Below are 288358 nucleotides of genomic sequence, written 5' to 3'. Positions count from 1 at the left end.
CCAACCACAAGGTTCCCTTTGTTGCCTCGGTCTTTAATTCTTACCCATAAGCTTTCAACCTGATTGTGGCTATTCTTCAGAGACAGCTCTTCACAATCTATCCATTTCTTGACGTAGAGGGCAACCCCTCCGCCCCTCCTTCCTCGCCTGTCCCTTCTGAACAGCCTGTAGTTATCGATAGCAGCGCTCCAGTCATGGGATTCGTCCCACCAAGTTTCAGTAATGGCAACTAGGTCGTAGCTTTCTAGCAGCACGGTGGCTTCCAACTCCTCCTGTTTGTTGCCCATGCTGCGTGCATTGGTGTAGAGGCACTTCAGCTGGGCTGTCAGTCATGTCATCAACGTTTCCCTGTTGGCTCCTATTACCTCAGGAGCCCCTGGCTCATGTCTGTAAGACTTCAAGTGTGCTCCAGTATACCCAGCATGTCTCAGAGCGACAGGCTGAGGGCCCTCGCTAGCACCCCATCCCTCTAACCTTGGCGTGTCATCCCACAGTTTGTCACAGGCAAGCCTGATATTATCCCCCTCCCCCTTCAAGTCTAGTTTAAAGCTCTGCCAATGAGTCCCGCTAGTTGCCCTTGGACTACGCGTTGCGCCTTCATCGCCACCCACATGGAAGAGCAGTAATGGGTAATAGTCCGAGGGCCGTACCAGGCTAGGAAGTTTCCTAGTGATGTCCTTAACCCGGGCCCCAGGGAGGCAGCAGACTTCCCTAAGAGGAGGGTCTGTCCGGCATACTGGACCCTCTGTTCCCCTCAGAAAGGAGTCGTCTACAACTATAACCCATCTTTTCTTCCTTGTCGAAGTGGTCAAGATACAGGGGGTAGGCCTTTCTGACCTTGGCGACACCTCTGGTGTAGATGGACCATCATCCACATCATCCATTGACTGGCCTTCCACATCCAGAGCCTCATACCTGTTGTACAGAGGCACGTGGGAAGGCAAGGTGGGCAAGGAGGGGGTTCGCCTGCCACCCCGAGCATGGACTTGCCTCCATTCACTCCTTTCCTTTAAGCTACTGCCTTCTGCCTGGCAGGGGGAGGATACAGGATCCCCTTGATCTTGGGTTTTTTCTGGTGGCTGTTCCTGTTTCTGTCTCAGGGAGGGCAGAGCATGGTTCCACCAGTCTATCTCTTTCTCAGACTCCCAGCTTAGTTCAAGTGAATTGCTGTTTATATGTAATGTGCTAGGAAAGGAGTATTACAACTGTCTATTACACTATATCAAATCAAAACATGTTGGAGTTCAGTAGCATAGAGTACTTGCCAGATTAAGATGCCAGTTAATTATGTCAAAGAATATTGATAGAGAAGATAATGAAGAAGAGACCAAATCTTGGCAGTCCCACTGGGGAGTGCTGCTCACAAATGGAGTTTTATTTAGGTGACTCTCAGATACAGAATCCAGCGTTTCTATGTGAGAAAAATGCATCTTAAATTAAGGTTTGGCTGAGGAGACCACATTAAAATTAAATGATGGCAAATGCCAGCTGTCTTTGTTTCATACAAAGAAATCCTAGTAGCATAATCTTCCTGTAGGAAGAACATATAATGTACCACAAAGGATTAAGTAAGAAAAACCCAAAATGAAAGCAGAATTCCATTAATAGCCCCTTCAGTCAGAGATTACAATAAAATGTCAACTGGCTTAATGGGGCAGGTCATCTACCTCTTCCAGTAAACCTTCTAATTCAATTTGTTGTCTACAGACAAGCATTCTTGTTCAGGGGTCACTACAGGAAACTGAAAACTCTACCTGAATTGAATTTCTATTACTTAATTACGTTATTCTGGAAGGTGCATAGTTCTAAGTAAATATGTGGACTTCAGCGCACAGAATTCATATAAATCACCTCAAGCATATATGAGGAATCACTTAAAAGCGTCATCTTCTGCAGGTGCAAATGTGGGTATTAGAATATTATTGCCAACTGACCAGCTTGCTCAAAATGAGCAAGATTACAATGGAAATGTTTGTTTTAAGTGTTTTGTTCACTAAGTTGTATGGTTCTTTTTCTGAAGGTGATGCAATTCTTTCTGCTGCTTCCATGTAGGGATTTGCATATCATACCTCTAAGGCTGCAATGTGGGAAGATGTTTCTTCTCTCTTCTGTAAAGTTCAAACAATACAGACACATAATATAATCTCCTTCCTTCTTTTGTGTGGGTTGGGTCCCCTGTGACATTTTAAGTCAGACATTTTACACTTAAGTTTAAATTTAAACCAGTTTTAAATTAACTCAAAGCCTAAAGGTAAACATAAAATTATAATATGTTTACAAACTTTTAAGAACCTTCATAGCTAGGGCTGTGTCTGAATGGTTGCAGAACACATGCCTGACTTCAGCTGAGACCAGGCAGACACAGAACTGAGCCCAGGCTGTCTACTGGTTATCAGCAATATCAACCTCAAATGTGATTACACCATGACTGTGTATTTTTCTAAAACCTGCAGATAGTTCTGATGCATAGTTCTAACTGCCCTCCTTTTCCTAGCTTTAATAATTGGCTACTTTTAAACAAAATTAAATGATTACTTCATGGTTTAAAGAAGCGAGCTTTGGAGTCCTGGTATGCTTCTGCTTAGCTTGGTGAATGCACATGTGTCTTTTCCCTCTCGTAATTCAAGAACAGTGAGGAAAAAAAGTATTTTGAATGCTTGGATGCCAAAAGGGAAACTTTTATTTTGCTGGCTTTCGATTAGGTTGAATTTGGATGGCTGAATAGCTAAGTCCCCACTGGGAAACCCACAGGTATTATCAGAGATCAAAAACAATGTTAATCACAGCAGCATCCATCAGCAATTCTGTAGCTGCTGTATAAAGGACCTTATGAGGCCAACTGGCACATGGCATAGGGTCTCTTCCTGGTGCCTTGTCCTCTGCTGCCCTTTTGCTGTATTCCTCCTGAGCAAGCAGGGTGGTTGCTCCTGGGCTCCCCTGTGCAGCGTGTTTCCCCACTGACATGGGAGAGGGACACATTCTCCAGCTTTTTCACCTCCTCCCTCCCACTGGAACCAATGAGAGAATTATGATATGGAAAGCCCTGGTGAGTGGGTTGTGTTAGCACTTCTGGGCTGCTTTTCCCATCCTCTCCCCCTCCCAGTCAGGCTGGCTCCCAAGCTGCGGTGCCCAAGGTTTTCTTCTCATGCCTGGGGTCGCAGGCAGCAGTTGCTCACCTGGAGCCTCTCAGGGCAGGCCCCTCTTGCGCTCCCCTGCTCGGATCACATATGTAGTGTTTTTTTATAATTTAGGATTTAGCAGCATATGTGGCTCTTCATCAGGCATCTAACAAGGAGATAGAATGCAGGAATCTCTGTTGTTAATTCTTTTCTTGCTGCTTTTTATATGACACTTTAAAGTGCACTTGTGTTCATTTGAGCTTTCTAGGTGTTACTTTCATTGCTGCCAAGAGGTTTACAGCTTTGATGCTGACTAGCTGAATGTTTGACATATTGCTTTAAGTTGGAAAATGCCTGATAAACATTTTCTGAGATGCAGGAAAACACTGATCTTATAATGTATAATTCTATGCATTCATGACACACACAGTTATTTAAGAGCTTTTCTCAGAGTTATAGCAATACGGCCTGTTAACAGGCAGACTGAGCTGTGGTAGGATTCATTTACAGCAGTGAACGAACTTGAATGTCTTTCTAGCATGGTAGTAAAGTTTAACCCTTGACTTAGTTAAACAATTTTTTCTTTACTTGCTTTGGTATAAGCATTATTTAGAAATGGAGCAATGCCCATTTTTGCTAGCTAAGACTCTTCCCTGCTGCTTTAAATGAGTATATGTAAATAAACTCTAATGCAATTAACTAAACATAACTTCTGTAGACTTTGGTGTAGTGGTTGTGTGTCACGTGCTTTGAATTTAGGGGTGGGGGTGATAAGACTTGGGCTCATGTGTTTGGTTTTGGAGACTCAGTCCAGACACGAAGTTTCACCAATTTGTCTGGTTCATGCTAGCATTCCTTGTCACTTCAGGGAGCAAAGCCTTTACTGTAAAACTTACATAAAATAAATCATTTCCAGCTCCCTCCTTATTTGTGAAAGGAACAAATCTTGTGTGACTGTTTCCCATTTTACAGTTCAGTGACAAAAAGAGGAACACAACTGCCAAAAGTGTAGGGCCAGATGGCCAAGAGGCTTCTTCCTCCCTCCTTCCTCATCCCAACCCTGGTGCTGATTAGCCAGGGAGAAGGGGGAGCCACCTTTCTCCAGGCAACCCACTGCAGATTTTGTTCTTTGCTTTACATAACACAGGTAAAGGCAAGCCATACTTAGTGAATAGGTTTTGGTTTTCCTTCCACCTATTATGAAATAAATAGGAGAGAGAAATAGTTATGGCACAGCAAAAAACACTGGGCAGGCTTGTGGGGGGGAGTGTGCTACATTCCCTCCTTGGCTGTGGGGAGAGTCTCAGGGCTGGAGAATATAGCCAGGCAGAAGCTATGAGGTCATCCTATGGGATGACTCTTCTGTCAAGATGTTTGGGGCAGTCCCCAATGCCAGCTGAGGGTTTGTGTGTTACCACTGACACACAGGCTCTCACACAGGTAGCCCCAGTCAAGAGCGAATCCCAGTTTTGGACCTGCCCCACAGCTCTTTCAAGGGTTACAAAAGGCACAAACACAAGTTTGACTGGAATGGGATTACTCATGACAGACGTCATCATAATTTTACAAGAAGTCCTAACTGAAAGTTGAAAATTGTTTTTAAAAAGTTGAATTTCGCATTGGAGAAATAATAAAAAAACGGCTCCCCATCTGCCTGCTTGGAGACCTGGGCTCAGTTCACTTGCTGTTTACAGCAGGAAATGGAGCTGGCAGGTGCATTCCTGCCAGCCAGCACAGAAACAAACACACATTCATTTTTTTCCTCAAAATTTTTCCACAATAAGTATTTTTGGTATTTTACTTTTTTTCTATGATACAGGATATTTTTTATTGTAGTAGGGGTTTTCCAGTTCTTCGGCAATGCTAATGACAAAGTCCAGCCCCTAAAAGAAGAGTTATAGAGAAACTCTGTAGAAGATACCATAAAAATATCTTTCTCTGAAAACTCAATCCTTACTTGATCCAGATTCTCATAATTTTCTCATTGCTGCAGCTTGCTGGCTTTGTGATAGCACCTGTCTCCTGCTGAGGCTTCTTTAGGTTCATTCTGAGTTTTTTTTTAATGCACGTGTTGGAATTTTCTATCTAGTAAAAACACCTGCTTAGCAAACTATATAAAAAGATACAGTCGACTCAGCTGTGCAGCAAACTATCAGGTTGTAGTAGTTACCTTTGGTTGGTTAAAAATTCATGTTTACAATGGAAAATATATTGCATACCATTACACTTTTCTAATGGAAACAAAGAATACCTGAGTGACATTACTAGTCCTTGTATTTACTTTTTCTTTTTCTGTTTGGGAAAAGAGTTGAGTATCCTTTGAACTCTCATCTGAAAACAGAAGGTGAGAATGAAGGATTTCTTGAACGCTTTTCTGCAATTTACAGGAAAAGGCAGTTCAACTGAATTTAAGTATTCAGTTGAAATCTCTCAATGAAAGTCACTGCGAGTATGCAGTCATCAGTTCTGCTCTAGGGAATAAAACTCTTAGCTGTCTTCTTGTTAACAAGATCAATTGTGAGCATAAGCAGGTTTAATTAATTCCTTAATTTTCAAATGAAAATAGGTAAGAATATTGAAATGCTCTGCTTATAAATCCAGCTACCTAGCTCCCTCTTGAGTCAAAATCCCTGTGCTCAGGATAAAATGAAATTATATCATCTCTGTTTTGGAGAATATTTTTTAATTTTGCTGGATTTATTTTGCATCTACTCATGCATAAATTACATCAAAATCTCTTTCTTCTTACTTTATAGAACTCAAAGTGATGCTTCTCTGCAGAGAAGCATATCCTGGGCTGAAATGTGGACATATTGTCCATTCTTATAATCCTTATTCATTCAAATGCTAGTTAATATAAAAGGAATACTCTGAAACACAAAATCAGGGGGACAAATTTTCAAAATCACAACAAATAGTATGAAATATGGCAAAAATATCCTTTGCAGAGTTCTCCCTATTTTTGTAACAAAATGCTCATTTTTTAGATCATGAGTTACATGCTGATTATCTGTTAGTGAGATATGCCTGGGCTTGTAGGAACTCCAGTGTTACAGTGCCCTGCTGGGTGTGGGAGTGAAAGGAGGTAGTTTCTGCCACATGCCTGTTGTTTCTCTATTTAGGGTACAGAACTGTACAGAAATAAAAATCATACCTTGGTTGTCTAATAGGGGCTAATGCATGCAAGTGAAAAGAAGAGCGCTGTCTTTCTTCCCTGCTTGTAAGAGGAAAGGATTAGTTAGTGAAAAGCATCTCCCAGGGTGCAATACAGACTGAGGGGGGCTAGGGAATAGTCTTCTCCCTCGAACAAGTGAATGAGGCTCAGACTTCCCAGCTGCATCACCTCACAGGTGCTGTCACAGCACAGAAGGGGCATTTTCCCCCCTGCTAAACGTTACCACCAGCTACTAGTCTGCCCTATAAATGTAATTTGTATATACAATAAAACCAGGACCAGATGGGGCAGACACATCAATGTTTTAGTCCCTATTTCTCTCTTGTGACAGCTTCTGCCTAGTAAAGATAATGACCTAATGTCTTCTGGGGAGGTTATACTGTAGTGGTATTGTACCTGCATAAATCTTTTCCCCATTCATTTTACAGTACAGAAGTAATGAGGACTGTTAACAGGAGATATGGTGCTGGCAGGATTTTTATTCAGCTTTAATTGTTCTGAAATTTGAGATCTAAAATGGCCTTGATTCCTTATTAGTATGATGATGCTCCTACAACTGGCAGGAGTAAAGCTGGCTGGTTCTGCAGAGTCCTGATGGTTTCCACGCAAATTACCTTCTCTGTTACTGTCCTGTCAAGTGATTGTTATGAATTACTTTTGACTGCATTTAAGGAAATGTTAACTGCATGCATTTAAAGACACAGAAGTCTGGATAGTAAAAAGTTGTATACCTTTGCACTTCCTGTGTGTATTATGGTATATATGTAATATAAGCAGAAATGTATTAACAAACACAGTTAAAAAGGAAAAGTGGATATAAAGAACGCTATGTTGTACAGTTGAAAAAAAGTGAATCTGAGAAGCTTCTTTTCTTTTGAATATTTATCATTGTATGTTCATTCCTGTGCATCGAATTCTGGAAGTTACTTTTCTGGCACAAAAGTGCTCCTGTATGTGAAAATACATATATCTCAGGGTACCCACATAACCGTTATATCCAGCAAAAGGGGAGCAAAAAGGGGAGCCTGTTCTTATACACAGCTTCCAAACCCTACTGTAATAATATAAAAAAAAATCATAGATACCAATGAGTGTGTATGAGTACACTTATGAAGTCAACACAGACTCAAATGGGTGTGATTAATTCTGAAAATTATAATTGTTTTCAGAAGAGGCTTTTGAGTATTCTGCTAAGTGAAAATAGTCTGGGGGTGGTCACTTGTGTTTTGCAGTGCCGTAATTTTTTAGTTGTCAGGGATTAGTTTCTAGCTTTTATTGTTTCTTATCCGTGGCAGTCATGCCTGCTGTTCTGAATTTATTTTGATTTCCTTCCTATACTATATTTTGTTGCCAATTTGTTAGATTTTTCATTTCTAAGTAAAGCTTTCAGTCCCATGCTTTCAGCAAATAAATTTAAAAAGTATATTGGCTTTAATGATCCCATTCACTTGGGGAGTTGTTATTTGTGTTCTAGAAATTATTTGTGTGGTCTAACTGAACTGGTGTAACTATATTTAATACTAACTTGATTACCTCTTCTGTGCTGTTTTCCAGCTAGAGTATCACTTGAATATACCCACATGCTTCCAGTGACTCCACATGCTCCCATTTACTGTGGTAGGATTTGCAAGCAATATATCTAATTGCACTTTTCATTATGTAATCAATAGGCATATAAGTTAATTGCACAGTTTTGCTTTCATTTTAGAGTTATGATAAAAATTGATTTTCCATCCTTCTGACATTCACTAACTGGGCAGCACAAAACTGCTTCAACACAGATGAATGTCCAATGTTTTCAGTAACCAACATTCCCACTGCTTTAATGGTGGAACAAGATTTTGGCATGATGTGTAGTTAGGTGATGAACTTGCAGATACAGAGTCGTATTCTTCCCTCTTCTTTGAAATTGCACTCTTAGTAAAGCTGTGGATTTGTTCAATACATGGTTTGCAAGTTGCTGTTCTTGTTCTCCTCTTTTCCCTCCTCATCTTGAAAGGACCAGAGTGGGTGGCAATGTTAGCAGCAACAGAAAGGAAGTGCATTTGGTCCTGTGGGCACCTCTCCATCTGATTGATATAAACATACATTAGAACGGTTCTCAGAAACTGCTTTGGGGCTCCCTGAAAACAATCAGGTTAAAAGCAGATTGCTCATAAAAAATCTCACATACCCCATTAAACAATCAGTATACCATGTCTTTCTGGCTCTTCCTTCCTGTCAGGATGCCTCGACCTGTTCACTGGCTTAAGCCATATAAGCTCTTCCTCTGTTAGCCCACCTTTCTCGGCACTTCAGTGTACTGCCATTCTCTGAGTTTGGCCAGTCAGACATCCCGCACACAATAACCCAGCTACAGCTCCCCTGTGCCAAGCAGTCTCCACTTGCCATAACCACAGCTGACACTCTATGTGACACTGTATCCATGTGCAGGAGGTCTAAATTGTCAATATTTTTATTGCTCTTTGCAGATTACATATAGATATGGAAATTAGATCATTTGATAATTCGTAGCAAATGACGTGCATATTGGCTAATTGTGACTCGATGCCCTTTCAAATTTCTTCTGCATTGTCCGATCGAACACAATAAGAGGTAATGCAACCTAACCCTTCAAGCTGAGAGTTGTGATGAAAACTATGTGCATGTATAGATCTTCAAGATTTCTGTCAAATTTAGGTGTGGCAAATGACAAAGTTACTTCCCCCAGCTGTCTGTCCCATTAACTTGTTGGAGATATTTGCCCACTGTAGTAAGGCCAGCAGAAAGGCAATCAAGTATCCATAGCTGTGGGGACATCTGAGATTGGGACACCTTGTAAGAGATTCCTACAAAACTGAACATTTGCAGCAGGGAAAGTACCACAGATCCTTGGGAAAGGAAAGAGCAGGGAGTGGGCAGTGGGTGAAAGTTAAATATTCTGCTGATTTGCAACTGGCTTGCAGGTTGTTTGCCAAATGACTATTACAGGGCAAACATACATGGCTCCAGTCTTCTAGTTAATGTGGAAGATCTGGGAGATGTTTTTACTATCTATCTCTGTTTAAGCACAGAAAATTTTAAAAGGAGGTCTGAATGGTATTGATAAAGTTCATCATAGGGCAGCTTAAGAAAAAGCGACAAGAATCAAATCCAGGCTTTCTTGTGCCTGTGTTGATCTCGCAAAGCCAGCAGAGAAGATCACGTGGAAACTTTTAACAGACTGCCCATCCGAGATGTGTTATTTTGGTCACTAAAGTCTTGTGAATTGGTTGCATGGGCTGTGTGGCTGAATGTGGTAAAGCATATCCAGAGACATTACTGAAGAAAGTCCTGATTGGCATATCCAAAAGAAAGTTTGGGTGGAGTGAGCTGGGTTTAAAAAGCTGTCTCAGAATTACTTTATTCACAAAGACAAATAGACTTGCATAATCTAGCAGTTAGGTGTTTGCTGATTTTTCTCTCAAAATAACCAGTGTTTGGGAATAAATTGTGGTAGACATACTGACATTTTCATACTAACTAATGTGCTTTAGTGGGAGAACTTAGGGAAAAAGGATAAACAGTGTTATAAACAGAATCTGTGATGGGCTGGTAGGCTACAAATTCTTACTGGCATCCATTGGAGTGATGCATTAATCATAAACAGTAGACTTATGTGTGAGTTGTGTTGATGGCCAAATGAGTGGCAAAAACATTTTTGCCACATGCTATCACATTTTAGGAAGGCTGAGTAAGTCATACCTATGAGCTGGAGAGCCCTGTGGTAAATTGCACTTTTGAAGCAGCTTGCTGTGTGCTAATATGTCAGTTGTCTAAATTGCTTTTAAAAGGTGTCATCTTAAAACAGAAAACCACAAACCCAAACCAATAATCTGTTTTTCCTCAAAATGTGACCTACTAAGCCAAAATCATACCCATGTATGGCAAACAATAATGGGTTAGGAGAGGGGGCTTTGACACTCATTACAACTAGAGATGGAAACAATATGCAGTCACTATGTTTCTGATGGTATTAAAGTACTTGTTCCTAGACACAGTAGATCATGAGATATTGGATCTTAATCTCCTAGCATTCCTATATGCAAGAACACTATTTCAAGACATATTAGAAAGCTTTGAGAATATTTTAATGATTGTTCTCCTTTCACTGACGTTAGTTCTGGCTTATTTCATAAAAGCACTTTCAGGCAGTTGTTTAAATAGTTGTCCTTCAGCATGAGTGCATACAGTAAATACAGGCAGTTTTTTTGAGGAAGCCTTAACCCGTCAGTACAGATACCATGACTAAAAGGTACTCTCTTCCCTACTTCTGCCAGTTAAAATCCCTTCTTTCATGCCCACCTACCATCAGTGTCTCCATTGCTGTCTAAAACATGTCTTCTGCAGCTAGCATGCTCTCTTGAGTGTAAAACAGTGGCATCTGGCTAATGTATCACAGCTACCAAGCATGCCCAGGTTGTAGAGATGCTTTGGGCCTTGTACTTCCCCAGCAGGTGGCCGAGAAGGCAAGAGCACCACTAAAAAGCCTCTCCTAAGTATAAAACTTGGACTTGGCATTATTGTCCATATATACTGTGCATCAAGAGTAATCTTATGCTTGTATTCACTTGGGCTGTGAGTACAGCTGTTTTCCAACCAAAGCAGAATTTGCAAGACTTGTGTATGTTGCCTCCGGAAGTCTGTTGGCTTGCATAGCTGTTCCTGAGCTATCAGCAAAAGGCATGTGTAGATATACTGTAGGTTTTGGACAGTCCTCACTGAGACCTGTCCTGCTACAGCTTAACTGCTGTAAGTGTCCAGACTAGCCTGTGTATGTCTCTCCCTTGCAACCAAGCTGAGGTCACTGCTCCAGACTGCAACAGAGATAGATACACTAGTGTAAATACTGCAAGCGCAGAGTAGCGTAACAGTCCTCGGCTCCAGCTTTCACAGGGCTGCTCACTGCTCAGGACTTTTGGAGCTTGTTTTCTCAGCCAGTGTAGATGATTTAAACAGGTCTGGCAGCAGGCAACCTTGAAATCCCTGAAGTCAAATTTTATTTTCCCTTGAGAGAGATTTTAAGATTAAAGCACAACTGATGGAGCAATGGAAATCTTTCAGAGGAAGATGCATGTTCCTCTTCAAGAGATGCATCCTATCAACAAATTCTTTCCTATTTCTAGGCCAGGATACTTCAGAGGTGCAGGCTGTTTTCATATTTTACAATATAGTTCATAACTTACACTGTCTTAGTTCTAGGAGTTATTTTCAAGCTCATTTGGGTGAATAAAAGCTTAAGCATGTGAAGAAATTACCCCAGGTTGTCAAGTTTAGCTAATCCATGGTTATCTACTGATGTCAAAATAGTAGTGTTAGCTTCGTTTACAAAGATGTCTGAGTACCTGCATTGGCTAAAGGAGCTCGCAGAGACAGTGAACATGGCTGTCTGTGCAGTGCAGTCGTAATTTTGAAAATGGCAGTGTATGCCTGAAGGCTAGTAAGTGATATTTATAGTTTCATAAATGTCTAGACATCTAGGCACACCTGTGAATGAACTAAGCTATTGGAGAAAATGAGTATAAAAATCAGACCAAGCTGGCTCGCAGCCCTACCTTGCCTGTCAGTTGTTCTGAAAACTGAAATGCAACACCTGTGAGGCCAAACCATGGTGGGCCAGGGTAGTTTTGACTGTGCCAAGGCTCCTGTACAGGTCTCATGCCCAGGGAATAGCAGCTGCCATTTGAAGATGACCTGTTGTTGCCTGAGCTCAGTTTCTAAACAAATGGCAGTCCGGGAGGGAGGGCACCAGTCCTTTTAATTCATGCACAGGGTGCCACTGCCTGACCCAAGCTTACTGCAGTGCGGTGTCTGTGGTTTCTGTGAAATGGAAAACCTACCTACCACTTCCTCCCCTCCAGTAGTACTGGTGCCCTAAAACACTGAGGAATTTAAATCAGTATTTTTTTTGGTGGAATGACCCCAAGAGATGTTACAGGCACAGCAGAGAGTTGCTTTGGTGCAGGAGTTCTCAAATACGAGGTAGCAAATCCTGCTCTTGCAGCCCTTCCATGAGCCGGCAGGTTGTACCTGCTTCTGGAGGACACAGAGCAAAAAGTGAATATATCCAGCTGCTTTTGTATTTCCCAGGGATGATACAAGCAGTAAATTTTACAATACCCTAAATTAATCAAAGAAAAGTTCACTTGATTAAATTTTAGAGACCGTGAAATTGCTAGGCATTATTTAAACGTATGTGATACTTCAGAAGTGTGCACTGACAGAAGCTGACCCATCTAGGAACTGCTATTCTAATGGCAACTTCCAAAGAAAGGTGCAGATCTGGTGTGAGAAAGTGCAGGACCATTGCATGTTAGGTAAGCTCTGATTTTTATACACCCAATTCTTTTTTCTTTTTTTTTTTTCTGAAAAGAAAATACTCTGACACCCACACAATTCCTTTACAAGTAGCGCTGGAAATGTTCTGTTCTATTTTGCATTTCTGGCTGCCATGCTGAGTATTTCCTGTAGGTTTTTGTATGCTAACTATATTTTAATGAAATTAACAATTTAACCACATTTCAGTTTGAATCAACTGACTGGAAAGAATTTAGTTTCCATGTCTGCTTTCCTTAATACTCATGCATAAATGGGTATTTGTATTTCTGCAGTTCAGTGGCAGAAACCTTATATTCAACCATCTTTGATCTCCATTTGAATGTGTGTAAATTCTGATAGTACATCATGGTCCTGACTGAGACCTGGGCTCTGAGTGCCAAATGCTGTACAAATCAAGAGACAGTCTCTGCTCTAAATAATGTATAATTTAAAGAATCCTGTCAAACTGGATTTAATTCTCATTTTTCATTGCCTTTGTTTCAGAGTCTATTGTGCTATTAAAAACCGTTTTTGTTTGTAGAGAGTTACTGTCTATCAGCCCGTTCACCTCAGATTTAGTTCTGGGCATTGTCTGTTTTTCATAAAAAAAGTTTCTGGAGTCAGGCTTGCAGAAGAATTGAAACATGCCTGTTTTAAAAGCAAGTTTCTGTTGCATGTGATTAGGGAGACTATCTTGGAAATGGCATTCTCAGGCTCAAAACTGAGGTGAACCGAAAGTTCATTGACACCAACTGTGACATTAGGACCTAACTTGTGATTTTTGAATGTTTCAGGTTTGTGGTGCTGAAGAAAACATGCAGCAAAAGTTTATATGTCTACCTTGAATATAAGCTATGCTAGAAATCTAGAGAGTGAAATGCCATCAAAAAGAAATCCCTGAGTAGTCATTTCATTTCATTTGTTACCAATACATGTCATCACTGTCATTTAACTGAATTGTTAAAGCTGACAGTCCCTTGGGAATTAGGGGGCTGTGGAAATCCCCCTGTTCTGTGCATGCAGCCTTTGTGGATCTAGTAACCTTACACTTCATTTTGGGAGAGAGCAGAAAGGCGACAAAACAGTAGGGTCACCTAATTTGTAGGAATGGCTTCTCAAGCAGAATGGATATTTTGTGGTTCCAATTTTACACCTGCAAAGTTCAGATTTGTTGGGACTCATATCTAGCAGCATGATTACATGTCCTGCATCTGCCCTGTCTGTTGTGAGTGCAGCTTCAGGGAGCTACTTAGCAGTGTCCCCTCGGAATCTGCTTTTGAGGGCTTAGGGGTCCATGAGTGCTGGTCAGTTTTTAAGAACCACCTTTTAAAAAAGCACAGGAGCAGGCAATCCCATTGTGTCGAAAGTCAAGCAAGCAGGGCAGAAGACCGGCTTGGCTGAACAGGGAACTCCTCGTGGAGCTCAAGAGGAAAAAGAAACGGTATGATCTCTGGAAGCAAGGTCAGACTTTGCAGGAAGATTACAGAGCTGTGGATCGTATATGCGGGGAGAAGACACGAAAGGCCAAAGCTCAACTAGAGTTGAAACTGGCCAGTGTTGTGTCAGACAACAAGAAAGGCTGTTTTGAGTACGTTAATAGCAAGAGGAGGTCTAAGGAAAACATTGGACCGATACTTGTTGAAGATGGTCACCTGACTAATAGGGACGAAGAAAAAGCGGAGGCATTCAATGCTTTTTTTGCCTCAGTCTTTAATAATATTGATAGACCTTGGGCTGCCTGGTCCTCTGAGTCAGAGGACCACGATTGCAGGAACAGTGACTTTCCATTTGTGGACACTGAAATTGTAAGGGACCAGCTGTATCAGCTGAACGTTCACAAGTCCATGGGGCCTGATGGGATGCATCCCAGAGTACTGAAGGAGCTAGTGGATGTTATGGCAGGACCCCTCTCGGTCATCTGCCAAAGGTCTTGGGAGTCTGGGGAGGTCCCCGGTGACTGGAACCTAGCCAACATTATTCCAATTTACAAGAAGGGTGTGAGGGAAGACCCAGGAAACTACAGACCTGTTAGTTTAACCTCAGTACCTGGAAAAATTATGGAGAAGATCATACTGGGTGCTATTGAAAGGCATTTAAAGGACAATGCAATCATCAGGCACAGTCAACATGGGTTCACAAAGGGAAAGTCCTGTTTAACTAATTTGATATCCTTCTATGATAAGGTCACCTGCCTAGTGGATGAAGGGAAGGCGGTGGATGTAGTTTTTTCTGGATTTTAGTAAGGCTTTTGATACTGTCCCTCACAGCATCCTTCTGGACAAGTTGTCCAACTGTGAGATGAGCAGGTACACGGTGCACTGGGTGAAGAACTGGGTGAACGGCAGGGCTCAAAAGGTTGTAGTGAATGGGCTACATCTGGCTGGCGACCAGTCACCAGCAGCGTTCCTCAGGGTTCAATCCTAGGGCCAGTTCTGTTCAATATTTTTATCAACGATCTGGATGCAGGAGTTGAATGCACCATTAGCAAGTTTGCTGATGATACTAAACTGGGAGGTGCTGTTGACTCTCTTGAGGGACAAGAGGCCTTGCAGAGGGATCTAGACAGATTGGAGCATTGGGCAATCTATTAATGGCATGAAATTCAACAAGTCCAAATGCCGGATTCTGCACCTGGGACGGAGTAACGCCAGGCACAAGTATAAATTGGGAGAGGAATGGCTGGAGAGCAGCCCTGCAGAAAGGGATCTGGGGGTGCTGGTTGACAGCAGGCTCAATATGACTCAGCAGTGTGCCCTGGCAGCCAAGAGGGCAAACCGCATCCTGGATTGCATCAAACACAGCACAACCAGCTGGTCAAAAGAGGCGATTATCCTGCTGTATTTAGTGTTGGCGCAGCCTCACCTTGAGTACTGTGTGCAGTTCTGGGCCCCACAATTTAGGAAGGATGTGAAGGTCCTTGAATGCGTCCAGAGGAGGGCAACAAAGCTGGTGAAAGGGCTGGAAGGCATGTCTTACGAGGGGCGGCTAAGGACTCTGGGCTTGTCTAGTTTTGAGAAAAGGAGACTGAGGGGCGACCTCATTGCTCTCTACAGCTTCCTGAGGAGGGGAAGTGGAGAGGGAGGTGCTGATCTCTTCTCCCTGGTATCCAGTGACAGGATGCATGGGAATGGCTCAAAGCTGTGTCAGGGGAAGTTTAGACTTGACATTAGGAAGCATTTCTTTACAGAGTGAGTGGTCAAACACTGGAACAGTCTTCCTAGAGAGGTGGTCGATACCCCATGCCTGTCAGTGTTTAAGAGGCATTTGGACAATGCCCTTAATGACATGCTTTAACTTTTGGTCAGCCCTGAACTGGTCAGGCAGTTGGACTAGATGATCGTTGTAGGTCCCTTCCAACTGAAATATCCTATCCTATCCTATCCTATTAATAGCTTTGAAGGGAGGAGGAGTAGGGAGAATTTTAAGCATGCTTTGTGCCTCTTGATGCCATCTGAAGAAAAAGTATTGCTCTACATGAGACTATGTTCCAGAAAAAAGATCATACCTATTTATAGGAACAAATAATGAAAATGAATATCAACTCTAGTTGGCAATCTGTTATCTCCTCTGTTATTCCAAGAGTTATTTAACTTCCAGGATTTGTGAAAATACAGCTCCAATATGAAAATGTAGTTTCAAACTATCAAGCTCCAAGGGGTGTTGCAGCAAATAAAGAATATACAATAGCAACATCTTTGCTCAATTGAATTCAGGCTATAGACTGGCATTCTGCCCTTGGAGATACAATGAAGATAAGAACAAAAAATTGACTTAATTAATTACTCAGCATATAAGATTACTGACCTTGACTTTTTACCAAACTTTCAGACTTTTTTTTATTTCTAGGGTCTACATAAACTGCATCTAAAATACTGTAATTCTTGTCTCCTCTCCAAGCAAAGCCTTTACTAGGCACAGAGGGTTGTTCCAAAGTACAGGAGCTGCTCCCTGTGTATCACCTATTCAGCAGAGAGTGCTCTGACTGCTTGGTTCAGCTCTGCAAGGATGGGAAGGCAGTCACATACAATTGTGCCAACAAGTCTTTGCAGAGCACATTTTTCCATGCAGATTTTTTTAATCCCACTGAGTAAGTAATTCAAGGCTCCAGGGGAGTCTGAGACACACTGCTTATTATTAATGTGCTCTAGCCACCCCTTTCTAGACCTTCTGAACTAGAAGTCGGAGATGATATCAGTGTTGTGGCAAGGCAAGAGACCACACACAAAGTAAAGAAGGCAGGTGCAGCTGGGGAAGGAAATTCAACCTTGTGCACCAGGTCAGAGTAAAAACCTGTGTGTGCCAATGGGAAGCAAGGGGATGCATTGATACTGAGCTGTACTGATGCAAAGGGGTTATTTTCACCTGTCTAGGAGCTGGTTTTCTCCCTTTTCACATCCAAACACTTGCTGGGAAAATACAAACAATTCATACATGGAGAAGAGACTTGATTTGGAATATTTGCAAATTCAGCTCTTGCAAAGCTTTCTCCCCTTTGTATCTTTGTTGTGCCATTTTCTCTGCCCTGCTTCTTCTGTTTTCTGTGTCCGCAGGGTCAGGTAGAGATACCTGAGCTAACTTTAATGAGCTGGGAATGCCACTGAAAGCAGCTCAGTGTCAGCAGCCAAGCACACCAGACTGGCTCCCTCGTTTTGCTAAGAGAAAAAAGCCTGTCCTTTACCTCCAAATAAGTCTTGATAAAATAAAGCCTGAGGGACATGATCCGTCTCTGCAGGTTTCCCAGATCAGGCTCTGCTTGGTCTCTCACTTCCTCAACCACGTCCACTCTCAGTCTCACATGCTTGCACCTTCTTTTTTGTCTCTTTGGGGACATGCATGACAGTAGGGCTAAGAATACTTTTGTCTGAGAGCTTCAAAGCTACCGCAGGAGACAGATGCATCACTCTAATTGAAGTTCATGGGAGCTCTGTGTCTAAATTCTCCATGCTGCTTGGAGAGTTTCTTTGTAGTGGCTGATCTATCAATACCACTGGAGTACTGTGATCCAAATAGCATGTGCGATCAACGATATCAAACTGATGAGCTGCTGATATTATCCTGGATGCTTGTTTGACTCCTACTTTGGGCTGCCCTGTGTAGCCTGGCATGGCCCGGCTTTGTGCTGTCCTCTGCCCTTCCCGTCCCCTGCCTCACCTGAGCTGCCCTCCCCGACTGCCTGCTTGCCAGCTTCCGCTCTGGAGGAAGATACTCCCTTTGCCCAGCAAAGCCCTAGTGCAAAACTGCTATGCAAGGGGAGAACTGTAGGGTCAGAGTATCCTGGGAATGGAAAAGTTTTTTTGAGGTGATCCCACATCCTTGAGATCAAGGGAGAATATCACAGCTCCTTGTGCTGCAGTCCCTGTTGCTGTGTAGAGTCCCTAAATGATCTTGGTCTCATGGGGGAAAAGGGGCATGGACAGACTCCTGCCTCGCTTGCAGGAGACTGTGCAGACAGCCTCGCTCCTCCCAGACGTTCAGTGGTGTTGTAATGCCTTTTTTGGTATAAGTAAGAGCTTGGCATGGTATTGTCCATCAGTAGTCCGTATATAATTAAACGGCTTTCAGTTTTCTAACTGCTTTACCTGTGCATTAGTCATACAGTCATTATGTCTAAAACAGCTGTAAGATGTGTTTGTTAGCATCACTGATCCTTTATGGTTTTCAAAGACTCCATTTTACTGAGAATAATAAAAGTGGAATTAGGACGCAAGTGTCTCTGGTCTTGGTTTTATGCATGGATTTAGTGAACACCGTGTGCTGCTTTGTATAAAACCCCTTGTACTGCGATACTAACAAGAGTAATACTAGTAGGAGAATTTAAAGGGAACAAATCCTAATTTTTCCATTAATAATATAAGTGGTACCTGGTCTGGCATTTCTCTTCTTTCAAGTCATCATCCTGACTTAAGTTTCTTCCAGGTTTATTTTCACACACACACAAATATCTTCTAAGCTTTTTATGAAGACTGGAGAGAGAAATATCTACATTTCTTTCAATGTTTTTTTTTTCCAGTGAAATCTGCTGTTTGGGATTAAAGGACAAGCCTTTATAATCTGCAGTGCTGGAAACCTGAAAATCAAACCAACTTTGATTTTGCATTTTCCCTCCTGTTTGGACAATGCAAAATCTCCTCCTCTCCTGTCCAACAACAACAATAAAAAACCCAAAACAATCCCTGAACAGAGAGTATGACTTTATGAGAAAAAGATTTTCCTTTGAACCTCTTTTCTAAATACATCACTCTCTCCTACCATTGTGATGATTTTATTAATGTTTTTTTTCCTGCATTTTTCCTCTTTGTTTTTCACTTAATCTCAAAGCTGCTTAGATTGGCAGCTGTTTGAATTGTCTTATATGGTAGAGATGTGGGAAAGAGTTCTGTAAGAAGGCAACTGGAAATGCTGCATGGTTGTGGAAGCCTTCTAGGTTTTGTTGAAGATGTGCTACTGCCAGCCTCCAGAATGACTCGCCCCAAGGGAATCACAGCTGTATCAAAAAGGCACTTATCTGTGCCTGAGGCCTCAAATACTGCAGACATTGTCAAATATATTTGCTTTCTAATAGGCTTTTGCTTTGGTTTTATATATGCAAAAAAGCTGCAACAGAAAATGTCATGGGTTGATTTAGTTAATGCTGTATTATACATTGATACAAATGGTTATTTGGCTGCAGAAAGGAAAGGTTAGTTGGATGTCCCAGGGATGGGACAGACTGAAAGTGACTTGGGCATGTTGCAGATGGGATAGTAATGTGTGACTATTCTGTACCTTTAAGGCACCAAACTTTTTAGCCTTTGAGTGTCTATAACTACTATCCAATTGAGCTGGTTGCCCCTCTTCTGTAGGCATGAAGGGAAGATGCATGTTTAGCAAAGTTTAAAGTATCCTCTGTCATGGAAGTGAAAGTGTAGTGGCTGGAATTAAACCTATTTATTTGTTCTGTAGCTGATTTACTGGAAAGTTGCTATATATGGTTATTGTTCTGGGAAATGTCACTATTGCGTACTGTCAGAGACCAGTCCATTTTGAGATTGGAACGCCCTGAGAAATCTGATCTACATTTGAAGTTGGCCCTGCTTAGAGCAGAGGGATGGACTAGGTGACCTCCAGAGGTCCCTTCCAGACTGAATTATTCTATGATTCTGTGGAAGGTTCCCTGATCTATTCAGGGATGTTATCCTGTAAAGCCTTCATCTGGCCATGTGTTAATCTTGGACTCTATTGGCCACACAGAGAACATCAGCCTCTCCCATGCTAAATCTGGCAGGTGAAGAGAGAAAAGTTACAATATGCGTGCATACCATGTGGCCATACCGCATCTTCTAGGTAAATCTAGAAGGGTTAAAAATGGTAAAAAGGAATTTCTCTGCTCTGAGAACAAAGCCATCAAGAAATGTGGTGAGCTGGCTTTGCTGGGGAAAGCAGCGTATGGTGGGGCTTCATTATTTTGCACGTGACCAAAGATCATGTGATAAGTCAACAAGTGATATTCACTCGGCATCACTCTAACTCTATAAGTGGTAGTGGATTAAAAGCATTCTGTTTTTTCAGCTGCAGCGATAGAAAAAGTGTACACGATGGTGGCTTGGAATAGGAATGGAGCATCCGGCTTTTATATTTGGCACATAAAATGACAGAAAAATAATGACTTTGGAGCAAAACCTCTCCTCCCCAAAGCTGAAAAGCTGTAAACTCACAGCTCAAAGTAAAAGCAATGGCTATAAAAATCTCTTTCCCATTGCATGGTATTTACTGATTTATGGTGAGGTATAGGGATCTTAGCTGCTGTTTAATAGATTTAACACAGCTACATAACCCTGGAAAATGTCATGTCCTGAATCTTCTTTTTTGCTCATCAGATTTTGCGGAGAGAAAATAAAAAGTCCTGCAATAGTAGACAGGAAGGGAGCATCTGCCTAAATTAGGCAGGTTCACAGTCCCATTAATTACTTTTCTGTTCAGTTGAATGCTTGGTATGTTGTAGCAGACTTTTATCAACAAAATGGGCCAGACTTTGAAGAGCACTCCCCAAGGAACTAGTTAAATATGACACTCAAAGGGAAGCTTTAAAAAACTAATGGGAATTGTCTGTTTGGTTTTTTTTAAACTGTTAATCAACATCATCTGTTGTTACTAATGGGCAATTAATAAAGACAGTCTAAATTCCCAAGAGAATAATAAATGTGGCATCCAATAAAGCTAGTGCAATAGATGTGCAAGTGCAAAAGCAAATCAAAAGCTTTTCAGACTGTGTGACCATTGCTATGGAGCAGAAGGGACAGGGAAGGCGCAGGTGACAGTAAGAAAAGGAGGAATTCCTTTCACGACTATGGCAATTGTCTTCATTTTTATGATAACATGATAATTATTTTTCTTTGGTTAACAGGACTTGCAAAGCTAAGAGGGTTAGATCTCTCTGGAATTCCCTGTTCCACAGTATGTGTCCACACTAAATATTTTGTGTGTGTGTGTGTTACTGAGGTGGTTACTTCAAATTTAAATTGCCATTTATTCATATTGTAGAATAGGTCACACTCCAAGCTCTGAGAAAACTTTATCCAAGACAAGATAAAGGTGGACATGTGATGAAGAGGGGAAATGTTATTCAAGTGATGGAAATGAGACCAAGATGATTTATGTGAGAAAGGAGGTTGGGAGGAGGATTGGAGGGAGATTGATAATCAGGGTATGGGTGATATTGTCAAGTGTTGGAAGGTGGTGTAAGAATGTGTGAAGCCAGTGATGGGAGGAAGTGAAGGACATTCTCTTTGGTTCGTTTTAATTTTCCCAGTACTTTAAAGTTTAAAAAAACCCAAAGCTTTCTAATTAAAAGAAAAAAAAAACCAAAACACCACCAGCTTTCAGTGATGATCATGGAGTTGATGCTGAATTTGATTGGGTCCATTATTAGCAGTCTTTACATGATGGTATTTCCTCAGCCCTGGCTTAGGACCAGCGATCTATTGACTTGGGTTAGTGCAAGCTCTCGGAGATCCACTCTTTGGCTCAGTAGTGCAAGGAATTGTTTCCTTTTTGTGCAGTAAGAAAGTCTCCTGGGACAAGATGGCTTTTTTCAGAGCCTATTAGCAGAGTTGCAGGAAGGACAAAAATTACTCAATGAAGGGGCAAGTGAGGTGTTCTCATGTGCAAAACAGGCTGGAGATCATCCAGCACAAAGCCAGCGGGGAGAGAAACTGGAGACAGCAGTTACGTGAGACACAAAAAAGAGAAGAAAATCAGAATCCCAGGTGAGATCTGGATGTTGTGAGAGTATCTGTGGAAACTCAGTAAAACACCCTGGTTTATAGTTTCTTTTCAGTGGCCCTGTTTCATTCTCACTCTACTGGCTTTGCCCAGGTAGTGTCATACAGGCAAAGTAACTGGGTAATGGAGTACGGTTGTTCAAAGCAGAGTATTCAAGAGCTACATGCAGATACAGACAGTTTTGTGATAACATAGCTAATAAATCATGTTGAATGTACTGCTTTCTAGCACTCCCCTATGCAGGTGTATAGGTTATAAGCTGGCAGACAGCACATGCTGAAAATATACTGTACCTAATGTATATGTTTCTATGATTTATCTGTGTGCTTTTCTGTACTGTACAACACTTTGAGACATTTTTATAAATTATGGCACTCAAACCCATACGTAATAGTACTTCAGTATTTGCTCTCCTGTAGCATCACCTTGGGAATCTAGGGGATATAATACTTCCTTTGGAGGAGAAATATCTATCTATAGCTGCATCTGCAGCAGAATTTGTAGCAGATGGGGAATGTGTTAAAAAAAAATCTGTCTGTTCAGACTTACACTTAAATATTTGGTTTTACACTATATTTAGGACCGACTGGCTGTCAGCCAAGACAGAGCCTATCACAAATCTAAAACACTAGGTGGAAAGACCATGTGACTGGGAGTTTAGAAAAAAAAATCCTTTTTTTTGCAAAATGCTTCTTTTGTCAGTACATCAATTGATGTTGTGCTATTAAAGTGCATGGGAAATGGTGTTACTGCAATTTCTTCAGAAAATGTCTACCAGGCTTTTTTAGTCATGTTAAGGGGCAGTTTTGTTAATGGAATATTTGGTATTTCCACCAAGACAAAACACATTGTTTGTTACTGTGAAATGTCCTAGTGCTCATCAGTATTTTGCAAGCAGAGCCTGATACAACAATGAAGGCAAGATGATGGAGTGCTTCCCCAAGCTGTGACGAACCTACAATAGTTACTCCTGAGCAGATTTTCAGTGCAACTCTGGGTGACTTGCTTTGCTGCTTTGTCTCATTGACATGGGGGTAGAAGTAATTCACAGGTACATCACCGTGCCATTAATATTACAGACAGCAAGGTCTAGGCACTAGGAACTAAGGAGATAAATATCAGCAATATTTAAAAGCCCCCCCACAAATGTGTAGTCAGTTAGTCTTAGATGAAATGAGTGGTTTAACTTTCCTGACTAGATGGTGTGAATCTACTGTTTTTTACAAGAGATGGTGCCTCTCTGAGCAAGAATTACTATCCCCAAAATGCTCCTGACTTTTTACAGCACCATCATGGCCTCTTACTTGGGAGCCTGGTACCCAGCTTCTCCGTGTGTTTACTCTGTCTTTCAAGGTACTTTGCCTCTCTCTGTGCTACTCTGTGCTGTGCTCATATTAATGTATGCGCACCTTCTTCACAGAGGGGGAGAGCTTAAGTAATCGATGCCTCTGAAGAACTCTGAGGTGGAAAAAGCTACAGAAATACAAAGTCTTATGACAACTTCAGATCCATGCTACTCACGTAGCAAAGTGTCGTGGTTTAACCCTAGCCAGCAACTAAACACCGCACAGCCATTCGCTCACTCCCCCCACCTCCAGTGGGATGGGGGAGAGAATCGGGAGAGTAAAAGTAAGAAAACTCGTGTGTTGAGATAAGAACAGTTTAATAATTGAAATAAAGTAAAATAGTAGTAATAATAATATTAAAAGAATATACAAATCAAGTGATGCACGATGCAATTGCTCACAACCCACCAACCAATTCCCAGCCAGTCCCTGAGCAGCGATTGCTGCCCCCCGGCCAACTCCCCCCAGCTTATATATTGAGCATGACATCATATGGTACGGAATACCCCTTTGGCCAGTTTGGGTCAGCTGTCCTGGCTATGCTCCCTCCCAGCTTCTTGTGTTACCTGGCAGAGCATGGGAAGCTGAAAAGTCCTTGACTTGGGTAAGCACTACTTAGCAACAACTCAAACATCAGTGTGTTATCAACATTCTTCTCATACTAAATCCAAAACACAGCACTATACCAGTTAATAGGAAGAAAATTAACTCTATCCCAGCCAAAAGCAGCACACAAAGTCAGAAGGGAACAATATGCCTTGAGCTGCACTTGGGCAGATGATGGTTCTTCTCTAGCATATATGTATCTGCTCTTTTTCTCACGTACGCACAATGTAGAAGCTAGAGATCATAGAATGGTTTGGGTTGGAAGGGACCTTAAAGATCATCTAGTCCCAACCCCCCTGCCATGGGCAGGGATACCTTCCACTAGATCAGGTTGCTCAAAGCCCCATCCAACCTGGCCTTGAACACTTCCAGGGAGGGGGCATCCACAACTTCTCTGGGCAACCTGTTCCAGTGCCTCACCACCCTCACAGTAAAGAATTTCTTCCTAATATCTAATCTAAATCTACCCTCTTTCAGTTCAAAACTGTTACCCCTCCGTCCTATCACTACACTCCCTGAGAAAGAGCCCCTCCCCATCTTTCCTGTAGGCCCCCTTTAAGTACTGGAAGGCTGCTATAAGGTCTCCCCAGAGCCTTCTCTTCTCTAGGCTAAACAACCCCAACTCTCTCAGCCTTTCCTCATAGGGGAGGTGCTCCAGCCCCCCTGATCATCTTCGTGGCCCTCCTCTGGACCCGCTCCAACAGGTCCATGTCTTTCTTACGCTGGGGGCCCCAGAGCTGAACACAGTACTCCAGGTGGGGTCTCATGAGAGCAGAGTAGAGGGGGAGAATCACCTCCCTCGACCTGCTGGCCACGCTTCTTTTGATGCAGCCCAGGATGTGATTGGCTTTCTGGGCTGCGAGCGCACATTGCTGGCTCATATTCAGTTTTTCGTCCACCAGTACCCCCAAGTCCTTCTCGGCAGGGCTGCTCTCAATCCACTCATTGCCCAGCCTGTATCCATGTTTGGGATTGCCCTGACCCAGGTGCAGGACCTTGTACTTGGCCTTGCTGAACCTCATGAGGTTTGCACAGGCCCACCTCTCTAGCCTGTCCAGGTCCCTCTGGATGGCATCCCTGTCCCTCAGGCGTGTCAACCACACCACTCAGCTTGGTGTCATCCACAAACTTGCTGAGGGTGCACTCAATCCCACTGTCCATGTCCCCAACAAAGATGTTAAATAATACTGGTCCCAATACGGACCCCTGAGTGACACCACTTGTCACTGGTCTCCACCCGGACATCGAGCCGTTGACCGCAACTCTTTGAGTGCGACCATCCAACCAATTCCTTATCCACCGAGTGGTCCACCCATCAAATCCATGTCTCTCCATTTTAGAGACAAGGATGTTGTGTGGGACAGTGTCAAATGCTTTGTACAAGTCCAGGTAGATGACGTCAGTTGCTCTTCCCTTATCCACCAATGCTGTAACCCTGTCGTAGAAGGCCACCAAATTTGTCAGGCATGATTTGCCCTTAGTGAAGTCATGCTGGCTGTCTCGAATCACCTCTCTGTTTTCCATGTGCCTTAGCATAGTTTCCAGGAGGATCTGCTCCGTGATCTTGCTAGGCACAGAGGTGAGACTGACCATCCTGTAGTTCCCCAGGTCTTCCTTTTTTCCCTTTTTAAAAATGGGGGTTATGTTTCCCCTTTTCCAGTCACTGGGAACTTCACCAGTCTACCATGACTTTTCAAATATGATGGATTAAGGGGAACATTTTTAGAAGAGTAACTGCAGGAAACTACATGTTAGTTTGGGACCAGTAATCCCACTTAATCATCTGGATGCCTTCAGCACCTTTTTTGTTTTACAAAAGTCTTTTCCAGGTGTTATGGGCTAGGCTCTGGTTTTAAATGCTTGGCAAAGGCAAGGGAGTTCTTGCATCAGCTCTTGGAGATGCTTTTTTTTATGAAGTTTAGGCATAGAGGAAGATTTCCCCTGGAAGATTTGGGCCAAGAAAAAGCACTCTCCTGCTGCAGTGTTTAGCCCAGATTATGCTATTCTTCATCACCCTTACAGCGCTGGAGCGCTGAACACTATCTGCAGGCACACAGGGCTGGCGGGAAGCACTCCCTCACCTTCCTAAACTGCAGGTGAACCTACACAGGAATGATCTTAACTTGATACACCACCACCTTTCCTCCAGGGCCCCATCCTGTGCCTGCAGCCATCTCTGTGTAGAAGGCAGCAGCTGGTTAATAGTGCGGAGGAACAGTACGCGATTGTTTAGGACAGGAAGTTGCAATATCCACTTGCAAGAATGTAATTGCTTTTGAGCTGGAACAGGGCCAGGATGGTTGATTCCAGCTGGTAGGAACAGCTGCAGCTGTGAAGACAGCCAAAACCGGGCCTGTTGCATGGAGGGGAAGGAGAGAGACGGAGATTGCCAGCAACCTTCTGAACCCAGAAGTGTGCAGGGGAGGACCCTGCCCAGATGCCTCATCCTCCCTGCTCCCCTGCGTGGCCCTCAGGGAAACCTGCAGAGGAGCTGGCCAGAGATTGCAGCCAGCCCCAGCCCAGGACTTCTGGCATTCAGAGGACTCTTCGGAGTTTTGCCTGGACTCCAGCTACCCCATGCTGATCACCTGCTTGCATCCACCCTCCCATTCCCTTTTGTTCAGCTTCTTCAGCCCAGTGTCACTCCACTCTTATCCCTTTGCCTACCTCTTTTTATAGCAGCTTTCTCCCTTTCATCAGCTAAACCTTCTGGCCAATCCCCCTCTCCTATGCCAAGGAACTACTGTTTTGTTTATCTTGTGCTGTCCAAGGGCTTGTGTGTTTCCCACCACTAGGTCTCTGTTTGGACCATAAACTCCTTCTTTGGGGCCAGTCTGCTGTCCTCTTGGTGCAGCACGTAGCACAAAGCCTCATTCTCCGTTGGTTCTTAAGGCAAAATGAAGGTTATAAGGAACAACAAACTTTGCATTGTGATAGTGTCTTGGGAATCCAACTGTAGATGGAGCATGCTGGCTTAAACACACACCAAAACCTAACTCTGTGGTCACCTTTGACTTTTGCTGCCTTTGATACTAAAAGTCCCCTAGGATAATAACTGACCACATGAATCCAACATAGAGACTAAACACAACTGTTTAAACAGCTATTTTTTTGAACTTGAAATCCCTATATGAAAACCTTAACAGAAAAAACATGGGACTGAAACAGGTATCATGCTGCTCTGACACAACAGTGGCTTGATTTTTGTCTGGGCTGTATGTAAAACCACAGGTTTTGCACACTCAAAACTTTCCCAGGTTTTCTCCAGCTGCACTTAGATTTTCCAGGGTTGGTTTTGCAAGTAAAGAGGTGTGTGTGACTTCTGAAAGAGTTAGAAAGCTTGGCAGGTCTGCCAAGCTGTCTAATGCTGTCTGCCATGTGCAAGCATGGAAAATAAAAATGCTTTTCCCTTAGAAAAATCTCCTGTATTGCCTAGAGGCTCCTGGTGCTCAAGACTGCTTCGCACCACCTTGCTGTATGCCAGAGAAGGCTATGGTCACAGGATTGCTTCTCCTTCCCCGTAGTGCCAAGTCTTGAATTAGCTCATGTAGCTTGTGTAAGGACAGGCCCTTTACCCTTTGGCTTTCTTGGAGTATCATATTGGGGAGTTGGATACTTGATACGGTTTCCTAGTACTCATTTTTTTTTAATTCACCATAGTCTTGATGAAAAACACTTTGATCTTACCCAGCTACCTTAGCCTGGTTTAAATTAAAGGAGAGTTTTGTGAAGAGTGCCAGAAGAAGTATTTACAGCATCCACTGTAGGCAACACAGTTACAAATGTTTATAAAAGAGGTAGGCAAAGAAATGAAAGAAAGAGAACACTTAATCTAATCACAGCAAGCTCATATCTAACAGGATCTTTTGGGTTTCAGCTGACTTGTCATTGCCCCAAAACCCTTGTCAGGGTTTTTGCTGCCTTTTGTATCTGCAGCTCAGGGAGAGCTCTTCAGGGCCAGTCCTGTCCTGAGTGAAAGGATCAGCTCTGTAGCAGCTCTCTCTTGAAGACTTCCTTTCACTGTCACTCTTCCCCTCACCCTCAGTCGGAGCCAGCTTTATGCTATGTCCTCCATGGGTTTGACACTGCTCAGACGGGAGCTGTGGCCTTAGTGCTTTCTTTTGGTGGTAGAGCTGGCAGCGTGTATATTTCTGTGGCTCACAGTTTCCACCCACCATGCCTTTGCATTTCCTGCCAACTTGTATAGTAATAAATGTACTTGCTCTAAACCCGTAAACAGGATTGGTGATGATGATGTCTAGCTCATGACTGAGACTTGACACAGGGATAATCAACCACATGGGAGAAACAAAGGTTGTGAGATGCTTAGCCATGCCAAATCTAACCCTCAAAAGATGCTCTAACATTCACTTTTATTCAGATTAGAAATCAATCTTTTGTTTGTCAAACAAGGTCTTTCAAGAATGATAGGCTCCATTTGAAGATAATTAATTTTCAATTCATTTATGTACGGACATCTGAAAGTACAAGGCTGAGTAAGATACAGAGACAATGCTATAGAAAAGGTTGTGTTGTATGGGGTTGAGAGCTGATATAATTAGAAAGCTTTCCTATTGTACTTGGGTGTCGCCAAGGGATTCTGTGACAATCTTGCACACAGAGGAACAGAGCACTTCATGCTCTTGGAGAATGCTCATGCAGGCATGCTGGCAATAGTCACTGCAACCTCCTTGGGGTAAGGCATTGGATCATCCTGTCTGGCAGCATCAGACAACTGCAGTGAATATTATGAAAATCATCAAAAAGAGTATTTATGACATTTCTTGATCCACTGTCCTGATCCACGGTCAAATTTAATAGTTTTCCTGTTAGTTGAATATGCCCAATAAATATGAAAAAATGTAAGAAATCAAGATAAAGAAACAGCTTGGTTAGCTCATTGCTTTAATTTATATTCTGGGACATACTGTAGTTTTTCCAGTTTTTGAGTATGTAGTTGGTGAAAATGTCCATTGATACCTCTTTGCCCAGATCTCATTCCCATATTCTTTGCTACATGTCCTGATGCCTCACTCAGGAGCTGGGACTGCCCTTACACGGTGGAAAGATACGACTCCTTTTCCAAATGCAAGGCTGTAACCCTCTTGTCCTCTACAGTGAGCTATGAACATAAAATCTCTCTCAGTTGAAGTAAGAGTTTGTTCTACAGCTGCTGGCATTGACCAACTTCAGTTACTCATTTATAGAGGTTTGTAGAAATTACCTGATAACACACTGTGGCCCATTAGGTATCTATGGCAGCACAATTTTTGGGAGAATCCAGAGCAACCACTTCCGTGAATGGAGCCTAATTTTTAGACTAAGAATAGAGATCTTTTTTAAAATGCAGACATTCTGCTGTTCAGAGGAACATGCAACTACAGACACTCCAGAGGAAATTCACTATAGTGTTGAATTTACAAACATGAAGTCCAACTAGTGCTTCTCCAAAGGTTTGGTTACCACCCTTTCTGTAGCTCCACACACTGCTGAGAGCGCAGCAGGGAGCTTGCAGTCCATGGCCTCCTTCTGTCCCTCACTGATTGCATGGCACAGGCAAAAGGCATTGGTGGGAGCATGGAGGTAATTCAGACCACTTCTTTCCTTAGCTTTGAACAGTCGGTAATTATGAGATTGAATCACAACCATTTATATGCAAATAAAAATGTAGTAGTAGAAATTAATAACAGTAAACCATTTTGTTTAAGTTCATTCAACATCAAAGCTGAAATTCAGTTCAGCCTGCTTTGTGTATTTAGTTTCAGGGATCAATGGAAGACTGCTATTTGTGAAAACTCATGTGAATGAATGATACGTTGGCTTGCCTTTTTAAAATGACTGCAAAAACACATATTAAATTGCAGTCAATGCTAATGTTTTGGAATTAATCCTAGAATGGATACATACAAAGTTGTCTAAGTGGGTAAGAGAAACCCTTCACAATCCATATTCTAGCACTACAATGTGAGCTTTTAAATTATGTATTTACAAATGTAATTCCAATTACTTTACAAACTATTTGCAGCTCAAACGTTATTTGCTGAAGAAATTTTGCCCAAAACATGAGCCAGCTTGATCTGGTGGGTACACAAATGAGCAGGGAGGAGCAGCAGAGGGTGTGGGGAATAAGCTGCTGGGGCATTGTGGGCTGTTGTATTGTGAAACCACAGCCCGCAGGGCACAGAGCATATATGGGTAGAGGAAGAAACAATAGATAACTGACTGAATTGTTGTGAAATGTGGACTATTTAGATATTACCTTATGAATTGCTTTCTTGTGTGTACCATGGAATAACCTGATAGTGAAATATTGGCTTTAAATTAGATCTATTTTGATCCAGTCTTCCAGCAACATAGCATAAAACAATATGGGGTGGAAACAGCTTCAGAACATAGTGTAATAATAAACACCTAAAACACATGTATTTACCTGAGAAACACTTTCACTTCAAAAGACTCATAAACATCTCACTGTAACATTTCTGGGTGTTACTGAACATGTGTGCAGAAAATATAATAAAACAGTATTCTAAGTGGGTTCTTTGTGTTTAGGGAGAATGTAATAAAATGTTATTTTGGGTCTCATTGTTCGAGCAGAGTGATGCCATTGTTCATTACCTATCTGTGAACTTCTCTGAAATGCCTCTCTGTGAATGTAATTAACCAAGGACTGACTTTCCGCAGCTTGCTAAGAACAAAAAAAGCCAGTATTAATTATTTGTTGTTTGCTGTTCACCAGTCAGTTTTCTTCTGGTTTAAAATATATTCATTTTTCAGCAAGGGAGGTAGTCTGTTGACAGTTTGGTTCTGTGAAGGGCTCTCGCAACACTTGAGAAGAAATCTGTCCACTGACACCTCTTCCTCGCAATGCTTGCTACCCGTCCACAGCTAGCAGCAAAACAGTCAAAGGAATAAATCTGTAAAAAGCAGAGAGTGCCTGTAAACAGCTCACATCATAGAACAATAGGGTCCAAATCCACCAAGGGCTGTATTCAGATGGCTAAGTGGCTTGACTAGCTCCATAACTGTGTGCAAGCCAGAAAGAAAAATAGATGTTACCACCAGAAAAAGCAAAGTCTGATCAAACATGGTGGCTGGGAAGGAGAGAGGGGAGCTGGAAGTACTCTTTCCTGGTGGTATGCCTGCCAAGGCCTGTGTGCACTCATGTTTCACTCTTACAGCTCCCACTCCATGCTCCTTTTGTAGGGAGTTGGCTATGGCACAGCCCCACAGCCCCTCTGCTCTTCTGGGGTCCATGTGAGAGTCACTGACTGGCAGGAGCTGGCCTGGTGTTTCCGGGTGGGAGCAGAGCCAGGTAGTGGACCCTTAGACATAGTAGCCTAATGACACTCTGTCAGTATGTGACCTAGCGTGCTTGAGGACATGCATGTCCTCTGTCCAAATAAAAGGCTTTGCCTGACCCTCTCATCTGTTCCAATGGGTGAATCTCATGTGGCAGGTTTCTGATAACTCACTTTGATGACGCTCACCAGGAACAAGTCACAAGAGGGGCTGCTGCTGAGGGATGGGGTAGCTAGAGGCCTGTAATGTGCTTGAGATCTGAGCTGTCAAGGACTCGAGGGAATTTACTTAATCGCAGACCTGCACCAAAATCTGCTGCAGTCAATGGAAGACTTGCATTGACTCCAGAGCTTTTTGGATCAGGCTCCAAATGATTAATTCCTCATAAACAAAGGAAAAAAAAAGAGATTCCAAAGAGTCAGGCCTGGAAGAATGACAAAATTTGGTCCTATAACTGTCATACTCATTATAAACTGAGTTACATGATTATATAGCCCCTAATTATCTTGTAATCTTCAGTGCTGTGTGAATATTAATATTTACATACCATCTGGACATGTAGTATGATTGCTGTGTGCTATAGTTCTGTGAGTACTTGCCCTTCCAAGAAATGCCTGTTCAAGAGTGGAACAAAAAAACTCATATGGGAGAATAAAGTTTAGCCTCTAGGAGCAACTTCCAAGTGCATTGCTGAAATGCCAGAGTTGAGTATGATATAAACTGCAAAAATGCTGACTGGGAAGGGAGGGGGGAAGGGAGAAGAGAAGAGAAGAGAAGAGAAGAGAAGAGAAGAGAAGAGAAGAGAAGAGAAGAGAAGAGAAGAGAAGAGAAGAGAAGAGAAGAGAAGAGAGAAGAGAGAAGAGAAGAGAAGAGAGAAGAGAAGAGAAGAGAAGAGAAGAGAAGAGAAGAGAAGAGAAGAGAAGAGAAGAGAAGAGAAGAGAAGAGAAGAGAAGAGATAGAAGAAGATGATGAGAGTGGAGAAGAGAAGGACAAAGATCTTGAGTTCAGATATGGGCATTTGCAGCTTTCAACTGAACATTTTTAATATAGCCAGGTTTAATTCTGTGCTGTTAAAACGGTGAGGGCATGGCCAGACAGAGGAAAGCCTAATAGGTAGGACATTCAGCAAGAAGAGGGTATATGCATTGTCTGGTCCCAGCTTTATGTCTGTATTTTACATTATGCAATTGACATGGCCTTAATCCAGCTTCTTTGTGCATTTCCCTGTGATCTAGGAAAGGAAGGAAAGGTGCTTGCTTTTGCTGACCGTTGGTGAACGAGAGGTTGTATCAGGAGGTAGCGAGCTGTGGTCTGCTTGGGTGACACCAGCGTTCTGCCAGCAATGGCTCTGCTCCCCCAGTGTGCAAAGCCAGTGCGCCAAATGCATCTTGTGTATATGTGTGAGGGACAGTTGTTACTGTGTGCAGCAAAGCAGCAGGACTGAACATAGCCTGAAGGACACGTTCATTATAATCTGAGTTCTTGTGTATAACTAAGCAGTGCAGCTCAAAGATGGGCAAGAGAAACTCCCTTCTCCTCTCTTAGCCTTTCATGGAGCACGGGTAATATCAGAGGAAAAATGTGAGGTAGGGCCCTTCATAAGTGAATGAGTAGAGATCCAGCTGCCAACATCTACCTGAAACTCATACAGATGCAATCACTGTTTTTACATTAGGGAACTGAGGTCCTCGAGTTGTGTTATGAGGAGGAAACGTGGCATGGCACCTTGTATTGGCATTGCATCCAGAGGAAGTAGCAAGGGAAGGGAGATCTGTGCAGAGATGACATTGCAGCTAATGCAGTGCTACAGGAACCAGGTAACACGGAAAGCCTCTTGTCAGCAGAGGTAGCATTCAGGCAGTATTTCCTTCCAGAACAGGAGCTCCCAATGTGCAATTTTTTTGGCCACTGGAGGCCCACACAGCCTTTTATGAGTAGCCTGCAAAGGGCTTTCAGCTGTGGATGTTTGTGATGGAACCAGCAGATCATTAGTTTCACAGTCTCTTCCACCCTCCCTGGGACTGGAGCCAATTACAGCTTGAACTGACCAGCCAGCTTGGAGCTGTCAGTCAGCAGATGATGTCAATCAGCAATGTCCTATATTTTATATAACACACCCTGGATACAATTTAACACATTTCCAGGAAATAAAAAATTTCTTGTTCCAGAAGTCCAAGGCTGACCTATCTGCCTGAGCATCCTTTAAAAGGAATATTCAGAAATCCTGGTATAGAGGGTTGGGCAGAGCAAATGCATGCTAAGATGGAAAGGAAAGCTCAGACTAAATGTTGCCATGTTACAAAACATTTATTTAGGGTTACCAGGATAAAAAAGTTCTGACTAACCAATCTTAAAAAGATAAAGACAGCAGTAATTTTACATGGTGGGCCTGTTGTGTAGAATTTGCACTGTCAATCAGAAAAAGCCTTTTCACTCTGTGCGCATTGCCCAGGACAGAGGGCAAATGAACTAGAGATACCATGGCAGTTTTACGTGTTGTGCCAGAGGAAGCCAGTTAGTGACATTTGTCCACAGTATTTCCTATCAGCTTAATGATGTCCTAACTACTGCACACTTGTTTATGTGTTTGTTTAAGGCTTCTCTGCATAGTTATCTCTGTGCCTGACCGATGGATTGGGACCATGTGTCTCATCATCAGGTGTTGCCGCTCTGGAGTTAGCACATAAAATAAGCTGCGAGTGAGTCCACCCAGGTCAGGGAGTAGCCTGAGCACAGGCCATTTTTCCATAGTAGCAGAAACAGGAAAGGTTTGATTCCTACACCTCCATCGCAAGGCAGGGAACACTGCGGTGACTAAAACTAACAGCTGGGATCTTCCAGCTTTTCGGTTAGCCCTTCTCAGCTGAGACACAGTGGCTCATGTGAGCACTTTGTTTCATGGCTAAGCAGAACAGGGTCACTTCAGTTGCCTGTTGATTTGAAACTGTTCCCCTTTCTTCTGAAGTGGGCTGAGTGCTCACATGGCAGTTATTTCGTCTTAGCTGGGAATTGGCAATGGACAGCTGGAACATAACTTAGACAGCTGAGCTTTTCATGCTAGAGTCTCTGGTTTGCCACTGTGTGTGAGCACCTTACAATTAACATAGCAGTTGAACAAAGAGCTTAGATACTCTTTATGGGCCTGGCAGGCCTTTAGTTCCCTGGGAAGTTAGAACTTTCTGAGGTGCCTGAAAACATGACCTGGCTCAAGCCAAGAGGTTTGAGTGGTGAATAGTCATTAGGTCTGATGTCTGGCCTCCTCCCAGGCCAATGTGAACGTGCCCTTATTAGTGGTGTTTGACAGGAATCCAGCTCAGTCTCTGCTCTCTGGTCTGACTCCACAGACTCTCTAGCATGAAAAGCTCAGCTGCAGAAGAGCAGACTGGGTAAAAGTGGTGGACAAGTGTTGACCTATCAGTATATAATGCTCTTGCTGTGTTCCCAGGCTACTTTCTCTGTTCTGCCAGGTGCACGTGTCCATAACGAGCAAAATAAACTATATGGATAGGCAGAATATGAGTGGCTAATTCACACCTAATTGCTATGTTTAAAGCTACAACATTGCTCAGGACATGCAGACTCTGGTTGACTGGAGACATGGTCGTGTTTCCCTTTGTTTCAGTTACAGCACATGGTATCCTTATTCTACAGTTAGAGAGGAGGCAAGAGATCAAGCTATGTTGGCCAACGTACATGAAGTTTTATGCCGTAAATGTTTCCAGTTGCAACACTGAATGTCTCCCATCCCCTGTCCTCCTAGGTCTTGCAAGCAATCTGGAAATATCTGCAGTAAAACTGTCCGTGCTCAGTGCTGTCCTAAGTCACCTACAGTCTTACTGTTGTGAACAAAACTCCAAGACGCAAGGGGATGGGCACAACGGGGAGAGAAATCTTTGTGGGCAAGGGAACCCATCTTGAAGGTGGTCTGGGGGTGCCTTTCAAAATGCGGTGGAGGAACATCAGTTTTCTGGTTCCAAATGCTGCACTGCTGTTTTCTATCATTGGTAAAGGCAGATTAATTTTTACCCTAGAGGGTGGGCTTCCATTATTTTAATTGTAACAGTTCATATGCTGCATAGAGTTTTATTTCTAACATATGTTCCCTGGTACATCAGTCAGAATGAATTACACTCCTTTAAAAAGTCATTTGACCCAGTACAGTATATTTCTTTTTATACTAGTTGTTTGGAAATGTTAACACTCAAATGATCACGAGTATCCTTTGAAGTGAACACTGGCCTAGAGATCAATTGCTGAAATTAGCACCTTGGTTGTTTTTGCTTTAGTCTGTCTGCTTGAGGTCTCTACAACACACGAGTTGATTGTTTTACAGCTTGGAGATTATCTTTGACATCTAAAGGGGCAAAGCACTTCATTTTCTCCTCTTCCCAGTTGGGATTTGGAAGTAGAGAAGCCCTCAGTCTTGAAAGTCTCCAAAATTTCCCTATCTGACAATTTGGATTACAGCAGTTTTGATGCAAACAGCTAGGAGAGATGTTTTGGTCTTAGGAAGGCAATGAAAAATGGAGGAGTCTCCGAAGCACCAAGGTTGTAGGTTGCACTGGAAGTTGATGTAAGGGAAATATCTAGTGAGTTTGAGTGCCTCTGTATTAGATTGGCTAACATGAGGCACCAGCAAGGCTGCTATTTTCAGGCAACACCTCAAGCCCTGGAAATCAGACCTCTTTATGGAGTCTCAAGGCACCTACAGTCATTAGTCACTTTAAAAAAAATCCTGACTCTTGTTTAGATAAGGCTTAAAGGATACTGCAAGGTTATTTTCTTTCTTGCTCCCTGCTCTCAGAATAGAATATCCTCCTTAGGAGTTTAATCTTATGGAAAAGCAAGGTGTTTGCTGGATTGCAGATTGTTGCTCAGAGAATTCATACAAACCTTTTCAGGAAGCCAAGAAGGAATTTTACCTCCCCCAAACATTTTTCCCCTTTTGCTAAGAAGATTTGCAGATCTTGCCTGTGTATGTACAAAGAGAGATAAGACACCCATACCTCACTGTGAAATATACATTAAGGAACTTGGGGTGTGATTTATTTCCTGAATATATAATACAATATTCCACAAACTACATCCATTATCTCACACTTCAAGATGATGGCAACCTGTGCGCGTCAAAAAGATTCATCAATAAACCTTTATTTGGAATGCAGCAGAGGAGCCATGTAAAACAGTTTTGTGAATGTATCAGAAAAGCCAACTTTGTAGGAAATACAAGATATCTCCCCAAAATAGCAGCAATGGAACCTTTCCAGTACACAAATAGATATGTTCCTTAGGATATGCCTGAACTCCTTGAAATAACATGAGGATGTGTCTAAATTTCTGGCAAGTTAGCAGTGTTAGAAAACCACCACAAATCCTTCTCCACCAGGTTCAAAGCCCAAAATAAAACCTGAAGAGGCCATCAAAGAAAGGGGTGACTCCACCTGGTCTGAGATAGCAGGAGAGAATGCAGATTATTCATCTGCAGTAGTATGAGAGGTTTTAACTTTCTGCTAAAGCTTCTGGAGTTTATTGGTATTGCCAACAACCACTTTAGTTTTTCTGTGACTGTGATGTATTGTGTCCTTGGCAACAGTTAAGGAAGAAGGACTCATGACTCACTTGAAAGCTCTTGTGAAGGGCTCTGTTAGAGGAAGAGACTTTCTACTATGCACTAATGCTGGGATATTTGGAGGGGGGTTTTGCGGACCTGCTTGCCTTCTCCACTTCCTGGACTTAGCGCATCTCTGGAGGGAGAAGATCATTGCACTGATGTGAAAAAAGGGTCCTGAACTGATGCTGATGTGGCCAGCTTGGCAAAGCCAGAAGTTTAAGATCCTGGTCCAGGATGTGTAATTAATCGCTGGAACTCACTTCCTCAAGTTGTCATAGAAGCAAAGTAAACTTTATGATCTGAAACAACTGTACTAGTTGAGATTATATAGAAATTTAAAAAGGAAAATAAGGTCTCAGATGTCAATGAAGTGCCAGTCCTTAAATGGATAAGGAAGAAGCTTTTCCTGTGATTGAGTCTCTCTAGAACGGATTTCTTGCACTCAAGCAGTGGCTCTGGTCACCATTGGAAACAAGATGTGAGCAGGATGATTCACAGAGGCAAAACCTTTCCCCATGTGTTGCACTGCTGTGTTTATACGTAGGCTATACAAGATGTAGTGGTGGTTTGGTTTTGTTGTACAAAACCTTTGCACAGGGCCCAGCTAGGTAAGACCAGGCCAAAACCCCAGAAATCTTTAATTTAGCAGTCTCCAAAAAATAGGGGAAATGATTCTCAGGTTTCAAACTTTCTGAACTGCTCTTTGATTGTTAATTTACTTTGGTGGGACTAAAACCAGGCAAACACTCAAAAATTTTGCTGAATAAAGGTCTGAGGAATGTTAAACTACCAGCTGGTTCTAATTTGAATTACTGTCTTAATTAGTCACTCAATTAATTTTGGCACATCTAAAAGGTGTCCTTCACTCGGAGTAAGCTTTCTCTTCCTTCTGACTGGCCTCTGTTTCTCAGTCTGCCTCAACAATTTAATCTGTTCTTCAAACACCAGTATTAGCGCAAGAATGAAGAACACTCTGCCCTTGTCAAGACTGAACCCTGTATAATTTTTCTCCCTTCCTGAATCATCCGTTGGAAGGATGAGAATCTAGGAAGTTATTTTTAAAATATTATCTCTCTGATGGAATATGGCATCTTTGATGTGGGTGACCCATTCAAAAAATACATTCTGCTGGTAAATTTTAAGCCTCTCATTAAAGTTTAATTGTGACTTCGTGATATAGATGTCAATACACTTTATTTTAACTTAAATGTCATAGATGGTTTAGAGTTAGAAAAGTAGCTGACTTTTCAATGGTCACATGTAACTGTTCTGGAAGAATAAAACTCCAATATTTTATTCTGCCACTGTGCAAAATTGTTGTATAACTTCTGAGTCCTCTTCCCCAAAACTCTGCATGTACCCATTGTTCATGGGGCTGGCATAGGAAGGACATGTTCCCTCATGATGGGAGAGTCTGTGCCTTGTTCCCTTGATACCCTGGTGAAAATCCTACGTGATTCTTTCTGAGTTTGGTTTAATTTTTGTGTCTTGTGAGCTCTCGTATGTCCCTGAAAGATTCAGAAGGCAATGAAATAGATATAGGATTTTTTCTGGAGTTAGATGAAGCTATTCAGAGGACAAGGTATAGGAGAGATGAAGCCAGCCCCTAGTGGTTTTCCTGAACTGTTTGTGTCTTAAAAACTCATAGCACATTATGGATCCATGATCTTTAATAAATTCATGACAACCATATGTGAACTCCTGCTTAGCACGAGTCACAGAGTTTAACCAATCCCTTTTTGTCTTAAACATGCAACTTCTGTTTCAACTCAGGTGTACCTGTCTGAAGGACCCTGGTGAAAAACTTCAAGTAGCATAGAATTCACTATTCTTACACAAATTGTTCAGGTGGTTAATTACAACTGTTGTTTTGGCTAAACTCCCATAGTTAATTTTGAGGAGATATTTTTCTGTTATTAGGTATGTGTGAACAGTAGGCTGAGGAGACCATGGCTGAATTTCCAATATTGTGTAGTCTTTCCTGTGTTGCCTGACCTGATAGACTGTTTTGAAGCCCCCTTTTCAGTTTCACTCAGTAAATCCTCTAGGTGAAATATATGGTTACAATTCATTACTAGGCTAACTTCAGACAAGTAAATGGAACTGCACTATGAATAAATTTCACCTATTGTTTAGTTTTTAAAAACTTACTCCTCTTTTGATTGAGCACAAAGTTCGCAAGGTTGCGGCAGCTCCAGAAAGAGCAGAGCCCAAGATTCCTTACATTGTCAAGTGCCAAGGATCCTGCAGTTGGGAGACAATAATATATATGTTTTCCAAAAATCCATTTGTTAACTAATTTATCATCAGTTGATCTCTACTCCAATTTGACTGAGTCTTAACTGAAACTCTTTCCTAATGTTCCCTTATCTCCATCAGCTTTGGACTTTTAGCCTATGTGGCCAAATTTAAACAGAGAGGCTCGAAAGGAAAATAGTTTCGTTAGTAGATTAAGTTAACATGCAGGAGTAGGAGGAAGCTGTCATTTTATTTTATATTTTTAATTTATAGCCATATCCTCAATAATAAAACCTAGGTTTCACCAATGAACTCACCTGGGGTACATGTGTAAGCAGTTAAAAATGAATGCTGGACTTTGGCAGCATATCTGTCCTAAATAGTCAAGCAACAGACTGGAAGTTGCTTTTTATTCCTTTCACTACAAAACTTTTAATATGAGAGTCTAAAAAAAAAAAGTTCAAAGTTTTTACCCTTATAAATGAGTAAAACTTCTATTGTGACTTGTGGTCCCAAAAGCCAGAGGAACAGTCAGAATATAAATCATTTTAAACCTCCTTTTCTCTCTAGTCACACTGACAGCATGATTTCCACAGTCACCTCCACATGCACCATTTGAAGTAAAACTGTGTTCATCAGATACTTGGGTATTGGGAGTTGCCCTACAGAATTTCAAGCAAATGATGGTCCCTTTTTTTGCTGACGTTTATTATTGTTATATACTTAAAAGAATAAAATGTGCTTGATTCTGAGATAAGAATGAATCTAATAGTGTAGACTAGGCATCCACACTGAAAGACAAAAGTTTAGTGAATTCAGATCGCATTTCTTTTGTCCTTTCTTACTCCACTGGACTGTAATTGACCTAAATCTGTGCAAGCTACAATGAGTTCTGATGGATTTTTAATGAAAAAATAGGTTTTTATGAAGACATATGATATTTCTCTTTGGATTACTGTTAATGCTTGATAGTTAATGCTTTCTATTTTTATTCATCTTTCTAGTGGTTTTATAGTATGTGTTTTCTAATGCTGGCTTTGATTGTGCACCCCAGTAAGGAGGAGATACAACAGGAAATTTCTCTAGTTTGGGGCAGGGGAGATTGTGCTTTTCATATGATTTTAGAAACTTTTATCCAGAAAAATAAAAGAAAATTCCATTGACAATTTTGAATTAAAAAACCAACTCTAGTTAAAAAATGAACATGCAAATCATATGGAAATAATTCACTAAAATATGTATTAAAATATTGATAAACTTGAGCCAGATCCATATAAAAGCTGTTTTAGGGCCTGACAAACCTCCCTGTGGTTCACTGAACCACCAATTTTCTTTTGTGTCTGCTTAGTCCCAGGTATGCCACCACATTTTGGAAACAGGAGAGATGTTTGGGAGACACTTCCATACTACTTGTTGAAGTTGGTTTTTAGTACAGGTATCTAAATATTGCGAGTGCTTGCATCAAAGCATCCTGTCGGGTCCCTGGGTTGGAAGAATAATTAGAAGGAAATAACAGTGCCTTTACCTCGCCCTTTTTGACAACACAGAAGGTTGCCACTGCGTTTCCCACAAGATGGGTGAGGCCAGGTATTGTTTGGAATGGAGCAAAGGTGTTTAGACAGCCAAAACCTTTAGAGCATGAATGCTGAAGGCACATGTGAGACAACAGCAGTTACCTCTGTGCTTTTAGCTCCGCTAAGTAGAATTTTAAAGATACTGGTTTTCATAGAATCATAGAATAGTTTGGGTTGGAAGGGACCTTTAAAGGTCATCTAGTCCAACCCTCCTGCCGTGGGCAGGGACATCTTCAACTAGATCAGGTTGCTCAGAGCCCCGTCCAACCTCACCTTGAATGTTTCCAGGGATGGGGCATCTACCACCTCTCTGGGCAACCTGTTCCAGTGTTTCACCACCCTCATTGTTAAAAATTTCTTCCTTATATCTAGTCTGAATCTGCCCTCTTTTAGTTTAAAACCATTATCCCTTGTCCTATCGCAACAGGCCCTGCTAAAAAGTCTGTCCCCATCTTTCTTATAAGCCCCCTTTAAGTACTGAAAGGCTGCAATAAGGTCTCCCCAAAGCCTTCTCTTCTCCAGGCTGAACAACCCCAACTCTCTCAGCCTTTCCTCATAGGAGAGGTGTTCCAGCCCCTTGATCATTTTCGTGGCCCTCCTCTGGACCCGCTCCAACAGGTCCATGTCTTTCTTGTGCTGAGGACTCCAGAGCTGGACGCAGTACTCCAGGTGGGGTCTCACCAGAGCAGAGCAGAGGGGCAGAATCACCTCCCTTGACCTGCTGGCCATGCTTCTTTTGATGCAGCCCAGGATACGGTTGGCCTTCTGGGCTGCCAGCGCACATTGCTGGCTCATGTCCAGCTTTTCCTCCACCAGTACCCCCAAGTCCTTCTCAGCAGGGCTGCTCTCAATCCCTTCATCCCCCAGCCTGTATTGATACCGGGGGTTGCCCCAACCCAGGTGCAGGACCCTGCACTTGGCCTTGTTGAACCTCATGAGGTTCACACGGGCCCACTTCTCGAGCTTGTCCAGGTCCCTCTGGATGGCATCCCTGTCCCTCAGGTGTGTCAACCGCACCACTCAGCTTGGTGTCATCTGCAAACTTGCTGAGGGTGCACTCGATCCCACTGTCTATGTCATTGATGAAGATATTAAACAGCACTGGTCCCAATACAGACCCCTGAGGGACACCACTCGTCACCGATCTCCATCCGGACATTGAGCCGTTGACCACTACCCTCTGGATGCGACCATCCAACCAATTCCTCATCCACCGGACAGTCCACCCATCAAATCCATACCTCTCCAGTTTAGAGAGAAGGATGTTGTGGGGGACTGTGTCAAAGGCCTTACAGAGGTCCAGATAGATGACATCTGTAGCCCTTCCCATGTCCATTGATGTAGTCACTCCATCATAGAAGGCCACTAGGTTGGTCAGGCAGGACTTGCCCTTGGTGAAGCCATGCCGGCTGTCTCAAATCACCTCCCTGTCCTCCATGTGCCTTAGCATAGCTTCCAGGAGGATCTGTTCCATGATCTTCCCAGGCACAGAGGTGAGACTGACTGGCCTGTAGTTCCCCAGGTCTTCCTTTTTTCCCTTTTTAAAAATGGGGGTTATATTTCCCCTTTTCCAGTCAGCGGGAACTTCACCGGTGTCCTGGTTCCGGCTGGGACAGTGTTAACTTTCTTTCCAGTAGCTTGGGGTGTGTGCTGTGTTTTGGGTTTGGTATGAGAGGAGCATTGATGGCCCATTGATGCTTTGGTTGTTGCTGGGTGGTGCTTGCACCGGGTATTTTTTTTTTTTGGCCTCCCATGCCCTGCCAAGTGCAGGGGAAGCTGTGGGAGGGGGAGCCTAGCCGGGGTGGTTGACCCAGCTGGCCAATGGGGTACTCCATACCATGTGACATCATGCTCAGTATAAAAACCAGGTGTGTGGGGGGGCTCACCCCCCTGTTCGTGACACGCGGTCAGCGGGTCGGTGAGCAGTTGCATTGTGCATTGCCTGCTTTGTATATTCTGCTATTGTTGTTGTTCTCATTGTTGTTATTACTGTTCTACTTAGTTTTATTTCAATTATTAAACTGTTTTTATCTCAACCCGCGAGTTTTCCTACTTGTGCCCTCCCGATTCTCTCCCCCATCCTACCGGAGGTGGGGGGGTGAGCGAGCGGCTGCGTGGTGTTTAGGTGCTGGCTGGGGTTAAACCACGACAACCGGACTGCCACAGCTTCTCAAATACGATGGATAGTGGCTTAGCAACTTCATCCGCCAGTTCCCTCAGGACCCGCAGATGGTTCTCATCGGGTCCCATGGACTTGTGCACCTTCAGGTTCCTTAGATGGTCTCGAACCTGATCTTCTCCTACAGTGGGCGGTTCTTCATTCTCCCAGTCCCTGCCTTTGCCTTCTGCGGCTTGGGCGGTGAGGCTCAAGCACTTGCTGGTGAAGACCAAGGCAAAAAAGTCATTGAGTACCTCAGCCTTCTCCATGTCCCGGGTAAACAGGTCTCCCGTTTTGTTCCAGAGAGGGCCCACATTTTCCCTAGTCTTCCTTGTATCCCCAACATACCTATAGAAGCTTTTCTTGTTGCCCTTGATGTCCCTGGCCAGATTTAATTCTATCAGGGCTTTAGCTATCCTAACCTGATCCCTGGCTGTTCGGAAAATTTCTCTGTATTCCTCCCAGGCTACCTGTCCTTGCTTCCATCCTCTGTAGGCTTCCTTTTTGTGTTTGAGCGTGTGCAGGAGCTCCTTGTTCATCCATGCAGGCCTCCTGGCGTTTTTGCCTGACTTCCTCTTTGTTGGGATGCATCGCTCCTGAGCTTGGAGGAGGTGATCCTTGAATATTAACATTAACCAGCTTTCTTGGGGGCCTCTTCCCTCCAGGGCTTTATCCCATGGCACTCTGCCAAGCAGATCCCTGAAGAGGCCCAAGTCTGCTCTCCTGAAGGCCAGGGTAGTGAGCTTGCTGTGTGCCCTCCTCGGTGCCCTAAGGAGGGATTTTGATGGATACTAACTTTAATGAAGGTTTCCCTCTAACAGGTGCTCTGTGTTAGGAATGTCTTGGGAAAAACTCTCATTAAAATCTTGGTACCATGCTGAAAAGACCTGGGAATAATTTCCTAACATCTGATAGCAGCCACCTGATCTCTAGCTACTGCTGATCAGTTGTCCCCACCGAGACAACTTTTATCATTGACATCTATAACATTTCTTCTCAAGACTGAGTACTATGCAGGCTGCATCAAATAGCAAGTAGTTTAAAAGCAGATACCTGCCATTACATAGCAGGTACAATGTCTTTCAAGCCTCTACAGGCTCTACTTGTGCTCAACATGAAACAAATCAGACTCTGTTATGCATATTGCTACAAGTACCTGAACATTTCTGGACAGGATGTTTAAAAGGAATGTATTTGTCAATGGGTTCTGTCTCTTCTTTTGCTTTAGTTACAAGAAAGCTTTTTTTTTTTTTTTGAACTGGACAAAACAACATGAGAAGTCACCCTTAGAAACATCTGCTTGTCTAGATGTCGTGGTTTAACCCCAGCCAGCAAAAATAAACTCCACGCAGCCGCTCGATCACCCCCTGCGGTGGGATGGGGGAGAGAATCGGGAGGGCACAAGTAGGAAAGCTCCCGGGTTGAGATAAAAACAGTTTAATAATTGAAATAAAACTAAGTAGAACAGTAATAATAACAATGAGAACAACAACAATAACAGAATACACAAAGCAGGCAATGCACAACGCAACCGCTCACCGACCGCCGACCGCGTGTCACGAACGGGGGGGCGAGTCCCCCCACACACATGGTTTTTATACTGAGCATGATGTCACATGGTATAGAATACCCCATTGGCCAGCTGGGTCCACCACCCCGGCTGTGCTCCCCCCTCCCGGTGCAAGCATCACCCAGAAACAGCCAAAGCATTAATGGGCCATCAACGCTCCTTTCACACCAAATCCAAAACACAGCACACCCCCAAGCTACTGGGAAGAAAGTTAACCCTGTCCCAGCCGGAACCAGGAAAATATCCACCCCTTATTCTATACCATCTACATCATGCCCAGGTATCACATTTTCCCATACATTCCAATTAGTCACCACTACTTTTCCTGCCTTTTGATCTATACACACACAGAGATATCATTCCCTTAGCCTATGGGCTATCCCTCTAAAACATCTGTTGAGTTCATTTAGTCCATGACTTCGGGTTCCACCTGTCATAACAGTCTTTCAGGGCAGGAGAGATGGTGTGTGGTTGTCGTGGTTTAACCTGGCAGGCAGCCAAATACCACGCAGCCGCTCACTCACTCCCCCCGCCCCCCTCAGCAGACGGGGAGAGAATCGGAAGGGTAAGAGTGAGAAAAACTCGTGGGTTGAGATAAAGACAGTTTAATAGAACAGAAAAAGGGAAAATAATAATGATAATGATAAAATATACAAAATGAGTGATGCACAATGCAATTGCTCACCACTCGCGCTGACCGATAACCAAGTAGCGATCGGTACTTCCTGGATCACGCCTACCCTTCATATACTGAGCCTGATGTCACATGGTATGGAATACCCCATTGGCCAGCTGGGCTGGCTGTCCTGATTATGTTCCCTCCCATCTTGTGTACCTAGCTCAGTCAGTAGGCACGGGAGCTGTCCTTGGACTAGGAGGGCACTTAGCAACAACTGAAAACATCAGTGTGTTATCAACATTCTCCTCCTACTAAATCCAAAACACAGCACTAGGAAGAAATTTAACCCTATCCCAGCCGAAACCAGGACAGTGGTGTTGAGCTCTTGCATGCGGAGGCCAGTTCTGGGCGCTCGTCCGGTTCTATCATCATTGCACCATGCTCAGTTTCATCGGAGTTCATCCTACATTAATCTGGGTGATTCTTACTGTAATACTGTTAATATGGCATATGGTAACCATAGAAGTGATGACATACAGTACTGTGTAATAACTAACATCGTACAATACAGTTCATTGGCTATTTTCACCCAAAATCAAATCCCCTTGAGGTACACACCGGACTTCCCCATCCTTTCGCATCACCCACCAAGTGCACCCAGGTCCCTGAGCAAAAGCAATCCCACGGATGGGTTTTCCCTTGCCAGAGGCAGGAGCAACCCAGACCGTCTTCCCCAGCATATTTCTCATATGCACGACAGGGACTTTATCCCCCTCTACAGTACGTAAGGGTTTGGATTGGGCAGGGCCAGCTCGAGTGACAGATCCCCTGGTGTTGACTAACCAGGTGGCCTTTGCTAAATGTGTCTCCCAATGCTTGAATGTCCCACCACTCATTGCCCTCAGTGTTGTCTTTAGCAGTCCGTTGTATCGTTCAATTTTTCCGGAGGCTGGTGCATGGTAGGGGATGTGATAGACCCACTCAATGCCATGCTCTTTGGCCCAGGTGACTATGAGGGTGTTTCGGAAATGAGTCCCGTTGTCTGACTCAATTCTTTCTGGGGTGCCATGTCGCCATAGGACTTGCTTTTCAAGGCCCAGGATGGTGTTCCTGGCGGTGGCATGGGGCACAGGATATGTTTCCAGCCATCCGGTGGTTGCTTCCACCATGGTGAGCACATAGCGCTTGCCCTGTCGGGTTTGTGGGAGTGTGATATAATCAATCTGCCAAGCCTCCCCATATTTATATTTCAGCCATCGTCCTCCATACCAAAGAGGCTTTACTCGCTTGGCTTGCTTGATGGCAGCGCATGTTTCACATTCGTGGATAACTTGTGCAATAGCATCCATGGTCAAGTCCACTCCTCGATCACGAGCCCATCTGTATGTTGCATCTCTTCCTTGGTGGCCTGAGGCGTCATGGGCCCACTGAGCTATAAATAATTCACCTTTATGTTGCCAGTCCAGATCTACCTGAGCTACTTCGATATTGGCAGCCTGGTCCACGTGCTGGTTGTTTTGGTGCTCTTCAGGGGCCCGACTCGTACATGAGCATCTATGTGAAGTACTTTTACAGTCAGGTTCTCTACCTGGGCAGCAATATCTTGCCACAGTGCGGCAGCCCAGATGGGTTTACCTCTGCGCTGCCAGTTGTTCTGCTTCCACTGCTGCAACCACCCCCACAGGGCATTTGCCACCATCCATGAGTCAGTATAGAGATAAAGTACTGGCCATTTTTCTCGTTCGGCAATGTCCAAGGCCAGCTGGATGGCTTTCACCTCTGCAAACTGACTCGATTCACCTTCTCCTTCAGCAGTTTCTGCAACTTGGCATATAGGACTCCATACAGCAGCCTTCCACCTCCGATGTTTTCCCACAAGACGACAGGAGCCATCAGTGAACAGGGCATATTGCTTCTTGTTTTCTGGTAGTTTGTTGTATGGTGGGGCCTCTTCAGCACGTGTCATCTCCTCCTCTGGGGATATTCCAAAATCTTTGCCTTCTGGCCAGTCCGTGATCACTTCCAAGATTCCTGGGCGACTGGGGTTTCCTATTCGGGCCCGTTGTGTGATCAGTGCGACCCACTTACTCCACGTAGCATCGGTTGCATGATGTGTAGAGGGGACCCTCCCTTTGAACATCCAGCCCAGCACGGGTAGTCGGGGTGCCAGGAGGAGCTGTGCTTCAGTACCAACCACTTCCGAAGCAGCTCGAACCCCTTCATATGCTGCCAATATCTCCTTCTCAGTTGGAGTGTAGCGGGCCTCGGATCCTCTGTATCCCCGACTCCAGAACCCGAAGGGTCAACCTCAAGTCTCCCCTGGTGCTTTCTGCCAGAGGCTCCAGGTAGGGCCATTCTCCCTGGCTGTGGTGTAGAGCACATTCTTTACATCTTGTCCTGCCCGGACTGGCCCAAGGGCTACTGCCTGAACTATCTCCCCTTTAATTTGTTCAAAGGCTTGTTGTTGCTCAGGGCCCCATCTGAAGTCGTTCTTCTTCCTGGTCACGTGATAGAGAGGGCTTACGATCTGACTGTAATTTGGAATATGCATTCTCCAAAAACCGACAACGCCTAAGAAAGCTTGCGTTTCCTTTTTGCTAGTTGGTGGGGACATGGCTGTTATTTTGTTGATCACATCCATTGGGATCTGACGACATCCATCTTGCCATTTTATTCCTAAAAACTGGATCTGCTGCGCAGGTCCCTTGACCTTACTGTGTTTTATTGCAAAGCCGGCCTTCAGAAGGATTTGGACTATTCTCTCCTCTTTCTCGAAAACTTCTTCTGCTGTGCTGCCCCATACAATGATGTCATCAATGTATTGCAGGTGTTCTGGAGCCTCACCCTGTTCCAGTGGTGTGTGGATAAGTACATGGCAAATGGTAGGGCTGTGTTTCCACCCCTGGGGCAGTCGGTTCCAGGTGTACTGGACGCCCCTCCAAGTGAAAGCAAACTGTGGCCTGCACTCTGCCGCCAAAGGGATGGAGAAGAACGCATTAGCGATATCCATTGTGGCGTACCACTTGGCTGCCTTTGACTCCAGTTCGTATTGAAGTTCCAGCATGTCCGGCACGGCAGCACTCAGTGGCGGCGTGACTTCGTTCAGGCCACAATAGTCTACTGTTAGTCTCCACTCTCCATTGGACTTTTGCACTGGCCATATGGGACTGTTAAAGGGTGAGCGAGTCTTGCTGATCACTCCTTGGCTCTCCAGTCGACGAATCAGCTCATGGATGGGAATCAGGGAGCCTCGGTTGGTGCGATATTGCTGCCGGTGCACTGTTGTGGTAGTGATTGGTACCTGCTGTTCTTCGACCCTCAGCAACCCCACAACAGAAGGGTCCTCCGAGAGACCTGGCAAGGTGGACAGCTGTTTAATTTCCTCCGTCTCCAGGGCAGCTATACCAAAAGCCCACCGGTACCCTTTTGGGTCCTTGAAATACCCTCTCCTGAGGTAGTCTATGCCAAGGATGCACGGAGCCTCTGGGCCAGTCACAATGGGGTGCTTCTGCCACTCGTTCCCGGTTAGGCTCACTTCGGCCTCCAATACAGTTAACTCTTGGGATCCCCCTGTCACTCCAGAAATACAAATGGGTTCTGCCCCTTTATAGTTTGATGGCATCAGGGTACACTGTGCACCGGTGTCTACGAGAGCCTTATACTCCTGTGGGTCTGATGTGCCAGGCCATCGAATCCACACAGTCCAGTAAACCCGGTTGTCCCTTTCCTCCACCTGGCTGGAGGCAGGGTCCCTCTAGTCCTGGTCATCATATTCGCTATCCACTTCTTGTAAGTATGAATCAGAAGTCCCTTTATTAAGGTCGGAAGTGGAATCAGCCCTTCTACTCTGTCTGGGGAACTGCTCACTGGAGACAGGAGCAGCAGTTTTCCTGGAAGGACCCCCTTTTGTGGTAGTTTTCCTTGCAGCTCATGTACCCGTGCCTGTAGGACTGAGGTAGGTTTTCCATCCCACTTCCTCATGTCCTCTCCGTGGTCACGCAGGTAAAACCACAGGGTGCCCCGGGGTGTGTACCCACGATATCTCCTCTCTTGAGCAGAGGGGCGCTTGCTCCTAATGGCTGAGACGCTGGCCCGTGCAGGTGGGGATTAGGACATATCCTCTTTGAGTTGCTGGACCTCCTGAGACAGTTTCTCCACAGCAGAGACACAGGCCTGTAGGGAGGAAGAGAGACTTTCTTCGTATTGCCGGAGTTGGCCAGCCAGTTCATCTACTTTTTGTTCCTCTCCATCTCTCCAGGTCATTATTGCCAATGAGTTTGCATGTGATGCTGGTGTGCACCGTACAAACTTCCACCACGTGGGTCGGGTGCATTTGACTTCATCTGGATCTTTGGGTAACTGCTCATTGTTCAGGTCATCATAAATCACCTCCATCACGGCTAATTCCCTCAGGTACTGGATACCTCTCTCCATGGTGGTCCACTTGCCTGGGTGGCATATAACATCTTCCTTGAAGGGATACCTTTCCTTCACGCCTGACAGCAGTCGCCTCCAGAGGCTGAGGACTTGTGCCCCTTGTCCAATTGCTTTGTCAATGCCCCCTTCCCTAGAAAGGGATCCCAGCTGCTTGGCTTCCCTACCCTCTAATTCCAGGGTACTGGCCCCGTTATCCCAGCATCGGAGCAACCAGGTGACAATGTGCTCGCCTGGACGACGGCTGAAGTCTTTTTGCATATCTCGCAGCTCACTCAGGGATAGGGATTGGGTGGTTACCGTCTCATTTACGGGTTCTGCCTCCTCCTCCTCCTGTTCTCGTGATGGCCCTGGTTCATCTTCATTCCTTACTAAACGAGCTGATTTTCTTGTGCATTTTCTTTTTTGTATAGGGGCGACTGATACCGGCAGGGGTTGGTTCTCTGTCGCAGGGGGAGGAGTAGCTGCCCTGCCTGTCTTGGGGGGTGAGGGAGCTGCTGTGCTTGTCGTGGCGGGTGGGGTAGACACAGGGCCTGTTGCTTTGTCATCAGCTGCAGAGACCTTTCCTTCCCCTTGGGGGTTTTGAGTGGTGTTAAACAGGGCTCGGTAGGCGTGGTCCAGGCCCCAGCACATTGTAGTGGTTTGCGTCTCCCTAGAATGGCCAGGGTGATGGCATACTTTTTCCAAATATTCTACTAATTTTTCAGGGTTCTGCACTTGTTCAGGGGTTATGTTCCAGAACACTGGGGGTGCCCACCATCCTAGGCATTTGCCCATGCTATCCCACTCGCCCTGACACTCATAACTATCCAGCCTTGGGGCAGATCTCTGGATGACATTCTTGAATTGCTTACTAACCTTGGAGAAAACCGCAACAATATTCCCAAGGAGTACCAATAGATGTATCTTATCTACCCAGGGATGTTCAAGGTACTGGCAAGTTATTTTAACAAAGGAGATGACATCATAGAGAAAGGTAGCGAGGGTGCCATTCTCTATTTCCTCCATAAAAAATCTCTCAAAGGAAAAGGTATAATTGCTAATGGTCTCCATGAGGTGGTCCCCGAAATGGAGAAACGGCTTCATTACAAATCCCAAATACCAAATAACCCCCAATGCCAGCATTTTAGTATCAAATCTCCCAGGCAAAACATCATTAATCACGGCAGAGCACAACAGACTACAAAGCCCAACTCCAATCTTTAACAGGTACAGTAAAAACAAGAACATGGTGCAGAACAAATTAATATGTTACCAGATACAAATTCCTTAATATGCTCTAAATAATCTGTCGTTATCTCAACCCTTCGCTGCCCCACGTTGGGCGCCAAAAAGGACTGTCGTGGTTTAACCCCAGCCAGCAAATAAACCCCACGCAACCGCTCGATCACCCCCCCCTCGGTGGGATGGGGGAGAGAATCGGGAGGGCACAAGTAGGAAAGCTCCCGGGTTGAGATAAAAACAGTTTAATAATTGAAATAAAACAAAGTAGAACAGTAATAATAACAATGAGAACAACAACAATAACAGAATACACAAAGCAGGCAATGCACAACACAACCGCTCACCAACCACGTGTCACGAACGGGGGGCGAGGCCCCCCCCACACACACACACCTGGTTTTTATACTGAACATTATGTCACATGGTATAGAATACCCCATTGGCTAGCTGGGTCCACCACCCCGGCTGCGCTCCCCCCTCCCGGTGCAAGCATCACCCAGCAACAGCCAAAGCATCAATGGGCCATCAACGCTCCTTTCACACCGAACCCAAAACACAGCACACCCCCAAGCTACTGGGAAGAAAGTTAACCCTGTCCCAGCCGGAACCAGGACACTAGATAAACATCTCTGTGACTCAGGCTGCTTCTGCCCCGTCTGCCGGGCCTCTGCTGCCACCCACTGTGGGTTGCGGAGAAGCTTCAGGCATGTGATCAGCTGTAAGTCTTTTGTATCCATTATCCTGACAAATTGCAAAATGAATCACCAAACGATGTGATTTACTCAGTATGCAGAATTTTGCAATGGAAGAATTGTTTTTCTGTAAACAAGTAAATCTTCAAATCTTTTAAAGGGCTATTTGCATTCAGAGGGGCTGCTGGATGATACTGCTTAAATCCTGTAGAAACAGAATTGAAACCTGCTAAACTGATCTTGAATGATGATCTCTGGAAATACAGACTAACTGGGGCCAGGTTTTTCTTACATTAGTCTCTGAAATAGCGTAGACACATTTGAAAATGTCATCCTGTGGTAAACTCCCATCAGTTGTCCCTGCTCCGTGGAGAGCTGATGTGAGTCACCGCTCTTTGCTGTGATGGGACCCAGGACTTTTTCAACTGGAACCATCACAATTTGGGTAACGACTGAAAATCATTCATGTCCGATAGTACTTGGACAATTACATTAGTTACTAAATTATTAACCCAGCGGTTGATCCCAGCCTGTTCCTCAAAAGCAGCACCTCGTTTGTTACTCGCGGGACACTGCCTGCGCCCGGTAGAGGCAGGAGGCAGCCATCACCCTGATGTAGTAGGTACAGTATCTACTGTTCCATACTGCTTGCTTCTGTAATTTTACTGTTCGCTTCTGTAATTCTAAACAATGAAGACTTGTTGCTTAGAAGTTAGGTAACTAGCAGGTGTTGTGTTTGCAGGTGTGTAGAATTGTAACTAGTCTAAATTGTGTATCCTGGAAGCATTGTTAGGCTCTAGTGAAGAATAACCTTGGAAACTATAAACAAACGTGGTCCAAGCATGGCTCAGGGACAAATTGCGACCCTATAAGGTAAAGAGGAAATAAGTTCATGAAGAGTTCACTACCTTAACGACCACCAGAGACCACCCGAGACCCTCAAGAAGACCCTAAAGGCTTTAGTGCGCATGTGTTTAAAATGATGTAATATTATAATTAGTTCTCGGAAATGTAATGAATATGTAAAAGAGAAACTTAAAATATGTATGAGAAGCATGGATATAAACAGAAAGGTGATTAGACCAGGTGTGCTTGATTTGTGGCAAGTCCACCGAGCACCCAGGCCTGAATAAAACAATATCTCTCCTGAGCGTGTGGAATTGGTTACTTGCACGCCAGGCACGAATCCGCTTTTCGGACAACAGTTTTTGGCGACCCAGATGGGACTGCTGTGAAGCCTTGCCCGGATTGACTCGCCGGCTCTCGGTGGGGAGACTCTGCTCTCCGGACTCCAGCGCGCACCGACCTTTTGATCAGGGACTCCATGAGTATCCTCCCCAACCAGAGCAGATGAGCGACTCAACGGTGCAACGCTAAGGTAAATGAGATATTGTTCTGGGGTATAAAATTGTGCATGTATTTGGTAAGGAATTGTGGCCACAGGTAAAGAGGTATATTCATATGCGTTTGACAGTGACGACTGGAGTATATGAAGTTGTAGGCGCCAGGGGTAAACCGGTATATTCATATGCGTTTGACAGTGACGACTGGAGTATATGAAGTTGTAGGCGCCAGGGGTAAACCGGTATATTCATATGCGTTTGACAGTGACGACTGGAGTATATGAAGTTGTAGGCGCCAGGGGTAAACCGGTATATTCATATGCGTTTGACAGTGACGACTGGAGTATATGAAGTTGTGGTTAAGAACGTTCTTTTTTGGTAAAGATATGGGAGCTCAACCATCAAAAGTAACACCTTGTTCCCCCTTAGGATGCATCATTAAACATTGGGGAAAATTTGGGGGTAATCCTTTGAGAAAGGATAAATTAATTGAATATTGTACTAAATGGTGGCCAATGTATAAATTAGAAGATGAGGAAAAATGGCCAGAATTGGGAACCTTGCAATATAATACTATTTTACAAATAATGTTATGAGGTACCTTATGTAATTTGTTTTTTTTTTCTTTGAGCAATGATCATGAAATTTGGAAAAAATGTAAACTTTTAGATTCAGATTCTAATGTAATGATGATGATGATGATGGAAAATAAGGAACCAAAAGTGCATTGTTGTTCTGCTTGTAGCATAAGAAAATGGTGTTTAAAACTAGGAGAAGAAGAGGAGGATACACAAATGTTAGTACCACCAAGTAAAAATGAAACTTCTGAAACCGAAGCAAGAAGAAGCAATACTTTTAGTCCGATAGCTGGCAGGACTAGAACCCAGCAAGGGTCTGTATTGTTAGCACCCCTTCGCCAGGCAGTGGGCCCAAGGGGGGAGCCAGTATTTGTGAAAGTACCATTTACAACTTCTGATTTAATGAATTGGAAAGAATTAGCAGGATCATATAGAAAGAATTCTGAAAAGGAGTATAGACCTTTTCAAACAATTATTGAAAATCATAATCCAAATTGGCAAGATATTAAAATTCTTTTGAATAATTTGTTTACTCCTGAAGAAAAGAGGGTAATATTAGAAAAAGCAAATATGGAAAATGAGAGAATAAATGCAAGAGAAGGTCCTGCTCATTTTATGCCAACTCAAGACCCAAATTGGAATCCTAATAGTAATGATGGGAAATTGATGATTAAACAGTATCAACAATTAATTTTGTATGGAGTAAAGAATGGAATATCCCACCCAAAGAATTTGGCGAAATTGACTCAAATAATTCAAGGAAAAACAGAGGACCCATCCACCTTTTATGGACGATTATGTGAGGCAGCTAGGAAATGGACAGACTTAGATCCTGAGAGTGATGAGAATAGAGCAATATTTACTACTTTGTTTGTAGGGCAAGCTGCTCCAGATATTCAAAAGAAATTGCAGAAAGTGGATGGGATTACAGGAATGACTATACCACAGTTAATTGAAATTGCTTATAAGGTGTATAACAATAGGGAAGAGGAGGAAAAGAAAAATCAGGAAAAAGAAAAAATAAAAGACAGGAAACAAAAAGCTGCTATTCTAGCAGCTGCTTTTATAAATGCCCAAGGATTAGCTGGAGGAAAAGGTAGAAGATATTTGAGAGGTAGAGGTAGAGGGTATTTGAGAGGAAAAGGTAGAGGAGGTAGAGATATGTTTAAACAATATACCCCATTAGGATTTAATCAATGTGCTGTATGCAAGAAACAGGGACACTGGAAGAGTGAGTGTCCAGAGAACAAAGGAGCAGTCGTGACTCAGTCACAGCAGATACCACCTGAAGCTGATTTACTTATGATGGGAGGAGATTCTGAATGATGGGGACTGGGGGTAGAAAACGATATTTTCCCAGCTGAGCCCCTGGTTCCAGTAAAGCTGGGAGATGAAGTAGTTGATTTTTTAGTAGATACTGGAGCAAAATATTCTGTTATAAATACATGTAAAGGACCAATGAGTAAATTTAATGTATCTATTGTTGGGGTCATGGGAAAGAAGGAGGTAAGGCCTTTTTTGAAATCTTTAAAATGTAAAATTGGAGGAAAAACATTGATGCATGAATTTTTATATATACCGGAATGCACCATGCATCTCTTAGGACGGGATTTATTGAATAAATTGGGAGCACAAATCAACTTTAAAAAAGGAAGAATCCAAGTTCATTTTCCTGAAGCTAATGCCTGGCAAGCCCGAGTTTATTTATTACAGACAAACACAGATGAATCTGAAGAAATTCCAGAAGAGATTAAAGATGCAGTTTACCCTTTTGCTTGGGCAACAGAGAAACCAGGAAGAGCGAAAAATGTGGAACTGGTAAAAGTTGAATTGAAAACAGGAGTTCGACCGGTAAGAAAGAAACAATATCCTATTAGTATAGAAGCCAGAAAAGGTTTGGAACCAATAATAAATAATTTTCTTAAATACGGACTTTTAAGAGAATGTCAATCTGATTATAATACTCCTGTCCTTCCAGTGAAAAAGCCACATAACCAAGGATATAGGCTGGTTCAAGATTTAAGAGCGATAAACCAGTTAGTGGTGGACATTCATCCAATAGTCCCTAATCCATATACGCTGTTAACAACTATCAATGAATCAAATGCATATTTCTCTGTTATAGATCTGAAAGATGCTTTCTTTTGTATACCTCTGGAAGAAAACAGCCAAAAGATTTTTGCTTTTGAATGGGAAGATCCATCGACTGGGAGGAGGACTCAGCTCTGCTGGACCGTGCTGCCACAAGGGTTTAAAAATAGCCCAACCATCTTTGAGGCAGCTCTGAGGAACTGGAACAGTGGTCTGGTAAGGAAGATCAAATCACCCTCCTTCAGTATGTTGATGACATCCTATTGGGAGCAGATACTATTGAGATCTGCAAAGAAAAGACTGTTAGCCTCCTAAACTTTTTGGGAATGGCCGGGTATAGGGTGTCAGAGAAGAAAGCACAAATTGCAAAACAAACTGTAATTTATTTGGGGTTTGAGATTTCCCAAGGACAGCGAAGATTGGGAAATGGTAGAAAAGAAGCCATTTGCAGGATGGCACCCCCTCAATCCAAAAGAGAGTTCAGAGGATTTCTAGGAATGGGTGGATGGTGTCGCCTTTAGATTCCAAATTATAGTTTGATGGCAAAACCATTGTATGAGGCAACCAAAGGCCCTGAAGAAAATCCTGCCTCTTTAATGCCAAGTGAAAAAGAGAGTGATCTTAACCATGATTGTTTACAAGTCATTGAACAGGTATATGCCAGCAGGCCAGATCTGAAAGATGTCCCTCTCCAAACTGCGGATGAAGAATTATTTACTGATGGAAGCAGCTTTGTTGTAAAAAGAGAAAGAAGGGCTGGCTATGCCGTGGTAACTTTAACTGAGGATTGAGAAATAAAAGCATTACCTCCAAATACATCCGCCCAGAAGGCAAAAATTATAACCCTGACAAAAACCTTAAATTTGGCTAAAGGTAAAAGAGTCAACATCTATACAGATTCTAAATATGCTTTTGGAGTTGTGCATGCTCATGGAGCAATATGGAAGGAACGAGGACTTTTGTCTGCTAGCAGTACCCCTATAAAATATGGAACAGAGATTTTGAATTTGTTGGAAGCAGTACAGAAACCTAAAGAAGTTGCGGTGATTCATTGTAAAGCTCATCAAAAAGGGGACTCAAAAGTAATACAAGGAAATCGAAAAGCAGATGAGGCTGCTAAATGTGTAGCATTAAATACTATGATTTATGTTTTAATTCCATCAAAAGAAATTCAGGTGGAATCCCCAAATTATAGTGAGAAAGAAAATAAATTAGCTATGCTATTACATTGTAAGAAGAATGATCAAGGATGGTGGATAACTTCACATGGACAATGTATAGTAACCCCTGAAATTATGAAGAAATTAATGGTCAAAACCCATGCTGAAACACATATGGGAGCAAAGACAATAGTGGAATCTTAGGAACAATACAAATCCGACCCCCTCCTGGAGAGGTAAAGAAAAGCATAACTCCCGGTGAATATTGGCAAATAGATTTTTCAGAGTTACCGCGATGTAACCAATACCGATATCTATTGGTATTGGTAGATACCTTCTCTGGATGGCCGGAAGCTTTCCCGTGTCGAACCAACAAGGCAAAAGAGGTTGTGAAACATTTGTTGAAAGAAATAATTTCAAGGTTTGGAGTCCCTTTAGGAATGTCCTCTGATAGAGGCCCACATTTTGTAGCGGAGGTTATTAAAAATGTGAGGAACCAAATATTAAAGAAACAAATTCCTAAAATATATCCAGAAGCTCAGTGGAAATAGATTGAAGCTTTACCATTTGCCTTGTTAAGAATTAGGGTGACCCCGAGAGTTAGAGAAAAAGTAAGTTTATTTGAAATTTTGTATGGTAAACCTTATGATCCTTAATCTAACAGGAAGATCTAAACAAATGCATGTAATAGGAGAAAAATGTTACACCAGAATAAAAAAAAAACCATATCCTAAACTGTGGACATCTATACCTAAGGGACCATTGAAATTAACTTTAAGGCGTACTTGATGAGTTATCAGAGATGTTGTTAAATTATTTGTGATATTTAAAATATTTATTGTTAGAAAAAAAAAACAAATTAATTAAGAAATTGTAGTTTTAGGAGTAGAAGATATAAAGCCTGTTGATATTAATTATGACGATCAGTAAAGCTGAATCCTAATTTCTATTGCCAAAATAAGATAGAAATTCTAAATTTAAATTAGCATAGACAATTGTTCTTATTTGCAATACTGATCATTACCTTAGTTATAATTATTTGTTGTATGATTTAATGTATGTCTTTTTGTAGACCAAATGCTTATAAGTAAATGATGTGAGACTCATGATGCTCAACATCATAAGTCTCAAAGGGGGGAATTGATGTAGTAGGTACAGTATCTACTATTCCATACTGCTTGGTTCTGTAATTTTACTGTTTGCTTCTGTAATTCTAAACAGTGAAGACTTGTTGCTTAGAAGTTAGGTAACTAGCAGATGTTGTGTTTGCAGGTGTGTAGAATTGTAACTAGTCTAAATTGTGTATCCTGGAAGCATCGTTAGGCTCTAGTGAAGAATAACCTTGGAAACTATAAACAAACGTGGTCCAAGCATGGCTCAGGGACAAATTGCGACCCTATAAGGTAAAGAGGAAATAAGTTCATGAAGAGTTCACTACCTTAACGACCACCAGAGACCACCCGAGACCCTCAAGAAGACCCTAAAGGCTTTAGTGCGCATGTGTTTAAAATGATGTAATATTATAATTAGTTCTCGGAAATGTAATGAATATGTAAAAGAGAAACTTAAAATATGTATGAGAAGCATGGATATAAACAGAAAGGTGACTAGACCAGGTGTGCTTGATTTGTGGCAAGTCCACCGAGCACCCAGGCCTGAATAAAACAATATCTCTCCTGAGCGTGTGGAATTGGTTACTTGCACGCCGGGCACGAATCCGCTTTTCGGACAACAACCCTGCCTATGGTGAGCCTGGGCGAGCTGCCGGGCTGGGGCTGGGGCCGGGCTCCTGCACCGCACCTGTGGGCACCACTCTCATGAGCAGGACTCTTCAGAGCTGTTCTCATGGCAGCTTTCCCAAACAGTAAATTCTTCTGATATAAAACAGTGCTGTGCAAATTTTATTATCTTGTGTCACTAATACATGCCAAAATGGTGTTAGTGATGAATCAGTTAACAAAATCCTTCACCCCGTCCTTTTAGTGTCCCATCTTCCATGTCATGTTTGGGTATATGGGCTTTTTAAAGGCTCCAGCGATAACTCTCATGAGCGTGCTTAGATATGTGTGGGCAAGAGAAGGTCACTGATGTGCTGGGAAAATCTGCTGTCTCTTCACAGAGGGCAGTCCAAAAATAGTATCCTAACTGGTCTGTATTAACTCTTTAATGTCCTCATCCCTTCTCTTGTGCATGTGCTTAGACTGCCTAGTTCAAGTGAGTGGACATCACGTTTTCCCTTTGAACATCTCAGAAATGTGTGATCTGTTGCCTCATCGTGTCGTGGCCGGCAACTAAGCACCACACAGCCGCTCGCTCACTCGCCCGCAGTGGGATGGGGGGGAGAATCAGAAGAGTAAAAGTGAGAAAAACTCGTGGGTTGAGATAAAGACATTTTAATAACTAAAAAGAAATTTAAAAAAAAAAATTGTAAGGAAAAAAAACAACAAAGAGAGAGGAAAATAAAACCCAAGAAAAACAAGCGATGCAAAAGAAAACAATTGCTCACCACCAACTGACTGATGCCCAGCCAGTCCCCGAGCAGTGGCCCCCCCACCAACTTCCACACCCGTTTTATTGCTGAGCACAACATCATATGGTATGGAATATCCCTTTGGTCAGTTGGGGTCAGCTGTCCTGGCTGTGTTCCCTCCCAACTTCTTGTGCACCCCCAACCTACTCACTGTCAGGGCAATGTGAGGAGCAGAAAAGGCCTTGACACTGTGTAAGCACTGCTCAGCAGTAACTGAAACATCAGTGTGTTCTCAATACTATTTTCATCATAAATCCAAAACATAGCCCCATACAAGCTACTATGAAGAAATTTAACTCTGTCCTAGCTAAAACCAGTACACATGGATTTTAGCATGTTTAGTTATGCGTTGAAGTGCAACACTTGATAAAGAGCCATCACAGATGTTACTGGGGGAAGACAGGCTCTGAAATATTCATACTTTGAATTCAAACACCTCCATCACAATAAGCTGTGGTCAGAGTCCTCCAGTACCCAGAAACAGGACAAGGAGAGTAGAGCAGAGAGTTGTGTCTCCTTCTCTCTCCCAGAGGACTGCTGGGTAAACGCTGGGCCTTTGGACAATGTCTTTTGTCCTCCTAATGGCTTGCACACCCATAGCTAGGAGAGAGGAACAGCAGTACAGCTGCACACCACTAAGGTCCTGCTGGGAGGTGACAGTACACAGCAAACATCCTGTTGAGGTTGGCACGGCTCCGCTGTTTGACTGGGGTTCACCTTAGGCAAATGTGACCCTGGCGTCAGGGAAAGTTGCTCCTCCAGGCCATGCAGGGCAGGAGCGTCACATTGCAGGCTTTTCTCAGGATTACCAGCAGGCACTTGATTCTGCCCCACGGTGCCTTGCTGGGCTGCTCTGCAAATGCTAAATGGCTTCTCTGAGTGCTAGTCCTAGGGGAAGCTGTCCAAATAAAGTGGACCCAATCTACACCCCAGGGCTACGTGTAGCTGATAGTTCATGCTTCTGGCACTGCTGATGACCCATACCTGTGGCCAGCCTGTCTTTCATTCTCAGTGTGACACCCATCAAAGACACCTTCAGCAGCACCTGCTTTTCAGCTGATACAGTTTGTAGAAAGTAAAACCTTTTTCCCCTGACTGCTTTGAAGGTGCAAGAGGAATGCCCAGCTCCACTATGAGTTACATCATTTTAGATGTGATGCACAGATTTCTGGCTGCTTCCTCTTGTGAAACTCTTCCATTTGGGATTAGAATGACATAGGACTGGAAGGGCCAAATTTCATGTTGGTGGGAGCAGGTACTTTGATTTGTAGCTGAAGGGAGTAGTAAAACCAAAGTATTATAAGGTAAAATTAAGATCACAGATTAAACTTTTCTGACATAAGTTGTGGGGAAAGTTTACCAATCATCCTAGATGTATCCCCTTTAGCCTCTACAGAACAAAGCAGCCACAAGGAAAGGACATGATCACACATTTCTCAGATTGCTGCTAACAACAGTTTTATTAAACAACAGATACATCTTGCAGCACAAGGCACTACTGTGCATGCTGAACTGAGAGTATGAAGGTCACTTATGTGAAAAATGCATGGTAAATACTTATTGGTAAGTTGCAGGCGACCACACAGAAGAGTGAAAAGCTCTATGTGCTACTAGCATAAAACAGAGTTTTCAGTCTGGTGACAACATTAACTCTTTTGAAACCCCTCAGGGTCAATCCTGTAAGTGTGTCCTCATATGCCCAGGATTCATGTGTCTCTCTCCATCTGGCTCTTCTCTCAAAACAGTTTTATATTGTTCTACCGACTGCAGTGCATATATCTCCCTGCTCAGATCTCCATGGGAGTAGAACTGAGTCAAGGGACTTCAAGATGAACTTAGTAAAGTTTTGAGTGAGACCAGATGACAGGAAAGCATCTGAAAATGAGCATTTTAAAGGTAGTTAGGGAAGAAAGTTGGACAAAGAGGAAAACACTAGTGGAGCAGAGAAAAATGAATAGTAGTTTTGAGGAGCCAGAATTAAATCAGTATGGAGAAAGCTAAAGTTACATCCTTAAAAATGATGCAGAGCATAAAAGCAAGTGCTTGTGGTTTACAAGTTCTAGGTAGGGAAAGGGGAGAAGGGAAGTGATTTATTTAGGATTGCTGGTGGACTACTAGCTGTGATCATTGAAAATGGGCTACTATTGATCATTTAAAAAGCTGGATGGGCTTTTTGGATATGTGTTAACCCAGAGATTGACTCCATATGAGTGGTATGTGAGTGACAATTTGTTGATTCCTGTCCTAGCTCTGTGTGTGACATAGTCTCTCACTGCCTTTTTACCTTTGGTACACTGGAGCTGTTTGCTCTGGATTAAAATGTGGCTTAGAGTTTATGGAGAGTTTAAGACCTGTCATATAAAGAGACAGCAGGAAATGGAAAGGGTCCATGAAAGCCAGTGGGATCTGTGTTATATTGGTCTAATATACCTGGGAAGCATTTGGATACATCTCTGCTGTACAGTGTCTGCATACATAGATACAGGATGCTGAGCTCCTATGTTTAAAAAAAAAAGGCTTTTTGTCCCAATGAGGAACCACCCAAATTCTGCCCAGGAGCCCTGTTCTATCCTGGCTGAAACTCAATTTTGGGGTTTTAAGGGATGAGCCCACAGGGTCAGATCACAGATCACATTGCTATTTTGCCTGTGGATGGGCAGAGCTGACCTCGCCAGGCAGGGGTGAGCAAACCCTGAGGAGCAGAGGATGTGGGCTTTGATGTGGTGGAGAAGGGCACCAGAGCTGTCCTTCTCTTGCCACAAGTCTGAGCAAGAGATATTTTTCAGCCAGCTGGATTATTAATAATTGGTGATAGGTAGTTGAGTGTGCTGTTTGGGTTTTTCCTCCCTTTCTTTAGCTATCTGGTTTTAATGAAGGGAAAACCAGAAGGTGCTTATCCTCTATCAGCCCTTTGGTGCCTGTCTGCCCATTCCTATCTTCCAGATGGTAATGACCCCCTCACAAGTGTTATATTTCACCCTCTTTGGGGAATTCTCCTTTTCCTCAAGAGAGGGCACATCCCTGTCTACAAAGAAACAGTGGTACATGCGCACAGGGCCATCACAGTGCCACAGAAATGGACCCTCGTGTTTGTTCATCTTGGGGGTAATAAAGCAAATCCTGTTTGACTTTTGTAGCAGTGGTGCTTGTGCTCTCATTGCCTCCCACTTGAGCATAGCAATTCTTGGTTGGGTACAGCATCAGATTGCAGCGGGGTTAGCATGTGGTAGCAAGAATGATGCTGGGGGGCCTGAAGGAGGGAGAGCATTGCTCTAATTTTAAATCACTGAACTGGCAGCTTCATCTTAGATCAGTTTACCCAGTCTCAAAGGATATCGCTATGATCTATTTAACTGAAATTAACCTCTACTGATACGAGGCAATTACATTCCAAAATCAGCGAAGTTCTGCTAATCAGTCCCCATTTGACACTGTCCCTAGGTTTAAGAGCATCACTTTCAAGCTGTGAGAACAGGTTTTTAAACCCAGCTTCGGGGCTTCCTGAGTCCCAGCCAACTTGTGGGCACCTAAGTGTGTGTTGCACAGTTTTTAATTGAATATATTCTGCCACTAGATGGTTTTGCAGAGCAGGCTGAGCCTGGCTTGTGACTAAGCTCACCTGGCTCCTGGGCACTCTTGTCCTCAGGAGGGAGGAGTAAGGTAAGAAACCTCCTTATGTGTCCTCTTCCCGTGTGCAGTGAGATCACCCGCTTCCCACAACCTCTTCCCCGTGTAGTGCCAGCACTAGCATGGCCTTCACAGTCCTGCTCTAAAAGAAGGCAGGAAGAGACTGGGAGAGGCCAGCACTGGGGACACCTATTTCTGGAAAGGGGCTGAATCAGCCATCAAAGCAATTCATGTTCATGGGTCATGAAGGAGGACAGAAATAGGAAGCCACCTTGTTCACGTCCTCATTTAACAATGACTTATGGACACAGGAGAGGAAACAGTTATTGAATGGCAACAGCAGATGCCAAGTCAGGGTACTCTGCTGTCTGAATAGGTGAAACCCAGTGGTTGTCTTCAGAGGGTGGTAGAGTGTCCTAGAGAAAGGATATGTGCAGGAGAAGAGTAATCAGTTCTGCTTCTCACCCCACACCCTTTCCCACAAGCCTCTGCAAAGAGACCTTCCTAAAGAGTGGCATTTGGACATGAGGATGTCTGGTCACCTAGAATCTTGTGGGTTTGAGGAATAAGCAAAACTTCTTGATATTTAACTAGATCTAAATGTCTGGAAGCTCCAAATTTAGGCATTCATCTGGGGAAACAGGTGAGTCAGGACCCACATGTTAGTGTCCACATGGCCTCCTGTTTTATAGTAATGATTTTCCAGACCAGCAGCTCTTCTGAGGATACTTTTGAATTGAAGCTATGTTTACCTTGACTAATGCTCATATTGCTGTGATACTTTTTCTTCTTTTAATATTCTGTGACAATATACAAACTTGTACATTTTCTTTACATGGTTTACAGTCTGTGTGGAAGATTTCTTGTTGCATCTTGTTTTCTGATTCCCATCAGTGGTATTTCTTAAACTGTATTTGTTGAGAGCTTAGTGCAACAAACTCTACTGTACCTTCAAGTAAAGACCCTGCATGACTATTAAGGAAGGTAAGTGAGGGGAGAAGATAAGTATTGGCTACTTAAACTTGCTAAGTGCAGCTGAGTTGCTAAGCCATCTCCATCTCACTTCCATGCCCATCATCTTCACTCTCACGATCAGACCTCATGGGTGCTGGTGGTGGTCAGTGCTTTACAGGGTTCTCTCTGGGCTGCTTCAAAACACTTGCTCTTCTCTTTGAAGTTTCCTTGGAAGTCCCCCTACAAAGCGTGTCTGAGCAAACCTGCTTCTGCTTGTGTCATCTTGAGTCCAGGGCTCAGACTGTGTCCAGAAGCAGCTCAGCATTTTGTGTATATAGAGGAAAGCAGCTTACTGAAGTCAAGACCAATAACCAGACCTCCGTATTTCTACTGAAATAGAAATTATATGGGAAAAGATCAGTCTTTGTTTATTCAGGGCAGAGAAAAGATCCTGTTATGGCTGAGACATAAGGCAGCAGAATATATACATCTATATGTAATGCTAAGGTGCTTGTAGAAGCCCAGAGCTGCCAAGCATCCTGACTGCATTCTAGTGCCTAAATCAGAGTGGAAAAGTGCCTCTGTGCTTAATGACCATTCTTGGGGTCACATTCTAGTCCCATTCATTTGGGGATTGAATCCTCTTTTTTTCTTTCTCCCTTCAGCAAATGTTTAAATGTTAAAGTTCATCGTGAGTTTTGGATGAATTTCTGTGCCCTTCCCAAAGCCCTTTGCAGCACTCCAAACTCTCTGCTCCCTGTCTGCTGATGCTGACCAGCTACATACCTTATTTTGTAAGAACTCGCAAATAATGCCTGTTTTGGGCTGTGATGTGGTTTAACACAGCAGGCAGCCAAACACCACACAGCCGCTCGCTCACTCCCCCCCCCCCCACATACAGTGGGATGGGGGAGAGAATCGAAAAAAAAAAAAGTAAAATTTGTGGATTGAGATAAAGACAGCTTAATAGAACACAAAAGGAAGGGAAAATAATAATAATAATAATAATAATGATAGAATATACAAAATGAGTGATGCACAATGCAATTGCTCACCACCCGCCGACCCATGCCCAGCCAGTCCCCGAGCAGCGATCACTGCTCCCTGGGCAACTCCCGCTAGTTTATATACTGAGCATGACGTCATATGGTATGGAATACCCTGTTGGCCAGTTGGGCTAGCTGTCTTGGCTGTGCCCCCTCCCAGCTTCTTGTACACATGGCAGAGCATGGAAAGCTAAAAAGTCCTTGACTAGCTAAGCACTGCTCAGCAACAACTAAAACATCAGTGTGTTATCAACATTCTTCTCATACTAAATCCAAAACACAGCACTATACCAGCTATTAGGAAGAAAATGAACGCTATCCCAGCCGAAACCAGGACAGTATCCACCCCTTATTCTATATCATCTACATCATGCTTAGGTCTCACATTTTCCAATACATTCCAATTAATCACCACCACCTTTCTTGTCTTTTCTTATATATACACACAGATATCATTCCCTTACTCTATGGGCCATCCCTCTAAAATGTTCATTGAGTTCATTTAGTCCATGACTTTGGGCTCCATCTGTCATAACATTCTTTCAGGGCAGGAGAGGTGGTGTGTGGTGTTGGATTGTTGCATCCTGAAGCCAGTTCTGGTTCCACAATCGCTGCGCTCATCCAGTTCTATCATCGTTGCGCTTTGCTTGGTTTCATCAAAGTTCATTCTTCATTAACCTGGGTGATTCTTACTGTGATACTTCTGATTTGGTATATAGCGACCATAGTAGTGATGACATACAGTATTATATAGCAATTAACATCATACAATTCAGTTCATTGGCTATTTTCACCCAAAATCAAATCCCCTTGAGGTACACACCGGACTTACCCATCCTTTCGCATCACCCACCAAGTGCACCCAGGTCCCTGAGCAAAAGCAATCCCATGGATGGGTTTTCCCTTGCCAGAGGCAGGAGTAACCCAGACTGTCTTCCCCAGCATATTTCTTATGTGCACGACAGGGACTTTATCTCCATCTACAGTACGTAAGGGTTTTGATTAGGCAGGGCCAGCTCGACTGAAAGATCCCCTGGTATTGACTAACCAGGTGGCTTTTGCTAAATGTGTATCCCAATGCTTGAATGTCCCACCACCCACTGCCCTCAGTGTAGTCTTTAGCAGTCCATTGTATCGTTCAATTTTCCCGGAGGCTGGTGCATGATACGGGATGTGATAGACCCACTCAATGCCATGCTCTTTGGCCCAGGTGTCTATGAGGGGGTTTCGGAAATGAGTCCCATTGTCTGATTCAATTCTTTCTGGGGTGTCATGTCGCCATAGGACTTGCTTTTCAAAGCCCAGGATGGTGTTCCGGGCAGTGGCATGGGGCAAGGGATATGTTTCCAGCCATCCGGTAGTTGCTTCCACCATGGTGAGCACATAGCGCTTGCCGTGGTGGGTTTCTGGGAGTGTGATATAATCAATCTGCCAGGCCTCCCCATATTTATATTTCAGCCATCGTCCTCCATACCAGAGAGGCTTTACTCGCTTGGCTTGCTTGATGGCAGCGCATGTTTCACATATATGGATAACCTGTGCAATAGCGTCCATGGTCAAGTCCACCCCTCGATCACGAGCCCATCTACATGTTGCATCTCTTCCTTGATGGCCTGAGGCGTCATGGGCCCACCAGGCTATAAATAATTCACCCTTATGTTGCCAGTCCAGATCCACCTGAGCCACTTGGATCTTAGCAGCCTGGTCCACCTGCTGGTTGTTTTGATGTTCTTCAGGGGCCCGACTCTTGGGTACGTGAGCATCTACGTGACGTACTTTTACAGTCAGGTTCTCTACCTGGGCAGCAATATCTTGCCACATTGCGGCAGCCCAGATGGCTTTACCTCTGTGCTGCCAGTTGTTCTGCTTCCATTGCTGCAGTGACCCCCACAGGGCATTTGCCACCATCCATGAGTCAGTATAGAGATAGAGTACTGGCCATTTTTCTTGTTCAGCAATATCCAAGGCCAGCTGGATGGCTTTCACCTCTGCAAACTGGCTCGATTCACCTTCTCCTTCAGCAGTTTCTGCAACTTGGCATATAGGACTCCATACAGCAGCCTTCCACCTCCGATGCTTTCCCACAAGGCGACAGGACCCATCAGTGAACAGGGCATATTGCTTCTTGTTTTCTGGTAGTTTGTTATACAGTGGGGTCTCTTCAGCACGTGTCACCTCCTCCTCTGGGGATATTCCAAAATCTTTGCCTTCTGGCCAGTTCGTGATCACCTCCAAGATTCCTGGGCGACTGGGGTTTCCTATTCGGGCCCATTGTGTGATCAGTGCGACCCACTTACTCCACGTAGCATCGGTTGCATGATGTATAGAGGGGACCCTCCCTTTGAACATCCAGCCCAGCACGGGTAGTCGGGGTGCCAGGAGGAGCTGTGCTTCAGTACCAACCACTTCCGAAGCAGCTTGAACCCCTTCATATGCTGCCAATATCTCCTCAGTTGGAGTGTAGTGGGCCTCGGATCCTCTGTATCCCCGACTCCAAAACCCTAAGGGTCGACCTCGAGTCTCCCCTGGTGCTTTCTGCCAGAGGCTCCAGGTAGGGCCATTCTCCGCAGCTGCGGTGTAGAGCACATTCCTTACATCTTGTCCTGCCTGGACTGGCCCAAGGGCTACTGCCTGAACTATCTACCGTTTAATTTGTTCAAAGGCTTATTGTTGCTCAGGGCCCCATTTGAAATCATTCTTTTTCTGAGTCACTTGATAGAGAGGGCTTACGATCTGACTGTAATTTGGAATATGCATTCTCCAAAAGCCCACAACGCCTAAGAAAGCTCGTGTTTCCTTTTTGCTCGTTGGTGGAGACATAGCTGTTATTTTGTTGATCACATCCATTGTGATCTGACGACGACCATCTTGCCATTTTATTCCTAAAAACTGGATCTCCTGTGCAGGTCCCTTGACCTTACTTTGTTTTATGGCAAAACCAGCCTTCAGAAGGATTTCGACTATTTTCTTCCCTTTCTCAAAAACCTCTTCTGCTGTGTTGCCCCATACGATGATGTCATCAATGTATTGCAGGTGTTCTGGAGCCTCACCCTGTTCCAGTGCAGTGTGGATCAGTCCATGGCAAATGGTAGGGCTGTGTTTCCACCCCTGGGGCAGTCGGTTCCAGGTGTACTGGACGCCCCTCCAAGTGAAAGCAAACTGTGGCCTGCACTCTGCCGCCAAAGGGATGGAGAAGAACGCATTAGCGATATCCATTGTGGCGTACCACTTGGCTGCCTTTGACTCCAGTTCGTATTGAAGTTCTAGCATGTCCGGCACGGCAGCACTCAGTGGCGGCGTGACTTCGTTCAGGCCACGATAGTCTACTGTTAGTCTCCACTCTCCATTGGACTTTTGCACTGGCCATATGGGATTGTTAAAGGGTGAGCGAGTCTTGCTGATCACTCCTTGGCTCTCCAGTCGACGAATCAGCTTATGGATGACAATCAGGGAGTCTCGTTTGGTGCGATATTGCCGCCGGTGCACTGTTGTTCTTTAACCCTCAGCAACCCCACAACAGAAGGATCCTTCGAGAGACCGGGCAAGGTGGACAGCTGTTTAATTTCCTCCGTCTCCAGGGCAGCTATACCAAAAGCCCACCGGTACCCTTCTGGGTCCTTGAAATACCCTCTCCTGAGGTAGTCTATGCCAAGGATGCACGGAGCCTCTGGGCCAGTCACAATGGGGTGCTTCTGCCACTCATTCCTTGTTAGGCTCACTTCGGCCTCCAATACAGTTAACTCTTGGGATCCCCCTGTCACTCCAGAAATACAGATGGGTTCTGCCCCTTTATAGCTTGATGGCATCAGGGTACACTGTGCACTGGTGTCTATGAGAGCCTTATACTCCTGTGGGTCTGATGTGCCAGGCCATCGAATCCACACAGTCCAATAAACCCAGTTGTCCCTTTCTTCCACCTGGCTGGAGGCAGGGCCCCTCTAGTCCTGGTCATAGTACTCGTTACTCACTTCTTGTAGATGCAAATCAGAAGTCCCTTTATTAAGGTCGGAAGTGGAATCAGCCCTTCTACTCTGTCTGGGGAACTGCTCGCTGGAGACTGGAGCAGCTTTTTTCCTTGGAGAACCCCCTTTTGTGGTTGTTTTTCCTTGCAACTCACGTACCCGTGCCTCTAGGGTCGAGGTAGATTTTCCATCCCACTCCCTCATGTCCTCTCCGTGGTCACGCAGGTGGGGAGCAGGACATATCCTCTTTGAGTTGCTGGATCTCCCGAGACAGTTTCTCCACAGCAGAGACACAGGCCCATAGGGAGGAAGAGAGACTTTCTTCATATTGCCAGAGTTGGCCAGCCAATTCATCCACCGTTTGTTCCTCTCCATCTTTCCAGGTCATTACTGCCAATGAGTTTGCATACGATGCTGGTGCGCTCCGTACAAACTTCCGCCACATGGGTCGGGTGCATTTGACTTCATCTGGGTCTTTGGATAACTGCTTGTTGTCCAGGTCATCATAAATCACCTCCAGCATGGCTAATTCCCTCAGGTACTGGATATCTCTCTCCGTAGTGGTCCACTTGCCTGGGTGGCATATAACATCTTCCTTGAAGGGATACCTTTCCTTCACACCTGACAGGAGTTGCCTCCAGAGGCTGAGGACTTGTGCCCCTTGTCCAATTGCTTTGTCAATGCCCCCTTCCCTAGCAAGGGATCCCAGCTGCTTGGCTTCCCTACCCTCTAATTCCAGGCTACTGGCCCCGTTATCCCAGCATCGGAGCAGCCAGGTGATAATGTGCTCGCCTGGACGACGACTTAAATCTTTTCGCATATCTCGCAGCTCACCCAGGGATAGGGATTGGGTGGTTACCATCTCATTTACAGGTTCTGCCTCTTCCTCCTCCCCTTCTCATGATGGCCCTGGTTCATTTTCATCCCTTACTAAACGAGCTGATTTTCTTGTGTATTTCTTCTTCTGTACAGGGGCAACTGATACTGGCACAGGTTGGTTGTCTGGTTCAGCCGCAGTGCCTGTCGAGAGGTTTGGAGTAACTGCAGTGCCTGTTGCCGGGGTTTGAGTGGCCGCAGTGCCTGTCGTGGGGGTTTGAGAAGCAACAGTGCCTGTCACTGGGGTTGATCTCTGGACGGTACTCCTAAATAGTTTTGTAACCCTAAACAAGACCTGAACCACATTCAGAAGACATAGCAATAGGAACATGCTTGTTTGAACATCCCAAGGATATTCAAAATTCTCAAGAACTGTTGTGGAGGGCTTCATGAAGAGGATAGAAGAAAAAGGATTTTCTGGAGATATGAAAGGGAAGGTGAAGGAGTGGGGGAAAGTGTCCCCCCCATCTCCCTAATAAATTGGTTCTCCAAGGAGAAATGGTAAAGCGTGTAATTATTAATAGTTTCTGAGAGGTGGTTCCCGAGGTACGGAGATGACAGCAATGCTGAGTACAGATACAAGATTAGAGTCACAACCAATGATTTTATCACCTCATAAACAGTGTTACACAGTGCGGCAAAATTATAACCTTGACCCAGCTCCGAGCAGTGATAAACAGCACAACAGGGAACATATACTGCAAGTAAGATATTACATAACCCAAGATTGAGAGCCAGCCCATCAACTTTGAGAGCCAATAAATCAACATTGTGACCAGTGACTATTAAACCAATATAATGAATGCTTGTAACAAATTTATTTTAACACGCTTTGGTCAGATCTGTCGTTATCTCAACCCTTCATACCCCACGTTGGGCGCCAAAAAGGACTGTTGTGGTTTAACCTGGCAGGCAGCCAAACACCACACAGCTGCTCGCTCACTCCCCCCCCCCCCCCCACATACACAGTGGGATGGGGGAGAGAATAAAAAAAAAAAAGTAAAATCTGTGGATTGAGATGAAGACAGTTTAATAGAACAGAAAAGGAAGGGAAAATAATAATAATAATGATGATAGAATATACAACATGAGCGATGCACAATGCAATTGCTCACCACCTGCCGACCAATGCCCAGCCAGTCCCCAAGCAGCGATCGATGCTCCCTGGGCAACTCCCGCTAGTTTATATACTGAGCATGACGTCATATGGTATGGAATACCCCGTTGGCCAGTTGGGTTAGCTGTCCTGGCTACGCTCCCTCCCAGCTTCTTGTGTACCTGGCAGAGCATGGAAAGCTGAAAAGTCCTTGATTTAGTGTAAACGCTACTTAGCAACAACTAAAACATCAGCGTGTTATCAACATTCTTCTCATACTAAATCCAAAACACAGCACTATACCAGCTACTAGGAAGAAAATTAACTCTATCCCAGCCGAAACCAGGATAGGCTGCCTGCTGATGTTCACCATAAAAAAAAGCTTTAAGAATCACAAGAGCCTGGGTGAATATAGTAGAACTATTGCTCTTGCAGGACGGGACTCCTGTATTCTCAGCCCAGTTTGCTCATTGACTCATTGGATGACCTTGGAGAACGTGTACTGGAACAGGGATTGACTTCTTCAGGCTGGTGACTAACTTATCTCAGCCTTGTACTGGTAAAAGAAGGGCTTCTATGTCAAAGAGAGACCCCCACCCAGGCCTTATTCAGCTCTTTTCAGTGCTCGTTGGACTTTACTCCGAGTTCTCTTTGAAAAAAACAATGCCATCTTTTATGGATGAGAGGAGCAGAGTTTGTCAGAACAGAGTGATATAACAGAGAGGCTTCCATCTGCTAAAGATTCAGTCCAACATTGATGGAAAAATCTAAAAGAAGCTCCTCCAAATGTTATTGATTCATGTTGTAATATTATTTGAAACCAGAAATATCTGCATGTTCTTCTCCCTGCATGTTCATAAAGGACTAACCTGAAAGCTCACATCTCTTACCCTTGATTATGAAAGAAATATCTAGTAGCTCTTTTCTATGCCATATTTTGATAGTGAGCTTGGAGAGTGCTTGCATTGGAAAACTGCCCAGAGAGCATTTTAGTGGTCACATTCAATTTTAAAATGTTTTATATCTCCCAAAACCCCAGGTTTACAGTATTTAATATTGCTAATGGGATGGTAAGATTGCCAAGCATTTATCAGCTTAGAGATATCAGAATGTAAATAGTAAAATGACACATTAATCTTTGAGCTCTCAATATGTCACCACAGAAACACCCGCTGCCCATAATCCAGCTGTTATGAAAATACCAAGTTCTTAATAACAGACACTTTGAAAGAGAGGTAGAAGTGCTGGGGAATGAACATTGCAGTTGGCTCAAACCTCCCTTTCCTTGTTCAGCTTCAGTCACAACCAGTTTGGTCTTGCAGGCAATGCTGCCTGCCTCCCATGGAGACAGGTCATTGCCTGGCTGTATTTAAAAGAGGAAGATAAGAGACAGTTTGAGAGACAGTTTGTAATTTTTTTTCTTTTTTTTTCAAAATAAAGCCACACTAAGTACTCTTATGCAGGACACTTGGTCTGTAAAGACAGCAGAGCTCCCACTGACTTCACTGGCACTAGATGAAACTCTCAGGGACCTGACATTTATTACACACACTGGTTATAGTTTTAAGGGTGAGCAGAGGACCAAGTTGTAGGCTGCCCAGTGGAAGGGCTGTGATTTTGCAGCTAACACCACTTCTAGGCTTGCCCCCTCCGTCGCTCCAGGTCCTGACAATACCCATAGCCTATTCTCCAGGATATGAATTTGAAAATGGAGAAACTGCGCATTTGAAATTCCTGGCTGACATCTTTATCTGATGAGAGGGGAGTTAGCATCATCAGCATTTGCACCTGAGCCTGTATGAGCCTAAATCCTCCTGCCTGCTCAAGCTGCTTCCCACAGACTTCATTGGGTAAACAAAGTTTAGTTAACTGTCACCTCATTAAACAGCCTGCTTCTCTCTGGATGGTAAAGGAAGCAGAACGGAATAATACATGTGTGAAGGTGCTTCTGCCTTTTACTACAAGCAAAAATAATTGGTCTCTTTGTAATAAGGAAATCCAAAGGGAATTTTTTCCTTTATGACTGGGGGGGGGGAAGTTTGTCCTTAGAAAGAAGGCCCCTCTGGTACATTCTCTGGCATACTAAGGAACAGGCAATCCAACATGAGTAGTTCAGCTGTTTTTGGCTCCGTTTACTCCTTCAAACTAACCTCTAGTGAAGGAGAAGAAACAACTGTTCCTCAGCTGAGGTCAACCCACTGCCCTTGCTTGACCAGGAAAGAGTAGTGCACCATGCAGGCTGATGGCTCTGGGTAAAAGCAGCATCTTATCCATAGGTTATGGTACCAGTATTTTCCAGAGGCTCTTAATGAGCAATGAAACTGCTGCTTTATAACTTGTCTTCATGCAAGTGGTGATGATTTTATTTGTGGAATAGGCAATGGGGTAAAACAGAGATTCTCTCTTTTAATCCAAATATTTTCAGAAATAGAGAGCAAAGGAAGCCATATGTGGGTTTTGTCTGCTTTAAGATGCAGCCCTGTTTTTTTATGAGGAATGTGCACATGCACTTTCCCTGATGAACAAGGGATTTTATGTTAACTAGTACATATACAAGCTTACAGTTCTTTGGCATGTCTCTCTAATAGCACTGTTGGCCCATCTCTTCCAAAATCAGATCCGACATGCAGAAGTGTGTTTAAGTCAAACTTTCTCTGCAAGACGCTTATTTTAAGCTCCACAGAGGCTTTGCAGGTGTGTCAGAAATAACCAGAGCTCACATAGCTGCAGGGAAAATAAAAAGCTGTTTATTCACTTAGTGATCTGGCTGTTTGTGTCATTCACAATGTCAGACAAAAAGTCAGCACCTCTGTTTAACTCATGTTTCCACTTTTCACAGCCCTGATATCCCTAAGTACAACTGATACCTGCTGTATATCTTACAGAGTCAGGAGGCATGTCTGAAAATCACAGCAGCAATTCTATAAGAGAGCTAAGCATTCATTCATTGGGAGTTGGACTCGATGATCCTTATGGGTCCCTTCCAACTTGAGATATTCTATGATTCTATGATTCAGTGCCTGTGCATCAACTTTACCACTCGGGGGCTATCCCACACAAGTATGTGTGCAGATAGTAATGATCCTTTGGGTGCATTTTAGAATGGAAAAAAGCCCCAACTACCAGCCTTGTAGATTCTTTGATATTACTTGCCCAGAGCATTTTATTCAACCGGGATAAACATGGTGCTGGGATGATGACCTAATGGAGCACACTGCAGGGGAAATCATTAATGCCCACACATTTGTTCTGTTGGGCACCATGGCCTAAGAATAAAAAGTCATCCATGGTGATGCATGTGCACTTTTCAGGGATTAGCCCATCTGTATCTTTCAATTTTTTTATAAAATGCCAGCTTCATGAGTGTTTCAGCACTCGTGATGATTACTGTATTGTGCATCTGCTAAAACTAATGATGCAAGGAATTTCCAAAGTTCAAACACTTTTTTCATTTCCTAAAGCTCAAAGCTAGAACACTTCTGGGAACTGAATGCAAATTTCTGAACTGAATTAGGAGGAGAATTGGATTAGGAGGGTTTTTTTAATCTTCTAAGAAATGAGAATTAAATGTTGTAACACAGTAAGACTATACGCAGTAGACAACACATAGTAATAATTCAGAACTAGATAACCAAAAGGCTTGATTTATATTTATTTTTGGATGCACAAAATGAGTCAGAGCCTCATCTTCTCACTGAAATGAATAGAGTTTCAGGGTTTTTTTTTATACTGTGGATATGGTACCTGTTTTTCTCTCAAATAATGCAGTCCATAGTTGTATATATATATATTTTTATTTAATAAGGATTAAACTTGCATTCTAAGCATACATCCCTGTCTAGACCTGTCTTTAACCGAGGACCAGGCTGCTCTCACCAGCTTTGTAGTTGGCCCAGGTTTTTTTCCTGACCTGATCACCTTTTCTAACATAAGCTAACTGCTGAGGTTCACTGCAGCAAGGCATCCATGTCAGCAGAGGGCTGGTCTAGGCAGGGAAGATACTGCGTATTGAGGTAGTGTGTGATTTTTGTTGCATTCCTGCTCTGTATTAGCTGTCCATGGAAATGTGCTCAGTGAGCAGATGGTGTGGAGAACAACTCCACTCTGAAAGTGCCAAACATCATCTGGCTTTGAAAGCAAAGGAATTTCCTTGTGATGGCAACTGCAGGGTTGCACTAGGGCTGATTTTTTTTCTTGGTAAGAAAAAAGTAACTGTTCCCTGTCACAGTACCCTAAAGCAAATTCTTACCCATCCATCAGCTGACCATTCCTCTGTAGTGTCCAGTAATAGCTGGTATGGCCCGAAGATCCCAGACTATATAGCTGCTTGGCTGTTTTCAGAATCAAATTCCTAGTCCAGAAAATCTCCTAGTCCTAACCCACTCTTAGGAAAGGTTAAATTTCAGGGTTGCTCCAGCTCTTAAGGGAAGGCAGTGTCCCAGAGAGCTGAGGTTCAGACCAAGCTGGGTTGGACAGGTTCAAAGGAGCACCTTGCACACCTGCACAGAGGAAGTAACATCAGCCACTGTAATTCCAGTAATGTGATCCTCCCTGGTTAATACCATCTTACAGAGGTTCAGCCACAGCTGGATGAAAGGTTTTGGCTAGGGATAGCATTTGAAACTTTAGGAACAATTGCTGAATAAAAGACATTCCAAAATACTTTGCTTCCCTCCAGTGAGTGCAGTGCAGTTTCAGTAATCATCAGCCTGAAGTATCTGAAGGTAAAACCTGCTCATTTTGGAAGCTAATACAGTTTCATACTCCTTTCCATTCCAATATAGTGGCACAAAGTATGATATAGGATGAATGAAGCTGGACAAAAAAATTAATCACTATCTTGCAGTATTCGCTTTTCTGAAATATAAGTCCTAAATAAAGAGAAACCTGCAAACTTCTTTTATGGGAATATATTCTTAATAATGTGAATTTTCCACTTAGGTTCAGAAGTGCATCCAATGGTAGCAGGCACAAAGCCGAGTAATGACACATTTCTGGGTCATGCCCTAATGTTGGGAACAAGTTTGCCCTACGTTTGGGAACATCTGGAATGATGTGGTGAGACTCTCGCAGTACTCGCACGTCTCTAAGGAAATAGCTTTTCCAGTTCTCTTGGCAGAAGCATATCTGAAAGATCTTAAGGCAGGGAACTGCAGTGCCTGTGGTACAGCTTCACCTTGCTCAGTGGTGTCTCTCCACCACAGCTTTACTCTGCCCTGGCAGGCAGGAGCATAGCAATTCTAAACAATGTTTTATAAAACAGCCTCTGAAGCCCTGGGACAGCTCGAGAAGAAAACCAGGAGTTACAAGACCTAAGTAGGACCCTGAATGGAGATTAGCCATGGCTCCTCCAGCATTGCAGGCATTGCTGCAGAGAATTTGTTCATCTGCATTTCTGTGCTTGTGGTGCACACGTTTTTAGTGGTCTGGGTTGCATTATAGACTGGATGTCTGAACTGAGACCCAAACTGGAATGTCTGACTTCATAACAACAGACAGACATGCCCCAGTTCCAGAGGGCACGTTGTCCTGTGTTTGGAGGTGGCTGCCATCTCTCTACAGACCACCTCGGTAGCAGGCTGCCACGTGGGCAGAACAGGTGGTTGTGGGTGGCAGTATCATTTACCCACTGCCATTGGGATGGAGTCACCACATCATACAGTGAACAGTGTCAGTAGCAGTTGTCTGCCCAAGATTATGATCCACACAGGCATGGGATTAGAGCAGATCGCTGGTGACAGCTACCTGAGTCTGTAAACTGCTCAAACGTGAGTGATACTGTGCTAGGAAATGGGCTGCTGGTTTTGCCTTCCCTCTCTAAAAATATTTGTATTCAGTATCCTTCACTTAGCACAACACAGCAGAAAACAAGCTGGTAGTGATCAAGAAACCTAAGGAAATGCTTTTAACATGCTAATAAATACATATAGCCTGAAGAGGAAATAAAAGGAATTTCAGGGCCAGCACAGATTGCTCTGCAAACATCTTTAAGAAAACCAAACCTGAAAATATTTTCCATATAAAATTCTTTAAAGATGGAAGGGAATAAATTAATACATCTTTCCTGCAGGAAGGAGCTCTGTTCCATATATTTCAGCACAGTGCAATCTTCTATTGACTGCAGATGTAAAAGCAAAGCTGGCAGCTGGGATGTACCCAAGCTCCAGAGCTGCACTGGGCAGGCATAGAGGTAGCCCAAGAGCAAGTGACAGTAGGAAGAGACAGTGCTGCCTGGTAGCGTGGCAGCTCCTCAGTGTGGGCATCGTCACTGTAACTCCAGGACCATGTGGCCAGGGATTTTTGTGAGGCCAAATCTTCTGTTCACTCAACTTCACAGAAGATCTGGGTTTAGCTAAAGCTGTCAACTTGTAAACTCATCCTTCCATCTCTCAGAGTGCTGGGGACACTCTTTCAATTTGAATCCTATAAATGTAACCCATCGAGTGATGGTCACTGGGAAAAGCCAATGTTTAGCAATCAGCCTACATGTGTTTACTATGAACATCAATTGAAATGTTACAAATACAGGATGTTGTAGTACCAACCTGCTTTTCCTTTGCAGGGAACCTCTAACTATGTTTCTCTCCATCTTGGGTCTGACAGTATGTGACTGTTTCATTAGGAACTGTGTGATAAGACACAAACTGGTCCTTTTAAAGTTTTAAATGGAGTTTAAGAGGTGCCTGTACACAACCCTGGTATAACTTTCATTATCCTTGAGCAGTACAATACAGATTTCAGTTCATAGGTTTAACTTAACTGAATCATTTTCCATGATGCTTTATGGAGGAACCACTTTGATAGGTGAATTCAACTTTGCTTTATTCCATTTTTATAGAGATCAGCACTTAAAGTGCTTTTCATAGGAGCTGAATTTTACAAGGGACCAAGAATCTCTGGCAGGCTACTGAATACCATCAACTCTGTATTTTAATTACAGGTTTCCAGTAAATAGACAATACCTTGCAGAATTGAGCTCAAAACAAATCTTACCAGGGAACGCAGCATGTTGGCTCTGAACCTGTAATTTATGTGAATTTTTGCTACTTTCAGGGAACAGAAGGATGCTCAGCACCTTCCAGTATTGAACATTAAAGAAGAGTCTGGACAATCCTGTCAAAAATGTTTCATTATCACAGTCTTTCTCTATCAGAGGTTAAGGATATTGAGTAAATTGCAGAACTGACCCTGAACATGGATTTATTTCATAGCCTTAAAAAAGATTGGTGACACTTAACAGCCTTGTTTACTGCAAAAACTGTTTCAAATGAACACTTATCTAAATGCATTTGTTTCTGAAGGTCAGCACAGGGAAAGGAACAATATGTCCATTAATGATATCTCTCAGATAAGGTTTCTGCTGTTGACTTTTGCCTCATGTGGATACTGTGCCTTGTATTAGTGGTGAACCACAAGAGAAAAGCTTTTCAGAAGCACTGAGTGGTCTAGCAGCCTCCCTCGCCATTCTAGGACTGCATGGCCGGTTGCTGGTGCTGATACAGGCATCTGCAAAGATCGTCACAGGGTTAAATGCTACCCTTGGATAAATAGTCTAAAAACCAAGACAGTGACATGCAAGTGGCAGAACCACTTGACATTCAGCAGAGCTTCCATGGCTAAGCTAAAAGATTTTAGCTCATTTATTTGTGGTAGGTAGTAGAGCTTAAGGATAACTACAAAATCATCCCCAGCTGTCAGCAGAATGAACAATGGCATTTAAATGCTCTGTTTGGGCCTCTAAATTCTGTCCCAGGTGAAAAGCAGGCATGCTGCTATCTCAGTATTCATGGCTTAACAGCAGCAGAAATGCAGGTAATGCACAGAAACCTGTCAGTGATGCCATGTATTGCAAGAGTTGTGTCAATTTTGAAGGCTTTGGGGATTCCTGAGAACTACCAAAAGCAAAGTGCTTCAGACTTCAAACTTCTGCTCTTCCTTTCCATTTATTGTATATGCAGAGGGCCAAATTCAGAACTGATGCAACTCTCCTGATTTTTTGGGATGTGGCTGAGATAAACTTTGCCCTTTTAACTCTTGTTTTTCTTTCCAAGCTGTGTTGAAATACTTTGGTCCTGTGTAGTTTTTTTATTACAAGGAAAACATACTTGCTCTGCGCCTTTTCATGTCACTGTTTTGACATACCAACCCCTTCTTTTCTCTCCAGGCAGTCTCTGGAGTGCCTGGAAGAGTGTAACAGCTCATTGACTTGCAATGTGATTAATCCTTGGATTAGTCAAAATATGATGCAAACAGATCCTGACCCAATGCTGAATGCTGTTCTTGCCTGTGCACGCAGTGTTAGGTACCTTACAACTGTCTCGAATTGATCAGGACATCCGGATTTTGTAACCTCATTTTATAACCGTTCCCCTCTCTCTAATTCCATCCTGTGAAGTTCTGAGGATATGTAACAAGAAGCCACCCAGTTATATTCCTTGCAGCTATCTGCCAGAGTCACCTGCTTCTCTGGCATCATCATGCAAGCATGCACTGTCACACTCCCCACTGGAATCTCAGCTCGCAGGTTGAGATTCACACCATCACTCAGCCTGACAAGAGTGTTGACTCCCAGAGCCAGAGCTGTATTTGGGAGCACATAAAGGCACCGGAGTCCCCTATGTCTTGGCAGGACTTCAAGGACTATCCCAACAAAGAGATCTTGATAGCATAGTTGTAAACTCCACAGGTCCCAAGGGCTCAAACACCATGATATTTATGCTGCAGACTGGATTGCCAAAATAGTATTGCTGTTATGCAGACAACAATCTCTGGGTAAGAAGCAGCATTTCTCACACCTTTTAACTGGTATTTGAAAAAATTGACACTGACTGGAGTGGGCAGTGTGGCTGAGAAAGACAATGCATGCAAAGGCTGTATCCGGTGTTTCTTCTGTTCTCTGTTCAAAGAGACTTCAGCTGCATGGGTACTGCAAATATTTGTGAAAGCCAGTATTAACTGAAGGAATTACATACTGCATTATTGACATTCCTGATATATTTAGGACTGTGCTTTTACAGTCCTTTCAGTCTTTATTACAACTTCAATCTATGCAAAAAGGTAAGAAGTCCAGAGCTTTTAAATTAGAAACAGGTTTAGGAAGCACCTAATTCATAGAATCATAGAATTAATTAATAATTGTATGATAAACTACTGTGAGATTACATGCAGGCTTTCAAATTAAGCATAATCCTTCATACTTTGCTCAGCTCTATCCCTGGTGGAAATACTATGTCTAAGGTAGGTTCTCCACAGTGTTTCACCAGACTGGTCTGATTGTAGTAGTAAACCCAGGTATCTTTGTATTAGAAGCAAGTAACTAGAGCATTAAAGCCGGAGAAGTGAAGCTGGAGATGTTTTGGCAGGTAGTGCTTTTGGCGCTTCAGGCAGTGTGAGGTAAGTGCAGTTGCTGACTATTTCTTCCAAAACAGCCAGCACTGAAATTAGTTCATTAAGTCAAGTGTTGACAGCAGATTTCAGACTCAGCCTGTTGAAGTAAATAGGGCAATTAACACCTTTGATAACTAATTTTTAAGTTCACTTGTGGGGAAAAACCCTTAAGAACTTCAGAAGACATCATTGCATTCCTCAACTCTGATCATCCGTATCTTTTCCTGAGAATTGCAAGGGTTATATATTAACATAACATTTAAAAAACATTGGACCATGGAGGGCATAATTCTACGACCCAGATAGACCACTCCATAAGCAGAACAACAGAACAGAATATGCAAAATCCTGCTAATAACTTTTAACTCTATTTTTCTAGTCTAAAGACCTGATTTTCTTTCTGAACAAACTCATTTTAATTTGGAACAATTCCATTCATTTCAAACAAGTTATAATGAAAATAAAGCCTGTGTCGGTAATATGAGAATCTCAACCATGGGAAGTCAAACCCCAAACCATCTTGAAATTATTCATTCTCATGTAAAATATCTGGAAAGCGCTCCCATCTAATAGTCAGCAGCAATTCATCATTCTTAGAAAAAATCTCTCCTAACAAATATAAGAAAAATAAGAACAAAGGGTAATATTTTTACAAGTAGCTGAAAACAGACATCCTAAAAGTTAACATCTGCAAGAATTCTGTAATAATACTCCTGCTCAGATTTTCTCCTAGTTTTTGTCTCTATTTCTAATGAGACTCGAGAAAACAGCACTGTAGGCTAAACTGTTGTCGTGCTTGTTCACCCCTCCACCCCCTTTCTGGATGTGCCCTCGGATTTGTTGCTCTTTTTGACTGTGTTATTTCAGGGTCTACCTTTCTACCTTTCTCATATTGCCTTTTTTATATGGCTTCTCCCACCTCTTATAGCCTTCTGTCTTTCGAGGGAACGTCTCTAGCATTTGAAACCAGCACAAATAGATCCTCCCTGTTAAGGAAAAATGCTCGGGAAAGGGGGTTTGGGGAAAAAAAAAGCGGGAACACTGAGATTAGACGGGACCAGGAAAGGACCGAGCAAGCCCAGGAGGGGACCGCGGGCCAGCGGCACCCTCTGGCGGCCACCGCAGCACCCGACCCCCCCGCCCCTGCCCCGGCGCCCGGGGCTCGCAGCTCACTCACTGCAGGTTCCTGCAAATACGGCATGCAAACGGGAAGCCCAACCTCGAACCGCTTCTGCTCGCTTAGCTGAGTGCTGCGGACCTTGCGATGGTTTTGGTCACTCAGTGTTATAAACCCGCGTAGGTGCAAAGCTGCTTACACGTCTCATTTTGCTTCTTCGGCGTAACAATTTTCGGTTGTCAAACTAATTTTCCATTTCTTTGTTAAGTCCAATATTTATCCTGTGTTATATAAATGGCTTGAAAAAATGTTGGCTGTATTAGCGGCCAAATGCCTGACATCAGAATTTAAAGTGCAAAAATGTTTACATGATGCTAGCCTACTATGTCAGCTGATGCTATTTTAAACTTACAAATCCCCATTTATTGACTGAATATTCTTGCCATAGCACACTTGCGTAGATTTTTACAGAGAGGGGAAGCGCTGAGAGAGCCTCTGGGTCAAAGCTATACTCAGTGCAACCCAAATTCTGAATGCTGACTTGAATTTCTTAGGCAGCTCATATCTTTAGAAATTGCTGCAAGTTTGTGTTGAGCCAAAACTTGGGATACTGAACACTGGAAATGTTGACCTCGATCTGAATTTTTGCTCCTGGGCTGCTTTGTCTGGTAATATGTTAACATGGGGGTTTTCAGCCTTTTCTGATACATGGAACCTTGCACTTGCAACTTAAACCCACTGGCAACAGGCCTGCTTTCCTTAGCAGTCTTTCAATGAACTGCAAGTCTGAACTCCTGCACTTACTGTGATTAAAGTGATCATATTGTACAGACAGGCCTTGTTACTTCTCCAAATCATAAACTTTGGGAGTTTACAAGTTTTCATGTCTTAGTAGTGCATAAAACCATTTCTGTTTCTTCCAAAGCATTATAAGAGAGCTCGTATTTTCCATTCTTGCTGAACCTTTATTATCTAGAGGTGCCCTCTGCACAGGACTCTAAGCAAGGACCTCACCGTAGTTATCTGAATTCATGTCAGGGTTGAACATAAAATAATAGAGGGATTCCTTTATCAGTGTTGAAATAGCATAAGTGGGCATATCTGACGCTGACCATGTATTTGATATTCCCAGCAACTGACATGCCTTCAAAAGATCAAATTCAGCCTTCCTTGCATGGTATAAGATAAAAATCTGGCCTAGGATTTAACTGTACCTGGTAATTAGGTTTAAAGAACAATAATGCCTCACGAACCTCTCCAGGCCTACAGTAAGCATGCTGGAATCTTGGTTGACATTTCTGCAAACTGTTTACAATTCACATACCTCTGCAAATCCAATCTTGATCTAAAATTGCTGCTCATAAACAACATAGCAAAGATTTGATGTATGAGGGCGTGTTCTGAATTCCCCTTCGCTAGCAGTAGCGTGGCTAACTTCCAGCATTAAAAAACCCTCTTATGTCTGTTCTCATAGAATCATAGAATCATTAAGGTTGGAAAAGACCTCTAAGATCATCGAGTCCAACCGTCAACCCAACACCACCATAGCCACTACACCATGTCCCTAAGCGCCTCATCTACACGTCTTTTAAATACTTCCAGGGATGGTGACTCTACCACTTCCCTGGGCAGCCTGTTCCAAGGCTTGACTGTGGGTAGTTAGGATCAGGCGGCCGGAAGATATCGCGCTGTACGGAAAGATAGGACCCCCTCCCCTAATAGCCAGTAGCATTTAGGTGTGAAGTAAGCAGGCGGAAATGACGTCGTAAACCCAAGGTATATAACACCGTGTTATCTACCAATAAACGCCATTTGCCGTCCACCACATTGGTGTCTGCGAGTCGATGGCCCGAGCGCCCCGGGGAGGGGGGTCGCCGTGCCGTTCCTGAACCAGGTCGCCACGCCGCACTAAGGCGACAAGTGGTGCCGAAACCCGGGAAAGCCCACCTGGAATCGGGTGAACGGTGGCCGGAGCGGCAGGACCAGCCCGGCGGGGAGGACGCTCCCGGACCAACAAGGAGGATGGAAGCTCTTGTTAAGGTCGTATCGCAATTACATAAGCAGTGGGGTATTGATTGTAGGCCCAAAGATTTTACCCTCGCCGTTGCGAGGCTTTTACACATTGGGACCATTGACCAGCCGGTCGATATCCTTCACCCTGAAGTGTGGGATAAATGTACTAAAGCGTTAGCCGAGGAGACGATGTCCTCGGGTTGTGGGAAAACCCTTAAGTCGTGGGGGAAAGTCGTACAGGCTCTGCAGAAGGCAATACAAGAACAGGAGACTTGGAGGGCGGCAAAGAACTGTTTGCTGGCCGTCCCGAAATTGGGAGTCGGGGCAGCCACGCAGACTTTGCACCCCTTAGATGGTGATGATTCTGCCGAGCCTAAAGATCTGAAAGAGGGCGCCATGTCCCCTCAATCCCCGAACCCTGACCCGCTTACGGAGGCGCAAGAGAGAGCTAAATCCTTCTGGGGAGGGCTGGCTGAGGAAGCCAGGGGCGTTACGAAAAGGATGGAGTCTGAGGAAGCCCGGGCTAAACCACCGCCCTATACGCCCCAAGATGGCGCCGAGCACAAAGGGGATGGGCGGGCCGAAGGTGCCCGCGGCGGGAACTGGGAGGAGGCGCTAGCATTAACAAGCGCACATGAACAAAAAGGGGAGGAGAACGAGAAGAAGAAAGGCGGCGGGAGTGGCCAGGAGGAGGAGGGGAGCGTGAGCGAAGGGCGGAAAGCCAATCAGAGCGACCATCTGAAAAAATGCCCTCAGAGGGCAGACACCCCCCCCCGAGCAAAGGGCGGGGCGAACCAGAAAGGAGGGGCGGGCCAAGAGGGAGGGAATGGCTCGCCCGCAGGAGAAACGGGCGGGGCTGGAGCCCGACAAAAAGGTATCAGAAACCGGAAGCAGCCGGTCAGTCGAGTTCCGGCTCCGGATCAGACACTAGCTGGGACGAGTGGCTCGTGACTGATCCAAGCTCAGAGGAGGAGGAAATGGGAGTACACACAGTCAAAAGCCAAAACACTTTCATCCAAAATAAAAACAAAAACCTCCCCCTCACCGACTGGAGGAAAATAAAGACTGCGTGTGCCGAGTGGGTTCCATCAGCCAGGCTAGCGTTCCCGGTCCGAGTGACGGACGGGGGACAGAGGGTTTACTCGCCAGTAAACCCTAAAGATATACAAGCGATCGTTAAGTCGATTGCAGATAAAGGCCTTAATTCTGCCATGGTCTCCACCCTTATAGATGGTGTCTTTGGGGGAGACGATATGCTCCCGTTCGATATAAAACAAACTTGTAGATTGATTTTTGATGGGGCAGGGATGATCGTTTTTAAACAAGAATGGGAGGACAACTGTGCGAGACAATTAGCCCAAGTGGCCGGGGCGGATCACCCGCTACACGGTTCCAGCCTGCAGCGGCTGATGGGTACAGACCCCACCATGATTACCCCCCAGGCGCAGGCCCAGGGCCTGCGGGCCCATGAAATTATGACAACTACCCGCGCGGCTAGAGAAGCTATTCGCACCGCTTCTAGAGTTATTGCCAAGCCGTCGCCGTGGTCCACAATTAAGCAAAATGAAAGCGAGAGCTTTACACAGTTTGTGGATCGCCTTCAGGCAGCGGTCGACTCCTCGACCCTGCCCGCGGAGGCGAAAGGCCCGGTTGTTGCAGATTGCTTACGTCAGCAGTGTAATTCGGCAACCAAAGAGATCCTACGATCACTGCCAGTGGGGTCAAGTATCGCAGACATGATCAAGCATGTCGCAAAGGAAGAGCATCTAGCCCCAATTCAGGTAGCTGTTCGCACTGCGATAGCTAATGTGATGGCATGTTTTAATTGTGGTCAGGTGGGCCACGTGGCGGCAAACTGCCCTCGGTTGGGGAACCCGCCCACAGCGCTCCCCCCGCTCCAAAATCGACCGAGAGGACCGTGTTGGGCCTGTGGAAAGAAAGGGCATTTCGCCAAAGACTGCAGATCTAAACACCAGGGAAATGGGAAGGGGAGAGGGCACTCGGGCCGCGCACAGCCCTCTCCCACTTGGGACATAATGCGGCCCAGTTATGCCAACCCCGGATGGGGCACAACACTCCCGAACCCGCTGCCCCCTCGAGAAACGACCAACTTTATGGCTCAACCGACGATCCATCCGAACCAGTCCCTACCTCAAGGGCAGCAACAACCATCTCCTGGGGGCGAGACCCCAGGGTGGCCCTGGCAGTAAAATGCGATAGCCCGCCAGTAGTGTGGGGCATCTGTTCCCTCTATAATACCCTAGATGACACCACCATTAGTGTCCCCTTTTTGATTGACACTGGAGCAGATGTTACAGTTATTCCCGAGACAAACTGGCCCCCGCATTGGAAATTAGAAAATGCCCCCATGGTGGGTGGAGTCGGGGGGTTAACCCGGGCTCGGAAAAGTGCTCAACTAACAGCAATCACGCTTCACACTGAAAAAGGGCCGGAGAAAACCATTACCCTCTTCCCATATGTTATGTCAGGAGTCCCACCCCTGCTGGGAAGGGACGCTCTAGCCCTTTTGAAAGCCAGGGTGACAAATTTATTGTGAGGGCCACTGCCGCACACCCACTTCCACCTATTAAACTGATGTGGAAATCGTCCAACCCAGTGTGGGTCGAGCAGTGGCCCCTGTCAAAGCCTCGAATGGACGCTCTTCTTAAGCTAGTCGACCGCGAGTTACAGCGAGGTCATATAGAGCCTTCCACTAGCCCATGGAACACCCCAGTTTTTGTAATACCCAAACGAACCGGCGAGGGGTTTCGTCTCCTCCATGACCTGCACGAAGTAAACAAGAAAATTCAACCAATGGGTCCCGTCCAAACGCTGCTGCCCATGAACTCTATGATACCAGAAGGACAACCATGTGCCGTCCTTGATATTAAAGACTGTTTCTTTTCAATACCACTGCATGAGGAGGACAAAGAGCGGTTTGCTTTTTCTGTAGTGTTCCCAAACAGCTCACGCCCCAACCTACGTTTCCAGTGGAAAGTGCTGCCTCAAGGAATGATCAACTCGCCTACTATCTGCCAAATTATAGTGGACCGCGCAGTAGCACCGGTTCGGCACAATGATCCAACTGCGACTATCATTCAATACATGGATGATATTCTAATCGCCGCGCCGACAGAAAATCAGGTGAACCAGCTAGTAACAGCGGTTTCGGAAACTTTAAAAACGAACGGCTTCGAAATCGCAGGCGCGAAAGTTAAAAGGGGACCATGTGTAACTTTCCTGGGGGTGGGGATCACCAGTTCTTACGTAACCCCCCCCCAAATAAAAATCCGTCGGAACATCAAAACACTCCATGATATGCAGCAATTGGTGGGATCCTTGCAGTGGCTCCGTAACATTGTCCTGATCCCTCCTGAAATCATGGCCCCCCTATACGATCTTCTGAAAGGAAAAAAACCCTGGGAACAAAAAACTCTGACGACGGACGCAATGAACTCTCTCGACTTTATCGACCAACAGGTATCGTCGAGCACGCTCGCCAGGTGGAACCCAGGTGTACCGCTTGATCTGTATGTACATTTCACGGAGGGCGGGGGAGTAGGGGCACTAGCCCAGGGGCCCCCTGAAAAGGCTCGACCAATACAATGGATAGTCCTGGGAAAACCATCACGTGCATTCTCTCCAGGAGTCGAGTGCCTTGGTAATCTCATCATGAAAGGCAGAAAACTCGCCCTAAGACACCTAGGCATCGAACCCGCCAAGATATACCTACCCTTCCGCAAACAGCTCCCAAAGCAATCAGTAGCGATGTCAGAGTATCTAGCTATAGCTCTTGTTGGGTTTGGCGGAGAAGTCCGGTATGCTACAAAGCCCCCCTGGACTCAAATGCTAGCCATTGTCGACATCGACCTCCCACAGAAGATCATGGACTGACCCCAACAGGGACCAACGGTCTTTACAGACGCATCCTCAACAACCTCAACCGCGGCGGCAGTATGGCAATCTGGAGAAAAATGGCACTGCATTAAAATGACCGACTGTGCGCTTTCAGTCCAGCAGCTAGAAGCGATGGCCGTAGTGCTGGCGTGTGGACTATTCCCAGAGGAACATCTCAATATCGTGACCGATTCGATGTTCGTGGCCAAACTTTGCTTGGCCATGGCGGGGCCCGGCGTGTCAACATCCACAACAGCCCTGATGCTGGAAGAAGCACTTTTTTCTCGAAAGGGCACCATATCGGTCATCCACGTTAACAGCCACGACCCAATCAAAGGGTTTTTCCAAACCGGTAACGACAAAGCAGATGCCGCAGCGAAAGGGTTGTGGACGCTAAGGAACGCCCGTCAGCTACACGAGTCCCTCCACATCGGAGCTAAAGCGCTAGCGAAGAGATGCGGGATCTCGGTCACTGACGCAAAACACATAGTAGCCACATGTCCCCACTGTCAGAAAACACCACTGTGGTCCAGTGGAGTCAACCCCAGAGGTCTCAAAGCCTCCGAATTGTGGCAAACAGATTTCACGCTCTGTCAGTTGCTAAAACCCCGAGCGTGGCTAGCAATAACTGTAGATACATATAGCGGAATGATCGTAGCCACACAACACCTTAGAACCAACTCCAAAGCAACCATCCAACATTGGTTAACAGTTATGGCGTGGCTTGGCATTCCTAATCAGATCAAAACAGACAACGGTCCGAATTTTGTCTCCAAATCAGTTCAGGCATTTGCTTTGAAATGGGGTATTACCCTGACACACGGCATTCCGTATAATAGCACGGGACAAGCCATAGTCGAATGAGCGAATCACACTCTAAAGTCTAAATTAGAGGTGCTGGCAAAAACAGAAGGTTTCACCAGCGCCATTCCCCCGGGAGACCAAGCACGCCTGTTAGCAACTGCTCTTTTAGCACTAAATCAATTTCCTAGGGGGGAAGAGAAAAATAGCCCCACCCAAAAACATTGGGCCACTCGGGCGCTAGAAGAAGGCCCGTTGGTCATAGTCAGAAATGAGCTAGGAGAATGGGAACAAGGGTGGAGGCTAGTCCTTACAGGGCGAGGGTATGCCGCGGTCAAAAGAGATGGAACAGTTAAGTGGTGTCCGCTTAAGTCCATCAAACCAGACCTCCAGAATAAAACTAATAAAAATTGTGAGTTTTTCTCCACAGAACCGGATTATCGGACGCCCTCGTAATCCGTATGCTCCGGTAGCAGGAGAAGACGACAAATCAGCAAACGTCCTGCTCACACCTGAGAGTTCCGCACCAGCAGAATCCGGACAACGGCGACACAACCCCCATAAGCAGAGGCTACAATGTTTACACCCACAATGTATAATCTTCATTGTAGGGCTCGTCACTATAGGACAAGCAGCATCAGAACACCATCCTCATCGTCCATTTAAATGGTCCCTCATTCGAGTTGAAGATCAGCACGTTATCGCTACTCAGATTACATCAAGTGCACCGAGCTTCACTACCATTCTGTGTCAGCTTGTCCCGATAAACCCATGCTGGGAATACTCAGAATTTTATATGTGCCCCAGCTCTAATCCTGGGAAAGGTTATTGTAACTACCCTGATCAATATTTTTGCGGTCATTGGGGATGTGAGACCATAGCCCCTACTTGGATACCGGGTGACGGTAAGGATAAATACCTAAAAGTCCAGTGGGGTCCGCATAAGTGTTCTCCACCGCGAGCAGCGTCAGGACGTGCAAAATGGGGGCGTGCCCCATCACAAGGGCCAGGACGAGCGACATCACAAAAAAAGGGAGCTTGCTCATTCCTCTTTCTAAATGTTACCAACCCCCGAGAAGACGCTTGGCTTCTTGGGAAAATGTGGGGAGTAAGGTATCTAGAATCAGGGTCAGACAGAGGTGGTTTTATCCTCATAAAAAAGGAGATTGTTCCGAAAGATCCACTGCCAGCAGGCCCCAACCGAGTAATTAAGCCTAACCCGGTTCCTCACCCAAAAATACCTGACCCGACAATACCTGCACCATTGCCACATAGTACTGTAAGTAGTACCGAACTTATTGTACACACCACCAGACTTACTGCACAGACCGCCATAATTTCTGACCGACATTCTCTCTGGAAAATGATGCAAGCTAGCTATCAGCTGCTGAACAAAACTAACCCCAATCTTACGGAGCATTGTTGGTTGTGTTACGGAATATGGCCACCCTTTTACGAGGCTGTAGGAGTAAATAACAAGCCCATGCGAGTAAATGGTTCAAATCCAGCCCAGTGCACATGGGACATAGAAAAACAAGGGATTACATTAGCAGAAGTAGTAGGAAGCGGTGTGTGCGTGGGTAAAGTCCCAAACCATAAAAAACAACTATGTGTTAATGAGACACAGGATAAAACTCCTGCAAGGTGGTTAATACCGGCCGACAATACCAAGTGGGTTTGTTCTATTATGGGAGTTACACCCTGTTTGTCGTTGGACAAATTTGATGAATCCTCGGAATATTGTGTCCAGGTAGCTATAATCCCTAAAATCTTTTACCATTCCGAAGACTTTGTCTATGACTCACAGATTACCCCAGCACACCATCTGTCAAAACGGGAACTCTTTACAGCACTAACAGTAGCCACTCTAATGATCATAGCAGGCACGGGAGTGGGTACAGGAGTAGCATCCTTAGTGCAACAAAATAAAGAATTCAGTGCCTTGAGAATGGCAGTAGATGAGGACTTAGCTAGAATCGAACAATCAATAAGTGCGTTAGAAAGTTCAATTAGATCACTATCTGAAGTAGTGCTACAAAATCGGAGAGGGTTAGACCTAGTGTTCTTACAACAAGGAGGAGTATGCGCTGCGCTGAGAGAAGAATGCTGTGTATATGCCGACCACACTGGAATAGTGAGAGACACCATGGCCAAATTGCGAGAAGGACTGGAAAAACGAAAAAGGGAACGAGAGGCGCAGCAAAATTGGTTCGCATCATGGTTTAACCATTCACCGTGGCTTGCCACCCTGATATCTACCCTGGTAGGGCCAGTAGTAACAATCATAATAGCATTGATCTTCGGACCCTGTATATTGAATAAGCTCGTGTCGTTTGCCAAGAGCCGGCTAGAACAAGTTAACATCATGATGATAGAAAGCCGGCAATTGCTCTAAGAATATTCTTGCTTAGAATTTTTTACCTACCTCTAGTTCTACCTCTAATTGCCCTGTTATTCCCTGTTACACCCTAGTTATCCCTTGCATTAGAGTGCCTTATATTTTCTATTCAAGTTTATAGTATATATTTCAACGTTTTTTACCCAAGATTATGATATATATCTTTTTAAGATTTTTACATTTAGCTAGTTTCATTATGCATAGGGAGGGGGGAAATGTGGGTAGTTAGGATCAGGCGGCCGGAAGATATCGCGCTGTACGGAAAGATAGGACCCCCTCCCCTAATAGCCAGTAGCATTTAGGTGTGAAGTAAGCAGGCGGAAATGACGTCGTAAACCCAAGGTATATAACACCGTGTTATCTACCAATAAACGCCATTTGCCGTCCACCACATTGGTGTCTGCGAGTCGATGGCCCGAGCGCCCCGGGGAGGGGGGTCGCCGTGCCGTTCCTGAACCAGGTCGCCACGCCGCACGAAGGCGACACTTGACCACTCTTTCAGTAAAGAAATTTTTCCTAATGTCCAATCTAAACCTCCCTTGGCGCAACTTGAGGCCATTTCCTCTCGTCCTATCGCTAGTTACTTGGCAGAAGAGACCAACACCCACCTCGCTACAACCTCCTTTCGGGTAGTTGTAGAGCGCGATGAGGTCTCCCCTCAGCCTCCTCTTCTCCAGACTAAACAACCCCAGTTCCCTCAGCCGCTCCTCATAAGGCTTGTGCTCCAGGCCCTTCACCAGCTTCGTTGCCCTTCTCTGGAAATGCTTCAGCACCTCCATGTCCTTCTTGTAGTGAGGGGCCCAAAACTGAACACAGTATTCGAGGTGCGGCCTCACCAGTGCCGAGTACAGGGGCACAATCACCTCCCTGCTCCTGCTGGCCACACTATTCCTAATACAGGCCAGGATGCCATTGGCCTTCTTGGCCACCTGGGCACACTGCCGGCTCATGTTCAGCGGGCTGTCAACCAGCACCCCCAGGTCCTTTTCCTCTGGGCAGCTTTCCAGCCACTCTTCCCCAAGCTTGTAGCGTTGCCTGGGGTTGTTGTGGCCCAAGTGCAGGACCCGGCACTTGGCCTTGTTGAACCTCATACAGTTGGCCTCGGCCCATCAATCCAGCCTGTCCAGGTCCCTCTGCAGAGCCTTCCTACCCTCCAGCAGATCAACACTCCCACCCAACTTGGTGTCGTCTGCAAACTTACTGAGGGAGCACTCAATCCCCTCATCCAGATCATTGATAAAGATATTGAACAGGACCGGCCCCAAAACTGAGCCCTGGGGAACACTGCTCGTGACCGGCCGCCAACTGGATTTAACTCCGTTCACCACAACTCTCTGGGCTCGGCCGTCCAGCCAGTTTTTTACCCAGTGAAGAGTGTACCAGTCTAAGCCATGAGCCACCAGCTTCTCTAGGAGAATGCTGTGGGAGACAGTGTCAAAGGTTTTACTGAAGTCCAGGTAGACCACATCCACAGCCTTTCCCTCATCCACTAGGCGGGTCACCTGGTCATAGAAGGAGATCAGGTTGGTCAAGCAGGACCTGCCTTCCATGAACCCGTGCTGGCTGGGCCTGATCCCCTGGTTGTCCCGCACATGGCTCGTGAGCGCCCTCAAGACAAACCGCTCCATACTCTTCCCCGGCACCGAGGTCAGGCTGACAGGCCTGTAGTTCCCTGGATCCTCCTTCCAGCCCTTCTTGTAGATGGGCGTCACATTGGCAAGCCTCCAGTCGTCCGGGACCTCCCCTGTTAACCAGGACTGCTGGTAAATGATGGAGAGTGGCTTGGCAAGCTCCTCCGCCAGCTCCCTCAGCACCCTCGGGTGGATCCCATCCGGTCCCACAGACTTGTGAGCGTCCAGGGGTCGTAGCAGGTCGTTAACTGCTTCCTTTTGGATTATGGGGGGTTTATTCTGCTCTCCGTCCCTGTCTTCCAGCTCAGGGGGCTGAATACCCTGAGGATAACTGGTCTGACTATTAAAGACTGAGGCAAAGAAGGCATTAAGTACCTCAGCCTTTTCCTTGTCCTCGGTGGCAATGTTCCCCCCCGCATCCAATAGAGGATGGAGATTCTCCTTGGCTCTCCTTTTGTCATTAATATATTTGTAAAAACATTTTTTGTTGTCTCTTATGACAGTGGGCAGATTGCATTCTAGCTGGGCTTTTGCCTTTCTAATTTTCTCTCTGCATGACCTAACGAGATCCCTGTACTCTTCTTGTGTTGCCTGCCCCTTCTTCCACAAGTGATAAACTCTCCTTTTTTTCCTGAGTCCCAGCCAGAGCTCCCCATTCAGCCAGGCCGGTCGTCTTCCCTGCCAGTTCTTCTTACGGCACATGGGGACAGCCTGCTCCTGCGTCTTTAAGACTTCCTTCTTGAAGAACATCCAGCCTTCCTGGACCCCTTTGCCCTTCAGGACTGTCTCCCAAGGGACCCTCTCGACCAGTGTCCTGAGCAGGCCAAAGTCTGCCCTCCGGAAGTCCATGGTAGTGGTTTTGCTGGCCCCCCTCCTTACTTCACCAAGTATCAAGAATTCTATCATTTCATGGTCGCTAAGCCCAAGTCGGCCTCCGACCACCACATCTCCCACCAGTCCTTCTCTGTTTGTGAACAGCAGGTCAAGCGAGGCACCTCCCCTGGAAGGCTCGCTTACCAGCTGCGTCAGGAAGTTATCTTCCACACACTCCAGGAACCTCTTCGACTGTTTCCTCTCTGCCATGTTGTATTTCCAGTAGACGTCCGGTAAGTTGAAGTCCTCCACGAGAACAAGGGCTAGCGACTGTGAGACTTCTCATTACAAGCAGTGCTCCGTTAACTACTTGAATACATCACTCGGCCAATTTTTTTTGTGACTGGTGGCAAGAAAGCAGATGTAATATGCTTTATTCTCTTCTGCTGCTGCTAGCTGTCTGTAAATGAATATTTTTCACAACTGGGGGCGGGGCAGCCTCTGTTAACTGTCCCAGAATTTCTCTGGCAGTCCATCAAAGCCAGATGTTGTTAACCTTCAAAGCATGATACAAAGCTGATCTTTCAGGCTGTGCTCTTGCTTAATCTTAATGCATCAGTGTTTATTAGTGAACCTCAGTAGTGCAGTGATAATTAAAAATGAGGTAAACACTCCTGTTTCGTGTTTTTAAGCGGGGGGAGGTCTTTGTAGGACATATTGTTCAAATAAGGAAGAAATAAATTACTTGCCTGCATTCACTTGACTTAATATACACAAAGTTAAGGGCGCTATCCCCAATTATTAGTTGTTTCATGAAGACAGGTGAGCATCCCAACACATATGTTACCCTGGGGAACTAGAGTGAAGTTTGAGCCAGTTCTAAGAGAATTGTGTTTGAAGAGAGATTTAGGGGCAGGAGAACTGGGAGAGGAAACCTGGTATGTACAAGACTGAAAGGAGAATTGTGCAGGGTCAGGAATGGAAACAGGTCTCCCTCATTTTACCTTGCTTTCATTTACCTGTGTTTAACCTGACGTATGTTTTATGAGCTCACTGAAATCAGGGGAAAGGCTCCTGTTCTGAGCTGGGATTGTTCCCAGTGGTCACTGATTTAATGGCAAGTTATTTCTAAGAGATGAGGGATGTGGGGCCTTAAAGGGACCAGAGATTACTTTGATCAAATATGTTTTCAGACAGGAATATCCATCTTAAATGTAGTCTAGTCTCAGGGCTGTAGAAGCCAGTTGTCTTGGATTGTTATGTCCCCCAAGGGTGGGTTTGCTCTTGCCTGGGGCAACCACCAGGGATTAGGGAACGATATGAAAGAGCATGACAGAACAGAGAGCGCAGGGGAGCTCAGTCCGGGCTCTGTGGCACCACTGCAAAATGGCCTTCATGTTATTTCTGTTTCACAAGAATGATGCTGTAAAGGCAGGACTTTTTCATCTTCATTATGTTTCTCATGTTCATGTCAAACTCGTTTTAGCATAATGAAGATGAAGCTTATGCTTGCATGTGCTTGAGAGATGGGTAATTAACAACACTTCATGGGATATGTGCATCTGGCATTTGGGAAGCATGTTGGCAGCACGGCACAGGAACCAAGCAACAACAGACTAGTGAGTCTTAATAAGTCTTACTGGAAAAATTGGTAGAAGCTGTGTTAAAAAAATTAGGTCTGGTAGAGACATGGATTTGCATGCCATAGTGGAGAAGGACAGGTATGACTTTACAAGAAGAAAATAGCACCTCACGAATGTGTTGGAACTCTGAAGAAATTCTCGGTTATGTGAGCACATGCTCATCTCCAGAAGGCTTTTGACAAGGTTTCTCACAGAAGTGCCCAAAAAACCCCTAATCTATGGCAGAATGAGATTAAAGGTCCTTCATGGATTAATAACTGCTTACAGGTAGAAATAAAGGGTAGGAATAAAAGTCATTTTTTTCAGTCCTCTGGGGATCTGTCCTAGGACCTGTACTATTTGACATATTCATAAATGATGTAGAAAAAGGGAGTGAGAAGGGAATGACAAATTTTGCTTGTGATATAATAAATTACTCAGGGCAGTAAAACCAAGAAACAGCTATGAAGGATTACTTGCCTTGAAGAAGGATCTCATGCTGTTGGTAGGCTGGAGGGTACAATACCTAATGAAATCCAGCACTGCCAAACCTGAAATTATGCATATGGGAAAAAAAAACAGGCACAGTGATGGATTCAGCACTAGTTATCTCTCAGGAAGGAGATTCATTACATATTTCTGTGAAAATGTCAGCTCACTTTGCAGAGGCAGTTAAGTATAGTATAGTAAGAGTTACTAGGAAAGAAAAAATAAGCAAAAAAGGAAATACCATTATGCTACTACAGAAATTCATGGTGTGAGTGTATCCTGACCACTGTTTCCAGTTCAGAATTCCTGTCACTGAGAGGACATAGCAGAACTAAAAAAAAGATATTTCGAAGGGTGGCAAAGATGACCAAAGATTTGCAACAGGCTCTGCAACTGGAACCGAACAATGTTGAGGATGATGGTCCATCTAGGTTGGAGGTGTCGCCAAGGTTAAGTCAGCCTACACCCTGCATCAAAACCACTTCCATTAAGAAAAAAAGACGGGTCATTGTCATAGGAGACTCCCTTCTGAAGGGAACAGAAGGCCCAATATGCAGACTGGACCCACTTCTTAGGGAAGTCTGCTGCCTCCCTGGGGCCCGGGTTAAAGATGTGAAGAGAAAGATTCCTACCCTGGTACGGCCCTCAGATTACTATCCGTTATTGATTTTTCAGGTAGGCAGCGATGAAGTTGCAACAAGAAGTCCGAGGACAATCAAGAGAGACTTCAGGGCCTTGGGACGATTGGTTAAGGGATCAGGAGCACAAGTAGTGTTCTCCTCTATCCTTCCAGTTGCAGGGAATGATGAGGGAAGAAACAGGAAGACCCAGCAGATCAATACCTGGCTCCGAGCCTGGTGTCACCGGCAGAATTTTGGGTTTTTCGATCACAGGTCAGTCTACACGACACCAGGCCTGCTGGCGACAGATGGGGTACACCTGTCTCAAAGGGGGAAAAGGATCTTTGCACAGGAGTTATCAGGGCTCATTGAAAGAGCTTTAAACTAGATTTGAAGGGGGAAAGGGATAAAACCAGGCTCACTAGAGATAAGCCATGGGACGACACGCCAATGTTTGAGGGACGGTGTGCTAGCGAGGTCCTTCAGTCTGCACCACGATGTGCTGTGTACACTGGAGCACATTTGAAATGTCTCTATACTAATGCGCACAGCATGAGGAATAAACAAGAGGAACTAGAAGCTTTGGCCCAGTCCCAGAGCTATGACATCATTGGCATAAGCAAAACCTGGTGGGATGAGTCCTGTGACTGGGGTGCCATGATGGATGGTTATAGGCTCTTCAGGAGGGATAGGCAGGGCAGGCGAGGCAGGGGGGTGGCGCTGTATGTAAGGGAGGGGTTGGATTGTATGGCGCTTGCAGTTGGCAATGACACGGTTGAGGGCCTCTGGGTAAGGATGAAGGGGAAAGCAAATAAAGCGGATGTTGTTGTGGGAGTCTACTATCAACCACCCAGCCAGGACGATGACATCGATGAATTATTCTACAAGGAATTAAGGGATATCTCTAGATCAGCTGCCCTTGTCCTTATGGGTGATTTTAACTTCCCAGACATCGACCATCGACTGGGAATATCATACAGCGGACACAAACAGGTCCAGGAAATTTCTGAAGCATGTTGAAGATAACTTCTTGGTGCAGGTACTAAGGGAGCTGACTAGGAAAGGTGCCCTCCTAGATTTCTTCTTTGCAAAAAGAGAGGGACTTGTGGGCGAAGTGGTGATTGGTGGCTGTCTTGGTCACAGTGACCATGAAGTAGTTGAGTTTCAAATCGCTGGCAATAGGACAAAAACTGCCAGCAAAACTTTGACCCTGGATGTGGGGAGAGCAGACTTTGGGCTGCTGAAGGCGCTAGTTAGTAAGGTCCCCTGGGAATCTGCTTTTGAAGGTATTGGGGTCCAGGAATGCTGGTCACTTTTTAAGAGCCGTCTCTTAAGAGCGCAGGAGCAGGCAATTCCAAAGTGTCAGAAGTCAAGTAAGCAGGGCAGAAGGACAACTTGGCTGAGCAGGGATCTTCTAGAACTTAGGCAGAAAAGGAAAGTGTACGGACTTTGGAAGCAAGGACAGGCGACACAGGAGGACTACAGAGATGCTGTTTGCCACTGTAGGGAGAAAATTCATGTGGCCAAAGCTCGATTAGAGTTCAAGCTGGCCAGCACTGTGAAGGACAACAAAAAGGGCTTTTTAAAATATGTTAACAGCAAAAGGAGAATCAGAGATAACATTGGGCCCTTGCTTGACGATGTCGGTCACGTCACAAATAGGGACGTAGACAAAGCAGAGGTGTTTAATGACTTCTTTGCCTCTGTAACACCGATGATGGGCCCTGGGACCCCCGGAGCCCTGTGTTGGAAGACCGTGACTGGGGGGATGATAAACTCCCAGCCGACTCTGAACTTGTTCGAGCTGGATGCGCATAAATCTATGGGGCCCGATGGGATTCATCCCAGGGTACTGAAAGAGCTGGCCGATGCCATCGCAGGACCTCTCTCCATTATTTTTCAATGGTCTTGGGAGTCTGGAGAGGTCCCAGTCGACTGGAAGCTGGCAAATGTTGTCCCAATTTTCAAGAAGGGTAAGAAGGAAGACCCTGGTAATTACAGGCCTGTCAGTCTCACTTCAGCGCCTGGTAAAATTATGGAGAAGGTTATTCTGGGAGTTATTGAAAAACACTTGAGAGACAATGCAGTCATTGGTCGTAGCCAGCACGGGTTCACGAGGGGAAAGTCCTGCTTAACCAACTTAATTTCCTTTTATGACAAGGTCACCCATCTAGTTGACCAAGGGAAGCCAGTAGATGTGGGGATTTGGGATTTTAGCAAAGCTTTTGATACTGTCTCTCACAGTATCCTTCTGGATAAACTGTCCAGCTGTGGTGGGTTGACCCTAGCTGGGCGCGAGGTGCCCACCAAAGCCGCTCTATCACTCCCCCTCCTCAGCTGGACAGGGGAGAGAAAATATAATGAAAGGCTCGTGGGTCGAGATAAGGACAGGGAGATCACTCAGCAATTTTACCATCATGGGCAAATCAGACTCAACTCGGGGAAATGAATTTAATTTATTACCAATCAAGTCAGAGTAGGATAATGAGAAATAAAACCAAATCTTAAAACACCTTCCCCCCACCCCTCCCTTCTTCCTGGGCTCAACTTCACTCCTGCCTTCTCCACCTCCTCCCCCCGAGCAGCGCAGGGGGGCAGGGAATGGGGGTTGCAGTCAGTTCATCACACGTTGTCTCTGCCACTCCTTCCTCCTCAGGGGGAGGACTCCTCACACTCTTCCCCTTCTCCAGCATAGGGTCCCTCCCACGGGAGACAGTCCTCCACGAACTTCTCCAATGTGAGTCCTTCCCATGGGCTGCAGATCTTCACGAACTACTCCAGTCTGGGTCCCCCACACGGTCACAAGTCCTGCCAGCAAGCCTGCTCCACCGTGGGCTCCTCTCCACGGGGTCACAGGTCCTGCCAAGAGCCTGCTCCAGCGGAGGCTCTCCACGGGGTCACAGCCTCCTTCGGGCGCATCCACCTGCTCCGGCGTAGGGTCCTCCACGGGCTGCAGGTGGATATCTGCTCCACCGTTAACCTCCATGGGCTGCAGGGGGACAACCTGCCTCACCATGGTCTTCACCACGGGCTGCAGAGGAATCTCTGCTCTGGCACCTGGAGCACCTCCTCCCCCTCCTTCTTCACTGACCTTGGTGTCTGTATAGTTGTTTCTCTCACATATTCTCACTCCTCTCTTCCGGCTGCTCTTACGCAGCAGTTTTTTCCCCTTCTTAAATATGTTATCACAGAGGCGCTACCACCATTGCCGATTGGCTCAGCCTTGGCCAGCGGCTCTATCGGACATAGGGGAAGCTTCTAGCAGCTTCTCACAGAAGCCACCCCTGTAGCCCCGCTCCCCGCTACCAAAACCTTGCCACGCAAACCCAATACACCAGCACACAGCTAGACAAGTTCATAATATGATGGGTGAGCAATTGGCTGACGGGTCGGGCTCAAAGAGTTATAGTAAATGGGGTTACATCAGGCTGGCGGCCAGTCACCAGTGGGGTTCCGCAGGGCTCAATTTTAGGGCCAGTGCTCTTTAATGTTTTTATAAATGATCTGGACGCAGGAGTCGAATGTACATTAAGTTTGCTGACGATACTAAACTAGGAGGAGCTGTGGACTCCCTCGAGGGTAGAGAGGCCTTACAGAGAGATCTGGATAGACTAGAGAGCTGGGCAATTGCCAACCGTATGCAATTTAACAAGAGCAAGTGCCAGATTCTGCACCTGGGACGGGGTAATCCTGGTTATACATACAAATTGGGGAACGAGAGGCTGGAGAGCAGCCCCGCGGAAAGAGGTCTGGGGGTTTGGGTTGATGGCAAGTTGAATACGAGTCAACATGTGCCCTGGCAGCCAAAAGGGCCAACCGTGTCCTGGGGTGCATCGAGCACAGCATAGCTAGGGGGTCGAGGGAGGCGACTGTCCCACTCTACACTGCACTGGTGAGGCCCCACCTCAAGTACTGTGTGCAGTTTTGGGCGCCTCAATATAAGAAGGACATCAAACTATTAGAGTGTGTCCAGAGGAGGGCGACCAAGATGGTGAAAGGCCTCGAGGGCAAGGCTTATGAGGAGAGGCTGAGGTCACTTGGTTTGTTCAGCTTGGAGAAGAGAAGGCTGAGGGGTGACCTCATCGCAGTCTACAACTTCCTCAAGGGGGGCAGTGGAGGGGGAGGTGCTGATCTCCTCTCTCTGGTGACCAGCGACAGGACACGAGGAAATGGAATGAAGCTGTGTCAGGGGAAGTTCAGATTGGACATTAGGAAAAGGTTCTTGATTGAGAGGGTGGTTGGTCACTGGAACAGGCTCCCCAGGGAAGTGGTCATGGCATCAAGCAAGTTCAAGGAGCATCTGGATGATGCTCTTAGTCATATGGTTTAGTTTTAGGTAGTCCTGTGAGGAGCAGGGAGTTGGACTCGATGATCCTTATGGGTCTCTTCCAACTTGAGATATTCTATGATTCTATGATCCTATGATTACTGACAACCGTGCTCCTCTGGCACAACGGAGTCCTCCACGATAAAGTTAATTTTTTTGTCTGTGCGAGGATGATGTATCTCAGAAGCTGGTCTGAGACTGTGTCCCGGTTTCAGCTGGGATAGGGTTAAATTTCTTCCTAGTGCTGTGTTTTGGATTTAGTATGAGGAGAATGTTGATAACACACTGATGTTTTCAGTTGTTGCTAAGTGCCCTCCTAGTCCAAGGACTGCTCCCATGCCTACTGACTGAGCTAGGTACACAAGATGGGAGGGAACATAATCAGGACAGCCAGCCCAGCTGGATAATGGGGTATTCCATACCATGTGACGTCATGCTCAGTATATGAAGGGTAGGCGTGATCCAGGAAGTACCGATTGCTACTTGGTTATCGGTCAGCGCGGGTGGTGAGCAATTGCATTGTGCATCACTCATTTTGTATATTCTATCATTATTTATTATTATTATTATTTTCCCTTTTCTGTTCTATTAAACTGTCTTTATCTCAACCCACGAGTTTTTCTCACTCTTACCCTTCCGATTCTCTCCCCGTCCCACTGGGGGGGCAGGGGGAGTGAGTGAGCGGCTGCGTGGTATTTGGCTGCCTGCCAGGTTAAACCATGACAGTCCTTTTTGGCGCCCAACGTGGGGCTCGAAGGGTTGAGATAACGATAGATCTGACCAAAGTGTGTTAAGGCAAAATTGTTATAAGCATTCGTTATATTGATTGGTCACAATGTTGATGTATTGGCTGTCAAAGTTGTGGGGCTGGCTCTCAATGTTGGGTCATGTAATACCTTGCTTGCAGTATGTGTTCCCTTTTGTGCTGTTTATCATTAGTCGGAACTGGGCCAAGATTATAATTTTGCTGCTGTTTTATGAGGTGATAAAATCATTGGTCATAAGTCTAATCTGGTATCTGTACTCGGCACTGCCGTCATTTCTGTACCTCGGGAATCACCTCTTAGAAACTATTAGTAATTGCACTTTTTTCTCCTCGGAGAATGAATTTAAGGGGGAGACAGGATGGGACACTTTCTCCCACTTGTTCATCTTCCCTTCCATATTGTCAGAAACTCCATTTCTTCTATCCTCTTCACGAAGATGTCCACACTATTCCCTGAGAATTTTGAATATCCTTGGGATGTTCAAACAAGCATGTTCATATTGCTATGTATCCTGAATGTGGTTCAGGCCTTGTTTAGGGTTAAAAAACTATTCAGGAATACTGTCCAGAGATCAACCCTCAGGAACAAGAAAAGAGGGAGGGCAAACGGCGGTGCCTCGTCTGGGCGGGCGGAGCGGCGAGTCTCAGGGGCGGTGGGCAGCGGGAGATCAACCCCGGCAACAGACACGGTAGCTACTCAAAACCCCACGACAGGTACTGCGGCTACTTCAACCCCCACGACAAGCCCTGTGGCTACTCAAACCCCGGAAACAGTCACCGTAGCTTCTCCAACCCCTGCAACAGGCACTGCAGCCACTCAAACTCCGGCAACAGGCACTACAGTTACTCCAAGCCCCATGACAAGCACTGCAGCTACCCAAACCCCAGCAACAGGCACTACAGCTGAACCAGAGGACCAACCCTTGCTGGTATCCGTTGCCCCTGTACAGAAGAAGAAATCTTGGAAGCGGAGATCAGGTCGTTTAGAAAGGGATGATGAAAGAGCAGGGACATCACGAGGAGGGGAGGAGGAAGAGGAAGAACTCGTAAACGAGACGGAAACCACCCGATCCCTGTCCCTGAGTAAGTTGCGAGATATGCGGAAAGATTTTGGCCGTCGTCCAGGCGAGCATATTGTTACCTGGCTGCTCCGAGGCTGGGATAATGGGGCCAGTAGCCTGGAATTAGAGGGGAAGGAAGCCAAACAGCTGGGATCCCTTGCTAGGGAAGGAGGCATTGAAAAAGCAATTGGAAAAGGGACACAGGTCCTCAGCCTCTGGAGGCAACTGCTGTCAGGCGTGAAGGAAAGGTATCCCTTCAAGGAAGATGTTATATATCGCCCAAGCAAATGGACCACTATGGAGACAGGTATCCAGTACCTGAGAGAACTAGGCGTGCTGGAGGTAGTTTATAGTGAACTGGACGATGTCCGAACACCCAAAGATCCAGATGAAGTCCAGTGCACCCGACCCATGTGGCGGAAATTAGTACGGAGCGAACCAGCGTCGTATGCCAATTCGTTGGCAGTACTGTGCTGGAAAGAGGAAGAAGCACCAACGGTTGATGTTGTGGATAGTAATCTCCAGGAATACAAAGAAAGTGTCTCCTCCTCCCTTGTCTCAGCTGTGGAGAAACTGTCCCGGAAGGTCCAGCAACTTGAAGACGATAGGTCCTATTCCCCACCTGTATGGACCACTATCTCAGCCATTAAGAGTCAGCGTTCTTCTGCTCAAGAGAGAGGATATAGAAAGTACACACCACGGGGCACCCTGTGGTTTTACCTGCGTGACCACGGAGAGGACATGAGGCAGTGGGATGGAAAACCTACCTTGACCCTAGAGGCACGTGTACGTGAGTTGCAAGGAAAAACGATCACACAAGGGGGTTCTCTCAGGAAAAATGCTGCTCCAGTTTTCAGGAAAAACCTGTCTCACAATGGTCCAGTTTCCAGTGAACAGTTCCCCAGACAGAGTAGAAGGGCTGATCTTACTTTGGATTGTAATGAAGAAATTCTTGACTCACGTTTGCAAGTGAGAAGCGGATACTATGACCAGAAATAGAGGGGCCCTGCCTCCGGCCAGGTGGAGGAAAGGGACAACCGGGTTTACTGGACTGTGTGGATTCGATGGCCTGGCACATCAGACCCACAGGAGTATAAGGCTCTCGTAGACACCGGTGCACAGTGTACCCTGATGCCATCAAACTATAAAGGGGCAGAACCCATTTGTATTTCTGGAGTGACAGGGGGATCCCAAGAGTTAACTGTATTGGAGGCCGAAGTGAGCCTAACCGGGAATGAGTGGCAGAAGCACCCTATTGTGACTGGCCCAGAGGCTCCGTGCATCCTTGGCATAGACTACCTCAGGAGAGGGTGTTTCAAGGACCCAAAAGGGTACCGGTGGGCTTTTGGTATAGCTGCCCTGGAGACGGAGGAAACTAAACAGCTGTCCACCTTGCCCGGTCTCTTGGAGGACCCTTCTGTTGTGGGGTTGTTGAGGGTTAAAGAACAACAAGTACCAATCGCTACCACAACAGTGCACCGGCGGCAATATCGCACCAACCGAGATTCCCTGATCCCTATCCATGAGCTGATTCGTCGACCGGAGAGCCAAGGAGTGATCAGCAAGACTCGCTCACCCTTTAACAGTACCATATGGCCAGTGCGAAAGTCCAATGGAGAGTGGAGACTAACAGTAGACTACTGTGGCCTGAACGAAGTCACGCCGCCACTGAGTGCTGCCGTGCCGGACATGCTAGAACTTCAATACGAACTGGAGTCAAAGGCAGCCAAGTGGTACGCCACAATTGACATTGCTAATGCATTCTTCTCGATCCCTTTGGTGGCAGAGTGCAGGCCACAGTTTGCTTTCACTTGGAGGGGCGTCCAGTACACCTGGAACCAACTGCCCCAGGGGTGGAAACACAGCCTTACCATTTGCCATGGACTGATCCACACTGCACTGGAACAGGGTGAGGCTCCCGAACACCTGCAATACATTGATGACATCATTGTGTGGGGCAACACAGCAGAAGAAGTTTTCAAGAAAGGGGAGAGAAGAATTCAAATCCTTCTGAAGGCCAGTTTTGCCATAAAAAAAAGTAAGGTCAAGGGACCTGCACAGGAGATCCAGTTTTTAGGAATAAAATGGCAAGATTGACGTCGTCAGATTCCAATGGATGTGATCAACAAAATAACAGCCATGTCCCCACCAACTAGCAAAAGGGAAACACAAGCTTTCTTAGGCTTTGTGGGTTTTTGGAGAATGCATATTCCAGATTACAGTCAGATCGTAAGCCCTCTCTATCACGTGACTCAGAAGAAGAACGATTTCAAATGGGGCCCTGAGCAACAATAAGCCTTTGACCAAATTAAACAGGAGATAGTTCATGCAGTAGCCCTTGGGCCAGTCCGGGCAGGACAAGATGTAAAGAATGTGCTCTACACCACAGCCGGGGTGCTCTACACCACAGCCGGCCCTACCTGGAGCCTCTGGCAGAAAGCACCAGGGGAGACTCGAGGTCGACCCTTAGGGTTCTGGAGTCGGGGATACAGAGGATCCGAGGCCCGCTACACTCCAACTGAGAAGGAGATATTGGCAGCATATGAAGGGGTTCGAGCTGCTTCAGAAGTGGTTGGTACTGACGCACAGCTCCTCCTGGCACCCCGACTGCCGGTGCTGGGCTGGATGTTCAAAGGGAGCGTCCCCTCTACACATCATGCAACTGATGCTACGTGGAGTAAGTAGGTCGCACTGATCACACAACGAGCCTGAATAGGAAACCCCAGTCGCCCAGGAATCTTGGAAGTGATCACAGACTGGCCAGAAGGCAAAGATTTTGGAATATCCCCAGAGGAGGAGGTGACACGTGCTGAAGAGGCCCCACTGTATAATAAACTACCAGAAAACGAGAAGCAATATGCCCTGTTCACTGATGGGTCCTGTCGCCTTGTGGGAAAGCATCGGAGGTGGAAAGCTGCAGTATGGAGTCCTATACACCAAGTTGCAGAGACTGCTGAAGGAGAAGGTGAATCGAGCCAGTTTGCTGAGGTGAAAGCCATCCAGCTGGCCTTGGACATTGCTGAACGAGAAGAGTGGCCAGTACTTTATACTGACTCATGGATGGTGGCAAATGCCCTGTGGGGGTGGTTGCAGCAGTGGAAGCAGAACAACTGGCAGCACAGAGGTAAACCCATCTGGGCTGCCGCATTGCGGCAAGATATTGCTGCCCGGGTAGAGAACCTGGTTGTAAAAGTACGTCACGTAGATGCTCATGTACCCAAGAGTCAGGCCCCTGAAGAACAGCAAAACAACCATCAAGTGGACCAGGCTGCTAAGATCCAAGTGGCTCAGGTGGATCTGGACTGGCAACATAAGGGTGAATTATTTATAGCTCGGTGGGCCCATGACGCCTCAGGCCATCAAGGAAGAGATGCAACATATAGATGGGCTCATGATCGAGGGGTGGACTTGACCATGGACGCTATTGCACAGGTTATCCATGAATGTGAAACATGCGCTGCAATCAAACAAGCCAAGCGAGTAAAGCCTCTTTGGTATGGAGGACGATGGTTGAAGTATAAATATGGGGAGGCCTGGCAGATTGATTATATCACACTCCCACAAACCCACCACGGCAAGCACTATGTGCTCACCATGGTGGAAGCAACCACAGGATGGCTAGAAACATACCCTGTGCCCCATGCCACTGCCCGGAACACCATCCTGGGCTTTGAAAAGCAAGTCCTGTGGTGACATGGCACCCCAGAAAGAATTGAGTCAGACAACGGGACTCATTTCCGATACACCCTCATAGACACCTGGGCCAAAGAGCATGGCATTGAGTGGGTCTATCACATCCCCTACCATGCACCAGCCTCTGGGAAAATCGAACGATACAATGGACTGTTGAAGACTACACTGAGGGCAATGGGTGGTGGGACATTCAAACATTGGGTTACACATTTAGCAAAAGCCACCTGGTTAGTCAACACCAGGGGGTCTGTCACTCGAGCTGGCCCTGCCCAGTCAAGACTCTTACGTACTGTAGATGGAGATAAAGTCCCTGTCGTGCACATGAGAAATATGCTGGGGAAGACAGTCTGGGTTACTCCTGCCTCTGGCAAGGGAAAACCCATCCGTGGGATTGCTTTTGCTCAAGGACCTGGGTACACTTGGTGGGTGATGCGAAAGGATGGGGAAGTCCAGTGTGTACCTCAAGGGGATTTGATTTTGGGTGAAAATAGCCAATGAACTGAATTGTATGATGTTAATTGTTATATGATATTGTATATCATTATTTCTATGGTTGCTATCAATGGTATAGCAGTGAAAATCACCCAGATTAATGAAGAATGAACTAACTCTGATAAAACCGAGCAAAGTGCAACGATGATAGAACTGAACGAGTGCAGCTGTACCGACATGAGAACTGGCTTCAGGATGCAACAGCCCAACACCACACACCATCTCTCTGGCCGTGAAAGTCTGTTATGACAGATGGAGCCCAAAGTTGTGGACTAAATGAACTCAATGGACATTTTAAAGACATAGTCCATAGACTATGGGAATGATATCTGTGTGTACATATATATATATGTATTTATAAAAAAAGATAGTGGTTATTAATTGAAATATATTGAAAAATGTGAGACCTAAGCATAACGTAAATGGTATGGAATAAGGGGTGGATACTTTCCTGGTTTCGGCTGGGATAGGGTTAAATTTCTTCCTAGTGCTGTGTTTTGGATTTAGTATGAGGAGAATGTTGATAACACACTGATGTTTTCAGTCGTTGCTAAGTGCCCTCCTAGTCCAAGGACTGCTCCCATGCCTACTGACTGAGCTAGGTACACAAGATGGGAGGGAACATAATCAGGACAGCCAGCCCAGCTGGATAATGGGGTATTCCATACCATGTGACGTCATGCTCAGTATATGAATGGTAGGCGTGATCCAGGAAGTACCGATCGCTACTTGGTTATCGGTCAGCGCGGGTGGTGAGCAATTGCATTGTGCATCACTCATTTTGTATATTCTATCATTATTTATTATTATTATTTTCCCTTTTCTGTTCTATTAAACTGTCTTTATCTCAACCCACGAGTTTTTCCTCACTCTTACCCTTCTGATTCTCTCCCCGTCCCACTGGGGGGTGGGGGGAGTGAGTGAGCAGCTGTGTGGTATTTGGCTGCCTGCCAGGTTAAACCACGACAGACTGGCAAATGAATTCCTCCCAAAACTCAGACCGTCATAAGTATGTGGTACACTTCACTCATCTTGCCTTCTCTCAGATCAATTAGCAGCAAGGCGTACATTTATCTTTTAAACCTAATTCTAGGTTTTAATTCTAGATACTCCACTAAAATGCTTCTCCCTCTGGAGGGAGGTTGCAATAACAAATGTGTGCCAAGCATTATTCATGTTAATCAGTATGCTACTGGAAGACAGCTGGGGACTATGCCAATGTGGACAGTGTAAAAACCTTACCAGTGAGAAAGCCACTGGGATTCGTTCTGTTATTTAGAGGGAATTCAATAGGCTTGCAGTCGATTACCTTTGTTGGTAGGATTTTCAAGAAGAGCACCTGTCCATGCACCCAGAACTGAATATCTTACTCCATCCTAGTAGAAGGCAAGTTTCCAGCTTGCATGGCTGCAGAGATAATATTCCAAAACTGTAATTAAAATTACAAAATCTGTCTGAATCTGACAACAGCCTGAAACTCAGAGGTATGAACTTTTGTGATCCAATTAATTTGGCCTCAATATGTCCAACTACTACTTAATCACAGATTACTTTTGGTAGATAGGCATATGTGAGAGAAGACAAACTACAACAGTGGCCAATATGAGTGCTGCCAGAAAAGAAACTCAGAGGAAAGAAGACACTAGGGATAGAGGAGTGAAAGAAGGAAGGAAGGAGATCAAGGAAGAAGAAAAGCAGAAGCTGTAATGTAGTTGATGACAGCACGCTGTACAAATAACAATTGCTTGGACAATATATAAAGGACAGACTTAACTTTTCTCCACCCCTTGCTGTGTTCTCTCTGCCATCTTTTACTGATGAGTGAGCAGTCCCATGTGACTTGTGGGCAAATGTGGAGCCCAGAGTTCATTCTCTGCCTTGTGAATTGCAGTTTCACAACGCACTGCAGTCCCTGACCCCGCCGGGAATTCCTGCCATGGGCCCTGCACTTCTCCCACACGTACTGCAATTCCTCTGGCTCTGCAAAGGCAGGCTGATAAGGGTGTGAGAGAGACACCACTGGCATGTCAAATACGCTAACAGAACTACTATTCATCTGTAATTCCTGCAGCCTCGAGCATGCTCTCCCAGTGGGGATCACTCTGAAATTCACATGCTGCCCTTTCTAAGGGGACCAGGTTTCTGTCTCCTTGCCTTGTCCCTGAGGGACACAAGGGCTGTCCTTTCTACCATCTCCTGTGAGGACTTTGATTTCCCCCTCAAACTTCTTCCTGAGGTTCTTACAGTGATTTTGCAGGATATGGGCTCCAACTCCCTTCCTCTGATCTTTTGTTCAAATGGACTTCATCACCATTTCCTTGTCTTCTCTCATATCCCAAAAGGGTACAGCTTTCCTTATTTTCCTGTCTCAGCTTTGTTCCCACAGAGACATAGCTTTTCTTCTGATCTCCTCCTGTTTTTTCCCCACATATCATAAAATTAGAGCCTGGAACTCATTGAAGAAAGTATCAGTGTTACAAATTTAATAAAATTAAAAAAGGGACTGTATAAACATACATAATTTATATGGACATCAAAACCACTCAAAGTTATCAAAGTGAACAGCAAAACAAACAAATGAAGCTCATTTCCAAAACAAAGTCCACACAAACTCTCAAGACATAGCAACTCTGATGTTTCAGGGTTTAAACTGATCTCTAACTAACCGAGATTAGGATGAGACCTAAAGCAGAGGGCAGATAATCCCGCGTCTGCCTAATGCGAAGTTTCTTGTACTTTCATTTGTCTGTTAAATTTCAAAGACAGGATACTGCAATAAATGGATTTGGTCTTTTGTCCCACCAATGCTATATTGCTCTGAAAGGATGCTTTGGGCTTCTTCTTGCTCATCCCTGTTTTTTTGTGGGATCCTTGAACTCCACGACTTCCCCTTGTCTTCCTCCCCCACCCCTCCCCGTCCCCTCTAATCTCCACAGGGGTTTCTATATTAGTCTGAGTGTCTGGATAGGTCTCAGCCTCCATCTGGGTGTATTAAACTTAATTTATCCTCTTAACTCAGCAACAACTTCCTCACCGAATCCTCTCCCTAGCTTTGTCTTCGCCCCAGGACTTGGCTACCACTTCAGCCCCGTCCCTCCCAGGGAAACCAGGGGAAAAAAAAAGAAGAAACCGTGAACCCAAGTGTCATTGCCAATGCCCCCCTGGGGAGAGGAGAAGCCGAGTTGGGGTCCCGCAAGACGGGAGGGGGCCGAGGACATCCCAGCACCCCGCAGGCGCAGGCCGAGGGCAGGGCTGGGCTGGTGGAGGCCGGGCTGCGCCCTGAGGGGTCCTCGCTGAGGAAGGGGTGACACACGGCCCCAAGGTGCCCGGGGGGGTCCCCGAGTGTCTCCCCGCAGGGCAGGGACAACCCTGGGGCCCGAGGGTGCCTCGGCGGAGAGGCCGCGGGCAGGGCCGGCCTGCCGAGGAGGCATCGCCGGCACAGGGGTCACCCGGCAGCGAACGCCCTGACTCCTCGATCAGAGCCGGGTCGGGGCTGGGTGCCGCGGAGCGGTGGGCGGTGGCGGCGCCCCGCGGGCGGCGGTAATCCCATCAAAGGGCCGGACCCAGTCTCCTCCCCTCTTCCCTTCCCGTCCCTGCCCGGCGCGGGTAAAAGCCCCGCCGCTCCACGCCCGCCCCAGCCCTGCTCCTCGCCCACATGGAGGTGCCGGGCCGCTGCCATCGCCGCTGCCGCCGCCTCGCCTCGCTGCTGCTCCTGGCTTCGTGCATCGGGTGCGCGGCGGAGCCGCGGAGAAGCATCCCCCACCAGCAAGGTAGGGCGGCAGGCGGTGCCCGGCAGGTGTGCGGGCTGTTCCTAGGGTGGAGAGGTGCTCTTTCAGTGCCGCGCTTGCGCCAAGCAAAGTTTCGCGTCCCTTTAAAACTGGCGTTTGCCGCAGAGGGGGGAGATACCAGTGGGGCCGGGCGGGAGCTCCTCCAGCCGGGCAGCTGTGTCGGGGCAGTGCCCGCCGCCGGCCGCTTCTCGGTCTGCTGCTGGCGTTTGGGGTCAGGTCGTGGCGCTGTTGTGTGAAATGAACTTGTCCGTGAGCTCAGGACGGACCAAGCCTACAGCGGGGGCTTTGTCCTCCCAACCGCGGGTGGGAGAGGATGCCCAGGCAACGTCAGGGAATGTGCCATTGGAAGCGGTGAAGTTGCAGAATCAGTGCAAGATCAATTTTCTCTGGAATTTTCCACCCAATGCCGATGGGTTCACTCAAGTTACAGACCAAGACCCAACAGCTGCTGCAGAAGTAATTGGCAAAAATTTTATCCATTTTCCCTGGAGCCTGCAACCTGTGGTGCTCCACGAGCAGAGTTAGGAGCCAGGTGAACCTCTGTGCCAGTCAGAGGTTTTCTGTCGGCAAGGCTGTGCTTTAGCTGTGACATTTATTTGTATGGTAGTGAATAATGTGAGACATAGAGTAGTAAATGTGAAAGAAAATGGCTAGGGAAGCAATAATTTCATTTAAAAACTTTAGTTATTCTGTACCAAGCGTGACATGGGGTGCTTCAAGGTTCTGCTTCTGTCTGGCTGAACGTTAGCGGTGACCTGCGGGATAGAGTTCCCACTGCTGTTGGCTGGGTTTTGTACGTCAATCAAGGTGGTATATGGTCCTTAGTGGTTGAAAGTTAAAAACCTGGACTCTGAGCAGCTTATGAAACAGTAAGGTAAAATGTAAACGGTGAGATGGGACACACTGCATGGTGAAGTTTGACATTCTGCATAACTTAAAAATTGTGGTGCTAAGAGAAAATACTGATGCCCAAGACTGTCTCAAACACTGAGACTATCCTGGAGTCTTTGAGGCCAACCCCGATTTTTATCACTGACTTCACCAGGATCAGATCAATGGAAAATATAACAAGTTTAGTAAATTTTTCTGACAAAGTGTTTGCAGGATCAGATCCTTTTTGTATATGTTCCGCAGTGTTAAAAAGATTTGCATTGCTGTTTTTTAGAATCAGTATTGTACATTCTCTTGCTCTTGTAAGGGGGAAAAAAAAATGCCTGTACAGTTGGAAACTTAATACTTAAATACAGCCTGAAGCTTAAAGCCTTTACTGGACAGATGGCTAATTTTACTGGTCTGACCTTGTCTCTTAGGGATCTAGTCCCATGATGCTTGGTTATCATAATAGCTACCATTAAGTACTTGAGGAAACTAGATAGTAATTGTGAATGAGATGATTAGTAGCTTGCATTAAAATACTAGATATGTGAAGTTGGGGATGTAAATGTGTAAATATTTTTTAAAGATTCTTCTACCCTACTGGCATACTTGTTTCCCCTAATCACAGCGGAATGACAGACCTAGTGGAAATATATTCCTGTGCATTGAATGAAAACATTTTAAAACTTGGAAACAAATTATTTGTAGTACTGTGGTGGAGATAAATTAATATGCTAATATTGTGCTTACCTTACTTTTGTTAGCTACACATTTTATGTTCATTTTTTTTATAACATGTTATTTCAGGTTCACTGACTGATTCAATTGTTCCTTTTCTATTTCTTTGCTGTATAAGCAGCCAGTTTTATATAGGAACAATTTTTTCAAAATCTGTGCAAAGATTTGAAAATTCACTTGTAGCATGATTTGAAGAGGGAAATCCCCTAGAGAGTTTGTGTGCAGCAGCATATAATTTAAATCCCATCTGCATTCTGCCAAGGGCTATTGGAATTGCAGGCTTCCAAGAATCCCACGGCTGGGTCCTGTCCCGATCCAATGTTGGGGGAGGTTTCAATATGATCCCAGGAGCGAGATTAAGACACAAACGAGGTCAAATGCCGCCAATTTCAAATGTCCTAAACAACTTTTATTATCAAAAGTAAAACTTATTAGCGATAGGATAGATTAGAACAAAGATAGAAATCAAGCAAGCAGTCGGGATAGATTTGCAAGAATAGTCACCACCATGGATCCACGGCGTCCCGAGGGTCCAAGTCGGAGGTGGGCAGCAGCAGACGGTCGCGCCGGGGCCCGAACCTTCGGGGTTTCAGCCATAGGCAGTCGCAGCGGAGTCTGCGCACGCCGGGGCTTGTCTGGGCAGCCCCTTTTATCCTCACTCAAGGGCTGCAGTTTCCATGGCAACGGCACGTACTTGCACTTTGCTACATTCCGGTGCATGCGCATACGCTTCACGCGGCTCCAGCCTCGCTCTTCACGCGACTAGCACGTGGCTGCACATGCGCACACGCTCCTCACGACTGCGGCTAGCTCGGGGTCTCTCGTGACCTTCGGTTGACCCCAACCGAATCCTGCATACAGCGCAGCCCCTGCAAACCAGAGGTCTCCATGGCCCCGCAGTCCCTCCCATACTATTCTTCGCTTAGACAAGCAATCTTTGAGACAAATGCTTTACAGTTCAGTCCCTCACAGGTCCCTACTGTGAAATGTTGCTGTCAAAACACTGAGAACAGGTATAGTTCCAGGTAGCTCACATCTCTGCCTTGTTCTGCAGCATATCACATGCTGGGCGGTTAAGAGTGAAAAGGAACTATCATTTACTCACACATCCAGAAGTAGTGGGTGAAGAAGAGATAAGATAGTAAAAAGTTCTTTAAGATTTTTTTTCCTTTCACTTTGCCCTTTTAATAGCAATAGAAGTGGGACTCATACAGGAATTTTAACTGAGGTGAAAGCAAAAGGTTGTATTGAGAGAGAAGTGATAAAACCAGTTCATCTTCAATAATGGGAGCTGACCGGGAGGTCCTATGGGTCAAAAGAAAAAAGATAGTCAAATGCATCTCCATTTTTCCAAGTTTTTCATTCAGGGCTCAGCTTACAAAGATCAATTTTGTAATCCCAAGAAAGCAGCAGAGTGAGAAATCTGTCTGCGAAGTTAAAAATAAAATATAGAGTAAAATGGCTTCAAATGCAACTTGTTAAATTAAACTTCAGGAAAAAAAGCTGTTGTGCTCAAATTCGAAACATCCTGATGACTGCTAAACTCGTTTGAACATTTATTTACAGTTACATGATACATTCGCTGGAGACAAGGAAATGGGATGACATACACTTTGGGAAGGGCTTAAAACAAATCCTTAGACACCGTGTGGTGAATAGCGTAGTTGGGAACAGATTAGGCTGGGATTCTCTAAATCTTGTACCCCCAGAAGTTGGCACTCATTCTGCTGCTTTCAAATTGTTTTCTTGCTTTTGCCTTCTGCAAAGACACAGATTTTTGCCACTTCTGTTTCAAGTTTCGGTCAACTGGTTGAAGGCTGGAAAGCCTAAGCCTAGCCCCCAATGTGTAATACTACTACTAATATAAACACAATCATATTGAATTTTAATGGTTCCATGATTTTAGAGAATTATAGGGGAAAGAGCTGACCGCTTAGCTGATTTTCCATGGATGTTCATGGCATGAACTTGTTGCACTATATTGCATTGTTACTTTTTTAGTATCAGAGTGTAAAGTTCCAATGCCCTGTAAAATATTAAAACTGTTGAGTTGGTCTGCATGGAGAAAATAAAACATTCATATCTGATGCTTAGGAATCCTTTTTTTATATATTATGCTTGCCAACTAACATAAACAAAGAATTGGGCTTGAATCGTATCTATTTCCCAGATGTCCATAATGGTAGACATAACTGACTTCATGTGTAAATGCTGGAGCAATCAGACCCATTAAAGTCTGAAGACTTTACAAGAGTGTAGCACTCAATATCAGGGCCAGATTTTTGAAAGAGCCCAGCTCCCTGGTCAACACTACAGTAAACGAATTTTTTCCAAAGAACTTGGCACTGCGATACTTGAATTCTTTAGAAAAACTGGCTATAATAAGAACTGTTGGATATGGAACACTTTTGAAAGTCTAGCCCTATTTAGGTATCAGAATAGGTCAAGTTACCTTGAAAATCAGGTCTACAGATATGGAAAATGTAGCAGTCTTTGGCAAAGAAGGTGCTTATTTTAGTTTTTTAAATATTACAATTTTTTGAACAACAATAGAATGAGTTGTAATTCACTGTCATAATAAATCCTGCATGTAAAGTGTGCAAGGATGAGGTTGATCTGCTGCTGAATTTGAAGTGTCTGAGAAAAGGAATGAGTCCGAAGCTGAATGATTCCTAACGTGAGGGCTGCAGAGCTGGCAGAGATGGTGCATATCTGTGAGCTAAAACTAATAAAGATGATGTGAATAATTTATTTGGGGGAAGATTAATATAATTCTTTTATTGTTTCAGACATAGGCCAAAATGCGTGCTATCAGACTACACTGGTCGATGTCTTCAACACCAATAAAATCAACCAAGCACTAATTATATATGTATTTGTTGTTGTTTATTGCATTTGGGTGTAAGTTGTTTCACAATGTTGTGTGACATTTTCATTTTGATTGGACTTGCTGTCGTTAACTCTGGGGCCTGTACTCTGGTAAATCCTGCTAACACTGATCAATCCCATCACCACTTCACATAGATACGAGCATTCCCCTAATATCCTCCGGGGCAGCAATGGGAATGCACTAAATTATTTCACTTGAGCATGTTACTTGGTATGTCACTGTTAATCACTCATTTTGAAGTATGTTTTCTGATTTTAGTTAGTCTTATTTGCAGCAAAACGTATTCCATCCTTTCCATCCTGAAATCGCTATCTTCCTCTGTAAAAGGAAACTTTCAGTAAATGTTTTTCTTGGGCACCATTTTGCCGATGCCCCCTCCAAAACTACTATGCAGACTTCCACCAGTGTTCAGAAAGGTAAAATTAGCCAAGAAATGTTTAAAAATTGGTAAAATTATACCTGTACCAGACATTGGGATTCCCAGTGATGCTTTAGAGAAGAGGGGTTGTTTTGGAGTTAAGGCACTAGAGTGAGCCTTGGGAAATCCTTCTGTCCTGAAGCTGTCAGAGACTTGCTTTGAGGGTTTGCCAGTCCTTCCCAGGCCAGACTTTCAGTTTTCAAAATGGGGTTGGAGTGGTTTTGCACTTTTATCCTTTTCCAACTATGCTATATTAGACAGTAATAGGACTTCTGTACGGTGCTCAACACAGCTGTACCCCAATTTTAGTCAAGGCTGCTAGGCATTACCTTAGTAATAATATGTAGGTGAATGCCTCCATATCTTCAAGCGTGCCTTGCAGAAAAAAAACCCTCTTTTTCTCTGGAAGATACACAGTGACACTGGACTAGACAGGGCACACTGTATACTGTACATAGCTCATTATGAGCAAGCACATCCAACGTTCAGATTCACATTCTTAAACTTAATGGCAGGGATTCTGAGTATCAGTCACCCAAAAGACATCCTGAGGAGCAGGAGAGTACCCTGTTGTCTTAAAACAGTAAATTTCAGTGGATGAGGTCTTTTCAGTGCCCCGTGAAATCAATTAGCTGGGAGTATACTTGGGAGTTCCCATTCCTCAGATCAAACTTATATTGGGACTCAACCTTATGCCTGGTTTTGCTTATATCCCTTTAATGTGGTCTTACTAAAAATAAAAAATAAAAAAAAAAGGTGAAAAAAAATTGCTTCATGATGGAGACTCAAAACAGGACTGATAGGACCTTTTCACAGCTTTTCTGACACACATGAAGTGAAACACTAAAATAAATGTTTATAGAAAGTTTTTCTCATATTAAAAAGTTATTAAAATATATCAAAGATGCCTGTAATCTGAGTAAATAACCATGAAGAGGTCTTTGCAGACTTTATAATTTCATATATTAAAGAGTGTACAATTTGGTGCCATGTTTATTGGTGAACGTGCTGCAGTGTAATAAAGGACTTTCTAAACCACAGGCACATGGGAGACTATGTTAGCTATGTGATCTTGAATCAAATTTCCTAATGTTTTTCTGTGCAAACAAATGATCTATCTGAAAAAAAAAACAAACCAAGAAAACCCAACAAAACCCAAAACCTGTTCTTCACAATTAATTCCAACTGAAAGGAAATACTTTTGGGTAAGAATAGGCAAGATTTGATTTCCTTTTTTAATTTTAGTAAAGGCAGTTACACATGAAAACCAAATTAGTTCTTTCATATAAAACAAACCCCCCACAATTCCTTAATGTGAACATCCAAACCACAGCAAAAGATGAACATTATTTTTTCAGACTTTTCAGAGTTGCTGAGCTGAGAACAAGCACAGACGAATTAATCTTTGAAAGTAACTGTTTCAGGAGGGCATAAGCCACTGAAAATTGGAGGCTTAGGGGGAAAGCTTAGTCGAAACCAGGTAACTAACTCAAACCTAGCTAATGATACAGTGTGTGGTGATCCATAAAACTCTCCAGGTGAGAGGTGTATAGTGTGAAATACACTGAGTTCACACCAGTTCTTCTACTGAGCGCAGTGTAACTACACCCAGGAGTAAGGACTACTCATGAGGAAAGCTCCTCAGGATTTTGGCCTCCAATGAAAGAGAAATCCACACAATATTGACCCAGGGAGCCTTTTATCCAAAAGGAAGAAGACAGCTATTGGGCTGTGGGAGAAACTGTTTCTTCTGTTAGTGACTTGCTGGCCATGTAATTGGATAGTCAAAATACACTGGCTTTGTTTTCTTAAAAAGATCTTTCATTCAAGCATTGGCAAAAGTTATCCTGGATAATTTTTAGACCTAGAAGAGATAAACCATATGCAGGTGCTAACATATTCTGCACCTGGCTTTCTGTGTGTATCACCAAGTGGTGATAGGGTGTCTTTCAATTTACCTTATCGTTAATAAACACTTTTTAAATAACAGTGCAGATAACAGTTGTGTTAAGGGCAGTTGTTATGAGAAGGGGACACTGAGCAGTTCTGACTTTCCCTGTGTCCTCAGAGGATAGTCAGACTGATGTAACTCACACAGAAAGATATCCGAGGCTGTAAGAATCCCAAGCCAAATTGTTCTTCACACCTCTCTTGATTTTTAAAGTCATTTAAAATTGCTGGCACCTGTGAAAATGATGGTACAGTCAAATAACAACACCTGTGTACATTTGGAACTTGCAATTTGAATCGTCTTTCTAAAATGAGGGGAAATTAGCATCTTGTGAATGTTGAGCATGCTGCTTTCAAATAAAAAAAATATTACTATTCTTCTGATGTGTTAGAGGCATTATTGCGCATATAAAGTTTTAAACCAAGACTGGCTTTGTGTTGCTGAGCTCAAAAAATCTTCTGAAAAAATCCTAAGTGTAAAGATTATAGAGAATTTCACTCAAGTTAAATTCTTTCATGCATGAGAAATTTCAACTAGAAGATTATTTTAGGAAAAATCATGAACAAAACCTGTCAAACTGCAAATGGAAAGTAAGTGTCTAGGACCAAAACTTTTGTGGTTTAATTAGAGATAGCACAAGCCAGAATTTGTTACTTGGAACAGAAATGTTTCAGCTCTGTTTCATATTCTGCTTTCTAGATAATCACAGGAGAAGGCAACATGTTTCTAAAAATAAACAGGCTTTTTATGAAGATGACTATTTACAAAGATGGTGGCATTGCAGCTGGTACTCCAGCCATGCGCACAGAGATCAACATCCTGCTGGCATTTTTAATTCCCGTTCCCATTTCATGATGTTCCCATTCCCACATGAACCCATTGCGTGTGGGTTGCTACTGTTTTCATCTTAATTGAACAGTCATAATGGCAGTGCTATGATATGGTGAACTATACAGTCAAGAATTGCAACTCTCTCCATATATATGCTAATGGACTTAGTGGGCTGAGATGAGAGCGTTCAAGCCATTTACCTCTGTGGAGTCGTAAGATGTGATCATAGGGAGGATGAAAGAAGAAACCTGCAGAATATGAGGGGAAGAAAGTCACTGCTGGAAAAAGGACTAGACAGCACCTAAAATGGGCAGAAAGGGGAAAAGAAAGAGCCGTTTGAACCAGCTGATGCCAAGAGAAGGGCATGGCTTGCATGGTGAGGCAGCCCTGGTAAGGGTTGGTGCCAAAGGATTGGACTCTGCAAGCTGCAGAAGCCAACGTGCCAGTGGAGCAGGGAATGCTTTGAGAGGATTAGGGAGTGTTAAATATTAGCTTTGTGGACATTGTAACTGTGCCTGGGTCATTCACTATTTGTTCCCTTACGTAGTTGGTCTCTACTTACACTGAGATATATTTCTCTTGCAGCAAAGAAGGTTTCGTCCCTCCCAGTCATTCTCCCAGCTTTCACGTCCCACTGCTTGTTACTGGCTCTTTGGATACACAGCCGTGTCCCACACTACATTAGTGCGGGGATTCAGGTTTAAAAAACACATCTATTTCAATCACTTAATAGACACAAAGAATTTCCTCTGTGGTTTTTACTGATACTGCTGGTGAACGGAGAGACTTGCTGACTGCAGAAGGTAGTGAAATTATCCTGTTTCTTATGGATGGACTGAGTTGGAGAAGAATTTCCTGCTCCTTGAGAAGGTGCTAGATTTCCTCCCTGACCTGGCATTCAGTAGCCTTTAATAAAATCACAGTTGCAATTGAGCTGATTTCTCCAGTCAGGTTAGGATCACTGTGCAGTGGCAGCCCTGGTGGATGTGCCCTTGCAGCAAAGGCGGCCAGCAGCATCCTGGGCTGCATTAGGAGGAGTGTTGCCAGCAGGTCAAGGGAGGTGATCCTTCCTCTCTACTCAGCATTGGTGAGACACATCTGGAGTACTGGGTCCAGTTCTGGGCTGCCCAATACAAGAGAGACATGGAGGTTTTTCTATCTGACATATTACCACTTTTCCAGAAGCTCCCCTTGATTTTTGTTTCTTATACCAAGTAAACTATTTCTTCAAGAGTTCAGTTTTGTATTGTGTATCAGCGAGAGAGAAATTTGTAGTAGATAAAGCAAAGAGATTAAGAAACATCAAGGAAAGCATTTTTCAAGTAGCATGAGCAATTTTGCCATGGTTCCCATTGAAGATAATAAGCTTTGGATAGCAAAAACCTGAAAAATATACCCTTAAATTATATTGATTGATGGGAAAATAAAATTTCAAGTTATTTATTTGACATTTTTATAGTTTAACTGGCCTTTTTATTTTTATATATGTATTTTATATATATAATGAAGCTGTATTTTTTGATAATAAATACAAAGTCTTTGATATGTGCTTCTCTTATGTATTTTACCCATGTTATAAATGCTCAGAAAATGTAGCAGGCTGACTTTTATCCTTATTTTTATCATTTCATTTCAGAACAGTAATAGCCTACTTAGTAAAGTTTATTTTCACCAACAATGCCTAAGACTCAGTTATGAACTTTAAGCACTGTGTGATCAACTTTGTTAATGTTTTCCTGTTTCTGCTTCCAGTAGTGTTTGGAGTGCCATGTTTTGTGGAGCTTCTCCGATGTTCGTGCTTCCTAACACCTCAGATGCATAACCCACAAGAGAAAAGAGAACAGCCTTTTTTTTTTTTTCTAGTGGAAGTGGGTTGTATTCTCTTACATGACACCTGAGTCAGTGTAAAAGGGAAGGGAGAAGCCCTGGGGTAGGAAGGTGGAAGTAAATTTGTGAAGGGAGAGGGATGGAGGAGTAGGGAGGTGGCAGGGCAGGAGAAGGCGTGAGACCTTGCCCTTGCCACTGGCAGTGAGCTGCTGCTTTTGCTCATTGGTAGGATGAAACTACACCTCTGAATGACACAGTTTTTCTTGGGTGCAGAGCTTCCTCTGCGGCTCACCAGGTCTGTCTCACCTGGGCAGCATGTGCAAACCCGCTGGGGTGCCTGGTTGGAAAGCCACTGCTTCTTGCTGCTGCTGCTCATCAGCTGAGTGGCTTTTCCCAGTGTAGTCCCAGTATAGAAATTCATGGGAGGGAGATGGGGTCGGAGGGGATACCAGGGGATGTGCTTGGCATGCTGGTTCTTGTCCAGCCCATCCTACTGATTATTAAAGTCTATTGCACAGACATGCTAACATGCTGTTGCTTGTTTTCAGCTACTTTCTAACACTTATGTTAAACGTCCCGGAGACTTTTTTTTTAAAGTTATTTAAAAACTGGTGAATTAGCTGATGAGAAGGCAGGCAGTAGCAGGGCAGGCAGGGCCAGCTGCAGCACTCTGGCCACTGGACATGTCTGCAGGGACGAGGCAGGTCTGATCCAAGCCAGGAAATCCCAAGCCAGGAAAAATCTTGAGCTTCATGCTCAAGCAGCCCGTAGGCTGGAGCACAGAGAGGTGAACCTCAGTGCAGCCCCTTCTCCAGGAATAGGGACCTGGCTATCATTTTCCTCTGCCAGGCCAATATGCTGCAGAGACGTCAGGAATTAGGGCAGCCATGCACCAGCACTGGAGCTTTGACAGCCAAAGTGCAAGCCTGGTTTTAGGGGCGCAAATGCTAGATTTTGACTTGGGCTTCCAGGAATGCACCTGAGGTTATGCAGCCGGAGTGTCTTGATGGGGCTTTTTAAAGGCATCTATACTACATTTATACTGGAAATGAAAAGCATTTCCATTAGGAGAAATATTTCACCAAGTATCTCATATGCAGGTACAGTTTATGCACTTGTATTGGTCAGCCTGGCCTCTGATCCGTAATTATCAAAGACACAAGCCTGTAAGAGTTATCCAGATTGCCCTGACTGTTCCTCTTGACAAAGGCAAGACAAGTATAAAGTAGACCTTTGCTCAGAGATAATGGTCTACCCTGCTTTTAATAACATTCAGCACCACGAATTCCCCAAAAGCGGTTCCAGTGCATAACCATCCACAGCTAGAATTTTTTTTTTCTATATCTATCTCTTAAAAAAATTATTTAAAAAATCAGTTTCTGCTTTTCCTTTTCACACCTGGAAGGATGGGTCACTATGCACTGTGCAGAGCTCCTCCCTCGGGAAAACCTCCTTTCTCCCTCCCTTCTCTGCAGAGTTGGAGCCTTCCCAGGAGCAGAGCCTTGCTCCGGGGAGGAGTGCGGGGTGGGGAACAGAGCTTCCCACCTCTGCCCTTCTCTTCTGCAATCTGCAGGGCCAAGGCAAAGCAGGAAAAACCATGACAAAGTCGCCACTGACATTGTGCCTGTTCATTTTAAATGGGACTTGCTGTGTTGCACGGTAGCTTAAGTTCTGAGCTTTGCCTCCTTCATTCCTCTTCCTTGGGCTATAAATACCCTGATGACCGTCACCTCAAATGTACCTGGAGAAGATAACAGATGCTATATACTGCCTCAGAAAAACATCACATGGGTCCAAACCCACGTGAGTGCTCCCCTTGATTAATGGCTTCTTTGCATGGGACCAAAGTCATTGCTTCCATTACCAGTTTCATCAAAGCATTTTGGACAATATCAAACTTTCTGTGCCTGACAGGCCAGAAAGGAGAATGACTGTATTTGTACAGAATGTGTTTAATTTTCTGTTTGTATAAATTGTTTCCTTGTTCTTTATGATCAGGGCTAATCTCCATGCCTTCTTAGATATTCACAGGATCCAACTGCAGAGGACATTTGCAGGTGGGATCATCACTGAGGCAGATCTTCAGAGCATATACAAGTAGTAGATATATTGCACCTCCCTTGTTTGCAGGTTCCCATCCAGCAGGCTGCAGAGGGGAGTAGGCTCCGTTGTGGTTTTGCACTGTGCATGGTGCTGTTGTCCAAAAAGCGGATTCTTGCCCGGCGTGCAAGTAACCAATTCCACACGCTCAGGAGAGATATTGTTTTATTCAGGCCTGGGTGCTCGGTGGACTTGCCACAAATCAAGCACACCTGGTCTAATCACCTTTCTGTTTATATCCATGCTTCTCATACATATTTTAAGTTTCTCTTTTGCATATTCATTAAATTTCTGATAACTAATTATAATATTACATCATCCTAGACACGTGCACTAAAGTCTTTAGGGTCATCTTGAGGGTCTCTGGTGGTCAGTAGGGTAGTGAACTCTTCATGAACCTGTTCCTTTCTTTCCTTATAAGGTCGAGGTTTGTCTCCAAGCCAAGTCTGGACCACGTTTGTTTATGGTTCTCATTTCCAAGGTTAATCTTCACTAGAGTCTAACAATGCTTCCAGGATACACAATTTATACTAGTTACAATTCTACACACCTGCAAACACAACACCTGCTAGTTACCTAACTTCTAAGCAACAAGTCTTCATTGTTTAAAATTACAGAAGCGAACAATATAGAATAATAGATATTATATCTACTACATCAGTGCTACCAGATTAACAGAGATTTCATGCTGAATTTTGAGAAGAGAGATATTTCTGACCTGAACTGTAGGAGGAACTACAAATACCCAGAGTTTTACCCTTGAAAACTATTTTTATTTTTTATAATGTAAGCGTGACCTTTGTATCATAAAGACATAAATGTTTAGACCAGTTTTAATATCCATTTTTAGTGTGCTTAATACATGATGTTTTGTAAAATCTTGCAAAATAGCTCAAGCACATGTTTATCTCAAAATAATTTGTTAGTAAAGCAGCAATATGTATTGCAACAGTTGTGATCAGCTGGCAAACCGCTTTGATATAATGCTGCAGCATGACTGTTCCAAAGCCATTGACTTGCGGAAACCGGACTCCACAATCTATGAGATTGTAAAGTAGGTATGTTTATTCAGTGCTGGGCAGCACGGGGGGTAGTCCCATCAAAATCGTGCGCGCCTCAATGCGGCACTCACCATAAATATATACAGTAAAATATTACATATTCATAAAGTTTTGTAATATGCCTATACATATGCATGACCTGTCCCCGCTTTGTATTAAAATGAGTTCCAAGAAGTCATTTCCATAGACCCCTCCCATCTGCACTTGCGCATTGCCTCCTAGTGGTGGTCGTCGGGGGTCGTGGGGATGAAGGCTGATAGTTCCTCTTGGTCACCGCTAGTAACCTTTTGTTCTTGCGCAGGCTCAGTTGTCTTCTTACTTTTGTCCATACCGCAGGGTCAGTTTTAGCTGGCTTCTTGAGACAAGTTTTTAGTCTTTATCAGGAGCTGTCCTTGTGAGGCGCCTCAGTTAATTTACACCATAGCTAAGTCGGCCTTATCAGGCTGAGCCGGCCTTGTGAGGAACAAAGTATCAAGCCCCTACCTACTGATTCAATCTTCTAACTACTATTAATCATTCAACTACTAAAATTCCTTAATCCCTTGTCTCACCATGACATCTCCTGCATCTCGGTGGCATAAACATTGCTTGTGTCAGATCCCGCAGTTACTTTGTCATGGTTGCGAAGGGAAAGTTCAGTCCAAAAATGGACATTCTTTGCTTTCTGCCGTGTTGTGTGAAATTCGGACTCTGTCAACCAGAAGTGACTCTGAATCCTCAGATGCACATCAATAAGCTGCAAGGTCAGGAGCGGTGACAGTGGAGGACTGTGGGGACAGCCACACCGCATGAGATGCTCCTCTCTGCCTTGCCCTCTATCGTCCCCAAGAAATAACTTTGTTTGCAGGGCAGGGCTTGCTTAGGTTTTCCTTTTCCTCTTGGTTTCCGGTTTAATCAGGAGGCAGTGCGATCCCCGGCAGGGTGAGTACCACGTGCCTGCTTGTTGCGCGGTTTTGTCACAGGGAGGGCAGGATGCAGTGGCGTGGTGAGCAGATCCTACACACTCCCCAAACCGTTGTTTGACCACAGAGCATCGGCCAAGGCTGCTCGCGAAGACAGTGCTAGGTGCCAATGGCACACCTCCTGCCACTGTCTTTGTTGCATTAGGGAAATTCCCTGACTTTTAGGGAGAATTAAACAAGGAGGATGGAAATAAAGATCTCTCCGGCTCCTTGCTCTCATTTTCCCTGGCGTGAGTTAGGACTTACTCCTCCAGTGACAATTAATAGGCCAGTGTAACTGATGTCAGTGTTTGGCTCTCTGTGTCTCTTTCATCATCTGCAAACTGGAGACAGTGTTTAGTAGGGCTGGGTGAATAATTCATGGTGCGGCTCCTTATTAAACAGATGTTGCCTCTCTGTTTGCAGATAGTCTGCAAATGGATTGGATTTTTTTTCAAATTTATTTGTTGTTCCAAATTATTCACCAAATACTCTCTGTAAATAATTTTATTGGCCTATAGTGTGTTCAGAATATGAATTTGAAGCCTGCCTTAAATGAGTATTTGTCATTGTTGGGTAAAATTTGTTATTTCAGCAACTATGCCTCCGAGCAAACTTGTCTCATAGAGCCTCCCCAGAAAAGTAATACAAGGAAGGCACGAATATGTTAGAGTGAATGTTTAGGGGGGTATTTTTTTTTCCTTTACTACTGTTGCAGCTCTAATACTAATCTACGTCACTGGGTATTGTGAAGATTGGAAAGGTGTTTCTGAAAGTGAAATGCTGCCTAAGTAGAGCTGTTGTTTCTAAGACAGCGATACCTCAGCCCTGGCTGCTCTTCTCTGCCTCTCCTTTCAGTAGTGGGTGGTACTTGGTGGTGTATGGTCCAGCTACTGCTTCTGAACGCAGGGCAGGAGGTGAGCACGAGAGGTAGTACTCTCTGCTGTGCTCAGATCCCCTGAACAAAGCAGGGATCCATGAGACTAAGTCTATGCTAATAAAGAAAATGGGTGAGGGCCCAGAGAGCAAGTAGCATGGCATGGTTTGGCTCTCATCCATATGGCTAAACTCCTTTCCTTCCCAAAGATGTCCATACTGACTTACAGACATGACCTGTGAGCTGTGCTGTCCTCCAAACCATCCCAGGCACTTCCCTGGAAGACTTTCCTGGGAGGCTGAACCTGTGCCATGTATAGTATAGGCAGTTAAAATGTGTGGATGTCCCTGTCTTTGGGTCCTGTGTAGTTTCCAGCATCTCAGGAACAAGTTTAAAAGCCTATGGGTTGCTCAACTGCATTGCCTGAAGCACTGGGTGGTTATTTGTTTACAGGAGGAGCCGTTTAGGACATGCTCAGCTCCTCCCTGCCCCTTCTCTGGGAACTAGGGGAAGGGAGGTGCTGATGGTGCCCTGGAAAGTGGCTGGGAGGGGATTGCAGCTCCCTGTTTTACTGTCTGGGAAATGCGACAGGCTGGGAGGGAAACTGGGAATCTGGCTGGTGGCTTGTGTTTACAGAGTAAGAGTCTGTTAGTGCGGACTGTAATTCTTTTGACTGCTCCCATTAATTCAGTCTAGATCACTGCAGTGAATGAGGACAATTCATGCAGGTAGAGCCCTAAGTATGTTTTCCCTCTTTAATGTATAAGTGTACCAATGTGCTGTTACGGCTACAAGATCTACTCGGGAATGTTATAATAGTGCATTAGTTTTCAGAATTTCTTTCAAGTTGAACTGGTAAGCAAGATCCTTGGGGTGTGTAGGAAATACAAACCTCTAGAATACAACAGGTAGTCCCTTTTTCTGAAGGTGTGTTGGTTTTTTATCCCCTGCTATATTGTTTCAACAATAAAAGGAAAAAAAAAAGTTCTTGATGAGGAGCCCATCGCATGCAGTACTTGTGCAGCCTTGCCCGGGAGACAGTCTGCTGGGAATTTTTTTAGGTAAGAATGGCTGAAGCTTCAGGCATAAGGACCAAATGGTGGTGATGCAGTAGGTACAGTCTGTTACAGTACCTCTTATTCCATACTGCTCGCTTCTTTAATTCTAAACAATGAAGACTTGTTGCTTAGGAGTTAGGTAACTAGCAGGTATTGTGTTTGCAGGTGTGTAGCATTGTTAGACCCTAGTAATGATTAACCTTGAAATTAAGAACCATAAATGAACGTGGTCCAGATATGGCTCGGAGACAAACCTCGACCTTATAAGGAAAGAAAGGAACGGGTTCACGAAGAGTTCACTACCCTACCGACCACCAGAGACCACTCAAGACCCTCAAGAAGACCCTAAAGACTTTAGTGCGCATGTGTCTAGGATGATGTAATATTATAATTAGTTCTCGGAAATTTAATGAATATGTAAAAAAGAATCTTAAAATATGCATGAGAAGCATGGATATAAGCAGAAAGGTGATTAGACCAGGTGTGCTTGATTTGTGGCAAGTCCACCGAGCACCCAGGCCTGAATAAAACAATATCTCTCCTGAGCGTGTGGAATTGGTTACTTGCACGCCGGGCACGAATCCGCTTTTCGGACACAAGTTTTTGGCGACCCAGATGGGACTGCTGTGAAGCCTTGCCCGGATCGACTTGCTGGCTCTCGGTGGGGAGACCCTGCTCTCTGGACTCCAGCGCGCACCGACCTTTTGATCAGGGACTCCGTGAGTATTCTCCCCGACCAGAGCAGGTGAGCGACTCAGTGGTGCAACGCTAAGGTAAATGAGATATTGTTCTGGAGTATAAAATTGTGCATGCATTTTGTAAGGAATTGTGGCCAAAGGTAAAAAGGGTATATTCATATGCGTTTGACAGTGACGACTGGAGTATATGAAATTGTGGCCAAAGGTAAAAGGGTATATTCATATGCGTTTGACAGTGACGACTGGAGTATATGAAATCATGGTTAAGAACGTTCTTTTTGGGCAAAAATATGGGAACTCAATAGTCTAAAGTAACACCTTGCTCTCCCCTTAGATGCATCATAAAACATTGGGGAAAATTTGGGGGAGATCCTTTGAGAAAGGAGAAATTAACTGAATAATGTACTAAATGGTGGCCAATGTATAAATTAGAAGATGAGATAAAATGGCCAGAATTGGGAACTTTGCAATATAGTACTATCTTGCAAATTATGTTATTTTGTGGACAACCAGAGTAAATGGGAGGAGGTCCCTTATGTGGACTTGTTCTTTACCTTAAGAAATGATCATGAAATTCGGAAGAAATGTAAACTTTTAGACGCAGATTCTAATGTGATGATGATGATGATGGAGGACAAGGAACCAAAAGCGCATTGTTGTTCTGCTTGTAGTATAGAAAAACAGTGTTTAAAACTAGGAGAAGAGGAAGAAGATATACAGATGTTGGTGGCACCGAGTAAAAATGAAAGTTCTGAAATTGGAGCAAGGGGAAGTAATACATTTAGTCCAATAACTGGCAGAACTAGGACCCAACAGGGGTCTGTTTTATTAGCACCACTTCGTCAGGCTGTGGGCCCAAGGGGGGAACCCGTATTTGTGAAAGTACCTTTTACGACTTCTGACTTAATGAATTGGAAAGAACTAGCAGGGTCATATAGAGAAAATCCTGAAAAGATGTATAGATCCTTTAGGACAATTATTGAAAATCATAATCAAGATTGGCAAGATATTCAAATTCTTTTAAATAATTTGCTCACTCCTGAAGAAAAGAGGGTAGTATTGGAAAAAGCTAATATGGAAAACGAAAGAATAAATGCAAGAGAAGGTCCTGCTCATTTTATGCCGACACAGGACCCAAATTGGAATCCTAATAGTAATGATGGGAAATTGATGATAAAACAGTATCAACAATTGATTTTATATGGGGTGAAAAATGGAATATCCCATCCAAAGAATTTAGCAAAATTAACCCAGATAATTCAAGGGAAAACAGAAGACCCACCCACCTTCTATGAATGCTTATGTGAGGCAGTCAGAAAATGGACGGATTTAGACCCTGAAAGTGATGAGAACAGGGCAATATTCACTACTTTGTTTGTTGGACAAGCAGCCCCTGATATTCGAAAGAAATTGCAGAAAGTGGATGGCATTACAGGGATGACTATATCACAGTTGATTGAGATTGCCTATAAAGTATATAATAATAGAGAAGAAGAAGAAGAAAAGAAAACCAGGAGAAAGAAAAAATAAAAGATAGGAAACAGAAAGCTGCTATTCTGGCAGCTGCTTTTGTGAATGCTCAAGGATGTGCTGAAGGTAGGGGAAGAAGATATTTGAAAGGTAGAGGCAGAGGGTATTTAAGGGGCAAAGGTAGAGGATGTGGAAATATATTTAAACAGTCTACTCTGTTAGGGATCAATCAATGTGCTGCATGTAAGAAACAAGGACACTGGAAAAACGAGTGTCCCAAAAAAATAGAAAAGTTAGTCAGCCACGACAGATTCCACCTGAAGCTGATCTGCTTATGATGGGAGAGGAATCTGAATGATGGGGACCGGGGGTAAAAGAAGATATTTTCCCAGCCAAACCCCTGGTTCCAATAAAGCTGGGAAATGAAGTAGTCAATTTTTAGTGGACACTGGAGCAAAATATTCTGTTATAAATACGTGTAAAAGGACCAATGAGTAAATGTAATGTATCTATTGTTGGGGTCACGGGAAAGAAAGAAGTAAGGCCTTTTTTGAAACCTTTAAAATGTAAAATTGAGGAAAAACGTTGATGCATGAATTTTTATATATACCAGAATGCACCATGCCTCTCTTAGGATGGGATTTATTGAATAAATTGGGAGCACAAATTAACTTTAAAAAAGGAAGAATCCAAGTTCATTTTCCTGAAGCTAATGCCTGGTAAGCCCAAGTTTATTTATTACAGACAAACACAGAAAAATCTGAAGAAATACCAGAATAAATTAAAGATGCAGTTTACCCTTTTGTTTGGGCGACAGAAAAACCAGGAAGAGCGAAAAATGTGGAACCGGTAAAAGTTGAATTGAAAACAGGAGTTCGACCGGTAAGAAAGAAACAATATCCTATTAGTATAGAAGCCAGAAAATATTTGGAACAATAATAAATAATTTTCTCAAATATGGACTTTTAAGAGAATGTACTCTATCCTTCCAGTGAAAAAGCAATTAGTGGTAGACATTCATCCAGTCCATATATGCTGCTAACAACTATCAGTGAATCAAATGCACATTTCTCAATTTTAGGTTTGAAAGATGCTTTCTTTTGTATACCTCTGGAAGAAAACAGTCAAAAGATTTTTGCCTTTGAATGGGAAGATCCGTCGACTGGGAGGAGGACTCAGCTCTGCTGGACTGTACTGCCACGAGGGTTTAAAAATAGCCCAACCATCTTTGGAGCAGCCCTGACCAAGGAATTGGAACAGTAGTCCGGTAAGGAAGATCAAATCACCCTCCTTCAGTATGTTGATGACATCCTATTGGGAGCAGATGCTATTGAGATCTGCAAAGAAAAGACTGTTAGCCTCCTAAACTTTTTGGGAATGGCCGGGTACAGGGTGTCAGAAAAGAAAGCACAAATTGCAAAACAAACTGTAATTTATTTGGGATTTGAGATTTCCCAAGGACAATGAAGGTTGGGAAATAATAAAAAAAAAAAGCCATTTGCAAGATGGCACCCCCTCAATCTACAATATCAAGTTCTGTTAGTGGAACAAGACGACATCATTTTGAAGTAAGTGCAATTTTAAATCCTGCTTCTTCAATGCCAAGTGAAAAAGAGAGTGATCCTAATCATAATTGTTTACAAGTTATCGAACAGGTATATGCCAGCAGGCCAGACCTGAAAGATGTCCCTCTCCAGACTCCAGATGAAGAATTATTTACTGATGGAAGCAGCTTTGCTGTGAAAGGAGCAAGGAGGGCTGGCTATGCCGTGGTAACTTTAACCGAAGATCAAGAAGTAAAAGCATTACCTCCAAATACATCCGCCCAGAAGGCAAAGATAACAGCTTTGACAAGAGCTTTAGATCTGGCTAAAGGTAAAAGAGTTAATATTTATACAGACTCTAAATATGCTTTTGGAGTTGTTCATGCCCATGGAACGATATGGAAAGAGCGAGGACTTTTGTCTGCCAGTGGCTCACCTATAAAGTATGGAACAGAGATTTTAAATTTATTGGACTATTACAGTGCAAAAAGAATGATCTAGGATGATGGATTACTTCACATGGACAATGTATAGTAACTCCCGAAATCATGAAAAAAATGATGGTCACAACCCATGCTGAGACACATATGAAAACAGAAGCAATGGTCGAGTCGGTAAAACGACATGCAATAGGGACTAAAATATTATTGATTGCTAAAAGTGTGAGTAATAAATGTGAGATTTGTCTTGGGAACAATCCGAAAATACAAATCCGACCCCCTCCTGGAGAGGTAAAGAAAAGCATAACTCCCGGTGAGTATTGGCAAATAGATTTTTCAGAATTACCAAGGTGCAATCAATACCGATATTTATTGGTATTGGTAGATACCTTCTCTGGATGGCCAGAAGCTTTCCCGTGTCGAACCAACAAAGCAAAAGAGGTAACAAAACACTTATTAAAGGAAATTATTCCAAGATTTGGAGTCCCTTTAGGGATGTCCTCGGACAGAGGTCCACATTTTGTGGTGGAGGTTATTAAGAATGTGAGTAAGACACTAAGAAGATCACAATTTAGTAGACAAGTAGAGAGAATGAACCAAACATTAAAAAGACAAATTTCTAAAATATGTCAGGAAGCTCAGTTTAAATAGATTGAAGCTTTACCACTTGCCTTGTTAAGAATTAGGGTAACCCCAAGAGCTAGAGAAAAAATAAGTCCATTTGAAATTCTGTATGGTAAACCTTATAATATCAATCTAACAGAAAGGTTTGAACAAATGCACATAATAGGAGAAAAAAGTGTTAACTGAATATCTCTTGTCTTTGAGTAAAATGGCGAGTTCTTTACACAAATATGTTCTTTTGAGGACACCTTTTACCCCTTGAATTTCTGGTACGTTCATTCAGTCCAGGAGACCAAGTCTACCTGTGAACGTGGAAGGACGACCCCCTTGGAGAAAAGTGGAAAAGACCCTTCCAAGTGTTACTAACAACAAACACTACTGTAAAATTAGAAGAAATAAACTCTTGGATTCATTACACCAAAATAAACAAAATACCTTCTAGACCGTGGACATCTACACCTAAGAAACCATTGAAATTAACTTTAAGGCATACTTGATGAGTCACCGGAGATGTTACTGAATTATTTGTGATATTTAAAATATTTATCGTTAGAAAGGAAACCAAATTAATTAGGAATTGTGGGTTTAGGAATAGAAAATATGGAGCCTGTTGATATTAGTTACGGCGATCAGTAAAGCTCAATCCCAATTTCTATTGCCAAAATAGAATAGAAATCAAAATATCTGGAAACTTTTATCCCAAGAAGTAAATTTTCATGGCTTCCAAATTTAAATTGTCTCAAACAGTTATTTTTACTTGTAATACTGATCGTCATCTTAGCTATAATTGCTTGTTGTATGATTCAATGTATGTCTTTTTGTAGACCAAATGCTTATAAGTGAATAGTGTGAGACTCATGATGCTCAACATCATAAGTCTCAAAGGGGGGAATTGATGCAGTAGGTACAGTCTGTTACAGTACCTCTTATTCCATACTGCTCGCTTCTTTAATTCTAAACAATGAAGACTTGTTGCTTAGGAGTTAGGTAACTAGCAGGTATTGTGTTTGCAGGTGTGTAGCATTGTTAGACCCTAGTAATGATTAACCTTGAAATTAAGAACCATAAATGAACGTGGTCCAGATATGGCTCGGAGACAAACCTCGACCTTATAAGGAAAGAAAGGAACGGGTTCACGAAGAGTTCACTACCCTGCCGACCACCAGAGACCACTCAAGACCCTCAAGAAGACCCTAAAGACTTTAGTGCGCATGTGTCTAGGATGATGTAATATTATAATTAGTTCTCGGAAATTTAATGAATATGTAAAAAAGAATCTTAAAATATGCATGAGAAGCATGGATATAAGCAGAAAGGTGATTAGACCAGGTGTGCTTGATTTGTGGCAAGTCCACCGAGCACCCAGGCCTGAATAAAACAATATCTCTCCTGAGCGTGTGGAATTGGTTACTTGCACACCGGGCACGAATCCGCTTTTCGGACAACAGTGGAAGAAGTTAGGGTCTCTTAAACCTCGTTTATATATTTATCCTTTCATGATTGCACCTAGCACTGTCCAGGATTTCTTTTAATGTTGAAGAGAAATAAATAGATAAAAGGGACAGGAAAACAAAGAATCATCAGTGTTAACTGAGAGGTGTGGACCCCGCCTGGTCACATTTGCTCACTCAGATTAAGAAACGTAAAACAAAAAGTTTCCCAGGGGTGGGAAAATGCAGGGTCAGTTTGAAAAGAACCAGAATACCAGTTCTGCTCTTGTTTTAACTACTCAGGTATTGATGTTGATACTGTGCAGAGTTTGTAAGCTGCTAAGTTTTGTATTTAGCTTCAAATCAAATATGTTGGTGGAAGTGACAAGTGTAAATCTGATGTAGGCTTGCTTCACATCTAAAAATGACCTTTACAGTAGCTTGTTTTTGCTTGATATTTATAGAATCATAGAATCATAGAATAGTTTGGGTTGGAAGGGACCTTTGAAGGTCATCTAGTCCAACCCCCCTGCCGTGGGCATGTTATAAGGGGCCTCAAACAGGAATGCACCCAAGGACATAATTTACAACTGTGAATGGTCCATCCTGGAGGAGTGTAGATAAACCAGCAGACACAAATTGAAACCAAGATAAGGAACTTGAGAACTTTACAGAGAGATAAGCAAAGACAAGACCATATATGGAAAAGAAGACTCAGAGTTCATGGAAAGGACACTAAAAGAAACCTCTTCAACAACCACTAGGGACCCCCAGAGACCACTCAAGACCCCCATGGAGGTCCCTCAGAGACCCAAGCTGCATGCGTAATAACTGTGTAAATATGACAATTAGTTCCCGGAAATAGAATGAATATGTATAATTCTTCCGGGAAATCCAATGTATATGTATGATGTAGGACGATATAAGCTTTAATTGATGCAACACGCGGCATGCACATTAGGTGGAATGATCCCCCGTGCATCCAGCGCTGTAATAAAGAGAATGCCTGCTTCTTAATGCTGCATTGGGGTTAAGAGGTTTATTCCCAATTTCGGTGACAAACAGGGACATCTTCAACTAGATCAGGTTGCTCAGAGCCCCGTCCAACCCGACCTTGAATGCTTCCAGGGATGGGGCATCTACCACCTCTCTGGGCAACCTGTTCCAGTGTTTCACCACCCTCATTGTTAAAAATTTCTTCCTTATATCTAGTCTAAATCTACCTTCTTTTAGTTTAAAACCATTCCCCCTTGTCCTGTCGCAACAGGCCCTGCTAAAAAGTCTGTCCCCATCTTTCTTATAAGCCCCCTTTAAGTACTGGAAGGCTGCAATAAGGTCTCCCCAAAGCCTTCTCTTCTCCAGGCTGAATAACCCCAACTCTCTCAGCCTTTCCTCATAGGAGAGGTGTTCCATCCCCCTGATCATTTTTGTGGCCCTCCTCTGGACCCGCTCCAACAGGTCCATGTCTTTCTTGTGCTGAGGACTCCAGAGCTGGACGCAGTACTCCAGGTGGGGTCTCTTTCTTGGGCCCCTCTTCCCTCCAGGGCTTTGTCCCATGGCACTCTACCAAGCAGATCCCTGAAGAGGCCCAAGTCTGCTCTCCTGAAGTCCAGGGTAGTGAGCTTGCTGTGCGCCCTCCTTGGTGCCCTAAGGATCTTGAACTCCACCATTTCATGGTCACTGTAGCCAAGGCTGCCCTTGACCTTCACATTCCCCACCAGCCCCTCCTTGTTGGTGAGAACAAGGTCCAGCATAGCACCTCTCCTCGTTGGCTCAGAGCTGTTTGTCAGAGCTAGTGGAAAAAAAGAAAAAAAAAAGGGTTTTTTTTAGCCTTTACTTACAATTTTCATAGGTAAAAGCATTCAAAAAACTAAATAAAGGAAAACTGTTGCCTTGAAAAATTTGAAGTTGCTGTTAAAATGTTTGAATCAGTTCTCTGTTACAGTTGTTTGTTACGTGGGTTTGGTTTCAAGAGCACGAAAAATGGCGGTTTGGAGAATTTGTGTTTAAAATCTTGCTCGGCTTTATCGCAAATGAGTGGTTTTGGATCCTGCCGACTACGCCGATTTGTTGCGAAATACTGATTTAGGATCCTGCCGACTATGCCAATTTGTCGTGAATGAGTAGTTTTGAGGCCGCTTGTCGTGGTTTAACCTGGCAGCAGCCAAATACCACGCAGCCGCTCACTCACTCCCCCCACCCCCAGCGGGACGGGGAGAGAATCGGAAGGGTAAGAGTGAGAAAAACTCGTGGGTTGAGATAAAGATAGTTTAATAGGGAAAGCAAAAGCCGTGCACGCAAGCAAAGCAAAACAAGGAATTCATTCACCACTTCCCATCGGCAGGCAGGTGTTCAGCCATCGCCAGGAAAGCAGGGCTCCATCACGCGTAACGGTTACTTGGGAAGACAAACACCATCACTCCGAACGCCCCCCCTCCTTCTTCTTCGCCCAGCCTTATATGCTGAGCATGACGTCATATGGTATGGAATAGCCTATTGGCCAGCTGGGCCAGCCGCCCTGGCCACGCTCCCTCCCAGCCCCCTGCACATCTGGCAGGGCATGGGAAGATGAAAAGTCCTTGACTAGCGTAAACAATACCTAGCAACAACCAAAACATCAGCGTGTCATCAACATTATTCTCACACTACATCCAAAACACAGCACTATACCAGTTAATAGGAAGAAAATCAACTCCATCCCAGCCAAAACCAGGACAGTATCCACCCCTTATTCCATACCATTTACATCATGCTCAGGTCCCACAGTATCCAATACATTCTCATTACCCACCATCCCCCTTCCCATCTTTTGATATAATACACAGATATCATTCCCTTAGTCTATGGACCACCCCTGTAAAATGTCCATAAAATATCCATAAATGTCCACAAAATGTCCACTGCGTTCATTTAGTCCATGACTTTGGGCTCCATCTGTTATGGTGGTCACTCAGGTCAGCAGAGGTGGTGTGTTGCGTGGAGTTACTGGGCACCAAAGCCAGCTCAGGTCGGGTCACTGCTGCACCTGCGCTGCTTCTTGTAAAGTTTGTCCTCCGTCGGTTCAGGTGGTTCCTACTATAGTAATTCCTATAACATGCAACTCAAATCATGGGTTACAACATATTAAAGGTACATCCATTACAATCTCCACCCCTGGTCCCTTTGGGCCAGACCATAGGGTTTAACATTGCAATGAACTCCTCCCCTTGCCCCTGCTCCGGCTTGGACTTATCCACAGACTGCAGTCCCTTAGGGTGTACCTGCTCCAAGTGGAGCCTTACCTATGAGCCACAGTCTCTCCAGAGGTATACCTGCTGCGGCACAGACTTGTCCACAGCCACAGTCGCTTCGAGGTGCACCGGTCCCAGCGTGGCCTTACCCACAGCCACAGTCCCTTCAGAAGTAAACCTGCTCCAACACAGCCTTACCCATGGCTGCAATCTCTCCAGGGGTGTACCTCCCCTGTCATGGGCTTATCCACGGCCACATGCTTTGAGGTGCTCCAGCATGACCTCATGCACAGCCACTGACACTTCAAGGTGTACCTGCTGCAGCATGGACTTATCCACAGCCACAGATGCTTCGAGGTGTACCTTCTCCAGCGTGGACTTATCCTTAGGCCACAATCCCTTCAGAGGTATACCTGCTGCGGCACGGACATAATCACGGCCACAGACGCTTCGAGATGTACCTGCTTGGGCATGGGCTTATCCACAGTCACAGACGCCTCGGGGTGTCCTGTCCCGCATGGACTCAGCCACAGGTCACAGTCCCTTCAATTCGAGTTCACGCTGCAGTTCCAGCCTGTCCAGCACAACAGCACAGCAGCAGCAGCGATGCCCTGGCCATCTGCCAGCCCAGGCGCATCCCCATTGCTGTTATCAGAATGTTCCCAGGCACAGCACAGTAAGACGATAAGCAGTGCAGCAGTACAGCAAGCAGCGAGAGCAAAAAAGCAGCCACTAACGAGCACAAGACTCTAATACACATTAAGGCAAGCAAGCCCCATGGCAAGCACAAGAGCCTGCGAATTAATAGCTAAACAGCAGTAACAGCTATAAATTCAATCTAGCACATTCCAATCAAACCTGTCGTTATCTCGAACCCTTCGAGCCCCACGTTGGGCGCCAAAAAGGACTGTCGTGGTTTAACCTGACAGGCAGCCAAATACCACGCAGCCGCTCACTCACTCCCCCCGCCCCCCCAGAATCACTGGCAAAGGTATCAGCAAAAGGTGATTTTAATAGAAATTTGTAAAAGTGCGACTTAACAGAATTCAATGGCAAGGTTCACCCTATTACTCATTACATGGATTAAGTATACACAGGGAAAAATCGTGTCAGAATTATGTTGGAATGATTTATAGAAAGACCAAGAACAAAAAGGGTAAGGAAGACCCTCCCGTTGAGTCACGAGGTTCAGAGTAGACCCCCTTGCTTTCTAAACTCCTTTTCAGAGAGGAGCCTAGGTGCGGCTGGATCTACCCCTAGTCTCAGACCTGGTCAACGGTTTATACCTAAGGGGTTATATATGTTTAGCAGCGAACTAAAGTTCATTCACAGTTTTAAGGTAGATCATAAGATTTTGACAGCACTTAATCATTGACTAATTTAGCAGTTACAAAGCAAGTTAATCAAGTTTACTACAATTACTAAATTGCAGATTATGCTTATTGTTAGTTATCTAAATCAATACACGCACACACACACACAATATAGATCTATTCACATGCAAGGGCCCATAGCTAGGTAAATTCATGAAAGACAAAGGCCTATAGCTAGATAAATATATCGGTTAAAAATTCCCCTCGAGTCTGTGAAATACTCAAGTTAAATGCCTTGGCATTTCTCAACGGGCGAAGGGTTGAGCCCCAAGGAGTGTCTTGGCTGAGGAGTGTTTCAGCCCAGGTTCCGACGGTCCTCCAAATATCACAAACTTGAGAGTTTGTGAACTCTGAGAGGTGTCCCACTCAGAGGGGGACTCTAGGCGCAGCCCGCTGCAGTCCAGGAGAACTCAAAGGGTCTCGCTTGGGACCGCTGTTTATAGGTTTGCAAGATGATTGGCTTTAGTCATCAGTAAATTTCCATCTTGGTCACTATCCAAGGTGGTCCGGGGTAGTAATTATGGTATTGTTCCACGGTAACCATGGTATCGTTCCACTTGAGTTATGATCCAGGTAGGGAATGCTTCAGGGCTGTCAGAGATGACGCATTATCCCCTGCTCTTGTTTCCTACCTTGATCAGGTAGCCGGTGTTCCTGGTACGATCAGTGTCGCTCCCTACCTTAGCCATGCAAGAGTGCCTGGTACAGTCAAGGGACGCTCAACCGCCCAACTCGTTACACAATGGCTAAGGCCTAACAGGAGTTCCTGAGATCGTAGAGTGGCCCAGAGGAAGGGGGGGAAATGCACCACCACAGGTTACAGAGCAGACATGCTCCTCCACCTGCCCCTTTCTCAGACAGTAAGTGAAGAGTACTAGAGACGTGGATCTCAGGGTTTTCTTTTCCTGCCATCTTTTTTATTTGCAGTAGTCAAATTAGCCATTGTACTGAAACGCCAACCTGTAGTATGGGAAGAGAAGGAGATGGATAGGTACTGTGAGACCAATATAGACGTATAAAAATACCCTCCTCCCACTGCAGCTGATGAGAGACGGGGTTGATCGTGGCAGCACTGAAAGGTCAGTTTGGGAGCGCAACGGCGAGATGAGATCCCATCGCTGTAACCTGCATCCAGAGAGGGGCAGGCAGGAACTGAAGGGTCCTTCTTGCTCATCTCATCAGGCTAAACTTTGCATCTTACTTAAATCATTGCCCTTCCCATCCATAGCTGTTGTGAAGGTATTGAGGTTGCGCAGGTTGGTGGTGATCAGAAGACCTCTCGGTGGCCCGTGAAGGAGGTTTCTTGGACTGAGCCAAAGCAGCAAAGGGATGAGGAGGAGGCACGTTTTGGTTTTGGTTTGGTTTTCCTCACACCCAGGTGATGCTGTTGGACATGAAGCTTGGGGGGGTTGAGGGGGAGGCTGAAGGTGTCCATGAGGTGTCCTGAGCTGATCAACAGCTCCTTGCCACTGAGAAAGGGGATGTCCCCCTTCGCCCCCTCTCTCCTGGTATCCTACCACTGCCTTGGGGGGGCAGAGGGGGAGAAGGAAAAGGTCGACCCAATTCAAATCTGAGTAGTGGACTATGTTTGACAGCTTTTAAAGAGGGCAGCACATGTCTATTCTTCTTGAAAGCCATACCTGCCAGGTTGCTAAAGGAGAGGTTTTCTGTCCTATGGCTTCTTATACAATGTCATTTTGTTTTGAGCAGATAGGCTGGGGCCTCCTCCCGATATACTGCTGGATTCACTGAACTGCACAGCGTTCAGCGTGCAATGGAGGATGCTAAAGCAGCATGCAAGCACCATCACGGGATATACGGTAAGTGATCCTTTATGTTGTTAGTAGAGAATTAGCCCTACATGGCCTCAGAGTATGCACGCAGCACGGCAAAGCAAGCAGGAGAGCCTGCTCTTGTAACAAATAGTACCATTGCCCAGAAAGTGTTCAGGGGACAGTGGACTTGAACGGATTGAACTGTAACTTTAAGAAACAAGCAGTTTGTGTTTTAGAAGCAAGCTATGATGGGAACTTGGGTTGGATGCCAAGGGCTTGTAGTGTATATAGATTGCTCTTCTGTTGTGGTTTTCATGCAAGGATCTTGGCGCTCTCTGCAACTGATAAAACAGTAGAGCAGAGCAGGTCGATATTACAATGTGCAAGTGAAGGGAGATCCATGGTGATTTCAGGGCCATTCAGATCTTTTGACTCATACTTCCAGCCTGAGGATTGCTTTAGCAGGAATAGCTATTCCAAACTACACCTCTAAACCTTCCCAGAGTGGCAGCAGGTACAGGGGAAGGAGAGTTTCATGGTGTCTCTCCTCTTGATAGATACTGTACTGCATAGCATCCCTGGGAGCCCAGCCACAGCCTTAAATATCAAAAGGGACTTTGTTTTAGTCTCCCCTACCTCTGTGGTGAATTTCCCTTAAAGTCGGGTGATTTTCCTGTTTTACCCAGCAATTTTGTAGGGAAGGCTCTGACCCCCTCTAGACCTCCCCCAGATTCCCTTCTGCCTGTTGGGCAAAACAGAGTGGCTAGCCTAAACTGGATACTGTATTTTAGTGTGCAAGCAGAAAAACAATGAGCACTAATCTGCCGTTCATTCATGTTTATTAAGTATTGCTTTAACAGGTATTCCATGGCAATGAAACTCAGTCCCAAAATGGAAGTTAGTCAGAGGGGAATTAGTACCAAAGATGTGGGATATTGACTTGAATTGGTTGTTTTCCCCTTTAACAAAAAACAAATAGTTGTTTTTTGTTAGCATTTTCTGTGGAAGGATTTGAAATTTCCAGACAAAAATAATCCAAAATTCAGTTTTACGTAAAAAGGTGGGAGCAGAAAACTCCTGACTACCTTTAGTATTAATGTACACTAAAAGACTGAGAAAATACCCTGAAATCAATAATTCTGGTACGCATACCCCTTCATCCCATGGTCTTATAAATGACACTAATACAGCCCAGCTGCACAGTTATTTCTATTGTTATGAAAGTGCTTGTAGTCTAGGACACTGAGAAGCACTTGCTGTGGCCAGAACTTGTCTCAGCCGGGCTCTGTGTGTAGTTGGGTCCATTCTTCTGTGTGAAAACAGAGGTGCAGTGAGTAGGACTGTGTGTGGCATTGGCAAAGGGAATACTGGAGTATTTCTTACAGTTCTGGTATCAACTCCAGAAATGGGACACTGACTGCTTGCAAATTCTTTTCTATAGGTCATAATATTTTTCAAAATAGTTACAATACTTTATAATCACTAATCATAAATAGTTTTCACTGTTCATGCAGTAGATCAAGCATCCAAGCCCCGGTTTATTTTTAAGTCTTGAGCTCATGTGTGGCATGATAATAAAACCAATGACAAACATAGCATTGATAGTGCTGTACCCAAACCACCTTCACTTCATGTTAGCTTTTGACCCTTGGGCATCTCACTGTCTCTGTGCACAGGAAATCAGATTCTCCCTGGCTCATTAGTCTCCTGTATGCGGCAACAGACATGAAGAGAGACATTTATGATACAGCAATTTTTATAATGACATAGTCACATAATCATAGAATCATAGAATCATACAGGTTGGAAAAGACCTCTAAGATCATCGTGTCCAACCGTCAACCCAACACCACCATGCCCACTACACCATGTCCCTAAGGGCCTCATCTACACGTCTTTTAAATACCTCCAGGGATGGTGACTCCACCACTTCCCTGGGCAGCCTGTTCCAAGGCCTGACCACTCTTTCAGTAAAGAAATTTCTCCTAATGTTCAATCTAAACCTCCCTTGGTGCAACTTGAGGCCATTTCCTCTTGTCCTATCGCTAGTTACTTGGCAGAAGAGACCAACACCCACCTCGCTACAACCTCCTTTCAGGTAGTTGTAGAGCGCGATGAGGTCTCCCCTCAGCCTCCTCTTCTCCAGACTAAACAGTCCCAGTTCCCTCAGCCGCTCCTCATAAGGCTTGTGCTCCAGGCCCTTCACCAGCTTCATTGCCCTCCTCTGGACATGCTCCAGCACCTCCATGTCCTTCTTGTAGTGAGGGGCCCAAAACTGAACACAGTATTCGAGGTGCGGCCTCACCAGTGCCGAGTACAGGGGCAAAATAATGTCAATATCTTCCTTATATGAAGTAAAATGTCTAACTTACGCAGACCAGTCCCACAAATCTTCAGCTGTCCAAGCTGACCATGGCCAAATGATGCATAATTAAAGTTGTCAGTTCAAGTCTGCCCTGAAAGCTAGGCTGTGTTTCACGTCAGTGTTGTGGTTTAACCCGGCAGGCAGCCAAACACCACATAGCTGCTCGCTCACTCCCACACACACACAGTGGGATGGGGGAGAGAATCGAAAAAAAAAGTAAAATTCGTGGATTGAGATGAAGACAGTTTAATAGAACAGAAAAGGAAGGGAAAATAATAATAATAATGGCAGAATATACAAAATGAGTGAAGTACAGTGCAATTGCTCACCACCCGCCGCCGATGCCCAGCCAGTCCCCGAGCAGCGATCCCCCTCCCTGACCAGCCCCCAGTTTATGTACTGAGCATGACGTCATATGGTATGGAATACCCCGTTGGCCAGTTGGGTTAGCTGTCCTGGCTATGCTCCCTCCCAGCTTCTTGTGCACCTGGCAGAGCATGGAAAGCTAAAAAGTCCTTGACTTAATGTAAACACTACTTAGCAACAACTCAAACATCAGTCTGTTATCAACATTCTTCTCATACTAAATCCAAAACACAGCACTAGGAAGAAATTTAACCCTATCCCAGCCGAAACCAGGACAGTATCCACCCCTTATTCTATACCATCTACGTCACGCCCAGGTCTCACATTTTCCAATACATTCCAATTAATCACCACCACCTTTCTTGTCTTTTGATATATATACACACAGAGATATCATTCCCTTACTCTATGGGCCATCCCTCTAAAATGTTCATTGAGTTCATTTAGTCCATGACTTTGGGCTCCATCTGTCATAACATTCTTTCAGGGCAGGAGAGGTGGTGTGTGGTGTTGGATTCTTGCATCCTGAAGTCAGTTCTGGCTCCATTATTGCTGCTCTTTGCTCGGTTTCATCGAAGTTCATTCTTCATTAACCTGGGTGATTCTTACTGCAATACCATTGATATGACATATAGTATTCTATAGCAATTAACATCATACAATTCAGTTCATTGGCTATTTTCACCCAAAATCAAATCTCCTTGAGGTACACAACAGACTTCCCCATTCTTTTGCATTACCCACCATGTACAGAATTCAGTAAAGCCTTTGACACTGTCTCCCACAGCATTCTCCTGGAGAAACTGGCGGCTCACGGCCTAGACAGGTACACTCTTCGCTGGGTAAAAAACTGGCTGGACGGCCGAGCCCAGAGAGTTGTGGTGAACGGAATTAAATCCAGTTGGCGGCCGGTCACAAGTGCTGTTCCCCAGGGCTCAGTATTGGGGCCAGTCTTGTTCAATATATTTATCAACGATCTGGACGAGGGGATCGAGTGCTCCCTCAGTAAGTTTGCAGAGGACACCAAGTTGGGCGGGAGTGTTGATCTGCTTGAGGGTAGGAAGGCTCTGCAGAGGGACCTGGACAGGCTGGATCGATGGGCCGAGGCCAACTGTATGAGGTTCAACAAGGCCAAGTGCCGGGTCCTGCACTTGGGCCACAACAACCCCATGCAAGGCTATAGGCTTGGGCAAGAGTGGCTGGAAAGCTGCCCAGAGGAAAAGGACCTTGGGGTATTGGTTGACAGCCGGCTGAACACGAGCCGGCAGTGTGCCCAGGTGGCCAAGAAGGCCAACGGCATCCTGGCCTCTATCAGAAATAGTGTGGCCAGCAGGAGTAGGGAGGTGATCGTGCCCCTGTACTCGGCACTGGTGAGGCCGCACCTCGAATACTGTGTTCCATTTTGGTCCCGTCACTACAAGAAAGACATGGAGGTGCTGGAGCATGTCCAGAGAAGGGCAACGAAGCTGGTGAAGGGCCTGGAGCACAAGTCTTATGAGGAGCGGCTGAGGGAACTGGGACTGTTTAGCCTGGAGAAGAGGAGGCTGAGGGGAGACCTCATCGCGCTCTACAACTACCTGAAAGGGGGTTGTAGCGAGGTGGGGGTCAGTCTCTTCTGCCAAGGTAACTAGCGATAGGACGAGACGAAATGGCCTCAAGTTGCGCCAAGGGAGGTTTAGATTGGACATTAGGAGAAATTTCTTTACTGAAAGAGTGGTCAAGCCTTGGAACAGGCTGCCCAGGGAAGTGGTTGAGTCACCATCCCTGGAAGTATTTAAAAGACGTGTAGATGAGGCGCTTAGGGACATGGTGTAGTGGGTATGGTGGTGTTGGGTTGACGGTTGGACTTGATGATCTTAGAGGTCTTTTCCAACCTTAATGATTCTATGATTCTATGTGCACCCAGGTCCTTGAGCAAAAGCAATCCCACGAATGGGTTTTCCCTTGCCAGAGGCAGGAGTAACCCAGACTGTCTTCCCCAGCATATTTTTTATGTGCACGACAGGGACTTTATCCCCCTCTACAGTACGTAAGGGTTTGGATTGGGCAGGGCCAGCTCGAGTGACAGATCCCCTGGTGTTGACTAACCAGGTGGCTTTTGCTAAATGTGTATCCCAATGCTTGAATGTCCCACCACCCATTGCCCTCAGTGCAGTCTTTAGCAGTCCGTTGTATTGTTCCATTTTCCCGGAGGCTGGTGCATGATAGGGGATGTGATATACCCACTCAATGCCATGCTCTTTGGCCCAGGTGTCTATGAGGGTGTTTTGGAAATGAGTCCCGTTTTCTGACTCAATTCGTTCTGGGTTGCCATGTCGCCATAGGACTTGCTTTTCAAGGCCCAGGATAGTGTTCCGGGCAGTGGCATGGGGCACGGGATATGTTTCCAGCCATCCTGAGGTTACTTCCACCATGGTGAACGCATAGCGCTTGCCGTGGTGGGTTTGTGGGAGTGTGATATAATCAATCTGCCAGGCCTCCTGTCCTGGTTCCAGCTGGGACAGGGTTAACTTTCTTCCCAGTAGCTTGGGGGGTGTGCTGTGTTTTGGGTTTAGTGTGAAAGGAGCATTGATGGCCCATTGATGCTTTGGCTGTTGCTGGGTAATGCTTGCACCGGGAGTGGGGAGCACAGCCGGGGTGGTGGACCCAGCTGGCCAATGGGGTATTCTATACCATGTGACATCATGCTCAGTATAAAAACCAGGTGTGGGGGGGGGCTCGCCCCCCGTTCGTGACACGCGGTCGGCGAGCGGTTGCGTTGTGCATTGCCTGCTTTGTGTATTCTGTTATTGTTGTTGTTCTCATTGTTATTATTACTGTTCTACTTAGTTTTATTTCAATTATTAAACTGTTTTTATCTCAACCCGGGAGCTTTCCTACTTGTGCCCTCCCGATTCTCTCCAGCATCCCACCGGGGGGGGGCGTGATCGAGCGGCTGCGTGGGGTTTATTTGCTGGCTGGGGTTAAACCACGACAGTCCTTTTTGGCACCCAACGTGGGGCACGAAGGGTTGAGATAACAACAGATTATTTAGAGCATATTAAGGAATTTATATCTGGTAACATATTAATTTGTTCTGCACCATGCTCTTGTTTTTACTGTACCTGTTAAAGATTGGAGTTGGCTTTTGTAGTCTGCTGTGCTCTGCCGTTGTCCGAAAAGCGGATTCGTGCCCGGCGTGCAAGTAACCAATTCCACACGCTCAGGAGAGATATTGTTTTATTCAGGCCTGGGTGCTCAGTGGACTTGCCACAAATCAAGCACACCTGGTCTAATCACCTTTCTGTTTATATCCATGCTTCTCATACATATTTTAAGATTCTCTTTTACATATTCATTACATTTCCAAGAACTAATTATAATATTACATCATCCTAGACACACGCGCACTAAAGTCTTTGGGGTCTTCTTGAGGGTCTCGGGTGGTCTCTGGTGGTCGGCAGGGTAGTGAACTCTTCGTGAACCTGTTCCTTTCTTCCCTTATAAGGTCGAGGTTTGTCTCCGAGCCACGTCTGGATCACGTTCATTTATGGTTCTTGATTTTAAGGTTAATCTTTACTAGAGTCTAACAATACTACACACCTGCAAACACAATACCTAATTTTTTAAGCATCACATCTTCATTGTTTTAAAATTACAGAAACGAAGAGAACAGTATACAATGTTCGAAATTACAAAACGAACAAACTATACCTACTACATCAATTCCCCCCTTTGAGACTTATGATGTTAAGCATCATGAGTCTCACACCATTTACTTATAAACATTTGGTCTACAAAAAGACATACATCGAATCATACAACAAGTAATTATAACTAAAATGACGATCAGTATCACAAATAAAAACAATTGCCTGAGCCAAATCAAATTTGGAAGCCACGAAAATAACCAAGAAAGGTCTAACCCTTCTCGTTCCTTAAATCCAGATGCTAAATTCTTCAGTTGTTGAATTTTTTCCTCATCTAACTGTGAATTATCACTTAAATTAAAACAACACATACCTTTAAACTCTTCACAACCATGATTATGTCTTAAAAGTAAATAATCAATTGCAGCCCTGTTCTCAAGAGTAGCTTCTCTTATTTGTGTCATTTCCATGCCAATAGCTGAAAGTGCCTGAGAAGTATAATTTATATCTTTAACTAAAGCACAAGTAATTCTCCTTATGGTGTGATAATTCATGGCTACTCCAACTCCAGGCGCTAGGATAGCTGCAGCTGACATTTCACTTGAACTATATAAAGTGACTTGCGAGTCACAATCTTCTGATACTTGGTGTACACTCCTTTTAGCTTGTTCACTATGTTCTAAGTCCTTTTTATTTATCAGCAACGGAGCCATCCTCCCAATTGAACATGGACCTTCTGTTACATTTGCTGGGATATAAGAATATGCTATTCGCCCGCATAATAAAAACCATCCAAGAGGTAATTTAGTATGGGCCCAGGCATAACTCAGAAGATGAGTAGAGTTACACCTCAAAGGGGGTTGCAAACATGTTAAATTTTCACATTTAGAAGTACAATTTACAAACTTAACACAATGTCCAGCTGGGAGTGTTCCTCGTACCTTAACTCTTAACATCCCTCTCTCCTTGTATCTAGTTGTTTTTCCCAGACTATAAATACTATGGTAAGTTAACTTGATGTCAAAGCTCTGAAACATCGTGTAGTTCCTTATCAATTCTAGAGGAGTTGGTATTCCCACAAGGCAAGAACTGTACATTCCTCCTACTGAATTCTCTGCTGCAATACAAAAAGAAGACATGTTGGTTACTTCTCGGGCTAAAAGCTCCCAGATATTTCGATTTCTATCCCATTTTGGCAATAAAAATTGGGATTCAGCTTTACTGATCATCATAACCAATATCAACAAACTCCACATTTTTACTTCTAAACCTCAATTTTTAAATAATTTGATTCCTCTTCTAACAGTAAAAATTTAACTATTACAAATAGTTCGGTAGTATTTCTGGTGACTCATCAAGTACACCTTAAAGTTAACTTCAATGGTCCTTTAGGTATAGATGTCCACAATCTAGGAGGTATTTTCTTTATTCTAGTGTAGTGAAACCAAGAATCTATTCCTTCTAATTTTACAGCAGTGTTTCTTGTCAATAACACTTGAAAGGGTCCCTTCCACTTTTCTCCAAGGGGGTCGTCCTTCCACGTTCGCAGGTAAACTTGATGTCCTGGACTGAATGAATGTACTGAAAATTCAAGAGGTAAAGGTGTCTTCAAAAGAACATACTTGTGTAAAGAACTCAGCACTTTACTCAAAGACAAGAGATACTCAGTTAATACTTTTTCCCCTATCACATGCATTTGTTCAGATTTTCCTGTTAGATTAACATTGTAAGGTTTACCATACAGAATTTCAAATGGACTTATTTTTTCTCTAGCTCTCGGGGTCACCCTAATTCTTAACAAGGCAAGTGGTAAAGCTTCGATCCATTTCAACTGAGCTTCCTGACATATCTTAGAAATCTGTCTCTTTAATGTTTGGTTCATTCTTTCTACTTGTCCACTAGATTGTGGCCTCCAAGGGGCATGCAAATCCCACTTGATTCCTAGTGTCTTACTCATATTCTTAATAACCTCCGCCACAAAATGTGGACCTCTGTCCGAGGATATCCCTAAAGGGACTCCAAATCTTGGAATAATTTCCTTTAATAAGTGTTTTGTTACCTCTTTTACCTTGTTGGTTCGACACGGGAAAGCTTCTGGCCATCCAGAGAAGGTATCTACCAATACCAATAAATATCGGTATTGATTGCACCTTGGTAATTCTGAAAAATCTATTTGCCAATACTCACCGGGAGTTATGCTTTTCTTTACCTCTCCAGGAGGGGGTCGGATTTGTATTTTCGAATTGTTCCCAAGACAAATCTCACATTTATTACTCACACTTTTAGCAATCAATAACATTTTAGTCCCTATTGCATATCTTTTTACTGACACGACCATTGCTTCTGCTCCCATATATGTCTCAGCATGGCTTGTGACCATCAGTTTCTTCATGATTTCGGGGGTTACTATACATTGTCCATGTGAAGTAAACCATCATCTTAGATCATTCTTTTTGCACTGTAATAGTCCAATAAATTTAAAATTTCTGTTCCATACTTTATAGGTGAGCCACTGGCAGACAAAAGTCCTCGCTCTTTCCATATCGCTCTATGGGTATGAACAACTCCAAAAGCATATTTAGAGTCTGTATAAATATTAACTCTTTTACCTTTAGCCAGATTTAAAGCTTTTGTTAAAGCTGTTATCTTTGCCTTCTAGGTGGATGTATTTGGAGGTAATGCTTTTACTTCTTGATCTTCGGTTAAAGTTACCACGGCATAGCCAGCCCTCCTTGCTCCTTTCACAGCAAAGCTGCTTCCATCAGTAAATAATTCTTCATCTGGAGTCTGGAGAGGGACATCTTTCAGGTCTGGCCTGCTGGCATATACCTGTTTGATAACTTGTAAACAATCATGAATAGGACCACTTTCTTTTTCACTTGGCATTAAAGAAGCAGGGTTTAAAATTGCACTTACTTTCAAGGCGATATCATCTTGTTCCACTAACAGAGCTTGATATTGTAACAAGCGACTAGGGGTAAGCCAATGATGTCCTTTTTGTTCCAGTACTGCAAGTACCGCATGTGGGATGTGAACCGTTATTTTCTGTCCCAATGTCAATTTTCTAGCTTCTTGAATGATAAGAACTGTTGCCGCAACTGCCCGCAAGCAGCTAGGCCATCCTGAGCTTACTTTATCTAATTGTTTAGAAAAGTAAGCCACTGGTCTTTTCCAGTCTCCCAAAAGTTGAGTTAAAACCCCCATAGCTACATGTCTCTTCTCATGAACAAATAGCTCAAAGGGTTTGGTCAGATTTGGGAGTCCTAAAGCTGGAGCTTTCATTAAAGTCCGTTTAATGTCATCAAAACTTTTTCGGCACTCTGGAGTCCATTCTAACAATTCTTCAGGGCCTTTGGTTGCCTCATACAATGGTTTTGCCATCAAACCATAATTTGGAATCCAAAGGCGACACCATCCAGCCATTCCTAGAAATCCTCTCAACTCTCTTTTGGATTGAGGGGGTGCCATCCTGCAAATGGCTTCTTTTCTATCATTTCCCAATCTTCGCTGTCCTTGGGAAATCTCAAACCCCAAATAAATTACAGTTTGTTTTGCAATTTGTGCTTTCTTCTCTGACACCCTGTAGCCAGCCATTCCCAAAAAATTTAGGAGGCTAACAGTCTTTTCTTTGCAGATCTCAATAGTATCTGCTCCCAATAGGATGTCATCAACATACTGAAGGAGGGTGATTTGGTCTTCCTTACCGGACCACTGTTCCAGTTCCTTATTCAGGGCTGCTCCAAAGATGGTTGGACTATTTTTAAACCCTTGTGGCAGCACAGTCCAGCAGAGCTGAGTCCTCCTCCCAGTCGACGGATCTTCTCATTCAAAGGCAAAAATCTTTTGGCTGTTTTCTTCCAGAGGTATACAAAAGAAAGCATCTTTCAGATCTATAACTGAGAAATATGCATTTGATTCACTGATAGTTGTTAGCAGCGTATATGGATTAGGGACTACTGGATGAATATCCACAACTAACTGATTTATTGCTCTTAAATCTTGAACCAACCTATATCCTTGGTTATGTGGCTTTTTCACTGGAAGGATAGGAGTATTGTAATCAGATTGGCATTCTCTTTGTCGTGGTTTAACCTGGCAGGCAGCCAAATTATACGCAGCCGCTCACTCACTTCCCCCACCCCCAGCAGGACGGGGAGAGAATCGGAAGGGTAAGAGTGAGAAAAACTCGTGGGTTGAGATAAAGACAGTTTAATAGAACAGGGAAAAAAAGGGAAAATAATAATGATAATGATAAAATATACAAAATGAGTGATGCACAATGCAATTGCTCACCACCCGCGCTGACCGATAACCAAGTAGCGATCGGTACTTCCTGGATCACGCCTACCCTTCATATACTGAGCATGACATCACATGGTATGGAATACCCCATTAGCCAGCTGGGCTGGCTGTCCTGATTATGTTCCCTCCCATCTTGTGTACCTAGCTCAGTCAGTAGGCACGGGAGCTGTCCTTGGACTAGCAGGGTACTTAACAACAACTGAAAACATCAGTGTGTTATCAACATTCTCCTCATACTAAATCCAAAACACAGCACTAGGAAGAAATTTAACCCTATCCCAGCCGAAACCAGGACAGTCTTAAAAGTCCATATTTAAGAAAGTTATTTATTATTGGTTCCAAACCCTTTCTAGCTTCTATACTAATAGGATATTGTTTCTTTCTTACCGGTCGAACTCCTGTTTTCAATTCAACTTTTACCGGTTCCACATTCTTCGCTCTTCCTGGTTTCTCCGTTGCCCAGACAAAAGGGTAAACTGCATCTTTAATCTCTTCTGGAATTTCTTCAGATTCATCTGTGTTTGTCTGTAATAAATAAACTTGGGCTTGCCAGGCATTAGCTTCAGGAAAATAAACTTGGACTTTTCTTTTTTTAAAGGTAATTTGTGCTCCCAATTTATTCAATAAATCCCATCCTAAGAGAGGCATGGTGCATTCCGGTATATATAAAAATTACATTTTAAAGGTTTCAACAAAGGCCTTCTTTCTTTCCCGTGACCCCAACAATAGATACATTAAATTTACTCATTGGTCCTTTACATATATTTATAACAGAATATTTTACTCCAGTGTCCACTAAAATATCAACTACTTTATTTCCCAGCTCTACTGGAACCAGGGGCTCAGCTGGGAGAATATAATTTTCTGCCCCCAGTCCCCATCATTCAGAATCCTCTCCCATCATAAGTAGATCAGCTTTAGGTGGAATTTGCTGTGGCCGAATCACAGCAACTTTCTTATTCTCTGGACACTCATTTCTCTAGTGTCCTTGTTTCTTACATGCAGCACATTGATTGATCCCTAACAGAGTAGACTGTTTAAATATATTTCCACATCCTCTACCTTTGCCCCTTAAATACCCTCTGCCTCTACCTTTCAAATATCTTCTTCCCCTACCTTCAGCACATCCTTGAGCATTCACAAAAGCAGCTGCCAGAATAGCAGCTTTCTGTTTCCTATCTTTTATTTTTTCTTTCTCCTGGTTTTCTTTTCTTCTTCTTCTTCTCTATTATTATATACTTTATAGGCAATCTCAATCAACTGTGATATAGTCATCCCTGTAATGCCATCCACTTTCTGCAATTTCTTTCGAATATCAGGGGCTGCTTGTCCAACAAACAAAGTAGTGAATATTGCCCTGTTCTCATCACTTTCAGGGTCTAAATCCGTCCATTTTCTGGCTGCCTCACATAAGCATTCATAGAAGGTGGGTGGGTCTTCTGTTTTCCCTTGAATTATCTGGGTTAATTTTGCCAAATTCTTTGGACGGGATATTCCATTTTTTACTCCATATAAAATCAATTGTTGATACTGTTTTATCATCAATTTCCCATCATTACTATTAGGATTCCAGTTTGGGTCCTGTGTCGGCATAAAATGAGCAGGACCTTCTCTTGCATTTATTCTTTCGTTTTCCATATTAGCTTTTTCCAATACTACCTTCTTTTCTTCAGGAGTTAACAAATTATTTAAAAAAATTTAAATATCTTGCCAATCTGGATTATGATTGTTAATAATTGTCTTAAAAGATCTATACACCTTTGCAGGATTTTCTCTATATGATCCTACCAATTCTTTCCAATTAATCAAATCAGAAGTAGTAAAAGGTATTTTCACAAACACTGGTTCCCCCCTTAGGTCCACAGCCTGACGAAGGGGTGCTAATAAGACAGACCCCTGTTGGATCCTAGTTCTGCCAGCTATTGGACTAAATGTATTACTTCCCCTTGCTTCAGTTTCGAAGCTTTCATTTTTACTCAGTGCCATCAACATCTGTATATTTTCTTCCTCTTCTCCTAGTTTTAAACACTGCTTTCCTATACTACAAGCAGAACAACAATGCGTTTTTGGTTCCTTGTCCTCCATCATCATCATCATCACATTAGAATCTGCGTCTAAAAGTTTACATTTCTTCCTAATTTCATGATCATTTCTCAAGATAAAGAACAAGTCCACATAAGGGACCTCCTCCCATTTACTCTGGTTGTCCACAAAATAACATAATTTGCAAGATAGTACTATATTGCAAAGTTCCCAATTCTGGCCATTTTATCTCATCTTCTAATTTATACATTGGCCACCATTTAGTACATTATTCAGTTAATTTCTCCTTTCTCAAAGGATCTCCCCCAAATTTTCCCCAATGTTTTATGATGCATCCAAGGGGAGAGCAAGGTGTTACTTTAGACTATTGAGTTCCCATATTTTTGCCCCAAAAGAACGTTCTAAACCATGATTTCATATACTCCAGTCGTCACTGTCAAACGTATATGAATATACCTTTTTACCTTTGGCGCCTGTCATGGTTTAACCCCAGCCAGCAAAAATAAACGCCACGCAGCCGCTCGATCACCGCCCCCCCGGTGGGATGGGGGAGAGAATCGGGAGGGCACAAGTAGGAAAAGCTCCCGGGTTGAGATAAAAACAGTTTAATAATTGAAATAAAACTAAGTAGAACAGTAATAATAACAATGAGAACAACAACAATAACAGAATACACAAAACAGGCAATGCACAACACAACCGCTCACCGACCGCCGACCGCGTGTCACGAACGGGGGCGAGCCCCCCCACACACCTGGTTTTTATACTGAGCATGATGTCACATGGTATAGAATACCCCATTGGCCAGCTGGGTCCACCACCCCGGCTGTGCTCCCCCCTCCCGGTGCAAGCATCACCCAGCAACAGCCAAAGCATCAATGGGCCATCAACGCTCCTTTCACACCGAACCCAAAACACAGCACACCCCCCCAAGCTACTGGGAAGAAAGTTAACCCTGTCCCAGCTGGAACCAGGACAATATCCACCCCTTATTCTATACCATCTACATCATGCCCAGGTCTCACATTTTCCCATACATTCCAATTAGTCACCGCTACTTTTCCCTGCCTTTTGATATATACGCACACAGAGATATCATTCCCTTAGTCCATGGGCCATCCCTCTAAAATGTCCGTTGAGTTCATTTAGTCCATGACTTCGGGTTCCACCTGTCATAACAGTCTTGCAGGGCAGGAGAGATGGTGTGTGGTGTTGGGCTCTTGCATGCGGAGACCAGTTCTGGGCGCTCATCCGGTTCTATCATTGTTGCATCTTGCTCAGTTTCATCGGCGTTCATCCTAAATTAATCTGGGTGATTCTTACTGTAATACTGTTAATATGGCATATGGTAACCATAAAAGTGATGACATACAGTACTATGTAATAACTAACATCGTACAATTCAGTTCATTGGCTATTTTCACCCAAAATTAAATCCCCCTGAAGTACACACTGGACTTCCCCATCCTTTCTCATCACCCACCAAGTGCACCCAGGTCCCTGAGCAAAAGCAATCCCACGGATGGGTTTTCCCTTCCCAGAAGCAGGAGCAACCCAGACCGTCTTCCCCAGCATATTTCTCATATGCACGACAGGGACTTTATCCCCCTCTACCGTACGTAAGGGTTTGGATTGGGCAGGGCCAGCTCGAGTGACAGATCCCCTAGTGTTGACTAACCAGGTGGCCTTTGCTAAATGTGTGTCCCAATGCTTGAATGTCACACCACCCATTGCCCTCAGTGTTGTCTTTAAATGCCCGTTGTATCGTTCGATTTTTCCGGAGGCTGGTGCATGGTAGGGGATGTGATAGACCCACTCAATGCCGTGCTCTTTGGCCCAGGTGTCCATGAGGGTGTTTTGGAAATGAGTCCCGTTGTCTGACTCAATTCTTTCTGGGGTGCCATGTCGCCATAGGACTTGCTTTTCAAGGCCCAGGATGGTGTTCCTGGCGGTGGCATGGGGCACAGGATATGTTTCCAGCCATCCTGTGGTTACTTCCACCATGGTGAGCACATAGCGCTTGCCCTGTCGGGTTTGTGGGAGCGTGATATAATCAATCTGCCAGGCCTCCCCATATTTATACTTCAACCATCGTCCTCCATACCAAAGAGGCTTTACTCGCTTGGCTTGCTTGATTGCAGCGCATGTTTCACATTCGTGGATAACCTGTGCAATAGTGTCCATGGTTAAGTCCACCCCTCGATCACGAGCCCATCTATATGTTGCATCTCTCCCTTGGTGGCCTGAAGTGTCATGGGCCCACCGAGCTATAAATAATTCACCTTTATGTTGCCAGTCCAGATCTACCTGAGCTACTTCGATCTTGGCAGCCTGATCCACCTGCTGGTTGTTTTGGTGCTCTTCACTGGCCCGACTCTTGGGTACGTGAGCATCTACGTGACGTACTTTTACAGTCAGGTTCTCTACCTGGGCAGCAATATCTTGCCACAACGCGGCAGCCCAGATGGGTTTACCTCTGCGCTGCCAGTTGTTCTGCTTCCACTGCTGCAGCCACCCCCACAGGGCATTTGCCACCATCCATGAGTCAGTATAGAGATAAAGTACTGGCCATTTTTCTCGTTCGGCAATGCCCAAGGCCAGCTGGATGGCTTTCACCTCTGCAAACTGACTCGATTCACCTTCTCCTTCAGCAGTTTCTGCAACTTGGCGTATAGGACTCCATACCGCAGCCTTCCATCTCCGATGTTTTCCCACAAGGCGACAGGACCCATCCATGAACAGGGCATATTGCTTCTCGTTTTCTGATAGTTTGTTATATGGTGGGGCCTCTTCAGCACGCGCCACCTCCTCCTCTGGGGATATTCCAAAATCTTTGCCTTCTGGCCAGTCCGTGATCACCTCCAAGATTCCTGGGCGACTGGGGTTTCCTATTCGGGCCCGTTGTGTGATCAGCGCGACCCACTAACTCCACGTAGCATCAGTTGCATGATGTGTAGAGGGGACCCTCCCTTTGAACATCCAGCCCAGCACCGGCAGTCGGGGTGCCAGGAGGAGCTGTGCTTCAGTACCAACCACTTCCGAAGCAGCTCAAACCCCTTCATATGCTGCCAATATCTCCTTCTCAGTTGCAGTGTAGCGGGCCTCGGATCCTCTGTATCCCCGACTCCAGAACCCTAAGGGTCGACCTCGAGTCTCCCCTGGTGCTTTCTGCCAGAGGGTCCAGGTAGGACCATTCTCCCCGGCTGCGGTGTAGAGCACATTCTTTACATCTTGTCCTGCCCGGACTGGCCCAAGGGCTACTGCCTGAACTATCTCCTATTTAATTTGTTCAAAGGCTTGTCGTTGCTCAGGGCCCCATTTGAAGTCGTACTTCTTCCTGGTCACGTGATAGAGAGGGCTTACGATCTGACTGTAATTTGGAATGTGCATTCTCCAAAAACCCACAACGCCTAAGAAAGCTTGCGTTTCCTTTTTGTTAGTTGGTGGAGACATGGCTGTTATTTTATTGATCACATCTGTTGGGATCTGACGACGTCCATCTTGCCATTTTATTCCTAAAAACTGGATCTCCTGTGCAGGTCCCTTGACCTTACTTTGTTTTATTGCAAAGCCGGCCTTCAGAAGGATTTGGACTATTCTCTCCCCTTTCTTGAAAACTTCCTCTGCTGTGTTGCCCCACACGATGATGTCATCAATGTATTGCAGGTGTTCTGGAGCCTCACCCTGTTCCAGTGCGGTGTGGATCAGTCCATGGCAAATGGTAGGGCTGTGTTTCCACCCCTGGGGCAGTCGGTTCCAGGTGTACTGGACGCCCCTCCAAGTGAAAGCAAACTGTGGCCTGCACTCTGCCGCCAAAGGGATTGAGAAGAACGCATTAGCGATATCATTTGTGGCGTACCACTTGGCTGCCTTTGACTCCAGTTCGTATTGAAGTTCCAGCATGTCCGGCACGGCAGCACTCAGTAGTGGCGTCACTTTGTTCAGGCCACGGTAGTCTACTGTTAGCCTCCACTCTCCATTGGACTTTCGCACTGGCCATATGGGACTGTTAAAGGGTGAGCGAGTCTTACTGATCACTCCTTGGCTCTCCAGTCAACGAATCAGCTCATGGATGGGGATCAGGGAGTCTCGGTTGGTGCGGTATTGCCGCCGGTGCACTGTTGTGGCAGCAATTGGTACCTGTTGTTCTTGGACCTTCAACAACCCCACAACAGAAGGATCCTCTGAGAGACCGGGCAAGGTGGACAGCTGTTTAATTTCCTCCGTCTCCAGGGCAGCTATACCAAAAGCCCACCGGTACCCTTTTGGGTCCTTGAAATACCCTCTCCTGAGGTAGTCTATGCCAAGGATGCACGGAGCCTCCGGGCCAGTCACAATGGGGTGCTTCTGCCACTCATTCCCGGTTAGGCTCACTTCGGCCTCCAACACAGTTAACTCTTGGGATCCCCCTGTCACTCCAGAAATACAAATGGGTTCTGCCCCTTTATAGCCTGATGGCATCAGGGTACACTGTGCACCGGTGTCTACGAGAGCCTTATATTCTTGTGGATCTGATGTGCCAGGCCATCGAATCCACACAGTCCAGTAAACCCGGTTGTCCCTTTCCTCCACCTGGCTGGAGGCACGGCCCCTCTAGTCCTGGTCATCATATTCGCTATCTACTTCTTGTAAGTATGAGTCAGAAGTCCCTTTGTTAAGGTCGGAAGTGGAATCAGCCCTTCTACTCTGTCTGGGGAACTCACTGGAGACCGGAGCAGCAGTTTTCCTGGAAGAACCCCCTTTTGTGGTTGTTTTCCCTTGCAACTCATGTACCCGTGCCTGTAGGACTGAGGTAGGTTTTCCATCCCACTTCCTCATGTCCTCTCCGTGGTCACGCAGGTAAAACCACAGGGTGCCCCGGGGTGTGTACCCACGATGTCTCCTCTCTTGAGCAGAGGGACGCTTGCTCCTAATGGCTGAGACGCTGGCCCGTGCAGGTGGGGAGCAGGACATATCCTCTTTGAGTTGCTGGACCTCCTGAGACAGTTTCTCCACAGCAGAGACACAGGCTCGTAGGGAGGAAGAGAGACTTTCTTCATATTGCCGGAGTTGGCCAGCCAGTTCATCCACTGTTTGTTCCTCTCCATCTCTCCAGTTTATTATTGCCAATGAGTTTGCATGTGACGCTGGTGCGCTCCGTACAAACTTCCGCCACATGGGTCAGGTTCATTTCACTTCATCTGGGTCTTTGGATAACTGCTCATTGTTCAGGTCATCATAAATCACTTCCAGCACAGCTAATTCTCTCAGGTACTGGATACCTCTCTCCATGGTGGTCCACTTGCCTGGGTGGCATATAACATCTTCCTTGAAGGGATACCTTTCCTTCACACCTGACAGGAGTCGCCTCCAGAGGCTGAGGACTTGTGCCCCTTGTCCAATTGCTTTGTCAATGCCCCCTTCCCTAGAAAGGGATCCCAGCTGCTTGGCTTCCCTACCCTCTAATTCCAGGGTACTGGCCCCGTTATCCCAGCATCGGAGCAACCAGGTGACAATGTGCTCGCCTGGACGACGGCTGAAGTCTTTTCGCATATCTCCCAGCTCACCCAGGGATAGGGATCGGGTGGTCACCATCTCATTTACGGGTTCTGCCTCCTCCTCCTCCTGTTCTCGTGATGGCCCTGGTTCATCTTCATCCCTTACTAGACGAGCTGATTTTCTTGTGCATTTTCTTTTTTGTATAGGGGCGACTGATACCGGCATGGGTTGGTTCTCTGTCGCAGGGGGCGGAGTAGCTGCTGTGCTTGCCCTGGGGGGTGAGGGAGCCGCTGTGCTTGCAGTGGGGGGTGGGGTAGCCACAGGGCCTGTTGCTTTTTCATCAGCTGCAGAGACGTTTCCTTCCCCTTGGGGGTTCTGAGTGGTGTTAAACAGGGCTCGGTAGGCATCGGCCAGGCCCCAGCACATTGCAGTGGTTTGTGTCTCCCTAGAATGGCCAGGGTGACAGCATACTTCTTCCAAATATTCTACTAATTTTTCAGGGTTCTGCACTTGTTCAGGGGTAAAGTTCCAGAACACTGGGGGTGCCCATCGCCCTAGGCATTTGCCCATGCTATCCCACTCGCCCTGCCACTCATAACTATCCAGCCTTGGGGCAGATCTCTGGATGACGTTCTTAAATTGCTTACTAACCTTGGATAAAACCGCAACAATATTCCCAAGGAGTACCAATAGATATATCTTAACTACCCAGGGATGTTCAAGGTACTGGCAAGTTATTTTAACAAAGGAGATGAAGGTAGTGAGGGTGCCATTCTCTATTTCCTCCATAAAAAATCTCTCGGAGGAGAAGGTATAATTGCTAATGGTCTCCATGAGGTGGTACCCGAAATGCAGAAACGGCTTCATTACGAATCCCAAATACCAAATAACCCCCAATGCCAGCGTTTTAGTAACAAATCTCCCAGGCAAAACATCATTAATCACGGCAGAGCACAACAGACTACAAAACCCAACTCCAATTTTTAAAAGGTACAGTAAAAACAAGAGCATGGTGCAGAACAAATTAATATGTTATCAGATATAAATTGCTTAATATGCTCTAAATAATCTGTCGTTATCTCAACCCTTCGTGCCCCACGTTGGGCGCCAAAAAGGACTGTCGTGGTTTAACCCCAGCCAGCAAAAATAAACGCCACGCAGCCGCTCGATCACCGCCCCCCCGGTGGGATGGGGGAGAGAATCGGGAGGGCACAAGTAGGAAAAGCTCCCGGGTTGAGATAAAAACAGTTTAATAATTGAAATAAAACTAAGTAGAACAGTAATAATAACAATGAGAACAACAACAATAACAGAATACACAAAACAGGCAATGCACAACACAACCGCTCACCGACCGCCGACCGCGTGTCACGAACGGGGGCGAGCCCCCCCACACACCTGGTTTTTATACTGAGCATGATGTCACATGGTATAGAATACCCCATTGGCTGGGTCCACCACCCCGGCTGTGCTCCCCCCTCCCGGTGCAAGCACCACCCAGCAACAGCCAAAGCATCAATGGGCCATCAACTCCTTTCACACCGAACCCAAAACACAGCACACCCCCCCAAGCTACTGGGAAGAAAGTTAACCCTGTCCCAGCTGGAACCAGGACAGCGCCACAATTTCAGATACTCCAGTCGTCACTGTCAAACGCATATGAATATACCTTTTTACCTTTGGCCACAATTTCATATACTCCAGTCGTCACTGTCAAACGCATATGAATATACCTTTTTACCTTTGGCCACAATTTCATATACTCCAGTCGTCACTGTCAAACGCATATGAATATACCTTTTTACCTTTGGCCACAATTCCTTACAAAATGCATGCACAATTTTATACCTCAGAGCAATATCTCATTTACCATAGCGTTGCACCGTTGAGTCGCTCACCTGCTCTGGTTGGGGAGAATACTCACGGAGTCCCCGATCAAAAGGTCGGTGCGCGCTGGAGTCCAGAGAGCAGGGTCTCCCCACCGAGAGCCGGCAAGTCGATCCGGGCAAGGCTTCACAGCAGTCCCATCTGGGTCGCCAAAAACTTTTGTCTGAAAAGCGGATTCGTGCCCGGCGTGCAAGTAACCAATTCCACACGCTCAGGAGAGATATTGTTTTATTCAGGCCTGGGTGCTCGGTGGACTTGCCACAAATCAAGCACACCTGGTCTAGTCACCTTTCTGCTTATACCCATGCTTCTCATACATATTTTAAGATTCTCTTTTACATATTCATTACATTTCCAGGAACTAATTATAATATTACATCATCCTAGACACATGCGCACTAAAGTCTTTGGGGTCTTCTTGAGGGTCTCGGGTGGTCTCTGATGGTCGGCAGGGTAGTGAACTCTTCGTGAACCTGTTCCTTTCTTCCCTTATAAGGTCGAGGTTTGTCTCCGAGCCACGTCTGGATCACGTTCATTTATGGTTCTTGATTTTAAGGTTAATCTTTACTAGAGTCTAACAATACTACACACCTGCAAACACAATACCTAATTTTTTAAGCATCACATCTTCATTGTTTTAAAATTACAGAAACGAAGAGAACAGTATACAATGTTCGAAATTACAAAACGAACAAACTATACCTACTACATCACCGTGATTAATGATGCTTTGCCTGGGAGATTTGTTACTAAAACGCTGGCATTGGGGGTTAGTTGGTATTTGGGATTCGTAATGAAGCCGTTTCTGCATTTCGGGTACCACCTCATGGAGACCATTAGCAATTATACCTTCTCCTCCGAGAGATTTTTTATGGAGGAAATAGAGAATGGCACCCTCGCTACCTTTCTCTATGATGCCATCTCCTTTGTTAAAATAACTTGCCAGTACCTTGAACATCCCTGGGTAGTTAAGATACATCTATTGGTACTCCTTGGGAATATTGTTGCGGTTTTATCCAAGGTTAGTAAGCAATTTAAGAACGTCATCCAGAGATCTGCCCCAAGGCTGGATAGTTATGAGTGGCAGGGCAAGTGGGATAGCATGGGCAAATGCCTAGGACGGTGGGCACCCCCAGTGTTCTGGAACTTTACCCCTGAACAAGTGCAGAACCCTGAAAAATTAGTAGAATATTTGGAAGAAGTATGCTGTCACCCTGGCCAATCTAGGGAGACACAAATCACTACAATGTGCTGGGGCCTGGCCCACGCCTACCGAGCCCTGTTTAACACCACTCAGAACCCCCAAGGGGAAGGAAACGTCTCTGCAGCTGATGAAAAAGCAACAGGCCCTGTGGCTACTCCACCCCCCACGGCAAGCACAGCGGCTCCCTCGCCCCCCAGGGCAGGCAAGGCAGCTACTCCGCCCCCTGCGACAGAGAACCAACCCATGCCGGTATCAGTCGCCCCTATACAAAAAAGAAAATGCACAAGAAAATCAGCTCGTCTAGTAAGGGATGAAGATGAACCAGGGCCATCGCGAGAACAGGAGGAGGAGGAGGCAGAACCCGTAAATGAGATGGTGACCACCCGATCCCTATCTCTGGGTGAGCTGCGAGATATGCGAAAAGACTTCAGCCGTCGTCCAGGCGAGCACATTGTCACCTGGATGCTCCGATGCTGGGATAAGGGGGCCAGTAGCCTGGAATTAGAGGGTAGGGAAGCCAAGCAGCTGGGATCCCGTTCCAGGGAAGGGGGCATTGACAAAGCAATTGGACAAGGGGCACAAGTCCTCAGCCTCTGGAGGCGACTCCTGTCAGGTGTGAAGGAAAGGTATCCCTTCAAGGAAGATGTTATATGCTACCCAGGCAAGTGGACCACCATGGAGAGAGGTATCCAGTACCTCAGAGAATTAGCTGTGCTGGAAGTGATTTATGATGACCTGAACAACGAGCAGTTATCCAAAGACCCAGATGAAGTCAAATGCACCCGACCCATGTGGCGGAAGTTTGTACGGAGCGCACCAGCGTCACATGCAAACTCATTGGCAATAATGACCTGGAGAGATGGAGAGGAACAAAAAGTAGATGAACTGGCTGGCCAACTCCGGCAATATGAATAAAGTCTCTCTTCCGCCCTACGGGCCTGTGTCTCTGCTGTGGAGAAACTGTCTCAGGAGGTCCAGCAAGTCAAAGAGTATATGTCCTGCTCCCCACCTGCACGGGCCAGTGTCTCAGCCATTAGGAGCAAGCGTCCCTCTGCTCAAGAGAGGAGACATCGTGGGTACACACCCCGGGGCACCCTGTGGTTTTACCTGCCTGACCATGGAGAGGACATGAGGAAGTGGGATGCAAAACCTACTTCAGTCCTACAGGCACGGGTACATGAGTTGCAAGGAAGAACAATCACAAAAGGGGGTTCTGCCAGGAAAACTGCTGCTCCAGTCTCCAGTGAGTTCCCCAGACAGAGTAGAAGGGCTGATTCCACTTCCGATCTTAATAAAGGGACTTCTGATTCATACTTACAAGAAGTGGATAGCAAATATGATGACCAGGACTAGAGGGGCCCTGCCTCCAGCCAGGTGGAGGAAAAGGACAACCGGGTTTACTGGACTGTGTGGATTCGATGGCCTGGCACATCAGATCCACAAGAATATAAGGCTCTCGTAGACACCGGTGCGCAGTGTACCCTGATGCCATCAGGCTATAAGGGGCAGAACTCATAAGTATTTCTGGAGTGACAGGGGGATCCCAAGAGTTAACTGTGTTGGAGGCCGAAGTGAGCCTAACCAGGAATGAGTGGCAGAAGCACCCCATTGTGACTGGCCCAGAGGCTCCGTGCATCCTTGGCATAGACTACCTCAGGAGAGGGTATTTCAAGGACCCAAAAGGGTACCGGTGGGCTTTTGGTATAGCTACCCTGGAGACGGAGGAAATTAAACAGCTGTCCACCTTGCCCGGTCTCTCGGAGGACCCTTCTGTTGTGGGGTTGTTGAAGGTCAAAGAACAACAGGTACCAATTGCTACCACAACAGTGCACCGGCGGCAATACCGCACCAACCGAGACTCCCTGATCCCCATCCATGAGCTGATTCGTTGACTGGAGAGCCAAGGAGTGATCAGTAAGACTCACTCACCCTTTAACAGTCCCATATGGCCAGTGCGAAAGTCCAATGGAGAGTGGAGACTAACAGTAGACTACCATGGCCTGAACGAAGTCACGCCGCCACTGAGTGCTGCCGTGCCGGACATGCTGGAACTTCAATACGAACTGGAGTCAAAGGCAGCCAAGTGGTACGCCACAATGGATATCGCTAATGCATTCTTCTCCATCCCTTTGGCGGCAGAGTGCAGGCCACAGTTTGCTTTCACATGGAGGGGCGTCCAGTACACCTGGAACCGACTGCCCCAGGGGTGGAAACACAGCCCTACCATTTGCCATGGACTGATCCACACTGCACTGGAACAGGGTGAGGCTCCGGAACACCTGCAATACATGGATGACATCATCGTGTGGGGCAAGACAGCAGAGGAAGTTTTCGAGAAAGGGGAGAGAATAGTCCAAATCCTTCTGAAGGCCGGCTTTGCCATAAAACAAAGTAAGGTCAAGGGACCTGCACAGGAGATCCAGTTTTTAGGAATAAAATGGCAAGATGGACGTCGTCAGATCCCAACAGATGTGATCAACAAAATAACAGCCATGTCCCCACCAACTAGCAAAAAGGAAACACAAGCTTTCTTAGGCGTTGTGGGTTTTTGGAGAATGCACATTCCAAATTACAGTCAGATCGTAAGCCCTCTCTATCACGTGACCAGGAAGAAGAACGACTTCAGATGGGGCCCCGAACAATGACAAGCATTTGAACAAATTAAACAGGAGATAGTTCAGGCAGTAGACCTTGGGCCAGTCCGGGCAGGACAAGATGTGAAGAATGTGCTCTACACCGCAGCCGGGGAGAATGGTCCTACCTGGAGCCTCTAGCAGAAAGCACCAGGGGAGACTCGAGGTCGACCCTTAGGGTTCTGGAGTCAGGGATACAGAGGATCCGAGGCCCGCTACACTCCAAGTGAGAATCATAGAATAGAATCATAGAATCATACAGGTTGGAAAAGACCTCTAAGATCATCGTGTCCAACCGTCAACCCAACACACCATGCCCACTAAACCATTTCCCTAAAGGCCTCATCTACACGTCTTTTAAATACCTCCAGGGATGGTGACTCCAGCACTTCCCTGGGCAGCCTGTTCCAAGGCCTGACCACTCTTTCAGTAAAGAAATTTCTCCCAATGTCCAATCTAAACCTCCCTTGGTGCAACTTGAGGCCATTTCCTCTTGTCCTATCGCTAGTTACTTGGCAGAAGAGACCAACACCCACCTCGCTACAACCTCCTTTCAGGTAGTTGTAGAGCTTGATGAGGTCTCCCCTCAGCCTCCTCTTCTCCAGGCTAAACAACCCCAGTTCCCTCAGCCGCTCCTCATAAGGCTTGTGCTCCAGGCCCTTCACCAGCTTCGTTGCCCTCCTCTGGACACGCTCCAGCAACTCAATGTCCTTCTTGTAGTGAGGGGCCCAAAACGGAACACAGTATTCGAGGTGCGGCCTCACCAGTGCCGAGTACAGGGGCACGATCACCTCCCTAGTCCTGCTGGCCACACTATTTCTGATATAGGCCAGGATGCCGTTGGCCTTCTTGGCCACCTGGGCACACTGCCAGCTCATGTTCAGCCGGCTGTCAACCAGCACCCCCAGGTCCTTTTCCTCTGGGCAGCTTTCCAGCCACTCTTCCCCAAGCCTGTAGCATTGCCTGGGGTTGTTGTGGCCCAAGTGCAGGACCCGGCACTTGGCCTTATTTAACCTCATACAGTTGGCCTCCGCCCATCGATCCAGCCTGTCCAGGTCCCTCTGCAGAGCCTTCCTACCCTCGAGCAGATCAAAACTCCCACCCAACTTGGTGTCATCTGCAAACTTACTGAGGGAGCACTCGATCCCCTCATCCAGATCGTTGATAAAGATATTGAACAAGACCGGCCCCAGTACTGAGCCCTGGGGAACACCGCTCGTGACCGGCCGCCAACTGGATTTAACTCCGTTCACCACAACTCTCTGGGCTCGGCCGTCCAGCCAGTTTTTTACCCAGCGAAGAGTGTACCTGTCTAGGCCGTGATCCGCCAGCTTCTCTAGGAGAATGCTGTGGGAGACAGTGTCAAAGGCTCTACTGAAGTCCAGGTAGACCACATCCACACCCTTTCCCTCATCCACTAGGCGAGTCACCTGGTCATAGAAGGAGATCAGGTTGGTCAAGCAGGACCTGCCTTCCATGAACCTGTGCTGGCTGGGCCTGATCCCCTGGTTGTCCCGGACATGGCTCGTGAGCACCCTCAAAACCAACCGCTCCATGATCTTCCCCGGCACCGAGGTCAGGCTGACCGGACTGTAGTTCCCCGGATCCTCCTTCCGGCCCTTCTTATAGATCGGCGTCACATTGGCAAGCCTCCAGTCGTCCGGGACCTCCCCCGTTAACCAGGACTGCTGGTAAATGATGGAGAGCGGCTCGGCAAGCTCCTCCGCCAGCTCCCTCAGTACCCTCGGGTGGATCCCATCCGGCCCCATAGACTTGTGAGCATCCAGGTGGTGTAGCAGGTCATTAACTTCTTCCTCTTGAATTATGGGGGGTTTATCCTGCTCGTCGTCCTTGTCTTCCAGCTCAGGGGGCTGAGTACCCTGAGGATAACCACTCTGACTACTAAAGACTGAGGCAAAGAAGGCGTTGAGTACCTCAGCCTTTTCCTCATCCTAGGTGGCAACGTTCCCCCCCGCATCCAATAGAGGATGGAGATTCTCCTTGGCTCTCCTTTTGTCATTAACATACTTATAAAAGCATTTTTTGTTGTCTCTCACGACAGTGGCCAGGTTGAGTTCTAGCCGGGCTTTTGCCTTTCTAATTTCCTCTCTGCATGACCTAACGCGATCCCTGTACTCTTCCTGAGTTGCCTGCCCCTTCTTCCACAAGTGATAAACTCTCCTTTTTTTCCTGAGTCCCAGCCAGAGCTCCCCGTTCAGCCAGGCCGGTCGCCTTCCCCGCCCATTCTTCTTGCGGCACATGGGAACAGCCCTCTCCTGCGCCTTTAAGACTTCCTTCTTGAAGAACGTCCAGCCTTCCTGGACCCCTTTGCCCTTCAGGACTGTCTCCCAAGGGACCCTCTCGACCAGTGTCCTGAGCAGGCCAAAGTCCGCCCTCCGGAAGTCCATGGTAGCGGTTTTGCTGGCCCCCCTCCTTACTTCACTAAGTATTGAGAATTCTACCATTTCATGGTCGCTAAGCCCAAGCCGGCCTCCGACCACCACATCTCCCACCAGCCCTTCTCTGTTCGTGAACAGCAGGTCAAGCAAGGCATCTCCCCTGGTGGGCTCGCTTACCAGCTGCGTCAGGAAGTTATCCTCCACACACTCCAGGAACTCCAAGTAGCTCAGGTGGATCTGGACTGGCAAGATAAAGGTGAATTATTTATAGCTCGGTGGGCCCATGACACTTCAGGCCACCAAGGAAGAGATGCAACATATAGATGGGCTCGTGATCGAGGGGTGGACTTGACCATGGACACTACTGCACAAGTTATCCACGAATGTGAAACATGTGCTACAATCAAACAGGCCAAGCGAGTAAAGCCTCTTTGGTATGGAGGACGATGGTTGAAATATAAATATGGGGAGGCTTGGCAGATTGATTATATCACACTCCCACAAACCCGACAGGGCAAGCGCTATGTTCTCACCATGGTGGAAGCAACCACCGGATGGCTAGAAACATATCCTGTGCCCCATGCCACTGCCCGGAACACCATCCTGGGCCTTGAAAAGCAAGTCCTATGGCGACATGGCACCCCAGAAAGAATTGAGTCAGACAACGGGACTCACTTCCGAAACGCCCTCCTAGACACCTGGGCCAAAGAGCATGGCATTGAGTGGGTCTATCACATCCCCTACCATGCACCAGCCTCCGGAAAAATTGAACGATACAACGGGCTGTTAAAGACAACACTGAGGGCAATGGGTGGTGGGACATTCAAGCATTGGGACACGCATTTAGCAAAAGCCACCTGGTTAGTCAACACTAGGGGATCTGTCACTCGCGCTGGCCCTGCCCAATCCAAACCCCTACGTACTGTAGAGGGGGATAAAGTCCCTGTCGTGCATATGAGAAATATGCTGGGGAAGACGGTCTGGGTTGCTCCTGCCTCTGGCAAGGGAAAACCCATCCGTGGGATTGCTTTTGCTCAGGGACCTGGTTGCACTTGGTGGGTGATAAGAAAGGATGGGGAAGTCCGGTGTGTACCTCAAGGGGATTTAATTTTGGGTGAAAATAGCCAATGAACTGGATTGTACGATGCTATTTATTACATAGTACTGTATGTCATCACTTTTATGGTTACCATATGCCATATTAACAGTATTACAGTAAGAATCACCCAGATTAATTTAGGATGAACGCCGATGAAACTGAGCAAGATGCAACAATGATAGAACCGGATGAGCGCCCAGAACTGGCCTCTGCATGCTAGAGCCCAACACCACACACCATCTCTCCTGCCCTGCAAGACTGTTATGACAGGTGGAACCCAAAGTCATGGACTAAATGAACTCAACAGACGTTTTAGAGGGATGGCCCATGGACTAAGGGAATGATATCCCTGTGTGTGTATATATAACAAAAGGCAGGGAAAAGTAGCGGTGACTAATTGGAATGCATGGGAAAATGTGAGACCTGGGCATGGTGTAGATGGTATAGAATAAGGGGTGGATACTGTCCTGGTTTCGGCTGGGACAGGGTTAACTTTCTTCCCAGTAGCTTCGGGGTGTGCTGTGTTTTGGGTTTGGTGTGAGGTCGTTAGGTCGCGTTAGGTCGTGCAGAGAGGAAATTAGAAAGGCAAAAGCCCGGCTAGAACTCAACCTGGCCACTGTCGTGAGAGACAACAAAAAATGCTTTTATAAGTATGTTAATGATAAAAGGAGAGCCAAGGAGAATCTCCATCCTCTATTGGATGCGGGGGGGAACGTTGCCACCAAGGACGAGGAAAAGGCTGAGGTACTCAACGCCTTCTTTGCCTCAGTCTTTAGTAGTCAGAGTGGTTATCCTCAGGGTACTCAGCCCCCTGAGCTGGAAGACAGGGACGACGAGCAGGATAAACCCCCCATAATTCAAGAGGATGAAGTTCATGACCTGCTATGCCACCTGGACGTTCACAAGTCTATGGGGCCGGATGGGATCCACCCGAGGGTACTGAGGGAGCTGGCGGAGGAGCTTGCCGAGCCGCTCTCCATCATTTACCAGCAGTCCTGGTTAACTGGGGAGGTCCCGGACGACTGGAGGCTCGCCAATGTGACTCCCATCTACAAGAAGGGCCAGAAGGAGGATCCGGGGAACTACAGGCCGGTCAGCCTGACCTCGGTGCCGGGGAAGATTATGGAGCGGTTCATTTTGAGGGCGCTCACGAGCCATGTCCGGGACAACCAGGGGATCAGGCCCAGCCAGCACAGGTTCATGGAAGGCAGGTCCTGCTTGACCAACCTGATCTCCTTCTATGACCAGGTGACCCGCCTAGTGGATGACGGAAAGGCAGTAGATGTGGTCTACTTGGACTTCAGTAAGGCCTTTGACACTGTCTCCCACAGCATTCTCCTAGAGAAGCTGGCGGATCACGGCCTAGACAGGTCCACTCTTCGCTGGGTAAAAAACTGGCTGGATGGCCGAGCCCAGAGAGTCGTGGTCAACGGAGTTAAATCCAGTTGGCGGCCGGTCATGAGCGGTGTTCCCCAGGGCTCAGTACTGGGGCCGGTCCTGTTCAATATCTTCATCAATGATCTGGACGAGGGGATCAAGTGCTCCCTCAGTAAGTTTGCAGACGACACCAAGTTGGGCAGGAGTGTTGATCTGCTGGAGGGTAGGAAAGCTCTGCAGAGGGACCTGGACAGGATGGATCGATGGGCCGAGGCCAACTGTATGAGATTCAACAAGGCCAAGTGCCGGGTCCTGCACTTCGGCCACAACAACCCCAGGCAACGCTACAGGCTTGGGGAAGAGTGGCTGGAAAGCTGCCCAGAGGAAAAGGACCTGGGGGTACTGGTTGACAGCCGGCTGAACATGAGCCGGCAGTGTGCCCAGGTGGCCAAGAAGGCCAACGGCATCCTGGCCTGTATCAGAAATAGTGTGGCCAGCAGGAGCAGGGAGGTGATCGTGCCCCTGTACTCGGCACTGGTGAGGCCGCACCTCGAATACTGTGTTCAGTTTTGGGCCCCTCACTACAAGAAGGATATGGAGGTGCTGGAGCGTGTCCAGAGGAGGGCAACGAAGCTGGTGAAGGGCCTGGAGCAAAAGTCTTATGAGGAGCGGCTGAGGGAACTGGGGTTGTTTAGCCTGGAGAAGAGGAGGCTGAGGGGAGACCTCATCGCGCTCTACAACTACCTGAAAGGAGGTTGTAGCGAGGTGGGTGTTGGTCTCTTCTCCCAAGTAACTAGCGATAGGACAAGAGGAAATGGCCTCAAGTTGCGCCAAGGGAGGTTTAGATTGAACATTAGGAAAAATTTCTTTACTGAAAGAGTGGTCAGGCCTTGGAACAGGCTGCCCAGGGAAGTGGTTGAGTCACCATCCCTGGAGGTATTTAAAAGACGTGTAGATGAGGCCCTTAGGGACATGGTGTAGTGGGCATGGTGTGTTGGGTTGACGGTTGGACACGATGATCTTAGAGGTCTTTTCCAACCTGTATGATTCTATGATTCTATGAAAGGAGCGTTGATGGCCCATTGATGCTTTGGCTGTTGCTGGGTAATGCTTGCACCGGGATGGGGGGAGCACAGCCGGGGTGGTGGACCCAGCTGGCCAATGGGGTATTCTATACCATGTGACATCTTGCTCAGTATAAAAACCAGGTGGGGGGGGGGGGGCTCGCCCCCCCGTTCGTTACACGCGGTCGGCGGTCGGTGAGCGGTTGCGTTGTGCATTGCCTGTTTTGTGTATTCTGTTATTGTTGTTGTTCTCATTGTTATTATTACTGTTCTACTTAGTTTTATTTCAATTATTAAACTGTTTTTATCTCAACCCAGGAGCTTTCCTACTTGTGCCCTCCCGATTCTCTCCCCCATCCCACCGGTGGGGGGTTGATCGAGCGGCTGCGTGGCGTTTATTTTTGCTGGCTGGGGTTAAACCACGACACCTCCCCATATTTATATTTCAGTGCTCCATACCAGAGAGTCTTTACTCGCTTGGCTTGTTTGATTGCAGCGCATGTTTCACATTCATGGATAACCTGTGCAATAGTGTCCATGGCCAAGTCCATCGATCCCTCGATCAAGAGCCCATCTCTATGTTGCATCTCTTCCTTGATGGCCTGAGGTGTCATGGGACCACCAAGCTATAAATAATTCACCCTTATGTTGCTAGTCCAGATCCACCTGAGCCATCTTAGCAGCCTGATCCACCTGCTGGCTGTTTTGATGTTCTTCAGGGGCCCGACTCTTGGGTACGTGAGCGTATACGTGACGTACTTTTACAGTCAGGTTCTCTACCCGGGCAGCAATATCTTGCCACAATGCGGCAGCCCAGATGGGTTTACCTCTGCGCTGCCAGTTGTTCTGCTTCCACTGCTGCAACCACCCCCACAGGGCATTTGTCACCGTCCATGAGTCAGTATAAAGTACTGGCCATTTTTCTCGTTCGGCAATGCCCAAGGCCAGCTGGATGGCTTTCACCTCTGCAAACTGGCTCGATTCACCTTCTCCTTCAGCAGTTTCTGCGACCTGGCGTATAGGATTCCATACCGCAGCTTTCCACCTCCGATGCTTTCCCACAAGGCGACAGGACCCATCAGTGAACAGGGCATATTGCTTCTCATTTTCTGGTAGTTGATTATACAGTGGGGCCTTATCAGCACGCGTCACCTCCTCCTCTGAGGATATTCCAGAACCTTTGCCTTCTGGCCAGTCCGTGATAACTTCCAAGATTCCTGGGCGACTGGGATTTCCTATTCGAGACCGTTGTGTGATCAGTGCGACCCACTTACTCCACATAGCATCGGTTGCATGATGTGTAGAGGGGACCCTCCCTTTGAACATCCAGCCCAGCACGGGTAGTCGGGGTGCCAGGAGGAGCTGTGCTTCAGTACCAACCACTTCCGAAGCAGCTCAAACCCCTTCATATGCTGCCAATATCTCCTTCTCAGTTGGAGTGTAGCGGGCCTCGGATCCTCTGTATCCCCGACTCCAGAACCCTAAGGGTCGACCTCAAGTCTCCCCTGGTGCTTTCTGCCAGAGGCTCCAGGTCGGGCCATTCTCCCCGGTGGTGGTGTAGAGCATATTTTTTACATCTACTGCCTGAACTATCTCCTGTTTAATTTGTTCAAAGGCTTGTTGTTGCTCAGGGCCCCATTTGAAATCGTTCTTCTTCCTGGTAACTTGATAGAGAGGGCTTGTGATTTGACTGTAATTTGGAATATGCATTCTCTAAAAGCCCACAACGCCTAAGAAAGCTTGTGTTTCCTTTTTGCTAGCTGGTGGGGACATGGCTGTTATTTTGTTGATCACATCCATTGGGATCTGATGACGTCCATCTTGCCATTTTATTCCTACAACCTGGATCTCCCGTGCAGGTCCCTTGACCTTACTTTGTTTTATGGCAAAGCCGGCCTTCAGAAGGATTTGGACTATTCTCTCCCCTTTCTCGAAAACTTCCTCTGCTGTCTTGCCCCACACGATGATGTCATCCATGTATTGCAGGTGTTTGGGAGCCTCACCCTGTTCCAGTGCAGTGTGGATCAGTCCATGGCAAATGGTAGGGCTGTGTTTCCACCCCTGGGACAGTCGGTTCCAGGTGTACTGGATGCCCCTCCAAGTGAAAGCAAACTGTAGCCTGCACTCTGCCGCCAAAGGGATTGAGAAGAACGCTTTGGCGATATCATTTGTGGCATACCACTTGGCTGCCTTTGACTCCAGTTCGTATTGGAGTTCTAGCATGTCCGGCACGGCAGCACTCAGTGGCGGCGTGACTTCGTTCAGGCCACGACAGTCTACTGTTAATCTCCACTCTCCATTGGACTTTTGCACTGGCCATATGGGACTGTTAAAGGGTTAGCGAGTCTTGCTGATCACTCCTTGGCTCTCCGGTCGACGAATCAGCTTATGGATGGGAAGCAGGGAGTCTCGGTTGGTGCGATATTGCCGCTGGTGCACTGTTGTTCTTCAACCTTCAGCAACCCCACAACAGAAGGGTCCTCCGAGAGACCGGGCAAGGTGGACAGCTGTTTAATTCCGTCTGCCTCCAGGGCAGCTATACCAAAAGCCCACCGGTACCCTTTTGGGTCCTTGAAATACCCTCTCCTGAGGTAGTCTATGCCAAGGATGCACGGAGCCTCTGGGCCAGTCACAATGGGGTGCTTCTGCCACTCATTCCCGGTTAGGCTCACTTCGGCCTCCAATACAGTTAACTCTTGGGATCCCCCTGTCACTCCAGAAATACAAATGGGTTCTGCCCCTTTATAGTTTGATGGCATCAGGGTACACTGTGCACCGGTGTCTACGAGAGCCTTATACTCCTGTGGGTCTGATGTGCCAGGCCATCGAATCCACACAGTCCAGTAAACCCGGTTGTCCCTTTCCTCCACCTGGCTGGAGGCAGGGTCCCTCTAGTCCTGGTCATCATATTCGCTATCCACTTCTTGTAAGTATGAATCAGAAGTCCCTTTATTAAGGTCGGAAGTGGAATCAGCCCTTCTACTCTCTCTGGGGAACTGCTCACTGGAGACAGGAGCAGCATTTTTCCTTAGAGAACCCCCTTGTGTGATTGTTTTTCCTTGCAACTCACATACCTGTGCCTGTAGGGCTGAGGTAGATTTTCCATCCCACTTCCTTATGTCCTCTCCGTGGTCATGCAGATAAAACCACAGGATGTCCCATGCTGTGTATCCACTATATCTTCTCTCTTGACCAGAGGGATGCTGACTCCTAATGGCTGAGATGCTGGCCCGTGCAGGTGGGGAGCAGGACATATCCTGTTTGAGTTGCTGGACCTCTCGAGGCAGTTTCTCCACAGCAAAGACACAGGCCCGTAGGGAGGAAGAGAGATTTTTTTTGTATTTTCAGAGTTGACCAGCCAATTCATCCACCGTTTGTTCCTCTCCATCTTTCCAGGTCATTACTGCCAATGAGTTTGCATACGATGCTGGTGCGCTCTGTACAAACTTCCGCCACATGGGTCGGGCGCACTCGACTTCATCTGGATCTTTGGGTAAGTGCTCGTTGTTCAGGTCATCATAAATCACTTCCAGCATGGCTAATTCCCTCAGGTACTGGATACCTCTCTCCATGGTGGTCCACTTGCCTGGGTGGCATATAACATCTTCCTTGAAGGGATACCTTTCCTTCACTCCTGACAGCAGTCGCCTCCAGAGGCTGAGGACTTGTGCCCCTTGTCCAATCGCTTTGTCAGTGCCCCCTTCCCTGGAAAGGGATCCCAGCTGCTTGGCTTCCCTACCCTCTAATTCCAGGCTACTGGCCCCGTTATCCCAGCATCGGAGCAGCCAGGTGACAATGTGCTCGCCTGGACGACGACTGAAATCTTTTCGCATACCTCGCAGCTCACTCAGGGATAGGGGTTGGGTGGTTACCATCTCATTTACGGGTTCTGTCTCTTCCTCCTCCTGTTCTCCTGGTTCATCTTCATCCCTTACTAAACGAGCTGATTTTCTTGTTGCTGCGGTTGGTCTCTGGACGGTATTCCTAAATAGTTGTTTAACCCTAAACAAGACCTTAACCACATTCAGGAGACATAGCAATATGATCATGCTTGTTTGAACATCCCAACGATATTCAAAATTCTCAAAAACTGTTGTGGAGGGGTTCATGAAGGGGATAAAAGAAAAAGGAGTTGCTGGAGATATGAAAGGGAAGGTGAAGGAGTGGGGGAAAGCGTCCTCCCCGTCTCCTCCGTAAATTGGTTCTCTGAGGAGGAAAGGTAAAGAGTGCAATTATTAATAGTTTCCAAGAGGTGGCTCCCGACGTACGGAGATGACGGCAATGCTCAGTATAGATACCAGATTAGACTCACAACCAATAATTTTATCATATCATAAAACAGTGTTACACAGTGCAGCAAAATTATAACCTTGACCCAGTTCCGAGCATTGATAAACAGCACAACAGGGAACATATACTGCAAGCAAGGTATTACATAACCCAACATTGAGAGCCAGCCCATCAACTTTGAGAGCCAATAAATCAACATTGTGACCAGTGACTATTAAACCAATATAATGAATGCTTATAACAATTTTGCCTTAACACGCTTTGGTCAGATCTGTCGTTATCTCAACCCCTCGAGCCCCATGTTTGGCGCCAAAAAGGACTGTTGTGGTTTTGTGGTTTAAGCCGGCAGGCAGCCAAACACCACACAGCCGCTCGCTCGCTCCCCCCCCACACACAGTGGGATGGGGGAGAGAATCGGAAAAAAAAGTAAAATTCGTGGATTGAGATGAAGACAGTTTAATAGAACAGAAAAGGAAGGGAAAATAATAATAATAATGATGATAGAATATACAACATGAGCGATGCACAATGCAATTGCTCACCACCCGCCGACCAATGCCCAGCCAGTCCCCAAGCAGCGATCGCTGCTCCCTGGGCAACTCCCCCTAGTTTATATACTGAGCATGACATCATATGGTATGGAATACCCCGTTGGCCAGTTGGGTTAGCTGTCCTGGCTATGCTCCCTCCCTGCTTCTTGTGTACCTGGCAGAGCATGGGAAGGTGAAAAGTCTTAGCAACAACGCAAATATCAGTGTGTTATTAACATTCTTCTCATACTAAATCCAAAACTCAGCACTATACCAGCTACTAGGAAGAAAATTAACTCTATCCCAGCCGAAACCAGGACAGTCAGTTTAGTGTATACACTGTAAGATGGTGTCCTTTGGTCTTACTGAAAATTTCTAGCAAATATGAAGGGAATGTTAAAGGGCGTTAGCTTTTCATGCATTTGAAAACATAAGGGATCATAGGCTTAAATGCTGTCCACAACGTGATAACAATGCACTTGTTTTTAAGTCATTTTGAAGCATTGCTTTGTTGCTTTAACTGGCTTGACTGTATCTTCTTCCGAAGGTCTTTTACTCAGAGGATGAAGATGACAAAGCAGTTAAACATCTCTCACACGATGTTCCCCTGAGTTTGTATATGCTTAGCATGGTGAGTATTTCTTTTCATCAATAGTCAGAGCACTGGAGCAGAGCTTGCATGTGGGAACTTGCAACCATCTACTTGCTGCTGGTTTGTGAATTATGTCGAGAATCCAAGCCCCAGATCTGCTCTGGGTATTGAGCAAAAAGGCAATCATAATCTTTTTCTATAATCCACTCAGTGTGATACACTTTTGCTCCTCGTCGTCTGACTAATTTATCATGTAAAACTATCGGGACTTGCTTGCCTCTTCCTAACACTGACCTCTGGCATCTGACAAAATAGAACTTTTAATTTTGAATGTGCGTTTTCAGTGAGAGGCTCACTGTGCACTTCCACACATGGAAGGGGAATTGCACAACTCAATGCACAGTTAGAGTCTCAATATCAGTGTATGCGTATTGCAGTGTCTGACACAGGTAAGTGCATGAGTTAAAGGAGATACAGGGTTTTCAGTGTATTTTTGTCTCTATGTGAGACTGCGGCCTCCTGAAGTATGGAATTTAAAGTTTAATTGTGCTGTTTTATTTACACTTGTGCACGTTCATGTCCTAGAAGATTCCCTCAGCTTCTGTTTTTTTTTTTCTTAAAAGCACTACTTTTTCTCATTGCTTCCTATTTTTCCCCTTTCCTTTACTTCTGTTTTTCCTTTGCTATTTTACTTTGCTTTATTTCACTCTCCCCTTCTCTTCCCCCCTTCCCTTTTTCTGTCCAATTTCCCCTTCCTTTCCCATTCATGAATGAACACCGCCCATCCTCTTCTCCTGTACTGCTTAGCAATTAGTGCCGAGATGAAAGCAATTCCTCTGTGCTTCTGGGTGGTTTTAATACTGTCTGCTTTTAAAGGGTATTCTCAAAACATGCCGGTGCTTCCTTAGTGTGGAGAAGCTGCTCTTTGAGTTCAGCAAGGCAGAATCAGTGATTTTCCAGCCTCTACTCGGGCAGAGAGCAAAGGAGTGTTGCAGGTTGGGTGCTGTGAGGGGAGCGCTTTCATATCATGCTCTGCAAAGGGCAGTCTGTCCATGAGACAGCAATGTTACCAGCTCAGGAATCAAAGGCTTACGTGTGCGCACAGAGGGGCATTGCAGGCTTTTGCGATTGTTATTTGGTGATCCTTCTTCACAATTCAGTTCTTTTCCTCCTTTCTCTTCTACTCATCTTCATTCTCTTTATTTCCCCACCCCTCTTCCTTTAGTCTCCCCACCTGATGTTCAATGATATGCATTCACTGATATTTTCTGATCCCTGCTGGGCAGTGCACAGAAACCTTCCCCGTGAGAAGCATGAGTGAGAGGATATGCTCAGATTTCCTGCAGTTTTCAGTTACTCTGGATCTTGGTTCTGACTCCTGCAGGTTTCTAGGATCACGGTGAATGAAAGAACATTTTTGCCATGATATATTATTTCTTTATTTATGCATTATTTTCTCCCTTCTGATCTTTATCTCTTTATTCCTCACTTGCTTTTTTCCCCAAAAAAACATTCTTGCTAGTAGTGCCAACAAAGATCAAACAGCACATTGTTTTTTTAATCTTAATCCTGACAACAGTAATTCTTACTCACTGGGAGAATAGAGTCTGTATCTGAGTACTCACACAGATGAATAACAGCCACATAGAATACTATATGCTGCAGCATTTGCCTTGTTTTAATTCCCTGACCTTTTATTTATGTGGTTTTGCCATCACTTTTTTGTATGTTACTTCATTAAGAAGTCCTATTTTGCTTTTTCCCAGGGTCAACTTGAAGGACAAGCAATTTTTATAAGTATTGGTTCACATGAAACTTGGTCACAGCTGTGATTTAAAATGAAATTGAACATTCCTGATCTGGTCTTTCCACAGATTCACACACAAAAGAGTCTCCCTGTTGATCTCAAATGTTGATTCTATTTAGCACTTACACAGGATCTTTTGTAGTCAAAATGTGACAAATAGTAGCTAAAGCTCAAAATCCAGAGGTAAAGAAGGGGGACATGTGTAGGTATAGTGGCTCCCTTTTTAGCAATGGATAAACTTTTCTATCAGTCATCAAAAGTATTTATGGATGTCTTGTTTTGCTGGAGTAAATTTGTGTAAAAAATGAGCTATATTCTGGCAGTGAGGACTTACAGGGGACAAGGGATAGCTGGGTAGTCAGGCACACAGTGTCAGGGAAAAACAAAGCAGTCCGGTAGTGGGAGAGGAGACGGAGAGGAAAAAATCTGAGCCAGTCCAGCGAGAGCTGAGGAGGAGTGCAGGAAGAGGCCAGCAATGCAATGCCCAGGAGGAAGGAGTGGGAGACTAACGACTAGTATAAAACAGGTTTGAAAGAAATACCAGCCCTCTTAATGGCTTTGCAGCTGGTGAATTATTCAGATTAATTATTTCCAGTCCTGCACTCGGTCCAGTCTGCTTCCTATGAGCAGTAATCTGGCTTATTGTGAGGTGGGAAGCAAGCAGGCGGTGCTCGGGTTTGGGTAGGATAAGGGCAGCGATTTCAGTGTTTAACCAAAATCCCTAACAGCAACAACCTCTTGCAAACGTTTTTTTCTGAGATCTGTTCTAGAAATGGAGAAATCCTGCAAAGTCAGAGGATCTCGCACGGCTTTCACTGTCTGAATTAAAGGAAGTTTGATTGGACTGTAGGAGGCTGATGTCCGGATGAGACCTCAGGATGCACTTGAACCAGGACTATCTGGTTTGATCCCAGCTGAGCTGAGTCTGGATTATGGCATTTCAGAGTTGAGGTTCCACGCTGGGCCCTTTTTTTCTGCTTGATAAAAATAACACTTCCGAGGGGTAATTGTGGAGAAGTATGACTGACTGGGATTAATCAGCTCCCAGCTGTCATTAATCCTCGGGAAGTGGTGTTCTTGCTGAAATGCTTTCTGTTATATTCATACCAAACTCAACAGAAATCTGCAATAGTTTTGTGGTTAAGTCTGCATAATTTGTGTTTCTGTCACTAAGTCTCCTCTGCTCGTGCCAGGTATGTCCCTGCTGCTTTCTCAGAAGCTTCTCTGGGCTGTGCGAGACTCTCATAGCAAGAGCTGAACTGGATTGCCTGTTTGTGTGTGTGTGTGCGCGCGCGCACGCATGTGCCTGTGCATTAGCAAAGTGGATAATGTATTATATCTGTATTATATCATCTTATAATAGAGAGCATGTAAGTGAGAGCAGCCTGGAGAAGTGCAGATGCAGTACAATTTACTAAGGCAGTTGTTCTACTGGGCATAATATTCATGAAGTTGGGCACAAATATAAAAAAAAGCAGGAAAAATTAGCAGGCTTTAAAGGTGGGAGGTTTTAGGTCAGGCACAGAGCCCTGGAGAGCAATAGTGCTCCCTATCAGATCACCAAACACACCAGTACAAAATGGGGAGTGACCGGCTGAGGGCAGTAGTGCAGGGAAGGAGTTGTCAGGGGATCAAGTGTCATTAAAACCAGCTCAGTTTCTGCAGCTGTGCTGTAATCCAGGGCTTGGGTGTTTGGTTGTTTTTTTTTTATTAAAACAAAACAAAACAGAAAACAAGTTTTCTTTGGAAAATAATTTGTAATCCAAGTTTCTGTGAGGCGGCTTACTGCGCAGCCTCACAAACAGTTTCAACGCACTTGGAGGGAGGGCAAGCTGTGTGGCAGGGCAGGGAGAGATATATGGTTCCTATGTACACCTGACTCCTCTACCACAGAAAAGGCATCACATTGCTTCACCCCATTCAAGAATGTGAGATTGTAATGAAAATACCCAATGTCATTTTGCAGGGTTTTAGCAAGAGTGTTGTGTAAGACAAGAAAGTGCGGTTGGAGCCTAGTAAAGCCTCATCGGCAATGTAATGTCCAGTTTTGGGTATCACGCTTCAAAATATAGAGGCAATCTGGAAAGAGTGGAGAGAAAGGATACAAAAATGATGGGGAGCTGACTCTTCCACATATCACCTAAGTTCCTTATCCGTGAGGCCAATTGTGTCTCTTCTGGGATGCAGAAAACTTGGGTTTAAGACCCTTCTCCTAAATACAAGCAAAAGAAAAGATGAAATGTGTACTCCCATGCTCCTGGACAGTGGGGTACAAGGAAATGTGTTTCTTCTCCAGAATATCATTTGAAAGTGTCCTGGTGTGAGGTGGGTATTCCCTGAGATTGCCACGGGTCAGGGTAGCTTGATGATGTCCTAAATCTTTACCCATTCACTAATGTCTGGATCCTAGATTACAAGATACTTGATTTCAAAGATACCCACTATATGTCAAAACAGCTGTGTTCATGGAGAGGACATTGCCAGAAGAAAGGGGCAGGTAGGCACTTCAGTGTGTGTAAGGCAAGAGACCACCTTGCTGAGGTTTTTAGGATAAACATGTTGAACTTCAATACTTAAGTAAATATTAGGACTTTGATCTTGATTGGCCTTGCAGTCAATGAGATTCATTCTGTTTAGTTTATTGTAGACTTGAGCCTGGAGGTAATAATATGAGTCAAGTAAATCAATATCCCACTTTCTGCAGAGACCAAGTTCCTGAATAGTGTGAAAGCAATAAGACACATAATGAAGGATTTTTTTCTCATAAGAATTAATGTAATAAAGAGGGATACCAGCAGGAACAAATGTACATAATTTAAATACAGACGGGCAGTATATATGGCATGGAAGATGGAGTGAGAGGAGCAGGATCATCAGTATCGTCATCGGGAGGAGGTGCTGGGTTTTCAGCAACCGACTTTTCAGATCACATTTTGAAAGATCTCAGTCACTTCAGCTACAAGACTGAAAGACCCAATTAAAATCTTTTGGTTTGAGTGTTCTTGCTGCCTCTCTCTGGGCAGTTACTTTTTCAGCATTGTTATCATCTCTCTCAGATGAATCCAAATCATTCAAACAGATCAAGGGTGAATGATGGAAAAACAGGATAATTTGGGATTGTTTACTATTTTACTGCAACTGGAAATACAGATTTAAAGTCTGTTCCAGCTTGAAGAGAAAGGAGATCTCTGCATTTTCACATGCACTGTGAATAATGTTTTTAATATCAGAGAATGAAAACCAGAAGAAAAATCTCTGTAAAACAGTTTTTCATAAGTACATTTTTTCACACCAAAACAGTCTGTGGTGTAGAACCTGGTATTTCAGTTTACTTGTATATGCTGTCAAAATTCATAAATCTGGGTTTTGCATTTATCTACAGATAGGCTAAAGATAAAGAATTCTGAATTTTTATACACACATACACATGCTCCATTAAAGACCAGATCTAAATATCTGAAGCTGATCCATGCTATGTGCGCCAGCCAGTGATAAAATGTAATTTTTTGGTGACATTTGCTAATTTCTGGGAGATTTGAGCAGGCTCCTCTGAACAGTATTCAGCAGCACAAGCTCTTCATGCGGAGGTTAGCATCGCCTCCCTTATAGTAGTTGGCTGTGGGTTAATCTTTCTGTGTTTATGGCAGAAGGACAAATAAGGGAATTGCTTGCTTCAGGTCAAGGCTGATAGCATGAAGAGGCTGGCAGGCTAGGAAAATTGTGAGAGGCAATGGGATTGGTCTCTGCTCTGTGAGAAATTAAAGATCATCAGTTCACACTGTTGCAAATTGCTTCGTTCTATGGTCTCTGGATTTAAAAACAAAACAAAACAAAACAAAACAAATGCACCAAACTGATTATGAATGTCAGCAATTGGCTCAAGGGAGGGAATAGTAAGCGACTTCGACTTCACCAGCAAAAAAGCCTGGCAGTGAATGCAAATGATCTGCAACCTTGTGAGTTATGCTAAGAAATGGGTCCAGGTCATCCCTGTGGATTCCCCCGGGGTAAAGCTGCAGCTTGAGAGGAAACACGTGGTGCTTTTTGTGTTTATTGCTTCTGTCTTGGTTCCGGCTGGGACAGAGTTAACTTTCTTCCCAGTAGCTTGGGGGGGTGTGCTGTGTTTTAGGTTTGGTGTGAAAGGAGCGTTGATGGCCCATTGATGCTTTGGCTGTTGCTGGGTGGTGCTTGCACTGGGGGGAGCGCAGCCGGGGTGGTGGACCCAGCTGGCCAATGGGGTATTGTATACCATGTGACATCTTGCTCAGTATAAAAACCAGGTGTGTGTGGGGGGCTCGCCCCCCGTTCGTGACACGTGGTCAGCGGTCGGTGAGCGGTTGCGTCGTGCATTGCCTGCTTTGTGTATTCTGTTATTGTTGTTGTTCTCATTGTTATTATTACTGTTCTACTTAGTTTTATTTCAATTATTAAACTGTTTTTATCTCAACCCGGGAGTTTTCCTACTTGTGCCCTCCCAATTCTCTCCCCCACCCCACCGGAGGTGGGGGGTGATCGAGCGGCTGCGTGGGGTTTATTTGCTGTCTGGGGTTAAACCACGACAGTCCTTTTTGGCACCCAACATGGGGCAGCGAAGGGTTTAGATAACGACAGATTAACTAGAGCATATTAAGGAATTTATATCTGTTAACATCTTAATTTGTTCTGCACCATGCTCTTGTTTTTATTGTACCTGTTAAAGACTGGAGCTGGGTTTTGTAGTCTGCTGTACTCTGCAGTGATTAAAGATGTTTTGCCTGGGAGATTTGTTACTAAAACCCTGGCATTGGGGGTTATTTGGTATTTGGGATTTTTAATGAAGCCGTTACTGTATTTCGGGGACCACCTCATGGAGACCATTAGCAATTATACCTTTTCCTCTGAGAGATTTTTTATGGAGGAAATAGAGAATGGCACCCTCACTACCTTCCTCTATGATGTCATCTCCTTTGTTAAAATAACTTGCCAGTACCTTGAACATCCCTGGGTAGTTAAGATACATCTATTGGTGCTCCTTGGGAATATTATTTCGGTTTTATCCAAGGTTAGTAAGCAATTTAAGAATGTCATCCAGAGATCTGCCCCAAGGCTGGATAGTTATGAGTGGCAGGGCGAGTGGGATAGCATGGGCAAATGCCTAGGACGGTAGGCACTGCCAGTGTTCTGGAACTTCACCCCTGAACAAGTGCAGAATCCTGAAAAATTAGTAGAATATTTGGAAAAAGTATGCTGTCACCCTGGCCATTCTAGGGAGACACAAATCACTGCAATGTGCTGGGGCCTGGCCCACACCTACCGAGCCCTGTTTAACACCACTCAGAACCCCCAAGGGGAAGAAAAGGTCTCTGCAGCTGATGACAAAGCAACAGGCCCTGTGGCTACCCCACCTCCCATGGCAGGCATGGCAGCTACTCCGCCCCCTGCGACAGAGAACCAACCCCTGCCGGTATCAGTCGCCCCTATACAAAAAAGAAAATGCACAAGAAAATCAGCTCATTTGGTAAGGGATGAAAATGAACCAGGGCCATCACGAGAACGGGAGGAGGAGGAGGCAGAACCCATAAATGAGATGGTAACCACCCGATCCCTATCCCTGGGTGAGCTGCGAGATATGCGAAAAGACTTCAGCCGTCGTCCAGGCGAGCACATTGTCACCTGGATGCTCCGATGCTGGGATAAGGGGGCCAGTACCCTGGAATTAGAGGGTAGGGAAGCCAAGCAGCTGGGATCCCGTTCCAGGGAAGGGGGCATTGACAAAGCAATTGGACAAGGGGCACAAGTCCTCAGCCTCTGGAGGCGACTCCTGTCAGGTGTGAAGGAAAGGTATCCCTTCAAGGAAGATGTTATATGCTACCCAGGCAAGTGGACCACCATGGAGAGAGGTATCCAGTACCTCAGAGAATTAGCTGTGCTGGAAGTGATTTATGATGACCTGAACAACGAGCAGTTATCCAAAGACCCAGATGAAGTCAAATGCACCCGACCCATGTGGCGGAAGTTTGTACGGAGCGCACCAGCGTCACATGCAAACTCATTGGCAATAATGACCTGGAGAGATGGAGAGGAACAAAAAGTAGATGAACTGGCTGGCCAACTCCGGCAATATGAAGAAAGTCTCTCTTCCGCCCTACGGGCCTGTGTCTCTGCTGTGGAGAAACTGTCTCAGGAGGTCCAGCAAGTCAAAGAGTATATGTCCTGCTCCCCACCTGCACGGGCCAGTGTCTCAGCCATTAGGAGCAAGCGTCCCTCTGCTCAACAGAGGAGATATCATGGGTACACATCCCGGGGCACCCTGTGTTTTTACCTGTGTGACCACGGAGAGGACATGAGGCAGTGGGATGGAAAACCTACCTCAGTCCTTCAGGCACGGGTACATGAGTTGCAAGGGAAAACAACCACAAAAGGGGGTTCTTCCAGGAAAACTGCTGCTCCCGTCTCCAGTGAGCAGTTCCCCAGACAGAGCAGAAGGGCTGATTCCACTTCCGACCTTAATAAAGGGACTTCTGATTCATACTTAGAAGAAGTGAATAATGAATACTATGACCAGGACTAGAGGGCCCCTGCCTCCAGCCAGGTGGAGGAAAGGGACAACCGGGTTTACTGGACTGTGTGGATTCGATGGCCTGGCACATCAGACCCACAGGAGTATAAGGCTCTCGTAGACACCGGTGCACAGGGTACCCTGATGCCATCAAGCTATGAAGGGGCAGAACCCATCTGTATTTCTGGAGTGACAGGGGGATCCCAAGAGTTAACTGTGTTGGAGGCTGAAGTGAGCCTAACCAGGAATGAGTGGCAGAAGCACCCCATTGTGACTGGCCCAGAGGCTCCGTGCATCCTTGGCATAGACTACCTCAGGAGAGGGTATTTCAAGGACCCAAAAGGGTACCGGTGGGCTTTTGGTATAGCTGCCTTGGGGACGGAGGAAACTAAACAGCTGTCCACCTTGCCCGGTCTCTCGGAGGATCCTTCTGTTGTGGGGTTGCTGAGGGTTGAAGAACAGCAGGTACCAATCACTACCACAACAGTGCACCGGCGGCAATATCGCACCAACCAAGACTCCCTGATTCACATCCATGAGCTGAATTGTCGACTGGAGAGCCAAGGAGTGATCAGCAAGACTCGCTCACCCTTCAACAGTCCCATATGGCCAGTGCGAAAGTCCAATGGAGAGTGGAGACTAACAGTAGACTACTGTGGCCTGAATGAAGTCACGCCGCCACTGAGTGCTGCTGTGCCGGACATGCTAGAACTCCAATACGAACTGGAGTCAAAGGCAGCCAAGTGGTACGCCACAAATGATATCGCTAATGCGTTCTTCCCAATCCCTTTGGCGGCAGAGTGCAGGCCACAGTTTGTTTTCACTTGGAGGGGCGTCCAGTACACCTGGAACCGACTGTCCCAGGGGTGGAAACACAGCCCTACCATTTGCCATGGAGTGATCCACTCCACACTGGAACAGGGTGAGGCTCCAGAACACCTGCAATACATTGATGACATCATTGTATGGGGCAGCAGAGCAGAAGAATTTTTTGAGAAAGGGGAGAGAATAATTCAAATCCTTCTGAAGGCTGGTTTTGCCATAAAACAAAGTAAGGTCAAGGGACCTGCACAGGAGATCCAGTTTTTAGGAATAAAATGGCAGGATGGACGTCGTCAGATCCCAATGGATGTGATCAACAAAATAACAGGCATGTCCCCACCAGCTAGCAAAAAGGAAACACAAGCTTTCTTAGACATTGTGGGCTTTTGGAGAATGCATATTCCAGATTACAGTCAGATCGTAAGCCCCCTCTATCAAGTGACCCAGAAGAAGAATGACTTCAAATGGGGCCCTGAGCAACAGCAAGCCTTTGAACAAATTAAACAGGAGATAGTTCAGTTCAAAGGCAGTAGCCCTTGGGCCAGTCCGGGCAGGACAAGATGTAAGGAATTTGCTCTACACCGCAGCCGGGAGAATGGCCCTACCTGGAGCCTCTGGCAGAAAGCACCAGGGGAGACTCGAGGTCGACCCTTAGGGTTTTGGAGTCGGGGATAACAGAGGATCCGAGGCCCGCTACACTCTAACTGAGAAGGAGATATTGGCAGCATATGAAGGGGTTCGAGCTGCTTTGGAAGTGGTTGGTACCGAAGCACAGCACCTCCTGGCACCCCGACTGCCGGTGCTGGGCTGGATGTTCAAAGGGAGGGTCCCCTCTACACATCATGCAACCGATGCTACGTGGAGTAAGTGGGTCGCACTGATCACACAATGGGCCCGAATAGGAAACCCCAGTCGCCCAGGAATCTTGGAAGTGATCACGGACTGGCCAGAAGGCAAAGATTTTGGAATATCCCCAGAGGAGGAGATGACACGTGCTGAAGAGGCCCCACTGTATAACAAACTACTAGAAAATGAGAAGCAATATGCCCTGTTCATGATGGGTCCTGTCGCCTTGTGGGAAAGCATCGGAGGTGGAAAGCTGCTGTATGGAGTCCTATATGCCAAGACGCAGAAACTGCTGAAGGAGAAGGTGAATTGAGTCAGTTTGCAGAGGTGAAAGCCATCCAGCTGGCCTTGGACATTGCTGAACGAGAAAAATGGCCAGTACTTTATCTCTATACTGACTCATGGATGGTGGCAAATGCCCTGTGGGGGTGGTTGCAGCAGTGGAAGCAGAAGAACTGGCAGCGCAGAGGTAAACCCATCTGGGCTGCCGCATTGTGGCAAGATATTGCTGCCCGGGTAGAGAACCTGACTGTAAAAATACGTCACGTAGATGCTCACGTACCCAAGAGTCGGGCCACTGGAGAACATCAAAACAACCAGCAGGTGGACCAGGCTGCTAAGATTGAAGTAGCTCAGGTAGATCTGGACTGGCAACATAAGGGTGAATTATTTATAGCTCGGTGGGCCCATGACACCTCAGGCCATCAAGGAAGAGATGGGCTCATGATCGAGGGGTGGACTTGACCATGGACGCTGTTGCACAGGTTATCCATGAATGTGAAACATGCGCTGCAATCAAACAAGCCAAGCGAGTAAAGACTCTCTGGTATGGGGGACGATGGTTGAAATATAAATATGGGGAGGTTTGGCAGATTTATTATATCACACTCCCACAAACCCGACACGGCAAGCGCTATGTGCTCACCATGGTGGAAGTAACCACAGGATGGCTGGAAACATATCCCGTGCCCCATGCCACCGCCAGGAACACCATCCTGGGCCTTGAAAAGCAAGTCCTATGGCGACATGGCATCCCAGAAAGAATTGAGTCAGACAACGGGACTCATTTCCGAAACACCTTCATAGACACCTGGGCTAAAGAGCATGGCATTGAGTGGGTATATCACATCCCCTACCATGCACCAGCCTCTGGGAAAATTGAACGATACAACGGGCTGTTAAAGACAACACTGAGGGCAATGGGTGGTGGGACATTCAAGCATGGGGACACACATTTAGCAAAAGCCACCTGGTTAGTCAACACTAGGGGATCTGTCACTCGAGCTGGCCCTGCCCAATCCAAACCCCTACGTACTGTAGAGGGGGATAAAGTTCCTGTCGTGCATATGAGAAATATGCTGGGGAAGACAGTCTGGGTTACTCCTGCCTCTGGCAAGGGAAAACCCATTCGTGGGATTGCTTTTGCTCAAGGACCTGGGTGCACTTGGTGGGTGATGCGAAAGGATGGGGAAGTCCGGTGTGTACCTCAAGGGGATTTAATTTTGGGTGAAAATAGCCAATGAACTGGATTGTATGATATTACTTACTATATAATACTGTATGTCATCACTTCTATGAGTACTATATGCCATATTAACAGTATTACAGTAAGAATCACCCAGATTAATGTAGAATGAACTCCGATGAAACCGAGCAAAGTGCACCGATGATAGAACCGGATGAGCGCCCAGAACTGGCCTCAGCATGCAACAGCCCAACACCACACACCATCTCTCCTGCCCTGAAAGAGTGTTATGACAGATGGAGCCCAAAGTCATGGACTAAATGAACTCAACGGACGTTTTAGAGGGATGGCCCATGGACTTAGGGAATGATATCTCTGTGTGTGCATATATAAAAAGGCAGGAAAAGTGGTGATGACTAGTTGGAATGTATTGGAAAATGTGAGACCTGGGCATGATGTAGATGGTATAGAATAAGGGGTGGATACTGTCCTGGTTCTGGCTGGGACAGAGTTAACTTTCTTCCCAGTAGCTTGGGGGGTGTGCTCTGTTTTGGGTTTAGTGTGAAAGGAGCGTTGATGGCCCATTGATGCTTTGGCTGTTGCTGGGTGGTGCTTGCACCAGGGTGGGGGGAGCACAGCCGGGGTGGTGGACCCAGCTGGCCAATGGGGTATTCTATACCATGTGACATCATGCTCGGTATAAAAACCGGGGTTGGGTGGGGGTCTGGCCGCCGTTGTTGACACACGGTTAGCGGTCGGTGAGCCGTTGCATTGTGCATCCCTGCTTTGTGTATTCTGTTATTGTTGTTGTTCTCATTGTTATTATTACTGTTCTACTTTGGTTTATTTCAATTATTAAACTGTTTTTATCTCAACCCGGGAGCTTTCCTACTTGTGCCCTCCCGATTCTCTCCCCCATCCCACCGGAGGAGCGGGGTGAGCGAGCGGCTGCATGGGGTTTATTTGCTGGCTGGGGTTAAACCACGACAGCCTCTGAGCTGGTCTGGGGACAATCCTCCTAGGAGGTTACATGGAAAATACCATGTAAGATCCCAGCGGCCCAGCTTAGAGCACCGTTGTGTTACATGGAAGAGCTTTCACAATGTTTTTGTCTTGTTTTCTCTTGATTCTGGTAGGAAGTTGTTATTGGTGATCTAAAGCCAGGCACTCCATACCGCATTAGCGTCGGAGCATACGGCTGGGCAGGGAAAGGATAACCGAGCATGCCCAGAGATGTGACAACCTTATCCCAAGGTAACGCTGCGTACATGGCTTTCTGTTGCAAAACTGGCAGGGCAGAGTCTATCCAGGCATTTCACAGGTAAAGACAGAGTGTGTTAAAGCCTCAATTTGCCTAAAGCTGTTGGTGATCAGAGGGGGAGGATGTAGCTGTAACAGCAAAATGGTCAGAACCTTCATTAATGTTTTAAAAGGATAGCGGCCACCTGATGTTTGGGGTGCCTTATAAACCTTTGATAAATACCTGCTAGACCATTTAAGGTAAGCTTTCTTTTTACACTAGAGTATATGTGTATACACATCTGTAACACAGCAAGTCACTCACACCTAAATCTCTGTCACGTGCAGTATCGTAATATTTTGCTATTATTTTTCCACAAGCGTGGGATTTTAGAGGGGCAACAGGTGAGGGGAGAAGCCTCTAAATTTGATTCCTAAGTCTGTGGGTGTTGGGTTTTTGTGTGTATTAGTCCACCCGCTTCTCTAATGCTGTTCCTTTGCATTTCTTCTGGCTTAGATAAGTGCATGCCCCCTGGACCGCCCTATCAGCCCCAGATTGTGGTACTTTCTGATTCAGAAGTTGCGTTATCCTGGAAATCTGGAGTCAGTGAAGGAAGTTCTCCCATCCAGTTCTACATGGTGGAGTTTATCAGGCAAGTTTGCCAGTGGAGTCCAAATGTCAGTGTTTGTGCACTACAGGTTTTTTTTCCTAAACTGCTCTATTAAACTGCGTATAGATTCTTCTCATGATTTATTTACTCGCTGTGTATAGTACACTTAGTTTTGCTCTCGATGTATGTTGTTTTACCATGAAAATTTAAAGACAAAGCCAGAAATAATCTAATTTGATATAAAATCACCAATAAGTCATACCTTCTGACTGAAGAAAATAAAGTCTAATTTGATCTGTTCCCTCTAATAAAAGCCTGGGTGAATGAAGTTTTAAGTTTCTCCTGTCATCAAATGCTGTCGAATCATGCTGTGAAAAGAGTCTGTGGCAGAGCAGTTCCCCTGAGCAGGTGTTGCGAATGAGTGGTTTTGTGGCCGCCTAAAGAATCACTGGCAAAGGTATCAGCAAAAGTGATTTTAATAGAAATTTATAGAAACGTGACTTAACAGAATTTGATGGCAAGGTTCACTCTATTACTTATTACATAGATTAAGTATACACAGGGGAAAATCATATCAGAATTGTGTTGGAATGATTTGTACAGAGATTGAGGATAAAAGGGTAAGGGGGGACCCTCCCGTTGAGTCACGAGGTTTAGAAAAGATCCGACTGGACCCAATCTTAGTCTCAGACTTGGACAACGGTCTGTGTCTAATACAAAAGGGGATAGGAAGGCCCTCCTGTTGGGTCACGAGGTTCAGAGTAGACCCCCTTGCTTTCTAAACTCCTTTTCAGAGAGGAGCCTAGGTGCGGCTGGATCTACCCCTAGCCTCAGACCTGGGCAACGGTTTATGCCTAAGGGATTATATGTGTTTAGCAGCCATTTAAAGTTCATTCACAGTTTTGAGGTAGATAATAAGATTCTAACAACACTTAATCATTAACTAATTTGGCAGTTACAAAGTGAGGTAGTCAATTTTACTACAACTACTAAAGCAGCTTAACTACAGATTGTGCTTATCATTGATTATCTAAATCAATACACACACACACACATACACAAAAGATCTAAATCAATTCATATATATGAATATGGTACCAAAAATAGATAAGTTTATAGAGGCCTAAAGCTAGATAAATTTATAAAGGTATAACTGTTAAAAATTCCTCTCGAGTCTGTGAAATACTCACGTTAAATGCCTTGGCATTTCTCAACGGACGAAGGGTTGAGCCCCAAGGAGTGTCTCGGGTGAGGAGTGTTTCAGCCCAGGTCCCGGTGGTCCTCCGAATATCACAAACTCGAGAGTTTGTGAACTCTGAGAGGCGTCCCGCTCAGAGGGAGATTCTGGGTGCAGCCTGCTGCGGTCCAGGAGAGCTCAAAGGGTCTCACTAAGGACCACTGTTTATAGGTTTGTTAGATGATTGGCTTTAGTCATCCATGACAATTCCCAGGATTTCAACAACAATGGTGCCGTTCCACTCAAGTTACAACTCAGATAGGGGTGTCAGGGAATGACGGATTATCCCCAACTTTGTCCCCGACCTGGGTTAGATAACGAAAGTTCTGGTACGGTGAGTGCTGTTCTTCACTTCGGCCATGCAAGAGTTCTGGGAACAGTCAAGGGACGCTTCACTGCCCAACTCATTACAGGAGGGCCAAAGTTTATCAGGAGTTCCTGAGATCATAGAGTGACCCTGGGAAAAACGGGGGTGTTCTAGTTTCGGCTGGGATAGGGTTAAATTTCTTCCTAGTGCTGTGTTTTGGATTTAGTATGAGGAGAATGTTGATAACACACTGATGTTTTCAGTTGTTGCTAAGTGCCCTCCTAGTCCAAGGACAGCTCCCGTGCCTACTGACTGAGCTAGGTACACAAGATGGGAGGGAACATAATCAGGACAGCCAGCCCAGCTGGCTAATGGGGTATTCCATACCATGTGACGTCATGCTCAGTATATGAATGGTAGGCGTGATCCAGGAAGTACCGATTGCTACTTGGTTATCGGTCAGCACAGGTGGTGAGCAATTGCATTGTGCATCACTCATTTTGTATATTCTATCATAATTTATTATCATTATTATTTTCCCTTTTCTGTTCTATTAAACTGTCTTTATCTCAACCCACGAGTTTTTCTCACTCTCACCCTTCCGATTCTCTCCCCATCCCACTGCGGGGGGTGGGGGGGAGTGAGTGAGCGGCTGTGTGGTATTTGGCTGCCTGCCAGGTTAAACCACGACAGTCCTTTTTGGCGCCCAACATGGGGCTCGAAGGGTTGAGATAGCGATAGATCTGACCAAAGAGTGTTAAGGCAAAATTGTTATAAGCATTCATCATATTGATTGGTCACAACGTTGATTTATTGGCTTTCAAAGTTGTGGGGCTGGCTCTCAATGTTGGGTCATGTAATACCTTGCTTGCAGTATGTGTTCCCTTTTGTGCTGTTTATCATTATTCGGAACTGGGCCAAGATTATCATTTTGCTGCTGTTTTATGAGGTGATAAGATTATTGGTCGCAAGTCTGATCTGGTATCTGTACTCAGCACTGCCGTCATCTCTGTACCTCGGGAACCACCTCTTAGAAACTATTAGTAATTGCACTTTTTTCTCCTCGGAGAATGAATTTAAGGGGAAGACAGGATGGGACACTTTCTCCCACTTGTTCATCTTCCCTTCCATATCTCCAGAAACTCCTTTTTCTTCTATCCTCCTCACGAACATGTCCACACTATTCCCTGAGAATTTTGAATATCCTTGGGATGTTCAAACAAGCGTGTTCATATTGCTATGTCTCCTGAATGTGGTTCAGGCCTTGTTTAGGGTTAAACAACTATTCAGGAATACTGTCCAGAGATCAACCCTCAGCAACAAGAAAAGAGGGAGGGCGAACGGCCGCGCATCGTCGGGGCAGGCAGAGCGGCGGGTCCCGGGAGTGGCGAGCGGCGGGAGATCAACCCGGGCAACAGACACGGTGGCTGCTCAAACCCCCACGACAACCCCTGTGGCTACTCAAACCCCAGCAACAGTCACTGTATCTTCTCCAACCACCGCGACAGGCACTGTGGCTACTCAAACCCCGGCGACAGACACCGCGGGTACTCCAACCCCCGTCACAGGCACTGCAGCCACTCAAACCCCGGCAACAGTCACTACAGCTATTCCAACCCCCACGACAAGCACTGCAGCTACCCAAACCCCAGCAACAGGCACTACAGCTGAACCAGAGGACCAACCCTTGCTGGTATCCGTCACCCCTGTACAGAAGAGGAAATCTTGGAAGCGGAGGTCAGGTCGTTTAGAAAGGGATGATGGAAAAGCAGGGCCATCACGAGGAGGGGAGGAGGAAGAGGAAGAACTCATAAACGAGATGGAAACCATGCGATCCCTATCCCTGAGTGAGTTGCGAGATATGCGGAAAGATTTCAGCCATCGTCCAGGCGAGCATATTGTTACCTGGCTGCTCCGAGGCTGGGATAATGGGGCCAGTAGCCTGGAATTAGAGGGGAAGGAAGCCAAGCAGCTGGGATCCCTTGCCAGGGAAGGGGGCATTGACAAAGCAATTGGAAAAGGGATACAGGTCCTCAGCCTCTGGAGGCGACTGCTGTCAGGCGTGAAGGAAAGGTATCCCTTCAAGGAAGATGTTATATATCGCCTAGGCAAATGGACCACTATGGAGAGAGGTATCCAGTACCTGAGAGAATTAGGCATGCTGGAGGTGGTTTATAGTGACCTGGACAACGACCAAATGCCCAAAGATCCAGATGAAGTCCAGTGCACGCGAACCATGTGGCAGAAGTTGGTATGGAGTGCACCAGCGTCATATGCCAATTAGTTGGCAGTACTGTGCTGGAAAGTGGAAGAAGCACCAACGGTGGATGACGTTGTTAGCAGACTCGGGGAGTACGAAGAAACTGTCTCCTCCTCCCTTGTCTCGGCTACGGAGAAACTGTCCTGGAAGGTCCAGGAATTCAAAGAGGATATGTCCTATTCTCCACCTGTATGGACCAGTATCTCAGCCATTAGGAGTCAGCGTTCTTCTGCTCAAGAGAGAGGATATAGAAAGTACACACCACGGGGCACCCTGTGGTTTTACCTGCGTGACCACGGAGAGGACATGAGGCAGTGGGATGGAAAACCTACCTTCATCCTAGAGGCACGGGTACGTGACTTGCAAGGAAAAACAATCACACAAGGGGGTTATCCCAGGAAAAATGCTGCTCCAGTTTTCAGGAAAAACCTGTCTCATGATGGTCCAGTTTCCAGTGAACAGTTCCCCAGACAGAGTAGAAGGGCTGATCTTACTTTGGATTGTAATGAAGAAATTCTTGACTCACGTTTGCAAGAAGTGAGAAGCGGATACTATGACCAGAACTAGAGGGGCCATGCCTCCGGCCAGGTGGAAGAAAGGGACAACCGGGATTATTGGACTGTGTGGATTCGATGGCCTGGCACATCAGACCCACAGGAGTATAAGGCTCTCATAGACACCAGTGCACAGTGTACCCTGATGCCATCAAGCTATAAAGGGTCAGAACCCATTTGTGTTTCTGGAGTGACAGGGGGATCCCAAGAGCTAATTGCACTGGAGGCTGAAGTGAGCCTAACCGGGAATGAGTGGCAGAAGCACCCCATTGTGACTGGCCCAGAGGCTCCGTGCATCCTTGGCATAGACTACCTCAGGAGAGGGTATTTCAAGGACCCAAAAGGGTACCGGTGGGCTTTTGGTATAGCTGCCCTGGAGACGGAGGAAATTAAACAGCTGTCCACCTTGCCCGGTCTCTCGGAGGACCCTTCTGTTGTGGGGTTGCTGAGGGTCGAAGAACAGCAGGTACCAATCACTACCACAACAGTGCACCGGCGGCAATATCGCACCAACCGAGACTCCCTGATTCCCATCCATAAGCTGATTCGTCGACTGGAGAGCCAAGGAGTGATCAGCAAGACTCGCTCACCCTTTAACAGTCCCATATGGCCAGTGCGAAAGTCTAATGGAGAGTGGAGACTAACAGTAGACTATTGTGGCCTGAACGAAGTCACGCCGCCACTGAGTGCTGCTGTGCCGGACATGCTAGAACTCCAATACGAACTGGAGTCAAAGGCAGCCAAGTGGTACGCCACAATTGACATTGCTAATGCCTTCTTCTCCATCCCTTTGGCAGCAGAGTGCAGGCCACAGTTTGCTTTCACTTGGAGGGGCGTCCAGTACACCTGGAACCAACTGCCCCAGGGGTGGAAACACAGCCTTACCATTTGCCATGGACTGATCCACACCGCACTGGAACAGGGTGAGGCCCCAAAACACCTGCAATACATTGATGACATCATCGTATGCGGCAGCACAGCAGAGGAAGTTTTTGAGAAAGGGGAGAGAATAGTCCAAATCCTTCTGAAGGCCGGCTTTGCCATAAAACAAAGTAAGGTCAAGGGACCTGCACAGGAGATCCAGTTTTTAGGAATAAAATGGCAGGATGGACGTCGTCAGATCCCAATGGATGTGATCAACAAAATAACAGCCATGTCCCCACCAACTAGCAAAAAGGAAACACAAGCTTTCTTAGGCGTTGTGGGTTTTTGGAGAATGCATATTCCAGATTACAGCCTGATCGTAAGCCCCCTCTATCACGTGACCAGGAAGAAGAATGACTTCAGATGGGGCCCTGAGCAACAACAAGGCTTTGAACAAATTAAAGGGGAGATAGTTCAGGCAGTAGCCCTTGGGCCAGTCCGGGCAGGACAAGATGTAAAGAATGTGCTCTACACCGCAGCCGGGGAGAATGGTCCTACTTGGAGCCTCTGGCAGAAAGCACCAGGGGAGACTCGAGGTCGACCCTTAGGGTTCTGGAGTCGGGGATAACAGAGGATCCGAGGCCCACTACACTCCAACTGAGAAGGAGATATTGGCAGCATATGAAGGGGTTCGAGCTGCTTCAGAAGTGGTTGGTACTGAAGCACAGCTCCTCCTGGCACCCCGACTGCCGGTGCTGGGCTGGATGTTCAAAGGGAGGGTCCCCTCTACACATCATGCAACCGATGCTACGTGGAGTAAGTGGGTCGCACTGATCACACAACGAGCCCGAATAGGAAATCCCAGTCGCCCTGGAATCTTGGAGGTGATCACGGACTGGCCAGAAGGCAAAGATTTTGGAATATCCCCAGAGGAGGAGGAGGTGACACGTGCTGAAGAAGCCCCACTGTATAACAAACTACCAGAAAATGAGAAGCAATATGCCCTGTTCACTGATGGGTCCTGTCGCCTTGTGGGAAAGCATCGGAGGTGGAAGGCTGCTGTATGGAGTCCTATATGCCAAGTTGCAGAAACTGCTGAAGGAGAAGGTGAATCGAGCCAGTTTGCGGAGGTGAAAGCCATCCAGCTGGCCTTGGACATTGCCGAACGAGAAAAATGGCCAGTACTCTATCTCTATACTGACTCATGGATGGTGGCAAATGCCCTGTGGGGGTGGTTGCAGCAGTGGAAGCAGAACAACTGGCAGCGCAGAGGTAAACCCATCTGGGCTGCCGCATTGTGGCAAGATATTGCTGCCCAGGTAGAGAACCTGACTGTAAAAGTACGTCACGTAGATGCTCACGTACCCAAGAGTCGGGCCACTGAAGAACATCAAAACATCCAGCAGGTGGACCAGGCTGCTAAGATTGAAGTGGCTCAGGTGGATCTGGACTGGCAACATAAGGGTGAATTATTTATAGCCTGGTGGGCCCATGACGCCTCAGGCCATCAAGGAAGAGATGCAACATATAGATGGGCTCGTGATCGAGGGGTGGACTTAACCATGGACACTATTGCACAGGTTATACATGAATGTGAAACATGCGCTGCAATCAAACAAGCCAAGCGAGTAAAGCCTCTTTGGTATGGGGGACGATGGTTGAAATATAAATATGGGGAGGCCTGGCAGATTGATTATATCACACTCCCACAAACCCACCACGGTAAGCGCTATGTGCTCACCATGGTGGAAGCAACCACTGGCTGGCTAGAAACATACCCTGTGCCCCATGCCACTGCCCGGAACACCATCCTGGGCCTTGAAAAGCAAGTCCTATGGCGACATGGCACCCCAGAAAGAACTGAGTCAGACAATGGGACTCATTTCCAAAACACCCTCCTAGACACCTGGGCCAAAGAGCATGGCATTGAGTGGGTCTATCACATCCCCTACCATGCACCAGCCTCTGGGAAAATCGAACGATACAATGGACTGCTAAAGACTACGCTGAGAGCAATGGGTGGTGGGACATACAAGCATTGGGACACACATTTAGCAAAGGCCACCTGGTTAGTCAACACTAGGGGATCTGTCACTCGAGCTGGCCCTGCCCAATCAAAACTTTTGTATACTGTAGCTGGAGATAAAGTCCCTCTCGTGCACATAAGGAATATGCTGGGGAAGACAGTCTGGGTTACTCCTGCCTCTGGCAAAGGAAAACCCATCCGTGGGATTGCTTTTGCTCAAGGACCTGGGTGCACTTGGTGGGTGATGCGAAAGGATGGGCAAGTCCTGTGTGTACCTCAAGGGGATTTGATTTTGGGTGAAAATAGCCAATGAACTGAATTTTATGATGTTAATTGTTATACGATATTGTATATCATTATTTCTATGGTTGCTATCAATGGTATAGCAGTGAAAATCACCCAGATTAATGAAGAATGAACTAACTCTGATGAAACCGAGCAAAGTGCAACGATGATAGAACTGGACGAGCGCAGCGACAATGGAATCAGAACTGGCTTCAGGATACAACAGTGCAACACCACACACCATCTCTCCTGCCCTGGAAGACTGTTATGAGAGATGGAGCCCAAAGTCATGGACTAAATGAACTCAGTGGACATTTTAGAGGGATGGCCCATAGACTAAGGGAATGATATCTCTCTCTGTGTTTGTGTATTTAAAAATAAAGACAAGAAATGTGGTGGTGATTAATTGGAATGTATTGAAAAATGTGAGACCTAGGCATGATGTAAATGGTATAGATTAAGGGGTGGATACTGTCCTGGTTTCGCCTGGGATAGAGTTAAATTTCTTCCTAGTGCTGCATTTTGGATTTAGTACGAGGAGAATGTTGATAACACACTGATGTTTTCAGTTGTTGCTAAGTAGTCTACTAGTCAAGGACATCCAGCTTCCATGCTCTAGAAGAAGCTGGGAAGGAACACAGCCAGGACAGCTAGCCCAGCTGGCCAATGGGTTATTCCATACCATGTGACATCATGCTCAGTATATGAATGGTAGATGTGTTCCAGGAAGTAGCGATCACTACTTGGTTGTCGGTCAGCGCGGGTGGTGAGCAATTGCATTGTGCATCACTCATTTTGTATATTCTGTCATTATTGTTATTATTTTCCCTTTTCTGTTCTATTAAACTGTCTTTATCTCAACCCACGAGTTTTTCTCACTCTTACCCTTCTGATTCTCTCCCCGTCCCACTGTGGGGGGTGGGTGGGGGGGGAGCAAGCAGCTGTGTGGTATTTGGCTGTCTGCCAGGTTAAACCACGACACTCACTCTGTGCATGGTTGCATGCTAACGAGGTACTGGCACATGCAATTAATATAGCCGAGAACAGCCCTGAAGTGGCACCAACAGCTTTTGGAGAACCACAGCGAGGACAGCGTGACAAGGAACGGGAAATTCAGACACAGGCTAAAGCTGGGAATGAGCCACAGCATCACTGAGAGTTTCCTGTGACGGCCTGGAGGCAGTCAGAGGAAGGGAAACCCGCCCTTGCTTGGCTTGCCGAGGCTGGTGCCCCATGTCCCACCATCAGCATGGCCACATGCTCCCCTGCTCCACGGAGGACAGAGGTACTCACTGGCAGGGGAATCCAGCCTGCTGTCCTGCAGGAGGTCCTGCCCTGCCACACCTCTCTACCCGATCCCATGGGACTGAATGCAGTAAGGTGGGTGACTCCCATGCCAGCCTGGGGAGGGGAAGAGTGTCACCAAAAGGGCTCCTCCCAAGGAACTGGCAACATGAGTACCCCCCCCCCGCCCCAGACCACATGAGGGACTGGTACTTTTGAGGGGCAGGTGCAAGGTGGGGGACAGCAACCTCCCCAACGGTCCTGGGACCCCAAACTCACTCCCCACATGTTGCCCAGCAATGCTAACTCCAAATCTATTTGCCTGCTGTCCTACAAGCTTCACCCACAGCTTTGCTTCTGGCATCCACCCCCAAAGAGGGTGCCCTTGGGGAATTCACATCCCCGCTCCTGCCCTAGCAGTCAGGCAAGTGCCAGGGACTGGTGCCAACCCATGGCACATTGCACACTCATCCTTTACTGGCTGCCTGGAAGCAGCCCCCCCACATTCAGCAGGGCTGTACAACCCCCCCACAGCAGGATCCACAGCACCAGTGCCAGCCCGTTACCTTCTCCCAGGCGGAGATGGCGAGGGTGAAGGGGTTGACATGCGTGCGGTGGTGCAGCAGGACTCCAGCAACCCGCTCGCCCTCCTTCTTAAAGGTGAAGGGCTCGTTCCAGTGCCCTCCACTCCTGTCCTCTTTCATTCCCATGCCATTCTGCAGGCTGAACATGATGGAGATGTCCACATCCTTGTCCCTCCCATTCTCCACCTCCCAGATGAACACTCCCACTGGCAGGCTGGAGTCCTGGCAGAGAAAGACAATGCCACATATAGGGCTGGTGCTCTGCAGTTAGCCGTCAGGAGCATCACTTCTCAGACCATGTGGAATGCAGCGGGAGCAAAAGCACCAGGAACAACTTGATCTTGGAGTCCACTGCCAAGCTGGGGAGCAGCAGCGGGAGCAGAGGATTTTGGGGGGCAGGCAATACAAAATTCAGATCACGAGCCCTGGGCTAGCAGACCCCCACACCAGGCAATGCACAGATGGAAAGCAGCATTTAAGGCTCAGACGGGTGTCTCACCACCCATCTGCTCAACAAGCTGCTACCCCAGCAAAGCACATGAGCCTGTAAGAGGAAGGTCAGGTGTGTTGGCAGCACAGCCTGCCGCCTTCACCCAGGGCTGGGAGCAAGCAGGAGCAGCAAGGCATCCCTTGCTGCCGTCCCTGACCTTCCGCATTGCTGTGGGGGTTCCTCTTGCCTGGGAGCATCGCTGAGCAGAGATGGGGGAAACGTTGGGAAAGCCCAGCTAATAAGCAGCTCTTCCCTTGGGAACGGCACACAAGAGCCAGCTAAAACACTCTCAGGAGCACCCAGCTGACAAACCAACCCACAAGTACAGGCTGAGGGTTTCCTAAAACATTAACACCAGATCCTTTGGGCAGTAAGGCCACAGCTCTGGACCTGCCATTCCAGGTAGGCAGGAGCTGGGATGGCCACAGGACAAAACCGAAGGCAGGGAACAAGCAAGACAAAGTGTCAGAGCACAGGTCAGAGGGGAAAGGAGCAGCTGCCAGAGCTAAGCACAGGGAAAAAGGGATTACTCCTCCCAGCACCAACCACCCTAGGAGGGGCAAAGCCTTCCAGGGTCTTGCTGTTACACACCTGGGTGGCAGCTGGCACTAGGGACAGGGTCTTGGGACAGAAATGACCAGGCTGGGAAAGAACATTAACAAAGCAGCAAGCCCAGTCATCTTCAGGCAACAAGATAAGGAACTCCTCTACTGCAGCATCCCTGGATGCACGAGCAATGCTTGAGGGCCAAAAGTTCACCAGCTCCAAGCCTCTGCTGCCCAAACAGGATGCACCGAGCATCTCACAGGACAGTCCCATCTCTGCCGTGCTAATCCTTTCCCCTTCCCACGCAGGCAGCTCTGCAAAGTCCCTGCCAACCTGCTCCATAAGAGCTGTGCTGCCGCAGCCCAGTGCTCCCATGGGACAGGCTGCAGTGAGCACGGGGCCATCACCTCCTTACCTTATAGTCATGGGGGATGACAGGAGAGACCTGGCAGCAAGTGAGCACCACGTTTTGCCCCGGGAGCTCATAGACCATCCAGGCACAGGGGTACAGGGTGTGGTAGAAGGCACAGTGGCCGCAGTAGCCCCAGTTCCAGCCCTGCAGAGCACTGGGTCTCTCCATACACAGGACCTGCTGGTAAACCATCTGCCCCTTGCAACACAGGTACACCGTGAACTGGAGAGGAGAGGAGCATGTGGAGGGGATGAGATGAGCCCAAGAGCAGATGCCTCAACCACCCAGGCTGCTGCAGTGCCTCTCACACCCCTTGCAGACCCCACGCGCCGTCCAAGCCCTACTGCACCTACCTGGTCAGCAACGACCATTTCGTAGTGATAAATGCCAGGATTCAGCTGCCAGTGGCAGAACTCGCCCCGCCAGCCACGGGTGATGGTGCCTCCCCCAATCCCACCCAGCAGGCACCCTGGCAGAAACACCTGAAATTAGCACCCTGGTTCCTCCCCGCAGTGGGATCTGGCCCAACAACCCCCCTGTGCAGCTCCAGAGGCCCCTCAGCACTGCCTACACCCCAGAAGCGACTTGACCCACTCTCCCCCTCTAGCACTTTGACAGCCCCACGTGAATCCCTGCCCACCCAGCAAATGCTGGCATTGCCTCCCACACCACCCCAGTGCCCAAACTGGAGGCTGACTGTAGATCTGCTGTAGAGGAACAGCACATAAGAGGTCAATGAAGGCAGATTTCTTCTCTATGCGGGTCTTCTTGTACCACCACCTGAAATATCTGCAAGCAAGGGAAGGAGAGGTATGAAAGATGACAGGATCTGGCATCACTGCACAGGAGGATGTGACTGGCACACATTGCAGCTGCCCCTCTTGTAGAGATGTACAATGGGGACCTGTGTTCCAGAGCGCGTGGGGTGACATCCCCTGCCATCCATCTGCAGTGTGTATCAGTCAGCAGACATGAGCGGGCAGAGCTCAGGCAGCCCAGGGCTGCCTGCAAGGGCACAGCGTGAAAACAGAGCACTCCAATACCAGAGAGCAGGGCTCCCAGCTCATGCAGGGAGCTTTCCCAGCCGCCCCACCAAGAAGCGGCAACACACACAAGGACCACCACCACACCTGGTAGGGCACGTCCTGCTAAGGAAGGTCTCAGAACAGAGGCACAAGCTCGGAGAAGCCATACACTGCTCCGGGGATGTGAGCCTTGCTCTTCCACCTCCATGTCCCCATTGCCACACACAGCCCTGCCACATCCCCGGGGGCAGATGGCACAGGGCAGCCTTGCCCTGTAGGAGGTGATGCTTGCTGTCTGCAGCTGGCAGGATCCCAGGGACTCACCTCTGCTCGCACACCGGCTGTGCAGCCAGGCACTGCCCATCAGATGATTCCCAGGCCTTTGGGTGAGAAATTAAGAGACACCCAAACAGGGGCACACCCACACCTGGGTGTGCCGGCACCACTCCAGGCAAGAGGAGCAGGGCTGAGCTCCCATGTCAGCACTCGTAAGGGACTGGCTTTTGCTAATAAACCACCCCAAATTAAATCTTCCATCTGGAGACAATTAGCATACAGAAACCAGCTACCAGATTAGAAGAAGCTGCTGAACTTCCCTGAGCAAACAGACAGGCAAGACCCAAGTGGCAGCTCTGCAGCCCCAGGTGCCAGGTGGGCACAGGAGCCCCTGTGGTGGGGAACATCCCTGAGCTACCCACGGGCACTGGTGCCATACCGCCAAGAGGAGAAAGCCACCCCAGCTGGGAGCCCACAGCCTGTCCTGCTCCAGCAGCTCACAGGATGCAGAGCCCAGGCAGTGGGCAATGAGTGAGCACTATTCCCCCTGGGACATGTACCCCTAGCTTCAAGGGGATGGGGGCATCAAGGGGGAGAGGCTCTTCCACAACACCCCCTGCTCCTACACACTCCTCCCCAGCAAAAACAACCCACTCTTGCCTTTTCAGCTGCATGGTCACCAGACATTCACCTTTATTCACCAACTTTTAAGGTCCCCAAATCCCTCTCAGGATGAGATTTTCTGGGATGCAGTCATGGGACCCAATTGCAGCCTGCTCTCCATTCCTATGTACTCACCTTCACATTTGACTGTTTAAGGACATTTTGCCTGCAGAGGTCCAGGGCACCAAGAGAACCAGCCTGTCATGCACGACTGCCCTGAATCGGGGCCTGCTGCTGTCTTCGAGCTACATCTGCTGCAACTGTTCTTCTCCTAGCCGAGACAGCCCTGGCTTTATGCTGCCGAGGTGAGGTTTTGGCAGCATGCTCTCTCTCTCAAGGAAATTTTTTTTTTTTTTTTTTTAAACCCAATGTAGAGAACCAACCCAGCTGCTTCCCCAGCAGGTTTCTGGCAACAGGAAATAAGGTACCCAGGCAGAGCAGCTGCAGCACAGCCTGGTGGGGCATCCTGGCTCCTTGGAAAGGAGGCAATGGAGGGATTTCAAAAAGCATTTTTTCCAGGAGCACGCAGCGGGAGAGGTTTGTGATTTACAACCAGCCACTGCTTGAGCTGTTTTGCCGTCTGCCAGTTTCTTCCCACATGGCACAGGCAGAGAGGAGAAGGTGGTCGATGCCTAATTGCTGGCTATTAACAGCTCTCCCAGGGCTGCAAAATAACCAGGAGAAAGTCTTCATGTTCTGCAACACCAAAAGCCCTGCCAGGGCCAGAGGGCATTTCTTTCCCTTCAAATTGGCAGTGGAATTAAAACCTGTCCAGACATCACCCAGACGTTCTGGATTCATGCTGTAACCCTCTCCCAGGGCACACCAGCCACCTCTGCGGAAACCTGCCCACACCTCTCCTCCTGCCCCGCCAGCCCCAGCACCTGCTGCAGCCTAAATATTCGCACAACCTTTTCTTTCCATATTTGCAGCTGTGGGTGTCCCCACAAAGGAGTTACCCTGATGAGCCCTGATTAACAAAATCCCACCCCAGGGCTGTCAACACCCCTGGCCATGCCAACTGCAGCAGGGGCTGGTGCTGCAGGAAAGAACACCCATTAGCCAGAGGTTTAACTCAACATGATACCACGTCAACCCAGGATGTGGTGGCTCCTCTGCAGGTCCTAGACTTCCTCGGCCAAAGACATACAGCAACCCCAAGGCACTCCCAGCCATCTTGGGAGGTACGAGTGCCTGTACCAGGCAACTTTGCACTTCTGGTGCTCCAAGCCATGCCAGATTTTGAGAGCACCACTGGCACGGGTGCCCCTGAGAGAGGGGCTGCTGCTCATCACTGGCCATTTGGGAGAGATCACGCCAACATGCAGGGCTCCAGAGGTTCAGATCCACACACTGTGCCATGGGACCGAGCTCCAGGCTCCTCTGGCAGCATCAGCACGCAGGTTTCCATCAGCTGGCTGCCTCTGCCAGGCAGACACGTGGATGCCTGCCAACACCAGGAGCGCACAGCCTCCCATGCTTCCTTGCATCCCCACATTAACCACCCCTCGCCAGTCATCACCACTGCCCTCGGGTTTTAATTCAAACCCATGCAGGTATTTCTCACGGCCCTGGCTCTTCCTCTCCTCTGCTCTCTAGGCTGAAATCTCCTTGCAAGGAAGCTTTGCCCTGCACAAATATTTTGAGATCACAACCAAATTGTCTCCTAAATTTGTACAAGGGAAGAGGCAGTAGTTTGACTTTTAGCTTCTTGCTTAAAAGCCAGTCTTTTGAACCTTAAAACCTTTTTCTAGGACCGATACAAGCCACTTCCATTCTGAGACCCCAATGAAAACAGGCCAGGAGTGGCCTCCCCAAGCCAGCGCAGAGGCGATCACCTCTCCCTGCTCACCCCACCAGAACTTCACACCTTCCCACACGCTCAGCTCGTCCCCAACCTGCTGCGGCAGCTTTTCCAGCAGCCTTTATCTCCCGCACACGACCCACACTCTCCCTTCCCTGATGCCCAGACTCGCACCGGGGATGTCTCAGGTCAGAACGGCATGCCGTGCACCCCGAAGCGATCCGCTATCTGCCCCTTCATCAGGCTTTGCACGAACAAGCTTTACAAGCAGTAACCTCCAAGGACATCGAGCAGGGCCAAGGCACAGCTTCCCGCCCCAAACGCTTTTTCCCGGCCCTCAGAGGGAGGGCAGGAGCAGGAAAGGGCTCAGAAAATGGAGGCAGGAGATGCAAAGCAAGCACAAGGAAATAAATCATGCTGTCATCGGTTTCAACGTTCAGCCTGATAGGTACACAAACACTGCCAGCACCCAGGCAGAGGTTTTAAAGGTTAAAATAAGACTGTTGTTTCCCACACACATTTTTCCTGGTTACTTCCAGCTCACCCTAATGCAAAGTCAGCCCTGCTATGCTCCGGGAGAAGTCCCCATTCCCAAACCTGCTATAATGCATGGCATTTCAAAATCCTCCTAATTAACCTCAAGTTTAATCTCCACCTGCCAAAAGGTGCCTTATGCAAGGGGCTGAGCACCTGACACTGGCCAGGGAAGATGAGGCAGTGATGGGCAGCAGCAAGCCTCAGGGGTGGGAGATGGGAGTCTCCCTACCTACCTCACCCCCAGAAGCAATGCCCAAAGCCCTCCCAGCTCCTGCTCAGTTTTGGGGAGCCCGAGCATTGGGTGCTGCCCCTAAGCCAGCTTCGGCCAGTCTGCACCAGTGCTGGCACCTGGGAGGCAGGTGGGTGCCAGCAGCTCGGGGCAGGAGGAGAGCAGCTCCCTCCAGCCCAGGGCCTTCTGTGATCTACCGCGCCCTGCCCTCCGCGCACCGGGCATCGCAGTGCCTCCCTGGGGCGAGCCGCCCACCAGCACCGGGGTGCTCGGGTGCGGCACGGTGCTACCACGCCCTGCCCCCGGGACACCCCCTACCCCTCGCCTCCCCTCCCGGGATGGCCCCGGTCCCTGTTTTCCCCCATACCGCAAGGCGAGGCCGATGTGCCGCAGGACGTCACGGAGCGGCACATCGGCGGCACTGTAGGGCTGCCGCACCTCCTCAAAGCGGTGCGCCAGGCAGACGCGGCCCAGCGCCGCACCCTCGTACCACCACATCAGCAGCACTGCCATCGCCGCCCCCTACCCCGCGCGCGCCCTCTATCACCGCGCACGCCGCCACGGCACGCGCCGCCCGCGCCCCCGGGGCACGGCGCCCCACGCGCTGCCGAGCGCATCCGGAAACCCGGACCCGCCCCGCCGCCGGCGCGACCCGCAATCCCTAGGGCGCCCGACCGAGCGCTGCCGAGCGGAGCCCGAGAGACAGTTCCCGAGCCCCGCCGAGCGGGTCGGGATGAGCCGCTGAGCGGCTGAAGGGAAGCCGGCCCCGGAGTGACGCGGGGCGGTGAGTGGGGCCGGGGCCGGGGGCTGCGGGGGGCGTGCGCTCCTGCGCGCTGAGCCGGGGCGGTCCCTGGCCCCTCTCGTGGGTGTTTATGTTTGTGTGTTTGAGGTCGGGGCCGTCCCTGAGCCCCGGGGGGGGGTAGGGCTGTCCCTCACCCCCAGCAGTATGTCCTGACCCCCCCACGTCTGTGTGGGGGTGGGGGTGTGTGTGCATGTATGTGTATGGCCAGGGCTGTGCGTGTTTCCCCTGTACACCTCGGGGGGGGGGGCGGGGGGGCTGTCTCTGCCCCTACCCCCCCCCCCCGTGTGTGTATGTGCAAGGCCAGGGTTGTCCCTGACCCCTGTACGTGTCTGTGTGCTATGTCTAGAGCTGGGGCTCTCCCTGACCTCCCCATGTGCATGTGCCCAGCCTGGCTGTTGCCATTCCCCTGCTGTTACAGCACCCAGCCCTCTCTCCATGCCCACTGTTGTTTTTTTTTTTTGGCAGATGTGCAGCAGAGCTGTCCACGCCATGATTGAGGTATTGGCCAAGCTGGACCGCAGGCCCGTCTTCCTGGCAGGGGAGGTGCTGGAGTGCATGATCACTTTTACCAACCCGTTATCGGCCTCGTCCACCTCTGCCAGCAGGTACAGCAGCCTGCGCCAGTGGGCCCCTCTGCACGTGAAGCCTTACGGTGGCAGTGCTGTCTGGTTCCCTCCAGTGATAGAGGGAACTAACACTTAAGGGTTAATAGCAGAGCCATTGTCTGGCTTGCTAGTGCAATCTTTTGCAGCTAGCAACTCGGATAGACAAGATGCTGTTATAAGCATAACAAATATTGTAAGCAGAAGTTACAAAGGCTGCATAGATAACAGGATCCTTGAATTACTAAACTAACTAACAATTCCTGACTGAGACCTTACTGTAGTGCATCCTCCCACTTGATAAGAGAGGATAGACCTTGAGCTGGCTCGTTAGGCCTCCTATGTAACACCTGTGATGAGATAACTGTCCTATGTAAATCACTAACAATGAACAACTGTGAAGGGATAAGTGTTAAAGGACAAGATAACCTGATGCCTCGTTACATTCCAAGAGTTGAGGAACTGATGAGTTAATTAAGTGACCATATATAGACAAAGGAAGCCCAGAGTTCAACTAACGGACACAGTGAAGAAGACTATGGATGACCACCGGAGAAGGAAAAGACCCTAACCCTAATTTTACTGCGCATGCTTGGACTATGTAAATGACTTCCAGGAACTCGTTACCGTAAGACCACCTTTTCTAAGGAATGTAATGAATATGTATATATTGATTGCATATAACCCCTGTAAGTTAAGTACCCTGGCGTGCATGATTGTGGTGGGGCGACCCCCTGTGCTGCCCAGCGCTGAATAAACATACCTACTTTATAACCTTCTAGGTTGTGGAGTCTGTTTTCCGCACGTCATTTTGGCGAGCCAGGCAGGAGACACTCTGCTCGGCTGCGGGATCGATTGCGGAGCGGACGCCCCTAGGCGCGCCCCGAGTACTTTCCTCGGAGGAGCCCCCACTCCCAGCCGCTCACCGCGGGAGTAGACAACGACCTCCTGAAGCCGCGGATAAACGGTATGTTTAACAAGGGGGCCAGTAAGTCGTAGGGGACGCCCACGCTTGGCTGGGGCCGCTGGTAAACCGCGCAGTGATGACTGGCGTACAGCATAGTCCCCGTATGGAAGGAGGGTACCCTATACGGTAATAAGGGGATTCGCTGACCGATAGAGCAGCCGCTAGTGATCTTGGGAGTAGATCGAGTGAATCCGAGGTTCTCGCTGCATCCCGGCATCGGGAGCCAGGATGGACCTGCTAATGACTGTATAAGAAGCAGGAGAAGGGTAAGCGAGCCTCAAATTGTGGTATACTTTGCAGCTGCTGAAGGGATAACTAGAGCATGAACTGTATGCTTTATCTATGAAACGCCCGGGTATTTTATGTTAGAAGCATTTGTGTGTGTGTACGGGTGTTTGAGACATAGCGCCGCTGTGAAACGAGTGGGAGTCCTGATTTGCAGTTCCGTGATTCCGCGAGGAACACGGCCAGAGACGGACAAAGCGCTTGGAACGTTTGTAAGATTTGTACATGTTTTGAAATGTGTAAGTTGGGCCGCTGTGGTATTTAGTCAATCTCCTAAGTATCAGGGGTCTGGCTGATCATCAAAGTGGCAGGACAGAGAGAGTCACTTCTTCAGTGGTTTGGGCTCGAACCTTGGGAATATTTAAACGAAGGAGGGAATTGGATAAGGAGGGGAGAGGAACGAATTTTATTGAGAGGAGTGTATTTAACACCAGCTGGACAGATAGTAGCCCTAGATTGGGAACAACCTGTCCCAGATACCTTTTCAAACCCCCTTATTGGTGGACATATAGGGGTGATCCCTTGTTTTGTGTGTGGGCTTACTAACAAATTATGTGAAAATTGGCATTCGGCTTGGGTCCTGTTGAAATGTACATCTTGTGAGAAAAAGTGGTATTGTTTATCTATAAGGCGGAGAGCTGAATGTCCGAAGTGCTTTCCCCAAATCCTACGGTTTTATGATTGGGAAAGGGCTCATCAAAAATCCGAAATAGTAAAGTTTGTATGTGGAAAGAAAAACCTAATCCCAGAGATTTGGGACGTTTGGGAAGAAGATTGGGAAAAGACTGTAAGAACCTGTAAGAAAAGGTTTGCATGGAAATTAGAACAAAAGTCCCACCGCTAACAAAGAAACAATTTAGAAGATAAGGATAAGGAATCAGAGGAATGGGTAACACTCAGAATAAGGATATTTTAAGGAAGAGCCCCCTTGGTTGCATATTGACACACTGGAGGGATATGGTTGGAGCCGGGGGTACAGAGAATAAGACAACTCTCATAAGTATTGCAATCAATGGTGGCCAATTTATAAGCTGGAAGATGGAGCTAAGTGGCCACTTAATGGGTCAATTGATTATAGCACTATCTTGCAATTAATGTTGTTTTTAAGGAGAGAAGGAAAATGGGATGAAGTGTCATATGCAGATATGTTTTTCACCCTCCGAAACTACCCGGAGTGGCAAAGGGACTGTGGAATGGTGCCGCCACAGGACCCTATGGTACTCGCCCTCGAGCGGGAGAATAACAAAGAACTTAAGGGTAAACTGAGGCGGTGTTGCTCGGCATGTAGTATTGGACAAAGGTGTACTAAAATAAATAAAATTCACCAGGCATCAGAACAAGATCTAACTGATTTGCTTAAGCCTCCCCCTCGATCACAAGAACAGGATGCGGACCCGGACAGAACCTCCACTCCTCCGGACAGCCCTGCATCCTCCCATACCAGAAAAAAGTCTGCCCTAACAGTCTTCCCAGAGGTGGTAAGGCCTGAGGGCGGAACGATGCTAATTAAGGTACCTTTTCCCACTACCGATTTAGAGGCATGGAAAAGGGTTGCCAAAGATTACAGGAATGACCCGGTAAGTGTAACTAAACATTTCCAGTTTATTGTAAAACAACACAACCCCGAATGGAATGACATACAGTTGTTATTAGAATATATGACAGAAACAGAAAAACAATTAATTTTAAAGACTACAGGAGATTTGGCTGAAGATCATTATAAAGCTACAGGAGGAGATGTTAAAGAATACCTCCCCCTTCAGGATCCAAAATGGGATGCAAATAGGTCTGCACATATGGAAAAATTGCAGGCGTACCAGGGGTGGATTTCAAAAGGAATGGAAAAGGGCCATTCCCAAAACCATAAACTGGTCAGCACTATATGCAATCAAACAAGGTCCTTCCGAGTCACCATCCGAATTCTTGGATCGACTAAGGGACGTAATGCGCCGCAATACACCGTTGGATCCTGGGTCAGAGGTAGGAATACAACAACTAGTTTCTTTATTTTTGGGTCAGTCTACAGGAGATATTAGGCGCAAGCTCCAAAAGCTGCGTCCCACAGAAGGTAGGAACCTGGAAGCATTGCTGGATGAGGCATGGAGAGTGTTCAGTAATAGAGAGGAAGATTACAAACGGGGGCAAAGAAGGGTGGTGGCGGTCGTCAGGGAGGAAGAAGAAAGAAAACCCAGGCGAGGACCGCCTCGATTAGGCAAGGATCAATGTGCGTTATGCAAAAGATTTGGTCACTGGAAAGATGACTGTCCAGAAAAGCGGAAAAATAAGGAGAAGGGACGAAACAATCAGAAAGGAAGAATAGTGGCCCATGTGAAGGAAGACTGATGGGAACTGGGGGAATCCACCCTAGCGGATCCACTGGTTATAATGCAGCTAGGGAAGGAGCAAAAGAAAGTAGAATTTCTGGTTGACACAGGGGCAACGTATTCGGTTTTAAACCAAGCTTTGATGCCCCTGGGAAATGACTATATCATGGTAAAAGGGGCAACTGGCCAAAGTGAAAAGGCATATTTTTGTGAACCTCTGAGATATAAACTGGGAAACCAACGGGGCATCCACAGATTCCTGTACATGCCCAACTCCCCGAAAGCACTTTTGGGGAGAGATTTATTGGAACAATTGGGTGCAATAATCAAATTTGAAAAGGGAGAGATTACTCTGGAGGTAAATGACCAGCAGTATATCCAAATAATAAGTTTATCCCTAGTTAGTGTTCCCACAGAAGGAAAAATCAGCGAAGAAATCACGAACCAGGTATACCCCGGGGTATGGGCCACCGATGTGCCCGGGAAAGCAAAGAATGCTTCACCTGTTGAGGTCAAACTCAAAGAAGGACGACAGCCGGTAAGAATCAAACAATATCCCCTGAGGAAGGAGGACAGGGAGGGAATTCGGCCAATAATAGAAAAATTCTTACAACTGGGATTACTAAAGGAATGTGAATCCGATTTTAACACTCCCATATTACCTGTCCGTAAACCCGACGGGTCATATCGGGTGGTCCAAGACCTACGGGCTATAAATAAGATAACTGAAGACCTCTACCCAGTAGTGGCGAATCCATACACCTTGCTGACTGTATTGACACCTGAACTAACCTGGTTTACTGTTTTAGACCTGAAGGATGCCTTCTTTTGCCTCCCTCTCCATAACGCCAGCCAGAAAATATTTTCATTTGAATGGGAAAATCCTAAAAGTGGGCGTAAAACTCAGCTCACTTGGACGGTGCTACCACAAGGGTTCAAAAACAGCCCTACTATATTTGGTAACCAACTCGCAAAAGATCTTGAGTCCTGGGAAGCCCCACCTGAGGAAGGGAAACTGTTACAATATGTGGATGATATCTTGATTGCCACTAGGACAAAGGACGCTTGTATGACCTGGACGGTGAGTCTGCTAAATTTTTTGGGGCTCCAGGGATACCGGGTATCCAAGAAGAAGGCCCAAGTAATGCAGTGCAAGGTGATTTATCTGGGCTATGAAATCAGTGCTGGACAAAGGACTTTGGGACAGGCCCGAAAAGAGACAATATGCCAAACTCTGAGACCGCAAACAGTGAAAGAGTTACGAACTTTCCTGGGGATGACTGGGTGGTGCCGACTATGGATCTATAACTATGGGCTGCTTGTTAAACCCCTGTACGCACTAACAACCACTGAGCAGAAACCCCTTAAATGGAACAAAGAGACCATACGGGCCTTTGAGCTGCTAAAAAAGGCCCTGATGTCGGCCCCAGCCTTAGGACTCCCGGATGTGAGTAAGCCGTTTTTCCTTTTTTCCCCACGAGAAGCAGGGGATTGCCCTAGGAATATTAGCGTAAGATCTGGGCCCGTATCGACGAGCAGTTGCCTACTTTTCCAAACAATTGGATGCAACTGCAAAGGGTTGGCCTGGATGCTTGCGAGCGGTCGCGGCCATAGTACTAAACATCCAGGAAGCCCGAAAATTCACCCTGGGCCAGAAAATGACTGTGTTGGTGTCCCATACAGTATCTGCAGTACTAGAAGCGAAAGGTGGACACTGGCTTTCCCCACAAAGATTCTTGAAATACCAGGCTATAATAGTAGAACAAGATGATGTGGAGATTGTAGTCACTAACATTGTCAATCCAGCCTCTTTCCTCCGTGAAAACACAGGAGAACCAGCGCATCATGACTGTCTGGAGACCATAGAAGCAACATATTCGAGCCGTTCGGACCTGAGAGACAGTCCTATGGAAAACACGGAAAACTGGTTCACGGATGGAAGCAGCTATGTCCTAAGTGGTAAAAGGCATGCCGGATATGCCATTACCACCAGTCAGGAAGTAATAGAGTCAAGGCCTTTGCCCATGAATACCTCTGCACAGAAGGCAGAAATAATTGCTCTGACCTGCACCTTGGAATTGGCCCGAGGCAAAGCTGTGAATATCTATACAGACTCGAAATATGCCTTTGGAGTACATGCGTACATGCACATGGAGCAATCTGGAAGGAGAGAGGATTATTGAACACACAGGGTAAAAACATCAAACATGCAGAGGAGATCCTGAAACTGTTGGAGGCAGTCCAACTCCCTGAGAAAGTGGCGATCATGCACATTAAGGCGCACCAGAAAGTGAACTCGGAGTTGGAAAGAGGAAATGAGCTGGCGGACAGAGAGGCAAAACAGGTAGCCAAAGCAAAGGTAAAAACAGAAGGGGCGTTAGTCCCTGACGGGCGAATCTCCCTAGAAGGTAAGCCAGAATATACCAAAGAAGATCAGAAGCTTATCACAGATCTAGAAGGGTCATATAGTAAAGAGGGGTGGGGTGAGAGCCCACAAGGGAAACTAATCATTCCCTCCTATCTAACATGGTCTCTGATAAGGGAAGAACATAGGAAGAGGCATTGGGGGGCAGAGGCCCTATATAAACATCTAATTAGAGAGATCGTAGCTAGAAATTTATACACCACTGTGAGACAAGTGACTCAGCAGTGCGATCTCTGTCTCCAGACAAATCCCAAGAACACCCCCAAACCAGAAATGGGCCAAATTGGGAAAGGCAATGGGCCTGGGCAACAATGGCAGATTGATTTTTCAGAACTCCCAAGAAAAGGGGGGTATCGATATTTATTGCTATTAACTGACACCTTTTCAGGTTGGCCAGAGGCATTCCCTACCAGGACAGCCAAGGCTCGGGAGGTAACTAGAACATTAATACAAGAAATAATACCACGTTTTGGGGTTCCAGCAACCATATCTTCTGACAGAGGACCACATTTCATCTCCAAAGTAGTACAACAAATTAGCCGCCATTTGGGCATAGATTGGCAGCTTCATACCCCATATCACCCTCAGTCGAGTGGCCAGGTAGAAAAAATGAACCACTTAATGAACCACTTAATCAAACAGCAGATTGTGAAATTGGGACAGGAAACTAACTTGGCCTGGCCCTAGTCTCTTCCTTTGGCTCTTTTGCGCATACGAACTAGGCCAAGAGCAAAGGAAGGACTGAGCCCTTTTGAAATCTTGTATGGACGACCCTATAGAATACAGAAAGGGATGTCCACACAAGTCGGGGATGAAATCATGACCTCCTACATGGTGGCATTAGGCAAACAACTCAGCAAAATTGAGAAATATGTGGTTGGGACTCAAAGCAGGGGTTTGGATGGGCCTGTACATAATATACAACCTGGAGACTATGTGTATATAAAGTCTCTTACAGAAAAGGCTTTGGAGCCGCAGTGGGAAGGACCATTCCAGGTACTCCTCACCTCCTTCACAGCAATCAAAATCAAGGAGCAGAGCGCCTGGATCCATCATACCAGAGTGAAAAAGGCACATAAATCTCCATGGAAGGTCACGCAAGCCCAACCAGGAAAATTATTTTTCTCACGGTCATAATTATAATTCAGGGATGGGAGAGCACTTCTAGCCAGAATAATATTGGGCAGCCTTGGTCTCAAGCTTATATCGGATATACTGGATCCATGGGGAAATATTCTGCTGGAAAGGATTTAAATCTATCCACCATGGTTATGCACGGAAGTCAAGTATACTTAAAAGAAGAATGGAGTAAGGGTATAAAGGGAATCCATCAACTTCAAGGAACTGTAGGAGAAGAAATCAAAGTGGGATGCCGAATGGTTAATGGGACCGCCCATAAAAAGGCATCCCAAATTACTATCTCAGTTACTCCTACAAATAAGAGCAGAAAGGTCTGTACTTCCAGGGAATTAGATTGTTGGCATAACTTTACATTAGTACAGACCATTGAGGTGGTTTGTCTCTGGGCCTATGATACTATTGGACTCTCATTCAAATTTAAGATAAATGCTGTAGCGAGGCCTGTTACAACGGTGCCCGTTACAACAGTCACACACCATAAAAAAGATACACAACCTACGCCAGCACTCAAGCTCAAACCCAGAATCTATGAGATTGGTCCGTATGTAATAAGAAACACAGGCCAGCAGCAAATGCTGTTTAACCCAGAATGGTCCCTTAAACAGGTTGAATTGCAGATACAAAACAATGTCTCAGAAATTCAACCGGCCTGTTCTCCTTTTTTACGAACCTCTTACGAGGGGTGGACCACCTGGCTACGTAAAAGAACAGCAGCAACTTTTCAGAGACGAATATCAAGAGACCTGACTGGTGTTTTAGGAACAGGACTGGGGGTTCTGAATAGCATTGACTCAGAGATAATAATGAATAAATTGGCTACCTCCGCTGCCGATTTGACAAAATTACGACAGCCTTTACGATCTTCCCTATTGGCTTTGGGAACTCATCAGTGGCTAGTGTCAAAAGTGTTACCAGATTGGGAAAGAATAAACATAGGAGACCACAAATTAATTATAGACGCACTTGGTGGGCTCCAAAGTAACATCTCTTTGGCTCTCAGCTGTATCCAGGCTCAGTTGTGGATGCAATCAGTAACTGCTTCAATCATAAGAGAAGGCGAAGAAGGGATTTTTCCCACTGAAATCCGGAAAATAATCTGGAACAATGCAAATGACTTTGAAAAGAAACTCCAGTCCTGGTGGAATTTAGTAAACTTTACCTATGATCCCACTACAAACACAGTTACAACTTTTGTGTTAACCATTTGCAATGCTTCAATATATGTGATTCATCCCGTTGTAGCGTTAGGATTAAATCACGACGGGACCTTACTCTATCCTTCTGAGCATAGGGCATGGGCCCGAAAAGTGAAAAATGAATGGCAAACAGTAGACCTAGAATCCTGCATTGTGCGAGAACAACAAGGGTTCATTTGTGAGAACAACGCCATCAGTGCACAAGATATTTGTCTTGACACTGACCAGAAAGTTTGCCATTTTGAAGTTCGCCCCAATGCTGACCTTAAGACCATATTAATATACACTGGCAAAGGTTGTGTATGTTTGAGAACTGCTTGTACTTTTATATCTGTAGGGGACACAGAAGTAGACACTAGAAATCACTCAAATTTTTGTGTTTGCAATTTTACTAAAATCACTGGATGTGACTTTAATTATTCAGCTCCAGTCATATCCCATCAGATTTTTAAATCTAATTATACATTAATCCACGAATTGGTACCTACATCCATTGGGATGGACTTAACTCTAACGAAGAAATTATTACAGCATCAAGGTTTAATACGGATACTAGAGGAGATCAAAAACAACGGACAGGAAACTTTGATAACGGTTCATCATGACGTAGATAAAATAAAAGAAGTTCTAAAAAGAGTAGAAAAGGATGGAGAACATAAATGGTGGGATACACTTTTCGGATGGTCACCCACTGCTACAGGTATCCTTAATAACTTGTGTCACCCTATTATTGTTCTCCTAATTTTGTCCTTGATTAGTATTGTTTTATCTATAGTGCTATATGTTTTAAATTGGCGAATGATAAAACAAATGAGGCATTTGATATATGCTCATCAGCTCCGACAACAAATTGAAGCAGGCAAAAATCTTATAAAGAACCTGGAGAGGAATGGAATAATATAAAAGGCATTAATATAAAGTAAATGAATTTACTAACTTTTTAGAAAAGGGGGGATTGATAGAGGGAACTAACACTTAAGGGTTAATAGCAGAGCCATTGTCTGGCTTGCTAGTGCAATCTTTTGCAGCTAGCAACTCGGATAGACAAGATGCTGTTATAAGCATAACAAATATTGTAAGCAGAAGTTACAAAGGCTGCATAGATAACAGGATCCTTGAATTACTAAACTAACTAACAATTCCTGACTGAGACCTTACTGTAGTGCATCCTCCCACTTGATAAGAGAGGATAGACCTTGAGCTGGCTCGTTAGGCCTCCTATGTAACACCTGTGATGAGATAACTGTCCTATGTAAATCACTAACAATGAACAACTGTGAAGGGATAAGTGTTAAAGGACAAGATAACCTGATGCCTCGTTACATTCCAAGAGTTGAGGAACTGATGAGTTAATTAAGTGACCATATATAGACAAAGGAAGCCCAGAGTTCAACTAACGGACACAGTGAAGAAGACTATGGATGACCACCGGAGAAGGAAAAGACCCTAACCCTAATTTTACTGCGCATGCTTGGACTATGTAAATGACTTCCAGGAACTCGTTACCGTAAGACCACCTTTTCTAAGGAATGTAATGAATATGTATATATTGATTGCATATAACCCCTGTAAGTTAAGTACCCTGGCGTGCATGATTGTGGTGGGGCGACCCCCTGTGCTGCCCAGCGCTGAATAAACATACCTAGAATCATAGAATCATACAGGTTGGAAAAGACCTCTAAGATCATCGTGTCCAACCGTCAACCCAACACACCATGCCCACTACACCATGTCCCTAAGGGCCTCATCTACACGTCTTTTAAATACCTCCAGGGATGGGAACTCCACCACTTCCCTGGGCAGCCTGTTCCAAGGCCTGATCACTCTTTCAGTAAAGAAATTTCTCCTAATGTCCAATCTAAACCTCCCTTGGCGCAACTTGAGGCCGTTTCCTCTTGTCCTATCGCTAGTTACTTGGGAGAAGAGACCAACACCCACCTCGCTACAACCTCCTTTCAGGTAGTTGTAGAGCGCGATGAGGTCTCCCCTCAGCCTCCTCTTCTCCAGACTAAACAACCCCAGTTCCCTCAGCCGCTCCTCATAAGGCTTGTGCTCCAGGCCCTTCACCAGCTTCGTTGCCCTTCTCTGGACACGCTCCAGCACCTCCATGTCTTTCTTGTAGTGAGGGGCCCAAAACTGAACACAGTATTCGAGGTGCGGCCTCACCAGTGCCGAGTACAGGGGCACAATCACCTCCCTGCTCCTGCTGGCCACACTATTTCTGATACAGGCCAGGATGCCGTTGGCCTTCTTGGCCACCTGGGCACACTGCCGGCTCATGTTCAGCGGGCTGTCAATCAGCACCCCCAGGTCCTTTTCTTCTGGGCAGCTTTCCAGCCACTCTTCCCCAAGCCTGTAGTGTTGCATGGGGTAATGCTAATGCCATGGGAAATACCCCGTGGAACGGCTGAGGTCGTAGTGGAGTCCAAAATGCAAGACTATTTTTCATGTTGGATGCAACCAATTCTTGTGGCTGTACAGAGAGGGGGCAAAATGACACCTTCACCTCCCCTATACCCTTCAGCAAATCCCTTGCATCATGAGGAGAAAATAATGAATACTGTGGGCAGGGAGAGTGTCAAGTTTAGTAGTGTTTCAGGTACAAGAGCCTTATGCCTATGGGGTGGCCTGCAGAGGAGATGGGGAGGGCTGCCCAGAGCCTGAGTTCAACCACTGCCTGAGCAGGTGGGTGAGGGCAGGGGGTGCCCCGAAGAAGCTGGCTGGCAGACAGGAGGGGAGAAACGGCAGGCATGCGCCAGGCCCAGGGTTCCCCGAGAGCGAGCAGAGGGTGGACACCAGGCTGGTGCTCGTGTCCTCCATGTGGGGCCCGGGCTGCCCGTCCTGCTCAGCAGGAGTCATCTTCTGTAAGCAGCACATGGCCATTGTGTTTGTTTTCTGGTGGGATCTCCTCACTTTCCCAGCTGGACTGGGGGTTCAGCCCCGAACTCAGTGCTGCTGGTGCATTTGTAGGCACCCCAGGAGTTTGTGACAGACACTGAGAATGGCCTGGTCTCAGAGCAGGGCAGTAGATGTGGCCTTATTTTTGTCTCCTGGAGAGCTGTGGGAGGAGCCAGAGAGGTATCTCTGCAGCCATGGCGCTGCCTCATCTTGGCCCAGAAGTGTCCTTCTCTGGTCCAACATGACCAGAAGTTGATGTTCTTGAGGGGGACCATGCTGTGGGGAGGGAGCACGTCTGCACCCTCCCTGCCCTGGGGAGTGTCGAGCTTCGAGTAGCTAGGTGGTGCTGTGGGCAGGGGCAGCTGAGCCCGGGTTGCAGATATTTGTTGCTTTCGAATCCACCCACTTCCCTGATGGTCGCGTTATCGCTGGAGACGCCTCAGAGTGCTGCTCTGCATGTCACTTCTGGCTTGGGATTTAGCTCTTCATGGCTAAAAGTCCTCTGCCAGGCCTGGTCCATGCACAACAGCTAGAGCTGTCCTCTCAACAGTGCAATCTGTGGCCAGTCCCAAGCTGTGCCCTGCTGGACAGGCGTGATGAGAAAGGTGACCAAGTGAGTAAGGCTTTGGACCAGATCTTGGGACGCTTGACCTGAGCATGTTTGCTGGAGGATCTCTGTGGGGTTCAGCTCTGTCTCTGTCACTGTGGACAGGGTGGCTGCTGACCTGTGCTGCTTGCTGTCTTCTGCCATGCATGTACAGTGGGCTTCTTGGGGCAGGGGTGTCTCCTCACTCCGTGTCTGTGCTGTGCCCAAGGTGATGTGGCTCAGACTGCAAAAATTGCTGCTAAACAAGAGCCATCAGGCCACAGAGCCAAGCCTTGGGTGAAATTGCTGTCAGCGGATGGGGTGGAAGTGGCTTCGGGTCAGCACCCCAGCTTGAGCTTGCCCCGAAGGCTGCTTTGGAGGGGGGCTTTGAGAGTGGCTTCAGTGACAGCGAAGCAAGGACGCCTTCTTTCCAGAAAAACAGTCCCGCATGGAGCTGAGCAGCAAGAGCTGCTGTTCTCCCAGTTCATGCTTGCTGTAATCCAGGTTTAAAGCATAGACACGAGTGTTGCTCTTCTTTGCTCTCAGTGAGATGCTGGCGTGGGCCAGCGCCCAGATCCACTGCCAGTTTCATGCCAGCGAGAACCGGATAGCGCTCCCTCCCTCTGATGGCAGCAAGCACGACGTGCAGGCAGAGAATGAGACAGTCTTCATCCCCAACAGAGGTGAGTGTTACTCCTGTGACCTCAGGTAGGGACAGTGAGAGCACAGCAAGCAGGAATCAAGCAGACTATAACGTGTGTCTGAGGACAGCATGTGTAGAAGCGAGGATTCCCTGGTGACGGCTGCTGCAGGACCTCGTTAATACTAAGATCAAAGTGGTGCTAGCTTGGAGTAAAATGTGAGGGTTGTCAGTCCAGCTGTTCTGGGAATGTCTCATGATCTGACTGGGGCATGAGATATTTCCTCCTCGGCCCCTTCTCCTCACCATTCCTCCCCGTGAGGCTAAGGCCTGGCTGGCCTGGACACAGTGAGTGCACCCCCTTGGCCTGGGCCCCGAGGCTGGGCAACATTCACGTGGTGGTTCTTCCCTTCCAGGAGAGCAGGGTCAGTGTATCCTGTCCACTCCACCAAAGATTCTCTTCTGTGACTTGCGACTGGATCCCAAGGAGTCAAAGTCCTGTGAGTCCTGTCTTCTCTTCCCCTGCTCAGAGAGCTTGCCTCTGGGGAGCCCCACTCTCAAGCTAGCTTTGCAGACCTGAGTGCTGCAAGTGGGAGACCCTGGCGCTCGCGGAAGGCGAGGTGCCTCGGTGGGAGTGTGAGTGCTAAGGAACTGCTCCCTGCTGCATTGTCCAGAGTCTGTTCTCCACTGTATGAGGGCTGCGTACTGCAACATGCCCCTCAGTCCTGCCCCTGGCCTGCATCCTTTGCCACAGGTCCGTTGTGTAGCTGCGAGGCATAAAACATTTTGAAATATCTGGCTGCAGCTGAAGGAATGGATACACACACCTGCATTTCCCTGCCTTTATTTCTTCAGCCACACTGGAGTATTCTTGGGATTTAGGCTGGCATCTTCCGAAGGTCCATGTTTCCTCTTCAGGTTGTGGCTGTCCTGGAGATCGCAGAGTCTTCTGCCTGTTCTAGTTTTCCTGACCTTTCTGCCATAAAAGCGAGCACTTCTCATCTTTTCTGGCTCAAAGCTCTCCGTGTCTCCAAAGCCCTCAAATGGTGTCCTTCCAGTGGGCCCCCTTTAAGCTCTCCTTCACTACTTTCCCTTTTGCTGTTTAGAGACATTTTCATCCTTTTCACAGGGAATTTGCAGCAACTCATTTTTCTAGTTCAGGCAGCTGCTTCTATCAGGGACTTCTACCTGAGTAGACAGCTGTGAAAATACGAATATGTCCTGTTGTCTCTTGGTCGGTGGCTGCGTGACCCAGCCTGTCAGTTCATGTCAGATCTCCTTTGTGTTCCAGCAGCAGCATAACATTAGGCATTGCAGGCTGCACATGAACAGCTTTCTTGGGTTGTCCTAGGGGTCTGCTGGGAACGGGTGATGGAGACCTCTCAAGTCACAGAGCAAAGGGAGCAGAGGCAGTGCCTGTGGTGGAGGGGGCTCCTCTGGAGCATTGAGCTCTGGGGAGGAGGTGAGAGCAGAGCTGCAAGTGAGACCAAGGAGCTGCACGCTGTAACATGCTGGTTTTGAAGCAGGGATCTCCTGCCTTTCTAGGCCTGGAGGTGCCTGGCTGGAGGGAAAGGCAGACAGGGTGAAACCAACCTGGCTTGGCTAGGCGGTTAGCGGGGTGGGGCAGTGCTGTCTGGGGCTGTGTGTCCTAAACTGCAAAGCCTATCATCTGAGGATGTTTAGTTATTTACTTACTATTCTATAGCAGCATGCGGGTGAAAGGAGCTGGCCCTGCTGCATCAGAGCCAAGGTCCACTGTGCTTTCTGAAAGTGGCCGTGCCAGGGAGGAGGAGGCAGAAATCTCAGCTGGCCTGAGGCTCACCTGGATTCTCCTGCGCTCCTCGCTGCTGACAGATGTGGGGCTGGAGCATCCATTCCCCAGGAGCAGGGGGAAGCCCCTTATCCTGGAGAGTCTCAAGCAGGCTTAGCAGTCTCTGGGAGAGCAGATCAGTGACTACAGTCCAACCTCCAGGTGGCTGGGATGGATTGAGAGGATTTCCTTGTGCTCTGGCTTTGCAGGCAGAAGCTGTTCAGCCCCCAGCTAAGCTAGCGATAGTCTGTCCCTCAGAGTGATGTTGTATGGTGTGTGTGTGTTCGCTCTGCCACTGGGTGACACTGAGCCTGTGTTTGCCTTGCACTTGGACGCAGCTCCATAAAAAGGACACAAACTCTTCTACGCTTTGAGGTTCCTTGGCCATATGTTACAGCCTTTCCCCTTGGTTGTGTGATGCACACATCCCTTGTGTGTCATGCACGATGCCGCTGTGTGTGGTACTGGGCTTTTTAGCACTGAAACCCCTGTATCACAGCCCTGGCTCTGCCAGGCTGTTCACACCGATCCCATCGGTGTGCGGTGCTGCTCCTCTCACGAGAGACTGCAGCTGGCATGCTTGCAGATCATTCTTGGGGGCTCCTGCCAGCTCTGTGGAGGCAGAGTTGAGGCTGTGTGGGTGTGTATCTTAATTCTTCATTTCCTGTTTTTCAGAAGTTTTGAGTTTGGAAAGGCAAAAAACCCCCAAGAAATCTTAATTCTGCTTCAGCAAAGTACTATGTTATTAAACTGCAGCCAGATCTGGCACATATAGCTGAGGTTGTGTGAGTCTCTTGATAAAAGGCCTTGTTTTCAGTTGCTGACCAGCTTATTCCCCGATATCTTCCCCTTGTTATGGTGCCTATATGTTGAAGTTGACTCACCTCCCATCCCTTCGACACACGGCCCAGACTGAGCTCTTTAAATTTGTCACCATAAAACATTTTCTCAAGCCCTCAAGTCATTTCTGTGGCTGTTTTTGCCTCCTCTCTGGTTTTGTAATACCTTTAAATATTTGGTAGATCACAGAGAGGGGAGGAAATGGAGGCAGCCTAGACACGGGCCAGGAGCCCAGCCAGAGGGTACAGCGGGTGGGTAGAGGAAGGCATCCGTAATGCCAGGAATGTGCTTCCTTCTGGGATCTGCACGGAAGCTAGGACTTCCCGAGTCTCAGCATTCCTGTGCCAGGTAGCAAACCACTCATCCTCCTCGGATGGCGGTGGTCTCTGCTCGGGTTATCCTCACTAGGCATGGAGGCCTTTGTGAGCACTCTTGTTAAGACTGGTACAGGGGGTTACAGCAGTCTGCTGCAGCGCTCCTGAACCTTCCTTGGAAATATCCGATTTTCCTCCCTGTCAGGACAGTTCTCGACTTTATCTGCACCCTGGTCCAGCGGGACAGCCTTGTGTTTTAAGGTGTGAGAGCCTGTGGGCATGTCCTGGTTCCGGCTGGGACAGAGTTAACTTTCTTCCCAGTAGCTTGGGGGGTGTGCTGTGTTTTGGGTTTAGTGTGAAAGGAGCGTTGATGGCCCATTGATGCTTTGGCTGTTGCTGGGTGATGCTTGCACCGGGAGGGGGGAGCACAGCCGGGGTGGTGGACCCAGCTGGCCAATGGGGTATTCTATACCATGTGACATCATGCTCAGTATAAAAACCAGGTGTGGGAAAGGGCTCGCCCCCCGTTCGTGACACGCGGTCGGCGAGCGGTTGCGTTGTGCATTGCCTGCTTTGTGTATTCTGTTATTGTTGTTGTTCTCATTGTTGTTATTACTGTTCTACTTAGTTTTATTTCAATTATTAAACTGTTTTTATCTCAACCCGGGAGCTTTCCTACTTGTGCCCTCCCGATTCTCTCCCCCATCCCACCGGAGCTGGGAGGGTGATCGAGCGACTGCGTGGGGTTTATTTTTGCTGGCTGGGGTTAAACCACGACAGTCCTTTTTGGCGCCCAACGTGGGGCTCGAAGGGTTTAGATAACGACAGATTAATTAGAGCATACTAAGGAATTTATATCTGTTAACATATTAATTTATTCTGCGCCATGCTCCTGTTTTTGCTGTACCTGTTAAAGATTGGAGTTGGGTTTTGTAGTCTGCTGTGCTCTGCAGTGATTAATGATGTTTTGCCTGGAAGATTTGTTATTAAAACGCTGGCATTGAGGGTTATTTTGTTGTCCGAAAAGCAGATTCGTGCCCGGCGTGCAAGTAACCAATTCCACACGCTCAGGAGAGATATTGTTTTATTCAGGCCTGGGTGCTCGGTGGACTTGCCACAAATCAAGCACACCTGGTCTAGTCACCTTTCTGTTTATATCCATGCTTCTCATACATATTTTAATTTTCTCTTTTACATATTCATTACATTTCTGAGAACTCATTATAATATTACATCATCTTAAACACATGCGCACTAAAGCCTTTAGGGTCTTCTTGAGGGTCTCGGGTGGTCTCTGGTGGTCGTTAGGGTAGTGAACTCTTCATGAACTTATTTCCTCTTTACCTTATAGGGTTGCAATTTGTCCCTGAGCCATGCTTGGACCACGTTTGTTTATAGTTTCGATAGCTAAAATTAATTATCACTACCTGACGTGGTTTAACCTGGCAGGCAGTCAAATACCACGCAGCCGCTCACTCACTCCCCCCACCCCCCCAGTGGGACGGGGAGAGAATCAGAAGGGTAAGAGTGAGAAAAACTTGTGGGTTGAGATAAAGACAGTTTAATAGAACAGAAAAGGGAAAATAATAATAATAAATAATGATAGAATATACAAATGACTGATGCACAATGCAATTGCTCACCACCCGCGCTGACCGATAACCAAGTAGCAATCGCTACTTCCTGGATCACGCCTACCCTTCATATACTGAGCATGACGTCACATGATATGGAATACCCCATTAGCCAGCTGGGCTGGCTGTCCTGATTATGTTCCCTCCCATCTTGTGTACCTAGCTCAGTCAGTAGGCACGGGAGCTGTCCTTGGACTAGGAGGGCACTTAGCAACAACTGAAAACATCAGTGTGTTATCAACATTCTCCTCATACTAAATCCAAAACACAGCACTAGGAAGAAATTTAACCCTATCCCAGCCGAAACCGGGACAGTATCCACCCCTTATTCCATACCATTTCCGTTATGCTTAGCTCTCACATTTTTCGATACATTTCAATTAATCACCACTATCTTTTTTTATATATACATATATATATATATGCACACAGAGATATCATTCACTTAGTCTATGGACTATCTCTTTAAAATGTCCATTGAGTTCATTTAGTCCACAACTTTGGGCTCCATCTGTCATAACAGTCTTTCACGGCCAGAGAGATGGTGTGCGGTGTTGGACTGTTGCACCCTGAAGCCAGTTCTCATTTCGTGACTGCTGCACACGTTCAGTTCTATTATCGTTGCACTTTGCTCGGTTTCATCGGAGTTAGTTCATTCTTCGTTAATCTGGGTGATTTTCACTACTATACCATTGATAGCAACCATAGAAATAATGATATACAATATCATATAACAATTGACATCATAAAATTCAGTTCATTGGCTATTTTCACCCAAAATCAAATCCCCTTGAGGTACACACCGGACTTCCCCATCCTTTCGCATCACCCACCAAGTGCACTCAGGTCCCTGAGCAAAAGCAATCCCACGGATGGGTTTTCCCTTGCCAGAGGCAGGAGTAACCCAGACTGTCTTCCCCAGCATATTTCTCATGTGCACGACAGGGACTTTATCTCCATCTACAGTACGTAAGAGTCTTGAATGGGCAGGGCCAGCTCGATTGACAGATCCCCTAGTGTTGACTAACCAGGTGGCTTTTGCCAAATGTGTATCCCAATGCTTGAATGTCCCACCACCCATTGCTCTCAGCGTAGTCTTTAGCAGTCCATTGTATCGTTCGATTTTCCCAGAGGCTGGTGCATGGTAGGGGATGTGATAGACCCACTCAATGCCATGCTCTTTGGCCCAGGTGTCTATGAGGGTGTTTCGGAAGTGAGTCCCGTTGTCTGACTCAATTCTTTCTGGGGTGCCATGTCGCCATAGGACTTGCTTTTCAAGGCCCAGGATGGTGTTCCGGGCAGTGGCATGGGGCACAGGGTATGTTTCTAGCCAGCCGGTGGTTGCTTCCACCATGGTGAGCACATAGCGCTTGCCGTGGCGGGTTTGTGGGAGTGTGATATAATCAATCTGCCAGGCCTCCCCATATTTGTATTTCAACCATCGTCCTCCATACCAGAGAGGCTGTACTCACTTGGCTTGCTTGATTGCAGCGCACGTTTCACATTCGTGGATAACCTGTGCAATAGCGTCCATGGTCAAGTCCACCCCTCGATCATGAGCCCATCTATATGTTGCATCTCTTCCTTGATGGCCTGAGGCGTCATGGGCCCACCGAGCTATAAATAATTCACCCTTATGTTGCCAGTCCAGATCCACCTGAGCCACTTCAATCTTAGCAGCCTGGTCCACCTGCTGGTTGTTTTGGTGTTCTTCAGTGGCCCAAATCTTGGGTACGTGAGCATCTACGTGACGTACTTTTACAGTCAGGTTCTCTACTCGGGCAGCAATATCTTGCCACAATGCGGCAGCCCAGATGGGTTTACCTCTGCGCTGCCAGTTGTTCTGCTTCCACTGCTGCAACCACCCCCACAGGGCATTTGCCACCATCCATGAGTCAGTATAGAGATAAAGTACTGGCCATTTTTCTCGTTCAGCAATGTCCAAGGCCAGCTGGATGGCTTTCACCTCTGCAAACTGGCTCGATTCACCTTCTCCTTCAGCAGTTTCTGCAACTTGTCGTATAGGACTCCATACAGCAGCTTTCCACCTCCGATGCTTTCCCACAAGGCGACAGGACCCATCAGTGAACAGGGCATATTGCTTCTCGATTTCTGGTAGTTTGTTATACAGTGGGACCTCTTCAGCACGTGTCACCTCCTCCTCCTCTGGGGATATTCCAAAATCTTTGCCTTCTGGCCAGTTCGTGATCACTTCCAAGATTCCTGGGCGACTGGGGTTTCCTATTCGGGCTCGTTGTGTGATCAGTGCGACCCACTTACTCCATGTAGCATCGGTTGCATGATGTGTAGAGGGGACCCTCCCTTTGAACATCCAGCCCAGCACCGGCAGTCGGGGTGCCTGGAGGAGCTGTGCTTCGGTACCAACCACTTCCAAAGCAGATCGAACCCCTTCATATGCTGCCAATATCTCCTTCTCAGTTGGAGTGTAGCGGGCCTCGGATCCTCTGTATCCCCGACTCCAGAACCCTAAGGGTCGACCTCGAGTCTCCCCTGGTGCTTTCTGCCAGAGGCTCCAAGTAGGACCATTCTCCCCGGCTGCGGTGTAGAGCACATTCCTTACATCTTGTCCTGCCCGGACTGGCCCAAGGGCTACTGCATGAACTATCTCCTGTTTAATTTGTTCAAAGGCTTGTCATTGCTCAGGGCCCCATCTGAAGTCGTTCTTCTTCCTGGTCACTTGATAGAGGGGGCTTACAATCAGGCTGTAATCTGGAATATGCATTCTCCAAAAACCCACCACGCCTAAGAAAGCTTGTGTTTCCCTTTTGCTAGTTGGTGGGGACATGGCTGTTATTTTGTTGATCACATCCATTGGGATCTGACGACGTCCATCTTGCCATTTTATTCCTAAAAACTGGATCTCCTGTGCAGGTCCCTTGACCTTACTTTGTTTCATGGCAAAACCGGCTTTCAGAAGGATTTGAATTATTTTCTCCCCTTTCTCAAAAACTTCTTCTGCTGTGTTGCCCCACACGATGATGTCATCAATGTATTGCAGGTGTTCTGGAGCCTCACCCTGTTCCAGTGCAGTGTGGATCAGTCCATGGCAAATGGTAGGGCTGTGTTTCCACCCCTGGGGCAGTCGGTTCCAGGTGTACTGGACGCCCCTCCAAGTGAAAGCAAACTGTGGCCTGCACTCTGCCGCCAAAGGGATTGAGAAGAACGCATTAGCGATATCATTTGTGGCGAACCACCTGGCTGCCTTTGACTGCAGTTCATATTGAAGTTCTAGCATGTCCGTCACGGCAGCACTCAGTGGCGGTGTGACTTCGTTCAGACCACGATAGTCTACTGTTAGTCTCCACTCTCCGTTGGACTTTCGCACTGGCCATATGGGACTGTTAAAGGGTGAGCGAGTCTTGCTGATCACTCCTTGGCTCTCCAGTCGACGAATCAGCTTATGGATGGGAATCAGAGAGTCTCGGTTGGTGCGATATTGCCGCCGGTGCACTGTTGTGGTAGCGATCGGCACCTGCTGTTCTTCGATCCTCAGCAACCCCACAACAGAAGGGTCCTCCGAGAGACCAGGCAAGGTGGACAGCTGTTTAATTTCCTCCGTCTCCAGGGCAGCTATACCAAAAGCCCACCGGTACCCTTTTGGGTCCTTGAAATACCCTCTCCTGAGGTAGTCTATGCCAAGGATGCACGGAGCCTCTGGGCCAGTCACAATGGGGTGCTTCTGCCACTCATTCCCGGTTAGGCTCACTTCGGCCTCCGATACAGTTAGCTCTTGGGATCCCCCTGTCACTCCAGAACTACAGATGGGTTCTGCCCCTTTATAGTTTGATGGCATCACAACCAACATTGTGTACTAAACTGATATAATGAATGCTTATAACAAATTTGTTTTAACCCGTTCGGGTCAGATGTGTCGTTATTTCAACCCTTTGAGCTCCACGTTGGGCGCCAAAAAGGACTGTCATGGTTTAACTCGGCAGGCAGCCAAATACCATGCAGCTGCTCACTCACTCCCCCCACCCCCCAGCGGGGCGGGGAGAGAATCGGAAGGGTAAGAGCGAGAAAAACTCGTGGGTTGAGATAAAGACAGTTTAATAGAACAGAAAAAGGGAAAATAATAATGATAATGATAAAATATACAAAATGAGTGATGCACAATGCAATTGCTCACCACCTGCGCTGACCGATAACCAAGAAGCGATCGGTACTTCCTGGATCACGCCTACCATTCATATACTGAGCATGACGTCACATGGTATGGAATACCCCATTAGCCAGCTGGGCTGGCTGTCCTGATTATGTTTCCTCCCATCTTGTGTACCTAGCTCAGTCAGTAGGCATGGGAGCTGTCCTTGGACTAGGAGGGTACTTAGCAACAACTGAAAACATCAGTGTGTTATCAACATTCTCCTCATACTAAATCCAAAACACAGCACTAGGAAGAAATTTAACCCTATCCCAGCCGAAACCAGGACACCACTTCTCTCATGGATCAGCACTGTAGCATCGTTGGAATAGAGAATGGCACCCTCGCTACCTTCCTCTATGATGTCATCTCCTTTGTTAAAATAACTTGCCAGTACCTTGAACATCCCTGGGTAGTTAAGATACATCTATTGGTACTCCTTGGGAATATTGTTGTGGTTTTATCCAAGGTTCGTAAGCAATTTAAGAATGTCATACAGAGATCTGCCCCAAGGCTGGAGAGTTATGAATGCAGGGTGAGTGGGATAGCATGGGCAAATGCCTAGGACGGTGGGCACCGCCAGTGTTCTGGAACTTCACCCCTGAACAAGTGCAGAACCCTGAAAAATTAGTAGAATATTTGGAAGAAGTATGCTGTCACCCTGGCAATTCTAGGGAGACGCAAATCACTGCAATGTGCTGGGGCCTGGACAACGCCTACTGAGCCCTGTTTAACACCACTCAGAACCCCCAAGGGGAAGAAAAGGTCTCTGGAGCTGATGACAAAGCAACAGGCCCTGTGGCTACTCCACCCCCCACGGCAAGCACAGCGGCTCCCTCACCCCCCACAGCAGGCACGGCAGCTACTCCACCACTTGCGACAGAGAACCAACCCATGCCGGTATCAGTCGCCCCTATACAAAAAGAAAATGCGCAAGAAAATCAGCTCGTCTAGTAAGGGATGAAGATGAACCAGGGCCATCGCGAGAACAGGAGGAGGAGGAGGCAGAACCCGTAAATGAGATGGTAACCACCCGATCCCTATCCCTGGGTGAGCTGGGAGATATGCGAAAAGACTTCAGAGGTCGTCCAGGGGAGCACATTGTCACCTGGCTGCTCTGATGCTGGGATAACAGGGCCAGTAGCCTGGAATTGGAGGGTAGGGAAGCCAAGCAGCTGGGATCCCTTTCTAGGGAAGGGGGCATTGACAAAGCAATTGGACAAGGGGAACAAGTCCTCAGCCTCTGGAGGCGACTCCTGTCAGGCGTGAAGGAAAGGTATCCCTTCAAGGAAGATGTTATATGCCACCCAGGCAAGTGGACCACCATGGAGAGAGGTATCCAGTACCTGAGAGAATAAGCCGTGCTGGAGGTGATTTATGATGATCTGAACAACGAGCAGTTATCCAAAGACCCAGATGAAGTCAAATGCACGCGACCCATGTGGCAGAAGTTTGTACGGAGCGCACCAGCGTCACATGCAAACTCATTGGCAGTAATGACCTGGAGAGATGGAGAGGAACAAACATTGGATGAACTGGCTGGCCAACTCCGGCAATATGAAGAAAGTCTCTCTTCCTCCCTACGGGCCTGTGTCTCTGCTGTGGAGAAACTGTCTCAGGAGGTCCAGCAACTCAAAGAGGATATGTCCTGCTCCCCACCTGCACGGGCCAGTGTCTCAGCCATAAGGAGCAGGCGTCCCTCTGCTCAAGAGAGGAGACATCGTAGGTACACACCCCGGGGCACCGTGTGGTTTTACCTGCGTGACCACGGAGAGGACATGAGGCAGTGCGATGGAAAACCTACCTTGACCCTAGAGGCACGGGTACGTGACTTGCAAGGAAAAACAATGACACAAGGGGGTTATCCCAGGAAAAATGCTGCTCCAGTTTTCAGGAAAAACCTGTCTCATGATGGTCCAGTTTCCAGTGAACAGTTCCCCAGACAGAGTAGAAGGGCTGATCTTACTTTGGATTGTGATGAAGAAATTCTTGACTCACGTTTGCAAGAAGTGAGAAGCGGATACTGTGACCAGAACTAGAGGGGCCCTGCCTCCAGCCAGGTGGAAGAAAGGGACAACCGGGATTATTGGACTGTGTGGATTCGATGGCCTGGCACATCAGACCCACAGGAGTATAAGGCTCTCATAGACACCAGTGCACAGTGTACCCTGATGCCATCAAGCTATAAAGGGTCAGAACCCATTTGTGTTTCTGGAGTGACAGGGGGATCCCAAGAGCTAATTGCACTGGAGGCTGAAGTGAGCCTAACCGGGAATGAGTGGCAGAAGCACCCCATTGTGACTGGCCCAGAGGCTCCGTGCATCCTTGGCATAGACTACCTCAGGAGAGGGTATTTCAAGGACCCAAAAGGGTACCGGTGGGCTTTTGGTATAGCTGCCCTGGAGACGGAGGAAACTAAACAGCTGTCCACCTTGCCTGGTCTCTCGGTGGATCCTTCTGTTGTGGGGTTGCTGAGGGTCAAAGAACAACAGGTGCTGATCGCTACCACAACAGTGCACAGGCGGCAATATCGCACCAACCGAGGCTCCCTGATTCCCATCCATAAGCTGATTCGTCGACTGGAGAGCCAAGGAGTGATCAGCAAGACTTGCTCACCCTTTAACAGTCCCATATGGTCAGTGCGAAAGTCTAATGGAGAGTGGAGACTAACAGTAGACTATTGTGGCCTGAATGAAGTCACGCCGCCACTGAGTGCTGCCATGCCAGACATGCTAGAACTCCAATACGAACTGGAGTCAAAGGCAGCCAAGTGGTACGCCACCACTGATATCGCTAATGCGTTCTTTTCAATCCCTTTAGCGGCAGAGTGCAGGCCGCAGTTTGTTTTCACTTGGAGGGGTGTCCAGTACACCTGGAACCGACTGCCCCAGGGGTGGAAACACAGCCCTACCATTTGCCATGGACTGATCCACACTGCACTGGAACAGGGTGAGGCTCCGGAACACCTGCAATACATTGATGACATCATCGTGTGGGGCAACACAGCAGAGGAAGTTTTTGAGAAAGGGGAGAGAATAGTCCAAATCCTTCTGAAGGCCGGCTTTGCCATAAACCAAAGTAAGGTCAAGGGACCTGCACAGGAGATCCAGTTTTTAGGAATAAAATGGCAAGATGGACGTTGTCAGATCCCAATGGATGTGATCAACAAAATAACAGCCATGTCCCCACCAACTAGCAAAAAGGAAACACAAGCTTTCTTAGGCGTTGTGGGTTTTTGGAGAATGCATATTCCAAATTATAGCCTGATCGTAAGCCCTCTCTATCAAGTGACCAGGAAGAAGAACGACTTCAAATGGGGCCCTTAGCAACAGCAAGCCTTTGAACAAATTAAACAGGAGATAGTTCATGCAGTAGCCCTTGGGCCAGTCCGGGCAGGACAAGATGTAAAGAATGTGCTCTACACCGCAGCCGGGGAGAATGGTCCTACCTGGACCCTCTGGCAGAAAGCACCAGGGGAGACTCGAGGTCGACCCTTAGGGTTCTGGAGTCGGGGATACAGAGGATCCGAGGCCCGCTACACTCCAACTGAGAAAGAGATATTGGCAGCATATGAAGGCGTTTGAGCTGCTTTGGAAGTGGTTGGTACTGAAGCACAGCTCCTCCTGGCACCCCGACTGCCGGTGCTGGGCTGGATGTTCAAAGGGAGGGTCCCCTCTACACATCATGCAACCGATGCTACGTGGAGTAAGTGGGTCGCACTGATCACACAACGGGCCCGAATAGGAAACCCCAGTCGCCCAGGAATCTTGGAAGTGATCACGAACTGGCCAGAAGGCAAAGATTTTGGAATATCCCCAGAGGAGGAGGTGATGCGTTTTGAAGAGGCCCCACTATATAACAAACTACCAGAAAACGAGAAGCAATATGCCCTGTTCACTGATGGGTCCTGTCGCCTTGTGGGAAAGCATCGGAGGTGGAAAGATGCTGTATGGAGTCCTATACGACAAGTTGCAGAAACTGCTGAAGGAGAAGGTGAGTCGATTCAGTTTGACAGAGGTGAAAGCCATCCAGCTGGCCTTGGACATTGCTGAATGAGGAAAATGGCCAGTACTCTATCTCTATACTGACTCATGGATGGTGGCAAATGCCCTGTGGGGGTGGTTGCAGCAATGGAAGCAGAACAACTGGCAGCGCAGAGGTAAACCCATCTGGGCTGCCGCATTGTGGCAAGATATTGCTGCCCGGGTAGAGAACCTGGTTGTAAAAGTACGTCACGTAGATGCTCACGTACCCAAGAGTCGGGCCACTGAAGAGCACCAAAACAACCAGCAGGTGGACCAGGCTGCTAAGATCCAAGTGGCTCAGGTAGATCTGGACTGGCAACATAAGGGTGAATTATTTATAGCTCGGTGGGCCCATGACGCCTCAGGCCATCAAGGAAGAGATGCAACATATAGATGGGGTCGTGATCGAGGGGTGGACTTGACCATGGACGCTATTGCACAGGTTATCCATGAATGTGAAACATGCGCTGCAATCAAGCAAGCCAAGCGAGTAAGGCCTCTTTGGTATGGAGGACGATGGTTGAAATATAAATATGGGGAGGCCTGGCAGATTGATTATATCACACTCCCACAAACCCACCACGGCAAGCGCTATGTGCTCACCATGGTGGAAGCAACCACAGGATGGCTAGAAACATACCCTGTGCCCCATGCCACCGCCCGGAACACCATCCTGGGCCTTGAAAAGCAAGTCCTATGGCGACATGGCACCCCAGAAAGAATTGAGTCAGACAACGGGACTCATTTCCGAAACACCCTCCTAGACACCTGGGCCAAAGAGCATGGCATTGAGTGGGTCTATCACATCCCCTACCATGCACCAGCCTCTGGGAAAATCGAACGATACAATGGACTGCTAAAGACTACGCTGAGAGCAATGGGTGGTGGGACATTCAAGCATTGGGATACACATTTGGCAAAAGCCACCTGGTATAGAATAAGGGGTGGATACTGTCCTGGTTTCAGCTGGGATAGGGTTAAATTTCTTCCTAGTGCTGTGTTTTGGATTTAGTACGAGGAGAATGTTGATAACACACTGATGTTTTCAGTTGTTGCTAAGTGCCCTCCTAGTCCAAGGACACCTCCCATGCCTACTGACTGAGCTAGGTACACAAGATGGGAGGGAACATAATCAGGACAGCCAGCGCAGCTGGCCAATGGGGTATTCCATACCATGTGACGTCATGGTCAGTATATGAATGGTAGGCATGATCCAGGAAGTAGCAATCACTACTTGGTTATCGGTCAGCGCGGGTGGTGAGCAATTGCATTGTGCATCACTCATTTTGTATATTCTATTATTTTTATTTTCTCTTTTCTGTTCTATTAAACTATCTTTATCTCACCCCATGATTTTTTTCTCACTCTCTCCCTTCTGATTCTCTCCCCACCCCGCTGAGGGTGGCGGGGGGGGTGGGGAGTGAGCGAGCGGCTGCGTGGTATTTGGCTGCCTGCCAGGTTAAACCACGACAGGGGGGAAGGAATGCACCACCACAGCAGGAGTACCCTGGGCTGCTATAGGAAATAATCTGGGGATTGCAAACTCAGTATGTTGGGCAGTTTTATCTGACAAAAGTCTTTTGGGTCTTGAGCTTGCAGGACTCAGACTTTCTTTGTTATCCTAATGCTAATCAAGTTTCCATGAAATGTTGGCCTTTCTTTTTATATTTTTTTTTTTTTTGGGGGGGATGTTGGTGGTTTTTTTTTTCTTCTTTTATGTTGAACTCTCTAAAATAGAACTGAACTGTGAAAAGTTGCCAGTCAAGTTGCTTTTATAAGATGCATATGAAGGGTCAGGAGGAGGTGGTTGTATCTGCATGAACAAACAAGTATTCATACCTGACTGTTCATATGCTTGTGTAAGCTAATATCTGCATACAAAGCTAGCTATTTTCATGTGCTTGCCCCTGTATTTATCCTCATAATGAATGCAAAATTCAGCCTTTGGAAGTTCAATCCTTTGGGTGAACACCTGATGACAGGTGTTAGTTGAGGTTCATGGATAAGAAGAAAGAATTGCTTCTTTAACTACTCTGAGCTGTAAAGGTCAAAAAATCGTTCTTCGGGAAAACATTCATTTTTTTAAAAGAATTGTTGTTGTAAAAACAGACAGAATGAACTATTGGTTTTCAGTGCTTAAAGTATGGTTACAATCTAGAAGATATTGATATAATGAAAAGAATTCCCAGGCTGAAAGCCTGCTTGTGAACTTACATTGCACTTTGTTTTTGAATCAAAATGCCCCATATTTAGTGGGAAGCCATCCAGTGTTCATTGCACTGGGAGGCAGGATATGAGGGCTGAAGTTATCTTATGGCCATCATGTAAACTCTGCTGTAGAATTACCATGAAATTTCTGAAATACCTATTTTTCCAACACAATTGTTATCTGAGCCTTTCTCTTTTCTCCCCATCTCTTAACTCTCATTTGCTCGGTGGATGGGAAAGGGATTTTGTTGGGTTCTGATTGACCACACTTCTGTCGCCTCCGTGCTTTTGCTGGAAAGTGGAGCCTGCAGGTTTATGTACACCTCTTCATAGCACCAGGGACCTGCTAATGGAAGAAGACATGGGCACCATCATCTCCATCTGACACATTGAAAGTGGACCCTTGAATGTTTTTGTTCAGCCAGAGAGTGGAAAGCTGCCTTCACTGTTTAAGTCAAAAGAAGCGAGTAATTGAAATTTCAGTGTTTCATTGTTTTAGACTTTGGGAAAGAATTTGCTAACAGCACAATGTTTTGATTACACTGTTTAGTTTGAGGTTTAAAGCTAAGCTTGAAGTGTATTTGTTAATTTTGGGATTATGCTCTCTTAGACTTGGAAGCTTGATTATATATTTGAAGAAAGTTCAATGAACCATAAGCCCTAATGGCAATTAGAGGTAAAGATTCAACTTTAAGCTTCATTGTCTTTTGCTGCATATAGTTTTAATCACTATAAAATGTATTAACACAAGTTAAAGCTGTGGAAATTAAACCAGTGTAAAACCAAAACAAAACAGTGCAAGTAAATTTAGAATTAAGCCCTCTTATGTCAAAGAAATACAATATTATCCTGTGCTTTTTCAAAATTAATAACTTCCTTATGCAAATCTATAATTTCTCTTGGGTGCAGCACAAACCTCTAGAAACTATGACATTGTTTAACTCATTTCAGTCCCCTTAGAACTAACTTTATTACTTTTACCCTAGAAAAACCATGCTGGGAGACCAAGATGAGGGAAAAACACTCTTTTCATTTGTTCAGCTGTGATATTGGGGATTAAAACCTCATGAAAATTCAGTACATTGTTTGCACATACCAGAAACTAATCAGAACCAGAGCTAACCTGCAGTCTGTTTCTGCTTGGGGTCTAAATTTGGGCCTTTATTTAGGCACTTGCATGGGTTTCCCTTGGGACCTTTTGGTTCACTATAGGCAGTGGAGGGCTGCAGGCGGTTTCAGATGTAGGACAGGCTGGGCTAACTCAGGCTTTGCTCTGCTGTTGACCATAAGAGGACGCTAAGGAGACCACAATCCCAACTTGGCTAAATGCTGAAAATCAGGAGGGTGAATCTAGGTCTCACTGCTCACTGCACAGTTCATAGGAAATGTGTAAAAGAATATGTTAAACCCAAAATAGCTAATGGTGTCTTTGGAAGCTTTCAGGCTCAGTGTTAATAGTCCATTGGTTTATGCTGAGAAATATTTTATGACAAACGGCATTCTTATGAAAGCCCCTAAAGCAAGACCCTGGACTTAAATATACTAGTTTGGGTCTTTTTCCTGAAGATACTATTAAAAAAATTAATTCTCAAAAATGTCTTAGGTATTTTCATTTGAATACTCAAATTTGTAATCTATTGAATACCTACCCAGTCTTCTAAATTTGGAGACTAATTTATCCAAATTTTTATAGTCAGCTAGCTTCTACAGATCCACAAGTGTTTCAGCAGCGTATCCCTTAAAAGAGTAGATCACTTTCTTTTCATCTCCTTGATACGTAGATGGAGTCAACAACTTTCAATATTAATCTTGACATGCAGGGGAAATTTTTCAATATCTCAGTAGTGACATGAAACTTCTGCTGCAATGAACTAGGTGGGTTCTGCTGATAAAACTGGGGAGATTTATCAGTATACAGATGTTAGGATGGAGCAGATTCAGCAGTGTTGTGGAAAGATTTCTTGATTAGTTCAAGCCTTCCCCCTGCAAAAGGTTTATCCCTGAATCCATTCCATGTTGAACTAGCTGTCCCTGGTGCTGCGCTGAACCGGGCAGTCATATTTGCTTTTGTTTGCAAAGAACTTGAAACAACAGATCTGACCAGGGAGACACCTCCTAATGCCCAGCAAAAATACCTTTAATACCGCTTTCCTGATTAATGCATGAAACAGATACATCTGCCTCAACATTTACCTCACTATTTGTGAAGGTTAAATCCCTGAAAAGATAATTAATAAAGAAAGAGGAGTGGAAGATGTAGGCATTGAGGAGGAAATGCTTAACAATATTAGACAGCATCAGAGTAAGATTTATCAAAAGAATGAGGTTAGAAAATTGTCTATTTTTCTTTTCCTCAGAGTTGACCTGGCATATTGGTTGGGATATGTTGTAGAAAGTGTCACAATAAAGCTAAATAATAATAATTACTAAAAAAAAATCCTATAGTGTATTATTTTCTACAATGAGTATTTTCCATAGTAAATAAAAATGCATTGTACTTGTCACTGTATTTATTATTTTTAGGAATATATTTAAAAATATTTTGTAGAGCTGAATTTGCTACTTGAGTACAAACACAGCACAAAGGAACAATCAAAAAACCTGGAATGGATTGTTAGTGGGTGCTTCACTCTGCTAAATCATTTCCAGGTGATTTTAAAAGGAAGTTCAAGTGAATATAAAATTACTGTTCTCCACATCAGAAAGATTTCCTTTCTTAAGTTGAATCAGTCCCCAGATTGCAACATAAAGCCCTAATCCAAATGTTTTGGGTACATTTGCGGCAGAATTCTGCCCTCGGTTTATATCCATACAGTCCTATTGACTTTACCCATATGTTTATTATTTTAAAAACACTCTGACTTTGTCACTGGCCAGATTCTTACTGCATGGCATTTCTGCATTGGAGATGCACAGCTGTAACTTCAAGAGCAGAAAATGCCCATGGAAGTTGTCTGATTTCCCCATGCACAGATACATCATCCGGAGCAGCCCTGCGAGGTCTCGGCCAGAGACAGAGACCTGTACCAGTCCAGGGAACGTAGCTCTGCAGAAAGACGGGAAAAGTGGCATCAAAATGAGCCCTTCCGGTGTAAAAGTTGACATAAACTGAAATTTGATGCAAAAAGGACCACTGAGACAGTTTTCAACAAAATGTTCCAAGCTTAGAAAACAGGAGCTGGCTGGCCCTGAACATAGTCACCAGCTGAGTTTATTGTATTCCTCTCCCCATCTGTTTGCCATTTTATCATCTTGTCCTGATTTGTTCACACAGGGAATGTTCTGGAGAAATAGCAAAGGTCAAGTGATAAATCTCCCTCTTTCCCTCTCCTTCAGCTGCAGATACTTACACGTTTGCAGGCATTTCCTTTATTATTCGCTTCTGTAGAAGGAAGTCTTGTGAGAGGCGTTCAGTGAAGTTGAAGGCTAGCCTACAGTTTGTGTTATCTCCTAAATCTTTGTAGAGAGCAATACCTCCTTTGGGTCCCTTCATCAGAGGCGTGTGTTTCCATTCAGGCACTGACATCAGCAGGGTCTGTTGCAAAGTGACTATAAGGCAGTTCTTGAACTAGCAGGAATTCTTTGGATTGAAATTGGAGCCAAAAAAAAAGATGTGTATAGGAAAATTGAAAACACTACTAAGCAAGGAAGGAAGCAATGTTAACAGCTTTCATATGGAAAACACTATACATTTTCATTTTGGCCCATGCATCAAAAGCTCAGAGAAGGGAAACAATGAAAAAGTAGCCAAAAAAAAAATGCCCTCCTGTCTACCAAGAAATGGTGGTGGAGGGTGACTTAAGATGGTCTGATTTTATTTTTATTTTTAGTGAGACAATGAAATATTCACATCCTGTGTGCCATTGCACACAGGAGCCAGGCAGCTGGGAGCTACTGCTTTGCCAGGGCATTTGCCCTGCTGGCACAAAGAAAAGATCAATAAATCTTGTATTGACTGATAAAAGAAAACATGCATTAACTTTGGCATTTCCTTGTAGCTGCAAATAAACAAATGCAAAATGCCTGCCTTGTGCTATCATTTTTCTTGGAAGACTGTTGGAGACATTTGCAGCTAGTCCTATGTAAACATTGGTAGATTAGCTGGAAGCCATTGTGCAGCAGGATAGCTACGACTTAGTCGCCATCACAGAAACATGGTGGGATGAGTCTCACAACTGGAGTGCTGCAATGGATGGCTATAAGCTCTTCAGAAGGGACAGGCGAGGAAGGAGAGGCGGTGGAGTAGCCCTGTATGTTAGGGAGTGCTTCGACTGTCTAGAGCTCAATGGTAGTGATGACGAGGTCGAGTGCTTGTGGGTAAGGATGAGGGGGAAGGCCAACAAGGCAGATATCCTGCTGGGAGTCTGTTATAGACCACCTAACCAGGATGAAGAAGCAGATGAAGTATTCTACAAGCGGCTGGCAGAAGTCTCACAATCGCTAGCCCTTGTTGTCGTGGGGGACTTTAACTTACCGGACGTCTACTGGAAATACAACATGGCAGAGAGGAAACAGTCGAGGAGGTTCCTGGAGTGTGTGGAAGGTAACTTCCTTACACAGCTGGTAAGTGAGCCGACCAGGGAAGGTGCCTCGCTTGACCTGCTGTTCACAAACAGAGAAGGACTGGTGGGAGATGTGGTGGTCGGAGGCCGGCTTGGGCTTACTGACCATGAAATGGTAGAATTCTCAATACTTGGTGAAGTAAGGAGGGGGGCCAGCAAAACCGCTACCATGGACTTCCAGAGGGCGGACTTTGGCCTGCTCAGGACACTGGTTGAGAGGGTCCCTTGGGAGACAGTCCTGAAGGGCAAAGGGGTCCAGGAAGGCTGGATGTTCTTCAAGAAGGAAGTCTTAAAGACGCAGGAGCAGGCTGTCCCCATGTGCCGTAAGAAGAATGGGTGGGGAAGGCGACTGGCCTGGCTGAATGGGGAGCTCTGGCTGGGACTCAGGAAAAAAAGGAGAGTTTATCACTTGTGGAAGAAGGGGCAGGCAACACAAGAAGAGTACAGGGATCTCGTTAGGTCATGCAGAGAGAAAATTAGAAAGGCAAAAGCCCAGCTAGAACGCAATCTGGCCACTGTCATAAGAGACAACAAAAAATATTTTTACAAATATATGAATGACAAAAAGAGAGCCAAGGAGAATCTCCATCCTCTATTGGATGCGGGGGGGAACATTGCCACCGAGGACAAGGAAAAGGCTGAGGTACTTAATGCCTTCTTTGCCTCAGTCTTTAATAGTCAGAGCAGTTATCCTCAGGGTACTCAGCCCCCTGAGCTGGAAGACAGGGACAGAGAGCAGAATGAAGCCCCCATAATCCAAGAGGAAGCACTTAATGACCTGCTACGCCACCTGGACACTCACAAGTCTGTGGGGCCGGATGGGATCCACCCAAGGGTACTGAGGGAGCTGGCGGAGGAGCTTGCCGAGCCACTCTCCATCATTTATCAGCAGTCCTGGTTAACAGGGGAGGTCCCGGATGACTGGAGGCTTGCCAATGTGACGCCCATCTACAAGAAGGGCCAGAAGGAGGATCCAGGGAACTACAGGCCTGTCAGCCTGACCTCGGTGCCAGGGAAGATTATGGAGCGGTTTGTCTTGAGGGCGCTCACAAGGCATGTGTGGGACAACCAGGGGATCAGGCCCAGCCAGCACGGGTTCATGGAAGGCAGGTCCTGCTTGACCAACTATGACCAGGTGACCCATCTAGTGGATGAGGGAAAGACTGTGGATGTGGTCTACCTGGACTTCAGTAAAGCCTTTGACACTGTCTCCCATGGCATTCTCCTAGAGAAGCTGGCGACTCATGGCTTAGACAGGTGTATTTGCTGGGTAAAAAACTGGCTGGACGGCCGAGCCCAGAGAATTGTGGTGAACGGAGTTAAATCCAGTTGGCGGCCGGTCACGAGCGGTGTTCCCCAGGGCTCAGTGTTGGGGCCAGTTCTGTTTAATATCTTTATCAATGATCTGGATGAGGGGATCGAGTGCTCCCTCAGTAAGTTTGCAGACGACACCAAGTTGGGTGGGAGTGTTGATCTGCTCGATGGTAGGAAGGCTCTGCAGAGGGACCTGGACAGGCTGGATTGATGGGCTGAGGCCAACTGTATGAGATTCAACAAGGCCAAGTGCCGGGTCCTGCACTTGGGCCACAACAACCCCAGGCAACACTACAGGCTTGGGGAAGAGTGGCTGGAAAGCTGCCCAGAGGAAAAGGACCTGGGGGTGCTGGTTGACAGCCAGCTGAACATGAGCCGGCAGTGTGCCCAGGTGGCCAAGAAGGCCAACGGCATCCTGGCCTGTATTAGAAATAGTGTGGCCAGCAGGACTAGGGAGGTGATTGTCCCTTTGTACTCGGCACTGGTGAGGCCGCACCTCGAATACTGTGTTCTGTTTTGGGCCCCTCACTACAAGAAGGACATTGAGTTGCTGGAGCGTGTCCAGAGAAGGGCAACGAAGCTGGTGAAGGGTCTAGAGAACAAGCCTTATGAGGAGTGGCTGAGGGAACTGGGACTGTTTAGCCTGGAGAAGAGGAAGCTCAGGGGAGACCTTATCGTGCTCTACAACTACCTGGAAGGAGGTTGTAGTGAGGTGGGTGTTGGTCTCTTCTGCCAAGTAACTAGCGATAGGACAAGAGGAAATGGCCTCAAGTTGTGCCAAGGGAGGTTTAGACTGGACATTAGGAGAAATTTCTTTACTGAAAGAGTGGTCAGGCCTTGGAACAGGCTGCCCAGGGAAGTGGTTGAGTCACCATCCCTGGAAGTATTTAAAAGACGTGTAGAATATGGCGCTTAGGGACATGGTGTAGTGGGCATGGTGGTGTTGGGTTGATGGTTGGACTCGATGATCTTAGAGGTCTTTTCCAATCTTAATGATTCTATGATTCTCTTATTCAGGGAGCGCTTGGAGGTTATTTCCTGTAATAAATATCACAAGGACATCTTAGAAAAGGACACTAGAATAATTTTCTCTGAAAGGTAATTTCTGTCCCTATTTTACTTTCATAGGCTTCAATTTGAGTATTTTGGGTGGCCTAGACTTAATGTTTACATTTTTATTTTGCTTATATTCATTTGCCTTCTCATTCCATTTTCTCTTTCGTAAGAAGAGACCACTTTTAGAGAGAGTAGAAACGGTGTGAAAGCATCAGTAGCCCTTCCCTTTCAGATGTCCCTCTGTATATGAACTTAAGCATTTCTAGTTTTCCTACATCGGTGTTGAGACCAAACTGACATGTGAATGGTTTTACTGATTTCAGATGGATTAGAACGGCACTTAGAGCAAGCATTTCTTGGCAGCTGGCTTCCAGTATGAATCAGGATTTAACCAGGCATTGTTCAAAGGCAGACATGGGAATTTTGTTGCAAAATCTACATACATAGGCCAGGTTCTCTGCATTATTGTTCTGGTTTTTTGGTCATTTCTGGGAAGAAGACTTTGGATCCAGATTTTCCACTGTGGGTGGATTAACCTAATTGCCTGGGGAATCAAGTGTTGGATTTTGTTGATGCATTAGAAACCACGGAAGCGCCTGAGAACAGTCACATAGGAATTAGGGCCTCTTCCCCAAAAAAGGTGGCAGGATCAATAGCCCAACTGAGGTGCATCTACGCCAATGCACGCAGCATGGGCAAGAAACAGGAGGAGCTGGAAGCCATTGTGCAGCTGCAAAACTATGATATAATTGCAATCACGGAAACATGGTGGGATGACTCACACAACTGGAGTGCTGCAATGGATGGCTATAAGCTCTTCAGAAGTGATAGGCAAGGAAGGAGAGGTGATGGGGTAGCCCTGTATGTTAGGGAGTGTTTTGACTGTCTAGAGGTTGACGATGGTGATGAAAGGGTCAAGTGTTTATGGGTAAGAATCAGGGGAAAGGCCAACAAGGCAGATATCCTGCTGGGAGTCTGTTATAGACCACCTAACCAGGATGAAGAGGCAGACGAAATATTCTACCAGAGGCTGGCAGAAGTCTCACAATCGCTAGCCCTTGTTCTCATGGGGGACTTCAACTTACCAGATGTCTGCTGGAAATACAATACAGCGGAGAGGAAAGAATCTAGGAAGTTCCTGGAGTGTGTGGAAGATAACTTCCTGACACAGCTGGTGAGTGAGCCAACTAGGGAAGGTGCCCCACTGGACCTGTTTTTTGTGAACAGAGAAGGACTTGTGGGTGATGTGATGGTTGGAGGCCGTCTTGAGCACAGCGATCATGAAATGATAGAATTTTCGATTCTTGGAGAAGTAAGGAATGTAGTTAGCAGAACTTCGACTTCTGGAGGGCAGCCTTTGGCCTGTTTAGGGGCTTGGTTGACAGAGTCCCTTGGGAGGCAGTCCTGAAGGGCAAAGGAGTCCAGGAAGGCTGGACATTCATCAAGAACGAAATGTTAAAGGTGCAGGAGCAGGCCGTCCCCATGTGCCGAAAGACAAGCCGTCAGGGAAGAAGAACGGCCTGGCTGAACAGAGAGCTTTGGCTGGAACTCAGGAAAAAAAATAGAGTTTATGACCTTTGGAAGGAGGGGCAGGCAACTCAGGAGGACTACAAAGATGTCATGAGGCTATGCAGGGAGAAAATTAGAAGGGCCAAAGCCCAACTAGAACTTAATCTGGCTACTGCGGTAAAAGAAAATAAGAAATGTTTCTTTAAATACCTTAACAACAAAAGGAGAGCTAAGGAGAATCTCCATCCTTTATTGGATGTGGGGGGAAACATAGTGACAAAGGATGAGGAAAAGGCTGAGGTACTTAATGCCTTCTTTGCCTCAGTCTTTAATGGTAAGACCAGTTGTTCTTGGGGTACCCAGCCCCCTGAGCTGGAAGACAGGGACAGGGAGCAGAACGAAGTCCCCATAATCCAAGGGGAAATGGTTAGCGACCTGCTACACCACTTAGACACACACAAGTGTATGGGGCCAGATGGGATCCACTCAAGGTGAGGTGCTCGAGCGCATCCAAAGAAGAGCAACGAAGCTGGTGAAGAGTCTGGAGAACAAGTCTTATGAGGAGCAGCTGAGGGAACTAGGACTGTTTAGCCTGGAGAAAAGGAGGCTGAGGGGAGACCTTATCGTGCTCTACAACTACCTGAAAGGAGGTCGTAACAAGGTCGGTGTTAGTCTCTTCTCCCAAGTAGCAAGTGATGGGACGAGAGGAAACAGCCTCAAGTTGCACCAGGGGAAGTTTAGATTGGATATCAGGAGAAATTTCTTCACCGAAAGGGTTGTCAAGCATTGGAACAGGCTGCCCAGGGAAGTGGTTGAGTCACCATCCCTGGAGGTATTTAAAAGATGTGTAGATGTGGTGCCTAGGGACATGGTTTAGTGGTGGACTTGGTAGTGTTAGGTTAACGGTTGGACTCGATGATCTTAAAGGTCTTTTCCAACCTAAATGATTCTATGATTCTCATCCTTCTAATGCTTGTATATGTTTGAGGGGACTTAGCGGCATTAGAGCACAAGCTCTTAGGAATAAATCAGAATGTTTCACTCTTTTGTGAAGTATTGCTTTATACAGCCAAATAGGGGATAGGGAACTGCAGGTAATATACCTCCACTTGGAAACTGTGAACCCAAAATCCACAAAAACAGATAAACAGAACTTGAGTTGTCAAACTGTCCTCTAAACAACCTCCTTGGCTTTATAAGCAAAATCAGAATATTGTTTTCATATCACTGTATGGTGCATTGTTTCCATATCGTAAGCTTTGCAGCTTAGTAATGGTTTCAGAGTCTGGCCCCTCAAGAGTGAAAGATTTCAGTGATGATTTAGCAGGCTTATCTCTCATTTATTTTGTGTGTTTCCAAGGAAAGTTTAAAGGCAATTATTTTATACAGCCAGCTTTAATTATTTATGATCTTGGCTTTTTTGATCCTGAAGGCCAGACCTTGACAGCAATTGGACAGTAATAAGAGAGCAGATCCAGATAGAGTCCATGGTTCTCAAGGGACTTCTCCCAAATACCAAGTATCAGTTTGCCATCTGAGCAGCAAACTCCTATGGATCCAGCCCCCCCAGCGCACTGAGTGACGTCATCCGAACATTCGGTGAGTAGAACCACCTTTTTGTAATTAAAGCTGTATATCTGGGGTAGCCTGTGGAGGGCTGCTGGTGGAAGGAGTTGCTCTCCAAGCACAGGCACCCCCAGTCTGACACCTCTCGGTCCTGTCCGTGGAGCTTGCAGCATCCTGTGAAAGTCAAGCCAAAAGCAAAGATTTGAAAAGCTCCAGACAGAAGCGCTCTCATGTTGTTTCTCTGCTCCAGAGGTCATTGCCAGATATTTTTGGATTGCTACTTACTGACTTTTGTGCCAGCTTCATGCAGAACTGATAAGTGAATATCATGGGGAGAAATGAGAGACAAGTCTATTGTTCATCTTTTTTATCTGTTTTTCAAAACTGAACTGTATATATTACATGTATAATTTAAACAACTCGGAAAGACCAAAGCAAATCTATACTGTTTTCTGAGGAGTAAGACTCTTAAACTATTAAGCGCAATCATGAAAATAATGATATAAACAAGTAAGCATCCCTTTTTGATCAGAAGCTGCATAGCAAAAATATTAGGTGAAAATGCATTCAAACACACTTGACTAATGACGACTTTGTAAAAGTGCAGCATTTGTGCAGCAATGTAGGCCATGCACATTGCAATAAGGGGTAGTTCCTGCATACCTCTCCTGATGGCCTTCCTCAGGATATAATCCTGTGCTAGTGTCTCTGTGGGCTGACTTTGAGTTGCTTTTGCTCCTCATCACCCCCGAAGTCATAGCTGTATGTGAGAATCCCAACCAAGCCGACACAGAGCATTTTGGGAATCGTACAAATCATGTCTCTCGCACAGGGAAAAACCCAATGTCACAAAGCAGAGTCAATGCAGGAAGCAGAGCCAAGGCTGGTGGGGAATGTGGACTAACTGAGCTATATCCTTAATGTGCCAAACTTTTTATTGCATTTAAAAGGTTTCAGTACTTTTAAGTTCCAGTTTTGAAGGCATTTATATGGGATAGAACACCACGCAAGAAAATGACTGAATATAATTTTAGCAGATTAATGAGCTATAAAAAAGAGCAGCAAGACTGAATTTTTTTTCTTTTCTCACCTGTACGCTCAATTGCAAATCATCTTTAACTAACTGGTAGAAAATGAGCAGCAGAATTTGCATGCTGCAGAAATGTGGGCCACATCCTTAACGATCCACCAATTTAACCCGTTAAGGATTTATTTCTAAATTGCCTCCCTATCTTGAAATCCCTTGTTTTCATTGACTCTTTTATGGCAGTTTTCATCCTTTTTTCCCCTCTATCATGAATTGAATCCTTTGAACAGTTTTCATTAAGTTTGGTATGGCTGCTGAACTTTAACTTCTGAAGTAAATGTTTGTGAAAACCACAAAGGTGCAGTGTGCTCTGGGGTTCCTTGGCCCCTGGATCCTCAAGGGTCAGCTCCTGCTGCCTCAGGCACGCTTGTGTGCTCTTCGGTATCCTGTTTATCTTTGGATGTCAGTGTCTGCATTCTTTGGTCAGAAAAGATAAAGTGTTTAGCTCTGTTAATAAGTGTGGAGTAGTCTTCATACTGCGCTTATTACTGCAGTACTCTAGGAAAGGCACTTTGCCTTTGCAAGTTTGAAAAATTGGAAACTGCCTGTTCTGCAGAGACCTGTCAAGATGGCTCTAAAACATGGATTTTTGTCAGTAGAGCTTGGAATCAAATTCACACGTGGTGTATATAAACACTGATTTCTGGAGTGGTTCATACCGGGCATGAGCTTGACTCTGTGTCTGGATCAGATCTGAAAAGTTAATGTATTATCCATGTTGCACTGCTCTCTGAATAGGCTCAAAAACTATGTGCCGGTCTGTGGTAGGCACATGGGTGCTGCTGTGGCCGAGAGGTTGGTCTCTCTGCAACAAGGGGCTGGCAGTGCTTGGGGGAGACCCTCATGAGTGGGCAGAGCTCCCGCAGCCTGGAGCCACTTCATGTCAGTGATGTGCTCCAGCCCCACACCAGGTCAATTGTACTTCAGGCTACTTTGGCAAACTCTGGGCCCTTTGGCAAATGCGAATGTGGTTCCTTTTCCAGTCTGCTCTTAGTTTCCAGGATGGACTTTGCAAATAGGCTTAAAAACTACATATAGCCACTATGCATGAAAGCCTATGTTATCTTGTGGATAGTTGTCTTCACAACAAACAGCTTTTTGCAGAGCAAGAAGCGGCATTCAAAGGCGACAAAGGATGCGTGCCTTTAGAAATAAGTTCTGTGGCTTTCTGGAAGCGGGAGTGTAACTGAGTATAGCAGCTCTCACTTGGCTTTAGTTATGATGTTGATGTAGTAGGTACAGTATCTACTATTACATACTGCTTGCTTCTGTAATTTTACTGTTCGCTTCTGTAATTCTAAACAATGAAGACTTGTTGCTTAGAAGTTAGGTAACTAGCAGGTGTTGTGTTTGCAGGTGTGTAGAATTGTAACTAGTCTAAATTGTGTATCCTGGAAGCATCGTTAGGCTCTAGTGAAGAATAACCTTGGAAACTATAAACAAACGTGGTCCAAGCATGGCTCAGGGACAAATTGCGACCCTAGAAGGTAAAGAGGAAATAAGTTCATGAAGAGTTCACTACCCTAACGACCACCAGAGACCACCCGAGACCCTCAAGAAAACCCTAAAGGCTTTAGTGTGCATGTGTTTAAGATGATGTAATATTATAATGAGTTCTCAGAAATGTAATGAATATGTAAAAGAGAAATTTAAAATATGCATGAGAAGCATGGATATAAACAGAAAGGTGACTAGACCAGGTGTGCTTGATTTGTGGCAAGTCCACCGAGCACCCAGGCCTGAATAAAACAATATCTCTCCTGAGCGTGTGGAATTGGTTACTTGCACGCCGGGCACGAATCCGCTTTTCGGACAACAGTTTTTGGCGACCCAGATGGGACTGCTGTGAAGCCTTGCCCGGATCGACTTGCCGGCTCTCGGTGGGGAGACCCTGCTCTCTGGACTCCAGCGCGCACCGACCTTTTGATCGGGGACTCCGTGAGTATTCTCCCCAACCAGAGCAGGTGAGCGACTCAACGGTGCAACGCTAAGGTAAAAGAGATATTGTTCTGGGGTATAAAATTGTGCATGCATGTATTTGGTAAGGAATTGTGGCCACAGGTAAAGAGGTATATTCATATGCGTTTGACAGTGATGACTGGCGTATATGAAGTTGTAGGCGCCAGGGGTAAACCGGTATATTCATATGCGTTTGACAGTGACGACTGGAGTATATGAAGTTGTGGTTAAGAACGTTCTTTTTTGGTAAAGATATGGGAGCTCAACCATCAAAAGTAACACCTTGTTCCCCCTTAGGATGCATCATTAAACATTGGGGAAAATTTGGGGGTAATCCTTTGAGAAAGGATAAATTAATTGAATATTGTACTAAATGGTGGCCAATGTATAAATTAGAAGATGAGGAAAAATGGCCAGAATTGGGAACCTTGCAATATAATACTATTTTACAATTAATGTTATGAGGTACCTTATGTAATTTGTTTTTTTTTTCTTTGAGAAATGATCATGAAATTTGGAAAAAATGTAAACTTTTAGATTCAGATTCTAATGTAATGATGATGATGATGATGGAAAATAAGGAACCAAAAGTGCATTGTTGTTCTGCTTGTAGCATAGGAAAATGATGTTTAAAACTAGGAGAAGAAGAGGAGGATACACAAATGTTAGTACCACCAAATAAAAATGAAACTTCTGAAACCGAAGCAAGAGGAAGCAATACTTTTAGTCCGATAGCTGGCAGGACTAGAACCCAGCAAGGGTCTGTATTGTTAGCACCCCTTCGCCAGGCAGTGGGCCCAAGGGGGGAGCCAGTATTTGTGAAAGTACCATTTACAACTTCTGATTTAATGAATTGGAAGGAGTTAGCAGGATCATATAGAGAAAATCCTGAAAAGGTGTATAGATCTTTTCAAACAATTATTGAAAATCATAATCCAGATTGGCAAGATATTCAAATTCTTTTGAATAATTTGTTTACTCCTGAAGAAAAGAGGGTAGTATTAGAAAAAGCAAATATGGAAAACGAGAGAATAAATGCAAGAGAAGGTCCTGCTCATTTTATGCCAACTCAAGACCCAAATTGGATTCCCAATAGCAATGACGGGAAATTGATGATTAAACAGTATCAACAATTAATTTTGTATGGAGTAAAGAATGGAATATCCCACCCAAAGAATTTGGCGAAATTGACTCAAATAATTCAAGGAAAAACAGAGGACCCATCTGCCTTTTATGAACGATTATGTGAGGCAGCTAGGAAATGGACAGACTTAGATCCTGAGAGTGATGAGAATAGAGCAATATTTACTACTTTGTTTGTAGGGCAAGCTGCTCCAGATATTCAAAAGAAATTGCAGAAAGTGGATGGGATTACAGGAATGACTATACCACAGTTAATTGAAATTGCTTATAAGGTGTATAACAATAGGGAAGAGGAGGAAAAGAAAAATCAGGAAAAAGAAAAAATAAAAGATAGGAAACAAAAAGCTGCTATTCTAGGAGCTGCTTTTGTAAATGCCCAAGGATTAGCTGGAGGAAGAGGTAGAAGATATTTGAGAGGTAGAGGTAGAGGGTATTTGAGAGGAAAAGGTAGAGGAGGTAGAGATATGTTTAAACAATATACCCCATTAGGATTTAATCAATGTGCTGTATGTAAGAAACAGGGACACTGGAAGAGTGAGTGTCCAGAGAACAAAGAAGCAGTCGTGACTCAGTCACAGCAGATACCACCTGAAGCTGATTTACTTATGATGAGAGGAGATTCTGAATGATGGGGACCGGGGGTAGAAAATGATATTTTCCCAGCTGAGCCCTTGGTTCCAGTAAAGCTGGGAGATGAAATAGTCGATTTTTTAGTAGATACTGGAGCAAAATATTTTGTTATAAATACATGTAAAGGACCAATGAGTAAATTTAATGTATCTATTGTTGGGGTCACGGGAAAGAAAGAGGTAAGGCCTTTTTTGAAACCTTTAAAATGTAAAATTGGAGAAAAAACATTGATGCATGAATTTTTATATATACCGGAATGCACCATGCCTCTCTTAGGATGGGATTTATTGAATAAATTGGGAGCACAAATTAACTTTTAAAAAGGAAGAATCCAAGTTCATTTTCCTGAAGCTAATGCCTGGCAAGCCCAAGTTTATTTATTACAGACAAACACAGATGAATCTGAAGAAATTCCAGAAGAGATTAAAGATGCAGTTTACCCTTTTGCTTGGGCAACAGAGAAACCAGGAAGAGCGAAAAATGTGGAACCGGTAAAAGTTGAATTGAAAACAGGAGTTCGACCGGTAAGAAAGAAACAATATCCTATTAGTATAGAAGCCAGAAAAGATTTGGAACCAATAATAAATAATTTTCTTAAATATGGACTTTTAAGAGAATGTCAATCTGATTACAATACTCCTATCCTTCCAGTGAAAAAAAAAAAAGCCACATAACCAAGGATATAGGCCGGTTCAAGATCTAAGAGCAATAAACCAGTTAGTGGTGGACATTCATCCAATAGTCCCTAATCCATATACGCTGCTAACAACTATCAATGAATCAAATGCATATTTCTCTGTGATAGATTTGAAAGATGCTTTCTTTTGTATACCTCTGGAAGAAAACAGTCAAAAGATTTTTGTTTTTGAATGGGAAGATCCGTCGACTGGGAGGAGGACTCAGCTCTGCTGGACCGTGCTGCCACAAGGGTTTAAAAATAGCCCAACCATCTTTGGAGCAGCTCTGAGGAACTGGAACAGTGGTCCGGTAAGGAAGATCAAATCACCCTCCTTCAGTATGTTGATGACATCCTATTGGGAGCAGATGCTATTGAGATCTGCAAAGAAAAGACTGTTAGCCTCCTAAACTTTTTGGGAATGGCCGGGTATAGGGTGTCAGAGAAGAAAGCACAAATTGCAAAACAAACTGTAATTTATTTGGGGTTTGAGATTTCCCAAGGACAGCGAAGATTGGGAAATGGTAGAAAAGAAGCCATTTGCAGGATGGCACCCCCTCAATCCAAAAGAGAGTTCAGAGGATTTCTAGGAATGGCTGGATGGTGTCGCCTTTGGATTCCAAATTATGGTTTGATGGCAAAACCATTGTATGAGGCAACCAAAGGCCCTGAAGAAAATCCTGCCTCTTTAATGCCAAGTGAAAAAGAGAGTGATCTTAACCATGATTGTTTATAAGTCATTGAACAGGTATATGCCAGCAGGCCAGATCTGAAAGATGTCCCTCTCCAAACTCCGGATGAAGAATTATTTACTGATGGAAGCAGCTTTGTTGTAAAAAGAGAAAGGAGGGCTGGCTATGCCGTGGTAACTTTAACTGAAGATCGAGAAATAAAAGCATTACCTCCAAATACATCCGCCCAGAAGGCAAAAATTATAACCCTGACAAAAGCCTTAAATTTGGCTAAAGGTAAAAGAGTCAACATCTATACAGATTCTAAATATGCTTTTGGAGTTGTGCATGCTCATGGAGCAATATGGAAGGAGCGAGGACTTTTGTCTGCCAGTGGTACCCTTATAAAATATGAAACAAAGATTTTAAATTTGTTAGAAGCAGTACAGAAACCTAAAGAAGTTGCAGTGATTCATTCTAAGGCTCATCAAAAAAGGGACTCAAAAGTAATACAAGGAAATCAGAAAGCAGATGAGGCTGCTAAATGTGTAGCATTAAATACTATGATTTATGTTTTAATTCCATCAAAAGAAATTCAGGTGGAATCCCCAAATTATAGTGAGAAAGAAAATAAATTAGCTATGCTATTACATTGTAAGAAGAATGATCAAGGATGGTGGATAACTTCACATGGACAATGTATAGTAACCCCTGAAATTATGAAGAAATTAATGGTCAAAACCCATGCTGAAACACATATGGGAGCAGAGGCAATGGTGGAATCAGTAAAACGATATGCGACAGGAACTAAAATGTTATTGATTGCTAAAAGTGTGAGTAATAAATGTGAGATTTGTCTTAGGAACAATCCGAAAATACAAATCCGACCCCCTCCTGGAGAGGTAAAGAAAAGCATAACTCCCGGTGAATATTGGCAAATAGATTTTTCAGAGTTACCGCGATGTAACCAATACCGATATCTATTGGTATTGGTAGATACCTTCTCTGGATGGCCGGAAGCTTTCCCGTGTCGAACCAACAAGGCAAAAGAGGTTGTGAAACATTTGTTGAAAGAAATAATTTCAAGGTTTGGAGTCCCTTTAGGAATGTCCTCTGATAGAGGCCCACATTTTGTAGCGGAGGTTATTAAAAATGTGAGGAACCAAATATTAAAGAAACAAATTCCTAAAATATATCCAGAAGCTCAGTGGAAATAGATTGAAGCTTTACCATTTGCCTTGTTAAGAATTAGGGTGACCCCGAGAGTTAGAGAAAAAGTAAGTTTATTTGAAATTTTGTATGGTAAACCTTATGATCCTTAATCTAACAGGAAGATCTAAACAAATGCATGTAATAGGAGAAAAATGTTACACCAGAATAAAAAAAAAACCATATCCTAAACTGTGGACATCTATACCTAAGGGACCATTGAAATTAACTTTAAGGCGTACTTGATGAGTTATCAGAGATGTTGTTAAATTATTTGTGATATTTAAAATATTTATTGTTAGAAAAAAAAAACAAATTAATTAAGAAATTGTAGTTTTAGGAGTAGAAAATATAAAGCCTGTTGATATTAATTATGACGATCAGTAAAGCTGAATCCTAATTTCTATTGCCAAAATAAGATAGAAATTCCAAATTTAAATTGGCATAGACAATTGTTCTTATTTGCAATACTGATCGTCATCTTAGTTATAATTATTTGTTGTATGATTTAATGTATGTCTTTTTGTAGACCAAATGCTTATAAGTAAATGATGTGAGACTCATGATGCTCAACATCATAAGTCTCAAAGGGGGGAATTGATGTAGTAGGTACAGTATCTACTATTCCATACTGCTTGGTTCTGTAATTTTACTGTTTGCTTCTGTAATTCTAAACAATGAAGACTTGTTGCTTAGAAGTTAGGTAACTAGCAGGTGTTGTGTTTGCAGGTGTGTAGAATTGTAACTAGTCTAAATTGTGTATCCTGGAAGCATCGTTAGGCTCTAGTGAAGAATAACCTTGGAAACTATAAACAAACGTGGTCCAAGCATGGCTCAGGGACAAATTGCGACCCTAGAAGGTAAAGAGGAAATAAGTTCATGAAGAGTTCACTACCCTAACGACCACCAGAGACCACCCGAGACCCTCAAGAAAACCCTAAAGGCTTTAGTGCGCATGTGTTTAAGATGATGTAATATTATAATGAGTTCTCAGAAATGCAATGAATATGTAAAAGAGAAATTTAAAATATGCATGAGAAGCATGGATATAAACAGAAAGGTGACTAGACCAGGTGTGCTTGATTTGTGGCAAGTCCACCGAGCACCCAGGCCTGAATAAAACAATATCTCTCCTGAGCGTGTGGAATTGGTTACTTGCACGCTGGGCACGAATCCGCTTTTCGGACAACAATGTCTGTGTAAGAAACTGGTTTGATGTTAACCAGATACACAAGTACATTGTGCATTAGTAGAAAAGCTAAAATTTTGTTGTGAAAAAATGTTCTTGATTAAAGCAGTGCATAGCCTGAACATTTATTTTTCCCAAAAACACTAAAAAAACTTGATGAGTGATTTAAACCATTTAAAAGTTTAATGTGACAAAAAATGCATGCTAAGTTCAAGGGAAACCAAATAAAACTCACTCCTAGTTCACATTATGTAACTGTAGGTACCTTCCCCCTTCTAGTAGCCAGAAAGCCAATAGTTACCTTCTTTGGCCCAGTTAATCATTCAATTCAGTTGCTCAGGTATAGACATTTGGTGGATTTGAGGTCCCCTAGGTCCTGTGGTTTTCAGCTGTCACTGCAGGAGGACATGTGCCTCCCATGCGTCTCCCAGACACCTGACAGTCCTCTGGGGATGTCTCAGGTACTGTAATGCATCTCAGATGGCACCAGATGCCTGAATCTCTCAAAGTGCCAGCAGATACCTCTTAGTCACCTATCATTGCTGGAAAGGTGTCAGACAGTTGGCATGTCTGAAACTGAACCATTTTTGCTCTTTGGGGTGCACATCATAGGAATTACTACCTTCCATGGTTCCTCCTCCCATGTAAACAATGAAACATGCCACAAATATTTGATGCTATTTTCTGACTGCCTGCGTATTCCTCAGAAATACCTGAAATATCTTAGGAAGCTGGCAGAAGTCCATACAATGTCTAGTTCCTTTGCATTACCTAGTCCACATAGTGCTGGCACTAAGGTCCTTAGTGTGTTTGGATTTTAAAAATTTGTAGCTTTATGCTTGTATATCCTGGATTTCTATGCTTGTTTTGAAATAATTAGTGGCTTTCCGATGCTTATTTTAACTGAAGAGCAAATTCCCAGCATTACCTCAAATGCAGGGGACCTTCAGGATCCGTGTTGCATTGCATTGAGTCTCTCGCAGCTCTTCTAGGCAGGCTGAGACAGAGATGAGTCCTGCAGATACCGAGTCCATGCTACTTGGGGATTTTTTCTGTTGAGGTTTATTTCATTCTCATGTGTAATTCTCTCACTTTGGTTTCAAGGGTGGCTGGATTTGCAGTACACTTGACTGTGCATTGTTTCAGGTCCGCATAGGAAAGCGTTGTCTTTTTGTTTGCTAAAATGTTCCTCTGAAGGGGTGCTGACTGTATCACCTAATGTGACAGACCTCCCAGGGTCCTTGCAAGTAGAACATGTGGCCTTGATTATAAGCAGTTACCCCTTTACCTAGTAAAAAATGCATGCTTGGTTTATGTTACATTGATCTATTTTCAGGGAGGAAAGAGAGGGCAAGTTTCCCCAAGGGTTCTCATTTATTTATGATTTGGTTTCATTTTTTATAGAAGGAAATTATGTAATAAATCAATTTTTTGTTGCCTTTCTTAATTACAGATGCAGGTTGCAGGTATTTCACTTATATGGCTGTTAGTTTTTTGCTATATCAAATCTTTCAATGTGTCATGGACAATTTACTTGAAAACAAAAGATTTCACATATCAAGTTTAGTAACAACAAAATAAACTGTCCCAAAGAATCAAACAAACAAAGTGTCATCACCTGCATCACTTAAATACCCTTCATCTCCTGGGGAAACAGATGGGGTTTGCACTGTGCCTGGAAGGTCACCAGCCTTGAGCTTTGTCAGACCAACAGAGGAAGCGTCTTCTGTTAAAAATACCCTCCTGCTTGTCTCCACAGAAAATGTGACAGAAGTGGCTGCTTAATCCAGGTACATCCCTTCCTCCGGGCCTGGCAGTCACGGCCTGACTTCTCACAAATGGGGGTATCCATATGCTCTGGCTCATACTGAGCAAGGCATTGGCACAGATGCTTAAATATTCTGCACGGTGCTTGAATGTGTCAGCTGAGGCTCAGGCACAGGAAAAGAGCAGTCCCTCAGGCCCAAACCTTGATGTAAATGATGGTGATGAGTCTTGCAGATAGCAAATGAAGAACGTTTTCCACAGAACTGTTCCCTGCAGATCTCCAAAGGCTTTACAAAGGCAGCATTTGTATTTATTGTCCCCATTATATGGACAGGGACAAAAAGCAAGAGACAGGCCAAGCAATATGCAGTGCCTCGCTGTGAGTCACTGACAAGAATAAAACTCAGATAAAAATGCCCCGATGTATTTTGGACTTAGACCTGTGAGGTCTTCTGCATGAAGGCGATCAGTCTGTTAACATTTCCATTCAATCTGCCTGCATTGCAGTGCCCGGTGGTCTACCAGGATCCTATGCTCTTCTGTGTCTCCTGATCAGTTTGTGTGACTTTCTGTTTGTTTTGAGAAAGATTTCTTTGGTATAACTTAATCCCTGATTATTTGGAAAGAAGCTGTCTTATGTTCATGACCCCCCACAGGTTTTCCAATTAATTATAAAACAGGATTATAGGACCTGGTAGAGCGTCTTAAACAGGCTTCATCTCCTTGTACGCTGAAACACTGATTTAATGAAATATAGCACACATAATCTCTGTAGTCATTGTTTTGGTATTTGCAGAGTGCCACTTTGCTTAATTGTCCCTGATTTGACACCCATTATGAGATGAGCTCTCCACCAAAGCTATGCAGTGCTCTTAAGAGATGGGCTTGCATGGGGGTTTCTCTACAAAAAGTCCTGTTAGCTTCTCTGCTTTCTGTTTATTTTGCAGTTTTGTTGCATCATGTCACATGTGGGTATCATGTCACATCCAGTGAGCCAACATCAAATGTAGGGCAGAGCAAGGCGATTGAGAAGCCAGTAGGCTGTTAGATGGTTTCATCATTTGTGTGTGTACTCACCTGTATAAATTCAGGCATAGTTAGAAGAGAGTACATCTCCATGTCTTCATTGCTCCCAGGTGCATTATGCGTTACCAAAACTGCTCACAGATCAGTAGGTAGAGTAATGTAGCATGTGCTGGCTGAAACTCAGATGGAGCCAGGGGGAGCGAAAGTGGGTATTTTGGGCTGTATTAGAGGCCTGTGGATATTAGGACACCTTCTGAAGTTACAGCTTTCCTGGTGATGCCAAACTTACGCCCTGAAGGTCTTTGAAGAAGGGCCTCAAAGCAGTCTTTTCTACCAGCCACAATAAGCCATACCTTCTTTGCTCTCTCCAGGCTGTAAATGTTGTACCAGTTCAATAAGGTGAAAGGAATCATTGTCTGGTTTAAAATAGTGGGTACATTTTGTCTCCCAAGGTCTTCTGTTGGAAAAGCATGTGTGGAGGAATCAATGTCTGAGAGTACAAGCAGTATCATAGCGTAGGTAAACAAGAAGCCGTGGGAAGATGGGAAGTGAAAGAAGCCATGGGAAAAAGGGAGATAAGAGGTGGCAGTTCATGGTTCTGAGGGCGTGACAAAGACAAGGAAAGTAGCGGAAGAGTGTCGAGATGACCTTTGCTTAGGGGATTGTCGTGGTTTAACCCCAGCCAGCAAAAATAAACGCCACGCAGCCGCTCGATCACACCCCCCCCCGGTGGGATGGGGGAGAGAATCGGGAGGGCACAAGTAGGAAAGCTCCCGGGTTGAGATAAAAACAGTTTAATAATTGAAATAAAACTAAGTAGAACAGTAATAATAACAATGAGAACAACAACAATAACAGAATACACAAAACACGCAGTGCACAACACAACCGCTCACCGACCGCCGACCGCGTGTCACGAACGGGGGGGCGAGCCCCCCCACACACCTGGTTTTTATACTGAGCATGATGTCACATGGTATAGAATACCCCATTGGCTGGGTCCACCACCCCGGCTGTGCTCCCCCCTCCCGGTGCAAGCATCACCCAGCAACAGCCAAAGCATCAATGGGCCATCAACGCTCCTTTCACACTAAACCCAAAACACAGCACACACCCCCAAGCTACTGGGAAGAAAGTTAACCCTGTCCCAGCTGGAACCAGGACAGGGATGTACTAGGGAATTCTTTGAAGTGTATACGTGGCATAATGTGAGGTATAAAAAGGCGCTTGTGCTGTATAATAAAGTTTTTTCGTCTTCGTGCCCTCTCAGACGGAGTCCGTGCTCTTATTCACCACAAATGGCTCCCGAACAGGGACGGGGACATTCTGTCTGAAGGGCCATAAAGTCGGCAATTGCCGATCCGGTGGCGAGCCCCCGCTGAACTGCAAAGCCGTTGAAAGGAAACGGGACAAAAGCCGTTGAAAGGAAACAGGATAGTGACGTCGCGTAATCGTCTCTGCAGAACAGAGGTGAGCAGCGGGGGACGGTAGTCATGGGGGCGGTAGTCATGGCCGCCCATGACAAAGGAGGAAAAAACTGTTTGCAGGACCATGGAATTGATCCTGAAAAAATATCAAGTAACCATGGATAATGGGGACTTGAGACGACTCCTGAAGTGGGTGACAACCACCGTTAAGGGAGTCGATTCCACTAACATTTATGATCCAAAAATTTGGAATGAAGCAGGCACCCAGCTTTGGGATGCTGCCACTTGTTCGGACTCGGTGGCTGCGGGACTGCTAGTGCCTTGGAGGACTCTGAATGAGACCCTAAAAAAGCATGTCAGTGCTAAAGACAAGCTGAGAGGTGAAAACTCAGGAGGGAGTGCATCTGTGGCCAAAGAGCCTTCTGCGCCCCCGGCCACTGAGGCTGGAGCGGTGGCTGCCTGGGGGGAGCAGGGTAGCGGCAGTGATGATCCCAATCCGTTCGATCCGGGACCGGTCGACCCAGAGAAAGAGCTGGATTTATATCCCCCGCATCTGCATGATGTGTGGAAGGGGATTCAAAGGGAGGCAGAAAAAGAAGGGGATTCTGACCTCGCGGTTAAGCTCCGTGAGGTCTGGGCATTCCCGGTGATTTATGAAGCTCATCAAAGGCCCCGGTGGGAGGCTCTGAATTTCCAAGTAGTGAAGGAGTTGAGAAGGGGAGTGATTGAATTTGGCCTTAATGCCCCCTACTCTGCGAACATGCTAGGGTCGGTCATGAGGAGTTATACGTTATGTCCGCTCGATTGTAAAACGCTGGCGCAATTGTTGCTCTCCTCTGCTCAGTTTATGCTCTGGAATGGGGAGTGGCGGCGACTCTGTGAGGCAAAAGCACTGGAATATTTGGAGCGTCCCGCGACAGATCCAGTGAGATTCTTGGGAGTTGACACATTGGTAGGAGAGGGTCGATATGCCACTGCCCATGTCCAGGCACAACTCCTGATGGAAGCCCTAAATGATTCAAAGAATCTTTCCTACCTAGCATTTATGAAGGTCCCCATGTTACCATACAGTTACCAAGCAGTGCTGCTACTTTAAATTTCTCTGTAAAGCCCCAAACCATGATTGGGTTAAATTCCAATCAAACTAATGATCAAAAGAAATCACTAGTTGCTAGGAGTAGATGTTTGAAACAAATAGTTATTATAAATTCAGGTAGAGTGTTCTGTTCATGTTTCTATAGTACAGTACAGTACAAATAAATTTAGGAACATGAGGGACTGTTGGTTTGTTAAATATTAGAAGATAATTTAGCATACTATTGTAAGAAGCAACTGATGCTTAGAAGAGACCAGTTGAAGCAAATCACCTAGGTCGGATAGAAGCCAAGAGGCCACTGAGTCTGCGCAAAGTAAAAGGGTCAGCCAACGGTGACGAAGAGGAGTCACTGGCCTTCATCTCCAAGACCCCTGACGACCACCACCAAGCAACAGTGCGCAGGCGCAAATGGGAGGAGAGCTCATTTTAATACGAAGCGAAGACTAGTCATGCATATGTATTAGTAAATGATGTAATGCTATGTATATTTATGATTTTGTTGTATAAATTTATGGTAAAAGGTGCAACAAATTGGACACGCTGTGGTGGAGCGATCCCCCGTGTCCCCAGCGCTGCTAATAAAGAATGCCTACCTTTTAACACTACATTGGTGTTACGAGGTTCCTTCCCGATTTCGGTGACAGTTTTGGCGACCCAGATGGGACCCTGCTTGTGAATCTCGACGGATCCGTGGGATCACAGGACCTCCAGCCGGCACCGAGGGATTCTCGGGGAGAACCTCTGATCCCCGGACCGAAGAATTCAAAGCAAGTCCCCTGGAACAGGTAAAAAGGCATTCTTTTCTAAAAAGGAAAAGGGGTAGAGTCCCCGCGGTCTGCTCGTAAGGCGCGGCGAAAGCTACGCAGAGTTGGGCTGAGAGGTACCTAGTAATAACGCCTGCCCATAAGTCGCGGTGAAAGCTTCGCAGGGTTGGGCTAGAGACCCGGGTAAAGGAAGGGGTAAGAGGCCCCGGAGAGGGAGCTCCACCAGGGGTTGGGGTCCCTCTGACTAGTGACTGGTGATAGTGCACAATCACACTCAACTAGTCTTTGGAGGATGGGTACTTTTCCGAGCAAGAAAGCAGTCCCACAAAGAACACCCTTGGGATGTATTTTGAAGCATTGGAAAGATTTGGGGGGTGATCCTTTGACTCGGAAACAGCTAATTGAATATTGTAATAATTGGTGGCCCATGTATAAATTGGAAGATGGAGAAAAATGGCCAGAGAATGGAACATTGCAATATAATACCATCCTACAGCTGATGTTATTTTGTAAGAGGGAAGGTAAATGGGATGAAATGGCATATGTTGACTTGTTTTTCGCATTGCGAAACCATCCGGAGTGGCAGAAACGATGTGGAATGCGATCATATCATTCTATGATGGTATTGAGTGATGAGGAAAGTAAGAAGGGATCAAACAAAAGTGGTAAAAAGAAAAGGATAGAAAATGGAACTGAGGGAGAAGACATTGAATTAATGATCGCTCCCCGCCGAAGGAGGGGAGGGGAAGATCAGGATTTAGAAGATGATGGACTCCCTGTTCCTCCAGCAGAAGGAGGGATAGGGGGATTCAGCCCAATTTCGGGAAGAACACGGGGAAAACAAGGAGAAGTAAGACCTACTTCCCTCCAAGCTCCTCTTCGAGAAGCAGTAGGAAATGAAGGACCGGTTTTGGTTAAAGTTCCATTTTCTATCACTGAATTGAGATCGTGGAAAGAGCTTGCGGGTACTTATCGAGAGGATCCTGAAAGAGTGGCTAAAGTGATCGAAACAATAATTAGAACCCAGGATCCAGATTGGAGTGACTTACAAGTGATATTGGATGCTTTGCTTGATGATACTGATAAAGGGATGGTATTAAATGCTGCTAGGAAGCAGGTAGAAGGGGCACATGCTAGCGGGGGTTTACAGGGAACAGTGGAACAGAATTTTCCATCCGTGAATCCTGAATGGGACCCTAATCAATCAGGGCCCAGAGAAATGTTAAATAGATATCAGAGGTGGATTTTATACGGTGTGAGACATGCAATGCCCAAGGCAATGAATTGGTCAAAATTATATGATGTAAGACAAGAACCAAATGAGTCTCCCTCAGCCTTCATGGAAAGACTGAAGGTGACTGCTAGAAAATATACTAATTTAGATTTAGATAAACCAGATGAAGAAGCGCAATTGGCCTCTATATTTATGGGCCAGTCGGCCCCAGACATTAGGAAGAAACTTCAGAAATTGGAAGGTTCTGAATCTAGGAATTTGGGTAAAATGCTTGAAGTTGCATGGACTGTGTATAATAATAGAGAAAAAGAGAAAGAATTAAGACAAGCACGAAGGGATGCACGAAGGGATGGAAAATTGCTGGCTGTTCTAGCTGGAAATAATAGGAGGGGTAGAGGTAGAGGAAGAGGACGTGGAATGAATGTTGGAGATAGAGAAAGGGTAAACCTCCGATTGGCGGAAGATCAATGTGCCGCGTGTAAGGAGCATGGACACTGGAAGAAAGAATGCCCCAAAATTAAAGAATTAGATCCAACTCTTCAAGCAGTTAAATTGATGACCTTGGATGAAGATTTATGAAGGGGACCGGAGGAATCAACCCTAGCTGAACCTCTGGTAATGTTAAGGCTAGGGGATGAAGAAATAGAATTTTTAGTAGATACAGGAGCTACCTATTCAGTACTAAATATGTGTAAGGGGGGACTTAGTAGTAAATCAGTTAATGTTGTTGGTGCGACAGGGCAAAGAGAGAACCGACCCTTTTTAGAACCATTAAAGTTTAAATTGGGAAAGCGGTGGGTAACTCATCAGTTTTTATATATGCCAGAATGCCCATTGCCCTTATTAGGGCGAGATTTGTTGAGTAAGTTAAATGCACAGATAACTTTTAGAGATGGGGAAATTAAATTGTTAGTACCGGAGTCAAAAATTATAGAGGCAAAGGCGTTTATGTTGCAGGATTTCCCCAAGGAAGAACAAATTCCAGAAGAAGTGGAAAATGCGGTAATTCCATTGGTTTGGGCGAATGGAAAACCAGGACGATCTAAGTTGGCAGAACCGGTAAAAGTAAACCTGAAACCTGGAGCCAAGCCGGTAAGACAAAAACAATACCCCATTAAGTGGGAGGCTCGGAAAGGATTAGAAGAATTGATTATAAAATTTTTAGAATATGGGCTCTTGGTAGAATGTGAATCAGAATATAACACTCCCATATTGCCAGTGAAGAAATCTGGAGGAAAAGAATATCGATTAGTCCAAGATTTGAGAGCTATAAATCAAATAGTGCAAGACATGCATCCAGTTGTAGCTAACCCATATACTTTATTGACCTCTTTAAAAGAGGAACATAAATGGTTTACGGTATTGGATTTAAAGGATGCCTTCTTTTGCATACCCCTGGATGCAAAAAGCCAAAGCATATTTGCTTTTGAATGGGAAAGCCCTACCACAGGACGGAAGACACAATTGACATGGACTGTACTTCCACAAGGGTTTAAAAATAGCCCTACAATATTTGGAAACCAATTGGCAAAAGAATTGGAAATATGGAAGAGACAGAATCAAGGGAAAGGCACATTGTTACAGTATGTGGATGACATCTTGATAGCGGCAGAAAACAAAAAGGAGTGCCTCGAGAGTACTATTAGTTTATTGAACTTCCTGGGCCAAGGTGGATATAGAGTCTCTAAGACTAAGGCCCAAATAGGAAAAGAAACTGTGATTTACCTGGGTTTTGAAATATCCCAGGGACAAAGACAATTGGGGAATGAAAGAAAGGAAGCAATTTGTCAGACCCCTGAACCCAATAGCCCAAAGGAATTGAGAGCCTTTTTGGGAATGGTTGGATGGTGCCGACTTTGGATTGTGGACTATGGACTATATGTAAAGCCACTATATGAGGCTTTGAAAGAATCCAAAGATCGGTATTTGACCTGGACACCTGAATGCCGAAAGTCATTTAAAGAACTAAAGAAAGCATTGATGATGGCTCCTGCTTTAGGACTACCTGATGTGACTAAGCCGTTCGAGCTGTTTGTGCACGAGAGACAACATCTGGCTCTGGGAGTACTGACACAAAGACTGGGATCCTGGAAAAGACCGGTTGGGTATTTCTCCAAACAACTTGATAATGTGAGTAAAGGATGGCCGGGATGTTTGCGCGCTGTAGCAGCAACAGTGTTGTTGATCCAAGAGGCTCGAAAGTTGACTATGGGACAGAAGATGGCGGTATATGCCCCACACATGGTGATAACTGTTCTAGAGCAAAAGGGGGGTCATTGGTTGTCCCCTAGCAGAATGCTAAAATACCAGGTTGTCCTATTGGAACAAGATGATGTGGAATTGAAAACCACACCAATTGTCAATCCAGCAATATTTCTAACAACAGAGAATCCAGCAGGAAGTTTAGAACATGATTGTTTGCTAACCATTGAACAAGTCTATTCCAGTAGATTGGATTTGAGAGATGAACCTCTGGAACATCCTGACTTGGAACTGTTTACTGATGGAAGCAGCTTTGTCCAGGAAGGAAAGCGAATGGCCGGGTATGCTGTTGTCACCACCACAGAGGTACTGGAATCAAGGATGCTGCCTACAAATACCTCAGCACAGAAAGCAGAACTGGTTGCATTAAGGCGAGCTCTGCAAATTGCCGAGGGAAAAAGGGTAAACATTTGGACTGATTCTAAATATGCGTTTGGTGTGATCCATGCTCATGGAGCTATTTGGAAAGAGAGAGGATTGTTATCAGCTCAAGGAACATCTATAAAATACAAGGAAGAAATTCTCCAACTTCTAGAAGATGTACAGAAACCGAAAGAAGTAGCAGTAATGCATTGCAAAGCCCACCAATTTGGTCAAACAGTAGTAAACATAGGTAATCGATTGGCAGATAAAGCTGCGAAAGAGGCAGCAAAACAAGGCATCCTTGCACTAGTACCAGTAAAACACATAAAACTCCCTGATTCAAAACCAAAATATAGTAAATTGGATAACCAATTGGCAGAGCAATTAAAGGCATCCCAAAATGCCGAAGGATGGTGGGTAACACCGGAAAAACAAGTAATAGTGACCCCGCAGGTTATGATAGAACTTGCAAGAGAAAAGCATGAGCAGACACATTGGGGAATAGATGCAATGATATCTAATTTGAAAACATTTGCAGTTTGCGTGGGAATGACAGGAATAGTTAAATCAATAGTAGCTAAGTGTCTAATTTGTCATAAGAATAATCCTTTGAACCAAAAGAAGCCACCGTTAGGAGTAATAAAGCAAGGAAATTCTCCTGGAGATTATTGGCAAATTGATTTTTCTGAGTTACCCAGGCAAAATGGGTGTAGATATTTGTTAGTGTTGATTGACACATTTTCTGGATGGCCGGAGGCCTTTCCTTGCCGCACCAACAAAGCCAAAGAGGTAGTCAAAATATTATTGAAAGAAATAATACCTAGATTTGGAGTACCGATAGGAATGTCTTCTGATAGGGGACCGCATTTCGTGGCAGAAATGGTCCAGCAAATTAGCAAAATTTTAGGCATCAAGTGGGACCTACATACCCCCTGGAGACCACAGTCAAGTGGAAAAATAGAGAGAATGAATCAAACATTGAAAAGACAGATAAGTAAAATTTGCCAGGAAACATCTTTGAGGTGGCCACAGGCTTTACCGTTGGCTCTTTTAAGAATTAGAATTCAACCAAGATCAAAAGACGGTGTAAGTCCATATGAAATTTTGTATGGTAAGGCATACCAAATTCCTTTAATCCCAGGGGATATGAAGGTAACTGGGGAAACTGATTTGAAAAGATATTTGATTTCTTTAGGGAAAGTCCTTGGAGCACTCCGAAGATATGTGGTATTGACTAGATCACTTGCATTGGATACGCCTGTACATCAGTATCAGCCAGGTGATCTTGTATATGTAAGAACCTGGAACTCTGAACCACTGCAGGAGAAGTGGAAGGGACCCTTCCAGGTACTGTTAACAACTTACACTGCAATCAAAGTAGAAGGAGTGGAGCCGTGGATACATTACACTCGAGTAAAGAAGGCCCCGTCGTGGAAAATTATTAATAGGGATCCAGAAACTGCAAAATTGACTTTAAAATGTGTCTGATTGTAAGAAAATGTATGTTAATCTGGCAATTAATATTGGTGGGAACTTTATTTGGAGAAGAAGGAAATCAAATGAACAAAACAGAAATTGAAGATTCATCAGAGCAATTGATACACATTCCCAAAAGGACTCCGGAAGAAAATCTAATGATAGGATTGATAAAGGAGTTTGCTAAATTGCAAAATGTCACCCAAATAACGGCATGCCTCCCAATTCCGAGAGCAGTAGGTGAGTCGATTCCATGGGGAATTTTAACGACAAATTTGAATAAAGATGAGCTTCATTGTGAGCAACGTCCAAAACAGCAATGGCAGGAACGCATTGATTACATTCAGAAACAGTGGAAAAGTCCCGGAAGTAGGTCAGATTGTGAGAAACTTCCAGGGTCTGTTTTCACTAAAATTGGAAGATTTAATAATGTGGGATGGTGCTCATATAAGGAGCCAGTAAAGAAAAATGTTAGCCAAATAGTTATGGAATGGGATTGTAGACAAACCAACCAGACCGCTCAAGGAAAAGTTGTATGGGATTCCGTATGGTCAATGACAATTCTGTCTCAATTTCAATATATCTCTAATATATCTTGGTGTTTTACTTGGGATGGAACAGTTTTTCAGGCTCTATCAGTTATTAATGATAAAGAAGCCGCTTCCCGAGAAAAGGAAAATATAGTATCTTGGTGGAGTTGTAAAAAAATATATAATTGTAGTACAATAGACAAAACAATTCAAAATATTCCCCCTTTGGCAGCTGCATTGAAATATGGGTGTTGGTGTAGAGGTCTTAAAAATGATTTGATTCTTAATGATCCATATAAGCTTAAAAGAGATGCAGTTTTTAGTTGCAAGAAATCCACTATTCAAAGTCCAGGACATTTAGTTTGGGCAATGAGTGATGGAACCTGGACCACCCATTTATCCATGGATAAAAAGGTGAGGCAAATTACTTTAGGAATGCCAACATTATGCCCAATTTGGAAAAAGGCTCCTTTTAAAGGTGCTCTTGAAAATTTAAGATTGGTTCGTGCAAAGAGGTCACAAGTTGAGGAAGAAAGATGGAATGAACCCTCAGTAGGAGTGAAAATTGGCTGGGCCTTAGAGTCCTTGTTAGCTCCCCTATCAACGTATAGGAATAGGGCTTGGTTATATAAATTAACAGGGCAAGTAGAAAAATTAGCTAATGTGACAAGAAAAGGGTTTAAACAATTAAATTTACAACTCCAAGCCACTTCAAAAATGACTTTGCAAAATAGAATGGCTCTAGATATGCTTCTGTTAAAAGAACATGGAGTTTGTGGATATTTGAAAGATAGAATTGATCATTGTTGCATACATATCCCAAATGTTACACAAGATGTAGAACATGATTTGGATTTGTTAGGACAAATAGAAAAGAACACTCAAGAAATTCAAACAGACATGCAAGAAAATTGGTTTGACAAAATCTTTAGTGGACTGGGATGGAACCTAAGTTCCTGGGTAAAATCTTTAATTAGTACTGTATTGTGTTTGTTAATTATTTCCCTAGTGATATTGCTTATCTATTATTGCTTGAAAAGAGAGTTCACAAGGAAGGCCGCCGTTGATCGGAAAATCACTCTCGCACTAGTAGGAAATAGTGGTGACAATTACAACCTAGCAAACACGAATCCTGCCTTTGTAAATAGTTAATATTGTGGAAGTATTGAAATTAAATAAAATTTCAAGACTTCCAAAGGGGGGAAATGTTACCATACAGTTACCAAGCAGTGCTGCTACTTTAAATTTCTCTGTAAAGCCCCAAACCATGATTGGGTTAAATTCCAATCAAACTAATGATCAAAAGAAATCACTAGTTGCTAGGAGTAGATGTTTGAAACAAATAGTTATTATAAATTCAGGTAGAGTGTTCTGTTCATGTTTCTATAGTACAGTACAGTACAAATAAATTTAGGAACATGAGGGACTGTTGGTTTGTTAAATATTAGAAGATAATTTAGCATACTATTGTAAGAAGCAACTGATGCTTAGAAGAGACCAGTTGAAGCAAATCACCTAGGTCGGATAGAAGCCAAGAGGCCACTGAGTCTGCGCAAAGTAAAAGGGTCAGCCAACGGTGACGAAGAGGAGTCACTGGCCTTCATCTCCAAGACCCCTGACGACCACCACCAAGCAACAGTGCGCAGGCGCAAATGGGAGGAGAGCTCATTTTAATACGAAGCGAAGACTAGTCATGCATATGTATTAGTAAATGATGTAATGCTATGTATATTTATGATTTTGTTGTATAAATTTATGGTAAAAGGTGCAACAAATTGGACACGCTGTGGTGGAGCGATCCCCCGTGTCCCCAGCGCTGCTAATAAAGAATGCCTACCTTTTAACACTACATTGGTGTTACGAGGTTCCTTCCCGATTTCGGTGACACCCAATGTAGGGAAGCCCCAACGCTCGTTTACTAATATTAGGCAGGGACTGCAGGAACCGTATATGAAATTTATCGAGACATTAAAAGATGCTTTGGACAGACAAGTAGAGAATGAGGAAGCGCGGAAAATATTATTACAAAAATTGGCAATTGAAAACGCTAACGCGGATTGCCAGAAGGTGCTCCGTCCGTTAAAAAACCCTACGGTAGTTGAAATGATAGAGGAATGCAACCGTGTGGGGACCACGGAGCACCAGGCTGTGGCCATGGCTGCTGCTTTTGCAAACTTTAAGTTTAGTCAACAGACGTGCTTCACCTGCGGCCGTCCTGGTCACTTTAAGAGACAGTGCCCGCAGGCAGGCAGGCGGAGGCGGGAACTGGCTGACTCACAACTGGGAACGTGTCCAAAATGTAGGAAGGGCCGGCACTTTGCGAATCAATGCCGGTCGCGGTATGATAAAGACGGTCAGTCTATTCAGGGAAACGGTTGCAGGAGCACGGGGAGGGGCCGCGCGATGATACAAGTAGCCCCCCATACGATGACGGAAACTGCCCCCAGCCCCCCGCCGGCATCCGTGCCTCCGAATTATCCGCCCGGACACGGGGAAGTGCCGGCGTGGACTTGGCCCCCTCCCACCCAGTGAACCTGACTTCTACGGCTGTTCAAGCGGTGCCCACCGGAGTGTGGGGGCCGCTAGGTGGCGGTTACAGCGCACTCTTACTGGGACGTTCATCCGCTACGTTACAGGGCTTGTTCGTTCTCCCTGGGGTTATCGACGCAGACTATACGGGAGAAATTAAAATCATGTTGTGGACGCCTACTCCGCTCTGTTACGTGCCGGCAGGAGCACGAATAGCACAGCTCGTCTACTTTTGAGCTGCCCCTCCTGCGGCGGAGCCTCAGGAACGGGGGGGTGAAGGTTTTGGTTCCACCGGCACGCCACAACTGTGGTGGGCGCAGCCTGTCGCTGCGGGGCGACCGCAACTGACTTGCTGCCTGTCAGGCGGTGGCCCTCAGCAGTCTGTGCGCATCAGCGGCCTTATTGATACCGGAGCTGACGTGACAGTCATTGCGCAGTCACACTGGCCAGCTCAATGGCCGACGAAACAGGTCCCTATTGCCCTTACAGGTATCGGAGGGCAAACAGCACCACTGAAGAGTGTTCAATTAATTCAAATCGAGGGACCGGAGGGTCGGTGGGCCAATGTCCGACCGTTCGTTCTTCCGGTCCCTCTCACGCTGTGGGGATGAGATTGTTTGTCACAATGGGGAATCATGCTGGGGACAAATTTATCCTAGGGGCTACTGATCGGCAGCACACCCTGAAGTTGCAATGGTCCTGTGAAAAGCCTATATGGGTGGATCAGTGGCCCCTCCCCACGGATAAGCTGCATCACTTGCAGGACCTAGTTGCTGAGCAGCTGCGCGCTGGGCACATTGTGCCATCCACGAGCCCATGGAACTCACCAGTTTTTGTCATCCAGAAGAAATCAGGAAAGTGGAGGCTCCTTCACGATCTAAGACGTATAAATGAGGCTATAGAGGACATGGGAGCTCTACAGCCAGGTCTCCCTTCACCAACCATGATACCTATGAACTGGCACATCACTATAATAGACCTTAAGGACTGTTTTTTTTACCATTCCGCTACACCCAGATGACGCGCCGTGGTTTGCTTTTACTGTACCCGCAACTAATGTAGCCCAGCCGAGTCAACGGTACCATTGGACGGTGCTCCCGCAAGGCATGAAAAATAGTCCCACCATATGTCAATGGTTCGTGGCTCGGGCCCTTAGTCCAGCCCGCGCCCAATTGCCTGAAGTCGTAATTTATCATTATATGGATGATATCCTTGTAGCAACCCCCTCTGAGGCCATGATACGAGGGGCCGTGGAGGTTGTCGTAACGAGCCTCCAGCGTAACGGCTTGATAGTTGCCCCAGAAAAGGTGCAGCAGACCGCTCCCTGGAAATATCTAGGGTGGCGCATTACTGAGCAAACTGTGATACCGCAAGGGCTCAAGATCAGTAGTCAGGTCCACACCCTGACTGATTTGCAGAAATTATTGGGCACCATCAATTGGGTAAGGCCTCTGTTGGGAATCAACAACGAGCTGTTGAGACCTCTGTTTAATTTGCTAAAAGGTGATCCTGCGTTGGGGTCTCGACGAACGTTAACCCCTGAGGTTCAGCAAGCATTGCAGCGGATTGCTACAATGATATCGGCTCGGCAAGCACAGCGCTGTGATCCAGAGCTTCCTTTTCAGTTAGCAATAGTGAACGCTGACTTCCAACCATATGGTTTGTTGTTTCAATGGAAGCCAACACCCAGCGGCGAACAGTTGTTGGTCATAGAATGGGTGTTTCTTCCCCATCAATTTGGAAAAACCATCACCACTAGAGCAGAAATGTTTGCATCCCTGGTCATGAGAGGGAGGCAACGGTTGATAGCGCTGTGCGGAAAAGAGCCGCATACCATTTACATTCCTGTCGTGATGCCTATGATTAACTTGGTTGATGCAAATGTCTGTACCTTTTCAAATGGCTATGGAAGGTTTTACAGGAGCGATTTCTGTTCACCCTCCCAGTCATAAATGGCTGCAGTCCCCGCTACCACTGCAGCAATTGCCGAAATATAGCGTGACCCCTTTGGACGCTCTAACGGTCTTCATGGATGGGTCCGGGCGCACGGGTAAGTCTGTCCTTGTCTGGAAAGACGACCACGATCAATGGCAATCTGATATTCGGAAACAAGACGGTTCACCACAAATCGTGGAATTGGCAGCAGTGGTACGAGTGTTTGACAAATGGCAATGCCCCATCAACATCGTGACTGACTCTGCATATGTTGCAGGGGTAGTGTCCCGCATGGAGTTTGCTTATTTGAAAGATGTAAATAATGCCCAGCTTTTTGCTCTGTTTAAAACCCTCAGAGAACGCATTCATCGAAGGATCCACTCTTTTTTTATATTACATATCAGATCTCATACCGCATTGCCAGGGCCCCTGGTTGAGGGAAACCGGTTGGCTGATTCGCTTGCAGGGGCTGTTGTTGTCCCGGGGAAATTTGAGCAAGCGAGGCGTTCACATAACTTTTATCATCAGAACGCTAAGGCCTTGGCTAGAATGTTTCATTTACCACTAACGCAAGCACGCCAAATTGTCACTGCATGCCCTGAGTACCAGTGTGCAGGCCCTCCACAGCCAGGGGGAGTCAACCCTCGTGGCTTGCAGGCGCTCGAACTTTGGCAGACTGATGTTACACATCTTCCCGACTTTGGTCGACTCAAATACGTCCACGTCTCAGTGGATACATTTTCGGGAGCAATTGCAGCCGCAGCCCACACTGGGGAAAAGTCCCGGGATGTCCAAAAACATTTTCTTCTTGCTTTTTCCATTCTCGGAGTACCGAGCAAAATAAAAACAGATAACGGCCCCGGGTACGTTGCCCAAGCCACACGGACCTTCCTGCAAACGTGGGGAATCACTCATATCACAGGAATTCCACACAGCCCCACAGGGCAAGCCATTGTTGAGCGCGCGCACTGTTCGCTCAAAGACATGTTAACAAAACAAAAAGGGGGAGTAGGGGATTTGACCCCACAGGAAAGATTGGCAAAAGCCGTTTATGTTCTTAATTTTCTCAATCGGTGGGCTGAGGAAGGTGGACCCCGATTTGCAGACATTTTGATTCTGTTGAAGGTCGTGAGGCAATCATAAGGGACAAGGCGTGGGTAAAGGTGAGAAACCTGGAATCTCATGAGTGGGAAGGCCCGTTTTCATTGATAACCTGGGGTCGAGGGTATGCTTGTGTCTCCACAGATCGAGGACCAAGATGGGTACCAGCGCGGTTCATCAAGCCGTCTTTTTTGCCGTGTCGCAGGCGTAAGCGCGTTTTGGGCCCCACCGCAGCCCAAAGAGAACGTCTGGATCGTCCTTGCGAATCAGACAGGCCAGGAGACCATTTGCCTTTTGCTCTCGTCACCTGGAGATCCTTTTTCCACCTGCTTAGTGGGACTCCCGTGGAACAATTGGACCCTAGGTCTCACGGAGCCGCATGCAACACTTTGTAATGGCAGCCGCAATGTGACTGACAATTGGGACGGATGTTTGGTGTACCGTCTGCCCCTGAGTGTAGAGCCACAAGAGATAGAATTATTGGGGCTTGGCAAAATGGGTAATGTGTTTGATTGAACTGGGAATTATATGTTTGATTGTATTTGTATGTATTCTTGTGTGTGTACTATGTTTATTGCAATGTGTGAAACGAATGATAGAAAAGTCAATTAGCTCAGTGTTTGTTGTAAAAGAAAAAGGGGGAGATGTGGAGGAATCAATGTCTGAGAGTACAAGCAGTATCATAGCGTAGGTAAACAAGAAGCCGTGGGAAGATGGGAAGTGAAAGAAGCCATGGGAAAAAGGGAGATAAGAGGTGGCAGTTCATGGTTCTGAGGGCGTGACAAAGATAAGGAAAGTAGCGGAAGAGTGTCGAGATGACCTTTGCTTAGGGGATGTACTAGGGAATTCTTTGAAGTGTATACGTGGCATAATGTGAGGTATAAAAAGGCGCTTGTGCTGTATAATAAAGTTTTTTTTCATCTTCGTCTTCGTGCCCTCTCAGACGGAGTCCGTGTCCTTATTTGCCACAAGCATGGAACGTTTTGGTCTGCCAGATGAAAGAGGCGTACCTTCTGCTTGGGGAATTGCTTGTGTTTCCTAAGTTACCAGGTCTCATTGCATGCTGGTGGTTATTGATGTAGTTTAGTGATAACTCCACCCAAATCAGGAGAGTTACACTTCTGTAAAACTGGCATGGCATTAAAATCATATCTGTACATGTAAGCAATTGTGTATATCTGAAAGCAAAATCAAGACCTAACATTTTCCTACGTGTTAATGTGAAGATACTTCATTCTCTGTATTGCTTCATTCCTGCCATTCTTACTGAACCTAAATCCCATTAAGCCAATAGAAAGTTTGCTTGAGAAGAGAAAAAAATGTGGCAGAATTTGAACTATAACAGATTTTTATTTTGTAGCTTGTGACCTCTAAATTAGAAAATGGAGTTTGTGTATCACAGCTTGTTTGAATACAGATTAGATTGTTTTCCCTGACATATGATTGATCATTAATGTGTGATTTTTTCCTTTCTTTTTCCCAACTTAGTTTTATTGCTTCTTTTACTCATTAGACTGAATTAGTTCTGAAATAATTTCAGACACACAATATAAAGGCAATAAGTAATATTACAGACCTGACTTAAAAACAAGAGTATCCCAGTGAGCTGAAAATTGCTGCATCTGCTGGGAGCTGAGTTAGTGCTGGGCTCTGCTTCATTCATATAATTTCTGTTAAACTGCAAGTCACATTTACAATGTTTATGTTTGGGGTTTTGCATATTCTTTTGTAGAAATGCATGTCTTATAAAATCACTTTTGCCAAAGAAAGAGATTCTGATGCAGTGATGGATGGAAGAGAAGTGGCCAATATTCCTACCTTCCTACCTGGAGTAAAATTATCCTGTGGTGGTGATTAACCTGAGTGACTATTCAAGTGAATACTAGGAGTAAGAGGTTTTGCCCACATTTTAATAATACCTATTGTTTTCCATAATGAATGCAGGATTGGGACCAGTTCATAAATGCACAGTCTGTTTCTCCAGTAGTAATCCTTTGCCTGTGCATTCATAGTCACTAGCAGAAATAATCTGGATGCAGTTTGTTCATTTGGCCTCATCTCATTACCAATCATAAAGCTATGAGTTCTCTGCTTACCTCAGTTGCTAGAACTGTTATGCTGAATACTGGTTTAATATACAGTTAAATTGTATTATTTACAGATGATTAGGTATACATGTTAGAGTGGAAAGGCTTATACACATTCTCTCCTGATCTAGCATGCTGGTTTGGTTGCAAATGTGTATGCCTCATTACCTCTACTCATTTGCTTCTGATTTTTCTGTATGCTGATGTAACATGTAAAGTCCATTGATAAGTAACTCCCACAGAGTGTATGGTGGGCGGCCAATTAGCCAGCCAGGGCACGCGTTTGTATCTGGTGCACATATGCTTAATTTCATAACTGTCTGCCAGGATTTCTGGGTTGCAGTCATGGCAAAGGAAGAGAGAGTACAAAAAGATTTAGACAAGTGCTCTCCTGCCTGAATCAGGTCAGTGAGATACTTTTTCTTTATTCTCCACTGAGGTGGGAGATGGCTGACCCCAGTTAGACTGGCTCAAACAGTGCGATAGCACCATGCCCACACTGCTCTCTCTGAAAGTCTGCTGAGCTTTGTTAGCTTTTCCTGGCTCCATCAGGTTGTTCAGTGGTGGTAGTGAAGCTCTCACTACCATCAAGTTGTTAGCTGGCGTTTTCTGGCTTGTCAGGTCTCCTTTCTGCAGACAGCCACTGCCCAGCAAGACTTTGCATCTCTGCGTGTTGCAATGCGAAGGACCTGCTAACTGACGAGAAAATATGGGCAGCTTGTGGCTACTAAAATAAACAAGCACACATGGTCAGCCCGTACAGAAACTTAGTAAAACAAGGATTACCTATGCTGTTTTTAAGTGACCGCAGAATATTTTATGGAAAATGTAAATGTATGAAGTCCACTGTTTCACTGGTTACCAAATGTGTTATATTCTTAACCTTGCTGAAATGAAAAGAAACGGTAGTGATCAAGTTACCCTTATTATCTTTCCTCATGACTTCTGGTAAATTTTAGTAGCTAAAAAGCATAAACCATTGTTTAAGCAGAATTTGCTGTGTAAAGTGCAGAAAAACACAGATATTTTCCACAAGGATCATCTTACTGTTTAAACTGGCCGTTCCCAGCCTGGAGTCCTTCACAGCGCAGTTCAGCGCTCCAGGGAGAGGCAGAGGTAGATTATGCACATGAAAAGCACATGATGTTTGTGTGTGTTCCTTTTTTCCAGGTGCTAAATTGCATTCTTAAAAAAGCCTAAAAATACACTTGGGATGTTAATTTCAGGAGCATTGGAGCCAGTGGAAGTAGGTAAAGGCCTAAGCAGAGTGTGCCAGAAAAGCCCTACCTAGATGCATCTCTTTTGCTGTTCCAGTAATTTGGTCACCAGTAGGGCAGATAGAGGACTCTGTATTTATAAAAGGGAAAAGTTTGATCTAAAAACAATACAGCTATTACAATGTAGTCCATGCTGAAAAAAATTCAGAGCCACTTTCCTGGAAGAATGATAGATAAAAGTCAGTTTGCAATGGGAGAACTGAGCATTTCCTGCTTTGTTAAGGAAACACAGTAAGTGACTAAATGAAGGTCTTCACTTAGTTTCTTTTAAGTTGCATATGTATCACTTGGACAACGTCTCCCATTTTCAGGCTGACACTTGCATTGTCTGTACAGAATGAACATCACCACCACTTCAGATTTTAGTGTGTTGAATCAGGGGGAGGTAAGTTCTGAGTTGCTGTGTGTAAAGTGAAAAAATATATGAACTGAATATGCCAGTTGTGTCTTTTTAGGCTCTGAAGAGTTAGGAAGTGGAAGCTATGGGCATCGATATATCACAGACACAGTGACTGGTGATGATGATGGATTTGATATTGATGACTCAGACTATGACATTTACATAGAAGAGGTAAATTTCAAGATTTCACTTTGACATTTCTGTTTTCTTTATAGTCTTAATATTTTAAAGTGTCTGGTCTTGTCAGAAAGTTTAATATCTGATATTGTGTGCTCAGATATAATAATGTGGTTGTTTCTTTTTCTTCAGTGAGGATGAATTTGTTACCTCAGATCTGTATCTTGGAAGGTATTCGTTTCATTTCCGTGTAGCATTTTAGGTTTTACTGAATTTATGATTCTTTATTTCCTTTCAGCTCAGACTGCTTCCTCCTATCAAAGGAGGTGACAGAAAATTTCTGGTTGAAACTAAGGTCACGCCAGGGTCTAGTTCCAGGCTCCTATCACGGGTCCTTACAACCACTTCTGAACCCACTACTTCCACTCCCACCACCACACGACCTTCAACCACAGCAAGGGTGACTACAGCTAGGGCAACAAGGAGGGGCGGCAGGTCTTCTGCAACGCGCTTCTTTGATCTCTCCTGCGATGAGACCATCTGTTCTGCAGACAGTTTTTGCGTCAACGTCTATGACCAGGGTGGCTTGTGCTGCCACTGCAACTTGGGAAAAGGAGGAGACACATGCGCGGAAGGTAGGTTTCCACATGCCCACAAGTCTGTGGGACTGTGCTTCCTCAATGGCCCCAGACAAGGCATCCCTCCGGCATCAGCAGGCCGAATGTCTGTGGCCTCTGTGCAGTGACAACCACCTTGGGGAGCACCAGTCTGCTGCAGGCCAGCTGGGGGCGGGTTGCTGCTCTGCTGCTGGCTTCTGTTAGCCTGGGGCAAGGAGCAGCTTCGTGGTAAACCAACCAAAGTGCGTTTTGGGAATAGCAGGCTGGGCTTAATGGATGCCTAAGGACAGCAGTGACTTCCACTCCCAGTTCAGACACCAGTCCCTTTGCTTCTCTTTCCTCAACTAGGTTTGAAGAAGTTATTCTTTAATAAAGCTGAATGCAGACCCTGCGTAGATGTGCACAGGGGAGGTTAATACTCCTTCCCCCACCTAGGAGTGGGAGGGTGAAGGCGACAGGTATATTGGTAGGCACCCAGGCCTGACAGGGTCCAGCTGTGGCATCCACAGCTTCTAGCAGGGACATTCGATCCCCCTTTGACCCTTGCCTTTTGCCTGCAGCTGAAGCCCTGAACCACCCACATTTCTGGCATGGTCCATCAGATGATGCTGATGCTGCAGCAGGGAAGCAAGACAGAGCCCCCATTGTAAAACCATCTCTGGAGGAGGCTTTCCCCATGGTCTGTGGGGCAGAAGTGCTGGAACAGTAGCCCCAGCTCTCACATCAGGCAGCCCGGGGCAAGGGAGGCCTGAGCCGCCACTCGGGCTTTGGTTACAAACAAAACCCCCTCCCCAGTTCAAAAAACATGCCCTGAAGCCTGGGTCAATGTGAGGAGGTGTGGTTGTCCCAGTCAGGCCTTGCCACGCGTCCTCTCGCCTCTCTGCAGGGCAGCTGAGCCAGGGCAAGAGCTCGCTGAGCTGAAGGAGGCCATCTTGCTTCTCCTTCCCTGGCTGCCTTCCTGTCGTCTCCCTCTGTGGGCCTAACCTTGCCCTTTTGCCGGGTCTGACGTTGAGCTGATCACCTGGTGAGCCAGTCCAGCTCACTTACCAGGCCAGAAGCAGTTCACTTTTTTTTCCCTGGAGTTATTTTTCTGCTGGTTTGGTGACCAAGGGGTCAGATGAATGCCAGAGCTCATGCAAAGAAAGTGTCCTGTTGCTTGTAGTGGTGCTGTCCCACCAGCTAAGAAAGAGCTGATCCATCCCTCTGCATGCTGATCTGATCTGCCAAGATCCTGCTGCACAACAGAGCATCAGGGACACATGTTTCTTCTGCAGGCTCGTGTTAGACATTTGTGATGCACAGTGTTGTGCATCAGAGATACAGACACTGGGGGTGTTTGATCTTCTCCTCCTGGTGCTGGAGTAAAGAGAGCTCATTCTGAAAATAATCTGTTGTGACTCAGCCACATGGAACAGCTGCAGATGTGATTTTTGGCCTTGATCAAGTATGAAGAGTTGAGGATTTATTTGAACTGACATAGCTGTATACAACTTGTAGAGCTGGTTTGTTAATGTCAGTCCAAAACCACCATTTTTCACAAGGGAGTGTTTTATTCCTTGGTAAGCAGTAGCATCATGTACCAATATTTCCTTTTATTGAATTTCTCCACAGCAGCCAATATTGTTAAATAGTATATTAATCTGAATGAAAACAGACTGTTCTTTACAATCAACAGCTGCATGGCGCTCTGGTCCAGTCAGTTCTGCTTGTGATCAGAGCATGAGTTAATTGCTGTCTGCTGTGGTTGCATTCAGGTTTATACCACCGGTTCTCTTCACCTCAGTCTAAAATTTATTTTATTTGTTTGCCTTGCTAACAAAAAAGCTGAGAGAATTGTATCCAGATCCAAATATGCAAGAAAAATCCACTCAGTATTCAAATAATGAAGAGGAATAGGACTCCTCATCCTTCCTTCCTCATTAGACTTAGATCCACTGCAAAAATAAGAATTCAGGCCTGAAACTGGGTCTGTCCTCAGTGCTTCTTAGGGAAATGAGCTACAAAGGTAGCAGTAAGACATCTTTCTGGTTTTTTTTTCTTTGCTGGAGCTGGGATGGTCCTCTAACATAAGACAGTAAAGGGTGTGGATTGATAATGCCAGCTGACAAGAGCAATATGAAGGGCCACTGTTGCAGCCAAGGATAGAGATATGCCTGCAGGGATCCTCTTCTCCCCATCACTCCCTTTACCTTCTGCCCTGAGCTGACTAGAGGGAAGCTCTGGGAGCTGCTGGGCTCTTATGAGCCATCCAAGGATTCTCCAGATGCTGGATGCAGCAGCTATGGAGCAGCAGTGACTAATGCAGTGTGGAGTCTGGCCCAGTGCACATTTCCTGCATGTTTTTATAATCCTGCAAAACAGAAAATTACTTCGTTGTCTCTGTGTTATATGAATTCTTAAAAGGAGATAAATATAAAGTAGATGGGTTCTGTCTTCTGCAACAAGGATGAAAATCTGGAGAAAGTTCCACTGAAGCCAGAGATTAAACTGTTGAGCAGTATTTGGCCCTCAGTATCCTGTTTCTTTCCAAGTTCACCAGAACCTTGGGAATAAAGGAATTAGTTATGAAAGGTGGTGGGAGGACAAGGCAATAGGTTAACTGTTTGTTGACTGCTGCTGACTAATGGTTCTCTCTGGAGGAACTCTGCCTTGCATTTTCACCTGATGTTATCTAGTGCTAAATGCTCAATTTTTATATGGGAGAAAACTGCTAAACAACATGTTTCTGTCTTTGCTTTTCAGATATTATTATCCAGTATCCTCATTTCTCTGGCTACTCATACATCACCTTTGAACCACTGAAAAACTCCTATCAGACATTTCAAATTACCCTTGAATTCAGGGTAAGTTTAAGCAATTCCAAACTCACATAGGAGCTTTAAATTTTATTCACTTCTGATGCTGTGGACAATGGAACAGTAACTTAGCTTCAGTGTAGCTTATAATGTAATTGTGGTGAGCCTATACATAACCTTCATCTCTAAAGATCTGGTTTCACATTCAATGAATGCAAATGAAGTTGGTAAACTGAGCTAAAATATTTGTATCCATTATTGGTAGGCAGTGCATGAGAGAATCCCTGGGACTAGTAATACTGGCATTGCAGACTAATGGCAATGTACATTGGCAGGGTTATAGCCATGTGAATGAGCTGTACAGGCTGAAGTACACCTGGACTTTTTGTGAATTACAGTTTGGAAGTGGCATGCAGTATCTTTACATATAAGAAACTGTGATCTTGTTGTACTGAGCAAAATACTGCCCTATATCCAGAGTTCCTTTCCTACCCTGCAGGATTTAAGTAGGCATTATTTTCCACCTCTGAAGTTTGGGGCACTGGCTACTAATACATACAAGATACTGGACTACTTAAACTACAGGTCTGAAGAGGTGGGGTACATCCCACACTGGCTTGTGTTAATGCTGTCTGTGTATTTTGGACAGAGCTGGTAGGGCTGCCTGTAGGAAGGGTGGCCGAGCAGGTGCCATAGGTGAGCTCTTGGATGCACCCCTGCTCCCACGTAAGGCAGACTCGCCAGCCTCATAGCCTAGGTATGAGACTGTCACTAGAGCAGCAGCAATCTGTTGCCTCACGTGGTGATCTAACACTCTTCTGGCAATTTGTCAGCTTAACTTGCAGGATGGCTGCAAAAAGCCACTGTGTCAGCTGCTATGTACATATGGAGAAATCTTGCCTGCACAGATTGTTCAGCTTGAAAAGTGTCAGGATCACTGAATGTGTGAAGCAGAGTGTGTGTATTCATGTGCAGTAAGTCTGATGTGTCTACACTTAACAGGCTTGCTAGGACATCCTTGCTAGATTTTGTGCTCAGAGGTCTCATATGGGATGTCTGACAGTTTTTAATGCTTTCAAGCTTGTTTGTAGGTCTGATAGTATCACACTGTAAATAGAAGAGATGTTCTTAAACCATTTAAGCATTAAGGCAATGGGTTTTTTAGGTTCTTCAAATGCAGGATTCAAAATTGATCAACCAGTTGCTGATTTTGCAAGTTAAAAACTCCATCTGAAAACTGTTGTCCCTTTTCTGGAGAAAAGTCTCCCAGTGCTGCTTGCATTTATCTGTCACTGTGAGGCTTAGACTTCGATTTTTCATGTTGATGCAAGATGAATCAGAAGATGGTTTGCTACTATACTGTGGAGAAAATGAACATGGTCATGGTGATTTTATGTCACTAGCAATCATCCGATGTAGCATCCAGTTCAGGTAAAACATGGATTTCTACTAGGCTCACTGCCACCCTAAATCTGATGTAAAGAGAAGGGGCCGTTGCTGCCTCCTGAGACTGCTTTATGTGATGAATATCTGTCATGTCTTTGACTTCTGCCCCATGCAGTGCACAAAATGGATAGTATTACTTCATTTAACAGTTTCTTCAATATTTTGTTCTCTCATCCTTGTTTAGTGTGTGGACATGTGCCCTGTTGAACTCCTTTTACTCAGACCTTGGTGTAAAGGCAAAATGGTCAGTCTTCTTCAAGGCATTAGTCCGGGGCTCATTGCTATGTTATCAGAAATGCCAGTGAGCCACTGCACTTGCTAAGTTTATACTATATCAAGCTGTGCATAGTCAATGTGTTTGCTTCACAGCAAAAGGACCTGCAGATAACATAGCAAAATAAAGGATTTAAAGCCAGCAAGGGGTCTAGAACTTCATCCATATCCCTTGTTTAGATGGGAGTTGCAGGTTTTTTAAATGAAGGTGGAGGGGGTTTCTTGCAGTCCCATAGATATGAAGCATGTGAAAGAGTATCTCCAGGATCTCCATATTTGGGAGGGTGAGTCCTTTGAAAGTGGGGAAAAATAAAGTAGGTGATGTGCCTTAGTTCTGTTTCTGTTCACTGAATGGCAGTCAAAGAAAACGGCATGTTTTGTGCACATTCAGCTCCACAGAGACTCTCCTGGAGGTCTCCTTGTCAATCAGTACTGAGTTTCATATAGAAATGCAGAGTTATTAATATAGCACTGCCTTTCACCAGGGAGCTAGAAAAATTCCCAAGAGAAATTACTGATAGCAGGAACTCAGATTGTAATACCCTGCATCTTATAGAATCATAGAATGATAGAATCATTAAGGTTGGAAAAGACCTCTAAGATCATCGAGTCCAACCGTCAACCCAACACCACCATACCCACTACACCATGTCCCTAAGGGCCTCATCTACACGTCTTTTAAATACTTCCAGGGATGGTTACTCAACCACTTCCCTGGGCAGCCTGTTCCAAGGCTTGACCACTCTTTCAGTAAAGAAATTTCTCCTAATGTCCAATCTAAACCTCCCTTGGCGCAACTTGAGGCCATTTCCTCTCGTCCTATCGCTAGTTACTTGGGAGAAGAGACCAACACCCACCTCGCTACAACCCCCTTTCAGGTAGTTGTAGAGTGCGATGAGGTCTCCCCTCAGCCTCCTCTTCTCCAGGCTAAACAACCCCAGTTCCCTCAGCCGCTCCTCATAAGACTTGTGCTCCAGGCCCTTCACCAGCTTCATTGCCCTTCTCTGGACACGCTCCAACACCTCCATGTCTTTCTTGTAGTGAGGGGCCCAAAACTGAACACAGTATTCGAGGTGCGGCCTCACCAGTGCCGAGTACAGGGGCACGATCACCTCCCTGCTCCTGCTGGCCACACTATTTCTGATACAGGCCAGGATGCCGTTGGCCTTCTTGGCCACCTGGGCACACTGCTGGCTCATGTTCAGCTGGCTGTCAACCAGCACCCCCAGGTCCTTTTCCTCTGGGCAGCTTTCCAGCCACTCTTCCCCAAGCCTGTAGCGTTGCCTGGGGTTGTTGTGGCCCAAGTGCAGGACCCGGCACTTGGCCTTGTTGAATCTCATACAGTTGGCCTCAGCCCATCAATCCAGCCTGTCCAGGTCCCTCTGCAGAGCCTTCCTACCCTCGAGCAGATCAACACTCCCGCCCAGCTTGGTGTCGTCTGCAAACTTACTGAGGGAGCACTCGATCCCCTCATCCAGATCATTGAGAAAGATATTGAACAAGACCGGCCCCAGTACTGAGCCCTGGGGAACACCGCTCGTGACCGGCCGCCAATTGGATTTAACTCCGTTCACCACAACTCTCTGGGCTCGGCCGTCCAGCCAGTTTTTTACCCAGCGAAGAGTACACCTGTCTAAGCCATGAGCCGCCAGCTTCTCTAGGAGAATGCCGTGGGAGACAGTGTCAAAGGCTTTACTGAAGTCCAGGTAGACCACATCCACAGCCTTTCGCTCATCCACTAGGCGGGTCTTGAAACAGTTTCAGCTGTTGGCAAACTTTGCAATGCACTTGGTACGGCCAGAGGATGCAAAATCTTCTCCATGGGAGAAAGACAGATAATGAAGTTTGAAACTTAGAACAGATCATATGTAGACCTGCTGTCTAATTTTCCTGTGGCCTGTTAATATGCAGTGTGAAACAGAGAGCTTCCCAGGAGTGAAAGGAATATTCAGAGTCTAAAAGCGACTTTTTTGTTATTTGGTTAATGTAAGATTGTCACCCTCCCTTCTCTGTCTCATGCTCCCAGGTTCAACTGTGGCACTGGAGTTGCAGTCATAACGAGTGAAAACAAAATCAAGCTGGGGAACTGGCACAGCATCACGTTGTTCAGAGACGGGATGAACGGCTGGCTCAGGATGGACAATGACGCTCCAGTCACAGGAAAATCTCAGGTAGGTAATCCTGCACCTGCAGCTCAACCTTGATTATGATGACATTTTTTATTGCCAGCAGAAGTCTGATCAGATTTTAAAGGTACATTTTTATTCATCAGTGATGGGGCATTTAGTGAACCAGTATCAGTGTACAGATTACTCTTGCACATACGTAGTCTAGAAATCACATAGATAAATATCCTAGTGCTGAATCCCATCACAGTTTCTCTGTTGTCCTCCATCCTTGCTCTGCCGTCCTTCTGCTACACTTTACTAATCTCAGATACAGGCTGCTGTTAGAAGTTTACCAGATTTTACAGCTGCTGTCCCTGATTGCTTTCTTTTTCAAGCCTCAGAGAGCTTCTCTGCTTCCTCAACCAGAAAAATTAGATGCATATGTGTATATGTGTATATATTTATGTATAATATGCATATAGCTACACAAAGTTTGTATACAGAAGTGTAATTACATGTATACCATGGACATAGATTTAAGCACAGTAATGGAGATAGACATTCTGCCCGGACTTATGTTAACACCAACAATTTCATATGAGGCCACCAGGATAAAATATAATAGAGGAAGATGTCTTGACTTGCTCATTTGTTACCAGGCCAGAAAACAGAAGTGAAATTAAGGCACTGAAAAAAAACAACAGTTGCAAATTGTTTCAGATGTCTTTCCTCTTTCCTTTGATAACCACTATCAGCATGCCATCCCTAGCCCTGAAAAAAAGTGGCTTCAGACATCTTATTACTTTACACTTTCACGTACAAGCACTGAAAGGAAAAAAAAATCTCGAGGACCTGAGTAATAGGAATGGGATGAAGCCTGTCAGCATAAATGCTGTGTGCTTGGAGCCTAATGGCAAGAACTTCTGCTGTGCATTGAGTGCTCATCAGCTGGAAATTAAAAAGGAGAAGGATTTCAATGTTTGTCACATGTTTCTGTGTGTTACCAATGCTATGAGGCCATGCAAAGGGTAAATGTGAATCAGGAGAGATACGTCCAGTAGAGACTAATGCCATTGTACAGCACTTTGGTAAGACTGCATCTGGTTATGCAGGGCTATGATCACCCATAGCCGAGAAAGATGAAGTCAAACAAGAAAAGGTGCAACGAAGGGCTAGTAGGAGGATTATGGTTCAGAGTCTATTACAAGAAGAGTTTGACAGTGGACACACATTTTTCTAGCTGCATCTACACCAGAAAAAAAATTAATTGCTCCAGGTGCTGCTCTCCACCAGAACTTGCTGCTACCATAGTATTGTTGCTCCAGTGAGTCTTCCTCAGCCCTTCCTAGTTAGAATGACATGGATTAGTGTCAGCAGAGTGGTAGTCTTTTCTGACGTGGTTCATTTTAACTTGAACAGTTTAGAGAGTGCCCACAAGAGAAGTGGAGCTTGACAGACCAAGGGGGGTAGGAGCATCAAAGGTGACAGGAGATGGCAAGCAGTTGGAGGCAGGCTGGAGAGCTGTATGCCCATAGCCCTGGCATATGCCCACCATGAAACCCTGTGGACATCTGAACTCTTTTTAGTCACAGGCTCCACCTGAATTATTTTTCCCTGCTGAAATTGAGATCCATTTGATGTGTTTCTGCAGTGCACTGTGCAGTGAACACCTGTAGACTCAATAACCTTGGCTTATTTAGCCTGGCAAAATATAGACTATGGGGATATGATTTATTTTTATAAATACCAGGGAGGCAGGGCAGGGGTGAAAAATCCAGAAAGCTTTTGGGCTAAAGGTCAGCACTGTCAGAAGGACACATTGGAAAAAACTGGCCATGAATAAATGTGGGAATTCTGAATGTTTTCTTCTAAAGGGCAGTGAGGTTTTGAAACAGCCTTTGAGTAAGAGGCAAAAGACATATATTTTGATCAATTTATGAAAGGAATTATGTCTCCATTGCCCACAATAGCATGGAGTTTGATTCAGTGATCCAAAAAGTTCTGTTTGGGCTTTTTTTGTTCCTTTCTGTGCACTATAGCAGTGCTAGTAAACTTGTGTGTGTATGTTTCTATAGGCAGATTAAGGTAAAAAATAAAAAAGATGGGGAGTAAATTTAGTGCTGGCAAAGTGAGCAGAACCCCACTGAAGTTGTAGTTGTATCAGTTTATGCCTTGTCTTGGTTTTTACTGTTGTTTTTTGTCATTTCATTATTATTCAACACTAAGCACTTGCTGGGTTCTGTCCAAAAGGCAATATCCCATTGGTCTGTGTCCCCCAGGTCTTAGAGTTTAGAAGACAAACAATTTTGGCAAAAGTAAAGGAAGAAATTGCAGCAAAAGACAGATCACAATCCCTCCTCAGAACATAGTGATTTTTAATCTTTTTTATTTTGCATTAAAAAGTCCATGTTATCATGATGGATGCTGGTGCAAAAAGTAACATTTAAAATGATAAACTGAGCGGAGGAATGACTAATGAAAAGGAATCACCAATGAGCAAACTACATATCCCCTGAGACAATTCTTCATGGAGGAAAAAAAATGATTATACACAGTGTGGCTTAATTAGTTATCCTGTGTTATGTCTGTTCTACATCATGTCGTGCTCTGTTTTCCCTTTAGGGCCAATATAGTAAAATTACGTTCCAGACTCCCTTCTACGTTGGCAGTGCCCGCAGCATGTATTGGCTGGTCAGAGCCACAGGCACCAACCGTGGGTTTTAGGGCTGCGTTCAGTCACTCGGCATCAACGGAAAGATAATTGATATGAGACCCTGGCCATTAGGGAAAGCTCTCAGTGGTGCTGATGTCGGTAAGTGTAATGGTATGGGGTCTTTAATCAGTGATAAACCAGGGGTTGCTTTTTTTGCCTGTTGAAAAAATTGAGCAATGGTCCAGGTTTGAGAGATGAAAGGTGCGGTCTCTATTTTTGGCATGGTATTTCTCTGTGCCTTTGGGTCTGTAGTAGGAGGATTTTATCACACTGTGCAAGTAAACATCACTGTAGTGTACCAAAACCCCTTGTGAACACAGTTATCCAACACAATAGTAAAACTAGTTCTCATGGGCAAACGGGAAACTCAGTGTTGCTGATATAATGGACTCAACAAAATGTGTTTTGCCTAAAAGCATCATTGCACTTCTCCAAAACAACGCAGGGATCTTTCAGACCCACAGCAGTGCTGTGGCCATTAAAAAAGGGCTTTTCCCCATGAAACGCCATTACTGCTGAGGCAAATAGGCTTTCCCGTCGACCATCCATTGTTTTCATTTCCAGGGTCACAGTATGTTTAAAAAATACTGTGGAATAATTTCTTTCAACAGTTTTATTAAGTGTTATTATAACATTATCTCCCCTTCACAGATTAAAAGATGGAGAAGTAGGGAAGTTAATTAACTAGTCCTGTCTTCTATACATATTTATTCATCTCTATTTCATCGATGTAATGGGCACTCAGAAAAAAGATAGGGCAACAAAATCCTTGCTTTAATGACCAACCAGTCTAAACAGTTTAAGAGTAAGAGTAAACCCAAGTCAGAAAGCAAGTGGCAAAGGCAGGAAATAGATCCCATATCACTGAACTCTCTGTGCCATGCTTCAGCCACAAAGTCATCTTTCTTCTCTTCTATAGCTTTGAATTTGGCATCCCAAGGATAAAGTGATTAATGAGAAACTTCCTAATAATTGCTCTGTATTCTCTAGATACCGTGACCAAACTTCTGTGCGATATAGGGGGGGAACAGAGTGGCCCAAGAAACAGATGCTGAAAAGAATAAGATTTTGGAAGCAGAGAGTAATTTCACGATAGAGTGAGAATCCACAGAATTTATATAGATAGATAAAAGCCCTCCTGAAGTTCTCAAAGCCTTAATCTCTCTTGCCTTTTGGGTTGCAGCTAGCTTCATTCCCATCCATGAATGCTCTGCATACTACTGCATTAACAATCAACATCAATGAAAATAAATACTGGGTTCTGCCATGTGTGAGTCAAAACTGAGTGATAGAGCCTTAATGTCCTTACGTGGCTGCACACACTTATATGAAACTGTACCAGGAGAGATTTGCAAACAATACGCCATAAAAGTTAAGCTTAAAATAAATAAATTGCAAGTGAACTCTACTAGGGTTTAGGGATGGTTTTTGCTAGCCAGACTTTTGTTTCTTTCCTATTGGCATAGTGTATAAATCAGGGGTGCTGTGGTATATGGACCGCAGAATTGAGAGTGGGGAGGAGAGGGGTCCATCCTGCCCCTGCGCTAGCTCTGCTGGCTGTAGTAGAAGTTGTACTGGTTTTGGCTGAGATAGAGTTAAATTTCTTCCTAGTGCTGTGTTTTGGATTTATTATGAGAAGAATGTTGATAACACACTGATGTTTTCAGGTGTTGCTAAGTACCCTGCTAGTCAAGGACATTAGGCTTCCATGCTCTGCCAAGTGCATGAGAGGCTGGGAGGGAGCATAGCCGGGACAGCTAGCCCAGCTTGCCAACGGGATATTCCAGACCATGTGACGTCATACTCAGTATATGAATGGTAGGCATGTTCCAGGAAGTAGCGATCGCTACTTGGTTATCGGTCAGCGCGAGTGGTGAGCAATTGCATTGTGCATCACTCATTTTGTATATTCTATCATCATCAACACTATAATTATTAATGTTATTGTTATTGTTGTTGTTGTTCTTGTTGTTGTTGTTATTATTATTATTATTGTTATTATTATTATTATTTTCCCTTCCTTTTCAGTTTTATTAAACTGTCTTCATCTCAACCCATGAGTGCTTCTCACTCTTACCCTTCCGATTCTCTCCCCGTCCCACTGTGGGCGGGGGGGAGTGAGCGAGCGGCTGTATGGTGTTTGGCTGCCTGCCAGGTTAAACCACGACAGTCCTTTTTGGCGCCCAACGTGGGGCACGAAGGGTTGAGATAACGATAGATCTGACTGAAGCATGTTAAGGCAAAATTGGTTATAAGCATTCATTATATTGGTTTAATAGTCACTGGTCACAATGTTGATTTATTGGCTCTCAAAGTTGTGGGGCTGACTCTCAATGTTGGGTTATGTAATACCTTACTTGCAGTATATGTTCCCTGTTGTGCTGTTTATCACTGCTCGGAACTGGGTCAAGGTTATAATTTTGCTGCACTATGTAACACTGGTTTATGAGGTGATAAAATCATTGGTCATAAGTCTAATCTGGTATCTATACTCAGCAGTGCCGTCGACTCTGTACCTCGGGAGCCACCTCTTAGAAACTATTAGTAATTGCACTTTTTTCTCCTCGGAGAATGAATTTAAGGGGAAGACAGGGTGGGACACTTTCTCCCACTTGTTCATCTTCCCTTCCACATCTCCAGAAACTCCTTTTTCTTCTGTCCTCTTCATGAAGCCGTCCACAATAGTTCTTGAGAATTTTGAATATCCTTGGGATGTTCAAACAAGCATGTTCCTATTGCTATGTCTCCTGAAAGTGGTTCAGGTCTTCTTTAGGGTTAAACAACTATTTAGGAATACCGTCCAGAGATCAACCCCAGCGACAGGCACTGTGGCTACTCAAACTCCTGCGATACGCGCTGTGGCTACGTCAACCCCCGTCTTAGGCAATGTAGCTACTCCAACTCCTACGACAGGCACTGTGGCTACTCATACCCGGGCAACAGGCACTGCAGTTACTCCAAACCCTGCGACAGGCACTGCGGCTGAACCAGAGACCAACCTGTGCCGGTATCACCCGCCCCTATACAGAAGAAGAAATACACAAGAAAATCAGCTCGTTTAGTAAGGGATGAAGATGAACCAGGGCCATCACGACAACAGGAGGAGGAAGAGGCAGAACCCATAAATGAGATGGTAACCACCCAATCCCTATCCCTGAATGAGCTGCGAGATATGCGAAAAGATTTCAGTCGTAGTCCAGGCGAGCACATTATCAGCTGGGTGTTCCAATGCTGGGATAACAGGACATGTAGCCTGGACTTAGAGGGTAGGGAAGCCAGGCAGCTGGGATCCCTTTCTGGGGAAGGGGGCATTGAGAAAGCGATTGGACAAGGAGCACAGGTCCTCAGCCTCTGGAGGCGACTCCTGTCAGGCATGAAGGAAAGGTATCCCTTCAAGGAAGATGTTATATGCCACCCAGGCAAGTGGACCACAATGGAGAGAGGTATCCAGTACCTGAGGGAATTAGCTGTGCTGGAAGTGATTTATGATGACCTGAACAACGAGCAGTTACCCAAAGATCCAGATGAAGTCAAATGCACCCGACCCATGTGACGGAAGTTTGTACGGAGCGCACCAGCATCGTATGCAAACTCATTGGCAATAATGACCTGGAAAGACAGAGAAGAACAAATGGTGGATGAATTGACTGGCCAACTCCGGCAATATGAAGAAAGTCTCTCTTCCTCCCTACGGGCCTGTGTCTCTTCTGTGGAGAAACTGTCTTGGGAGGTCCAGCAACTCAAAGAGGATATGTCCTGCTCCCCACCTGTACGGACCAGTATCTCAGCGATTAGGAGCAAGTGTCCCTCTGCTCAAGAAAGAAGATATAGTGGATACACACCACAGGCCACCCTGTGGTTTTACCTGCATGACCACGGAGAGGACATGAGGCAGTGGGATGGAAAATCTACCTCAGCCCTACAGGCACGGGCACATGAGTTGCAAGGAAAAACAATCACAAAAGGGGCTTCTTCCAGGAAAACTGCTGCTCCCGTCTCCAGTGAGCAGTTCCCCAGACAGAGTAGAAAGGATGATCTTACTCCTGATCTTAATGACGGGACTTCTGATTAGTATTTACAAGAAATGAGTAAAGAATACTACGACGAGGACTAGAGGGGCCCTGCCTCCAGCCAGGTGGAGGAAAGGGACAACCGGGTTTACTGGACTGTGTGGATTCGATGGCCTGGCACATCAGACCCACAGGAGTATAAGGCTCTAGTAGACACCAGTGCACAGTGTACCCTGATGCCATCAAGCTATGAAGGGGCAGAACCCATTTGTATTTCTGGAGTGACAGGGTGTCCTGGTTTCGGCTGGGAAAGGGTTAAATTTCTTCCTAGTGCTGTGTTTTGGATTTAGTATGAGGAGAATGTTGATAACACACTGATGTTTTCAGTTGTTGCTAAGTGCCCTCCTAGTCCAAGGACACCTCCCGTGCCTACTGACTGAGCTAGGTACACAAGATGGGAGGGAACATAATCAGGACAGCCAGCCCAGCTGGCTAATGGGGTATTCCATACCATGTGACGTCATGCTCAGTATATGAAGGGTAGGCGTGATCCAGGAAGTGCCGATCGCTACTTGGTTATCGGTCAGCACGGGTGGTGAGCAATTGCATTGTGCATCACTCATTTTGTATATTCTATCATTATTTATTATCATTATTCTCCCTTTTTCTGTTCTATTAAACTGTCTTTATCTCAACCCACGAGTTTTTCTCACTCTTACCCTTCCGATTCTCTCCCCGTCCCACTGGGGGGGGCGGGGGGAGTGAGTGAGAGGCTGCGTGGTATTTGGCTGCCTGCCAGGTTAAACCACGACAGTCCTTTTTGGCGCCCAACGTGGGGCTCGAAGGGTTGAGATAACGATAGATCTGACCAAAGTGTGTTAAGGAAAAATTGTTATAAGCATCCATTATATTGATTGGTCACAATGTTGATGTATTGGCTGTCAAAGTTGTGGGGCTGGCTCTCAATGTTGGGTCATGTAATACCTTGCTTGCAGTATATGTTCCCGTTTGTGCTGTTTATCATTATTCGGAACTGGGCCAAGATTATCATTTTGTTGCTGTTTTATGAGGTGATAAAATCATTGGTCGTAAGTCTAATCTGGTATCTGTATTCGGCACTGCCGTCATTTCTGTACCTCGGGAACCACCTCTTAGAAATTATTGGTAATTGCACTTGTTCCTCCTCGGAGAATGAATTTAAGGGGGAGACGGGATGGGACACTCTCTCCCATTTGTTCATCTTCCCTTCCATATCGTCAGAAACTCCTTTTTCTTCTATCCTCTTCACAAAGATGTCCACAATATTCCCTGAGAGTTTTGAATATCCTTGGGATGTTCAAACAAGCATGTTCATATTGCTATGTCTCCTGAATATGGTTCAGGCCTTGTTTAGGGTTAAACAACTATTCAGGAATACTGTCCAGAGATCAACCCTCAGGAACAAGAAAAGAGGGAGGGCAAGCAGCGGTGCCTCATCGGGGCGGGCGGAGCGGCGAGTCTCGGCGGCGGCTACAGACACGGTGGCTACTCAAAACCCCACGACAGGCACTGCGGCTACTCCAACCCCCATGACAACCCCTGTGGCTACTCAAACCCCGGCAACAGTCACCATAGCTTCTCCAACCCCTGCGACAAGCACTGCAGCTACCCAAACCCCAGCAACAGGCACTACAGCTGAACCAGAGGACCAACCCTTGCTGGTATCCGTTGCCCCTGTACAGAAGAAGAAATCTTGGAAGCGGAGATCAGGTCGTTTAGAAAGGGATGATGAAAGAGCAGGGACATCACGAGGAGAGGAGGAGGAAGAGGAAGAACTCATAAACGAGACGGAAACCACCCGATCCCTATCCCTGAGTGAGCTGCGAGATATGCGGAAAGATTTCAGCCGTCGTCCAGGCGAGCATATTGTTACCTGGCTGCTCTGATGCTGGGATAATGGGGCCAGTAGCCTGGAATTAGAGGGGAAGGAGGCCAAACAGCTGGGATCCCTTGCTAGGGAAGCGGGTATTTACAAAGCAATCGGAAAAGGGACACAGGTCCTCAGCCTCTGGAGGCGACTGCTGTCAGGCGTAAAGGAAAGGTATCCCTTCAAGGAAGATGTTATATATCGCCTAGGCAAATGGACCACTATGGAGAGAGGTATCCAGTACCTGAGAGAACTAGGCGTGCTGGAGGTGGTTTATAGTGACCTGGACGACGTCCGAACACCCAAAGATCCAGATGACGTCCAGTGCACCCGACCCATGTGGCGGAAGTTGGTACGGAGCGCACCAGCATCGTATGCCAGTTCGTTGGCAGTACTGTGCTGGAAAGAGGAAGAAGCACCAACGGTGGATGACGTGGTTAGCAGACTTCGGGATTTCGAAGAAACTATCTCCTCCTCCCTTGTCTCGGCTGTAGAGAAACTATCCCGAGAGGTCCAGCAACTCAAAGACGATAGGTCCTATTCTCCACCTGTACGGACCAGTATCTCAGCCATTAGGAGTCAGCGTTTTTCTCCTCAAGAGAGAGGATATCGAAAGTACACACCACGGGGCACCCTGTGGTTTTACCTGCGTGACCACGGAGAGGACATGAGGCAGTGGGATGGAAAACCTACCTTGACCCTAGAGGCACGTGTACGTGAGTTGCAAGGAAAAACAATCACACAAGGGGGTTCTCTCAGGAAAAATGCTGCTCCAGTTTTCAGGAAAACCCTGTCTCACGACGGTCCAGTTTCCAGTGAACAGTTCCCCAGACAGAGTAGAAGGGCTGATCTTACTTTGGACTGTAATGAAGGAATTCTTGACTCACGTTTGCAAGTGAGAAGCGGATACTATGACCAGAACTAGAGGGGCCCTGCCTCCAGCCAGGTGGAGGAAAGGGACAACCAGGTTTACTGGACTGTGTGGATTCCATGGCCTGGCACATCAGAGCCACAGGAGTATAAGGCTCTCGTAGACACTGGTGCACAGTGCACCCTAATGCCATCAAGCTATAAAGGGGCAGAACCCATATGTATTTCTGGAGTGACAGGGGGATCCCAAGAGTTAACTGTATTGGAGGCCGAAGTGAGCCTAACCGGGAACGAGTGGCAGAAGCACCCCATTGTGACTGGCCCAGAGGCTCCGTGCATCCTTGGCATAGACTACCTCAGGAGAGGGTATTTTAAGGACCCAAAAGGGTATCGGTGGGCTTTTGGTATAGCTGCCCTGGAGACGGAGGAAATTAAACAGCTGTCCACCTTGCCCGGGCTCTCAGAGGACCCTTCTGTTGTGGGGTTGTTGAGGGTTGAAGAACAGCAGGTACCAATCGCTACCACAACAGTGCATCGGCGACAATACCGCACCAACCGAGATCCCCTGATCCCTATCCATGAGCTGATTCGTCGACTGGAGAGCCAAGGAGTGATCAGCAAGACTCGCTCACCCTTCAACAGTCCCATATGGCCAGTGCGAAAGTCTAATGGAGAGTGGAGACTAACAGTAGACTATCGTGGCCTGAAAGAAGTCACGCCGCCACTGAGTGCTGCTGTGCCGGACATGCTAGAACTTCAATACGAACTGGAGTCAAAGGCAGCCAAGTGGTACGCCACAATTGACATCACTAATGCATTCTTCTCAATCCCTTTGGCGGCAGAGTGCAGGCCACAGTTTGCTTTCACATGGAGGGGCGTCCAGTACACCTGGAACCGACTGCCCCAGGGGTGGAAACACAGCCCTACCATTTGCCATGGACTAATTCACACCGCACTGGAACAGGGTGAGGCTCCAGAACACCTGCACTACATTGATGACATCATCGTGTGGGGCAACACAGCAGAAGAAGTTTTTGAGAAAGGGGAGAGAATAATTCAAATCCTTCTGAAGGCCGGTTTTGCCATAAAACAAAGTAAGGTCAAGGGACCTGCACAGGAGATCCAGTTTTTAGGAATAAAATGGCAAGACGGACATCGTCAGATTCCAATGGATGTGATCAACAAAATAACAGCCATGTCCCCACCAACTAGCAAAAGGGAAACACAAGCTTT

At 45.7% G+C, this 288358-nt stretch overlaps 1 protein-coding gene and 1 pseudogene across 1 annotated transcript; both read left to right on the top strand.

Annotated features, from left to right (window-relative positions):
- Window positions 1–109310: 109310 nt before the first annotated feature.
- LOC142074942 (pikachurin-like) lies at window positions 109311–281584 on the top strand (annotated as a pseudogene).
- LOC142074943 (uncharacterized) lies at window positions 210346–212380 on the top strand. The gene has a single exon (XM_075135960.1). It carries the CDS (start codon window positions 210346–210348, stop codon window positions 212206–212208), a length of 1863 nt encoding a protein of 620 aa, XP_074992061.1. The 3' UTR covers window positions 212209–212380.
- Window positions 281585–288358: the final 6774 nt, after the last annotated feature.

This window comes from Calonectris borealis, chromosome W (assembly GCF_964195595.1).
Source record: "Calonectris borealis chromosome W, bCalBor7.hap1.2, whole genome shotgun sequence".
Classification (NCBI taxonomy): Eukaryota; Metazoa; Chordata; class Aves; order Procellariiformes; family Procellariidae; genus Calonectris; species Calonectris borealis.
Note: the sequence above shows the minus strand (reverse complement) of the source record. Positions and strands in the feature narration are given on the sequence as shown.

Coding starts and splice junctions, on each gene's coding strand:
- LOC142074943 (XM_075135960.1), top strand. CDS start 210,346: ATGGTTAATGGGACCGCCCATAAAAAGGCATCCCAAATTACTATCTCA.